Raw genomic sequence first — 288,358 nt, forward strand, 5'->3', positions numbered from 1 at the left:
AGGAGGCGTTCTTTTCGTGAATCGCTACTGAGGAAATTTAGAGAACCAGCATTTGAGGCTGACTGCAGTACAATCTTACTGCCGCCAACTTAAGATAAGAGAGATTAGGGCTCGTGCAGAGGCATATAGGCAGTAATTTTTCCCTCGTTCTGTTTGAGAGTGGAACAGGGAGAGGTGATTTAGTTGTGATGGCAGATTCGATTGAAAGTTTGCAAAGTAATATTTCAGAGCTAGATCAGAAATGTAAGGACTATGTTATGAAGATTAGCATCTTCAAAACGAAAGTAATGTCAGTGGGAAAGAGATATAAACGGATTGAGTGCCAAATAGGAGGAACAAAGTTAGAACAGGTGGACGGTTTCAAGTACTTAGGATGCATATTCTCACAGGATGGCAACATAGTGACAGAACTGGAAGCGAGGTGTAGCAAAGCTAATGCAGTGGGCGCTCAGCTACGATCTACTCTCTTCTGCAAGAAGGAAGTCAGTACCAAGACTAAGTATTCTGTGCACCGTTCAGTCTTTCGACCGACTTTGTTGTATTGGAGCGAAAGCTGGGTGGATTCAGGTTACCTTATCAACAAGGTTGAGGTTACGGATATGAAAGTAGCTAGGATGGTTGCAGGTACTAGTAGATGGGAACAATGCCAGGAGGGGGTCCACAATGAGGAAATCAAAGAAAAACTGGGATTGAACTCTGTAGATGCAGCAGTCAGGGCGAACAGGCTTAGATGGTGGGGTCATGTTACACGCATGGGAGAAGCAAGGTTACCCAAGAGACTCATGGGTTCAGCAGTAGAGGGTAGGAGGGGACGGGGCAGACCGAGGAGAAGGTACCTGGATTCGGTTCAGAATGATTCTGAAGTAATAGGTTTAACATCAGAAGAGGCATCAATGTTAGCACTGAATAGGGGATCATGGAGGAATTTTATAAGGGGGGCTATGCTCCAGACTGAACGCTGAAAGGCGTAATCAGTCTTAAATGATGATGATGGTGATGACAGGGAGAGAAGATGCTAGTTGTGGTACGAGGTACCCTCCGCCACGAACCGTATGGAGGATTGCGGAGTATGTATGTAGATGTAGACATTAAAGATGTGCGTTTCGACACCTACATTTTTAGAAATTAAGCTTTGTTGTGCGGTAACTAGCACGTTATATGTGAAGATTTGGGTCCGGCTTGTAGCCAGTTTGCCTTGGCAATTGTTTTACACTTCTGACTACAGTTCGGCACCTTTGTTTAAGTTCGTCTGCAGGTGAGGTGTTGTATTTCGACGACGCCGAGCGGCGAGCAGCAGTGTCCCGCCGTGTGGCTGGGAGCTGCACTGTGGCGTTTCCCGCGCACAACGACGTACGCCTTCCGGCTCTCCGCCAGCGCATCCATCATCGCTGCCGCCGCGGCACTCCATCACGGCGCTCATTCCCCGCAGAGTTCCAGTGACGCCTCGCTGTGCCGCTGCACCGTTGCAGCTGACACGCGTTCGGTTCCCAGTTCGTCCATATCGTATCAGAGTTTACGTCGTCCAACTGTGCCGTTCCGAGCGAATGCACAGCCTATTAATTCCGCATTGCTTGTCAAATGTGACAGTAATGCTCCATCGCTAACTATCTCCATGACAGCACGGCATTACCCACTGAAACACTGCCACCCTCATCATAATGAATCTCTTCATCAGTCTGTAGAGTGGACGAATATCATAGGGCTGAAGATCGAAACATGGAACATTTCTCTTTATTCACATTGACAACAGTAACAGTGAATAAAGAAAGAGTAAGCTTTTGAAATTAATTGGACGGAAACTGTAAGTTATTTCCACAGCTTTAAACTAAAAAACAATAGCTGAGCCATTTTGGTAAACTGAGTGCTTCAGCGGAATATTTGCTTTTACGGAACAACTCTTTCAAAAAATGGTCCAAATGGCTCTAAGCACTATGGGACTTAACATCTCCTAGAACTTAGAATTACTTAAACCTAACTAACCTGAGGACATCACACACATCCATGCCCGAGGCAAGATTCGAATCTGCAACCGTAGCGGTCGCACTGTTCTAGATTGCAGCGCCTAGAACCGCTCGGCTACACCGGCCGGCCAACTCTTTCGTATCGTTAGTGAAATCATTATTACAGCTTGGTTTTTTCACTGACCATTTTCTAGCCGTACTGTTTTACTTCTAAGTGTGAAACATATTCACTGCCTGTAATAGGCATGATGGGACTGTTTGTTATTGAAGACATTTTCTTGTGCTTGGTTAGGTCAAATTTTCAAGCGATATCAAACAAAAGTAATATTTTAAACTCCCACCTTTTTCTTTTCTGAAGAAGACAATAAATTGCGAATTCAAGTAACTGTTAATTTTCATTCTTGACGAAACATATCATTTGCATTCATTATCGCCAGTAACCCACCCCAATCCAAAACGTAACGAGATGCCTTCCACCTTCAATAACACGTTTTTTTGAAATAAAATTTCATCATATTCTCTCTCCCAACACAGTTTTTATAAAAATTTCTATTGAGACTGAGATTTTCACTCTGCAGCGGAGTGTGCGCTGATATGAAACTTCCTGGCAGATTAAAACTGTGTTTTCGACCGAGACTCGAACCCGGGACCTTTGCCTTTCGCGGGCAAGTGCTCTAGTGCTCTACCATCTTTTTTTTTTTTTTTTGTTCGAGGATCGAAGGATCAAGAAGAGGATGGAGTGGGTTTGTGGATGTTGTTCTTTTTATTTATTTATTTATTTAATTTTTATAACATTTTCTTTTTTTTTTGTTATATAGATTTATTTTTGTTTCATTACAAAGAAAGATCCTACAACTGCCGTAGCCGAGCGTCCGAGTCGTCTTCTCGTCTGTTGGGAGGGGTTCCCCCCTATTCCGTCCGTAGAGGATCAATATGCTCCAGGATTCTTCTTCATTTTCAGCGACCATCTGAGCTACCGAAGCACGCCCAGTCCTCAGAGCTTTACTTCTGCTGTATCTCGTCTCCTACCTTCCAAACTTTACAGAAGCTCTCCTGGAAAGGTCCCGGGTTAGAGTCTCGGTCGGGCACACAGTTTTAATGTGCCAGGAAGTTTCTATTGAGACTGTTATCGACGTTACTGGTTTTTCCAAATCTGTTTTCAGTGTACTCTTCTTGTTGAAATGATACGGTGTATCGCAAGAAATTGAATAAATAACTATTTGGCAACGAAATGGTTACGGTCCTTGTGGCTCTTTTAAAATTCATGGGATCAAAATAAAGCTCGCATCTTAGATGGCATTCATCCTAAGCATGATAATTATCCTGAGGTGGAAATAGCCACAAGAAGTAAAGCGGAAGTGAAAATTATCATGTTTAGTTTGCAGTTAAGATACGATCCAAGCAAAACTCCACACTAAACCTATTGTTGCGCTTTGTTACATTTTAAAGTTTCTGTTTTTATGAAACCAGGCGCAGAGATCGCTGCAGGAGAGGGATAAATTGGGCGATGGTTGACCGTGTAATAATGCAGCACAGTAGGATAATGTATGCCATAGTGTGCAGAAGGAATACGAAATTAAAATATGCATATGTCAGATGCTGAACCATAGAAGCTGCTGAACCATAGAATAAACCTGTACAGACAATACATGATGGTTAAGGTACGTATTCAGTAAAACAACAGGTATTGTTAACTAACAGAAACCCTATTACTCATGGCGATTTTAGAGCTACAAAAAGTGGCGTTCTTACATTCAAGTTGGAAGAAGGTGTGTAACACATTAATTTTCATCGATTCAATTTTGTAACATCTCTGATGGATATCTGATATAGAAGTAGAATTATCAAACTGCTGTTTTCATTTATCTCCTTTTTTGTAAAAAAAATTACATATCCTTGAGTCCTTCAGACTTATCTTTCTCTCTTTTACTGTGTTAAAACTAAGATGTCCATCTTGTTACTCCTTCGTTAACTGCCGATAATCACCACAGTTTTGACATATTACGAGTTTACATTCATTACACATACCTGTCCTGTATCCATAATTATTTGCATATTCGCATTCTACGTTCCATCTGTTCGTTCCCGTTGTGAAGCTTAAGTCTACCAACGTGAAAATTACCAGACGTCCGCGTGTTATTACATGATTATTTACTTTATTTATTTCAGTATGTGCACTCTGATTTGTTTTAAACACTAAGTCCGATTTTTCTAGCTATGCACTGCGATATATTTCAGCGTATTTAATGCAATATCACGCAGCCGCACATCACACAAGTTATTGCTATACAGCGGAGAATTCTGCGCCTGCATTCATCCTATCGGAACACAAAAACGGACAGTAATACACGAAGTATCAGCTAGGGTGAGAGGATTATTCATAATATATCTCATTTTAAAATTAGAGTTACTTCTTCTCGCGCTGGAGCTCTTGTAACATATGGCTTCATAGAGCAACTACTAGTCTTACACAATAATTTATTCGACTGCGGCACATATTACAGGAGATACAGCAAGAAGTACTCTAAAGGAATTTGCTACGTTTTATACAAAGGAACAACGTAATGACTCTATTGACTCTTAACACATTGGGTTCAAGGGCATACCTATTTTCAGTATGCTACCTAAATAAATTATAAAATTTAATTTGTTACATCCCCTAAATTTTATGCTTTAGTTTTGTCGGTCTGGCGTTAACAGTGTGCTCTTCAGTTAACGGTTGGAGTTCATGTGCGTAGATCTGCCCAACTTTGGTACAGACAAGTTGGCATAGAAATTTATCTATTTTGAGGATTAATTTGTACTTTGCTATTGTTTAGAAATTTAGATAACCTTTCACATTTTGCTCTTTCAATTACTTTATAAAACGGAGATAATAACGAAAATATTTGCTTTGTTATAATTCCAATCTTGAGTCACTATGTTTATTTGTAACCAGCTTACTATCTTCAGATCTACAAGAATATAAACAGGAAGAGGTAGGAAAATTAACAAACGCCCTACCAATGTACGCGAATTCACAGCTGGTAACACTATAAAAAATGTACATATTCATAACTGAGTAGAAACGTGTTGCATTGCATCACTCCATTACACGTTACGGTGCAGTCAAAATCAGTTCCATTTGTGCTTCGTCAAGCAAATAAAATTATGGTATGTAAAGAGCAACACTGAATCGTACATACTGCACATCAAGAGAGACTCACTTGTCAGTTATACTGCCATGCAGCAGCAAGAAAGTGTCTCCATCAAAGCCCGCTAGATGTCTCCTGCACGTCACTAAACACGATTTTCTTCATCTTCGATTTCTTTGAAATCACGTAAACTGACGTGCAGCAACGACATCTAGCGGGCTTTGATGGAGCCCCTTTCTTGCTGCTGCATGGCAGTATAACTGAGTCTCTCTTGATGTTCAGTATGTACGGTTCTGTGGTGCACTTTGTAACATCCACGAGATAAATTAGAGCTACAGTGCGACGAGAGGAAATTATGCCTCTAACAGTTATAAACATTATCCGTTCCACATATGAAAAAAACAGCGAAATAAATGACGATAAATATTAATTAATTATATAATATTTTATGATTTAATTGGACATATCGATGTGTATCATACAAAGACAATCATAATTGTAAATTCCTTTTATGATCTGCGTTTGTCTTTCTTTGTTTTTACCTTTTGTTGGTTGGCTTTTGCAAGTTGCGGACGCAAGACGCATATCAAACTGAGGTTTGTTACGAAATTGTAATTATTTGTTAATTATTACTTGAGAATAGAGTTCATTATTATTATAAATATCAGTAAATAATTATTTGTAACTTTAATTCGTCTCTCAATAAACATTATCTGAGTTAATTATTTCTTTCCGCTGCAAGGAGCGAAGCCATTGATGATAGCGATTTGTATCGCGTTTTTATCTGTGTTTCTTCGAAAAAAATCAAAGGTTTGCTTGATGGAAATTAGTCTAAATAGTGCACAATATGAAAGTAAAGTTTAATAATCATTTCAAATACTTATCCTGTTAAAAGGAAAGTTGATTTAACGATAGAAAGTCTCTATCAATTGTCTGCTGCCACCTTAACAGTTATCTCAGCGGCAAATTCAAATTAAGCAACTCTGCAGACATAAATGCCGAAGGTAATAAAGTTGTGAAAAAATAAATGTGCACCGGTGGACCCGACCTCATTTTAATGAAAATAGTTCGAATCAGATTGGTTCTTTAAAAACAGTGCTCATAGCACCATCCATATAACAAACTTTTTCTTGCTGATGTATGGAGCCGAAATCAATTACGCACGAGTTGCGAAGAATATTTTTTCAGCTAACATACGTTAGTGTTGTGCGCGGCTGATATTCGGTGGTTTTAATGATCATTTTGTTGAAGATAACTGTTTCCATCATAATCAATAATTGTATAAAATCTGTTGTATGAACTGTGATTTAGTGACACTTAAACAGCTTACAGACAACACTTTAACACCACGTTAACTTGGATTTCTGTAGCAACTTGACCAAATCTTTAGCCAGAAGAAAAAATTATTTAGTAATTACTCAATGTAATGAAATAAGATTATCATTTTCATTTACAAATTAATTAAATACCAAACCACTGAATAGCACAGCGAATGCCTTATCTTTACATTCCACAATTTTATTTGTTTGACAAAGCAGAAATGATTTCTGATTTTGACTGCACCATCACATATAATGATGTGATGTGTAATGTAGCGTTTCTTCTCATATATGTGTACTCTGCATACGTGTTTCATGGTGCTTTCTGCTTAGGTATGGATATATTGTGTATTTGCTACACGGTGCTTTCTACTTGATACACGTTTAGCTAGGAGTGCGTTTGTAAATTGGGGCCGGCTGGAGTGGCCGTGCGGTTGTAGGCGCTACAATCTGGAACCGAGCGACCCCTACGGTCGGAGGTTCGAATCCTGCCTCGGGCATGGATGTGTGTGATGTCCTTAGGTCAGTTAGGTTTAATTAGTTCTAAGTTCTAGGTGACTGATGACCTCAGAATTTAAGTCGCATAGTGCTCAAAGCCATTTGAACCATTTTTGTAAATTGGGATAGGCTTTTATTTTTCTAGATGCGAAAGTAGTCATTACTGACTGAAATTAATAATATGATAAAAATGAACACTTTCATCCGAGACTAAAATTATAATAAAGTAAGTATTTTCCTGGATCACCAAAGACTTTTTTGTGACTATATCTGAGGTTTTTACAACGACAACGGTGTGTAGTTTTGAATGTCTAGTATATATTCCTTTTGTAAAAGAACTGTTGAGGCTTATCAAAAGTGAACCCTGGTCTATCAACAGTATACCCCAGAAGCTAATAGAATTTCTTTTTGAAAGTGGTGTTCAGAAGGATTTGTGAGGTTTAAGTTGGCAAATCACATAAGGAACGAATAGGTACAGAGGCGGGCAAAAATATTCAGACACAGGTCACATGCGTATCTCATAGTCAATTGTGACTGATTCATACACGGAATGTGTATCTGCGTATGTGCCACAATGCAGGAAATATTTCGGAAAACGTCGACTATGCGATCTGAAGGCACAACTCGGCGGCAGCAAGCAGTCAGTGTACGCAAGACAGCTGTCTCGTGCTACGAAAAATCAGAGGACTCGTCAAATTAAGACCAACGTAGCGCCATGCCACGTAAAGGTAGGGAAAAGACAGTGGAAGAGCAAAGGCTTATTGCACAGCTACATATTGAGGGAAAATCATAAGCAGAAATGGGAAAGGTCGCTAACCCAAGCCGAAAAACTATATTTAGTATCATCCAGAAATGGAAAAAAGAAAGAAGTCTCTTCAATCGCCCACGACAGGGGCGTCTTCAGAATCTCACGAACAGAGGAAGAGGAAAATAGTTCGAATGGTGAAAAACGACCCACGGACAACGGCCCCTGCTGTAGAGGTGCAAATTATTCGTCAGTAAGCGTAACGCAAAAAAGCGGATGCTTTTTGCTGAACAATTTGTCGGCGAGGATGTGATCTTCTGGAACAAGATTCTGTGGAGTGACGAATGCAAATTTACTTTGAGCTACGTGAATGGCCGCAGCTTAGAGTGGCGTCAAGCAAACACAGAGTCGCAGCCCAGAAACGTTCAAGCAACCATCAAACATAGAGGCGACAGTGTGATGGTGTGGGGATGCAGGTCTTTCAGAGGTGTTGACGAGTTTGTCTTTATTGTAGGCATCATGGGCAAACTTGTCTATTTCGTTATGCTCAAACAAAATCTGACGAAAAGTGCTGCGAGCTGGATCTTGAAGGTGACTTAATACCAACAAGACAATGACCCTTAGCATACGGTGGAAATTGTCAGACTTTGGATACTGTACAACACGCCTCATCCCCTCATCACCCCACCGTAGTCTCCGGACCTCAAGCCCAACTGAAAAATCTGGAATTAACTGTAAACGAGACTACACAAACGACATGTGAGCAGTTTGACAAATTTGAGTGCATTTATAAAAGAAGATTGGGTGAATGTTGGTTCGGATGTAACGAAAAAGGTTGTTTACTCCATGCCACAAAGACTGAGTGAGGGCTGTAATACAGAGAAAGGGTCACATTACCAAGTACTGACTTACTTTCGTCCATTGTATATTTCGATTTTCTATCTTTTTTCCCGTAAGGCATATTTCGTTACTTGTTGTTCTACATATATTCAGATTGACATATGTATTGCACATTTTGCGGCTGGTCCCGGTGGAGGTTCGAGTCCTCCCTCGGGCATGGGTGTGCGTGTGTGTGTGTGTGTTTGTCCTTAGGATAATTTAGGTTAAGTAGTGTGATGACCTTAGCAGTTAAGTCCCGTAAGATTTAACACACACATATTGCACATTTGTAAAGAATAAAATATATGTTTTGAGTTAAAAACACGTTTAAGGTTTACTTCTCTGATTACTCCCGGTGTCTGACTACTATTGTCCGCCTTACGGCAAAAAAGGAAGAATGAATTGATTGTTGGTGTTAATAACGATCATCCTCCTTTACCTCGTCTGTATTACTGCAGATGACGTCTGACTGAGCGCATTTGTTCTGTGCATGCAGTACACGTGAGGCGCCTAGTTGTTTCACTGCATTGTGTCGAATACGAAGGTTCTGTTATAGTTCACTAACCTGCTGTCTTGAAGTTGATGTCCCTTGCGCAGAAAACAGCACGCAGGTCGTAGGTTCTGTATCTTGAGGCTGAAACTGGCTTTTAGCGAGGTTCTGTTCTGAAATAATGTATCACTTCTTTGGGATGCCACTCGCGTATTTTAATATAGCCACACGAGAAGACTACATGATCTTAATACAACACCTCCTGATACAGCAAAGTACATGATCAAACACAGTGTTTACGAAAATGTGTCTTTACACTATTTGTGGCACGTGTCTTTGCCTCACGACTACCGGAGTGAATCTTTTAAGGGGCTCCGGAAAGGCTCAAAATCATGAAAAGTTCAATTTTTACTTTTTTGCGTTTTCTGAATCTGCAGACTATTACCTTTTAATAGATATATAATTTATTCAATTCCGAAGACTACAACTATTTTTAAATTTTTTTTGAAATGTGTTCTACTTGGGCGTGACCCACTGTGGCGCTGTTAAACTGCTGTCAAATGGTGTTATTATTAACGTCCGTGTTCATCAGGTACATTTTAGTGATGTGAGATAAAGTATGTGTTGTGGCTAACCTGTGATGGTTCAATATATATCGCTGGTGTGATTGTCGATTGTTTCATGTTTATTTACTCTGTCGTTATCTCGAAAATATTCGTAATTAATTCTGTTTCTTGAGTCTCCGATTTGTTGAAGTATAATAGTGAGTAAAAGTAAAGTTATTAGAAATCCTCTGAAGGCTTTTAAGAAAAGGAGAAATGTTGGAAAGCCAAAGGTATGTGTTATTACTGTAAACAATAAAGACGATAACCAAGTGAGTGAACCTAACCTCTCAAGTACACCTGCCCATAGCAGTCAAAGTGGGAAAGAAAATACTTCACAGAAGAAGCTTGGTTCAATGAGTGAAAACTATGAATGTTTTATGGGCGAATCGGATGTGAATAAAATATTTGATATGTCGGTTCTCAAAGGAATTTTTTCAAACTGTGTAAGATGTATTCATTGTAGTGAAGTTGGTCTGGAACTTTCCATAATAAAGCACGTAGGACTTGCTAGTGAAATACAACTGAAATGTGATAAGTGTTCATACATGACCACCTTTTGGAACAGTGTTGCAGTAACTGCAACTGAAGAAAATGGTAGCAAAATCTACGAACACAACAACGAGCGATGGTTGCTTTAGACAAGGAACGCCTTCGGGCTGCAGACAGGGCTGTAAAGAGTCTAGAAATACAAGCAAGAGTAAACAGGAGGAGGAACAAGAGGAGCTGGAGGAGGAGTTTGCAGAGGATGAAGATAATCCATCCTATGGACCTGGAATGCACTAAAAAGTTAATCCAATCTTTGTCGCTCGATTCCCAAAACTTTTATTTTCTCACACCAATTACATGTTTTTTAAGGATCTTCCAAACATATTTGTTTCAAACTTTCAGTAAATGTTACACAGTACCTTCTGCATAATTTAACACAGCCTTTTTCCAAAAAACTGTATATTTTTGAATATACAAATAAAAAATTGCAAAAAAATGTTGTGAATTTTCATTACAATTGAAAAAAAAAATCATCTTTAATAACTGAACTTAAATTTTGTAAAATCTGTGTGTTAAATTGTAGCCCATATTCCAATAAATAATCTGTAAAAAGTTCAACTTCCTACCTCAAATACTTTGTGAGGAAAGATGTAATTTAAAGCGTTATTTTAACATTGCAAGTATAGGGCGTTCCAGAGCCCCTTAATAATGAATAGTGGCAAACACATCCTGCCACACAGAACATGACTGTACATCTCAACTGCCTAACCCAGAGTGATGAACAGGGACTTAAATGAAAATTGAAACACATCCTACGACAGACAACATGTCTGTTCTTCACGACTGCCTATTCCAGAGTGACGAGCAGGAACTTAAATAAAAATTGGAAACACATCCTACAACAGACAACATGTCTGTTCTTCTCGACTGCCTAATCCAGAGTGACGAACAGCCTGCGCCATACCGGAAAAGGCGTGACCTGAACGCTTCCGAAGTGCTTCGTCTGCAATTTCGTCAGTCTTTTGTTTTTGACTTAAATAGTTTTTAATAATTCAAAAATAACTGATTGATAGTCAGCTCTTGAGAGATATTTGTATTAAAAAGTGAAGTCATTACAATGAGTAGTTTAACTAATAATAGTAACTATAACGTTTTGGCGCCCTTGCTCCGAACACAGCAGCCAATCACAGTGAAGTAGCATTATGCAGGCGGTCTTTCTCACGGGAATGGTATCGAATCTAATGTCTGTCACAGGTACCTCACACCACATTTCGTCATATATATACTTCTTGCATCTCCACTGCTCTGGGAACAGCTTCTTGGAGCCTAATATGATGGCTGGCTATACCAGAAATATTACAGCCTCTATACTTCGTCGAAACGTGGAGAACAGAACGCAACTTGAATAACATATGGCACAGACTGATAAACATGAAGCAGTTAAAATAGTAATGGACGCAAATTAAGTGAGGTCGTGAAATACTGATGAGGTGAACCAAGGCTTAATAAGTAGAGGAAACAAGTCATATGTGTAGGGCAGACTAGCGTTGAAAACTGTGCCAAGTCAGTCTTCGGCTTGATGACCACAGCAACAATAGCAACAACACTTCCATGAACTGTGGGTTGATGGGTTCACTGTAGAGCTGCTTTAGTCAAGGTGCTAACTCTGGCTGGCACCGCAGCTGTCGGCAAGTGGACACGCAGTTCCTGCGTGGCAGGGTGTGCCATCTGCGACGTGAGGTGAAGTGCGCAGCAGCAGATGTTCACAAGTGCGTCGCGGCGCTGCGTGGCAGATATTGACGGGAGAGGCGGCTGCCTGGTGGCGGCTGGCGGCTGGCGGCGCCTCTGTCAATTGAATGCGGCCGGGCCTGCCTGCCTCTCCGGCTGGCTGGCTGGATGCTGATGTCAGCAAGCCGACCCAGCGGGCATTAATCAGGGGGCCACGGAGATTGCAAACACTGACTCATCCCGCGACGCGCCGCGCCGCCGGTAATGATTCTGCCATCGCCCGCGTCACGTGTCGCCTCGTAAAGGGGAGGGGGCGTCCCGGGTGGCGCCGCGCCGAGGCGAGAAAAAAGGGAAGGGGATTCCCCCACCTAGCCGGGAGCCACGTCCATAAAGCGGGATGGCCTGCGTTATGGCCCGATAAAGCGCCGCGCCTTCCTGCGCCGTTAAATACTGCGGGGTGCTGCCGCCAGCCGGAGGAACCGACTCGCTGGGTCCTGCCGACCGTTCCTAGAGGACAAGTTCAGCAGAGCACACGTGCAGAGCTCTACTGCCGCTGAGGCTCCCTCAGATGTTGGCCCAAGCTGATAGGCTCACCAGACCAATTATTACTCAGCCTCTAAATAGCCGCAATTGACACTTTGGATTGCTTCAGATGATGTCGAACTGGGCCAGGCGGACGTGCCACACACTACCATTGAAGTAAGTCGTGACAATGAGGTGGAATACACGTCCCAGCCAATTGTGTGGCTCGACGTGGAGATGTGACACAGTGACAGAAGTTGACTTAGTGTTGATCGCACTCCGAATGAAGTTGCCCGAGTTGTTTATCAGTGTGCACTGCCCAATGTGTCAATAACAAATAGAGTGAAACTCATAACCAAGTAACAATGGGTACGAAAAGAAGTCGAAAGAAGATTGTAACTGAAGGAATCACCTTCTGTCACTGACCATCGGCTTTAAATAGAAACAGCTGCTGTTAGAAATAGCAGATGTTCGTTCTACCAATCATTCAATTCCTCGACGATACAAATCCACTTCTTCATCACAGAAAAATGTCACCCACACAAGGTTTTTGAACTACCAGTTAAACAGCTCATGGATCCAAGTTTCTAACATGAATAATATGCAGAAGACTGGGAGAGATTAGCGGGATGACGATCAATTTGGCTTAGGGAAAGGTAGGGCACCGGAGTGGCAGTTCTGGCTTTGCAACAAATATTGAAAGCAGGAGTTCAGAAAAATCAACACACCTTCGTAACGTTGGTCGATCTGGAAAAAGCGTTTGACAATGAGAAATAGTGCAAGATGTTCGAAATGTTGAGAAAAAAGGATTAAGCTTTGGGAGAGATATATAGTATACAGTATTTACAAGAACTATGAGCGAACAATGAGAATTAAAGACCAAGAACGAAGTGATTTTAATGAAACGGGTGTAAGACAGAGAATTAGCGGTGGTGGATCAATGTTTAACGTCCTAACGACATCGGGATAATTAGAGACAGAGCACAAGCTCGGATTGTCTCAAAGATGGGGAAGGAAATTCTCCATGTTCGGTTGAAAGGAACCTTCCTACACTCGCCTGGAGAAATTTAGTAGAATGTAAATCTGGATGGCTGGACGGGGATTTCAACCACCGTCCTCCCAAATGCAAGGCCAGTGGGCTGACCACTGCGCCACCTTGTTCGATCAGGGAAACAGTGTTGCGCCCATAATGTTCAATCTCTTCATCGAAAAAGCAATGCGAAAATTAAAGAAAGGTTCAAGAGAGAGATCAAAATTCAGGATGAAAGGCTGTCAAAGATTAGATTCGCTAATTACACTGCTATCATCAGTGAAACTGAAGAAGAATTACAGGACGTGTTGAATGGAATGACTACTAATGACGTTACTAACATTAGCGAAAGTGAAGAAGAATTACCGGAACATTGCTATCATTTGTGATACTGAAGAAGAATTGCAGGAGGTGTTGAATGGAATGACTGCTATCATCGGTGAAAGTGACGGAAAACAGCAGGACGATTGGTATCATCAAAATGGAGAAGAATTACAAGACGTGTTGATAGAACGAACAGTCGAACGAGTAGGAACATGGACTGAGAGTAATCCGAAGAAAGGCGAAAGAAATTAGGAGTAGCCGAAATTCTACGAGGCGTGTTTTTTAAGTAAGTACCTTTTTGAAATTAAAAAAAGACTTGCTAAGATATCTCAATAATTTTATTTTTACATGAAAGTCTGTACCTTAATGTACTTTTCTACATAATTTCCGTCAATATTGAGGCACTTGTCATAACGTTGTACCAGTTTTTGAATGCCCTCCTCATAGAAGTCTGCCGCCTGACTTGTTGACCACTGCATCACCACTGTTTTGACTTCGTCATCGTCTTGAAGACACTGACCCTCCAGGTGTTTCTTCAAGTGCAGCAACAGATGGTAGTCACTGGGCGCAATTTCGGGGCTGTACAAAGGATGATCTAGAGTTTTCCATCGAAAAGATGTGATGAGATCTTTGATCTGATTCGCCACATGCCGACGGGCATTGTCTTGCAGCAAACCGACGCCCTTGCTCAACCTCCATGGACTGTTGCTTTGCCGGCCGAAGTGGCCGTGCGGTTACAGGCGCTGCAGTCTGGAACCGCAAGACCGCTACGGTCGCAGGTTCGAATCCTGCCTCGGGCATGGATGTTTGTGATGTCCTTAGGTTAGTTAGGTTTAACTAGTTCTAAGTTCTAGGGGACTAATGACCTCAGCAGTTGAGTCCCATAGTGCTCAGAGCCATTTGAACCAACTGTTGCTTTGATTCTGATGTGATGTAGGCCACCCATGTTTCATCGCCCGTAACAATTAGGCTTAAGAAATCATCACCGTCGTTGTGGTATCGCTCAAGGAAAGACAATGCACTGTCTAAACGTTTGGTTTTGTGCACATCCGTCAACATTTTCGGTACCCAACGTGCGCACAATTTTCGGTAATTCAAGTGATCGGTCACAGTTTCATACAAAACGCTACGAGAAACATTAGGAAAGTCATCCCGCAAGGAAGAAACCGTAAAGCGTCTGTTTTCTCTCCTTATTGTCCACTACCTGCACCAAAATTTCGTTAACGACTGAAGGACGCCCACTTCGTTGTTCATCATGCACATTTGTGCCGTCATCTTTAAATGCTCTCACCCACTTTCTTACCATTCCATCACTCATAATGTTTTCTCCGTAAACTTCACAGATCTCTCGATGAATATCGATCGCTTTTAGACCTTTAGTACTTTAAAATCTGCCGGCCGGTGTGGCCGAGCGGTTCTAGGCGCTTCGGTCTGGAACAGGGCGACAGCTACGTCGCATGCCTCGGGCATGGATGTGTGTGATGTCCTTAGGTTAGTTAGGTTTCAGTAGATCTAAGTTCTACGGGACTGATGACCTCAGATGTGAAGTCCCACAGTGGTCAGAGCCACTTGAACCATTTTGAACTAAGAAATCTAATAGTAGCCGGTACTTCGCAGTCGGGACTCACGATTATCGGAGGCATCTTAAACACTCAGTACACATCGTAAACAAGGAAGAATCAGACTGTAATGGCGTCAGTGCGTAGATCAGGGTACAGGCTTTCATGTAATAATAAAATATTTGTCATATCTCAGCACTTCTTTTTTTAATTTCAAAACGGTACTTACTTAAAAAACACGCCTCGTACTATCGATAAACCTAAGATTAGACGAAAGTAGGAAATTCTAGTACCTTGGAAGCAAAATAACACAAGACGGACGAATGACGGGGGAGGCAAAGCATATTATTCCAGGCAGAGAGAGCATTTCTGCTTTTCTGGTGTAGAGAAATATGCTAGTATCGAACAATGACTATAATCTCAGCAATACACGTTCTGCTAAAGCAAATTTGGAGTGCAGCATTGTATGATGGTAAATCATGGGATATGGGAAAACGGAAAAGAAGCGTTTGAGATGTGGTGCTGCAGAAGTGTGTTAATAATTAGGTAAACTGTTAAGACGACGAATGATGAGGCCCTCTTCAGAGGATGATGCAAAACATATGAGAACACCGTAAAGAAGTAGGGACAGGGTGACAGGACGCGTGTTAAGATATCAGCGAATACCTTACACACTGTTAGAGGAAGCTGTACAGAGTAAACATGTACGGGAAGAAAAAGATTAGAATACTAGAATATACGACGCAAGTGCTACTCTGAGTGGAAAGTTTAACACAAGAGAGGTGTCAAAAGTGTAGTGTTGCCAGAAGAGCCAACACTGTGTTTCTAGAGGAGGCCGAAATGCACGCGTTTAATTACACGCTGACTGGCGTGAGGTCTGGAACAGGACAATACCTTGAGAATTGCAAATAAAGTAAGTAGTTGATATAATACTTAACTTTAATCCACAACTGTAGAACATCGCTCTTGATGATACATGCTTCATATAATAAATATCAATTGAATACGGCGCCTTGCTAGGTCGTAGCAAATGTAGCTGAAGGCTATGCTAACTATGGTCTCGGCAAATGAGAGCGTACTTGTCAGTGAACCTTTCCTTGCAAAGTCGGCTGTACAACTGGGGCGAGTGCTAGTAAGTCTCTCTAGACTTGCCGTGTGATGGCGCTCGGTCTGCTATCACTGACAGTGGCGACACGCGGGTCCGACGTATACTAATGGACCGCGGCCGATTTAAAGGCTACCACCTAGCAAGTGTGGTGTCTGGCGGTGACACCACAAAAAGACTGATGAGTTAAAAAAAAAGTAGGGTAAGACTTTTTGCAGATGATGTAGATACGTAGTGTGATGTGCTGACTGAAATTAGCTGCACAAATATTCAGTAATACATAGATAACATTTGTAAGTGATGGATGCAGTAACTTTTACCTGGGTGCCTAGGTTATGATTGGCAGTCACGCGCTACGATAGCAAGTGTTCTTTTATTCACTGTGAACTAAATTTACTACTACTTCAGACGACTAAGGCCTACACAAGAGCAAAACTGAAATACCCTTCTGTAACAGTCCTTCTAGCGATGGCCACTATGAGGAAGCCACGATCGTCGGCGATGGGAATGAGCTAAGGAAATAGGGTCTTCCGGAACGGTGATCGCACATCTGATGGGTAACAGCAGAGACAGGCGTTATGCTCCGAAGCGTGGGCTTTAAGGCGGCTGGCGGACGGATTGGACCCCGGAGCCGAAGTGGCTGCCGATGCGCTGAGACACAAACCTCCAGATGTCAGACAGTCAGACGTTGTACACGCATTGAGTATCAGTCAAAACATCGATATAGTTGTGCTATGCCGAAGAGAGGAAAAGCATAACTGTGAATGTCGCGTAGAGATTCCGTGGGGAAGCCGGTAGTGCGTTGGTCTCCAGTATCAATGGTCTTGGTTTCGAGTCCTGGTCATCACAGGTTTTGTACATAGTACGTGTTGAACTGTTATATCAGACAATATGTTCCTGATGTCTGAAAGGACTGTTCGAAGTTGGTAGTTCGCATTTGCTTCATTAATTTGAAAGTAGTGAAACTAAAAAAAAAAATGCGTTTCTAGTTTCAAAGAATAAACGTAAACAATCAGAACAGAAAAATAAAGAAAAGCAATTGCATCATACGTGCGGAAAAATTATAGTAAATTGTAGGTTGTATGCGCAAATGTGGGATTAATCAAATGTGCTTGGTGTACGAAAATAATTTGCTTCAGAAACTTCTTTGTACACAACCACTATTGTGGAACCTTTGTTCCTGAATGAAAAAGTGTCGTTTGGCTGTGTTTTTATTGATTCCTAAATGTTATGTAATTATCATCATTCTTGTTACGTTTTTTATTATTAATGTTATTATTTTTACTGTCCTTTTTATTAATGTTTCTAATAATACTGCCGCATGTGTGCTGCAATTATTTCCTTATTCTTCTCTTCCAGTTGTTTACGTCTATTCTTTGAAACTACAAATGTACTCTGTTGGTTTATCTCTTTTGAATAAACAAAGTGAAAGCGGATTGACAATAGAACATTACTATAAACTCCAAACAACACTTTTACATATCAGTAATATATTTTCTCTTATAACAGCTTCACACCTACTATAGTTCAAAAACTGGCATGACCAGGGCTCGTATCTTGGACACTTAGTACGACAATCTAACGGCCTACCACCTTCCCCACGGGAGTTCTATGCGACCGACCGCCACGGTTATGCCTTTCATATGCTATGTACCTCAGCTGATACTTACTGATTACCGTTTACGCATGTGCCCACGGACGACAGCACATAGCGCAAACTACACTCCTGGAAATGGAAAAAAGAACACATTGACACCGGTGTGTCAGACCCACCATACTTGCTCCGGACACTGCGAGAGGGCTGTACAAGCAATGATCACACGCACGGCACAGCGGACACACCAGGAACCGCGGTGTTGGCCGTCGAATGGCGCTAGCTGCGCAGCATTTGTGCACCGCCGCCGTCAGTGTCAGCCAGTTTGCAGTGGCATACGGAGCTCCACCGCAGTCTTTAACACTGGTAGCATGCCGCGACAGCGTGGACGTGAGCCGTATGTGCAGTTGACGGACTTTGAGCGAGGGCGTATAGTGGGCATGCGGGAGGCCGGGTGGACGTACCGGCGAATTGCTCAACACGTGGGGCGTGATGTCTCCACAGTACATCGATGTTGTCGCCAGTGGTCGGCGGAAGGTGCACGTGCCCGTCGACCTGGGACCGGACCGCAGCGACGCACGGATGCACGCCAAGACCGTAGGATCCTACGCAGTGCCGTAGGGGACCGCACCGCCACTTCCCAGCAAATTAGGGACACTGTTGCTCCTGGGGTATCGGCGAGGACCATTCGCAACCGTCTCCATGGAGCTGGGCTACGGTCCCGCACACCGTTAGGCCGTCTTCCGCTCACGCCCCAACATCGTGCAGCCCGCCTCCAGTGGTGTCGCGACAGGCGTGAATGGAGGGACGAATGGAGACGTGTCGTCTTCAGCGATGAGAGTCGCTTCTGCCTTGGTGCCAATGATGGTCGTATGCGTGTTTGGCGCCGTGCAGGTGAGCGCCACAATCAGGACTGCATACGACCGAGGCACACAGGGCCAGCACCCGGCATCATGGTGTGGGGAGCGATCTCCTACACTGGCCGTACACCACTGGTGATCGTCGAGGGGACACTGAATAGTGCACGGTACATCCAAACCGTCATCGAACCCATCGTTCTACCATTCCTAGACGGGCAAGGGAACTTGCTGTTCAAACAGGACAATGCACGTCCGCATGTATCCCGTGCCACCCAACGTGCTCTAGAAGGTGTAAGTCAACTACCCTGGCCAGCAAGATCTCCGGATCTGTCCCCCATTGAGCATGTTTGGGACTGGATGAAGCGTCGTCTCACGCGGTCAACACGTCCAGCACGAACGCTGGTCCAACTGAGGCGCCAGGTGGAAATGGCGTGGCAAGCCGTTCCACAGGACTACATTCAGCATCTCTACGATCGTCTCCATGGGAGAATAGCAGCCTGCATTGCTGCGAAAGGTGGATATACACTGTACTAGTGCCGACATTGTGCATGCTCTGTTGCCTGTGTCTATGTGCCTGTAGTTCTGTCAGTGTGATCATGTGATGTATCTGACCCCAGGAATGTGTCAATAAAGTTTCCCCTTCCTGGGTCAATGAATTCACGGTGTTCTTATTTCAATTTCCAGGAGTGTATATCGGAGGTCCGATTGATACTCTGTCGACAGTACAACGTTTGGAACCGATCTGACATCTGGAGGTTTGAGTGTGAGGGACTTACTACGCATCTTACGGTATCCCCGTAAGATGACATGTTGACTATGCTACAAATATAGCGCGATTCTTATCCATCATCTATCAGAGACAGCGGAAAGTTCCACGAGACTGGAAGAAGGCCCTTGTCATAGCAATCTATAAAAAGGGTAGAAAATCGGATGCACATAATTACCGGTCAATTTCACTGACATCGATTTGTTGTAGAATCAGGGAACATATTTTGTGTTCAGGCATAATGACCTTTCTAGACTCTGAGAAGCTCATCTGCAGAAACCAGCACGGTTTTAGGAAACAGCGGTCATGCGATACACAGCTGGCCTTCTTTGTGCATGATGAACAACAGCCTCCAGATACCGCCTCCCAGGTCGATGCCACATTTCTCGACTTTCGAAAGGCGTTCGACCGAGTTCCGTCCTGTCGCTTGCTCAAAAAGTAGGCGTTTACGGTCCATCCGATGACATAACATGCGGTTGGATAGAAAGTTTTCTAACAGACAGAGATCAGTATGTCGTCCTAAACGAGGTGACTTCAACAGAAACAAGCGCAACTTCAGGTGTGCCCCGGGGCAGCGTAACAGGTCCGCTGCTTTTTGCGCTTTACATAAACGATCTGGTTGATGGTATTGATAGCGGCATTTCACTGTTCGCCGATGATGCTGCAGTCTACAGGAAAGCAGTATCACACGAAAGTTGTGAACAAATCAAAGAGTATTTGCAGAAAATAAATGCGTGGTGTAATGACTGGCAGTTATCTCTCAATATTAGTAAGTGTAACCTAATGCGTATAACAAGGCGATTAATGTACGGGTACAAAATAAATGCCTAGTCTTTGGAAGCGGTAACATCCGTCATCTGGGTGTGTGTATTGGAAATGATCTCAAATGGAAAGATCACATTTCACAAGTAACGCGCAAGGCGAACTCTAGATTGCGGTTTATTGGTAGAATCCTGAAGCGATGCAGTCCTTCAACAAAGGAAATTGCTTGCAATACGTTAGTTCGTCCCGTCGTAAAGTGTTGTTCGTCTGTATAGGACCCTTACCAGTTGCGCCTGATTCAAGAGATTGAGAAGGTCCAAAGATGAGTGGCAAGATTCGTGACTGGTACATTTAGTGGGACACACCTGCAGATTGACGACGCGCTAAACGAAAGAGGCTGCTCACTAAATTCCAAAATCCGATCTTCGCCGAGGATGTAGAGCCTATATTATTAAATAATTATTAAAAATCCGCCTCGATTGCACAAACTACCTGGTGTTTACCTAGATTTCAGCGTGGGTAGCCACGCATTCTTCAGAGCAAATATAAAACAGCTTGCCAAAATAGGCATTGTCTGAAGAAGGCCTAGGTAAACACCAGGTAGTTAGTGCAATCGAGGCGGATTTTTCATGATTATTTTGATACTTACGATTGCTGACGCGCTGCAATGCTGAAAGCATATATTATTACCACCAACTTTCAAATCGCGCAATGATCACCATTCAAAGATAAGGGAAATTAGAGCTCGTACTGAGGCGTTCAGACAGTCGTTTTACCCTCACGCGATCCGCGAGTGGAACAGAGGGGTGGGGGTTAGGGGGGGGGGGGATATGTCTTTGGCGTGAATTGTGCCCTCCGCCACACGCCGCTTGATGCCTAGCGGAATATATATGTGGATGTATATGTAGATCTGTCAGCAGAGGAATACAAGGACGTTGTCACGTGGACACGTGGCCTCGCCGACGCTAATAGGTGCCTGCTATTGCGGCGCTGTTTACTGGCTTGCGCTCCTTGACACTGTGACGGCTGCAAGAGGCTTGGCGGTTAACAGCTCAGCGACTCCTCTGTTGGTAATCAACTTCCAGGGGCCGCTCCTGGGCCACAAAGCGTATCCGCACGTGTATTGGCCGAATACGCAGGCGCCGTTCCCCGCGCATACTAAAGCGAAAGATCTACATCTACATCTACACCTACATGATTACTCTGCAATTCTCATTTGGGAACTTCGAAAGCTATTCGGAAAGTAAGATACGATTGGTCTCGAAATGGAAACCACAGAATTGAAGTCTTAGAGACCAGGGAACAGGCCGTGGTCGATCTATACAACTACCCACGTTACAAATGTACCTGTCAGAAATATCGTCATAAGTTGTGCCTGGCGGCCACTCTAGCGCCTGAAGGTAGGCAGATGCAGCCCAGGGATGTCTAAGGGGTTGCTTAACCCTCAGGCGCGTCACGAAGTGTACTATACAGGCACATTAGATACCGTCTTACGTCAGCAGTAAGATGTGCCAGTGCCTAAGGACCAATCTATTACGTTCCCCAAATTTGAGCTCATTTAGATGAGTAATTAATCGACAAATTCAAATTTCAAATACATCTTACTAATTAGGACAATACTTCACACCGAAGATAGGGCCGCCTCACGACCACAATTTCGCAATTATCTCGCAAACTGTTCGTTTGCTGACCCATGTTCTCGGAATTTTTAACTTCTACCGTGGTAATCTTTCATTCGTGTCATTTTTAACGGTTACTTAATGTATACAGACAGACGTTACGAGTACAGGTGTGGTATCGATACGATTCACGTCCGTAAAAGCGTGATTATTATAAATGCCACTGAAATAAAGATTATGACAATTGGTTCAACTGCAGATTTGGTGGCGTTGAAGTCCGCTTACCAAAACACTAACCTGAAGAAACCTCCAGAAACACTACACTTGTAACGTCAGAAATCATAATTATGAGATAATCAAGAACTTGTAGTGTCTACAAGAGAGTTAGTTCTTCATAGGTGAAAAACCCCTTTTCAGCCTTCACCGAAAAGAAATGACACAACTTAGCTAACGCAGCGATCACTACTGACAGCGTTAAGAAATAAATCTGACTGTTAATGTAACAGATCCATCGGTACCAGGGGGCACCGTTATAGCGAAGTACGCACTTATACAAAAGTATTCCATTGTTAAAAAGAAAGCGGAACAGAACACAAAAATTTTATTAAACAATGGACGCTTTAAAGAAGGTCTGCATCGAATTGGCAGGATGAACTTTATTTATTGTGACACAAAGACAGCAGCAACCAGGTCGTCGTTGACCGCCAGCGATGAAAACACACAACGAACATTCCATTTCCACAACTGCTGAAAATGAGATGCACATGACGTCACAACACAGCGCTTTAACCCCTTCATAATGAAGGGAACTAGTAACAACAAAATGATAAATATTGATTCTACTTATACATTTAATGTAGATTAAAACCCCTTTTATATATTACAAATATTTAAATATCAATGTCCGATGGACATTAAGAGACACAAATGAATTTCCTAACTAATATTACTGATCAGCTGCCAAATCTTCCCCTTTTTAGGGCTAGAATAAATTGTTTTTAGGGTGGAATAGACTGTTGAAAACTGGTACTCTTGAAGCACAGCCACTCATCTCGCTAGTCTTCCGTGTGGAAGAAATTATAGGGCCCTATGGTCCGTGTTGACTTTTGTTTTTCTACCGAACAGAAAGTAACTAAACTTTTTATATCCCCATACGACTGCAAGGGCTTCAAGTTCGGTAACAGAGTAATTCCTTCCAGTTTTGAATAGTACCTTGCTACCAAAGGCGATTATTCTATGTACTAATTTTCCTTGTTCAAACTCCTGAAACAACATAACTCCCAAACCGGTCTTCGCGCTGTCAGTAGCCATACACAAATACTGTGATAAGTCAGGATGTGATAAAATAGGAGCATTGACAAGTGCCGCCTTCAAATTTTTCAATTCCCTGTCCGCACACTCATCTCACACCCAGGGTGTTCCTTTTCTCGTCAATGCAGAGACGGGGACTAGCTAATGTTTCCACATGTATAAATTTTTTACAAAAATTTATTATCCCTAGAAACCCTCTCAGTTGTTTTCTGGTCGTAGGAGTGGCAAACTTTGCAATTGCTGCCATCCTCTCTGGGTCGGGACTAATCCCTTCTCCTGTTATCACGAGTCCCAGAAAGCTAACCCTACTGCTCCTAAAACTAGACTAATCAATATCTGCAGTCACCCCATACCTTTTCAAACTGCTAAAACACTTCCTCTAAGAGTTTGTTATGTCTCTCCCAGGTATTTTCTGCTGTCAATATATCGTCTACATAACACGTGATCTACTCTTTTAACTCTTCACTCAATATTATGCTAAATAAATGCAGCTGGCGATATATTTAATCCAAAAGGATATCTTTTGAATTTAAAACACCTTCCGAAGGCAATAAAGGCCGTGTATTTTCGGCAGTCAGGATCGAGATCTGCCAAAAGGTTGAAAGGTCTCTGTTGGATTCCTTTCATGTTAATTTCTTAAATCTGTTATCATTTACGGCATAAATTCGTCTTCTAATTTTACTGTGGTGTTTCTATCTGGGAGGAGACGGAGCAGTGAAACGTGTTACTTTTACGCATAAACAAGAACGATCTGTCAAACTACTACACTTTAAAACACAGTTTATATGCAATTCATGTCACACAGTCTCATACGGAACCTACAGCCGCTTTCTTTTATATACTGTATATGATAAGATACTGTCATCCCCCTTCCCTTCTGTGTGAAAGAATGAATGAGCAAATGTATTTCTAAGTGCATGCTTGATGGTAGCAGACAAGCCTGTCTGCTAGAGAACGGTAGGACCAACGTCGGAACAGGCAGCTACGCTTTCTAAAAGCAGAGAAGTTTCTGTTTTGAGTATGGTCCTGTCCGTCCCTTGTCATGTTAGTATAGGAAGCTGCCTCTATGGTCACTTCCGTTTGTATTTGTGAGGCACCCCTCAGGAAGGGACCACGGAGTCTGTCCGCGGCGAGCGTCTGAAGTGGTAAGATCTCCGGCTAAGCGCATGTCTGCTAAGTCCATAGGACAATGGATTTCTTAAGTTCAGCCTAACTGAAAATTTAAACACCTTTATTTCAGGTTTAGCTCTAAAATATCTAATGTTATCTTAAATTGCAACGCAGTGTAATTCGGGTGTGAAGTTCAGAATATCTTCCGGTAGTTGCTTCGTCACTACTTTGTGAGTAAAGTGGAACCACATGTTGATGAGTAACTCTAACTAAGATCATCAATCTTAAATGCGAATGCTCGTGTGATTATTACGTCTCGTCTTGACAATATTTTTCAATATAGCAACTTTCCTTTATGTTCACCCCATGTGGGGTGTACTTTGTTAGACCAGTACCACGTGCTTATACATTTGCTTGACCCATCAGGTTAATAGTAAGACGATAGTAACCAGTTCGAGGTTTATCTTTTGTAAATTGCTTTTCGATCTAATTTATTTTAATTATCAAAATTATTGTGGAGTTACACTCTTTGTGTAAACCAAGTTGACCACGTGAAGCATGTGGTGTAATCTTCAAAGTAGCCCTCAGCTATTCTTTTCGGGAAGATTTCACAGAGATTTAGTATAAATTTAGTATACCAGTGTGTGGTAATTACATGACGGACAGGATTGTGCTACTAACGTAACTTCTTTGGGTGAAAACTGAATCGGTTGGCTGTGGTTAATTTCCTCTTGCATATGTTTCAACGTTCTTTGTGTGTTATTTTATGAATGCAGTGTTGTATGCAGACTCCCAATCTTGGCTCCATATTTAATGTGTTCCGTAAGACTACAAACTCACATTTTCACAATCCTAAATAAGGCACCAGTTTAATTATGAATCAAGTTTAATATGCTGAAATTTCAATGATCAATGTTAAAATAAATTTCCAAATATAAACTGATTTATTTCTTTTTATTTCAATTCTCTTATATATATATATATATATATATATATATATATATATATATATATATCACCGGTAGTCGTATGACTATTAAAAGATTATAATTAATGTTAGTCTGGTTGGGAATGTGGTAAGCTAGACTGGATACCTGGTGAAACAGTTGCGCAGTAATGCAAGGTTAACTTCCCCAGACAGCTCACTGCTTTTAACCCGCTTTTATTGTCTATCAGCACCGCTTTCATAGCAAATTAAAGTAACAACGTTACAAGGTCGATCGCAAAACAAGTGAGAAAAACACCGTAACCCCATGAAATCTCTGAAGGAGCTCCTCAAGCCTTTCAGGGAGATCCGTCTCTGGCACAGTAATGTATTTATTTGGCGTCAGTCTAACACCAGTCTAATTCAATCGTCCTTTTTGTCTGCTATGCGTAATGGACTATTATACTCAGATCTCGTGGCCTCAATTACACCTTCCTCCTCCACTCTTAAGGTTCACCTGGAACCGTTTCCCGGTATGACCATGGGATGGCATAAGGAGGTATCCAAAATGACCTATGTTTCTTTACCTCAAATTTGTATTGATCCCCCTTAATGCATCCGGTTTTAGGTAAGAAGATCTATGCGTTATTTTTGAGTGCAAGCTCCAACACTTGCCTGTCCATATTGTCTATGTTTTCCAAATTCTCGTGTTTCTAATCAATGTTACTGTTAATTTCATTAATCTGCTAACATCCTGACTTGAACTCTGCTCTATTCTCATTATTTTTCTGCACTCTTCCCTCTGAATTCCATGTTGGTCCGTGAATTGTTGTTTTAAACAGCTCGCCGGAATTTGAGCTTTTATTGACTTCTCATCAAATTTGATTTTATTGTATTCTCTTTCCCTAATATTAACTCTCCTCTTCCAAGATCAATGATAGCTTTCTGCGCCGAAAGAAAATCTACCCTAAACTCTACATGTCTCTGCTCATCATTGTTTCCTTGTTTATGCTGTCCTGTGTCTTCTTTGACAAGTATTTGTTAAAAAATGCTTTACGAAACTCTTCGTACGACGTGCACGTTTTTGCAATGTTCCGCATGCATTCAGCCGATGTTCTCCCGATATGTGAACATACGAAATCCAGTTTGTACATCAAAGGCCAGTGAGGAGGTAATGATAAATCAGATTGTCCAATGAAGGGTGTTGGGCGTAAAACATTACCCTCGTCTTTGTAATGCTGCAATTTTCGTATAGAGATAAAATGCTTAAAATCGAACATTTCATTAGAATTTCTTCCCGCTCTGCCTACCACATTCTCACTTGGCGCTTACGTTTCCGGTCTACCGTTACTTTGGGAATCCTCTCTTCTACTCCCTGTTACGTTTTCATCACTGGAAAAATGTCTCACCGGGTAACAATTATGGATATGAAATATCTCATTGCCGTTCTCTGTATTCGCAATTTGCGACCCAGTCGTGCCCTGTGTAGACGCCCTGTGTTTTTAGTAGGACCAACACACATATACTGGCTTTTCCACCCAGGGCCTGAGTTATGCCTGCCTTTTCATTTTCACTGTCGTTCCAACCTCTGCTAGTACAGGCAATCAATCATTACGCCATTTTGATAATAAAGACGATTCATCACGTTCCATGCAATAAGAGTTAACAACTATTTACAAGGTTCACGTGACAATGTCAGTCTCCTTTAAATATTCAAATATACGATATACAACCTATCAAACGTTACCTAATTCCGGTTGTAAATCACAGCAATGTATGTAGATGAGTGCTTGTAAGGTGCAAAATTGTAGCCACCTTACAGGTGCAACATCTAGCAGTTCGTTGCTTTTTTACTACTACTTTACCACAAGACGTAACCGCAACTATACTGAAGCTGTCAAGTGGCAAGGAGTCTAAGTAAATAGTTCTCTACACAGAAGACTGAACAACCAACGAAAGGTTAACGTTTCACGAATCGGGGCGTCGAATGTCGACGTTTGAATGTTGTACGGAAGTTAGACAATCTGAAGAGGGGAATGCTAAGGCTAAGGCTAGCGAGTATAACAGGAGAGGATTCGTAACAATTAGGGAGGTAAGCCAGAAGGCGAATTACTGTGAACAGTTCAGTGATAGGGTTGCTCTCATCAGAATCGACAGCACACCAACACCGACAACAATAGTTCAGATATACATGCAAACGTCGGAAGCTGAAGATGAAAAGACAAAGAAACTATACGAAAATATAGAACAGATAATCAGTAGGTAAAGGGAGATAAAAATGTCGTGGGAGACTGGAATGTAGTTGTAGGGCAAGAAGTAAAAAATGGTTACGGGAGAGTATGGGCTTGGTAGTACAAACGATTGAGAAGGAAGATTAATTGAGTCCTGCAATAAATATCATTTACTAATAGCGAATACTCTGTTCAAGAATCACAAGAGGAAGAGGTATATGTCTACTTGGAAACAGCCAGGAGGATCGGGAAGATTTCACTTAGATTAAGTCACTGTGAGGCAAAAATTTCGAAATCAAAACATTATCATCATCGAATTCAGATATTGTATTGTAAGATGCACCCAGGAGCAGATGCAGACTCAGATCACAATTCAGTAATGATGAAGAGTATGCTGATGTTTAAGAGACTATTTAGGAAGTATCAGTACGCGACAAAGCTGCATACGGGAGTACTAAGTGTTGAAGAGAAACGTTTGAAGTCTCTGGGGCTACAGATAGTGCGATAACGAATGGCTCAAAAGGCAGTACAGGAGTTTTATCCACTTGACATCTTGTGCAAGAGGTGTGCGTAAAATTAACATGTTTTAATGAAAAACGTTTTATGTGTTGAAGTCACAACTAAGAATGTTGAAAACAGTTGTCCTAAATAAAAAATATTTTGTGCATTCTTGGCTTTTGAATGGTTTTTAACAAATTAAATAGATCGTCCTTCCTTATTCTCATAATGAGAAAATTCTAACTAAGCTACAGAAGAAATGCGACACTTTGTAGCATCTTTCCTGCAGCATTTTGAATATTTTACACCAAGAATAGTCATTACGTGAGTAGGAGCCTCCATTTGCCAGCTAAAGGTAGCTTTAAGCAAGTACGTAACTTTAAAGACGGCTATAAAGTTGCCGGACTCATCGCTAGTAACGCTTTCCGTTCTGGTGCATGTTTCTGCGCAGCGGTTCTCGGGGAAAGGAACATGGAGCCCATACTACATCGATTAGAATCAGAAGAAGCACTCAGCGATGCTTCTCCGCACTTCATCGAAAAAGCAAATGAGTGCATAATCCAAATCAAAATCTCTGAGCCGTGTGCTACTGCCAGTCATACGCAAATGTATGTAGGGCTTTCTTCGGGTAACTACAATGTCGACAGTTCTTTCATAAACCGTTCCCTTAATTTTTTTCAAGTCAACGAACATAAATTGACTTTTCATATCAAACATTACAACAGTAAAGAAGCAGTGTCCATGTTTCATTTTTGTTTTATTATCTTCTTTTATCAGTATTGACAGGGCTATACTCTTTGGAATTCGAAAGGGAGAAGGGATTTGAGAAATAAAAAAAAGGATTTCACATTACAGAATTCATTAATTGTTCGTCTGAATCTGTCATCAAAACACGATAAATGAACCAGAATGTCGACTTCCAGTTTTTTGGTAAAGTTAGAATAAATGTTTGGAACTTTTCGCGAAATGCATTTTTATCAAGACGTATACATATTTCCATGAGTAGGCTTATTATAAAATTTTTAAATTCTGTTGTCCATTTATCATTGAATTTTACCTTTTTAGTTTGTAGTGCAGATGGAATATTCTCCAAATCAATTTCTTCTGCGATGGGCGTCCGTTATTTAGGAGTATTTGTGATCGCAGTAGAAGGTCCTGGTTCGTTGATATCTCCGTCATTGTCAGAGAAGAGATCTTGAGAATCAGGATCGGTCGGAGAACACTCAGTCATCTGCAAATATTTACGTGTAGATTTTAGAACCTTGTGGAGTAGCTTGAGTTATGTCTTTAGTTAATATATTTTCTGTTCTCCGTGAGAACATTGGTTTTAGGCATATATTACAGCACATATTGTCTTTCAAATAATCTAAAGTTTTGAAAAAAGCTTTTTTGTTGAGGTTGTTAATTCTTGAAAGAAATGATCATATTTTTGTTGCGAAAGTGGTGCTAAAAATTTGTTCGCTGCAGCTGTAAATTGCTTTATGTGAGCATGAGATGCTACTGAAATACTTGCACAATCATTTGTGCATATTTCATTTAGGTAACAATTTTGACACAAAGCAGTTATTTGACGTGGTCGTAACCAACGTGCACTATGTCCTATACATGATTTTATTATGGAATCAGAGTGTACAAGTTTGTATCCTTTACTGATTGTAATGATTCTTTTTCTCCATAAATTTTGTCGGTCGTACCAGCCCCATGGAATAGTTTCAAAATTGGTGTTTACTTCTGTAATATATTTAAAGAATACATCAACATTTCTATAGGTTCGTACATCCCAATCGAAATTAAATTCTAATTCCATTGTGTCCATTTTAGTAGCTGTTACAAAAGGAAGATTCATCATAGTTTGTGTTACAACTGGATAATGAAGTGGTGTAGGTGACGAATTTGTGTGATTTCTGTTCATTTCACTTTCGCGTATATTTATTTTGTGAATATAAGAATTAAGTTGTGTTTCTACCCCCTGTCGATATCTTGGTTTAGTACACAATATTCTAGGTTCGTTTATGAATGATAAGTCTTTGATGCCTTGCTTGTCATCGGAGTGGAATGGAATTGGTATGTTGCTAAACAGCACTTCAACAAGTAAGTGTTTGTCGTTTAAGTTTCTACAACGTATCCAATTTGAATTTAGAGCTAGGTCTTCTGGAAATAGGTAACGAGCTACGTTAGCTAATAAATAGTCTTCATCACTTGAATCACTCAAAGTTGAAATGTCACTAAAACTTTCCGAATCACTGTCACTCATAACTTGTAATGTAGCGTAGATGACGATGACGTCGACCGGAACAGCAAACAGCGTGGTCTCGTGCAGCGTGAAGTCCGTGAAGTGACTGTAAATTAGCTCCGCCACACCTCCCTTAAGTATACATTACACCGAAAAACTAGTGATAGCTTGCTAAGACAGCAGCAGCAGCAGCAGCAGCAACCGCATCCGGCGGGGGGCGCGGTCGCGCGCGTTGCGCGCAGAAGGCCGCTGACGCCGGATGCTGCTGCTGCCGCTGCTGCTGTCTTAGCAAGCTATCAGTGGGTTTCCGCTGCGGTCTGATATATAAATTTCTGTTTCGTTTCCGGTGAGCTAATGTTGTAGTGATGCTGTCTCGTGAAGATGTGTTTATATTGAGTGTGTTGAGTGCAATTTTTGTTTTGTGTGTTATGTCTGTTGTGTTATTGTAATTGCAGGAAAAAATGAAGAATGGCATGGCGGTCATGGCGTGATTGCTTTGGTCGGCAACATATAGCGCCTTTGAATGCTATTCGCAACGCACAGGTTAATCGTCGTATATTTAGAGAGCGGCAAGAACTAGAACGGGCAGCTGTTAGAGAAATTGAAGAAGAGCGTCGACAACAGAACGAAGAGGACGATAATTTTCCGGACTTTGAATTTGATTTGTCATTTTTGGATAATCCTGGAGAGGCATTTCAACAAGTTGTTCATGCTGGAAGTGTTGCTTTAGATGCTGCTCGTGGTTTTGTGTAACGTGCTGTGATTGCTGAACTTGTTCAAAATAAAGGTGATCGTGAAGGTGCAGAATTTATTCGTGACGTTGTAGCTACCTTTTTTGGTGAAACTGCAATTAATGTACAATATTTGAGAAGTCCTTCACCTGCTAAAATTTACGTTTTAGTTGAGTTTTTGGGTAGACTACCAGAACGTGCGATGGCAGCTCAAACGCAAGATGGAGAAACGCATGAGGCGATGAAAGGTGCCGCTGGTGCGAGTGGTGCTAATACTGGTAGTGCCGGCGGAGGTATGGCTGATCCTGGTTTGATGATGTGGAAAAGTGTGGAAAAGGTATTTCGGAAATTGCAAATCCCCATTTGTTTGCAACATGGGGTTATCAATATAAGTGGTTTTATGATAATAAATTTGGTGAAGCTACAAGCACAATTTGTAGTGACTTGTTACGTCAGCCAGTCAGTGGTATTTAGATTCTGTACCTTTTTGTGTCTAGAGGACAATTTGATACTTTACCTAGGTATTGTTATATAGTAGATACTGAAGTGTGTGTTGTTCCTGTTGGGTTGGAAGCTTCATTTGCGACGGGTTCTACTTTGGCTAGCAGTGGTTCCTTGATGCATATTCCTATTGTTATTCACAATATTGGAGGATCTACTATACATGCTCATGAAACTGTAAAGGTAAATGGTTCAAGTACAGATATGTCAATTAGTAGTATTAGTAAAATGGATAATATATCAACTGCTTTTGAAAATTTAATGTGGGGTGATGCAGGGTTGACTAAGTATTATAGTGCAACAACATTGCTCCTTAATTGGCCTTATTATGATTCTTGCGTCGTACCTACTAGTGGTACATCTGCTACTACTAAAAATTATGTGTGTTTCTCGTGATTTAGGAGGTCCTTTGTTGCATAAAATTTACGCGCAGGATGTTGCACAGTCAACAGTAGATGCCAGAAGGCCTTTTACTTACCGTTATACGCCTCAATGTGGCGTTTTGAAGAATGAAGTTGAGTATCCACAACCTCCTATGACTGATCGTTGTGAGTGGTTTAGGGTAAATATTACTTTATTGTCTCCATAAGAAGTGGATAGTGATGGTGGTCCTATTGGTTCTACTGAATCTACTATTGTACCTTATAATCCTATTCATCAAGTTAGTCATAATTAGTATTATCAGTGTGTTGAAAAGAGTTCTGCATTGCATTCTATGACAAGGAAAGGTTAAGTTACAGAGGCTGTTAATTTTAGTCTTGGTATTAATCCTGTGCCTAATAATACACCTGGTAGTGAAAATTCTTTTGTTAGTGCTAAAATGATTTGTTTGCTTGTAACAAGGATTAAAGTTGGATTTAATTATGAGACTTGGAATACTCAAGTTCAGTCTGCAGCTCATGAGAAAATGCGCTTCATGTCTAGTACTATTGCACCTAATAGTTTTGAATATCAACAAGATGGTTGTATACATGGAGCAGGTACTGTTGTTGGTTCCTATTATTATAATACTATATATATAAGCTACTCGTACTACAAGTACTACAGGAACCGCAACAACAGGATCTGTTCCAGGACAAAGACCTTACCAAAAGGGTTTGAAACCATTGAAGAGTTTGATGAAGGAAGCTGAGGAAATTGGTGATACTGATGATGATGCTGAATTATTGGATGTTAACATAAATGAAACATAATTTTTATTGTATAAAAAATTTATTTTATTTGTCAATTAAATCTAAATCAATAAACATGTCAAAGTCATTGGATGCATTAATTCTTTTATCCTTTTATCCTATTTTTTCCAATTATATTTTACAATATGTTCATTCCATATAGGTCCTCTGAACATTTCAGTATTTGCACATAAAAGTACAAGGTGTTTTTGTTAATACAAAGTCGGATTTGCACTTAACTTGAATATTAGTATTGTTTCCACTAAATACACATTTTAATGTCTCTTGGAAAACAAATGAAAAGAGCAGATAGTATTTTTAAGGAACCTTAAACCAGTCTTGATCGCATAAAATGTTCATTAAAATGGTAATCGTTTCCCATCAGTAATGATTATCTCCAGACGCGTCTCCTCGATGGTGAGTGGAGGTAGCGGGTGGAAAACGAACTACAGTGACTCACATAATTCATGTAATTCGGACACTCATTAATAACTAGCCTTTGTGACCTACTGGACCACTGGTTCAAAGAAAATAATGTACGCTTAGAACCAGTGACCCTGGAATCTCTGAACGCTGCGAACGTGCTTCAACAGTAATCAACAGTCGTCCGGCAGGGGTAGAGGAGCCACGGACAATGTGAACGTGAGCATTAAGCGAAGTAATGTGCTGTGTTACAGTTGGAGTAACGGTGGGTTGCAGGAGAGAGGAGAGAGCACATTCGAACAATGGGAGCTGGTACTTTTTCACCATGCTTCAGAGCCAAAGTTGTTGTAAAATAGCTGAAATGTTACAAATGAAGAAAAGTGCTGTTTTCGATGTAATCAGAAGATTCCAGGAGGAAGTTACGATTGACAATCTACCGCGCACGGGACATCCAAGAAAGTTTTCTGTGCGAGAAGAGTGTTACACCATCAGACAAACGAAAAAGGACCCCAAGTTATGTGCTCTGTGCCTCACTTCTTAGATTGCCGAAGACATCTAAAGGAAGTGCATCCCGAAACAGAAAGTTATACGAATAATTTTGTGTAATATTGGTTTTGTTTTTGGTTGTGTTCGTTAATTCTTATTTTTGTTTTTTTTTCAGCTTTCTATAGAAGTACTATGAACGTATAGTTTTTACATTTTGTACAGGAACTTGTATTTCTTTTACACCTGTGCTTCACTATTACTGAAAACACTAATATTATTGCCTGTTAGAATAAATATGTGAGTCACTGTGTATGTCCAAAGACACAAATGTCGACTGTAACAGGCTGAAATCGACGTTTGTGCCTTCGCACACATGATTCGTGCTCCGCCCGCCGCCTCCGCATTCCATCTGAGGAGACTGGTCTGATAATGATTATAACTGACTGAAACTTGTTCCCGTTTTAATAACTATTTAATGCGATCAAGATTGTTTTATTTTTGAAATGTTATACAGGTCGGCGCTTCTCCAGTAATGCTTTTCAGAATGGATAGTACCTTGCAAAGAGTTTAGAAGATGAAATCAACAGAAGTAAAACAAGAGTAATCGAATGTGGTCTAACTAAATCAGGAAGCTAGATTAGGAAATGAGAGACTAGAAGTATTAAATGAGTTTTACTATTTAGGTAACAAAGTAACTGTTGATGGCAGATGTATAGAGGATATAAAATATAGACTGCCAACAGGAAGATAATCATTTCTGAATAAGAGAATATTGTTGAGAGTGAACATAGGCGTAAGTGTTAAGAGGACTTTTCTGAAGATGTTTTCTAGACTCTACACTTTTACAGAAGTAAAAAGTGAACGAGAAACAATTCGAGAAGGAAAGTATAGACGTTTTCTAAATGTACTCGTAATACAACAGACGAATGTTCAGGATCAGTGAGGAAAACTAATGAGCTGGTGCTGAACCGAATAGAGGGAGACCAATGACTGGTTACAGGAACCATGTTCAAATAACACGTACGCTGCACTAGTTATGCATAGATGAAAAGGCTTGCACAGGATAGGCTAGCGAAAAGACCTGCATCAAACCTGTTTTCAAACTGCAGTCAAAAACAGCAACAACAACAACAACAACACTCATACCAATTATAAAATTTTGAGCTGATCTCTGCTCCAAGAGGTCCACATACCACAGTTTAACCAGAATAAGATTTTCACTCTGCAGCGGAGTGTGCGATAATATGAAACTTCCTGGTAGATTAAAACTGTGTGACGGACCGAGACGCGAACTCGGGACCTTTGCCTTTCGCGGGCAAGTGGTCTACCATTTGAGCTACCCAAGCACGACTCACAACCCGTCCTCACAGCTTTACTTCCGCCAGTACCTCGTCTCCTACTTTCCAAACTTCACAGAAGCTCTCCTGCGAACACTCATTCTGGAAACATCCCCCAGGCTGTGGCTACGCCATGTCTCCGCAATATCCTTTCTTCCAGGAGTGCTACTACTGCAAGGTTCGCAGGACAGCTTCTGCGAAGTTTGGAAAATAGGAGACGAGGTGCTGGCAAAAATAAAGCTGTGAGGACGGGCCGTGAGTCGTGCTTGGGTAGCTCAAATGGTAGAGCACTTCCCTGCGAAAGGCAAAGGTCCCGAGTTCGAGTCTCGATCCGGCACACAGTTTTAATCTGCCAGGAAGTTTCACATCTATGTAAGTGGCAAGTTCTATTGGAAATGGTGTTCTTTGCCTTCATCTGACATTTGGACTGTGCTGTGATATTGGACACACCACAAAGCAGTGTAAAGACACCGAAATCACGTGCTCCAATTGCAAAGGGAAGGGCCACATAAGAAATCAGTGCAAACTAGCAGAACAAGACATCTGCATCCCCTGCAGAATCTGAGGCAAATTGTGTGCCAGACGAAGAGGTCTTGAATGTCAAACACATAAATTCCTCCAAGATCGACTGCTACAGAGCTTCGATTATGGAGAATGAAAGCAGCCCAACACTGCCCCAATCAAGAATGCAAAAAACGAACTATAAATCACCATCGACCATTAATCGAAACCACCAAAGAGCTATAACCTGGCGCAGGCAGATGGGACTGCTTCCCACTCACCCCACACACACAGACGATATCCCATCTCTTCAAGGCATGCACGCATTACATGACAGTTATATAAATACCATGGACTTCATCGACGACATGGTACTTAATGGAGCTATACATTATAACATAGCCAAACAACTTAAAAAACAGATGCAATACTGGGTCAGCTACCAGCAATCACTGCAGGCGAGAATTGACGAGCTGGAATTTGAAGTGCTATACAATGCACACAGCAACACCGATCGAATACAAAACAACAGCACACAAACAAACACGAACACAGACAAGTCTGTAAACCTAAACAAACACACGGAAAACGAACAAATGGACAATACACAGAAATCTCACGCAACACCTGACTATGCCAAAGCTAGCAGCGAAGAAAGAATAAATGACAACACACCAAAAAGGTATAATACAAAAAGATGTATAGGACATATAAAACCAGTGAATTTTGTATCTGGAGAGATAATTAACCCTGCAGATCATACACAACAACGCATAACACCTCAACAACATAATGAAACACAACAGATGACCGGATGTAACGAGACATATAATAAAAAGGTAGTAGTCCTTGACACAAACCTACTTACGTGTGATCACGATAGTGACGATGAGTGTACAGATAGTGATAGCAAAAAGAAAGGTGACGACAGTGCAATAGGTAGTGTAAACATAAGAAAACGTAAAGGTGAAAGAAGAAGAGCCGCAGGTAACAGCTCATCAGCCTCACCACCATTGAAGACGGAACAAGACACCACACCGGTGACATCTGCACTTCGAGATAAATATAGCGGAATCATCCCATATGTAGAAAAAGAGCAGAAGAGAAAAGTCGGCCAAACACCATGGCATGCTGACTACAACAATGTAGAACTAAACTTAAGACTAAGTAGGCTAGAATATAAGGATACTTTCATCACAGCACAAAGACTGCTAACCAGACTACTTCACCCGCTAGGCAGCTATGTATGCTTCCCGACCACTGAACAATCTGACAGAATGACTTTAAAGACCGCAAACATACCTACAGACCCAGCAGAGCTAGAAAAATTAGTCATACTAGCGTGTAGTCGGAGGGGGGAAACATATAACCCACACCAAGTGTACAAGGACCAAGTGAGGGCACATGGCAGAACTGACTTTGACTACTCGCAAACAGGACACAAATTCTACCTTCATGTGAAACACCCATGAAAATAATACAACTTAATGCCAATAGAAGCACACTCGTTAGTGCAGAACTGCCGCGAGTAGCTCTGGACTTGCAGGCGGATATTCTTTGCCTGCAAGAACCTTATGTGACAACCCAGGGAAACTTAACTAACCTACCCTGGGACGCTGTCACAATCTCAGACAGACGAAACTACAAGGCTGCCATAGTTGTCCTCAACAAAACTTTAAATATCACTAAGATTACGCAGCTATGTAACAGTCATCTGGCCACAGCAGAAATAACTAAGGGTCGAGACACATGGGTGGTCTCATCACTATACGCACAGTACAGTGACGACATAGAGCCATACCTACATATGATACAAGACATTGCTGAGTACTCTAGAAATAAGAACCTAATTATATGTGCAGATATCAACGCTAAATCCACACTATGGCACTCGGACAGAACGGACGACAGAGGACGGAAAGTCAACGACGTCATACAGGAGACACAACTACATATTATAAATGAATACGGACCTACACCTACATACAGAGGTCCAGGCGGATCTGCCACCAAAATCGATATCACTCTGGCGAATGACAGAACATTAGGACGACTGCAAAGATGGACCATACACGACTCTCTGACCACAAGTGATCACAACATAATAGAAATAAGTCTCACAACAAACAATTATCGCACCACACATAATACCACACACTTCAACTTTAAAAGAGCGAATTGGGACAGACTACAACAAATTGTTCAAAATGAGAATATATACAACATACAGGGAAGCGTGGACTACAGAGCACACAAACTGACACAAATCATCCAAACAGCACAAGAAACAGCAATACCTACGCACACACACAGCAAACAACGGGAAACACCATGGTCAGACGAATTAACCAGACTCAAACGTGACATGACAAGGAAACGAAAACTATACCAGAGGACATGGATACAAAGAGACAAACTACTAAGACTAGCTGCATATAGGGAAGCCAAAGAACTCTTCAAAAAGACATTATTTCAGACCAGGAAACAACATTGGGAGAGCTACTTGACCACACACACACAACAGAATATCTGGGGGGAACAATACAAGATCCTGACAGAAAAAATAAAGACCCCATTGGCATTAAGCACGCTACGGCAGGAAGACGGCACAATGACAGTGGGATGGAGAAACACAGCACAATATCTGCTGAATAAACTCCTCCCGGAAGATGCCACAGACTCAGACACACAGGAACAGATCACACTCAGACAAGAACTTCATGAACAGTATAACACCGACGCCGTCACCTGTCCCTTTGCGCACGAGGAAGTTGCGGTAGCGATAAGAGAGCTAAAGAATAAAAAAGCACCTGGACCCGACAGGATCCATGCAGAAGTGCTTAAGAGGCTAGCACCACAGATCACCCCATACTTAACAGAACTACTAAACGACGCCTTAAGGCTAGGCCGTGTACCGACAGTCTGGAAAACCTCAAATGCAGTCATCATACGAAAATCAACAGACAGAGACCAATCAGATCCGAAATCCTACAGACCAATATGCCTCATAAACACCATGGCAAAAATCCAAGAGAGGCTACTGTGTGACCGCTTGCAGGCTCACAGAACCCTACTTGGAATGAATCCTGAAACACGTATGTAACATAGCAGCGATGGCGAGGCATTGTAGCATCTCTGACCAGAGAGTCTGCGCTTGACCGCGCGAGTGTTGCGAGCGGTTCTCAGTCGTTGCGAGTCTGTAGCTCTGTCTAGTTGAGGGCAGTACTCTGTCAGTGGTCGTCGCGAGCAGTAGCTCTGTTCAGTGGCGGGCAGTACGCTAGTAGTCGTCATGCAGAGCGGTCGGTCAGTGGTAGCAGTCCAGTGGGATTGCGTGATGTTGTCTGGCGACAACACTGGTCAAGATGCTGAATGAGGTATACTGTTAATTAAGATAATCATCGGATAATGTAAAGTTTAATTATTGTAACTAATTTTCAACAAGTGCCCCCAATAATAACTTTGATTTCAAAAGCAATTTTACATAAAATTTTCATTTAATTGAAGTAACTATTTCGTTCCACTTCCCCTAAACAAAAGTTTCAGTTTTCAATTAGATTACAAAAAAAAAAAAAAAAAAAAAAAAGGAATATTATTATTTGCCATGCAGTTCCTCCAAGCGGTGCGCAACAACAAGAGCAGAAATTTGACTAGGTGTTGCAATGAGGTAAGAATTTAATTTTGATTTTTGCACAGGGCCAAAGACCGATATTTCGGTTTAATTGAATTATCATTATCACTGAATGGACTTTAATTTTTATGAAGAACTTATATTTGAGTCAGATCGCGATTCTCACTTTTATTGTCATTAAATTTAATTGCTAGGGAGGTTACGTTTGGCTCCTATTCATTTATTATTTCTGTCTTTAAAATTTCAGTGGAGAGGTTACACTTAGCGCAATGTCCATTGGCATTCTTAAATAATATTGTCTTGTAAATTTTTGTGGGGAGGTTACAATCCCCACCAGTTTGGATTTCGGAAAGGGAAAAGCATCGATGATGCAATAAACAGAGCTTTAGAAATTACACAAAACACAGATAAAATATACTCCTTGGCAATCATGATAGACATCGCAGGAGCATTTGACAACCTGTGGTGGCCAGCACTGTTTCTGAGGTTACGCCAGATGGAAGTACCCGCAGCCCTATACAACAGTCTTTTAGACTACTGCAGAGACAGAATAGTGGAATGGCGCGTGGGCAACCGGAAGGTAATAAGGAAAATTACCAAGGGATGTCCGCAGGGATCGATCTGTGGACCCATCTTCTGGGACATAATTTTTGAACCTCTCCTGCAACTGCTGGAGGAGGATATGAGGACAGACAGTGCTGTCACCTATGCAGATGACCTACTGGTGGTCATCTCAGCAAATACAAGAGCCCAGCTAGAGGAGAAGGCGAGTGGCACACTGCAAACAATAACACAATGGTGCAACACAAACAAGCTCAAGATAGCGGGCAACAAAACAACATACACACTGCTCAAAGGGCAACTCAGACGCAATCCATCTATTAAAATACAGAACAACAACATAAAGAGAATGACGGTAACCCGCTACTTGGGCGTATACATAGATGAGAAGCTGAACTTCCATGAACATATCAGAATAACAACAAACAAGGCAGAAAAATTACTACATAAACTGGCAAGGATTAATTCAGGACAATACAGACTTCCTCTGTCAGTCACACGAACTTACCACTGCGCACTCTTCGAATCAGTGCTAAGCTTTGCGGCCAGTACATGGGCGCACAGACTCAACCTCGTCACAAACAGAACAGCGGTTAGGCGAGGGCAGAGAAGCGTCCTTCTGCGACTATCGGGAGCCTTCGGCACTACATCAGTTGAAGCACTGTGTGTCGTGCTAGGAATTTTCCCGATAGATATCACAATCAAATATCGGGCCGCTCTGTACTGGTTAAAGATGGGTAGACTAGACCAGGTCAACATAATGACTGGTTCCCCGCTGAACAATAAGCGGGACCTCAAGAAATGGAAAATCGACACATGGCAACAGGAATGGGGCACAAGTGATAAGGGACGGAGAGTCTATACATTTTTTCCGAACATAACGGAAAGATTAAGAATGAAACATGCCGATCCTAGCCGCGGCATGGTACATTTCTTGACTGGCCACGGACCTTATCCCACGCACTTAAATCGCGTGAGTCTTAGAGACACATCAACGTGTACATGTGGAGGTATGGGAACCCCCGAACACACAATCCTATTCTGCGGGAAATACAGACAGCACAGGAACACACCTGGGATACAACACTTACAGACAGAGGAACACATATACGACGCGATCAGAACACCTGAACTTTGGGATATACTGAACGCACTAACAGACAAAATTTCTGACGAATGCCACAAAGAGTACAGGAACAGAAGACCACACAGACAATAAACCTATATGCAGCACCCAGACAGACACCATAGTGTGGAAGAACTAAACTAAGTCTCAATATAAAACAACTGACATGCAATAGACTTACATAAGTAGACCTAAAACTGACAATAGATTAATGTATAAAATTAGACATAAACAGTGTCGGCGCACCGTCGCAATTGCCATCAGCTACCACGGCACTCTAAACCTGTATACAAGTAACCAGATAGAACATAAATAGAGATATCAAACGCCACAAATAGAATAGAATAGAACTTCCTAGGCTAAGGTTAGGGGACTGAGGATCAGAGGCTTGAAGATAAATCCCAAGACGCTCATCCTCAGTCCCCTACGGTGGTGGGACTATCATCTCTTCCATTCCTATCGTCTTTTCTCCTCTTCAGACTAAACTATTCCTTGTATTTCCTCCTTCCAATTCAAAATTAATTTTTGTAAAATTTTTGTTAAATCGGTTTTGGGAAAGCTGCCAAAGTAAAAAAAAAAAAAAAAAAAAAAAAAAAAAGCACAGACCCGCCTCCACGTGGCGGGACACGGGCAACGGTGCGACCGGATGCGGGAACTGGTGTGAGTTTCATCAACTACATCAGTGTCCGCACACCGGTCGTAGCGGCCAAGTGGTCAAAATAGACCCACCTTAAGCACTTAGGTGGTGGGTCGTAAAATCAGGGCGGCAAGTGAAAAAAAAAAAAAAATTTGGACTGATTCTCTCTGTCGGTTGTAGTGGGACGTTGCTACTTGGCATGTTTCACATGGAAGTCATTGCCACAAGTGCGAGAAATGATGAATGAAAAAAAGACGACCAAAAAGATCGGGGAACGGACCATCGATTGATGTACGCACTTTAAAAGGAGTCTGTTTATGCTACCGAAAGAGGTAGGGTAACGGTAGGACACTGTGCTCGCATTCAGGAGAGCTGCTGTTCGCATCTTCGCCCCGTGACTCAAATTACACTAGGGTGACAAAAGCCATGTCGTAGCCTATGCACGTATACGGCTCCTGTTAGTATCACGTATACAAGATACAAAAAGGCAGTGCATTGTCGGAGCTATTTGTCCTTAGGTGCTTTGTATGAACCGGTTTTCAGCCTGATTATGCCCCCACGACGGGAATTAACATACTCTGAACGCGGAATGGCAGTTGGAGTTGGACATACGAGACATTCCATTTCGGAAATCCTTAGGGAATTCAATATTCCGAATTCGACAGTGTCAAGAGGGTGACGGTAATTCCAAATTTCTGGCATTACTTCTTACGGTGGACAACGCAGTGGCCGACGGTCTTCACTTAACGACCGAGAGCAACAGTGTTTGCGAAGAGTTGTCACTGCTAGCAGACAAGCAACACTGCATTAAATATCCGCAGAAATCAATGTGAGACGAACGACGAACGTATTGGTCAAGACAGTGCGGCGCAATTTGGCGTTAATGGGCTATGACAACAGACGACCGATGTGAGTGCCTTTGCTAACATCACAACATCGCTCGAAGCGCCTATCCTGGGCTCGTGGACACCTTTTTTTTTTTGTAAAGAAATTATTTATTCTTCAATACATGATTTATAAGCAACCCACCACCTAATACATTAGTGGGTCCTACTTGATACTAATACAATTATTACGACTGAAGCTTCTTATTCTAAGAATGTTAACTCTAGTATTCTTCCACTACATCTACATTTATACTCCGCAAGCCACCCAACGGTGTGTGGCGGAGGGCACTTTACGTGCCACTGTCATTACCTCCCTTTTCGGTTCCAGTCGCGTATGGTTCGCGGGAAGAACGACTGTCTGAAAGCCACCGTGCGCGCTCGAATCTCTCTAATTTTACATTCGTGATCTCCTCGGGAGGTATAAGTAGGGGGAAGCAATATATTCGATACCTCATCCAGAAACGCACCCTCTCGAAACCTGGCGAGCAAGCTACACCGCGATGCAGAGCGTCTCTCTTGCAGAGTCTGCCACTTGAGTTTGCTAAACATCTCCGTAACGCTATCACGGTTACCAAATAACCCTGTGACTAAGCGCGCCGCTCTTCTTTGGATCTTCTCTATCTCCTCCGTCAACCCGATCTGGTACGGATCCCACACTGTTGAGCAATACTCAAGTATAGGTCGAACGAGTGTTTTGTAAGCCACCTCCTTTGTTGATGGACTACATTTTCTAAGAACTCTCCCAATGAATCTCAACCTGGTACCCGCCTTACCAACAATTAATTTTATATGATCATTCGACTTGAAATCGTTCCGCACGCATACTCCCAGATATTTTAGAGAAGTAACTGCTACCAGTGTTTGTTCCGCTATCATATAATCATACAATAAAGGATCCTTCTTTCTATGTATTCGCAATACATTAAATTTGTGTATGTTAAGGGTCAGTTGCCACTCCCTGCACCAAGTGCCTATCCGCTGCAGATCTTCCTGCATATCGCTACAATTTTCTAATGCTGCAACTTCTCTGTATACTACAGCATCATCCGCGAAAAGTCGCATGGAACTTCCGACACTATCTACTAGGTCATTTATATATATTGTGAAAAGCAATGGTCCCATAACACTCCCCTGTTGCACGCCAGAGGTTACTTTAACGTCCGTAGACGTCTCTCCATTGATAACTACATGCTGTGTTCTGTTTGCCAAAAACTCCTCAATCCAGCCACACAGCTGGTCTGATATTCCGTAGGCTCTTACTTTGTTTATCAGGCGACAGTGCGGAACTGTATCGAATGCCTTCCGGAAGTCAAGGAAAATATCATCTACCTGAGAGCCTGTATCTAATATTTTCTGGGTATCATGAACAAATAAAGCGAGTTGGGTCTCACACGATCGCTGTTTCCGGAATCTATGTTGATTCCTACAGAGTAGATTCTGGGTTTCCAAAAACGACATGATACTCGAGCAAAAAACATGTTCTAAAATTCTACAACAGATCGACGTAAGAGATATAGGTCTATAGTTTTGCGCATCTGCTCGACGACCCTTCTTGAAGACTGGGACTACCTGTGCTCTTTTCCAATCATTTTGAACCTTCCGTTCCTCTAGAGACTTTCGGTACACGGCTGTCAGAAGGGGGGCAAGTTCTTTCGCGTACTCTGTGTAGAAACGTATTGGTATCCCGTCAGGTCCAGTGGACTTTCCTCTGTTGAGTGATTCCAGTTGCTTTTCTATTCCTTGGACACTTATTTCGATGTCAGCCATTTTTTCGTTTGTGCGAGGATTTAGAGAAGGAACTGCAGTGCGGTCTTCCTCTGTGATACACCTTTGGAAAAAGGTGTTTAGTATTTCAGCTTTACGCTTGTCAGCCTCTGTTTCAATGCTATCATCATCCCGGAGTGTCTGGATATGCTGTTTCGAGCCACTTACTGATTTAACGTAAGACCAGAACTTCCTAGGATTTTCTGTTAAGTCGGTACATAGAATTTTACTTTCGAATTCACTGAACGCTTCGCGCATAGCCCTCCTTACGCTAACTTTGACATCGTTTAGCTTCTGTTTGTCTGAGAGGTTTTGGCTGCGTTTAAACTTGGAGTGAAGCTCTCTTCGCTTTCGCAGTAGTTTCCTAACTTTGTTGTTGAACCACGGTGGGTTTTTCCCGTCCCTCACAGTTTTACTCGGCACGTACCTGTCTAAAACGCATTTTACAATTGCCTTAAACTTTTTCCATAAACACTCAACATTGTCAGTGTCGGAACAGAAATGTTCGTTTTGAACTGTTAGGTAGTCTGAAATCTGCCTTCCATTACTCTAGCTAAACAGATAAACCTTCCTCCCTTTTTTTATATTCCTATTAACTTCCATATTCAGGGATGCTGCAACGGCCTTATGATCACTGATTCCTTGTTCTGCACTTACAGAGTCGAAAAGTTCGGGTCTGTTTGTTATCAGTAGGTCCAAGATGTTATCTCCACGAGTCGGTTCTCTGTTTAATTGCTCGAGGTAATTTTCGGATAGTGCACTCAGTATAATGTCACTCGATGCTTTGTCCCTACCACCCGTCCTAAACTTCTGAGCGTCCCAGTCCATATCTGGTAAATTGAAATCTCCACCTAAGACTATAATATGCTGAGAAAATTTATGTGCAATGTATTCCATATTTTCTCTCAGTTGTTCTGCAACTAATGCTGCTGAGTCGGGAGGTCGGTAAAAGGAGCCTATTATTAACCTAGCTCGGTTGTTGAGTGTAACCTCCACCCATAATAGTTCACAGGAACTATCCACTTCTACTTCACTACAGGATAAACTACTACTAACAGCGACAAACACGCCACCACCTGTTGCATGCAATCTATTCTTTCTAAACATCGTCTGTGCCTTTGTAAAAATTTCGTCTGAATTTATCTCTGGCTTCAGCCAGCGTTCTGTACCTATAACGATTTCAGCTTCGGTGCTTTCTATCAGCGCTTGAAGTTCCGGTACTTTACCAATGCAGCTTCGACAGTTTACAATTACAATACTGATTGCTGCTTGGTCCCCGCATGTCCTGACTTTGCCCTGCAGCCTTTGAGGCTGTTGCCCTTTCTGTACTTGCCCGAGGCCATCTAACCTAAAAAACCGCCCAGTCCACGCCACACGACCCCTACTACCCGTGTAGCCGCTTGCTGCGTGTAGTGGACTCCTGACCTATCCAGCGGAACCCGAAACCCGACCACCCTATGGCGCAAGTCGAGGAATCTGCAGCCCACACGATCGCAGAACCGTCTCAGCCTCTGATTCAGACCCTCCACTCGGCTCTGTACCAAAGGCTCGCAGTCAATCCTGTCGACGATGCTGCAGATGGAGAGCTCTGCTTTCATCCCGCTAGCGAGACTGGCAGTCTTCACCAAATCAGATAGCCGCCGGAAGCCAGAGAGGATTTCCTCCGATCCATAGCGACACACATCATTGGTGCCGAAATGAGCGACCACCTGCAGATGGGTGCACCCTGTACCCTTCCTGGCATCCGGAAGGACCCTTTCCACATCTGGAATGACTCCCCCCGGTATGCACACGGAGTGGTTTTCTTCCACTCTCTTGCTGCCATGTCCCTAAGGGGCAACATTACGCGCCTGACGTTGGAGCTCCCAACTACCAGTAAGCCCACCCTCTGCAACTGCCCGGATCTTGCAGACTGAGGGGCAGCCTCTGGAACAAGACCAGCAGCCATCTCCGGCCGAACATCAGTATCAGCCGGAGACAGAGCCTGAAACCGGTACATCAGACAAACTGGAGAGGCCTTCCGTTCAGCCCTCCGGAATGTCTTTCGCCCCCTGCCACACCTCGAGATGACCTCCCACTCTACCACAGGTGAGGGATCAGCCTCAATGTAGGCAGTATCCACAGTCGTAGTCCGATCGGGGGATGCGCGGGACGAGCTGGCCGTCCCCGACAAACCCCCTTCCGGACCCCCACATTGATGCCCATTGGCAACAGCCTCAAGCTGTGTGACCAAATCCAACACTACCTGAAGCTGGGAGCGAAGGGATGCCAACTCAGCCTGCATCCGAACACAGCAGTTGCAGTCCCTATCCATGCTAAAAACTGTTGTGCAAAGAACGTCTGAACTAATCTACAGAGAGCACAAACAAATCGACACAAAATTTAAACGGGTATTAAAATACAAGATTGCCTAGTAAATGCAGTAATGCTGCTACTTGCGCACTACTGACACACTGCTTGGCGGCGGAAGGAGACTACGCGAATTAACACTATTCAGGTACTAAAACGCGATGCTACAACTCTCAAGTACTATAATATGCCCAAAAGTTATGAATTTAAACAATGCAAGTACCCAAAAACACGCAAAGAAATAAAGAATTAAACTATGTAACAAATGAGTGAGCTAGGAGTATACGACTTTCTGCTGGCAGCTGCTTATCCAACGGCGGCAGGGAGCACACTGGCTGTGACTAACCGACACTGGCCGTTCAAAACAAAAACAGACGACTACGCGAATTTATACTATTCAAGTACTAAAACGCGATGCTACAACTCTCAAGTACTATAATACGCCCGAAATTTATGAATTAAACAATGCAAGTACCCAAAAACACGCAAAGAATTAAACTATGTAACAAATGAGTGAGCTTGGAGTATACGACTTTCTGCTGGCAGCTGCTTATCCAACTGCGGCAGGGAGCACTACGGGCACTACTGTTATGTCCTAAGGTTACCAATATTGTTTGCACCACAGATGAGTAGAAAACGGTGGCCTGGTCAGATGAGTCCCGATTTCAGTTGGTAAGAGCGAACGGTAACGCATGAGTGACGTGCAGACCACAAGAAGCCACGGGCACAATTTGTCAAAAAGGCACAGTGCAAGCTGATGATGGCTCCATAATGGTGTCGGCTATGTTTACATGGAATGGACTGGATCCTCTAGTCCAAGTGAAGCGATCGCTGACTGGATATGGTTATGTTCGGCGACTCTGAGACCATTTGCAGCCATTCTTCCCATACAAAGATGGAATTTTTATGGGTGACAATGCCCCATATCACTACGCCACAATTGTTTATGGTTGGTCTGAAGATCATTCTGATCAATCTGAGCCAATGATTTGGCCACCTCTCGAACATTTGTGGGGTGTGATCGAGAAATCAGTTCGTGCACAAAATCCAGCACCGGGAACACTTTCGCAATTATGAATGGCTATAGAGGCAGCATTGCTCAATATTTCTGCAGGGAACTTCCAACGAGTTCTTGAGTCCACACCAAGTAGAGTTGCTGCGCTAGCCGGTAAAAGGGGGTCCGACATTATAGTAGGAGATATCCCGTTACATTTGTCACCTTGATGTCGTTGTGGTTGCCCTAAATGGCTCAAGGCTAATGCCGCGTTGATTCCTTTGAGAAAGACGGCCAAGTTCCTTCCAAATTTCGAACTGGCACTCCATCTCTGATGGTTCAAATGGTTCAAATGGCTCTGAGCACTATGGGACTCAACTGCTGAGGTCATTAGTCCCCTAGAACTTAGAACTAGTTAACCCTAACTAACCTAAGGACATCACAAACATCCATGCCCGAGGCAGGATTCGAACCTGCGACCGTAGCGGTCTTGCGGTTCCAGACTGCAGCGCCTTTAACCGCACGGCCACTTTGGCCGGCCATATCTGATGAGACGGTCGTCTGTGGAACTTCAAAACACATTTCCGTCAGTATCTAGTTTTTGTGGAAAGTAGTCTGCTATAAATATAACCTGTAACAACGTATGAATGGGCTATGTACTTGCACGGGTGAGTGTTGTAACAAAATTAGATGAGTCTGCCTGCGTGCATGGGCTGTCTTTCCATACTATTGAAAGGCATGATGGTAAAGGACCCTGCAAGATTCGGGATACCTGGAGAACATTTTTTGTAGAAGATCTCTTGAGTGGGAGAGCGTGTAAAACTCAGGTACTAGGGACTTTGAGAAGAGTGGAGGCTGTACTGGGGTTGTAAAGAACCGGCTGTTCTTGACCCACTTCCCTTCTGTCGAGGCACAAAGTGACGTAGAGTGAGGCAGCGGCTGAGCCGAGGTGGCCGTGTAATGGGGCACGCCGCTGTCACGGCCGCTCGCGCCAGCAAGTGATTGATCGGTGCTCATTTGTTTTCTGCCCCAGTGGGTGAGGGTGCTGGGTAGCGGGTGCTGCGGGGAGGATGGCATTCCGTCCCCCTAATGGCGACTGTGGCGCCTCTGCCGGCTGCTTTGCGTGCTTCACTGACGTTTACCAAAGTACTCGGGCCAGTGTCTCGGTGCATGGGTGTGACTGGCATTGAAAGGCTGTTCATTTAAAATATTTGCAACGAGTAATAAATTGTAAGTAAACGTTGTTTCGTTTCGGTTTGGACTTGTGTTATATTTACATATCTCGACATACTGTGCAAGGCTAATAGGTATTTCGTCCGTAGAACACGGCATCACGTGAGAGTAACCGGTAATGAAATATAAATAAAACCATTTCCTGTGTCAGCCACTATTTTTATTGTACCACTACGCGTAGTGATAGTGGTACATCTTCATATATTACATTCTCGGTATCAGTGCAGAGCACAGACAAATTTTAACAGAAGCAGGCCAAATACAAAGCCGGTTACACACACCTAGATTTACCGTATCACCGGTTTTTAATGGGGACCACCCTTTTTTGAGACCCTTCCCCATTCTCCCAAACATTTTTGAATCTTTTTGCAAAACATTCACTTTTTAGCATACAATAAAATGTATTATTTATTCATCACTTCAATTTATCTTGAGTCCCGTTTCTAGGAGCAGTTATCATGTCTATTTGTCGCAATTTTAGCAGTTTTTGCAAATATATTTTGTTGTGATTTGTTTGCTCTCAGGCGAATCATTGCCGAATGGCTCAAATGGTTCAAATGGCTCTGAGCACTATGGGACTTAACTGCTGAGGCCATCAGTCCGCTAGAACTTAGAACTACTTAAACCTAACTAACCTAAGGACATCACACACATCCATGCCCGAGGCAGGGTTCGAACCTGCGACCGTAGCGGTCGCGCGGTTCCAGACTGTAGCGCCTTGAACCGCTCGGCCACTCCGGCCGGCCATTGTCGAATTCTGCTTAAAGTTTACAGCACCGCGTCTCTTTACTCTTTACTTTCTCTTCGCTTTTGTAAAATCGCGGTTAACAAGAGAAGCTTCATAATAATATTTTCGGTGGACCTGCGTGTTCAGGAGTCAGGAATGACTAGCGTTTTATAAGCTCTACGGTATAAGAAATCAAGATGCCAAAAGAAAACTATAAGTGCACGTTTAAAATTTAGCACAAAACTGAATTTCCTTTCCTGCGTCAGGGCAGACCAGACATAGACGCAGAATACGCACTATGCAAGAGAATAATTCATTTTTGTAATCGTATTGATACTTACTATATTTGGTTAATGGATTGTACACTTCATTTTGTTAATAATATGGTGTGACATATGCTGATATCTACACCTAAATGCTGTGTATCTTTTACAAGTGAGGAAGTTTACCTCACTTTGATGGACATAACGTCAATTCTTACTAATTCGCACTGTCGCTGTCGTGACGTATTGTATACAAATTATTTTAAACGAAGTACCCAATCATTCCACGAGGTAAGTTATTTTGTAGTGATACTGCTGGGATCGGAAAAACCGGCCGGTTAAAACTGATACTGGTGTTTCAGTTCTGAATAACCGACATTTCTCAGTATGTATTTGGTCTTCGTTATATGACGTGTTTTGATTTTTTTGTTAATAACCGAGTAAAAAACCGAAATATCGATTAACCATGGTAGCAGCGCTAAAATCTCTCGTTTCTAATAAACCATTTTTAAAAAGGAGTAATTTTTTGTAAATTTTACATTGGTGTGAAATATTTCGTTATTGTAGAAAACAGAAAAAATCGATCAGTGTTATCTTGATAACAATGGCGACAGAAACGAACAAGAAACACATAGCATTAAAATTAGTGCAGCGTTTCTGAAGCAGTGATGTCCCTGTTACCTGACATCGTGGCCTGAGCTACGAGTGTACTGTACGTGAAGTGTGCAAGACTTCCCCCACCTTCTTTGTTAATCTCATTTTGTTCTAGATTGTTCGTTGAATTTGTTCGTGGCGGACGTCCGATGACATCCGTTCATGTTGATCGTTGATCCGTTCACTCAGTTTTTTTGTTACAGAGGGCTTAGCACGCTGAGCTACCGTGCCAAAACCTGGTCGATGCGTTACTTTCTCCCTGTCGTCGCCAGACATCCGTTGTATTGCAGAACGGCGCCAACCCTAGTCTTCAAATATTTTTAGAAGTAACGTATGGATGAAGTACAATGCTTCATTTGCTTCTGCTACCTGTTTACATAATATGCCTTTATCTGCTTGTAGCCCTTGAAAGCTGACAATTTAACACGAAAAGCAGAGTTCTTCAGTCTCAGTTTTCACACTTTAGCACTGACTATCCCTAATTCCCAAATGGTGGTATGACACTCGACAACAGAAGAACTTTAAGCGGAGTTTCAAACAATTAGAATAATAGAATACCTATTTTTTTTTAGTATTCAACCACATGTGGACGGATTAAGTTTTCTTTAATTTAGCTGTTTAATTTAATATTTAGATTCTATATACTTGAAATTGAGAGAGTCAATATCTGTGTTCGGTTTCTATGTTAATTAAAAGAAATAATATGAATAAAAAACAGTAAATCCGTTATTTTAGAAATCAATTATTTTGAGCGGCTTAGACTGCCAGGTAAAACTGGTTGTTTCAACGTTAACCGCCATCGCTAGACATGGCACAGTAAATAAATACCTAAAACAGTTTCCTATGAAAACGGAATTTTAAAACTTGTCTTTGTTCCAGTTGCTGTTTTGCCATCTCACATGGAAGGCTTTCTGAGGTATTAAACCGTAATGTGACAAACAAACAACAATAACAATAAATCTGCACGTGATGCGGCTGGAAGTGTAGCAATTTTCTTTTTTATTTCAAGTTTGCAAGTCGGGGTCTAGTGAGTAGCGTTCTTGCCTGTAGATCATGGGGTCCCGGGTTCCATCCCTGGCCAGGCTGGAGGTCTTCTTCCCCGGAGATGTTTGTGTTTTCCTCATCATTTCATTATCATCATCACTGTATCAGTGATGTTTGGAAGGTAGGAGAAGAGGTACTGACAGAACTGAAGCTATGAGGAGGGGTCGTGAGTCGTGTTTGGGTAGCTCAGATGGTAGAGCAGTTGCCCGCGAAAGGCAGAGGTCCCGAGTTCTATTCTCGGTCCGGCACACAGTTTTAATCTGCCAGGAAGTTTCATCTCACTCATGAAAGTGGGGAGACTGGATTGAGTAAAGACTGGGAAGTTGTATGGGCTCTGATAAACGCGCAGTTCAGCGCCGCACAAACCAAACATCATCATCAGCTTTTTTTCAAACTAACCAAATCTAATTGACCTAAGACATGGAGCAGCAGAAGAAGAACATTCATGTTAACTCTGTCCACGGAATCCTACGCAATTAGATCTTAGAGCTGTGCTAAAAATGACAATAAGGAAATAAATTTTTATCCTATTGAAAGGGTACAGTACCGCCCGACACTGAAAATAGGTACAACATACTTCATTATTTTTGTCAGAACAACACATTTTTTTTGTGAAATAACTCAGTTTCAATTAATACAGCGAAGCCGGATACCAGTGTGGGAAAGAATGACAATTAATTTATTTAATTGATCACATGTGCACTCCCACAAAATAAATCCCTACATCCAGTTTGGTGAGATCTGTGAAATGAATGAATGTATGGTCGTCTGCTAACCGCAGATAGTGAATGTGGATATATGATCATCTTTGAGACGATCCTTTGGCCACCTTTGGTGGGAAAAAAGAGATGAAATTTACCAGAGCTTTGAGCGCCTGAAATGTGGCTGACCAATACGATAGCAAGGTGCTTCCCCCACCTCGACACAGGTGCGAGAGGACCTAGGGAACGGCCACGTTTCAGCACTCTGCCGCTGGATCTTGTGCCGTTAAGACCTGTTTTAGTTGTGCTTCGTAATGATGAAAGAGTGGAGACATGGTATGCATGCGGAATATTTAAGAGTAGTTTGAAATAATAATTTCTCTATTTCAGGAACTTTTGTGGGGAGAATTAAATGTCAGGCAGGTAATATTAAAGGGATTGTAGTAATCTTCAGAAGTGACCAACGGTCACAATGAAACCACGTGTAGCAATAAGTTGAAATACTTCCGTGTGCTTAAGTTAAGCTGAATTACTAGCGTGTGTACAATAAGTTGAAATATTTAAGAAATAGTGTGTGTACCATAAGTTGAAATATTTAAGAAATGGCGTGTGCAGGACTTGAAATTAGAGACGAGTACTTCCACGTGGTGAGTACTGTGTGAGTCTCAATCTGTGTATGAGACAAAGGATAAAGAGAAGTACTCGTCCATGGTATCAGTTGAGGACTCGCGTGTGTGATGTTCTTAATGTTAAATTGTGTGATATGATTCCGTGTGACGCTAGATTTAAACTCTGAGAGAGAATCAAGGTGAGTCGGCCGTCTATCCAGCAACGCCACTTGGCTTGCATTGCACAGGAAGACGTGCATATATCTCCAGAGTTCACAGCAGGAAAGTAGAATTACAAAGTGGGGCAGTGTCGTGTGAAACTGGGATAAATATTAATTGAAGTGGGAAAGCTGAAAGTGATAATGTTGTGACTATTCTCTGTGTAGTATTTCATGTTGTAGTGTGGTGTATGTCATGTAATTTGGGTGTGTGTGGTTTGCATGGGAGAGTAGCGAGGTAGTTTCAAAAGACTAGTGGGTTATGCTGTTCCTTCGGTACCGCTCGGTCTGGAGGAAAGTTTAGTGATAATGATTGTGAGAGTCGAAGTGTGAGGTACAATAAAAGATCCACCATCCTATCCAGAAAGTGCACTTTAGCGTTAAAGTAATTACGAGACCATAATATAGAGATTCACCATTGTAAAGCCATGCCCACTGGGCGGAATTTCTTATGTGTTATTGTTGTAGGTTGCAGAATTTGTGCGTTTAGGTTAGAGAATTTATCGGAATAAATAAGATAGTGAAAAGAAAAAATATTGGTGACTTTTTCTTCGAATTGTATGTTGTAATAATGTCCCGAATTTATAATGTGTGCGCCATTCATATTCAGTGCGGTGGCCACGTGTCGATAAAAGCCGTTAAATAAAAGACAAAAAGAAAATGTGGTATTGCCAGTGCGTAGTGTACAGTCAGAGTTCTGTAAATTACTGGTAGTCAGATGCGTGTTTCCGTTGCGTATTAATCATATAGGAGGATAACTTGTAACTTGAGTGTGAGTACTAGAGTTCATGTTACTCGATAAATAAGAATGAATCCACTCGCTTGGCAGACCACTCATCTTGCAGGCCTGACTGCTTGATGCCACAGTATGAGCAAGGCATGTGGGTGCCTCTCAATATGTGGAAGACAAATGCAATTTTATATCGCAACATTTTTAATTGAAGTTGTATAAACTGGTGTCCTTTCTGACTGGACTTGGAACTTTCATTTTTGTCTTGTATCAAGTTCGTTAATACTGAACATTTTATTCATGCATACTACAGACGAACAACACGCCCAACGTATGGAGGAGCGAGGAAATGTGTGTTGGAATAGCCCAGGCTGTGGCTACGCCATGTCTCCGCAATATCCTTTCTTCCAGGAGTGCTACTACTGCAAGGTTCGCAGGACAGCTTCTGCGAAGTTTGGAAAATAGGAGACGAGGTGCTGGCAAAAATAAAGCTGTGAGGACGGGCCGTGAGTCGTGCTTGGGTAGCTCAAATGGTAGAGCACTTCCCTGCGAAAGGCAAAGGTCCCGAGTTCGAGTCTCGATCCGGCACACAGTTTTAATCTGCCAGGAAGTTTCACATCTATGTAAGTGGCAAGTTCTATTGGAAATGGTGTTCTTTGCCTTCATCTGACATTTGGACTGTGCTGTGATATTGGACACACCACAAAGCAGTGTAAAGACACCGAAATCACGTGCTCCAATTGCAAAGGGAAGGGCCACATAAGAAATCAGTGCAAACTAGCAGAACAAGACATCTGCATCCCCTGCAGAATCTGAGGCAAATTGTGTGCCAGACGAAGAGGTCTTGAATGTCAAACACATAAATTCCTCCAAGATCGACTGCTACAGAGCTTCGATTATGGAGAATGAAAGCAGCCCAACACTGCCCCAATCAAGAATGCAAAAAACGAACTATAAATCACCATCGACCATTAATCGAAACCACCAAAGAGCTATAACCTGGCGCAGGCAGATGGGACTGCTTCCCACTCACCCCACACACACAGACGATATCCCATCTCTTCAAGGCATGCACGCATTACATGACAGTTATATAAATACCATGGACTTCATCGACGACATGGTACTTAATGGAGCTATACATTATAACATAGCCAAACAACTTAAAAAACAGATGCAATACTGGGTCAGCTACCAGCAATCACTGCAGGCGAGAATTGACGAGCTGGAATTTGAAGTGCTATACAATGCACACAGCAACACCGATCGAATACAAAACAACAGCACACAAACAAACACGAACACAGACAAGTCTGTAAACCTAAACAAACACACGGAAAACGAACAAATGGACAATACACAGAAATCTCACGCAACACCTGACTATGCCAAAGCTAGCAGCGAAGAAAGAATAAATGACAACACACCAAAAAGGTATAATACAAAAAGATGTATAGGACATATAAAACCAGTGAATTTTGTATCTGGAGAGATAATTAACCCTGCAGATCATACACAACAACGCATAACACCTCAACAACATAATGAAACACAACAGATGACCGGATGTAACGAGACATATAATAAAAAGGTAGTAGTCCTTGACACAAACCTACTTACGTGTGATCACGATAGTGACGATGAGTGTACAGATAGTGATAGCAAAAAGAAAGGTGACGACAGTGCAATAGGTAGTGTAAACATAAGAAAACGTAAAGGTGAAAGAAGAAGAGCCGCAGGTAACAGCTCATCAGCCTCACCACCATTGAAGACGGAACAAGACACCACACCGGTGACATCTGCACTTCGAGATAAATATAGCGGAATCATCCCATATGTAGAAAAAGAGCAGAAGAGAAAAGTCGGCCAAACACCATGGCATGCTGACTACAACAATGTAGAACTAAACTTAAGACTAAGTAGGCTAGAATATAAGGATACTTTCATCACAGCACAAAGACTGCTAACCAGACTACTTCACCCGCTAGGCAGCTATGTATGCTTCCCGACCACTGAACAATCTGACAGAATGACTTTAAAGACCGCAAACATACCTACAGACCCAGCAGAGCTAGAAAAATTAGTCATACTAGCGTGTAGTCGGAGGGGGGAAACATATAACCCACACCAAGTGTACAAGGACCAAGTGAGGGCACATGGCAGAACTGACTTTGACTACTCGCAAACAGGACACAAATTCTACCTTCATGTGAAACACCCATGAAAATAATACAACTTAATGCCAATAGAAGCACACTCGTTAGTGCAGAACTGCCGCGAGTAGCTCTGGACTTGCAGGCGGATATTCTTTGCCTGCAAGAACCTTATGTGACAACCCAGGGAAACTTAACTAACCTACCCTGGGACGCTGTCACAATCTCAGACAGACGAAACTACAAGGCTGCCATAGTTGTCCTCAACAAAACTTTAAATATCACTAAGATTACGCAGCTATGTAACAGTCATCTGGCCACAGCAGAAATAACTAAGGGTCGAGACACATGGGTGGTCTCATCACTATACGCACAGTACAGTGACGACATAGAGCCATACCTACATATGATACAAGACATTGCTGAGTACTCTAGAAATAAGAACCTAATTATATGTGCAGATATCAACGCTAAATCCACACTATGGCACTCGGACAGAACGGACGACAGAGGACGGAAAGTCAACGACGTCATACAGGAGACACAACTACATATTATAAATGAATACGGACCTACACCTACATACAGAGGTCCAGGCGGATCTGCCACCAAAATCGATATCACTCTGGCGAATGACAGAACATTAGGACGACTGCAAAGATGGACCATACACGACTCTCTGACCACAAGTGATCACAACATAATAGAAATAAGTCTCACAACAAACAATTATCGCACCACACATAATACCACACACTTCAACTTTAAAAGAGCGAATTGGGACAGACTACAACAAATTGTTCAAAATGAGAATATATACAACATACAGGGAAGCGTGGACTACAGAGCACACAAACTGACACAAATCATCCAAACAGCACAAGAAACAGCAATACCTACGCACACACACAGCAAACAACGGGAAACACCATGGTCAGACGAATTAACCAGACTCAAACGTGACATGACAAGGAAACGAAAACTATACCAGAGGACATGGATACAAAGAGACAAACTACTAAGACTAGCTGCATATAGGGAAGCCAAAGAACTCTTCAAAAAGACATTATTTCAGACCAGGAAACAACATTGGGAGAGCTACTTGACCACACACACACAACAGAATATCTGGGGGGAACAATACAAGATCCTGACAGAAAAAATAAAGACCCCATTGGCATTAAGCACGCTACGGCAGGAAGACGGCACAATGACAGTGGGATGGAGAAACACAGCACAATATCTGCTGAATAAACTCCTCCCGGAAGATGCCACAGACTCAGACACACAGGAACAGATCACACTCAGACAAGAACTTCATGAACAGTATAACACCGACGCCGTCACCTGTCCCTTTGCGCACGAGGAAGTTGCGGTAGCGATAAGAGAGCTAAAGAATAAAAAAGCACCTGGACCCGACAGGATCCATGCAGAAGTGCTTAAGAGGCTAGCACCACAGATCACCCCATACTTAACAGAACTACTAAACGACGCCTTAAGGCTAGGCCGTGTACCGACAGTCTGGAAAACCTCAAATGCAGTCATCATACGAAAATCAACAGACAGAGACCAATCAGATCCGAAATCCTACAGACCAATATGCCTCATAAACACCATGGCAAAAATCCAAGAGAGGCTACTGTGTGACCGCTTGCAGGCTCACAGAACCCTACTTGGAATGAATCCTGAAACACGTATGTAACATAGCAGCGATGGCGAGGCATTGTAGCATCTCTGACCAGAGAGTCTGCGCTTGACCGCGCGAGTGTTGCGAGCGGTTCTCAGTCGTTGCGAGTCTGTAGCTCTGTCTAGTTGAGGGCAGTACTCTGTCAGTGGTCGTCGCGAGCAGTAGCTCTGTTCAGTGGCGGGCAGTACGCTAGTAGTCGTCATGCAGAGCGGTCGGTCAGTGGTAGCAGTCCAGTGGGATTGCGTGATGTTGTCTGGCGACAACACTGGTCAAGATGCTGAATGAGGTATACTGTTAATTAAGATAATCATCGGATAATGTAAAGTTTAATTATTGTAACTAATTTTCAACAAGTGCCCCCAATAATAACTTTGATTTCAAAAGCAATTTTACATAAAATTTTCATTTAATTGAAGTAACTATTTCGTTCCACTTCCCCTAAACAAAAGTTTCAGTTTTCAATTAGATTACAAAAAAAAAAAAAAAAAAAAAAAGGAATATTATTATTTGCCATGCAGTTCCTCCAAGCGGTGCGCAACAACAAGAGCAGAAATTTGACTAGGTGTTGCAATGAGGTAAGAATTTAATTTTGATTTTTGCACAGGGCCAAAGACCGATATTTCGGTTTAATTGAATTATCATTATCACTGAATGGACTTTAATTTTTATGAAGAACTTATATTTGAGTCAGATCGCGATTCTCACTTTTATTGTCATTAAATTTAATTGCTAGGGAGGTTACGTTTGGCTCCTATTCATTTATTATTTCTGTCTTTAAAATTTCAGTGGAGAGGTTACACTTAGCGCAATGTCCATTGGCATTCTTAAATAATATTGTCTTGTAAATTTTTGTGGGGAGGTTACAATCCCCACCAGTTTGGATTTCGGAAAGGGAAAAGCATCGATGATGCAATAAACAGAGCTTTAGAAATTACACAAAACACAGATAAAATATACTCCTTGGCAATCATGATAGACATCGCAGGGGCATTTGACAACCTGTGGTGGCCAGCACTGTTTCTGAGGTTACGCCAGATGGAAGTACCCGCAGCCCTATACAACAGTCTTTTAGACTACTGCAGAGACAGAATAGTGGAATGGCGCGTGGGCAACCGGAAGGTAATAAGGAAAATTACCAAGGGATGTCCGCAGGGATCGATCTGTGGACCCATCTTCTGGGACATAATTTTTGAACCTCTCCTGCAACTGCTGGAGGAGGATATGAGGACAGACAGTGCTGTCGCCTATGCAGATGACCTACTGGTGGTCATCTCAGCAAATACAAGAGCCCAGCTAGAGGAGAAGGCGAGTGGCACACTGCAAACAATAACACAATGGTGCAACACAAACAAGCTCAAGATAGCGGGCAACAAAACAACATACACACTGCTCAAAGGGCAACTCAGACGCAATCCATCTATTAAAATACAGAACAACAACATAAAGAGAATGACGGTAACCCGCTACTTGGGCGTATACATAGATGAGAAGCTGAACTTCCATGAACATATCAGAATAACAACAAACAAGGCAGAAAAATTACTACATAAACTGGCAAGGATTAATTCAGGACAATACAGACTTCCTCTGTCAGTCACACGAACTTACCACTGCGCACTCTTCGAATCAGTGCTAAGCTTTGCGGCCAGTACATGGGCGCACAGACTCAACCTCGTCACAAACAGAACAGCGGTTAGGCGAGGGCAGAGAAGCGTCCTTCTGCGACTATCGGGAGCCTTCGGCACTACATCAGTTGAAGCACTGTGTGTCGTGCTAGGAATTTTCCCGATAGATATCACAATCAAATATCGGGCCGCTCTGTACTGGTTAAAGATGGGTAGACTAGACCAGGTCAACATAATGACTGGTTCCCCGCTGAACAATAAGCGGGACCTCAAGAAATGGAAAATCGACACATGGCAACAGGAATGGGGCACAAGTGATAAGGGACGGAGAGTCTATACATTTTTTCCGAACATAACGGAAAGATTAAGAATGAAACATGCCGATCCTAGCCGCGGCATGGTACATTTCTTGACTGGCCACGGACCTTATCCCACGCACTTAAATCGCGTGAGTCTTAGAGACACATCAACGTGTACATGTGGAGGTATGGGAACCCCCGAACACACAATCCTATTCTGCGGGAAATACAGACAGCACAGGAACACACCTGGGATACAACACTTACAGACAGAGGAACACATATACGACGCGATCAGAACACCTGAACTTTGGGATATACTGAACGCACTAACAGACAAAATTTCTGACGAATGCCACAAAGAGTACAGGAACAGAAGACCACACAGACAATAAACCTATATGCAGCACCCAGACAGACACCATAGTGTGGAAGAACTAAACTAAGTCTCAATATAAAACAACTGACATGCAATAGACTTACATAAGTAGACCTAAAACTGACAATAGATTAATGTATAAAATTAGACATAAACAGTGTCGGCGCACCGTCGCAATTGCCATCAGCTACCACGGCACTCTAAACCTGTATACAAGTAACCAGATAGAACATAAATAGAGATATCAAACGCCACAAATAGAATAGAATAGAACTTCCTAGGCTAAGGTTAGGGGACTGAGGATCAGAGGCTTGAAGATAAATCCCAAGACGCTCATCCTCAGTCCCCTACGGTGGTGGGACTATCATCTCTTCCATTCCTATCGTCTTTTCTCCTCTTCAGACTAAACTATTCCTTGTATTTCCTCCTTCCAATTCAAAATTAATTTTTGTAAAATTTTTGTTAAATCGGTTTTGGGAAAGCTGCCAAAGTAAAAAAAAAAAAAAAAAAAAAAAAAAAAAAGCACAGACCCGCCTCCACGTGGCGGGACACGGGCAACGGTGCGACCGGATGCGGGAACTGGTGTGAGTTTCATCAACTACATCAGTGTCCGCACACCGGTCGTAGCGGCCAAGTGGTCAAAATAGACCCACCTTAAGCACTTAGGTGGTGGGTCGTAAAATCAGGGCGGCAAGTGAAAAAAAAAAAAAAAAATTTGGACTGATTCTCTCTGTCGGTTGTAGTGGGACGTTGCTACTTGGCATGTTTCACATGGAAGTCATTGCCACAAGTGCGAGAAATGATGAATGAAAAAAAGACGACCAAAAAGATCGGGGAACGGACCATCGATTGATGTACGCACTTTAAAAGGAGTCTGTTTATGCTACCGAAAGAGGTAGGGTAACGGTAGGACACTGTGCTCGCATTCAGGAGAGCTGCTGTTCGCATCTTCGCCCCGTGACTCAAATTACACTAGGGTGACAAAAGCCATGTCGTAGCCTATGCACGTATACGGCTCCTGTTAGTATCACGTATACAAGATACAAAAAGGCAGTGCATTGTCGGAGCTATTTGTCCTTAGGTGCTTTGTATGAACCGGTTTTCAGCCTGATTATGCCCCCACGACGGGAATTAACATACTCTGAACGCGGAATGGCAGTTGGAGTTGGACATACGAGACATTCCATTTCGGAAATCCTTAGGGAATTCAATATTCCGAATTCGACAGTGTCAAGAGGGTGACGGTAATTCCAAATTTCTGGCATTACTTCTTACGGTGGACAACGCAGTGGCCGACGGTCTTCACTTAACGACCGAGAGCAACAGTGTTTGCGAAGAGTTGTCACTGCTAGCAGACAAGCAACACTGCATTAAATATCCGCAGAAATCAATGTGAGACGAACGACGAACGTATTGGTCAAGACAGTGCGGCGCAATTTGGCGTTAATGGGCTATGACAACAGACGACCGATGTGAGTGCCTTTGCTAACATCACAACATCGCTCGAAGCGCCTATCCTGGGCTCGTGGACACCTTTTTTTTTTTGTAAAGAAATTATTTATTCTTCAATACATGATTTATAAGCAACCCACCACCTAATACATTAGTGGGTCCTACTTGATACTAATACAATTATTACGACTGAAGCTTCTTATTCTAAGAATGTTAACTCTAGTATTCTTCCACTACATCTACATTTATACTCCGCAAGCCACCCAACGGTGTGTGGCGGAGGGCACTTTACGTGCCACTGTCATTACCTCCCTTTTCGGTTCCAGTCGCGTATGGTTCGCGGGAAGAACGACTGTCTGAAAGCCACCGTGCGCGCTCGAATCTCTCTAATTTTACATTCGTGATCTCCTCGGGAGGTATAAGTAGGGGGAAGCAATATATTCGATACCTCATCCAGAAACGCACCCTCTCGAAACCTGGCGAGCAAGCTACACCGCGATGCAGAGCGTCTCTCTTGCAGAGTCTGCCACTTGAGTTTGCTAAACATCTCCGTAACGCTATCACGGTTACCAAATAACCCTGTGACTAAGCGCGCCGCTCTTCTTTGGATCTTCTCTATCTCCTCCGTCAACCCGATCTGGTACGGATCCCACACTGTTGAGCAATACTCAAGTATAGGTCGAACGAGTGTTTTGTAAGCCACCTCCTTTGTTGATGGACTACATTTTCTAAGAACTCTCCCAATGAATCTCAACCTGGTACCCGCCTTACCAACAATTAATTTTATATGATCATTCGACTTGAAATCGTTCCGCACGCATACTCCCAGATATTTTAGAGAAGTAACTGCTACCAGTGTTTGTTCCGCTATCATATAATCATACAATAAAGGATCCTTCTTTCTATGTATTCGCAATACATTAAATTTGTGTATGTTAAGGGTCAGTTGCCACTCCCTGCACCAAGTGCCTATCCGCTGCAGATCTTCCTGCATATCGCTACAATTTTCTAATGCTGCAACTTCTCTGTATACTACAGCATCATCCGCGAAAAGTCGCATGGAACTTCCGACACTATCTACTAGGTCATTTATATATATTGTGAAAAGCAATGGTCCCATAACACTCCCCTGTTGCACGCCAGAGGTTACTTTAACGTCCGTAGACGTCTCTCCATTGATAACTACATGCTGTGTTCTGTTTGCCAAAAACTCCTCAATCCAGCCACACAGCTGGTCTGATATTCCGTAGGCTCTTACTTTGTTTATCAGGCGACAGTGCGGAACTGTATCGAATGCCTTCCGGAAGTCAAGGAAAATATCATCTACCTGAGAGCCTGTATCTAATATTTTCTGGGTATCATGAACAAATAAAGCGAGTTGGGTCTCACACGATCGCTGTTTCCGGAATCTATGTTGATTCCTACAGAGTAGATTCTGGGTTTCCAAAAACGACATGATACTCGAGCAAAAAACATGTTCTAAAATTCTACAACAGATCGACGTAAGAGATATAGGTCTATAGTTTTGCGCATCTGCTCGACGACCCTTCTTGAAGACTGGGACTACCTGTGCTCTTTTCCAATCATTTGGAACCTTCCGTTCCTCTAGAGACTTTCGGTACACGGCTGTCAGAAGGGGGGCAAGTTCTTTCGCGTACTCTGTGTAGAAACGTATTGGTATCCCGTCAGGTCCAGTGGACTTTCCTCTGTTGAGTGATTCCAGTTGCTTTTCTATTCCTTGGACACTTATTTCGATGTCAGCCATTTTTTCGTTTGTGCGAGGATTTAGAGAAGGAACTGCAGTGCGGTCTTCCTCTGTGATACACCTTTGGAAAAAGGTGTTTAGTATTTCAGCTTTACGCTTGTCAGCCTCTGTTTCAATGCTATCATCATCCCGGAGTGTCTGGATATGCTGTTTCGAGCCACTTACTGATTTAACGTAAGACCAGAACTTCCTAGGATTTTCTGTTAAGTCGGTACATAGAATTTTACTTTCGAATTCACTGAACGCTTCGCGCATAGCCCTCCTTACGCTAACTTTGACATCGTTTAGCTTCTGTTTGTCTGAGAGGTTTTGGCTGCGTTTAAACTTGGAGTGAAGCTCTCTTCGCTTTCGCAGTAGTTTCCTAACTTTGTTGTTGAACCACGGTGGGTTTTTCCCGTCCCTCACAGTTTTACTCGGCACGTACCTGTCTAAAACGCATTTTACAATTGCCTTAAACTTTTTCCATAAACACTCAACATTGTCAGTGTCGGAACAGAAATGTTCGTTTTGAACTGTTAGGTAGTCTGAAATCTGCCTTCCATTACTCTAGCTAAACAGATAAACCTTCCTCCCTTTTTTTATATTCCTATTAACTTCCATATTCAGGGATGCTGCAACGGCCTTATGATCACTGATTCCTTGTTCTGCACTTACAGAGTCGAAAAGTTCGGGTCTGTTTGTTATCAGTAGGTCCAAGATGTTATCTCCACGAGTCGGTTCTCTGTTTAATTGCTCGAGGTAATTTTCGGATAGTGCACTCAGTATAATGTCACTCGATGCTTTGTCCCTACCACCCGTCCTAAACTTCTGAGCGTCCCAGTCCATATCTGGTAAATTGAAATCTCCACCTAAGACTATAATATGCTGAGAAAATTTATGTGCAATGTATTCCATATTTTCTCTCAGTTGTTCTGCAACTAATGCTGCTGAGTCGGGAGGTCGGTAAAAGGAGCCTATTATTAACCTAGCTCGGTTGTTGAGTGTAACCTCCACCCATAATAGTTCACAGGAACTATCCACTTCTACTTCACTACAGGATAAACTACTACTAACAGCGACAAACACGCCACCACCTGTTGCATGCAATCTATTCTTTCTAAACATCGTCTGTGCCTTTGTAAAAATTTCGTCTGAATTTATCTCTGGCTTCAGCCAGCGTTCTGTACCTATAACGATTTCAGCTTCGGTGCTTTCTATCAGCGCTTGAAGTTCCGGTACTTTACCAATGCAGCTTCGACAGTTTACAATTACAATACTGATTGCTGCTTGGTCCCCGCATGTCCTGACTTTGCCCTGCAGCCTTTGAGGCTGTTGCCCTTTCTGTACTTGCCCGAGGCCATCTAACCTAAAAAACCGCCCAGTCCACGCCACACGACCCCTACTACCCGTGTAGCCGCTTGCTGCGTGTAGTGGACTCCTGACCTATCCAGCGGAACCCGAAACCCGACCACCCTATGGCGCAAGTCGAGGAATCTGCAGCCCACACGATCGCAGAACCGTCTCAGCCTCTGATTCAGACCCTCCACTCGGCTCTGTACCAAAGGCTCGCAGTCAATCCTGTCGACGATGCTGCAGATGGAGAGCTCTGCTTTCATCCCGCTAGCGAGACTGGCAGTCTTCACCAAATCAGATAGCCGCCGGAAGCCAGAGAGGATTTCCTCCGATCCATAGCGACACACATCATTGGTGCCGAAATGAGCGACCACCTGCAGATGGGTGCACCCTGTACCCTTCCTGGCATCCGGAAGGACCCTTTCCACATCTGGAATGACTCCCCCCGGTATGCACACGGAGTGGTTTTCTTCCACTCTCTTGCTGCCATGTCCCTAAGGGGCAACATTACGCGCCTGACGTTGGAGCTCCCAACTACCAGTAAGCCCACCCTCTGCAACTGCCCGGATCTTGCAGACTGAGGGGCAGCCTCTGGAACAAGACCAGCAGCCATCTCCGGCCGAACATCAGTATCAGCCGGAGACAGAGCCTGAAACCGGTACATCAGACAAACTGGAGAGGCCTTCCGTTCAGCCCTCCGGAATGTCTTTCGCCCCCTGCCACACCTCGAGATGACCTCCCACTCTACCACAGGTGAGGGATCAGCCTCAATGTAGGCAGTATCCACAGTCGTAGTCCGATCGGGGGATGCGCGGGACGAGCTGGCCGTCCCCGACAAACCCCCTTCCGGACCCCCACATTGATGCCCATTGGCAACAGCCTCAAGCTGTGTGACCAAAGCCAACACTACCTGAAGCTGGGAGCGAAGGGATGCCAACTCAGCCTGCATCCGAACACAGCAGTTGCAGTCCCTATCCATGCTAAAAACTGTTGTGCAAAGAACGTCTGAACTAATCTACAGAGAGCACAAACAAATCGACACAAAATTTAAACGGGTATTAAAATACAAGATTGCCTAGTAAATGCAGTAATGCTGCTACTTGCGCACTACTGACACACTGCTTGGCGGCGGAAGGAGACTACGCGAATTAACACTATTCAGGTACTAAAACGCGATGCTACAACTCTCAAGTACTATAATACGCCCAAAAGTTATGAATTTAAACAATGCAAGTACCCAAAAACACGCAAAGAAATAAAGAATTAAACTATGTAACAAATGAGTGAGCTAGGAGTATACGACTTTCTGCTGGCAGCTGCTTATCCAACGGCGGCAGGGAGCACACTGGCTGTGACTAACCGACACTGGCCGTTCAAAACAAAAACAGACGACTACGCGAATTTATACTATTCAAGTACTAAAACGCGATGCTACAACTCTCAAGTACTATAATACGCCCGACATTTATGAATTAAACAATGCAAGTACCCAAAAACACGCAAAGAATTAAACTATGTAACAAATGAGTGAGCTTGGAGTATACGACTTTCTGCTGGCAGCTGCTTATCCAACTGCGGCAGGGAGCACTACGGGCACTACTGTTATGTCCTAAGGTTACCAATATTGTTTGCACCACAGATGAGTAGAAAACGGTGGCCTGGTCAGATGAGTCCCGATTTCAGTTGGTAAGAGCGAACGGTAACGCATGAGTGACGTGCAGACCACAAGAAGCCATGGGCACAATTTGTCAAAAAGGCACAGTGCAAGCTGATGATGGCTCCATAATGGTGTCGGCTATGTTTACATGGAATGGACTGGATCCTCTAGTCCAAGTGAAGCGATCGCTGACTGGATATGGTTATGTTCGGCGACTCTGAGACCATTTGCAGCCATTCTTCCCATACAAAGATGGAATTTTTATGGGTGACAATGCCCCATATCACTACGCCACAATTGTTTATGGTTGGTCTGAAGATCATTCTGATCAATCTGAGCCAATGATTTGGCCACCTCTCGAACATTTGTGGGGTGTGATCGAGAAATCAGTTCGTGCACAAAATCCAGCACCGGGAACACTTTCGCAATTATGAATGGCTATAGAGGCAGCATTGCTCAATATTTCTGCAGGGAACTTCCAACGAGTTCTTGAGTCCACACCAAGTAGAGTTGCTGCGCTAGCCGGTAAAAGGGGGTCCGACATTATAGTAGGAGATATCCCGTTACATTTGTCACCTTGATGTCGTTGTGGTTGCCCTAAATGGCTCAAGGCTAATGCCGCGTTGATTCCTTTGAGAAAGACGGCCAAGTTCCTTCCAAATTTCGAACTGGCACTCCATCTCTGATGGTTCAAATGGTTCAAATGGCTCTGAGCACTATGGGACTCAACTGCTGAGGTCATTAGTCCCCTAGAACTTAGAACTAGTTAACCCTAACTAACCTAAGGACATCACAAACATCCATGCCCGAGGCAGGATTCGAACCTGCGACCGTAGCGGTCTTGCGGTTCCAGACTGCAGCGCCTTTAACCGCACGGCCACTTCGGCCGGCCATATCTGATGAGACGGTCGTCTGTGGAACTTCAAAACACATTTCCGTCAGTATCTAGCTTTTGTGGAAAGTAGTCTGCTATAAATATAACCTGTAACAACGTATGAATGGGCTATGTACTTGCACGGGTGAGTGTTGTAACAAAATTAGATGAGTCTGCCTGCGTGCATGGGCTGTCTTTCCATACTATTGAAAGGCATGATGGTAAAGGACCCTGCAAGATTCGGGATACCTGGAGAACATTTTTTGTAGAAGATCTCTTGAGTGGGAGAGCGTGTAAAACTCAGGTACTAGGGACTTTGAGAAGAGTGGAGGCTGTACTGGGGTTGTAAAGAACCGGCTGTTCTTGACCCACTTCCCTTCTGTCGAGGCACAAAGTGACGTAGAGTGAGGCAGCGGCTGAGCCGAGGTGGCCGTGTAATGGGGCACGCCGCTGTCACGGCCGCTCGCGCCAGCAAGTGATTGATCGGTGCTCATTTGTTTTCTGCCCCAGTGGGTGAGGGTGCTGGGTAGCGGGTGCTGCGGGGAGGATGGCATTCCGTCCCCCTAATGGCGACTGTGGCGCCTCTGCCGGCTGCTTTGCGTGCTTCACTGACGTTTACCAAAGTACTCGGGCCAGTGTCTCGGTGCATGGGTGTGACTGGCATTGAAAGGCTGTTCATTTAAAATATTTGCAACGAGTAATAAATTGTAAGTAAACGTTGTTTCGTTTCGGTTTGGATTTGTGTTATATTTACATATCTCGACATACTGTGCAAGGCTAATAGGTATTTCGTCCGTAGAACACGGCATCACGTGAGAGTAACCGGTAATGAAATATAAATAAAACCATTTCCTGTGTCAGCCACTATTTTTATTGTACCACTACGCGTAGTGATAGTGGTACATCTTCATATATTACATTCTCGGTATCAGTGCAGAGCACAGACAAATTTTAACAGAAGCAGGCCAAATACAAAGCCGGTTACACACACCTAGATTTACCGTATCACCACCCTTTTTTGAGACCCTTCCCCATTCTCCCAAACATTTTTGAATCTTTTTGCAAAACATTCACTTTTTAGCATACAATAAAATGTATTATTTATTCATCACTTCAATTTATCTTGAGTCCCGTTTCTAGGAGCAGTTATCATGTCTATTTGTCGCAATTTTAGCAGTTTTTGCAAATATATTTTGTTGTGATTTGTTTGCTCTCAGGCGAATCATTGCCGAATGGCTCAAATGGTTCAAATGGCTCTGAGCACTATGGGACTTAACTGCTGAGGCCATCAGTCCGCTAGAACTTAGAACTACTTAAACCTAACTAACCTAAGGACATCACACACATCCATGCCCGAGGCAGGGTTCGAACCTGCGACCGTAGCGGTCGCGCGGTTCCAGACTGTAGCGCCTTGAACCGCTCGGCCACTCCGGCCGGCCATTGTCGAATTCTGCTTAAAGTTTACAGCACCGCGTCTCTTTACTCTTTACTTTCTCTTCGCTTTTGTAAAATCGCGGTTAACAAGAGAAGCTTCATAATAATATTTTCGGTGGACCTGCGTGTTCAGGAGTCAGGAATGACTAGCGTTTTATAAGCTCTACGGTATAAGAAATCAAGATGCCAAAAGAAAACTATAAGTGCACGTTTAAAATTTAGCACAAAACTGAATTTCCTTTCCTGCGTCAGGGCAGACCAGACATAGACGCAGAATACGCACTATGCAAGAGAATAATTCATTTTTGTAATCGTATTGATACTTACTATATTTGGTTAATGGATTGTACACTTCATTTTGTTAATAATATGGTGTGACATATGCTGATATCTACACCTAAATGCTGTGTATCTTTTACAAGTGAGGAAGTTTACCTCACTTTGATGGACATAACATCAATTCTTACTAATTCGCACTGTCGCTGTCGTGACGTATTGTATACAAATTATTTTAAACGAAGTACCCAATCATTCCACGAGGTAAGTTATTTTGTAGTGATACTGCTGGGATCGGAAAAACCGGCCGGTTAAAACTGATACTGGTGTTTCAGTTCTGAATAACCGACATTTCTCAGTATGTATTTGGTCTTCGTTATATGACGTGTTTTGATTTTTTTGTTAATAACCGAGTAAAAAACCGAAATATCGATTAACCATGGTAGCAGCGCTAAAATCTCTCGTTTCTAATAAACCATTTTTAAAAAGGAGTAATTTTTTGTAAATTTTACATTGGTGTGAAATATTTCGTTATTGTAGAAAACAGAAAAAATCGATCAGTGTTATCTTGATAACAATGGCGACAGAAACGAACAAGAAACACATAGCATTAAAATTAGTGCAGCGTTTCTGAAGCAGTGATGTCCCTGTTACCTGACATCGTGGCCTGAGCTACGAGTGTACTGTACGTGAAGTGTGCAAGACTTCCCCCACCTTCTTTGTTAATCTCATTTTGTTCTAGATTGTTCGTTGAATTTGTTCGTGGCGGACGTCCGATGACATCCGTTCATGTTGATCGTTGATCCGTTCACTCAGTTTTTTTGTTACAGAGGGCTTAGCACGCTGAGCTACCGTGCCAAAACCTGGTCGATGCGTTACTTTCTCCCTGTCGTCGCCAGACATCCGTTGTATTGCAGAACGGCGCCAACCCTAGTCTTCAAATATTTTTAGAAGTAACGTATGGATGAAGTACAATGCTTCATTTGCTTCTGCTACCTGTTTACATAATATGCCTTTATCTGCTTGTAGCCCTTGAAAGCTGACAATTTAACACGAAAAGCAGAGTTCTTCAGTCTCAGTTTTCACACTTTAGCACTGACTATCCCTAATTCCCAAATGGTGGTATGACACTCGACAACAGAAGAACTTTAAGCGGAGTTTCAAACAATTAGAATAATAGAATACCTATTTTTTTTTAGTATTCAACCACATGTGGACGGATTAAGTTTTCTTTAATTTAGCTGTTTAATTTAATATTTAGATTCTATATACTTGAAATTGAGAGAGTCAATATCTGTGTTCGGTTTCTATGTTAATTAAAAGAAATAATATGAATAAAAAACAGTAAATCCGTTATTTTAGAAATCAATTATTTTGAGCGGCTTAGACTGCCAGGTAAAACTGGTTGTTTCAACGTTAACCGCCATCGCTAGACATGGCACAGTAAATAAATACCTAAAACAGTTTCCTATGAAAACGGAATTTTAAAACTTGTCTTTGTTCCAGTTGCTGTTTTGCCATCTCACATGGAAGGCTTTCTGAGGTATTAAACCGTAATGTGACAAACAAACAACAATAACAATAAATCTGCACGTGATGCGGCTGGAAGTGTAGCAATTTTCTTTTTTATTTCAAGTTTGCAAGTCGGGGTCTAGTGAGTAGCGTTCTTGCCTGTAGATCATGGGGTCCCGGGTTCCATCCCTGGCCAGGCTGGAGGTCTTCTTCCCCGGAGATGTTTGTGTTTTCCTCATCATTTCATTATCATCATCACTGTATCAGTGATGTTTGGAAGGTAGGAGAAGAGGTACTGACAGAACTGAAGCTATGAGGAGGGGTCGTGAGTCGTGTTTGGGTAGCTCAGATGGTAGAGCAGTTGCCCGCGAAAGGCAGAGGTCCCGAGTTCTATTCTCGGTCCGGCACACAGTTTTAATCTGCCAGGAAGTTTCATCTCACTCATGAAAGTGGGGAGACTGGATTGAGTAAAGACTGGGAAGTTGTATGGGCTCTGATAAACGCGCAGTTCAGCGCCGCACAAACCAAACATCATCATCAGCTTTTTTTCAAACTAACCAAATCTAATTGACCTAAGACATGGAGCAGCAGAAGAAGAACATTCATGTTAACTCTGTCCACGGAATCCTACGCAATTAGATCTTAGAGCTGTGCTAAAAATGACAATAAGGAAATAAATTTTTATCCTATTGAAAGGGTACAGTACCGCCCGACACTGAAAATAGGTACAACATACTTCATTATTTTTGTCAGAACAACACATTTTTTTTGTGAAATAACTCAGTTTCAATTAATACAGCGAAGCCGGATACCAGTGTGGGAAAGAATGACAATTAATTTATTTAATTGATCACATGTGCACTCCCACAAAATAAATCCCTACATCCAGTTTGGTGAGATCTTTGAAATGAATGAATGTATGGTCGTCTGCTAACCGCAGATAGTGAATGTGGATATATGATCATCTTTGAGACGATCCTTTGGCCACCTTTGGTGGGAAAAAAGAGATGAAATTTACCAGAGCTTTGAGCGCCTGAAATGTGGCTGACCAATACGATAGCAAGGTGCTTCCCCCACCTCGACACAGGTGCGAGAGGACCTAGGGAACGGCCACGTTTCAGCACTCTGCCGCTGGATCTTGTGCCGTTAAGACCTGTTTTAGTTGTGCTTCGTAATGATGAAAGAGTGGAGACATGGTATGCATGCGGAATATTTAAGAGTAGTTTGAAATAATAATTTCTCTATTTCAGGAACTTTTGTGGGGAGAATTAAATGTCAGGCAGGTAATATTAAAGGGATTGTAGTAATCTTCAGAAGTGACCAACGGTCACAATGAAACCACGTGTAGCAATAAGTTGAAATACTTCCGTGTGCTTAAGTTAAGCTGAATTACTAGCGTGTGTACAATAAGTTGAAATATTTAAGAAATAGTGTGTGTACCATAAGTTGAAATATTTAAGAAATGGCGTGTGCAGGACTTGAAATTAGAGACGAGTACTTCCACGTGGTGAGTACTGTGTGAGTCTCAATCTGTGTATGAGACAAAGGATAAAGAGAAGTACTCGTCCATGGTATCAGTTGAGGACTCGCGTGTGTGATGTTCTTAATGTTAAATTGTGTGATATGATTCCGTGTGACGCTAGATTTAAACTCTGAGAGAGAATCAAGGTGAGTCGGCCGTCTATCCAGCAACGCCACTTGGCTTGCATTGCACAGGAAGACGTGCATATATCTCCAGAGTTCACAGCAGGAAAGTAGAATTACAAAGTGGGGCAGTGTCGTGTGAAACTGGGATAAATATTAATTGAAGTGGGAAAGCTGAAAGTGATAATGTTGTGACTATTCTCTGTGTAGTATTTCATGTTGTAGTGTGGTGTATGTCATGTAATTTGGGTGTGTGTGGTTTGCATGGGAGAGTAGCGAGGTAGTTTCAAAAGACTAGTGGGTTATGCTGTTCCTTCGGTACCGCTCGGTCTGGAGGAAAGTTTAGTGATAATGATTGTGAGAGTCGAAGTGTGAGGTACAATAAAAGATCCACCATCCTATCCAGAAAGTGCACTGTAGCGTTAAAGTAATTACGAGACCATAATATAGAGATTCACCATTGTAAAGCCATGCCCACTGGGCGGAATTTCTTATGTGTTATTGTTGTAGGTTGCAGAATTTGTGCGTTTAGGTTAGAGAATTTATCGGAATAAATAAGATAGTGAAAAGAAAAAATATTGGTGACTTTTTCTTCGAATTGTATGTTGTAATAATGTCCCGAATTTATAATGTGTGCGCCATTCATATTCAGTGCGGTGGCCACGTGTCGATAAAAGCCGTTAAATAAAAGACAAAAAGAAAATGTGGTATTGCCAGTGCGTAGTGTACAGTCAGAGTTCTGTAAATTACTGGTAGTCAGATGCGTGTTTCCGTTGCGTATTAATCATATAGGAGGATAACTTGTAACTTGAGTGTGAGTACTAGAGTTCATGTTACTCGATAAATAAGAATGAATCCACTCGCTTGGCAGACCACTCATCTTGCAGGCCTGACTGCTTGATGCCACAGTATGAGCAAGGCATGTGGGTGCCTCTCAATATGTGGAAGACAAATGCAATTTTATATCGCAACATTTTTAATTGAAGTTGTATAAACTGGTGTCCTTTCTGACTGGACTTGGAACTTTCATTTTTGTCTTGTATCAAGTTCGTTAATACTGAACATTTTATTCATGCATACTACAGACGAACAACACGCCCAACGTATGGAGGAGCGAGGAAATGTGTGTTGGAATAGCCCAGGCTGTGGCTACGCCATGTCTCCGCAATATCCTTTCTTCCAGGAGTGCTACTACTGCAAGGTTCGCAGGACAGCTTCTGCGAAGTTTGGAAAATAGGAGACGAGGTGCTGGCAAAAATAAAGCTGTGAGGACGGGCCGTGAGTCGTGCTTGGGTAGCTCAAATGGTAGAGCACTTCCCTGCGAAAGGCAAAGGTCCCGAGTTCGAGTCTCGATCCGGCACACAGTTTTAATCTGCCAGGAAGTTTCACATCTATGTAAGTGGCAAGTTCTATTGGAAATGGTGTTCTTTGCCTTCATCTGACATTTGGACTGTGCTGTGATATTGGACACACCACAAAGCAGTGTAAAGACACCGAAATCACGTGCTCCAATTGCAAAGGGAAGGGCCACATAAGAAATCAGTGCAAACTAGCAGAACAAGACATCTGCATCCCCTGCAGAATCTGAGGCAAATTGTGTGCCAGACGAAGAGGTCTTGAATGTCAAACACATAAATTCCTCCAAGATCGACTGCTACAGAGCTTCGATTATGGAGAATGAAAGCAGCCCAACACTGCCCCAATCAAGAATGCAAAAAACGAACTATAAATCACCATCGACCATTAATCGAAACCACCAAAGAGCTATAACCTGGCGCAGGCAGATGGGACTGCTTCCCACTCACCCCACACACACAGACGATATCCCATCTCTTCAAGGCATGCACGCATTACATGACAGTTATATAAATACCATGGACTTCATCGACGACATGGTACTTAATGGAGCTATACATTATAACATAGCCAAACAACTTAAAAAACAGATGCAATACTGGGTCAGCTACCAGCAATCACTGCAGGCGAGAATTGACGAGCTGGAATTTGAAGTGCTATACAATGCACACAGCAACACCGATCGAATACAAAACAACAGCACACAAACAAACACGAACACAGACAAGTCTGTAAACCTAAACAAACACACGGAAAACGAACAAATGGACAATACACAGAAATCTCACGCAACACCTGACTATGCCAAAGCTAGCAGCGAAGAAAGAATAAATGACAACACACCAAAAAGGTATAATACAAAAAGATGTATAGGACATATAAAACCAGTGAATTTTGTATCTGGAGAGATAATTAACCCTGCAGATCATACACAACAACGCATAACACCTCAACAACATAATGAAACACAACAGATGACCGGATGTAACGAGACATATAATAAAAAGGTAGTAGTCCTTGACACAAACCTACTTACGTGTGATCACGATAGTGACGATGAGTGTACAGATAGTGATAGCAAAAAGAAAGGTGACGACAGTGCAATAGGTAGTGTAAACATAAGAAAACGTAAAGGTGAAAGAAGAAGAGCCGCAGGTAACAGCTCATCAGCCTCACCACCATTGAAGACGGAACAAGACACCACACCGGTGACATCTGCACTTCGAGATAAATATAGCGGAATCATCCCATATGTAGAAAAAGAGCAGAAGAGAAAAGTCGGCCAAACACCATGGCATGCTGACTACAACAATGTAGAACTAAACTTAAGACTAAGTAGGCTAGAATATAAGGATACTTTCATCACAGCACAAAGACTGCTAACCAGACTACTTCACCCGCTAGGCAGCTATGTATGCTTCCCGACCACTGAACAATCTGACAGAATGACTTTAAAGACCGCAAACATACCTACAGACCCAGCAGAGCTAGAAAAATTAGTCATACTAGCGTGTAGTCGGAGGGGGGAAACATATAACCCACACCAAGTGTACAAGGACCAAGTGAGGGCACATGGCAGAACTGACTTTGGCTACTCGCAAACAGGACACAAATTCTACCTTCATGTGAAACACCCATGAAAATAATACAACTTAATGCCAATAGAAGCACACTCGTTAGTGCAGAACTGCCGCGAGTAGCTCTGGACTTGCAGGCGGATATTCTTTGCCTGCAAGAACCTTATGTGACAACCCAGGGAAACTTAACTAACCTACCCTGGGACGCTGTCACAATCTCAGACAGACGAAACTACAAGGCTGCCATAGTTGTCCTCAACAAAACTTTAAATATCACTAAGATTACGCAGCTATGTAACAGTCATCTGGCCACAGCAGAAATAACTAAGGGTCGAGACACATGGGTGGTCTCATCACTATACGCACAGTACAGTGACGACATAGAGCCATACCTACATATGATACAAGACATTGCTGAGTACTCTAGAAATAAGAACCTAATTATATGTGCAGATATCAACGCTAAATCCACACTATGGCACTCGGACAGAACGGACGACAGAGGACGGAAAGTCAACGACGTCATACAGGAGACACAACTACATATTATAAATGAATACGGACCTACACCTACATACAGAGGTCCAGGCGGATCTGCCACCAAAATCGATATCACTCTGGCGAATGACAGAACATTAGGACGACTGCAAAGATGGACCATACACGACTCTCTGACCACAAGTGATCACAACATAATAGAAATAAGTCTCACAACAAACAATTATCGCACCACACATAATACCACACACTTCAACTTTAAAAGAGCGAATTGGGACAGACTACAACAAATTGTTCAAAATGAGAATATATACAACATACAGGGAAGCGTGGACTACAGAGCACACAAACTGACACAAATCATCCAAACAGCACAAGAAACAGCAATACCTACGCACACACACAGCAAACAACGGGAAACACCATGGTCAGACGAATTAACCAGACTCAAACGTGACATGACAAGGAAACGAAAACTATACCAGAGGACATGGATACAAAGAGACAAACTACTAAGACTAGCTGCATATAGGGAAGCCAAAGAACTCTTCAAAAAGACATTATTTCAGACCAGGAAACAACATTGGGAGAGCTACTTGACCACACACACACAACAGAATATCTGGGGGGAACAATACAAGATCCTGACAGAAAAAATAAAGACCCCATTGGCATTAAGCACGCTACGGCAGGAAGACGGCACAATGACAGTGGGATGGAGAAACACAGCACAATATCTGCTGAATAAACTCCTCCCGGAAGATGCCACAGACTCAGACACACAGGAACAGATCACACTCAGACAAGAACTTCATGAACAGTATAACACCGACGCCGTCACCTGTCCCTTTGCGCACGAGGAAGTTGCGGTAGCGATAAGAGAGCTAAAGAATAAAAAAGCACCTGGACCCGACAGGATCCATGCAGAAGTGCTTAAGAGGCTAGCACCACAGATCACCCCATACTTAACAGAACTACTAAACGACGCCTTAAGGCTAGGCCGTGTACCGACAGTCTGGAAAACCTCAAATGCAGTCATCATACGAAAATCAACAGACAGAGACCAATCAGATCCGAAATCCTACAGACCAATATGCCTCATAAACACCATGGCAAAAATCCAAGAGAGGCTACTGTGTGACCGCTTGCAGGCTCACAGAACCCTACTTGGAATGAATCCTGAAACACGTATGTAACATAGCAGCGATGGCGAGGCATTGTAGCATCTCTGACCAGAGAGTCTGCGCTTGACCGCGCGAGTGTTGCGAGCGGTTCTCAGTCGTTGCGAGTCTGTAGCTCTGTCTAGTTGAGGGCAGTACTCTGTCAGTGGTCGTCGCGAGCAGTAGCTCTGTTCAGTGGCGGGCAGTACGCTAGTAGTCGTCATGCAGAGCGGTCGGTCAGTGGTAGCAGTCCAGTGGGATTGCGTGATGTTGTCTGGCGACAACACTGGTCAAGATGCTGAATGAGGTATACTGTTAATTAAGATAATCATCGGATAATGTAAAGTTTAATTATTGTAACTAATTTTCAACAAGTGCCCCCAATAATAACTTTGATTTCAAAAGCAATTTTACATAAAATTTTCATTTAATTGAAGTAACTATTTCGTTCCACTTCCCCTAAACAAAAGTTTCAGTTTTCAATTAGATTACAAAAAAAAAAAAAAAAAAAAAAAAGGAATATTATTATTTGCCATGCAGTTCCTCCAAGCGGTGCGCAACAACAAGAGCAGAAATTTGACTAGGTGTTGCAATGAGGTAAGAATTTAATTTTGATTTTTGCACAGGGCCAAAGACCGATATTTCGGTTTAATTGAATTATCATTATCACTGAATGGACTTTAATTTTTATGAAGAACTTATATTTGAGTCAGATCGCGATTCTCACTTTTATTGTCATTAAATTTAATTGCTAGGGAGGTTACGTTTGGCTCCTATTCATTTATTATTTCTGTCTTTAAAATTTCAGTGGAGAGGTTACACTTAGCGCAATGTCCATTGGCATTCTTAAATAATATTGTCTTGTAAATTTTTGTGGGGAGGTTACAATCCCCACCAGTTTGGATTTCGGAAAGGGAAAAGCATCGATGATGCAATAAACAGAGCTTTAGAAATTACACAAAACACAGATAAAATATACTCCTTGGCAATCATGATAGACATCGCAGGAGCATTTGACAACCTGTGGTGGCCAGCACTGTTTCTGAGGTTACGCCAGATGGAAGTACCCGCAGCCCTATACAACAGTCTTTTAGACTACTGCAGAGACAGAATAGTGGAATGGCGCGTGGGCAACCGGAAGGTAATAAGGAAAATTACCAAGGGATGTCCGCAGGGATCGATCTGTGGACCCATCTTCTGGGACATAATTTTTGAACCTCTCCTGCAACTGCTGGAGGAGGATATGAGGACAGACAGTGCTGTCGCCTATGCAGATGACCTACTGGTGGTCATCTCAGCAAATACAAGAGCCCAGCTAGAGGAGAAGGCGAGTGGCACACTGCAAACAATAACACAATGGTGCAACACAAACAAGCTCAAGATAGCGGGCAACAAAACAACATACACACTGCTCAAAGGGCAACTCAGACGCAATCCATCTATTAAAATACAGAACAACAACATAAAGAGAATGACGGTAACCCGCTACTTGGGTGTATACATAGATGAGAAGCTGAACTTCCATGAACATATCAGAATAACAACAAACAAGGCAGAAAAATTACTACATAAACTGGCAAGGATTAATTCAGGACAATACAGACTTCCTCTGTCAGTCACACGAACTTACCACTGCGCACTCTTCGAATCAGTGCTAAGCTTTGCGGCCAGTACATGGGCGCACAGACTCAACCTCGTCACAAACAGAACAGCGGTTAGGCGAGGGCAGAGAAGCGTCCTTCTGCGACTATCGGGAGCCTTCGGCACTACATCAGTTGAAGCACTGTGTGTCGTGCTAGGAATTTTCCCGATAGATATCACAATCAAATATCGGGCCGCTCTGTACTGGTTAAAGATGGGTAGACTAGACCAGGTCAACATAATGACTGGTTCCCCGCTGAACAATAAGCGGGACCTCAAGAAATGGAAAATCGACACATGGCAACAGGAATGGGGCACAAGTGATAAGGGACGGAGAGTCTATACATTTTTTCCGAACATAACGGAAAGATTAAGAATGAAACATGCCGATCCTAGCCGCGGCATGGTACATTTCTTGACTGGCCACGGACCTTATCCCACGCACTTAAATCGCGTGAGTCTTAGAGACACATCAACGTGTACATGTGGAGGTATGGGAACCCCCGAACACACAATCCTATTCTGCGGGAAATACAGACAGCACAGGAACACACCTGGGATACAACACTTACAGACAGAGGAACACATATACGACGCGATCAGAACACCTGAACTTTGGGATATACTGAACGCACTAACAGACAAAATTTCTGACGAATGCCACAAAGAGTACAGGAACAGAAGACCACACAGACAATAAACCTATATGCAGCACCCAGACAGACACCATAGTGTGGAAGAACTAAACTAAGTCTCAATATAAAACAACTGACATGCAATAGACTTACATAAGTAGACCTAAAACTGACAATAGATTAATGTATAAAATTAGACATAAACAGTGTCGGCGCACCGTCGCAATTGCCATCAGCTACCACGGCACTCTAAACCTGTATACAAGTAACCAGATAGAACATAAATAGAGATATCAAACGCCACAAATAGAATAGAATAGAACTTCCTAGGCTAAGGTTAGGGGACTGAGGATCAGAGGCTTGAAGATAAATCCCAAGACGCTCATCCTCAGTCCCCTACGGTGGTGGGACTATCATCTCTTCCATTCCTATCGTCTTTTCTCCTCTTCAGACTAAACTATTCCTTGTATTTCCTCCTTCCAATTCAAAATTAATTTTTGTAAAATTTTTGTTAAATCGGTTTTGGGAAAGCTGCCAAAGTAAAAAAAAAAAAAAAAAAAAAAAAAAGCACAGACCCGCCTCCACGTGGCGGGACACGGGCAACGGTGCGACCGGATGCGGGAACTGGTGTGAGTTTCATCAACTACATCAGTGTCCGCACACCGGTCGTAGCGGCCAAGTGGTCAAAATAGACCCACCTTAAGCACTTAGGTGGTGGGTCGTAAAATCAGGGCGGCAAGTGAAAAAAAAAAAAAAATTTGGACTGATTCTCTCTGTCGGTTGTAGTGGGACGTTGCTACTTGGCATGTTTCACATGGAAGTCATTGCCACAAGTGCGAGAAATGATGAATGAAAAAAAGACGACCAAAAAGATCGGGGAACGGACCATCGATTGATGTACGCACTTTAAAAGGAGTCTGTTTATGCTACCGAAAGAGGTAGGGTAACGGTAGGACACTGTGCTCGCTTTCAGGAGAGCTGCTGTTCGCATCTTCGCCCCGTGACTCAAATTACACTAGGGTGACAAAAGCCATGTCGTAGCCTATGCACGTATACGGCTCCTGTTAGTATCACGTATACAAGATACAAAAAGGCAGTGCATTGTCGGAGCTATTTGTCCTTAGGTGCTTTGTATGAACCGGTTTTCAGCCTGATTATGCCCCCACGACGGGAATTAACATACTCTGAACGCGGAATGGCAGTTGGAGTTGGACATACGAGACATTCCATTTCGGAAATCCTTAGGGAATTCAATATTCCGAATTCGACAGTGTCAAGAGGGTGACGGTAATTCCAAATTTCTGGCATTACTTCTTACGGTGGACAACGACCGAGAGCAACAGTGTTTGCGAAGAGTTGTCACTGCTAGCAGACAAGCAACACTGCATTAAATATCCGCAGAAATCAATGTGAGACGAACGACGAACGTATTGGTCAAGACAGTGCGGCGCAATTTGGCGTTAATGGGCTATGACAACAGACGACCGATGTGAGTGCCTTTGCTAACATCACAACATCGCTCGAAGCGCCTATCCTGGGCTCGTGGACACCTTTTTTTTTTTGTAAAGAAATTATTTATTCTTCAATACATGATTTATAAGCAACCCACCACCTAATACATTAGTGGGTCCTACTTGATACTAATACAATTATTACGACTGAAGCTTCTTATTCTAAGAATGTTAACTCTAGTATTCTTCCACTACATCTACATTTATACTCCGCAAGCCACCCAACGGTGTGTGGCGGAGGGCACTTTACGTGCCACTGTCATTACCTCCCTTTTCGGTTCCAGTCGCGTATGGTTCGCGGGAAGAACGACTGTCTGAAAGCCACCGTGCGCGCTCGAATCTCTCTAATTTTACATTCGTGATCTCCTCGGGAGGTATAAGTAGGGGGAAGCAATATATTCGATACCTCATCCAGAAACGCACCCTCTCGAAACCTGGCGAGCAAGCTACACCGCGATGCAGAGCGTCTCTCTTGCAGAGTCTGCCACTTGAGTTTGCTAAACATCTCCGTAACGCTATCACGGTTACCAAATAACCCTGTGACTAAGCGCGCCGCTCTTCTTTGGATCTTCTCTATCTCCTCCGTCAACCCGATCTGGTACGGATCCCACACTGTTGAGCAATACTCAAGTATAGGTCGAACGAGTGTTTTGTAAGCCACCTCCTTTGTTGATGGACTACATTTTCTAAGAACTCTCCCAATGAATCTCAACCTGGTACCCGCCTTACCAACAATTAATTTTATATGATCATTCGACTTGAAATCGTTCCGCACGCATACTCCCAGATATTTTAGAGAAGTAACTGCTACCAGTGTTTGTTCCGCTATCATATAATCATACAATAAAGGATCCTTCTTTCTATGTATTCGCAATACATTAAATTTGTGTATGTTAAGGGTCAGTTGCCACTCCCTGCACCAAGTGCCTATCCGCTGCAGATCTTCCTGCATATCGCTACAATTTTCTAATGCTGCAACTTCTCTGTATACTACAGCATCATCCGCGAAAAGTCGCATGGAACTTCCGACACTATCTACTAGGTCATTTATATATATTGTGAAAAGCAATGGTCCCATAACACTCCCCTGTTGCACGCCAGAGGTTACTTTAACGTCCGTAGACGTCTCTCCATTGATAACTACATGCTGTGTTCTGTTTGCCAAAAACTCCTCAATCCAGCCACACAGCTGGTCTGATATTCCGTAGGCTCTTACTTTGTTTATCAGGCGACAGTGCGGAACTGTATCGAATGCCTTCCGGAAGTCAAGGAAAATATCATCTACCTGAGAGCCTGTATCTAATATTTTCTGGGTATCATGAACAAATAAAGCGAGTTGGGTCTCACACGATCGCTGTTTCCGGAATCTATGTTGATTCCTACAGAGTAGATTCTGGGTTTCCAAAAACGACATGATACTCGAGCAAAAAACATGTTCTAAAATTCTACAACAGATCGACGTAAGAGATATAGGTCTATAGTTTTGCGCATCTGCTCGACGACCCTTCTTGAAGACTGGGACTACCTGTGCTCTTTTCCAATCATTTGGAACCTTCCGTTCCTCTAGAGACTTTCGGTACACGGCTGTCAGAAGGGGGGCAAGTTCTTTCGCGTACTCTGTGTAGAAACGTATTGGTATCCCGTCAGGTCCAGTGGACTTTCCTCTGTTGAGTGATTCCAGTTGCTTTTCTATTCCTTGGACACTTATTTCGATGTCAGCCATTTTTTCGTTTGTGCGAGGATTTAGAGAAGGAACTGCAGTGCGGTCTTCCTCTGTGATACACCTTTGGAAAAAGGTGTTTAGTATTTCAGCTTTACGCTTGTCAGCCTCTGTTTCAATGCTATCATCATCCCGGAGTGTCTGGATATGCTGTTTCGAGCCACTTACTGATTTAACGTAAGACCAGAACTTCCTAGGATTTTCTGTTAAGTCGGTACATAGAATTTTACTTTCGAATTCACTGAACGCTTCGCGCATAGCCCTCCTTACGCTAACTTTGACATCGTTTAGCTTCTGTTTGTCTGAGAGGTTTTGGCTGCGTTTAAACTTGGAGTGAAGCTCTCTTCGCTTTCGCAGTAGTTTCCTAACTTTGTTGTTGAACCACGGTGGGTTTTTCCCGTCCCTCACAGTTTTACTCGGCACGTACCTGTCTAAAACGCATTTTACAATTGCCTTAAACTTTTTCCATAAACACTCAACATTGTCAGTGTCGAAACAGAAATGTTCGTTTTGAACTGTTAGGTAGTCTGAAATCTGCCTTCCATTACTCTAGCTAAACAGATAAACCTTCCTCCCTTTTTTTATATTCCTATTAACTTCCATATTCAGGGATGCTGCAACGGCCTTATGATCACTGATTCCTTGTTCTGCACTTACAGAGTCGAAAAGTTCGGGTCTGTTTGTTATCAGTAGGTCCAAGATGTTATCTCCACGAGTCGGTTCTCTGTTTAATTGCTCGAGGTAATTTTCGGATAGTGCACTCAGTATAATGTCACTCGATGCTTTGTCCCTACCACCCGTCCTAAACTTCTGAGCGTCCCAGTCCATATCTGGTAAATTGAAATCTCCACCTAAGACTATAATATGCTGAGAAAATTTATGTGCAATGTATTCCATATTTTCTCTCAGTTGTTCTGCAACTAATGCTGCTGAGTCGGGAGGTCGGTAAAAGGAGCCTATTATTAACCTAGCTCGGTTGTTGAGTGTAACCTCCACCCATAATAGTTCACAGGAACTATCCACTTCTACTTCACTACAGGATAAACTACTACTAACAGCGACAAACACGCCACCACCTGTTGCATGCAATCTATTCTTTCTAAACATCGTCTGTGCCTTTGTAAAAATTTCGTCTGAATTTATCTCTGGCTTCAGCCAGCGTTCTGTACCTATAACGATTTCAGCTTCGGTGCTTTCTATCAGCGCTTGAAGTTCCGGTACTTTACCAATGCAGCTTCGACAGTTTACAATTACAATACTGATTGCTGCTTGGTCCCCGCATGTCCTGACTTTGCCCTGCAGCCTTTGAGGCTGTTGCCCTTTCTGTACTTGCCCGAGGCCATCTAACCTAAAAAACCGCCCAGTCCACGCCACACGACCCCTACTACCCGTGTAGCCGCTTGCTGCGTGTAGTGGACTCCTGACCTATCCAGCGGAACCCGAAACCCGACCACCCTATGGCGCAAGTCGAGGAATCTGCAGCCCACACGATCGCAGAACCGTCTCAGCCTCTGATTCAGACCCTCCACTCGGCTCTGTACCAAAGGCTCACAGTCAATCCTGTCGACGATGCTGCAGATGGAGAGCTCTGCTTTCATCCCGCTAGCGAGACTGGCAGTCTTCACCAAATCAGATAGCCGCCGGAAGCCAGAGAGGATTTCCTCCGATCCATAGCGACACACATCATTGGTGCCGAAATGAGCGACCACCTGCAGATGGGTGCACCCTGTACCCTTCCTGGCATCCGGAAGGACCCTTTCCACATCTGGAATGACTCCCCCCGGTATGCACACGGAGTGGTTTTCTTCCACTCTCTTGCTGCCATGTCCCTAAGGGGCAACATTACGCGCCTGACGTTGGAGCTCCCAACTACCAGTAAGCCCACCCTCTGCAACTGCCCGGATCTTGCAGACTGAGGGGCAGCCTCTGGAACAAGACCAGCAGCCATCTCCGGCCGAACATCAGTATCAGCCGGAGACAGAGCCTGAAACCGGTACATCAGACAAACTGGAGAGGCCTTCCGTTCAGCCCTCCGGAATGTCTTTCGCCCCCTGCCACACCTCGAGATGACCTCCCACTCTACCACAGGTGAGGGATCAGCCTCAATGTAGGCAGTATCCACAGTCGTAGTCCGATCGGGGGATGCGCGGGACGAGCTGGCCGTCCCCGACAAACCCCCTTCCGGACCCCCACATTGATGCCCATTGGCAACAGCCTCAAGCTGTGTGACCAAAGCCAACACTACCTGAAGCTGGGAGCGAAGGGATGCCAACTCAGCCTGCATCCGAACACAGCAGTTGCAGTCCCTATCCATGCTAAAAACTGTTGTGCAAAGAACGTCTGAACTAATCTACAGAGAGCACAAACAAATCGACACAAAATTTAAACGGGTATTAAAATACAAGATTGCCTAGTAAATGCAGTAATGCTGCTACTTGCGCACTACTGACACACTGCTTGGCGGCGGAAGGAGACTACGCGAATTAACACTATTCAGGTACTAAAACGCGATGCTACAACTCTCAAGTACTATAATACGCCCAAAAGTTATGAATTTAAACAATGCAAGTACCCAAAAACACGCAAAGAAATAAAGAATTAAACTATGTAACAAATGAGTGAGCTAGGAGTATACGACTTTCTGCTGGCAGCTGCTTATCCAACGGCGGCAGGGAGCACACTGGCTGTGACTAACCGACACTGGCCGTTCAAAACAAAAACAGACGACTACGCGAATTTATACTATTCAAGTACTAAAACGCGATGCTACAACTCTCAAGTACTATAATACGCCCGAAATTTATGAATTAAACAATGCAAGTACCCAAAAACACGCAAAGAATTAAACTATGTAACAAATGAGTGAGCTTGGAGTATACGACTTTCTGCTGGCAGCTGCTTATCCAACTGCGGCAGGGAGCACTACGGGCACTACTGTTATGTCCTAAGGTTACCAATATTGTTTGCACCACAGATGAGTAGAAAACGGTGGCCTGGTCAGATGAGTCCCGATTTCAGTTGGTAAGAGCGAACGGTAACGCATGAGTGACGTGCAGACCACAAGAAGCCACGGGCACAATTTGTCAAAAAGGCACAGTGCAAGCTGATGATGGCTCCATAATGGTGTCGGCTATGTTTACATGGAATGGACTGGATCCTCTAGTCCAAGTGAAGCGATCGCTGACTGGATATGGTTATGTTCGGCGACTCTGAGACCATTTGCAGCCATTCTTCCCATACAAAGATGGAATTTTTATGGGTGACAATGCCCCATATCACTACGCCACAATTGTTTATGGTTGGTCTGAAGATCATTCTGATCAATCTGAGCCAATGATTTGGCCACCTCTCGAACATTTGTGGGGTGTGATCGAGAAATCAGTTCGTGCACAAAATCCAGCACCGGGAACACTTTCGCAATTATGAATGGCTATAGAGGCAGCATTGCTCAATATTTCTGCAGGGAACTTCCAACGAGTTCTTGAGTCCACACCAAGTAGAGTTGCTGCGCTAGCCGGTAAAAGGGGGTCCGACATTATAGTAGGAGATATCCCGTTACATTTGTCACCTTGATGTCGTTGTGGTTGCCCTAAATGGCTCAAGGCTAATGCCGCGTTGATTCCTTTGAGAAAGACGGCCAAGTTCCTTCCAAATTTCGAACTGGCACTCCATCTCTGATGGTTCAAATGGTTCAAATGGCTCTGAGCACTATGGGACTCAACTGCTGAGGTCATTAGTCCCCTAGAACTTAGAACTAGTTAACCCTAACTAACCTAAGGACATCACAAACATCCATGCCCGAGGCAGGATTCGAACCTGCGACCGTAGCGGTCTTGCGGTTCCAGACTGCAGCGCCTTTAACCGCACGGCCACTTTGGCCGGCCATATCTGATGAGACGGTCGTCTGTGGAACTTCAAAACACATTTCCGTCAGTATCTAGTTTTTGTGGAAAGTAGTCTGCTATAAATATAACCTGTAACAACGTATGAATGGGCTATGTACTTGCACGGGTGAGTGTTGTAACAAAATTAGATGAGTCTGCCTGCGTGCATGGGCTGTCTTTCCATACTATTGAAAGGCATGATGGTAAAGGACCCTGCAAGATTCGGGATACCTGGAGAACATTTTTTGTAGAAGATCTCTTGAGTGGGAGAGCGTGTAAAACTCAGGTACTAGGGACTTTGAGAAGAGTGGAGGCTGTACTGGGGTTGTAAAGAACCGGCTGTTCTTGACCCACTTCCCTTCTGTCGAGGCACAAAGTGACGTAGAGTGAGGCAGCGGCTGAGCCGAGGTGGCCGTGTAATGGGGCACGCCGCTGTCACGGCCGCTCGCGCCAGCAAGTGATTGATCGGTGCTCATTTGTTTTCTGCCCCAGTGGGTGAGGGTGCTGGGTAGCGGGTGCTGCGGGGAGGATGGCATTCCGTCCCCCTAATGGCGACTGTGGCGCCTCTGCCGGCTGCTTTGCGTGCTTCACTGACGTTTACCAAAGTACTCGGGCCAGTGTCTCGGTGCATGGGTGTGACTGGCATTGAAAGGCTGTTCATTTAAAATATTTGCAACGAGTAATAAATTGTAAGTAAACGTTGTTTCGTTTCGGTTTGGATTTGTGTTATATTTACATATCTCGACATACTGTGCAAGGCTAATAGGTATTTCGTCCGTAGAACACGGCATCACGTGAGAGTAACCGGTAATGAAATATAAATAAAACCATTTCCTGTGTCAGCCACTATTTTTATTGTACCACTACGCGTAGTGATAGTGGTACATCTTCATATATTACATTCTCGGTATCAGTGCAGAGCACAGACAAATTTTAACAGAAGCAGGCCAAATACAAAGCCGGTTACACACACCTAGATTTACCGTATCACCGGTTTTTAATGGGGACCACCCTTTTTTGAGACCCTTCCCCATTCTCCCAAACATTTTTGAATCTTTTTGCAAAACATTCACTTTTTAGCATACAATAAAATGTATTATTTATTCATCACTTCAATTTATCTTGAGTCCCGTTTCTAGGAGCAGTTATCATGTCTATTTGTCGCAATTTTAGCAGTTTTTGCAAATATATTTTGTTGTGATTTGTTTGCTCTCAGGCGAATCATTGCCGAATGGCTCAAATGGTTCAAATGGCTCTGAGCACTATGGGACTTAACTGCTGAGGCCATCAGTCCGCTAGAACTTAGAACTACTTAAACCTAACTAACCTAAGGACATCACACACATCCATGCCCGAGGCAGGGTTCGAACCTGCGACCGTAGCGGTCGCGCGGTTCCAGACTGTAGCGCCTTGAACCGCTCGGCCACTCCGGCCGGCCATTGTCGAATTCTGCTTAAAGTTTACAGCACCGCGTCTCTTTACTCTTTACTTTCTCTTCGCTTTTGTAAAATCGCGGTTAACAAGAGAAGCTTCATAATAATATTTTCGGTGGACCTGCGTGTTCAGGAGTCAGGAATGACTAGCGTTTTATAAGCTCTACGGTATAAGAAATCAAGATGCCAAAAGAAAACTATAAGTGCACGTTTAAAATTTAGCACAAAACTGAATTTCCTTTCCTGCGTCAGGGCAGACCAGACATAGACGCAGAATACGCACTATGCAAGAGAATAATTCATTTTTGTAATCGTATTGATACTTACTATATTTGGTTAATGGATTGTACACTTCATTTTGTTAATAATATGGTGTGACATATGCTGATATCTACACCTAAATGCTGTGTATCTTTTACAAGTGAGGAAGTTTACCTCACTTTGATGGACATAACGTCAATTCTTACTAATTCGCACTGTCGCTGTCGTGACGTATTGTATACAAATTATTTTAAACGAAGTACCCAATCATTCCACGAGGTAAGTTATTTTGTAGTGATACTGCTGGGATCGGAAAAACCGGCCGGTTAAAACTGATACTGGTGTTTCAGTTCTGAATAACCGACATTTCTCAGTATGTATTTGGTCTTCGTTATATGACGTGTTTTGATTTTTTTGTTAATAACCGAGTAAAAAACCGAAATATCGATTAACCATGGTAGCAGCGCTAAAATCTCTCGTTTCTAATAAACCATTTTTAAAAAGGAGTAATTTTTTGTAAATTTTACATTGGTGTGAAATATTTCGTTATTGTAGAAAACAGAAAAAATCGATCAGTGTTATCTTGATAACAATGGCGACAGAAACGAACAAGAAACACATAGCATTAAAATTAGTGCAGCGTTTCTGAAGCAGTGATGTCCCTGTTACCTGACATCGTGGCCTGAGCTACGAGTGTACTGTACGTGAAGTGTGCAAGACTTCCCCCACCTTCTTTGTTAATCTCATTTTGTTCTAGATTGTTCGTTGAATTTGTTCGTGGCGGACGTCCGATGACATCCGTTCATGTTGATCGTTGATCCGTTCACTCAGTTTTTTTGTTACAGAGGGCTTAGCACGCTGAGCTACCGTGCCAAAACCTGGTCGATGCGTTACTTTCTCCCTGTCGTCGCCAGACATCCGTTGTATTGCAGAACGGCGCCAACCCTAGTCTTCAAATATTTTTAGAAGTAACGTATGGATGAAGTACAATGCTTCATTTGCTTCTGCTACCTGTTTACATAATATGCCTTTATCTGCTTGTAGCCCTTGAAAGCTGACAATTTAACACGAAAAGCAGAGTTCTTCAGTCTCAGTTTTCACACTTTAGCACTGACTATCCCTAATTCCCAAATGGTGGTATGACACTCGACAACAGAAGAACTTTAAGCGGAGTTTCAAACAATTAGAATAATAGAATACCTATTTTTTTTTAGTATTCAACCACATGTGGACGGATTAAGTTTTCTTTAATTTAGCTGTTTAATTTAATATTTAGATTCTATATACTTGAAATTGAGAGAGTCAATATCTGTGTTCGGTTTCTATGTTAATTAAAAGAAATAATATGAATAAAAAACAGTAAATCCGTTATTTTAGAAATCAATTATTTTGAGCGGCTTAGACTGCCAGGTAAAACTGGTTGTTTCAACGTTAACCGCCATCGCTAGACATGGCACAGTAAATAAATACCTAAAACAGTTTCCTATGAAAACGGAATTTTAAAACTTGTCTTTGTTCCAGTTGCTGTTTTGCCATCTCACATGGAAGGCTTTCTGAGGTATTAAACCGTAATGTGACAAACAAACAACAATAACAATAAATCTGCACGTGATGCGGCTGGAAGTGTAGCAATTTTCTTTTTTATTTCAAGTTTGCAAGTCGGGGTCTAGTGAGTAGCGTTCTTGCCTGTAGATCATGGGGTCCCGGGTTCCATCCCTGGCCAGGCTGGAGGTCTTCTTCCCCGGAGATGTTTGTGTTTTCCTCATCATTTCATTATCATCATCACTGTATCAGTGATGTTTGGAAGGTAGGAGAAGAGGTACTGACAGAACTGAAGCTATGAGGAGGGGTCGTGAGTCGTGTTTGGGTAGCTCAGATGGTAGAGCAGTTGCCCGCGAAAGGCAGAGGTCCCGAGTTCTATTCTCGGTCCGGCACACAGTTTTAATCTGCCAGGAAGTTTCATCTCACTCATGAAAGTGGGGAGACTGGATTGAGTAAAGACTGGGAAGTTGTATGGGCTCTGATAAACGCGCAGTTCAGCGCCGCACAAACCAAACATCATCATCAGCTTTTTTTCAAACTAACCAAATCTAATTGACCTAAGACATGGAGCAGCAGAAGAAGAACATTCATGTTAACTCTGTCCACGGAATCCTACGCAATTAGATCTTAGAGCTGTGCTAAAAATGACAATAAGGAAATAAATTTTTATCCTATTGAAAGGGTACAGTACCGCCCGACACTGAAAATAGGTACAACATACTTCATTATTTTTGTCAGAACAACACATTTTTTTTGTGAAATAACTCAGTTTCAATTAATACAGCGAAGCCGGATACCAGTGTGGGAAAGAATGACAATTAATTTATTTAATTGATCACATGTGCACTCCCACAAAATAAATCCCTACATCCAGTTTGGTGAGATCTGTGAAATGAATGAATGTATGGTCGTCTGCTAACCGCAGATAGTGAATGTGGATATATGATCATCTTTGAGACGATCCTTTGGCCACCTTTGGTGGGAAAAAAGAGATGAAATTTACCAGAGCTTTGAGCGCCTGAAATGTGGCTGACCAATACGATAGCAAGGTGCTTCCCCCACCTCGACACAGGTGCGAGAGGACCTAGGGAACGGCCACGTTTCAGCACTCTGCCGCTGGATCTTGTGCCGTTAAGACCTGTTTTAGTTGTGCTTCGTAATGATGAAAGAGTGGAGACATGGTATGCATGCGGAATATTTAAGAGTAGTTTGAAATAATAATTTCTCTATTTCAGGAACTTTTGTGGGGAGAATTAAATGTCAGGCAGGTAATATTAAAGGGATTGTAGTAATCTTCAGAAGTGACCAACGGTCACAATGAAACCACGTGTAGCAATAAGTTGAAATACTTCCGTGTGCTTAAGTTAAGCTGAATTACTAGCGTGTGTACAATAAGTTGAAATATTTAAGAAATAGTGTGTGTACCATAAGTTGAAATATTTAAGAAATGGCGTGTGCAGGACTTGAAATTAGAGACGAGTACTTCCACGTGGTGAGTACTGTGTGAGTCTCAATCTGTGTATGAGACAAAGGATAAAGAGAAGTACTCGTCCATGGTATCAGTTGAGGACTCGCGTGTGTGATGTTCTTAATGTTAAATTGTGTGATATGATTCCGTGTGACGCTAGATTTAAACTCTGAGAGAGAATCAAGGTGAGTCGGCCGTCTATCCAGCAACGCCACTTGACTTGCATTGCACAGGAAGACGTGCATATATCTCCAGAGTTCACAGCAGGAAAGTAGAATTACAAAGTGGGGCAGTGTCGTGTGAAACTGGGATAAATATTAATTGAAGTGGGAAAGCTGAAAGTGATAATGTTGTGACTATTCTCTGTGTAGTATTTCATGTTGTAGTGTGGTGTATGTCATGTAATTTGGGTGTGTGTGGTTTGCATGGGAGAGTAGCGAGGTAGTTTCAAAAGACTAGTGGGTTATGCTGTTCCTTCGGTACCGCTCGGTCTGGAGGAAAGTTTAGTGATAATGATTGTGAGAGTCGAAGTGTGAGGTACAATAAAAGATCCACCATCCTATCCAGAAAGTGCACTTTAGCGTTAAAGTAATTACGAGACCATAATATAGAGATTCACCATTGTAAAGCCATGCCCACTGGGCGGAATTTCTTATGTGTTATTGTTGTAGGTTGCAGAATTTGTGCGTTTAGGTTAGAGAATTTATCGGAATAAATAAGATAGTGAAAAGAAAAAATATTGGTGACTTTTTCTTCGAATTGTATGTTGTAATAATGTCCCGAATTTATAATGTGTGCGCCATTCATATTCAGTGCGGTGGCCACGTGTCGATAAAAGCCGTTAAATAAAAGACAAAAAGAAAATGTGGTATTGCCAGTGCGTAGTGTACAGTCAGAGTTCTGTAAATTACTGGTAGTCAGATGCGTGTTTCCGTTGCGTATTAATCATATAGGAGGATAACTTGTAACTTGAGTGTGAGTACTAGAGTTCATGTTACTCGATAAATAAGAATGAATCCACTCGCTTGGCAGACCACTCATCTTGCAGGCCTGACTGCTTGATGCCACAGTATGAGCAAGGCATGTGGGTGCCTCTCAATATGTGGAAGACAAATGCAATTTTATATCGCAACATTTTTAATTGAAGTTGTATAAACTGGTGTCCTTTCTGACTGGACTTGGAACTTTCATTTTTGTCTTGTATCAAGTTCGTTAATACTGAACATTTTATTCATGCATACTACAGACGAACAACACGCCCAACGTATGGAGGAGCGAGGAAATGTGTGTTGGAATAGAAGTGACGTATCAGTTTCAACAAGTCCATTGTTGTTGACAAACTACGTGATTTGCGCGATATATTGGTGACAACAGCCTCCGGAGTGCGCTGCATTCGCAGATCACGGTGAGGAGCACATTCCATCTGAGGACGGCTTTAGGGTTATATTTCTTTGCGCCCTCCTCAGTACGAGCCTAAAGCTTTGCAGACGCAGTAGACCGGGGCACATCGATTTAAGGAAGCCACGACAGAACCAAGTCTGGATGGCAAGACGTAGATTCGTAACCCAAATAGGGAGACAACTGCTGCACTAGTCTCGTAAACTTCACCGTATTTAAGAAAGACAAATCGCTGATTCTGGTTTTCCGGGATTTCCATAATCGCTTCAGACGACGCAGGATCACTCGAAGTAGAGTGCAGATATTGGGAGAATTAAAATGAAGTGTCACGAAACAACCACTTATGTAGATTAAATTTTCCGTGAAGTATGCCGATGTTCCTTGAAGGTACGTTCTACTAAAACATTTACATTGGCGAACCCTTATCAAGTCGAAATTTATTTTTTTTGCGTACATTAAGTTTTTACAGGTAAGTAATTGTGTCACTTGGTAGCAAAGCATGGAGAAAGCCACCAAAATCCACCAACGGCGGTAGATACGTATGCACAACTGTTTCCATCTGGACCCAGTCCAAGTCGTTACACCTTCATCACCCGTAATCTGTAAAAATGCTTCGCGAGACCGGAAGGTTTATCCTGAAGTTACTAACTTTGCAGCAGACACAGCAGTTTTACTTCTACTGATATAACGCAAAGAAAACTGGGTATATCAACGTTACTGCTTCCGCTTTACGGAAAGAATCAAGGTACACACAGTGATTTCCAACATCTTCTGGTGTTAATGTATTCTCTGTAGAAACATACTGTAGAAGAATTTTGGCATTCTTCACAACTATAATTCATGTAGACATTGTATCTACTACAGCAGATTCAGATCCTCCGCCTGGCAACAGACAAGTGATCAAGTGTTTGATATTTTGCTACCGGATATTCCCCCCGATAACTTGAGCGTCGTAAACCACGGCGTGATGCGTTATTCAGTTCGCAGCAAGAATATCTCAAGACCTGGAATTTACGCTTTCACCCCGTATCTTTGTTGACGGCCCTATGGAGTATCACTAAATTTTGGTTTCCAAGATATGTTCTCTGGAGTTCGAACATAACACAGCTCTATTTGAAATATTAAGGACGATGTCCTTATTTCTGCGATTAATAAGACAACGAACGTACAATAGTTACTATTCACCCTTGGTCACTGTTTGTCCAGCTGCGATAAATCACCACTATATTTAACGCGTCAAAAGAAATTTGTGAGAGTTTAACGAAGCAAAGTTTGTATCTGCCACCCATGTATTGTTGCGAAATCTCCGTTGCAATTGTAGAATGTACGATAGTGAAGAAAGCTGTCTTGCAGTATCTTTATTGATTACCAAATTGTTCTGTGCAGTGCGTCACACAGTTTGTAGTGAACGAAACACTAAAAATATATTCCTGATTGAACTAAAAAAATTTACTCAGTTGCAAACTTTCAAAAACTTTCCGACCACATCGTGAGAAGATAACACCATACATTGCAGCTATGAGGATAAAAAAAAATTACAAAATATTACTGTACTGATTTGCCTGCACTTCTGTTACTACGGGTTTCCAGCAGATATATGCTCATTGTTAATACTTGATGTGTGGTTTTTCTTTTCTGAATTCAGGAAGGGATGGGAAGAAGACTAGAAAATAAAGCTTAATAGGCTATTGAATACTGATGAGTACTAAGTAATTGTTTTATGGTAATTGTTTTGAAAAAAAGATGAAGGAACATCCCAACAGCGTAAAAGCTCTAAATCTATCCCTTCATTCAGGATATGAAACTATTAATATACACAACATGTTCAAGAAAAGGATGGAAAACAGCATAAAAATGTCACGGATACTATAGAGAACGCACACAAAATACACTCCTGGAAATTGAAATAAGAACACCGTGAATTCATTGTCCCAGGAAGGGGAAACTTTATTGACACATTCCTGGGGTCAGATACATCACATGATAACACTGACAGAACCACAGGCACATAGACACAGGCAACAGAGCATGCACAATGTCGGCACTAGTACAGTGTATATCCACCTTTCGCAGCAATGCAGGCTGCTATTCTCCCATGGAGACGATCGTAGAGATGCTGGATGTAGTCCTGTGGAACGGCTTGCCATGCCATTTCCACCTGGCGCCTCAGTTGAACCAGCGTTCGTGCTGGACGTGCAGACCGCGTGAGACGACGCTTCATCCAGTCCCAAACACGCTCAATGGGGGACAGATCCGGAGATCTTGCTGGCCAGGGTAGTTGACTTACACCTTCTAGAGCACGTTGGGTGGCACGGGATACATGCGGACGTGCATTGTCCTGTTGGAACAGCAAGTTCCCTTGCCGGTCTAGGAATGGTAGAACGATGGGTTCGATGACGGTTTGGATGTACCGTACACTATTCAGTGTCCCCTCGACGATCACCAGTGGTGTACGGCCAGTGTAGGAGATCGCTCCCCACACCATGATGCCGGGTGTTGGCCCTGTGTGCCTCGGTCGTATGCAGTCCTGATTGTGGCGCTCACCTGCACGGCGCCAAACACGCATACGACCATCATTGGCACCAAGGCAGAAGCGACTCTCACCGCTGAAGACGACACGTCTCCATTCGTCCCTCCATTCACGCCTGTCGCGACACCACTGGAGGCGGGCTGCACGATGTTGGGGCGTGAGCGGAAGACGGCCTAACGGTGTGCGGGACCGTAGCCCAGCTTCATGGGGACGGTTGCGAATGGTCCTCGCCGATACCCCAGGAGCAACAGTGTCCCTAATTTGCTGGGAAGTGGCGGTGCGGTCCCCTACGGCACTGCGTAGGATCCTACGGTCTTGGCGTGCATCCGTGCGTCGCTGCGGTCCGGTCCCAGGTCGACGGGCACGTGCACCTTCCGCCGACCACTGGCGACAACATCGATGTACTGTGGAGACCTCACGCCCCACGTGTTGAGCAATTCGGCGGTACGTCCACCCGGCCTCCCGCATGCCCACTATACGCCCTCGCTCAAAGTCCGTCAACTGCACATACGATTCACGTCCACGCTGTCGCGGCATGCTACCAGTGTTAAAGACTGCGATGGAGCTCCGTATGCCACGGCAAACTGGCTGACACTGACGGCGGCGGTGCACAAATGCTGCGCAGCTAGCGCCATTCGACGGCCAACACCACGGTTCCTGGTGTGTCCGCTGTGCCGTGCGTGTGATCATTGCTTGTACAGCCCTCTCGCAGTGTCCGGAGCAAGTATGGTGGGTCTGACACACCGGCGTCAATGTGTTCTTTTTTCCATTTCCAGGAGTGTATTTAAAACAACAAGATGATACAACAGCACTTTACTGAAGAGGCATAAATGTGTGGAGATTTATAAAAGACTCCAGAAAACAAGAGCTATCAGGACAGTGTCAGGTGGTAAATTTAATAAAATCATAATTCATTATTAACTCAACTAAATTTTTCTTGGAATAATACGTAGTGCTTGCGTGAAACTCTGATTGACCTTGCACCAGTAATAAAATAATCTTTGTTTAGTGGATTATTTTATATTATGATCTGGAAAAATACAGCCTGTTCTCTCTAATAATTATTTAAACGAAAATTTACCCTCAAAAATTTTGTTTATCTTTTGACCAGTATTTTGTTTTCCAGGATGTTAGGCTCTGTAGGTCCTTCTTTATGGTATAGCTTGCTGGCTGCAACAAAATAATTTTTTTCTGAAGCTAGATGACGAATTAGCACATCACTGCATCTTTCAACGTAATTTCGTTGCGTTGAAGTATCTCGCTACTTAATTTTCTGTTTATGCCTATGTTGTCCATGGACTACTCAGTTTGTATATTTTGCTTATCTTTTCATAGTTCCACACAACTTCTTCCTGTTTTCTCGATTGATCTGTGTTCAGTTTTTCAAGGCCTATCCACTGTGCCAGCTTATAACTAAATCTGAGGGGGGTGCGATGAGGGGTTCCCTTGTAAGACGACAACGTGACAGCAGCGGCCCCTAGGTGATGAGGACATAAGCACCGCGCCCGACTTGATGGCGGTCCCCTTCGACAGTAGCTTCAACGTTAGCCACTTCGTTAGCCGACACATCGTAGCCTCTATCAGTAGTAATCCCTACGTAGCACACACTTGTGTTCGTCTATTTTGAAGAAGAATGATTATTTTGTATGTCGCCCTTTGCTTGCGACCCATCTATCATAGTTAAGTACTGTATTTGTCTTATTGTAAAAAAACTCATTAATATGAGTTGTTTGTCTAGCGAGCCGAGTGTGCAGGATTTCTAGACACAGAAGTGAGTTTTTAACATGGTGTTTTGTTTTAATAAACTGTGTTAATCTGTGGTGACTGTTTCTCAGACAAACCCGTCCCCTTCTGGTAGATTATTTTTAATACATCCCACCTGGAGTATCTGATGCGTAAATCGCAGGTCCTGTATTTGTAGACTTTTGTTTGATTATCTTATTTTTTTATGGAGGCTTAAGGTCCTGCTTACTCTGAATTATTTGATTTAACGTTTACACTTGAATTTTTCCCACATGCTCATTCCGCATGTTCACTTGGATGTTTTTATTAATAATACGTTGGATATGCTTACCAATTCAATGATTAATTCAGTTCTTATATTAAATTATCCCAATTTTAATTAAAATGGGTGGCGACCTAGAAAAATTTTGTGACAAGCGGAACTCACAGTAGACGACAGAGTTCCACATTTGGTGAGTTCCTCCAGTTTCTGTTTCCAAATCACTTTCCAGGTAAATTTCACCCACTAATAACCACTGACCGCACGTGCAAAGGGGTTTATGCACTCCCCCTTTGACAAACGCCTTGCGTAGATTCTTTGCAGTGTTAAAGTACTCACGTCCGTTATTTGTTGGTTTAGACGGTGTTTCAATAACATGTCTTTCAATAACGTGTCTGATGCAATCAGAGACTGTTTTTACTAGTGGGAGGAAAACTTTGCATTTGCTTGGTTGTCACAAAAAGCTGCTGATATTTTCAGCATATAGAACCCTATTTATCTTGGGCCACGGATCAATGTCCATAAAAGAAAATGTAGCAGGGACGCACATATCGGCGGTGAAAGTCTGCACTATCCCGTGTTGGAGACTGAAAAAGGCCTGCTATATTTTCGGGATTCTCTGTTGGGAGGAATCTCCGTGATTGGACCGCAGTGGCTCGTAATTTTGCGATTCGCGACTGGTGGGTTTTGGCGCAAGGAATAGGCAGCGCGTAAGCGATCGATACAAGGGGAAGCAGATCAGTCTACGAGGTGTGGCTAGAAAAAAACCGGACTAGTACTGGTGAAACAATAAAACGAATGCAATAAGGCTGAAAGTCGCGTGGCCTGTCACGTGACTCTCGCTCCGCCTACTGCTCGAGTTTCATCTGCCTCCTGCACTCAGTCTGCCCGTGGCGTCTGTTTTAAGTAGTTGACGTTTTGTCTGTGCGTCGGAAAATGTTGAGTGTACAGAAAGAACAGCGTGTTAACATCAAATTTTGTTTCAAACTAGGAAAATCTGCAAGTGAAACGTTTGTAATGTTACAACAAGTGTACGGCGATGATTGTTTATCGCGAACACAAGTGTTTGAGTGGTTTAAACGATTTAAAGATGGCCGCGAAGACACAAGTGATGACACTCGCACTGGCAGACCATTGTCAGCAAAAACTGATGCAAACATTGAAAAAATCGGTAAACTTGTTCGACAAGATCGCCGTTTAACAATCAGAGCGGTGTCTGAGTTAACAGGAGTTGACTTGTTGTCTTGTCGAACAAGTTTACCGATGTTTTCAATGTTTGCATCAGTTTTTGCTGACAATGGTCTGTCAGTGCGAGTGTCATCACTTGTGTCTTCGCGGCCATCTTTAAATCGTTTAAACCACTCAAACACTTGTGTTCGCGATAAACAATCATCGCCGTACACTTGTTGTAACATTACAAACGTTTCACTTGCAGATTTTCCTAGTTTGAAACAAAATTTGATGTTAACACGCTGTTCTTTCTGTACACTCAACATTTTCCGACGCACAGACAAAACGTCAACTACTTAAAACAGACGCCACGGGCAGACTGAGTGCAGGAGGCAGATGAAACTCGAGCAGTAGGCGGAGCAAGAGTCTCGTGACAGGCCACGCGACTTTCAGCCTTATTGCATTCGCTTTATTGTTTCACCAGTACTAGTCCGGTTTTTTTCTAGCCACACCTCGTAGGACGCTAGGGTGTCCGCAGCGAATTCGAGTTAGGAAGCCGTGGTGCCTTGATAGACTTGGTGCCCTGACAGACTTGGCACAGCAGCACGATTGAAGCTACCTGAGTCTTGGAGTCCCGCAAAGGTGCTTACGACATTGTCTTCGAGAAGGGGCCAGCACGTTAGCAGCGCACAACACACCATCACAGCACCAGAATTTCAATTCGACCTCATAGTTGTGGAATCCAGGACGAACACCTGTCTCGTCTCCTTCTGCACCGGTAATGAAATATGTGGACTTCTCGATTTTAGTCCCCAAATTCCAGTTGAGGCAACAGAAAGATAAGTTTGTATAATACACGGAACCTGATTCCCGTAATTCCGTCTGCAAACACGGCTGTTGTTATAGTATCAAAAACCATCTCCTGATGAAATCTGCATAGGTTGGTGGTCAGTATGACACAAGGCTATAGGAGCGAGGGAGCGTCACTCTGCCTTACCACCCCTCGCGCAGGGCGCTGTTAATGACAAAGATTCTTCGGCTGGATGGGTGCTTGGGGACGCCGCGTCGAGGGTTCGATAGCGCAGCGTGCCTCAGCATGGCCGTGGCTTACGCTCGCGTGATGGCCGGCAATCATTATTTCTTTTAGGGTTCCGGAAGCTCACGCCAGCAACTCGTGAAACAGGGAAACCGGAGAATTTGCGTTTATCTAAACTCCGACACGTGCCGTAACTTCTAAACGTTATTGCTTTATAGCCCCCTAGTGTCAAACATAATGAACCTGTTACCCACTGATAAGCTCTACGGTGAGATGAAGTTTAAGGAAAACTATGAATAACGTTAGAAATACTCAACAGCCGACAACCATTTAGATCGTCATGAAAATTAAAACAGTTTAAAAACAAGAATGATAGTGTGTTTCGAAAAGCCGCAAAGCTGTATGAAGGTCCTTTAATCGCAACTACAGGTTTCACGTCAGTACAGACGCATCTTCAGGTTTATCTGCCAAGAATACAAATAACTGTGTTAAATTTTTTTTAAATGGTAGACGTACAGAAGCATGGTATTGACATTCAGCACACAGTGACGAGTACTTACCATGGTTATATTTTCATAACGCGGATGGACAATTACGGAGTCGTGGCTTGCTTGATGTTGTCCCCGTTAAGGGATAAATCACAACAGTGGCTTTTCATACTAAAATTGAGTGCACCCAAAGATGTTTGCCAAAATGTACAAAGCATGACTGCTGAATGAGCCAGACCTAGAAGGATGCGGGGTAAAACTCTAATAATGAATGTCACCTTGCTGCGAACGGGAATAAAATGCCTACAAATCTACTGACGCCTAGGGAAAGTACTATAAGTAGACGGGAAACATTATCCAAAAAATAATATTCACTTTTGGAATCATAACGTCGAGAATGGAAGAAACTGGAAAATGGATTACGGGGTAACACCCTGTAGGCTATAAGATCCGGTAGAAACCAGTTCTACAAAACGAATGAAGTAATACTTAAAATCCTGTGTAATACGAGTACTTCCACCGTATTCCTAACAGGTCGATGTGGTGAAAGCAGCCCGTGAAGGCTAGAAGCACACTGGAAGGCGGGTGACCACAGTGTCTAAAAGGAAAATAAAGTTTTACTTCATTTGTTTATACAACCGGTGTCTACCGGATCTTGCAGTGTATTTTAGGTGGTGTTATCCGGTAAGCTGTTTTTCAGATTTCTTCCATTCTCGAAATTTTGGTCCTGTACTAGGATATTATTAAGCCGTGGCGGGGTTGATGGCGACGCCTTTCGAATTCCTGGAACCACTCGCTCGATCTCTCGTGTGCGTCCCTCTGGTTTGCGACCACTGTGATGTTCCCTCGAGGCTGTTGATGGGGAATGAGCGTGTTGTGGAGTAGGGTGTTAAGGAGTTTAACGGAGCGAGTAGGAGGACGGTGTGAGAGGTCCGCCCGGCGTGTGAGGCACTTACGCAAGCGCCTTGGGCGTGGAGTCCGCAATCATTGCGATTTCTTGACTGATCTAGTTCACCACCAGCTGGTCCTTGAATTATAGCTGTCGTTTGCTTTTCCTGAGTCGATACTGGACTTGGTTTTTGGTAACAGAATATTTTAAAATGTATTTCGTGAGCCACAGCAATAACTTGTTTCTTTTGTGCTGTGGATGGAAACCCCCTCGTCACGCAGTACCTAGATGGTTGGGTTTTAGCCGACCTTCCTGCAAAACATCTTCGAGCACCAGATAAGTACCTTTTTCTTGTAATACGTCTGGGTGCCGGTTTCTAGTTTTTTTGGGCATTGCAGATGTCGCCCCTCTGTTACTTATATTGCCTTAGGAGGTGACTCGGTCTCAAAATTCGCAATTTCTGAGGCTATGTAATTGGGTTTGACAGCCTAGTTTACTTTCTGGCTTTTCGCCGTCGTTGGGCCGGCGATATATAGCAATGACACGAGTATAACGCTTGGCTCTATATTGTTGCTTTCACGTAATTAATCTTGCTGTGTAACATTTATATGGTCGGTCCGCACCCAGCGAAAAGGGCCCAGAAGGGCCGGTCCTCTCGTAACCTTTCTTTGCCTTCCTATCTGGTGTAGTCGTAGCCTTCTTGGGCATAACCCTTTTGGTGCACCCCTTGTGAGGCGGAAATTCAAACTGTTGGTTACTTAACTGAAACAGTTATTCATGAAGGACTGTCTGTTTTCTATTTGGTAATCTTACCTAACCGAAGATGTTATTAACGAAGGTCTGTTTATTTTCTATTTGGTTTTCAGAACGCCTGCTTGTTTGGTAATGTTACTCCACTGCAACTGTTATTATTGAAGGTCTGCTTGTTTTGCATTTTGTAATTTTGCTCAACTCAAACTCCTATCACTGAAGACCTGTCTATTTTCTGTTTTGTAATTTTACTTAGGCCGGCCCTGTGGCCGAGCGGTTCTAGGCGCTTCAGACTGGAACCACGCGGCTTCTACGGTCGCAGGTTCGAATCCTGTCTCGGACACGAATGTGTGTTTTCTGTTTTGGTAATTTTACTTAACTGAAGCTGTTATCATTGAAGACCTTCCTGTTTTCTATTTGGTAATTTCACTTAAATGAAGCTCTTATTGTTGATGGCTTACCTGTTTTTTATTTGATAATTTTACGTAACTGAAGCTGTTATTATTGAAGGCCTGCCTGTTCCCTTTTAATTAATTTAAGAGCTATTTCATAAGCTCGGTTAGCTGAAACCCTTGTTAATCCAGGGATACCTGTTTTAATTGCCCTCTTATTGAGATCTGATATCTTACTCAAACTGAGTTGTAATTAATTGAAATTGTAATTACCAAAGGCCTACCTGTTTCAGAGGTATGTATGTCAATGAGCTAGTAACAAGAAATGACACGTGATGGTACATGAGAGGCAACCTTTCGCCTTACATCCCTTTATACATAACGGTAGCTTCCAGTTATATTTTGGATGATATTACCGGGCACTTTTGTACTTTATTTATGCGTTAGATAATTTTTACGCTTTTTATTCCTCACAGCAGTGTCCTGTTCATTACTAGCTTCTCCTCGCTGACAACGTTGACACTTTGACAACCATCTTTGCGTCTACTCCATTGTATTATGACCACCCTCCATTGTTGTTTGACTCTTAACGTGGATAGCTTCCGTAGTTGTCGATAGTTATGGAAATACGGCCATTGTGACTACTCATCATTGTTTTTTGTTGAATTACAACACTGTGGTGCTGAATTTCTACCATTTAAAAAATTTTACGCAGTGATTTGTATTATTGACAGATAAATCTGAAGATGCGTCTATACTGACCTGAAATAGGTAGCAGCGAATGAAGCACCTTCACACAGCTATGCGGCTTTTGGAGACACGTCATAATTATCGACTTTTTAATTGTTATTATTTTTACACTGATTAGAATCGTTATTTAGAGTTGAGTGTTGTTATTGTTATTCACAATGTCTATGAGCTGTGGCTGCCCACCCCAGAAGTTGTTTAACAAAATTTATTGAACTTACTGCCACTAAACAGAAATCAAGAATATAATACTCCATGAGGAAGTTAAAACCTACAGACATTATCATCCCATCTTTATCGTCATCATCATCATCATTATTATTATTATCACCGATTTTGTATTTATTGGTCGATGAAGCTTGGAAGCCAGCAAAGAACTTCCTTTGTCAATCTGCCATCCATTCACCTTCTTCCTCTTCATTTTTACCATATTCATAAGCACCCTTGTGATTCTGGATTCACTTTTTATTCCTTCTCGTCTGCTAATACCAAACAATACTCCATTGCGCAGCGTATCTAGCAGTTTCTAGTTTGTGTTTTCATATTGATACACCACCTAACGCACTACCAAGCAGGTAGTCTGCATCTCCTTTTGGTCTCTGTTTTATGCAATGAATTGCAAAACAAAACACTTACCTTGTGATAACACTTGCGAGTCCCCACCAGACTTAGTCTGGAAATCCCATCGAAAAACGTAAAAATGGGTTGACTTGAGGCTACAATAATAAGTGAAATGCACGTTTCTAATCGTAGTTTAATCTGCCAAACCAGCTGGTCGACTGATAGTGCCTTCTAAAAACGTAATCATCATAAAAGAGATGATCTTATGTCTATGGTTGTAGCCCTAGAAAATGTTACTGCACTGGATGCTGGCCATGACCAATTAATGCAACTTTCCTGATCCATTTCTCGTCAACCACATAAATTACTTACGTCTGCATTCCAGCTCTTTCCCTCAGGAAGAGACTCAGTATGAAAGTGGAGGTTTTCTGGCCAATGCCCGGTTTCGCTCCCTGGCGGTCGTTTAAACATCGAACAGCAGTGTTGAGTATCAGCAGAAATCAGATAACCAATAAGTTTATCATCACAATAGGGAATCACCTTCTGGATGGAGTGAAATATACTACTGTTTAAACATAGAATAAAATTATGAACAAAACAAAGCGGATATAAGAGGCAGACCAACTCATGTAAAGATAACACTTCTCGAGAAAAAAAGTTTTCCAGTAACAGAACTAAGTCTTAGGTTGAGACAGAAATTTCTGAGACTGTATAGAAAATAATGGTGCATTTCCAGGGGAAGGTCAGTAAAGAGGTGTTAGTTCGCAGTGTCTGGAGTACGACATTGAATGTAAGTGAACCCTGAGCTGTGGTGAAACAAAAGAAATTAAGCTTCTGAGACGTGGAGTTCACTCATAATTATGTGGATGCTTAAGAAATGAGGACGTCCTCTGTAGAGTCCACAAGGAAATTAATATGCCTTAAGAAACTGATTAGAAGAATGTGCAGGATGATAGGACGTGAATTAAGACATCAGGTAACATCTTCCATGGAACTTTAATTACCACATAGTAATTATCAAGTGTAATTCACACTTGATATTGACCCTGTGGTCAAAATTGGTAAGTGTTGAGTATGCAACATTCTGTTCAAGTCAAAAACAGCCCCAGTGGGACCAATAAGTCTATTAATCAATGGTTGTGGTCCCAAGCGTTAATAAAGGAAACAATGAAGTAGTTAATTCACGAAATAGATCAAATTTCAAAAATTGACGATATATTGCCCTATTTAACTACAATGTGATACTGTCAAAGGATTGGACCTGTCCAGAATAAAATTCACCTCTATACTCTGCAAACCACTATCAACGCAAACCACGTGGGAGAAATAACTTTCCATTGTATAACTTTACATTTCATATAGTTCCATTCTTATACGGAACAATGACTGTTTAAAAGGTTATGTTCGCGTTGTAATTATGCTAATCTTGTATTCACGAAATGCTCGAACTGCACCGTATTCTTATAGAGTGTTACTTGTAACTTTGTATGTACGATTGTCTTTGCCTTTACTGAAGAATGTGGCGGTTGAAGGTTTTCAGTATTTTATTAATACTCTCCCACGGCTCAAACAAACTTTTAACCAGTGGTGCTGCAGTGCTTTGTATAGGTTTAGTACCCACAGTTAGTCCTATTTGCTATGGGGCTTACATATTTGAGCAACATTCTCGGATTGGCCTCATGAGTCCTCTGAAAGTAGCCTCCTTCTTACACTGATTTAGTTTCCCTGTATCCTAGCAACGAATCGAAGTCTCTCACATGCTTTACCTAAAACTGTACCTACGTGATATTACATATCGTACCCGAAAGTATTTGTGTGAGTTGATTGCTTCCAATGCGACTACTGATATAATCATACGAGGAAACGTCTTTCTATTAAGTGCCCAACTTTGCACTTCTGAACATTTAAAGCAATTTGCCAGTTCATGCAGAATTTTAAAGTTTTGTCAAGATCTACTTTATGATATCTTTTCACACATGATGCAATTACCTGGAAAGATGTACAACGTTTACTGTCAATATTGGCTGCCGGATTGTTCCTACCGCCTCTTTTCACTACTTACATAAAATATTATTATTGCGGTAACAGGTTGGTCATTAAATAGTTAACGGGTGGCTTTCTTAAGCTTTTAAAACAAACAATAAGCACAGACGAGTGCGCTGTGACGTGTCAAAGGCAGAAAAAAAATCATCTGTTGTAGATCTCCAATTTCTGAAAGATATCTTTTTTCTTAACAAATTAGATCTAGTCTGGTGTACAGATGCGTATACGTTTTTCTTTGTTGCGTAAAAGGATCTGGAATAGAAATTATTTTTCAGTCACTGCTCTTAATTATTTAAAATACTATTATCTTTTAGTTTTAAATTTGTAACAGACTTTTAACAATTTGCAGAGTTTTACAGACACCTCAGCGTAGTCTCGACACCGGAAGAGCGCGTGGAGAGTCGTACGACTACACACAGTACGTCACTGCACTGGTGCGCAGTGCCACGCCACCCACCTGCTTCAGCCCCCTGCCGTCCTGCGTGCAGTGCGTGGCAACGCAGCGCTGCCTGGAATGTAGCTGCGTAACGCACTAATTGGTCCCGGCAAATAAACCATCCCACCCCGCTGCCGCGTGCCTACCAAACTCCCCGTGACGCCATTAAAATTTCATTTGTGTTGCTTTATCGTTCACATCTCAATAGCAACGAGACACGTCGCTGCGGTAGGTGGTTGTTAGTGCACCGTGAGGGGAATTTCCGTATTGTCCGATGCAGTGGAAGCACCAGAGCGGAATCAGACTTACAAGTTGAGACGTCACGCTTATCTCGCACAGGTGACGTAATGACTTACCTTCTCCTTCCCTACACATATTCTTACTTATCGAAACACTGGACGTCACTTATCAAAACATGTTACTTATTTTTACAAGTGGATCCGAGTAGTGTAGATATATCCATTAAGAGAAGGTAATACGATTACCATCGTGATAGGTTGCAGAGGAAACTCCATCTATAATGGCGAGAACCTAGTAATCCCTTGCAGAGGATATCTTTTTGGGTGAAAATGAAGTGACTTACTTTAAATAAATCACATGAATTACGGAGACCAACGTACGTATGTTTCAAAGTAAGGGTTCGCATTTTCACGACACAAAAATCTGCGAAATGACCTAAAATGGCATAAATGTGATTTATAAAATAGATATGACATATCCGTTTCTTTGAAAACTGTCTAATCTTTAATGTAGAATGTAATACAAAATTCACTTCTGAACAGATTGTGATGACAGTACTTACATTTTGAAGTGTTTGGAACTAACCAGCGCTTATTTTTGAAATACGCGCATGTCTCTAAAATAGCACAAACTACAGTCATAACAATAACACCCATCTAAACAATGAAACATTATTCTTACTACTGCCCTCCATTCGTTTGAAGTATTCGAAATCAGTTCACACGTTTTTGCTGATTTGCACTGGATCACAAGGTACATTTTCAGGTTTTCCGTTTTCAAATACCTTGGTTGTCACTGCGCATAGTTTTGTAACTGGGAAATCTCCTCCCCACGTCACAGAACGTCACAGGAGCGTATTCAAAAGCTGCGAGGTAACTACAGCCAACTTTGGTTCACTGTCTTCAAACCTTGTGGCTTTCTCAGAACGGCTGCCGCTAATTTTGCACATTGTACAATTAAGGGGATTCCGCTGGAGGATACTTTGTAATTAGTTGTACACTTTGTCAGCCACATGACCAAAAGCTCATCCCAACTCATTCTGCACATGTTGAACAACATGCAGGCCGTCACACAGTTGAGTTCCAGCTGTTTCGTCTGATTGATTTTGACACCACTGAAGAACTGGAGTTGATGTATGCTAAGTTTCCAGACAAGGTATCTGCAAAGATCTCTTTCTCAGTTTTGACAAAACTTGATTCATCGCTATCAACGCACCACAGATTGTCTTTATTTTGGTGTCGTTACTGCAGTAACACTCATCCGAGAGTCCCATCGTGTGAGAACAGGCTGCGGTGGAGGGGCAGTGAAGGTGCTTTTTACTTGAATTTCTGCACCTATAGCGGAGCATTCACACAGCAAGAGGAAATTAATTTGTCAGCACGAGAGTAATTGGATTGCACTCCTTCTGCAACTCAGCTTGTGCAAGGCAAGGGACGTACACCATACTGGGGTAGAGGATCTGATGTCCCTGGCTGCTTTAACCATTTATGAAGCACCACATGTTACTAGCAGCAAAACGTTGTCCATGTTGGCACCCTCTGGCTACAGCAGCTTTACAGAGCTGTCACAAATTATGGCAGTAGTCGAGTTGTTTACTCTCTCGAGAGCTTCACACGCTAGGAAGAACATTTCCGTGGGCCCGTCCAGTTTTAGAACACCACCAACTACATATCCAACATAACGCCGTCCCACATCGGTAGTTTCATCCATTAAAACCCACTAATTGGTTTTTTGTTGTGCACCGCCTCTTAGTACGCGAACACTTAAGAAAATCAGACCGCATTCAGAGTAAAGAAACTTCAACTTGTAACGTTGTTGCATTAATTTGTTATGAAAGCGGTGCTGATAGACAATAAAAGCGGGTTAAAAGCTGTGAGCTGTCTGGGGAAGTTAACCTTGCATTACTGCGCAACTGTTTCACCAGGTATCCAGTTTAGCTTACCAAATTCCCAACCAGACTAACATTAATTATAATCTTTTAATAGTCATACGACAACCGGTGATATATACATAAAAAAGAGAATTTAAATAAAAAGAAATAAATCAGTTTATATTTGGAAATTTATTTTAACATTGATCATTGAAATTTCAGCATATTAAACTTGGTTCATAACTAAACTGGTGCCTTATTTAGGACTGTGAAAATGTGAGATTGTAATCTTACGGAACACATCATTATGGAGCCAAGATTGGGAGACTGCATACAACACTGCATTCATAAAATAACACACGAAGAACGTTGAAACATATGCAAGAGGAAATTAACCACAACCAACCGATTCAATTTTCACCCAAAGAAGTTACGTTCGTAGCACAATCCTGTCCGTCATGTAATTACCACACACTGATATACTAAATTCATACTAACTCTCTGTGAAATCTTCCCGAAAAGAATAGATGAGTGCTACTTTGATGATTACACCACATGCTTCACGTGGTCAACTTAGTTTACACAAAGAGTTTAACTCCACACTAATTTTGATAATTAAAATAAATTAGATCGAAAGGCAATTTACAAAAGAAAAACCTCGAACTGGTTACTATCGTCTTACTATTAACCTGTTGGGTCAAACCATTGTATAAGCACGTGGTACTGGTCTCACAAAGTACACCCCACATGGGGTGCACATAAAGGAAAGTTGCTATATTGAAAAATATTGTCAAGACAAGACGTTATAATCTCACGCACATTCGCATTTAAGATTGATGATCTTAGTTAGAGTTACTGATCAATACGTGGTTCCACTTTACTCACAAAGTAGTGACAAAGCAACTACCGGAATATATTCTGAACTTCACACTCGAATTACACTGCGTTGCAATTTAAGATAACATTAGATATTTTGAGCTAAACCTGAAATAAAGGTGATTAAATTTTCAGTTAGGCTGAACTTAAGAAATCCATTGTCCTACGGACATAGCAGACATGCGCTTAGCCGGAGATCTTACCACTTCAGACGCTCGCCACGGACCGACTGACCTGGGCTCCTACCTGAGTGGTGCCTCACTAATACAAACGGAAGTGACCAGAGAGGCAGCTTCCTATACCAACACGAAGAGGGACGGACAGGACCATACTAAGAATAGAAACCTCTCCGCTTTTAGAAAGCGTAGCTACCTGTTCCGACGTTGGTCCTACTGTTCTCCAGCAGACAGGCTTGTCTGCTACCATCCAGCATGCAACTAGAAATACATTTGCTCATTCATCCTCTCACACAGAAGGGAAGGAGGATGACAGTATCTTATCATATACAGTATATAAAAGAAAGCGGATGTAGGCTCCGTATGAGACTGTGTGACATGAATTACATATAAACTGTGTTTTAAAGTGTAGTAGTGTGACAGATCGTTCTTGTTTATGTGTAAAAGTAACACGTTTCACTGCTCAGTCTCCTCCCAGATAGTCAGAAACACCACAGTAAATTTAGAAGAGGAATTTATGCCGTAAATGATTTCAGGAATCTGACAGGGGTGAGTGACCATGAAGTCATCATGTCAACTTTGGTTACTAAGGTAAATAAATCAATCAAACAGGCTTGGAGAATGATTCTACTAGAAAGGACAGGTACACAGTTGTTAGCATTCCACGCACACAATGAAATGATATCATTTAGTTCTATTCAGATGTTCGTCATTTAGTTCTCTTCCGATGGACGTATAGGAATTATGGGCAAAGTTTAAACGCATTGTGTATCACAATCTGGAGAAGTATGTGGATCCAGGACGGAAAGACCACCGTGGGTTAACAAGTAGATTTGGAAAATACTGAGGAAGCAAACGCTATTGCACTCCCTGTCAAAAGAGAACTCACAAATGACGACAGGCAGAATTTAATGGAAATTCGTCCGTTTGTCAAAAGATCGATGCGCGAAGCTTACAGCATCTACCACCGTCATACCTTAGCAAAAGATCTTATCGAGAGCCCGAGAAAATTCTACTCCTACGTAACATTGCTAAGAGGGTCTAAGGCTTCTACCCAGTCATTCGCTGATCAGTCTGGTGTGGCAGTAAAAGATAGCAAAAACAAATCTCAAGTTTTAAATTTCACATTTAAGTTGTTCACGCAGGAGAGTCCTACAAACGTACTGTCGTTTGACCATCGCAAGACTCACGTGTGGAGCACATAGTAAGAAGCAACTGAAAAAGTTGAAAGCAAATAAGTTGTCATGGCCTGATGGAATCCCAAAGAGGCTTTACAAAGAGTAATATACGGCATTGGCCTCTTACGTAGCATGCATTTATCGCGAATCTCCCATCCAGGACAAAGTTCCAAGCGACTGGAAGAAAGCGCAGGTGATTCCTGTTTATAAGAAGAGTGAAAGAACGGACAAGCCAGATTACAGCTCACTACACTTAACATCGGTTTACAGCAGAATCCTTGAAAGTATTCTCATTTCAAATATAATAAATTTACTTCATAGTGAAACTCTTCTGCCCTCAGATCAGCACTGTTTTAGAAAGCATCCTTCGTGTTAAACTCAGCTTGCACTTTTCCCAAATGATACCCTGTGAACTATCGATGAAGGGCAACAGCCGAATTCCATATTACTTGGTTTCCGTAAAGCATTTGACACGGGGCCACAATGCCGACTATTAAGGTAGGTACAAGCATACGGAATGGGTCTAAAAATATGTGAGTGGCTCGAAGACTTCTTACGAACACAGTATGTTGTCCTAGACGGCGATTGTTTATCAGAGATAAGGGTATCGTCACCAATACTCCAGAGAAATGTCATAGGACAACTTTTATTTTCTATATACACTACTGACCATTAAAATTGCTGCACCACGAAGATGACGTGCTACAAAGGCGAAATTTAACCGACAGGAAGAAGGTGTTGTGATATGCAAATGATTAGCTTTTCAGAGCATTCACACAAGGTTAGCACCAGTGGCGACATCTATAACGTGCTGACATGAGGAAAGCTTCCAACCGATTTCTCAGACGCAAACAGTGGTTGACCGGCGTTGCCTGGTGAAACGTTGCTGTGATGTTTCGTGTAAGGAGGAGAAATGCGTACCATCACGTTTTTCGACTTTGATAGTAGCCTATCGCGATTGCGGTTTATCGTACCGCGACATTGCTGCTCGCGTTGATCGAGATCCAATGACTGTTAGCAGAATTTGGAATCGGTGGGTTCAGGAGGGTAATACGGAACGCCGTGCTGGATCCCAACGGCCTCGTATCAATAGCAGTAGAGACGACAGGCATCTTACCCGCATGGCTGTAACGGATTGTGCAGCCACATCCCGATCCCTGAGTCAACAGATAGGGGCGTTTGCAAGAAAACAACCATCTGCACGAACAGTTCGACGACGTTTGCAGCAGCATGGACTATCAGCTCGGAGACCATGGCTGCGGTTACCCTTGACGCTGCAACACAGACAGGAGCGCCTGCGATGGTGTACTCAACGACGAACCTGGGTGCGCGAATGGCAAAACGTCATTTTTTCGGATGAATCCAGGTTCTGTTTACAGCATCATGATGGTCGAATCTGTGTTTGGCGACAACGCGATGAACGCACATTGGAAGCGTGTATTCGTCATTGCCATACTGGCGTATCACACGGCTTGATGGTAAGGGGTGCAATTGGTTACATGTCTCGCTCACCTCTTGTACGCATTGACTGCACTTTGAACAGTGGACCTTACATTTCAGATGTGTTACGATCCGTGGCTCTTCCCTTCATTCGAATCCTTTGAAACCCTACATAATGCACGAACGCATGTTGCACGCCGTGTACGGGCCTTTCTGGATACAGAAAATTTTCGACTGCTGCCCTGGACAGCACATTCTCCAGATCTCTCACCAACTGAAAACGTCTGGTCAATGGTGGCCGAGCAACTGACTTGTCACAATACGCCAGTCACTACTCTTGAGCTGTGGTATCGTGTTGAAGCTGCATGGGCAGCTGTACCTGTACACGCAATCCAAGCTCTGTTTGACTCAATGCCCAGGCGTATCAAGGCCGTTATTACGGCCAGAGGTGGTTTTTCTGTGTACTGATTTCTCAGGATCTATACACCCAAATTGCGTGAAAATTTAATCACGTGTCAGTTCTAGTATATTTGTCCAATGAATTTCTTCTTGGTGTAGCAATTTTATTGGTCAGTAGTGTAGATAAATGATCTGGTGGATTGGGTAAGCAGTAAAGTGCGGCTGTTTACTCATAATGCTGCCTTGTTGGGTGACTGTTGAAGGATTCGAGCGGTTCTAGGCGCTTCAGCCTGGCACCGCGCGCCCGCTACGGTCGCAGGTTCGAATCCTGCCTCGGGCATGGATGTACGTGATGTCCTAAGTTAGGTTTAAGTAGTTCTAAGTTCTAGGGGACTGATGACCTCAGATGTTAACTCCCATAGTGCTCAGAGCCATTTTTTAGGATTGAAAATGTCTAAGACAAAATTTTTATTTTGTGTGATGAATGACAGCTAGCTCTAAATATAGAAAATGTAAGTAAATGCAGATGAATAGGAACAACACAATGAGTTCACCGTTAGTAGTGTGCTGCTGGAAACAGTAACGTCGAGTAAACGTCTAAGCGTTATGTAGCAAGGCAGTACGAAATGGAATGAGGATGTAAGCATGTAGCAGCGAAGGCGAATGGTCGTCTTCGGTTTTTTGGGAGAATTTTAGGAAAGTGTGGTTCATTTTGAAAGGAGATTACATACAGGACACTAGTGTCACCCATATTTGAGTCTGCTCTTGTGTTTGGGATCCCCACCATTTCGGATTAAAGGAAGACATCGAAGCAATTCAGAGGTGGGCTGCTAGAATTGTTACTGCTAGGTTCGAGCAACGCTCAAGTATTACAGAGATGCTTGGAGAACTCAAAAGGGAATCACTGAAGACGACGTTCTTTCCAAGACGCAACTGAGGCTACTGCAGAGCGATTCTAGTGGCGCCAACGTATATATCACGTAAGGACACCAAGAGAGTTCAGGGAGGCATACAGACAGACGTTTTGTCCTCACTCTCTTTGCGACTGGAACAAGAAAGGAAATGACTAATAGTACAGGGTACCCTCCGCCACACACTCTACGGTAGCTTGTGGCTCGTAGATTCAGAGGAACTCTGTGAACAGTGGATTCTTCAACCACTCCAATGGGACGTTGCGAGACGCCATCGCGCCACACAAGTCTTTCAAGAATGATTGCACCGTTGAATGTGAACCTGTCTACTGGAATAAAAGTGGTTCTATGCTGTTATTTTCGACACTTCTCTTCACACACCTACCTTTTTTGGGGGTATTTCAAAGTTGTTGAACATTAAAGCGCTCTTCTGCATTAACTTTAAATTCACATTGTTTACAAAATAATATTTCCCCGTCAGTGGTGAAGAACTTCTCTGCAAAATCACGAACAAAATCTTGCAACTGTGTACTAGGGGGTGTTCTACTTTCGGCATGTTCAGCTGAGTTTGTATTCAGAATGAGTAGTGTGACCTGGTATGCGACGTTTATTATATTGGAAGCCGCAGTCGTCGGCTTCGAGGGACTTTGTCGACCATGCGCAGCAGTGAGTTACGTCAGAGAATCGACATTGGTAGTACGCTGCTTGTCTCCTAAAGCCGTGATAAAGTTTGTAGTGACTGTTGTATTTATTTGTGACAATATCACCTGGAACATTGTAGTATGAGCAACATTTTCATGTTTTTGATTTTGTGTTACTAAAGATAAGACAACTATATTCATTTTTGGCAAAAGTTGCCCGAATGAGCGGAAAATTTGACCTGTCATGGCAAACGGTGCGAAATTTGACCTACTAAACAGATCTAAATATATCCTGATACTCACAATAAAATTCGTTTTTGTACACTGTAATACCTGGATTCGTACGTAAGCTGTAAAAAATTCAACCTAAAGTTCAAGAAAAAAATTTGACTTCACATTAAAATCCGGGCACTAGTCATGATGTATCAAATCACTTCTGTACGTAGCATTGATACCTTTGGATCACGGGTTTCGATTCCCGGACGGGTTGGGGATTTTCTGTGCCCGGGAACTGAGTGTTTGTGTTGTCCTCATTATTCCATCATCATTTATCAATGTGGCTAGACTGGGCTGTGTACAGATTGTGAATGTGCAGGGGCGCTGATGACCACACATTTGAGCGTCCCACAAACCAAACATCATCATCAATTCAACACTAAGTGCACATTTTTGATTATGCAAAGGGAGTACGACGAAATATGTCACAGTTCAACGTTGTGGTAGCGCTGTATGAATTTGAAACGAGATCTGACTGTAGCTTGCCTTGTCAGGCTGCGATGAACAAATGCTGTATTAGAATACTAAATCTGAATATCTGGATTTCTCTTATTCACTCTCGAAAATTTTCCAGAATGGAAGAAAACATTTAGGAAGTGACTGCATTACGTGACACTACAAGTAAGAAATCATTAGCTCACTTGTTGAATGTAAGTTCAGAAGTTATCGGGTCCCTCGTAACAGGAAATTGTTTACCGCGGCTCATTCAACCGACAATGAAGTAATGAAACTACGTCGTTAGAAGAGCCTGCATAAGTTTTGTCGAGAAGATCTAAATGACAGGAATAGGATCACCAGCCAGTCATCTTTAGCCATTGCACGTGTGTTAGTAACCGTTACTGCTTAATCAAATACATACATTCTTTTCCATTTAAACCTCCCAGTTGCGACACCATGGTGGATATACCTAACTATTCCCTGACGCTTCGTCTCCATCTGTGGGACACACCTTCGGTCACTCAGTAATCGCATGGAGGGCTTAAGAGGTCCTCGAATTTATAGAGATGTGTAGGGGCACCTCAGTTCGTCAGTAATTCTGGGAGCTTGACTGTAACTGGCTGGCGTCATTGTCCTCGATGAAATGTAATCTATCATCATTCTGTTGGTACAAAGTTGGTGTCGATATTGTATTTAATTGACCACATCTCTTTATTATAAAAATTTGTATAGTGTTTGTAAATTTTTTGTGCCACTCTACAGATGTGCGTATGAAAATGCATTTTATTTGATAAAATTGCTAGTCTCACTAGGTTGCATTTCGTGATTTTCGTCTCGGAAAGCACTTTCCGCTACTACCAATTTGTCACTGTGACCTGGACGGCAGTTCTTTTTGTGTTTAGGTAAGCAGGTATTAACACATCGTTTTTGTAAGTTCAATGTATATTTTCTCGCAACTGCATAGAATTTCATGTGCTCCAGGTATTGCTAGTGGATGTATGAAATGTGTGCCAACGCAAAAATCTGTGATATTTTCACCCAATGTTCCGGGAAACTGCCTGCTCACTAACTCACGGCCTTCCTGAAATCTGAAAGTCTTTGCCCACATGAAACTTTCCGTACGCCCAAAGTGAGGTGCTGTGCCGCCCTGCGCGAGCAGCATCATTGCCGCCATGCAAATGACCACAAACGTACACATGCTGCTGCCGGGAAAAAAAGTGACACCTGTAGTAGATATCGTCCGCATTCCGTCTTACATATGCATATTACACTGGTGCTAGTACTTTTAAAATTTAAGTCATGCTCTTCCTTCTACTATGATGCATGCTTGTCCTAAAATGCAAAATCAATTTATGAAGTGTCAGCTTACAAAATTGTTTTTTTTTCTATGTAAGTTATTTTATGAGATATACTCTGACTCCTTTGAAGAATATCTTAATATATGATTTCACTTGGCAATAATTACAGTGATACGCAGCATTATAACTAAAAAGGAAACTGTTTTGTGTTTCGAAGTCACATACAGAGGAAAAGGGCTTGTAGCACAAGGAGTGGAAAACGACCTATGTACAGCTTATTTCAATCATATTCTTGCACAATTACGCGTTTTAGTTAGTACAACACGGGTATGGAACGTGTTTCATTTTCTATTTATATTGCAGTACGCTTCTTCAAGTGGAAGAGAACTGATTTTTAAATTCCGTTTCGTGATGTGTCTTTTTACCTTTTCAACTGCAGTTTCGAAAAATACAGTCATAAGTAAATGTTTTGTGAAAGCAGTTGACACTTGATAAAGTGAATTAAGATCATTTACAACTGTAGAAATGTGGACAATGCAGTTCTTGCTCGAGTATCTCCAGTCTCTATTATCAGTACACTACGAAAAGGTTTCGGCTCTTCTACCAACCGTGTAGGGTTGCAAGTAGGCTGTTAAGGTTTTTATGTTGGTAACGCCACGTAACGCTCTGTATGAAAATCACTGGCTGTGCTGTGTGCAGTCTGTGACTGGTTGGCATTGTTGGAATATTCGCTACTGTAGTGTTGGGTAGTTGGATGTGAACAGTACGTAGCGTTGTGCAGTTGGAGGTGAGCCGCCAGCAGTGGTGGATGTGGGGAGAGATGGCAGAATTTTGAGAGCGGACGATCTGGACGTGTGTCCATCAGAAAGAGTAAATTTGTAATATATATAACTTTTGAACTTTATTAAGGTAAATACATTGTTTGTTCTCTATCAAAATCTTTCATTTGCTATCTATGCCTATCAGTAGTTAGAGCCTTCTGTGGTTAGAATCTTTCACTTAGCTGGCAGTATTGGCGCTCGCTATATTTGCAGTAGTTCGAGTAATGAAGATTTTTGTGAGGTAAGTGATTCATGAAATATATATGCTATTGTTAGTCACGGCCATTCTTTTCTAGGGATTATTGATAGTCAGATTGCGTTGCGCTAAAATATTGTGTGTCAGTTTAGTGATGATCAGAATAAGTAAAGAGAGGAATGTCTGAGTACGTTCAGTTTTGCTCAGCTGTTTGAAAATCAAATAACGTAAGAGGTTTATCTGCACAATCATTCATAATTTTTTCTAAGGGGAGGTTTCAGGGTGATTAGTCTCCGTGGGTCTGTAGATTGTTTCAACCCTGTACCTGGCGAACAGATCCCAGATTTAAACCACGATATTGTTAATAGAAGGGAAGGAAAGGTTCTCAGTTGTCAGCAAACGTTCCTCATTATTCCTGGCTGTCTCCCTTCTTCGATGGAGCGCTCGGCCCACCATCTTACTGGAGTGAAGATTTTTGTTGGATGCCAAACGCGAGTGATTTAGTTCATCTAATACATAATATGGCTCATGAAATTTATTAGGCTTGTACAATAAGAATTTAATGACGCTTCAATGGCTGGATTTATTACGTTTGTGTAGCTTTACTGCAAACGTTCCGTCCACTCATTTGAGTATTAGCCAGAAAATTATGTTGCCCTTTCCTCTCTCTCATTCTCCCAAGTAAATTGTATTTTTGGGTTAATGCTGATGAAACGTACCAAGAATGTATCCAACTCCTCTTAACCGAGTGTCCATACTACAAAGGTATAATGCACGCGGTACAACGTAGCTGTTCTTTTGCTGGCTGTCACGACTATCTATTGCTGAAATTAGTTCTGTGTATCGACTACGAGATCTCACTGAAGTGAACAACGTCCATGGTAGAATACATTGCACGACAAGCATTTTTGTTTTACACAGAGATCATCAACAAGCAGGAAAGACGTGTTGACTACGACTGTTGATACTTTTATAAATATCGGGAATCCGATACATCTGTATTTAGGAAACTGTCATTGTTGGCTCTCGACATATCGAAAGAAGGATCGGTATAATGATATACCGACGGAAAAGATATCAACGTAACGGCATATAAAAATATCGGCTCCTCATGGTAAATATACTGCCGGTTTTTAAGTATTGATGTTTTATAATATATTCTGTACATCAACAAGCTAGCAGTTTGCTTATCTCCCCTGGAGCAAGAATCGAAATAAAAACGATGCACGTTCACTCTTGGTGGTGATAATCACTTTCCCAACAATAGTAACTACATGTAGGTGGCACAATAAACGGATCCCGATGAGTCCGTCTAGGTCAGATATGGAATTTGTCCGGAACACTTCATGTAGACTTCCCTGCTTTTTCATTTCTGCTAACGCCAGCGATCTAGCAGTGGTTGTACCGGTTTTGTCATTCAGATTTTTGTGCATCATTTTCAGCAACTGTTTTTGAAGAACTCCGATGCGAAAAAAACAGCACACTAGGTGCGTTAAAAATCATTCTTCTCTTGTGACATCTATGTTTGCTTCACATATTCAAAGACAAAGATTGGACGTGATGGAAGCTCAACTAGTAGCAAGACTCCTTCACACAGTGAAAGTAAAATTATGTTATGCTACAATTTCAGAAGAAAAACTTCATATTTTTGCCGAACATTGTAAAGGAATGTAATGTAAAATAAAAATGTCGGCGCTCGATATTGCCGTTTTCATTTTGATATTTTGGTATACCATAAGGAAAAATATCACCTTTATACATCGATAGTTTTAGAAATATACAGATATATCGACACATCGACATATTTTCCGCAGCCATAGTTTTGACTGAACGATGAGTTAATTCACGACCCGATTTGGCAGCATAAATGAATCTCTATAAAAAAAAGCCGATTCACGTGAATTTCAAATCAGATTTTGACTTTTACACATCTGCACTTGAACTGCATACTGTTCTTGTAAAAGAAGGTATACGAGCCATGAAAAAAAAAATGGATTCAGTTTGCTTGCATTACAAACAGTACAGAGGTACTCTTTTCCAACTTTGAATGTTGTGATTTTGTGATGCGTTTCAACTGAAGCAGTCGACTCGGTGACAACAGATGAGCAGGTTAATGGAGCTTTGTCCTTCAGATGGACCAGAAAATATATATCTGAACAGCCACGACTGGTGCTGCAAATTTGTTTGCAATCAACTACGCTTTCTTCGTGGTTTTGTTCAGAGCACAAGCTATTCGAGTACATACTCGACTACACACGCTCTATCCGCTAACCAAACCATCTCTGCGTGCAGTCTTCAGTGAAGCTGTGCCGGAGTTGTTCTATTTCTACTTCCGGTGAAGCTCAAAATCACATGTGTAGTAAACTGCTCGATCACTGCCACGAAATACATCGAGTTTGCTACGATATAGCTTTAAAGTCACAAACAGTAGTGCTATAATATGCCACAACATGTAGTTACGTATTAATTGAGCATACTCATCCATACACTGCCGAGTGATAGTACTGGTAAATGTTAAAAGTGAGAATGATTCACATTTTAAAAGTCGATGTCGTCCAGTCGATAATAATAAAGATGCTTTACTTTCAATAAAATGCAACAATGTAACTTACAATGATAATATGGACTACATAACGTTCCCACTAGCTCTTGTTGTGACTGAAGCTATCTATGCCCTACACTGAAGACGTCAGAGAAGAACAACTAGACACACTCACATGTCTCAGTAATAGCATCGCGGAGTAACATCTTGTAGTTGTGGTCTTGAGTCTGTAAACCGTTCTGATGCTGCTCGTCACTCTAATTTGTTATGTGGAAGACTCTTCAAGCCCTGTATAGCTAATACAAACAACGTCCAGCTGAACATGCTTGATGCACTCAACCCCTAGTCTCCCTCTACAGTTTACATTCCCCACATTTCCCTTCGCTACCAAATTGACATTTCCTGATGCCTTATATTGTATACTATAAAAGGACTCCCCACATTAGTCAACGTGTGTCAAAAATTTATTTTTTTGCCAGTTCCATTCATTATCTCGTCCTTTGATATCCTATCGAAACATCTATCAGTCACCATCCTTCTGAAAAACCACATTTCATAAGCTGCTACATTCATCTTGTGTGGTCTGTTTATTACCCACCTTTCACGTCCGTACAGGTATACATTCCAGCCATACACTTTCAGGGAAGACTTCCTAACAGATTAAACTTCGATATTAACGAATTTCCCTTTTTCAGAAACCCTGTTCTACGTATAGGGAGCCCACAATGGGGTAAAAAATGTCGTGGGATACCTCCTAACATCGTGTCTTAATGCATCAGCTCGACGCGACATGGACGCAACAAGTCGTTGGATGCCCTCTGCAGCAATACTGAGCAATGTTGACTATATTTAGTTTTTCAGTCTTTGAGCTGGTTTGATGCGGTCCACCAAGAATTTCTCTCCTGTGGCAACCTCTTTATCTCGGAGTCGCACTTGCAACCTACGTTCCCAGTTATTTGCTAGATGTATTCCAGTCTGTCTTCCTCTACAGATCTTAACCTCTACAGCTTACCATGGAACCCGTTCTGCGCAGGGCCTCCTCATTCCTTAACTTGGTAGTCCACCTAATTTTCAACATTCGTCTGTAGCACCACATCTCAGATGCTTCGATTTTCTTCCGTTGCGGTTTTCCCCACCTCTATGTTGCACTAGCATACAATGCTTCGCTTCAAATGTATATTCTCAGAAATTTTTCTCTCAAACTAGGTTATGTTTGATACTAGTACATTTTTCTTGGTCAGGAATGCTCTTTTTGTCAGTGCTAGTCTGCTTTTGACGTCATCCTTGCTCCGTCCGTCGTTGGTTATTCTGCTGCTTAGGAAGCAGAATTACTTAACTTCATCCACTTCGTGACCATCAACCCTGATGTTAAATTTTTGGCTCTTTTCATTTCTGCTGCCTCCCATTACTTCCATCTTTCTTCGAGCTACACTCATTCGATATTTTGTATTCATTATATTGTTCTTCCCATTCTGCGGATCATGTAATTCCTCTTCACTTTCACTGAGGATAGCAATGTCCTCAGCGAATCCTAACACTGATATCCTACGCCTGAAGCCGTCCATAAATTGCGAAAGTGTTAACGGTGCAGCATTTTGTGCGTGAACTGACTTCTCGATTATGTTCATGGGTTCATGTCGGGCAATCTGAGTGGCCAGATCATTCCCTCAAATTGTCCAAAATGTTCTAAAATCCAATCGCGAACAACTGTGGCCTATTGACTTGGAGAATTGTCTTTCATAAAAATTCCATCGTCGTCTGAGATTTCCATGAATGGCTGCAAATGGTCTCAAAGTAGTCAAACATAAGCATTTCCAGTCAATCGTCGGTTCAGTTGGACCAGAGGATCCAGTCAATTCCATGTAAACATTCCATGTAAACACAGCCCACACTATTACGGAGCCATCACTACCTTGTGCAGTGCCTTGTTGACAACGTGGGTCCATTGCTTCGTGGGGTTTGCTCCACACTCGAGCCGTACCACCAACTCTTACCAGTTCATTTCGGGACTCATCTGACCATATCAGAATAATTTTATAGACTGTAATCCAGTGAATATATCTAAATCTACATATCTCCTAAATGCACGTTTGGGTTTGTTTGTTTATCTTATACGATGACTAGTGGTGTCAGTTGTGTCTGGTTTTTATACATTTCTCAAGTCCCCAAACTGATCGTTCCCAGGGTTGCTTCCACCAGTCTTTCCATTCTTGTGTAACATCACATAAGGATGTGGCACAGAATACTTCAAGTATAGGCAAAAAGTTTTAACCAAGAGAAAAAAATTCATATCTCATCACATTGATCGCGTAAGCGAACGCCCCTACTCTTACTGAGTTCCAGGAGAATGATTGCAATTACTGTCACTACATGTTAGATCACAGACAGTGATAGTAGCCGACTTTGCGAAAATATATTTGCCGACAAACGATTTGGTATATAAGCGATTGCTGTTATGAAAACATGCCTGTTAGATAGCGCCCTCATGCCCGAACTTAATACCTACGGAAAATGTTGTCTAAACGGAAACTTTTGGTAGTTTATGATGATACTTGCACCTGAAGTTTCAGACAGCTGCCTATGCAGATATTTCTTCCAGAAGTTTTAGCATTACCGGTCGTTTGACTATAAAAGCTGTTTGAATAGTTAAGTTATTCAGAAAGCCTTCAGAAGGAAATACCAGAATAATTACACTAATTACTTTATTCATCACCTTTTATCAGTTATCCAAGTGGTAAATCTTGGAAATTTGTGGTAAGGTCTTATGGGACCAGACTGCTTAAGTCATCTGTCACTAAGCTTAAACACTACTTTAACTTACGCCAAGGACAACACACACACCCATGCCCGAGGGGGACTCGAACCTCCGACGGGGAGAGCCGTGCGGACCGTGACAAGACGCCGCAGATCGCTCGGCTACCCCTCGCGGCTATCCAAGTGCCAGAGTGTGGTGTAAAACACACAAGTAAAGTATCATGCTGAAATAGTAATTATCATGATAGTAAAAATAACAGATGTGTATATGTATTTGAATGATAATTGTGAATCATAGCGTGAGCTATAAATGGAAAATATGGAAACAGAGTAAAAGTACCAGTGTCGGAATATTTAAATATGAGTCAAGAAATTCGTTGCAGCAAGTCCTCTGTGACGAACAATGAAACTTTTCACTTAATAAGTGTGTACTTCGAAGACTTGTTGCCAAGTCTTCCAAGTACACACTACACAAAAATAAAAAACTTTCACGGAATCCAGATTTTCATGACTCCAGTTATGCATGCATCGACGTAAAGAAAAAAAACATGCCTAATTTAAACAGACGCAAAATCTCAAAGACTGGCGATCTTTTACAGAAGCTCGAAATGGGAGACGCTTATAATAGTTTCCACAACGAAATTCTGTGTCAAAACCTGGCAGAAAATCCAAAGAGATTCTGGTCGTATGTGAAGTATGGTAGCGGAAAGATACAATCAGTGCCTTCTCTGCGCGATAGCACTGGAGATATTATCGAACATTGTGGTACCAAAGCAGAGTTACTGAACACAGCCTCCCGAAATTTCTTCACCGAAGAAGACGAAGTAAATATTCCAGAAGAATAAATGGAACTAGATATCCTCGGAGTAGTGAAGCAACTTATATCACTTAATAAAAGCAAGTCTTCTGGTCCAGACTTTATACCAATTAGGTTCCTTTCAGAGTATGCTGATGAAATAGCTCCATACTTAGCAGTCATATACAACCATTCGCTCGACGGAAGATCCGTAACGAAAGACTGGAAACTCGCCCGGGTCACACCAATATTGAAGAAAGCTGGTAGAAGCAATCCACTAAATTACATGCGCACATTATTACCGTCGATATGCAGCAAAATTGTAGGACATATATCGTGCTCGAAATTACGAGTTACCTCGAAGAAAACGGTCTATTGACACACAACCAACACGGATTTAGAGAACATCGTTCTTGTGAAAAACAACAAGCTCTTTACCCGCACCAAGTGTTGAGTGCTATTGACAAGGGATTTCATATGGATTTCGTATTTCAGTATTTCCGGAAGACTTTTGACAGTGTACGGCACAAGCGGCTTGCAGTGAAAATTCGTGCTTATGGAATATCGTCTCAGTTATGTGGCTGAATTCGTGGTTTCCTGTCAGAGAGGTCACAGTTCGTAGTAATTGACAGAAAGTCATCGCGTAGAACAAAAGTGATTTCTGGCGTTCCCCAAGGTAGTGTTGTAGGCTCTTTGCTGTTCTTTACCTATATAAACCATGTGGAAGACAATATGAGCAGAAGTCTTAGATTGTTTGTAGATGATGCTGTCGTTTATCGACTAGTAAAAATATCAGGAGAAAAAGCAAATTGCAATTGGTTTAGTAAAGATATCTGTATGGTGCGAATGGTGAGATGAATACACTAAAGAGATTCGGAAGGATCAAGGTTGAAATAGGTACTGGGAGATGAAGAAGCTTGCACAGAATAGAGTAGCATGGATAGCTGCATCAAACCAGACTCTGGACTGAAGACCACAACAACAACAACAACATGGTGCGAAAATTGGCAATTGATCCTAAACACCGAAAAGTGTGAGGTCATGCACATGGGTACTAAAAGCAATCTGTTAGCCATTGGTTACACGACAAATCAGTCAAATTTAAAGCCGTAAATTCACCTAAATACACTACTGGCCATTAAAATTGCTACACCAAGAAGAAATGCAGATGATAAACGGGTATTCATTGGACAAATATACTACACTAGAACTGACATGTGATTACATTTTCACGCAATTCGGGTGCATAGATCCTGAGAATTCAGTTACCAAAGCAACCACCTCTGGCCATAATAACGGCCTTAATACGCCTGGGCATTGAGTCAAACAGAGCTTGGATGGCGTGTACAGGTACAGCTGCCCATGCAGCTTCAACACGATACCACAGTTCATCAAGAGTAGTGACTGGCGTATTGTGACGAGTCAGTTGCTCGGCCACCATTGACCAGACGTTTTCAATTGGTGAGAGATCTGGAGAATGTGTCGGCCAGGGCAACAGTCGAACATTTTCTGTATCCAGAAAGGCCCGCACAGGACCTGCAACATGCGGTCGTGCATTATCCTGCTAAAATGTAGGGTTTCGCAGAGATCGAATGTAGGGTACAGCCTCGGGTCGTAACACATCTGAAATGGAACGTCCACTGTTCAAAGCGCCGTCAGTGCGAACAAGAGGTGACCGAGACGTGTAACCAATGGCACCCCATACCATCACGCTGGGTGATGCGCCAGTATGGCGATGGCGAATACACGCTTCCAATGTGCGTTCACCACGATGTCGCCAAACACAGATTCGACCATCATGATGCTGTAAACAGAACCTGGATTCATCCGAAAAAATGACGTTTTGCCATTCGTGCACCCAGGTTCGTCGTTGAGTACACCATCGCAGGCGCTCCGGTCTGTGATGCAGCGTTAAGGGTAACCGCAGCCATGGTCTCCGAGGTGATAGTCCATGCTGCTGCAAACGTCGTCGAACTGTTCGTGCAGATGGTTGTTGTCTTGCAAACGTCACCATGTGTTGACTCAGGGATTGAGACTTGGCTGCACGATCCGTTACAGCCATGCGGATAAGATGCCTGTCATCTCGACTGCTAGTGATACGAGGCCGTTGGGATCCAGCACGGCGTTCCGTATTACCCTCCTGAACCCACCCATTCCATATTCTGCTAACGTTCATTGGATCTCGAACAACGCGGGCAGCATTGTCGCGATACGATAAACCGCAATCGTGATAGGCTACAATCCGACCTCTATCAAAGTCGGAAACGTGATGGTACGCATTCCTCCTCCTTACACGAGGCACCACAATAACGTTTCACCAGGCAACGCCGGTCACCAGCCATTTGTGTATGAGAAATAGGTTGGAAACTTTCCTCATGTCAGCACGTTGTAGGCGTCGCCGCCGGCGCCAACCTTGCGTGAATGCTCTGAAAAGCTAATCATGTGCATATCATAACATCTTCTTTCTGTTTTGTGAAATTTTGCGTCTGTAGCACGTCATCGTCGTGGTGTAGCAATTTTAATGGCCTGTAGTGTACCTAGGAATTACAGTTACGAACAACTTATATTCGAAGGAACACACAGAAAAACCAAAGACTGCCTTTTATTGGCAGGACACTTAGAAAATGATATCTACTAAAGAGACTGCCTACACTACTCTTGTCCGCCCCTTTTTAGATTACTGCTGCGCGGTGTGGTATCCTTACCAGATAGGACTGACGGAGTACATGGAAAAAGTTCAACGAAGGGTAGCACATTTTGTATTATCGCGAAATAGGAGAGGGAGCGTCACTGAAATTATACAGGATTTGGGATGGACATCACTAAAGCAAAGGCGTTTTTCGTTGCGGAGAAATCCTTTTACGAAATTTCAGTCACCAACTTTCTGCTCCTAATGCGAAAATGTTTTGTTGACGACGACGTTTCTTGGCGCCTACCTACAAAGGGAGAAACGATTACCATGATAAAATAAGGGAAATAAGAGCTCGCACGGAAAGATATAGTTGTTAGTTCTTTCCGCGTGCTATACGAAAATTGTGAAAGTGGTTCGATGAACCCTCTGCCAGGCACTTAAATGTGATTTGCAGAGTATCCATGTAGATGTAGAGATCCTAGTCTCTGTTCATGCAGTACGTAAGAGACTGAAAAAGATATTAATGAGAAGCCGAAACTGGCCTTCTAAATAAAATAATTTCTCAAAACATACGGCTCTTTGGCATATATATGTTGTGTGTGTGTGTGTGTGTGTGTGTGTGTGTGTACATGTGTCACTTAACAAAATGCAATTTTGTTCTTGTGAAGAGGTCATGGCGGTTTGAAACTAATATCGCTGACAAGGCGTTACACTCGTTTCCTGTCTGTTAGGATATTTTGACGACTTCTTTTCATACGCTGTGTTACGTGCCTGCGAGTGGTACTCTATTGGTCCTGTATCCTTTGGACACTCCAACCTGATACCTCAACCAGTCGGGGAACTTCATACAAGGTATGTTCGAGGATCGTCCATAGTCAACAGTTATTTTCTGTTATTCTGTGGCGACTGCACGTCGATCCATGTTACTGCAGTGATTCCATGCAGTCACGTGGCACATACTGCTCTCTTCACTGCCATGGTTTGCGGTGGAGTGTCACTCCACATCCTAGTACTAGTTTAAGAAAACTTGTACAACGCTTCAGAGCGACAAGTACGTTCATTTAAGGGACTTGCTAGTCGTGTATTTTGTCTAGTATGCTTACGTTTTCAGTAGCGCAAATACTCGTCGTTTTGACGTTCCTTTGACGATTACAACCAAACCGTAGAACAAAGGCTAGGGATACCTACGGAACAGCCGTCTCCTCAGTGCCTGCCGCAGACTGAGGCTCACCTGCTGAGCACGAGATTACTCTCAAAACCAGCTCTCCTGTTCTGAACAGAGTGCCGCATGCCTCAGCAGCCGCGGTGGGCCACGCGCTTCACTGGCCGCGCGCGGTGGCTCTGTTAATTACGAAGCGGCGCCAGACAGCTCCCGGTGTGTAGCATTCAACAGATATGAGGCAGGCGGTACCGGATTCATGCCTCCTGCTATGTTCCTTTCTCCTGTTGTCTCTCACCAAACATAACAGCAGAATCTGCAAGTGCACTCCGTACTGAATCTACTGACGGCTTACATCTTCTGAAGGCACCCTCTACAATGTCGTTTTCTCTTTCTGCCGCAGACCTCTGATATAGTCAGCGCTGACAGACTGAAGCACACACAAAGGAAGGCAATAACAGCGGGTTTCCTGAGTGAACAACGATTACGTAAGTTTGCGAGAGGTCGTGCTAGTCACAAGGAATCGATGCCCAGTGTATATATCCAACTAGTTTACTATTCGGTTTTCTCGTTCAGAAAAGGAGAGAGTTATCGGTGCTTTGTTATTACTTCATATATAACGTAAATACCCGACACACAAAGATAGCATCGTTAAAGTTCATGTGTGTCAGTGGTTTGTAACAAGTTTCACGTAAGGTCACAGATTATGCTGTAAGTCCAAATAACAAGTAGAATCAAGTTCTTTATGAATGTTACAGTTGGTCAGATAATGTCTCTCGTGACTATAAGGAGCAAAGCAAAGTATCACATTCTATCCCCGATGGGCGAATTGGGACCGACCAATCACCATATCATCGTCTGCCAATTACGTCATTGGATGTGTTGTGGACGGGCGTGGAGTCGGCACCCCACCCTCCTTGCCGTTGTCGACTTTCTTGAACTTACAGCCGCTAGTTCTCATTCAGGCACCCCTTGATTAGCCTCATGAGGCTGAGTGGATCCTTGTCCAGTCCTTCCATCAAGGAAAAGTTCCTGGCACTGAGTGAGCTCTGTCAGATTCGTCACATATCCTTTTACTTTTCTAAACTGTTCATTTCCTATTGCCAGTTGATAAATGTTTGGAACATAAGCAACCTCTGAGAAGGAAATGGGCCCTTATTTTCTTTACGTATGCATGTTTGATAACTGATAATCTGTGTCCTCGTTCCTCACTTGTTTCCTAATCAAATTAATGTGAAAATCCAGTCTGAAACGAAGAAAAAGAGGCAGATTAATAAAGGAAGCACGGAAAGACATTGGCGTGTGTCCCACTACTTGCTGTTTAACTGAGACATCCGCCTGCTGTGATTAAAAGTTGGTTTCCACCATCAATTTCGCTGTGAACAGAGCAGAAACAGTTGCAGTCACCCTCATAGTTAGGTCCGTTTAATAGAAAATAGACCGAAAATTTGGTACTCCTCTTATCAGGCCAAGGACAAGGAACTCAGATATTATTGAAATAACAGTTTGTTTTTTGTTCATATGAGGTAATGTTCGGATGACCCAATTTCACATGGGAGTAGCGTGCCTCTTCTCCCAAAGTGGTGTGTTGCGCCTTGTGGACAACAGAGAGCACAAGCAATGTATACAGCAGAGCCACTTCCCTTGGAGCTCGCTTCAAAAGCCCGCTAAGGACCCGCCGAGGTTTGTTCTCCGCAGAGGGCATCTGGCAGGACACTTCTCTGATTAACGGTGGAGACCTGCCTCTAGTAGACATGACGAGAAAATTCAGAAATTGAGACTTGTTTATACCTCGAGCAACAAGCTGATGCCAGTCGGAGCTGACAGCCTGCTGACTGAGTAGGAAGCTACACCCTTGGCAGGTTTACTGCCACCAAAGGTGTTTACCAAAACACTGGGAAGAGTTATGATGCTTTCCAAAAATATTCAGAGTGGTCCGGGGAGAAACAAGCATCTGCTCATGTCTCATATGCTAACGCCAGGACTACGGCTTCCAGTGTGTGGTGTGTGTCCTGTCCGAGTCTCATAACAGAAGAGAAGGGTAATCGTGTGGAAATTTTCTCTCTCCAGATTGGAGAAACATATAAGCATGAGACCTGATTGGCTGATGGAGGTTTTTTGCGGAACTACTTTTGTTGAGACGCCAAAGGTGGAGAAACGGAAAGTACGGAGGCCATTCAGTTTCAGCGAGTAGTAGAGAGAATATTCGGTTTCGTAGAGTGGCGGAGAGGAGATTCGATTTCCGGGAGCAGTGAAGAGAATTTTTGGTGCCGGAGATTGGCGGAAGACAGCAGCTCCCTGGTTCTAAGATCGATGAAGAGCAGTTGGTCTTCGATCCAGATCCGAGACACAGCCAGAATGGTTATTCTCCCTACAGTGTTAGGATGTAATTCAGACCAGCAACATGTGAAGTTTAAGTGCCTTATGAATAAATTAGAGGCGTTTCACAGCCGTAGTAATGAATCTTAACTTTTTAATTTCAGTAATTTCGCCATTCTGGACGTAACGTTTGTTACAGTGATACTTTGGTCACCATCACTTGATCGTTAACTTACCTGGTGCAAGTATCATTTCTGATACATGTCTGATCCTTCCTCAGTACCATCGGTAACTCAATTATTTCTGCCACATCATTTAAAGTCGATTACGTCGCGAAAACTGGAAGTAACGCTTTCTTTCCTCTGTGTTCCCCAGTAACTCATGGACACATATGTGCAACTGAGACAGTTTAATAAATCAGCTATTTCTTGTTACTTTTGAACCAAGGCGTCTGCGATGTTCAGTTTTTCCCTTGCGTCTAGAACCTTTTGAAATAAATGGGTATTAATCGAATTCCTTTATACATCATTCCGGTAGCTAGTTAATCCCATATGACTTTAATATGGGTTAACGAAGGCCATCAACCATGTGTGAGGGAGATAGTTTCTTATGACAGTTTCGTGGCGTAAATCCTCTTTTACTTAACAGATAGCTTGCAGTCAGCCTAAGCGCCATAGGATATAGCTTTATGTTGTATTAATCACTAATGATCAGGAATCTCGCGAGCCTTGTATTGGTTCATTAGTAGTGTAACTTCCTTTAAAAAATTACAAAAAAACATTACGATTACGTTTTATGAATGTCTGATCCGTGGAATGTGTACTGAACTCGAATTATCGTGGAGCGTGTTGTAACTGCAAGTGGTGTGCTTACTCTGTGTTAATGTAAGCAAAACTTTACACGAATTGATTGTGCAATGCAACTCCCAATATCAATAAAGAAATATAGTCACTGTCAGTACTTTCAGCCTTTTAAGCACTGAATCATCTCGCCCTGTTCAAAACTGATAACTTTGGTCCTTGTGCACATAACAAATAAATTAAATTGTCTTACCTCTAGATTAGCAACGAAATAACGCGATATATTCTGATCTCTCATGAGAAACAAAAATATGCTAGTGATGTGCACTGCTCGCTGTAATACTTTGAAACGCACACGAAATTGTTTTGGGTGATGAATGAAAACACTTATGAAAATCCAACTTCTTTGAAGAATGTATGACCTGCACAGCGAGGCGGTCCTGATTGTGGTGAATTACTTACACTGATTTCCTTTTTTTTAGCAAAATTATGTTCCAAGTTAAGTTTGTCTTTTCATACACAGTAAGATTTAAACACCAAGTATTATCTAACTTCATTAATCCAACATAAATGCAAATCCTCAGCTTAAATATAGCTCTGCTAACTAATCTTAGAACCATTACAAAAATGAAATATCTAACTAGCCTTCTCATCAAAAGAGTTTACGTACATTCTGGGATTACTCAACAATTACAAATTATCTGCAAATTAACGCACTCACAAAAAACAGAAATCATAATTATTTAACATCTAGACCTTGGTTGCATGAATCCTTCTGCTTTACATTCAGCAATATTGACATACCTAAATTAATCTGACAGTTAGTGGCTTCACACAGCACACCACAAAAACTGTCTACTCCATCGTCTTTCCCTCACAGACAGCTACCAACAACTGAGCACCAAGCGCTCTCTTACTGCAACACTATAATAATCTGTGACCAGAAGCAGTATCTCTGTGTCTGCGGTCTTATGCAAAAATGCCGCAGTATAATTCTTTCAGTAGAAACAAACAGCCCAAGCAATATACAAGTTTCAGCAGTATCAGTAATCGAACCCAAGTCCTCCGTGTAGGAATCAGACACGCTGACCACAGAGTTACGGACTTGGACAGTATGGATGGTATTGAAGAAGACAAGGAACGAACACAATCGACTATGCAGTCGTATGTGGCTTGCTGTCACGCGGGGCACGTAACACTGACGACCTACAGTTACTCATTGAACGTTGTTGTGGTCTTCAGTCCAGAGACTGGTTTGATACAGCTCTTCGTGCTACTCTATCGTGTGCAAGCTTCTTCATCTCCCAGTAACTACTGCAACCTAGATCCTTCTGAATCTGTTTAGTGTATTCATCTCTCGGTCTCCCTCTACGATTTTTACCTTCCACACTGCTCTCCAATACTAAATTGGTGATCCTTTGATGCCTCAGAATATGTCCTACCAACAGATCCCTTCTTCTAGTCAAGTTGTGCCACAAATTTCTCTTCTCCCCAATTCTATTCAATACCTCCTCCTTAGTCATGTGATCTACACATCTGATCTTTAGCATCTTTCTGTAGCACTACATTTCGGAAGCTTTTATTCTCTTTTTGTCTAAACTATTTATTGTTCACGTTTCACTTCCATACATGGCTACACTCTATATAAATACATTCAGAAAATACTTCCTGACACCTAAATATATACTCGATGTCAAGAAATTTCTCTTCAAAAACGCCATCCTTGCCATTGCCAGTCTACATTTTATATCCTCTCTACTTCGACCATCATCAGTTATTTTGCTCCCCAAATAGCAAAACTCATTTACTACTTTAAGCGTCTCATTTCCTAATGTAATATCCTCAGCATTACCCTATTTAATTCGGCTGCATCCCATTGTCCTCGTTTTGCTTTTGTTCATGTTCATCTTATATCCTTCTTTCAAGACACTGTCCATTCTGTTCAGCTGCTCTTCCAGGTCCTTTGCTGTCTCTGACAGAATTAACAATGTCATCGGCAAACCTCAAAGTTTTAATTTCTTCTCCATGGATTTTAATTCCTACACCAAATTTTTCTATTGTTTCCTTTACTGTTTGCTCAAATTTTATTTGTATTGTTTTACTTCGAAATGAAATGTGACGGCAGCAAGTTAAAACATTCGATACCACTCATTTAAGCAGCAGATATCCCACGAAGAATATTACATCACCGTGTGATCTTTGACAACCTGAAGATGGACGTCAGTTTCAGTCGGACGAGGAAGTACAAGCGTGGGTGCGGTTTCTACGAAACCGGAATTGAACGTCTCGTGTCCCAGTGGGATATTTGCCTTAACGCGTGTGGTGATTAATTTTGAATGGAACCATTCCATGGTCCTGTTGTGGTAGGTGTTCGCCACAATCGAAGAGTACACAGGGCCTTACGTCTAACTTAAGAAAATTGCTCACAAATCGAAGCACATTTCACATTTGCCTCCAAGTTAGAAGCTGGCGCAATAGCGAAAATCCACATGTGGTGAAAATCTCGTCGAACTCAAAAGTGCTCTGGTCGGCGCAATATACGACAGACAATACACAAGATGCGGTATCCGAAATACGTATTATTTACAGCACAGGAGGGTGGAGGTGGTGACGGTGGCTGAAGGAGGGGGTAGCAGAGAGAGAAATGAATAAATTCAATTTTCGTCACACAGTCGTACAGAGCTTTTGCGATGGCGCGCTTTGCTTTTCGTAATAAACGTGCAGAGCGTAGGTTGGCGAGGCGGTTCGTTTAATAAAAGGAACCGCGGCGGGCCCGAGATTCAAATAAAGCGGGCAGCCGACTGGCGACTGGCGACTGACGAGTGCGCCCGCCGACATATTCGGGGCGTGTAACAACACGGCCCGCGCCGCGCATATTTCCATAGCTGAAGAATGCGCTGACCAGCGGGAGGGACGGGCGCCAGGAATTTCTCATAAAAAGTTCGGCATTCGAAATGTCCTCGGACGTCAGCGCGGCGCTGCGTCCGAGGAGGAAAGGGAGAAGATGGCCTCGCTTCTCCCTTGGCGACTCGAAGCGCAGGCGGCAGCGTCAAAGAATACGATCCCTCCTCTGTGGTGAGTCGCAGTCGCCACGGTCCACTCTGGTTTCGTGAACTGTAAGTGAATTAACGAGCCGTATTAGCGTTAAATAAGGTGAATTACTATCAGACAATTGAGAAAGTAAGAAATAGAAATTCTGATGAGCTAAGTGATAGTATAGTGTTAAAATTTACTATCATTCTGCCCCAGTTGTTGTTCCGTTGACTCGCAGATAATAACTGTCTCTCGTATTTTGTAACTTAGTTTCTGTTTTACTTATAACGAAAATTGTGTCATCTAATTATTTTGGGCGTCTTCAGTGATCTATAAAAAAAAATAACTAACTAAAAAAGTTCGAGATAAGGGTGCAAACTACATTATTCATGATTGATCATTGTATTATCTTCAGAAAATCTACTTTGGATATAATGTGAAAATCTTTGCACAATATGCAAAAACAATGGCTTTTAAAGCAAACATTAGTATGAACCAAAATAACCGTAGATAATAGACATACTGAGTAACTGCCTCGCTTCCAGTAATTCGCCAAGACGTGACTAACGACACTAATCAGTCAGTATCTCGATCTCAAACTAAGTAAACAGCAGGTCAAATATGGAACCATACGAAGAACATAAACTAGATAAAAGACGAAATGAAGAAGAATGGCCGGCCGGTGTGGCCGTGCGGTTCTAGGCGCTTCAGTCTGGAACTGCGTGACCGCTACGGTCGCAGCTTCGAATCCTGCCTTGGGCATGGATGTGTGTGATGACCTTAGGTTAGTTAGGTTTAAGTAGTCCTAAGTTCTAGGGGACTGATCACCGTAGATGTTAAGTCCCATAGTGCTAAGAGCCATTTGAAGAAGAATGAAACATTATAAAGCGATGGATAGGGTGAATTTGCTTTATGGCTTAGAGACGTGGGTGATGAGTACTAACAATCGTAGTAAGACACACGGGTTACAAATGAGATTCCTGAGATGAGTGATGGGCTGCATGAGAATGGATAGAAGTAAACAATGGCGACGTACAGAGAGAAGTAAATGTTTTTGAAATAAAAGACAGAATCAACCATAGTGAATAAAAATGGCACCCACCCCTGGAAAGAATGCAAGAAGGAAGAGCACCAAAAGAAGTTTTATCATATAGACATTAGGAATCAAAGGAAACGTTGTCAACAATTTCTTCTAAGAACGAATCAGACGAATCACCTAACACTTAAAGAAGGTGATGTCTTCCGGATGTTCATTGGCTCCGTTGAAAGCATTTTTAGACTTCTCATCTACAAAATAAAAAAACCTACTTTTATGGGTTCCATGCCCTCTTTTGCAAGTCGCCTCTCATTTTCATCAATTTTATTAATGTTTTATTTCATTGCACTGTGGTAACAGGCCCAATAAGGTTGTTGTAATGAGAGTATTTGCACTGGGAGCTCAAAATATTTTTCACGTGATTGCTATGCATGTTGGGTTACTTCCCTTGTGCGAGGTGAGCATCGGTGGATGTGGCACACTGCATTTCCGGTTGGAGACTGCACTTCTGCGAATACTGAAATGGTCGTACATCAATGGGCTTAAGCGCCTCGCGGAACGACTGACGTCGTTCGAGTTTCGCCTTTTGTATGCAGGGCGAAACTACCTGCGAGACGTTTGAGTGTCGCCGCAGTTTGTGTGTTTACCGTTCTGGCGCCTCTGGAATGACGTCTGCTGGCGATGACTGACTGCGCTGTCCTCATGATTCTGAGAATACTTGTGGACCGTGCCCTGCTGGGCGCGACTGTCTGGCGCCGGATGGCCTGTGGTCTGGGCATGTTGTTTTCGTAGCCGGTCAAACGGCAAGTTCAGTGCACTCAGCAGAATAGCAGAGACATGATTGGTCAACTTAAACTGAGGCTAGTTGACGTCATAAGCCCCTGCTCGAAATTGGAGGGAACGGTCGCTATTGGCACTAATGATGTTCTGAGACAGTGTGGGGGAATTTTGGAATCAGCACTGAATGCTAATTCTCGGTTTTCGAGTGGTAGGGACTTGAGCGATTTGGCTTCGCTCTTGTGTTGTACAGACGCATGGATTCAGGATCTGATCGTCGTTGGAGTCACGCGGTCTTGCGACTTAATCGCAGTTTTTCGGCAGAACTTAGAATTCTCGGAGAGCCTCCGAGGCCAGGGGTTGAAACAGAGTTGTTGCACAGCAGAAGTCGGCGCCGATATCATCAGAATGCTGCCTGCTGACGACCTGCTTCAGATTTCAGGATTGGTAAAGTATTTTGCGCCTCCGACATTGTAAGACCTACCAATTTTATACTGAAGTCCTCAACTGCACGCGCGCTCGCTTTGTTACAAGTCCACCTTGCTTGTTTCTCCATGTGATCCCATTCGAGCTCTCACTACTAATCGCGATACTGCAACATAGTTGGGAGAGTGATATTTGATTCATTAGGACCTCCAGTCATTATCGTCTATCTATTGCATCACAGAGAATAGGAGTCCCTTGTTCTCGAGGCAACCTATTCTCATAATAGTTCCGTATACCCTATCCTTTAACCTACTGTGTGTGCTGATAATCATGTGCCTTTATGTTCTGATGTATAATAAATCTCATTGTAATATTTAATCGACGTATAATTTCGTAGATATATGCAGAATCCCTTTTCCTGTTGTTTCTTTCTTCTTCTTCTTCGCGGATGGATCACTTAGGACCACGCGTAATCAACATTTGTTGGCCTTCCTTTTCGCCCAGTATTCCTTCATAAACAACGAATGGGCTAGCTTTCATTACGTAGACCATCTATGTCGGTTAGTTTTTCTCTCTTCTTCCTCAAAACCCCGTGTGTTTGTGATTTTTCTGATTTGATTTCTATCATGTAGATTTGGAGGCCCTAATTCTCTCAGGTCTTTTTCCGTCTGTTTGTATCAGTTCGGTGTTGTAGTTTTGTTCTTTAAAAATGTATGGATTTTGTACGTTAACCTGTTTGAGTCCATTCTTTCTAAGTGCCCCATGAATTGGATTCTTCTCATGCGCAATGTGTCTGTTATTTTGGAGATATTTTTATATATTTCTGCATTGGATTTTGGATAATGTACCCCATCTTTAGTTCTTGGTCCTAGGATTTTCCTCATTATCTTACGTTCTTTCACTTCTAATTCCTCTTTTAGTGCTCTGTGTTGAAGGTTTAGTGTCTCAGATGCGTAGAGAGCTTCGGGTCTAATTACTGTTGTGTAGTGTCGTATTTTGCAGTTCCACGAGAGACTCTTTTTGTTGTAAATGTTTTTTGTTAACTGAAACGCCGTCTCCATTTTCTGGACTCTTGATCTGACAGATTTCTTTTCATTACAATTTTCTGCAATCCATTCACCTAAATATTTAAATTCTTTTACTCGCGAGATGTAGTTATTACCAATTTTGAGATCAGAAGGTGCATCTTTGATGTCAGTCATAAATTTTGTTTTTTCAAATGAGATTTGTAATCCTATTTTAGCTGCCTGTTCTTGTAATAATTCTAGCTGTTTCTGTGCATCGGTAATGTCTTGTGCAATCAGTGCCATGTCATCAGCAAATGCTAAACAGTCTAATTCTATGCCCTTATGTCTTGGTCCCAGTCTGTGTGCTGGTGCACCTGCTTTTCTCCATTCTCTAACAACTTTTTCAAGAGCACAATTGAAGAGCACTGGGGACAGCACATCCCCTTGTCGTACTCCTGTGTCTATTTCAAATTCTGTGCTCAATTCTCCCATAAATTTTACTTTGGATTTGGTCTCCGTGAGTGTTTCTTTTATGATGTTTCTTGTCTTTTGATCTAGTCCAAATTCTGCTAATACTTAAAAAAGGGATTCTCGGTCTATACTGTCATATGCTTTTTTAAAGTCGACAAACGTGATGATATAACTTTTGTTTGAAGTACTATGTAAATATTTCATTGACTTTTTCAAGTTAAGGATTTGTTCTACGCATGATCGACCTTTTCTGAACCCACCTTGGTATTCGCCTAGTTTTGAATCCATCTGAGGTTCTGTGCGGTTTAGTAGGGCTTTAGACAGAATTTTGTATGTTATTGACAATAAAGAGATTCCACGATAGTTGTTGGGGACTGTTTTACTTCCTTTTTTGTACAGAGGATGTATGATTGCAGTCTTCCAATCTGTGGGGATTTTTTCAGTTTTCCAGATTTCATGTATAATTTCTTTGAGTTTTGCAATAAGATTTTCTCCTGCATTTTTCCATAATTCTGCGATGATTTGGTCTTCTCCTGATGCTTTGTTATTTTTCAGTGACTGAATTATCTCCTTAATCTCTTGTAAACTTGGTGGCTTTGAGTCTGGGTTTCGTTGTGTACGATGGAAGTCAAATTTTTCTGCAGGCTTTTCACAATTCAGTAATTTAGAAAAGTATTTTGCAAGAATTTCATAGTTTTCGGTGTTGGTATGAGCAATGTCCCCATGGTCATTTTTGAACTGGAGTGATGGAGGAGAGTACTTTGTTAATTTTTGTTTGAATACTCTGTAGAAATTTCGGGAATTGTTTTTCTTGAAATCATTCTCTATGTCTTGCAATTTTTTGTCTTCGTGTTGTTTACGGACTGTTCGTATTGATTTTGTGACTGTTTTCCTAGTATCTTTGAGATCTTCCAGGGTCTTTTGATTTTTGTTGCACAACCAATTTTGCCACGCCTGTTGTCTGAGATTTATCAGTTGGTCACACTCATCTGTCCACCATGGGTGTTTACGTGTTCTTGTTTGCGGTGCTACAGTCTCAGCTGCATTTAAAAGTCCTGCTTGCAGTTGTAGCCAATTTTGTGGTTTTAGATTTTGCGTTTCTTTTGTAAATTGTTGATTGTCATTTATCTTTTGTACATCATATTTACGGCGTGGAGATTTCTTAGTGAATTTTCTTTTTTCTGGAATTACATCTAGGGAGAATTTTGTTGGTTAATGGTCGGAATCTAGGTCTAGTCCATTAAGGACTTTAAGTTTCATGATTTCTACTGTATTTACGCGGGAGATCATTACATGATCCAACTGATAGTCACCTAGTAATGGATTAGGCGAGATCCAAGTTTTCGTTTTCGAGGCTCTTTTCTTGAAAAATGTTGATTTGAAAAATAGGTAATGGTTTTTGCAGATTTCAATGAGTCGCATGCCATTCCGGTTGGTCTGTGTATGCCCTGACCATTTACCTACCCAATATCGATATTTCTTTTCTTTACCGATTTGTGCATTGAAATCGCCCATAAGGATTTTGACATGGTTATTTGGGATATTTTGGAGAATATTATCTAATTGGTTCCAGAATTCTTCTACTTCTTCTATTTTATTTTTGTTAGTGATGTTAGTTGGTGCATGTCCGTTGATTAGGGTGTATATCTTATCAGCTGATTTTATTGTCATCGTGGAGAGCCGACCCGAGTAAGATTTGAAAGTTGCGACTGAATCAAGTATTGATATATCTACTATAAATCCAGTTCCAAATTGTGGACAATTTGTCATGGCTCGTTTTCCAGGTTTTCCTTTGTATATCCTGTATCCTTCCGAATCAAAAGGATTTTCATCTGTATATCGTGATTCCTGAAATGCAATGATTTTGATTTTACGTTCTCTGGATTTGTCCAGGATGTTTTTTAGTTTTCCCATTTTTAAGAGAGAATTTACATTAAATGTCATTAGCCAAATTCTAGATTTTGGTTTGATTTTGTTATTACGGGGTTTTGAGGTACTCCGATTTACCTCCATGCACACTTCTGTGTTCTCCCCAGAATCTGAATACACCACTTGCGGTTTCTCAACCGTGGGATTTGACCCACTGGGGTAATTTGTCTTTGAAGGTGCTGTATCCATGTTGATTTAATTGGACTGGGTTTGTGACTGAAATTGAGATTTCAGTCTGGTTAAGCTCAGAGTTCCACTTCTGTTTATTATAAGAAAGTTCTCTCTTGTTTTTCTTCTCTGAGTAGATTACGATTTTTATTAAATTATTGTCAGTGTGCACTCCTTATTTTACCAACTAACAGGGTCCACTATCATGTTCTTTCGATACCGTTGTGCGCATAACTAATTAGGTGGTAGGTAAGGAGGGGGCCGAGTGCATGTCTCGTCCTCACGCAAAATTCGTCAGAATTAAAGATGTACAAACTCTTCCCCACCCCGGCACCTCGCAACTTATGCAATGATTTCTCAAATTTCTTTGTAAACAGCTGAAGATGTCTAAGACAGTCACGTGAAATTTCTTTGGTTAGACCAAATATAAAATTTGATTTGCGAAAGATGAACAGTAATTACACTTATTAAAAAGAAAAAACGCTAATCGTTAGTATGCGTTGTGTAGTAGTTAACTTAGGATTAGTAGTGCAGTAATAGCGAACAGTGGAGACGACAATGTATCTTTTAGGGGCGAGAAATGTAAGCCTAGAGCTCCTTCTACAATTTTTCATGCTTCCACACTTCCTTCCATTATCAAATTGACAATTACAATTACTAGATGTGTTCTGTAGACAGATCCCTTCCTCGAATCAGGTAGTGTCAGAAATTTCTTTTTTCTGCAGTTCGTTTCAGTATCTCCTGATTAATTATTCCACCCACCCAACTGTTGCTCAGCTTTCTTCTACTGAAACATATTTCAAATACTTTTATCGTCTTTTTGTCTAATATGTCTGTCGTTCACATTTCACTTCCGTACAAGGCTATACTCCAGGCAAATAACTCCAGAAAATAGACTTATATTAGATATTAACAATATTTTCTTTTTCAGAACTGCTTTTATAGTTATTGGTAGTCTGCATTTTATAACTTCCTTACTTCGGCTATCATCACTTATTTTTCCGCCCAAATAACAAGACGATATACTACTTCTCGTACCTCATTTTTCCTCATTTCCCACTCTAATTCCCTCAGCTTCGCAGGATTCATTTCGACTACACTCGATTATCTTTGTCTTACTTTTATTGATGTTCATCTTATTACTAAACAGTTAATTTGCGTAAGCCAATAAGCCACCGAAGAACAGAACAAAAATTTGTCACATAAATGCATTATGAGATATTGAATATATTGTTAAAAAAATGTTCAAATGTGTGCGAAATCTTATGGGACTTAACTGCTAAGGTCATCAGTCCCTAAGCTTACACACTACTTAACCTAAATTATCCTAAAGACAAACACACACACCCATGCCCGAGGATAGACCAGTCGCACAGTCCATGACTGCAGCGCCTGAGACCGCTCGGCTAATCCCGCGCGGCAAAAATATTGTTACCTAATTTTAAATCGACAAATAGTATCAAAGATATCTTAAAATAAAATCAAAACTAATGGCTCTCTCGTGACTAATGTATCATTACTGCGAAAATAGATATACTGGAGTATCGTGGCCACCCTACATCAAGTGAATTACATCCAGTAAAATTAAATAAGCGGTGACGTGATCAGCTAGCCTAATGGCTAAGGTGGCTGCTCGCGAAAGACAGAGCCTACAGTTTCGTGTACCGTACTGATTATTATTAATCACTGGTTATTATTTATATGCTCGGCAGGTCTGATTGGCTTTCAATGATATTTTTTTATCTCGATGCGACTTTACTGATGATTGATCCCTATATTTCAATTCGGTAAAGGAGACACATTAGAAACATTGAGACATGCCTCAGACAAGTGGATGCTCTCTCATGTGTTCTGTTCAATGTCATCTTAGAGAAAGTAATAAAAGAGTGTAGGCAACAGGAGTGGGCTGGGGTAGAGATGGACGGTAACTTCAGTTGTCTCGCATATGCAGATGACATAGTACTATTAAGTGAATCAAAGACCAGCTGAAAGAAATGTACCAGAAAATGGACAATAATTCACAGAAGGTAGGGCTCAAAGTGAATCGAGAAAAAATAGAGTTCATGCAATTAGGAAGAAGACAAGAGCAGGTAGAATTTCTTGAGATAGATGGCAAGAGGTTCAAGAGAGTAGACCAGTTCAAATACCTGGGATCTTGGTTTACCACGAACAACAACATAAAAATGAGCATCAAGGAAAGAATAGCAGTGGGAGCGAAATGCATGCATTCCCTCAGAGAAACGCTTGGCTCTAAATTGATCTCAGTGAACACTAAGATGAAAATCTACAACATAGTGAATGCCCAGCAGTAATGTACGGTTCAGAAACATGGAGCATGACTAAGCGGGAAAGGGAAAAACTATTAACTGGACCATGTATCCCGTATGCCAGATGGAAGACAGGCGAAGATGGCATTAGCAGGAAAACGAAACACCAAACGCCCCATTGGACGTCCAAGGCAGCGCTGGATGGACAACCTGGCGAAGGAACTAGCAGCCCTTGGAATTGAAGACACCTGGAGGAACCGGGCACAAAACAGGAAGGAATGGAGGCAGTTTGTGGAAGCAGCACGTGGTCTGCAGGGCCCGTGATCGCTGGGTATCTATGTAATCTATCTAACAAAAAACAACAAAATGGTTTGTAACTTCACCTGAATCTGGGTCATTGACAAAAAATTCTTTTCTCAAATTAGGCTCGACATGTTACTGTAACTCTCAAACAAACTCGGTGATGATTGTATTTTGTAAGTATCGCAAGAAATTACGAGATATAGGTGCGTGTGAAACAAATATTATGTTGGTCGTCTGGTGCATGGTATCTGGCATGAATGATAGGTTTATGCTGTTCTCAGTGGAATCTACCAAATAATCACTCGTATTATTGTGTTATGTTCCAAAGCCTGACAGATGAATGATGCAGTTAAGATATGAAACGTCCCCTTTGAACAATTTTACATGACTGTGCTTAAACTGACACACAATATTTTGTTAGCGCAACGCAATCTGACTTTCAAAATTCCCTACAAAAGAATGGCCCTGACTAACATTAAACTATACCTTTCACAAATCACTTACCTCACAAAAATCTTCGCTGCTCAAGCTACTGCAATATAGCGAGCGCCACTACTGCCAGCTAAATAAAAGATTCAAACTACTGAAGGCACTAACTACCGATAGGGGTAGTTAGCAAATGAAAGATATTAATAGAGAACAAACAATGTATTTACCTTGATATCATCATATATAAATATAGCAGTTCATGAAAAATTACAAAACTCCGCCATCTCTCTCCCCACATCCACCACTGCTGGCGGCTCACCTCCAACTGCGCAACGCTACGCGCTGTTCACATCCAGCTGCCGCTGCCCAACACTACAATGGCAGACAACAATGCAAACTAGCCACAGACTGCACACAGCACAGCCAGTGATTTTCATATTGAGGTGGCGTTACCAATAAAAAAACCTAAACAGCCTACTTACAAAGAAGATACAAACCTTTCATAGAAAACTGCAGAAACCCATTTTCGTTGCGAAATATGTAAATATTCTTTCGTATTTCGTCACTCGTGTAGAGATTATGAGCACAATAAGAGAGTAATAACGGTTCGTTCAAAGGTATGCTATAGGTATACTATCAGTTTATTTATATATCGTGCTCCATAACTGAAACATACAGACAGAACAGTGGAAATAGCCTACCCAGAGGGAAGAAAGGTACAAAAGCTAAATTTTACGGATAAATGGGCTGAGGTCCAATATGCAAAGGATCCAAGTTTGGTTCCAATGCTCGTGCCCACAGATCCAGCAGTGGCGCTCAGTCTGGTAGGGCGCAGAATACCAGGTAGAAACTTAGACAACATTTCGCTCCGTTAAGTCAGTTTGAGAGGAGCCTAATCATCGGCAGGAAAACAGCCGGCTGGTCGACACGCCGTATGGATTACCAGGTCGATTGTTCGGAGTGTTCCGTCAGACGATGTTGGGAACAGTGGACACGAGATAGCACGCACGTGCGACATACAGAAACTGGAGCGATCAGGAAGACTACGAGACGAAAGGATCGAAGTAGTTACAACGCTGAATACGTGTTCGAGAGAAGCGGTAACCTGCTACCCTGTTTGTCGTGACTTCCTAAAGCCACTTTATAAGCTACACGCCTACAGCTTACTGTTGGTACGTGGCTGAATCGACGTTATGTTAAGTATCAGTCCGCAAGCACTCTTAGCTTTTGCGTACGATTAGTGGTTAAGCCACCTACAAGAGGTAACTGCTCTATTGAATCAAGGCGCTCAAAGCTCCTGTAGTGACTCACTCCACGATACAAACAGATGTACGGATGCCAGTTGTTCCAAAAATAATTTCTAGACGCTTTGTGGAAGCGAATTTGCAATCCTGGGGCCCTTGTCGTGTACTGTCTCTAACACCAATACGTCGGTGACTTCCTCTACAGTGGTACCAAGCCAGAAAGACGTGGAATGCCATAGAATGGCAAAACGTGGTGTTTATTCACGAATTATGATTCGTTTTGGTAACGGATGATGACCGGATACGGGTGTGGATGCAGCCTGCTGAACGGTACTGCTCGAACAGTCGGCACAGCCAGTGTAATGGCCTAGGGGAGGGAGGGGGTTGGGGCTATAGCCTACGGTAGCCGATCCTCTCTAATTTTACGACGCGGAACCTTACCGGGTCGGATTTACATTGATGACATTCATCACCATACAGGATGACAATTATTGAACTATATGAAATAAAGTCGCCATAGCTTCTGAACTGTTTGCGTTAGGACGTCCAATACGCACGGTTGACCACGGGGCATGATGGGAGTTATGGTGTGTATGGTTTAGTTTAGCGACGAGGCACACTTTCATTTGGACAGGTTCGTCAATAAGCAAAATTGGCGCATATGGGAGACTGAGAATCCGCATTTCGCGATCGAGAAGTCTCTTCACCCTTAACGGGTGACTGAGTGGCGTGCAATGTCCAATCACGGAATACTCGGTGTGATATTACCTGATGGCACGATGGCTACCGAATGGTGTGTGATGGTTGTGGAAGATGAGTCCATCCCCATTATCCAAAGTGATCGTGATTTAGAGAAGATGTGGTTAATGCAAGACGCAGCTCGACAGCATCGGGGGAACTCGTTTTCGCTCTAGGATACCCAGAGCCGACTGGCATGGGCCTCGATTGGCCGCCACATTCTCCGGATCTGAATGCATGCGACTCCTTTTTGTGAGGCTATATTAATGAACAGGTGGACAACAGTAACCCCAAAACAGCCATTTAGAGGGTCATAGACAGCATCGATGTCCCGACACTTCAGCGGGTCATGCGGAATATCGCTATTCGCGTGCGCCACGTTATCACCAAGCAGGCACATTCGAAAACGTCATAACCTAAATCCGAATATCTGCAGTGACGTTCACATGTTGAATAAAGTGGTTGTACCGTGTTGCTGACAACTTTTTTACATATTCTACCAGGGGCACTTTTCCAGCATGATAATCCTCATCCACATGCAGATCGAGTTGCTCAAGATTTCCTACGTCATTTTGCGATGTTGCAGTGCCTATGTTGTTCCGAAATAGAAAGCAATAGTCCCGCGGACATGCATTCATTTATGCCAGAAAAAAAATATTGCATCATATTTGGGAACAATACAGGCACTACAATACAGTATTTATCTTCCGACACCGGGAGAGCGTTTTTCAGTTTAAATGTCTCCCCTTACTGGAATCTACGTAACGGATGTACGAGTGTAGGTTGTGAACACATGATTATCGACATACGGAAGGTAGGGTCCGGCCCTGAGTCGTGCTCGGATAGGCGGATGCTAAGTCGACCGTTAGTGATGAGCGCGGAATCCGGGTTCGAGTCCCGGTCCGGCGTAAATTTTCACTGTCGTCATTCCGTTATACACCTTATAGTTGTCCACATTCGCGACTGAGAATACATTCCAATTTTTCCGCGGTCGGCCTGCCACATGCTGCCGTGTCACGCTGTGCGTGATTTCGAAGTGGCTGTTCAAGACTTGCCGGGCAATCTGCCTCAGGACAATATCAGACGTCTAATCGACACCGGAGCGTTTTGTGGCATGTATTGAAAGAAAAGGAGTTCCAACGCGCTACGCGGCATGTATTGAAAGAAAAGGAGTTCCAACACGCTACTGATGTTACAACGAATTTGTCGTGTTCACTGCATTTGTTTTCGTGTCTTGATTTTGGGATCAAGTAAATCTCTCACCTGTATGATTTTGCCTTAATTTCGATATTTCGATCCGATGCTCCACTCTTGCTGCGATATTTTAAATTTACCTGAGTGTATTTCAGTTCAGTAAAAGTAATACAAAGGAAGTATTTCGTGATTTAATCTGTAGCTCTGTCAGTGACAAAACTTTATTTTCTTAAAATGGGCGGCATCAGAACTGCAACTCTCAAAAAAACTCGGCGATAGGAGTGTTTGATAATTTTCACAAGAAATTACGAGATACAGTTGTATGTAAAACAGAAATTATGTTGGTCTTTTGATGCATCGACTTTGGCGTCATTGGTAACTTTGAACTTTTCTATTCTCAGTGGAGCCTACCAAATAATACTAATTTTCCAAAGTCTGACGGAAGGGAGATACAGTTACGAACTAACTTATCCTGTAAAGAAAATTATAGTAACCTACTTTCGTCACCATATATATATATATATATATATATATATATATATATATATATATATATATAATTCTGCATTTCGTCACTCGTGTGGAGATCATGAACATAATGTGAAACTAACAACAGTTCGTTGGAGGTTATACTACCTTATTATTTTTATGAATTGTGTTCCATATCTCTAATATACGTGAAGAAATTCATATTACCATCATAAACTGCTTTTATTGACAACTAGTTTCAGCAGGAACCACCTACAATCAAGATTACCACGTATTTTCGCGGCGACTTAACTAAGGTACTGCCTGTCAAACCTAGATGACAGTAAAGCATTACTCACTAAAAGCAACTTATGGAAGTAATATGTATTTGTACAAATATACGATCAATCGTTTACCTATATTTCAGACCTGAATGGAACGTGAAAAAAACCGTCATACATCATTGAGTAAAGATACCATTCACAATAAACATAAAAGAGATTTGCGGACCGCAGGTGAGGACGTTCCGAACGAAGTGTGATCTTCATAACATAACGATGTGACTGTTTAATAGAGTTTCTTCTTTCACCACGTGACATTTATTTGCCCACCGCCTAAATTTCTGTTATTACTTTGCATAACTAGGATCTCGCAGCAAACAAATTACGGAAGAAATGACGCGCAGCTCTCTCTCTCGTCGACCCCAGGTTGAGTCACGAATTTGATCGCCGGGCTTAGCGCGCCGTTGACTCTTAATGAAGCGCGACAAATCAGGAACAAAAAGCGGGGGAAGGAAAGGGAATATGATAGTCGCTAACCTCGGCGTGCCTCTCCCATTGGGGCGTTCATCCCTGGCCGAGGGGCGGACGGGAGGCGCTCGCGACGAGTTTCATTAACAGACAGCGGGCGGCCCGTCGCCTAGGAGTCGCTGCCAAGCGGACGGAATGCCTCGCTCGTAAAACGTTTGAATATGGCCGAAGTTTCCAGCAATAAACGCATTTGGATCTAAAGAGGTTTTTCAGCTGCCGGTATAAAACTTTATGCGTTTCCGACCCTTTTTTGTGTCCCCGTGTCGGCAGCGAGAGCTCCAGCTACTGGCTGGCAAGGGACCGTAGTTTAGTTTACAGAGGGCGGCCCTCGCGCCGGCTCGGGGGCAGGGTGTCTGGCGTAAGCGCCACACCCCCGACTTCCTGCCTTCACGCCCCCCCACCAAACGTGTATTCCCTTCTAAACGAGCAGTTTACGCCCGACTCAGTGCACGCCCGCCGACCACTGCGTGCATCCGCCCCATGGTACATTGCTTTACCTTTCTCATACAGTGTCAGCGTCAGAAGTGCAGATTTTTATAATTCTTTTGCATTTTTTACATTGGCAGAGAGGAGGAATTCACAGTACATCAAATGCTAAAAATTTAGAGACTGCATCAGTGCACAAGCAACACTCTCCATAAGCTCCAAAAGTATTGGAAGGCTTTCCACTGACCCAGTGGCAGTAACGCTACGCCACACTCTTCAACAACCATCCACTACTTACCAACCTGAGCAACTTTACATCCCACCTCTCTGACAACTTCATAATGTCAAATAGCCTTTATTTCGACTACTCTTGATTTTCCACAGAACGTGAACATCAAGATACAACAGACCCATCCTTTGATTCTGAATTCTATATTGACGACAAATTACAGTCACATCAATCCTGCCCATCAAGAAGTGTCGAAAAGACGCAACAGAGCCTCCAGTGACATATGCATTACTTGTAGACATATAAATAAATCTCCACTTTGTTTCTAAGACTGTGTCTTATTGCAATATGTTAGTGTATCAATACATATTATGAAATTTACCACTTAGTTTTTTGTCCACACAGAAAACCTAATTTCAACAACTATTATAGTGGCTTTGATACGATTTTCAGTAATTGACAGACTGAAGCACCAGGGAAGTTCGTTACAGACAAATCGTCTGGTGCCAGAATGAAATTTTCACTCTGCAGCGGAGTGTGCACTGAATCAAACTTCCTGGCAGATTAAAACTGTGTGCCAGTCCGAGACTCGGACTCGGGACCTTTGCCTTTGCTAGGGTATCAGGGTCATGGCTGTGGATGTTGAGGTTGGCGGCAATCACATAGTTGGAGAAGGTATGGTCGACAAGGGAAATGAATTTATAGCGAAGAGGAGCTGTGGGATGGATATAAATAGTGGCACAGGTGATGGCGAGGGAGGGAAAAAAGATGCTGAGGAAACGGTATTCAATCAGGTCATTGAACAGGGGTAGTGGCCAGACAGAGAGATGCTTGAAGTAGCCTACAGCGACTCCACCTCGGTCGTGGGGAAGGGGATTGTCAGTGCGGTGAAGGAGATAGGGAGGTGTGCAGACAACATGGTGAGGTTGGAGGAAGGTTTCACTGAGGATGAAGGAGTCAACCTGGTGGTGGGACAGGGTATGCATGAAGAGATATTTGTTGGCAGGGACGGAATGAATGTTGAGGAGACGATACTGGTGACATGCCAGGAGGTGGGAGGGGGGAAGGAAGTGAGGCAAGGAGAAAGGGGCTTAAACGAGGGTGTCTAGGTGCCTGAGGGTAAAGTGGGCCTGATTGTGGGAGTAGGTGGTGTAGGTATTTAAAAGGAAAACAGAGCAGGAGGCGAGGGAATTCACCTGGAGGGTGTGGGGGCGCTGGAATGGGTGAATGTTCTGCAGGACAATGGTTAGGAACTGGATGATGTCTTCTGCTGTAGGGGGAGGGTGGAGGGAATTGTTGGGATGGATGGTTGGGTCAATGGGGCGAATGTGCACAGTGAGCCCAAGGTAAATGGTCGAGGGTTTTGCTTTGCATTTGGAGGAGTAAGTGGTGTAGGGTTTATTGCAGGTGTTGCAGGAAAGGGAAGAGGTGAGGTTACGACACCGTTTAAGGAGGGGAGGCTTTTCAATAGGTCAAGTTGGGGGGGGGGGGGGTGGTTCTTGCCGTATTGGGTGAGGCGGTCATTGCACAGGAGACAGTGCTGGCAGCTGTAGGACTGAGGAGAGGAACGGGATGGGTGAACAGGGTGGCAGCAGTTGAAAATCATGGCCCCTGTGTGAGGAGGTGATCGATGGGGGATTCAGACTCAGTAAAGATTTGCATGAGGAAGGTAGGACCAGAGGAGTTGTAAATACAGTGAGCCGAGCATATTTCCAGGGTGGGATGGGCGTTCAGTTCTGCCAACACCCCCACTTGTATGACCACAGGGCTGAGTTTTATGATCACAGTGGTGAGGACTGGCATACAAAGAGGCGATTGGGGCCGACAAGGAGAGGAGGAAGTAAGGAAGGGGTAAGGAAGGGGATGAGGGATACATGGGTGAAAAAGGTGATGTGGGGAAGGTGCCACAGGAGATCTGGATCTGTTGGGAAAGAGGGAGAGGAGAACTTGATGAGAACAGAGTCTCTGTGAGGGATAAGTTGAGTAATGGGTGCACTGGGGATGTATGTCCATATTTCTAGGGTGAGTTTGTGGGCATCTAGGAATTTCGGATCAGAGTTGGCAAAGGTATACAGAGTGGGGGCTGTGGATGGAGGAGGAGGGGTGGTATCCATGGTGGGGTCAGAGGGAAGTGGAGCAGGCAGTGGCTTTGGACGAAGGGGTGCAGGTCAGGTCGCCACTTGGGTGCATGGAAGGAATTTTGGGAGGTGTGGCCTGGCAGGAGGGATGAGGGGCTGGATGGGTGGGGAGATGGTGGGAGGCAGGACCCTCTCGTGAGGCAGTGGCACTTGGTAACGGGGTGGGGCGCGACGAGTGGTTACTCAGGTGGGGGGGAGCGGGAGTAGTTGTAATGGTGCTGGAGGGGAGGGGACGGGTAAGTCTCTCAGTGGGCTGCAGCAGCCGGGGGGGGGGGGGGTAGGAACAGGGGCAGGAGCGGGGGAAGCAGCAACATACAGTGTGGATACAGGGTACAGGGATGAGGAGGAGATACAAGGGGAGGAGACTGTGAGTAGGGGAGGTGGATGAGACGGTTTAAGCCCAGAGGAAGCACTCCACGAGGTTACTTTGGGCACAGGGGAGGTGTAGATAATGGTGGTAGTGGGGGCGTCCATGATTGAAGGCGGCGTCCACTGGCGACAGGAGTCGCCGAAGAGCGAAACAAATTAAAACGGGGGCCGGCGGTGGCGGTGGCGGCGACGGTGGTGACCGAGTAAAACGCGCGGCGGCGGCAACCATGCGGCAGCTAACATCAGGAGGCGGCGACGGTGGCGACCGGGCGGCAGTGACGGCAAGCACCGGCGGCGACGACGGCGGCGGCAACCGAGCGGTGACGAACACCGGGAGGCGGCGACAAGGCGGCGGCAGCGAACACCGGGAGGCGGCAACGGCGGCTGCAAGCGGGCGGCGGCGGTGGCGGCGGCGGGGAGCAGCGACGGCGTGCAGACGGACGAAAGGACGACAGAGGCCGGCAGGCAGACAGCAACGGCAGGAGACTCTTCCAAAGCGACGATACACCCTGAGTGTAGCCCAGGCAGTGTAATTCCTCGACTTGGAACTGAGGGGATCCAACCCTCGAATGTTCCACTCATAGATGTTAGAATGTTATCTGAAAAGAAAAAATTTCTGGGACGGTATAATATCGTACTGTATATATGGGGTCCACTATTGGGAAGTACGCACGTGCTCTGTAAGCAAGGTAATATGACTGAAGGTGCGTGTTGTTACTGTCTCCGATTATAGAGCATATACACTGTGTGATCAAAAGTATCCGTACACCTGGCTGAAAACCACAAGCTCGTGGCGCCCTCCATCGGTAATGCTGGAATTCAATATGGTGTTGGCCCACCCTCAGTCTTGATGACAGCTTCCACTCTCGCAGATATACGTTCAATGTGACACCCTATCACCTGACCACGTTCGAAGTCCGTGAGTTCCGCGGAGTGCCCCATTCTACTCTCTCACGATGTCTAATGACTACTGAGGTCGCTGATATGGAATACCTGGCAGTAGATGACAGCACAATGTACCTAATATGAAAAACGTACGTTTTTGGGGGTGTTCGGATAGTTTTGATCACATAGCGTAGCAGCGCGGCAACAGCTGTATATTACTCCTACACAGTGCACTATCGCACCACTTTAACCAAAACAAGTCTGCCATTTTTCTGTAGCTCAAACTCAAAATGAAGCCTGTGCCAATGTAAGCCATTTTTGCCTCCTTATGTCAGCCTATATAATTGTTAATATTATGTCGTCACCATCAATAACACCATCTTCAGAATCTTACGTCCCATTGCAGGTATTCCTCAAGACGCTGTCCTCTCTTTGCTTCTACCGTACTGATATCCCTCTGAATCGCAATCTATAATTGTAGGACGATCCACCAACAGCTTCGCCATTTATGACTTTTGTCTAATCATACACAGCTACCACATCTATTTAACTAACACACTATGGTATTTCGGAATATTGTTGCAACTAATGTGAGCAACCCACCTATTAACTTTGCAACAGAAATCCCTGAATGTACTAAACCTACTAACCGGTTGATCATAAGGACGGCACCCCTCCGTTATCTATCTGTCTATCGTAAGTTGCCTGTACGTGTGTCAGTTACATTTATTTTCACTGTCTTTTGGTTTTAGTAGCTTGCAACAGTTATCTCTGCAATACTTCGGCTTCCACTGATCGATATAAGCTCTTCAAACAATCTGTTTGCATGGTCGCATCTTTGGGGAGTCAGTTTGCCTTTCTACTGATGGGGAGCCTTTGCGGCTTAGGAATCACAAGGCCTTCTTTCAAAAAGCATTTTGCCATTGCAGTTCTGTTCTGTGCTCTGATAAGAAAGTTATGTGTTCTAGCGTGGAAGGGAAACGGACTTGGTCTGGTGACGATCGGTGCTGGTTTGGATATTTTACATTGATGAAAGAATGGGTGAGAGCATTTCAAATATTTGCCTTGCTGCAGCTTAGCTGAAGCGGTTAGGTTATTTCGGCACTGCTCGATCACGATTACTCCGTGATTAGAGTGCATAAAATAAAACCTCATCGGTTGCTCAAATTTCATTAAATGGAAGCTGAGTAGAGTGACGAGTATTATCTTTTCAGTTCGTCGTGTTGTAGATTCAAAGTTATCACCCTCTTCTGATTTATAAAACAGTATTCTGAGAACCTAATATTTTGTTCAGTTTCTGTCAAATTAAATTTTATGTTTGTTGTTTCCATTACACATGTGCGTTTCTATAGTTTGGTAACAATGGATATGTTCATTAACGAACTTCCTTCTGAATTATTTCTGTCCAAACCAAATTAGTGTTTTTGTCACTTATGCCAGATAGTATGGTACGTTGCATGGTTTCAGTCCTGTGGTAACTCGTGAATTCGATTCGCGTCCTATGAATATTCTGTAGTATCAGATGCTTTACGCTGAACTGCAATCGCAAAACATTCTTTCCGCATGCTTTCAGATTACGGATGCAGACAAGAAAAGTCTGCGAGTGTTGTTGCGACGCCCTCGGCTTGCTGAATCTGTCTCGCATATTACTGTGATGTTACTTGGAGGTAATATTCGTAAATCATTGGTAATTTTGATGGATCTGTTACGCTTAGCATCATTTATTACAAAACGGAGGAAACATTCTTACTGGGAGTGCTGGACGCTATAAACAGAAGTCAAACATTTATTCAGTTCTTAATCACTTTCTTTATGAGTCTTTATTCACTGTGCCAGCCCCCTTTTTAGTTGCTCTAAGTGTGTGTGTGTGTGTGTGTGTGTGTGTGTGTGTGTGTGTCGCCATTTTACGGATCAGATTGCGTTAAGAAATTGTTTTCTGAAGCATAAGACTTACAGTTATTGCACAGCATTAAATTTCAGGGCTTAACTATGAATGACTCGATCCAGATCATTGCGAGTTATCGTGTAAAATGATTCTTTTTTCTCTTTATTGTAATTTCATCCCCTCTTGCCCCACGTGTGGGCTAGTGGAGGGGAGGGATTGGGGAGGGCTGGCTGCAGCTTCAGCCAGGGGTCTATACTCACTTAGGTGCAAATAAAGCATCGAGACAAAATGACAATGATTTTAAATGATTTTAACGTAGTGGTGAAATGTGCGGATTATGAAATATAGTCAGATAGTACAGTTTTAAAACCACATGAAGAAAATTAAAAACACTCGAAAAAACGCTGTAACAACACAGAAGAGACACAGATCATTAAAAACGGAGCACTGCACGCTTTCTCTAAAACTCGAAAGAAACTGTACTGGTTTGATACACGAAAGGAAAATAGTTACAAAGGGAGAGAGGAGAATGATAGGGATGGGAAGTCGGTACGAGTAAGAGGTTTCGGTGACAATGGGATAGGGATGGCTGTTGGGGGACAGGGAGAGAGGGGTGTCTGGCACTGCGGCCTTTGAATTTGAAAGGAAAAGGGAGTAGAGAACGACTGGGATGGTGAAAAAAAAGATGTGTGGCAGGGTCTTTTTTCTTTATTGTTAATTTCACACCTGATACAGATAGGCCAGCAGCGGCACATTACGCCCCTCTTCGGCCACAGATAAAACTAATGACACAAAAGAAGACAGTCGCAGAACAGACAGGGTGGATATACGAACGTAGACATACAAAATGAAAACACACGGAGCCGTTCACGGGTGCAGAGTCCAAAATAAAAATGTTCAGACATGTGGGCACGCACAGAGATGACAGATGGCACACGCGAACGTTGGAGCACAAACGAGTAACACTGGATCACTTGAACACAAACACGACGACACACACAAAGACTAGGCGATGATCTCCGGCGCGCGAAAGTTCACTAGGTGTGTGTGCAAGTGCGGAGACCTGCCAAAAGAGAAAAAATTGTGGGAGGAGGGAGAGGGGAGTGTATAGATGCCAGTGGCAGAGGAGATGGGAGGGGAAGGAAAGAATGTAGGGGGGTTGGCGAAGTCCTGAGGAGGAGGGAAGGAAGAAGGGAGGAGGGAGAGAAGGGAGAGAGGGTGCCCTTGGGAAAAGACACAGGGGGTGAAAGGAGAGGATTAAAGTTGGTCAGAGGGTTAGATGGAGGGGATGAGGGCATCCTCAGGGAGGTGGAGTTGGCAGAATCCACCTTGGGCGAGGGTATGGACAGTGGAGAGATGGAGAGCAGGTGGGATGTGGGAATGCAGGTGCAGCAGTGGATGAGGGTGGGAGATGATGGGAGAGACAAGCGGGTGAGGGGGATCAAGTTTGCAAGAGGTGTAGAGGATCTGTATTCATTCAAGGAAAAGAAGGACGTGTGGTAATGGAATAAGATCAAAGAGGATCTGTGTGGGGGAGGGGAGACGAATGTGATAGGCAAGGCGGAGCGCATGGCGTTCTAGGATTTGTAAAAGCTAGGAGGGGCGAAGATCCAGGCGGGAAGAGCGTGGCAGAGGATAGGGAGGATAAGGGATTTATAGGTATGGAGGATGGTGGAGGGGTCCACACCCCATGTGCAGCCAGAAAGGAGCTTGATCAGATGGAGTTGGGGGTGTGCCTTGGATTGTCCGGAGGTGTGGGGTCCAGGAAAGACGACGGTCTAGGGTGACGCCAAGGTATTTAAGGGTGGGGGTGAGGGTGATAGGACGGCCATAAATGGTGAGATAGAAGTCGAGGATACAGAAGGAAGGGGTGGTTTTGCCTACAATGATCGCCTGGGTCTTGGAAGGATCGACCCTGATGTTGAGCAACCACTGGTTACACCAAGCGGTGAACTGGTCAAGATGGGATTGGAGAAGTTGTTGGGAGAGTTGCAGAATAGAGGCAAGGGCAAGGAAGACAGTGTCATCGGCGTACTGGAGAAGGTGGATGGGGGTGAGTGTTGCAGGGTGAAAAATGATCCCTTTAAGACAAAGCTACCTAACTCACATACTAAATAACCACTTACAGGAGTACTTCACTTCTTTTTGTACCACTCACAACTTACACCATCCTATGTTAATATTAGGAAAGTTCAGATCCTGAAAGCTGTGAACTCTGTCATGTCTTTCGCATCTGTTTCCCACGCCTCTAAAATTTAAATTATTTTAAACTTCTTAACGCTTCTAGCCCTCCTCAGCCATCGATCGGTATCGTTCAACTGCCATCTAGTGGCTGCATTTAGAAATTTCGGGTGCCGTAACAAACGTGTGAAAAATGATTAATTGAGAATACGATGAGCCTTCATTTGAAAATGACTTATACACTTACGCGCACAGTAAAATACGTTGACATAAATTCTTGTCTAAATCTGCCTTTTATGCGTATCAGAAACTTACGAAATAACAAAGGGAAAAATATTCGAGGGTTTGCACTTAAACAGTGGCAACTATTTATTTATAGCTCGTGCAAAATAGATACTTCTTTCAAAATTTTACTGATATTCAGAGTAGTCACCATCATTGTGTATAACCTGTTGTCAGCGATGTGGAAGTCGTAGGTTACTCATAGCAGTGCCAGTTGTGTTGACAGTTCGAGTGACGCGATCTACTGCGCGACGAATTTGTAGCAGTTCTGAAGCGAATGCCCTGAAGTGTTTCCTTCGCTTGAGAAATCTAGTTGAACTCAGGAGGGCCTAAGTCAGGGGAGTGCAGTAAGCGGTATAGCACTTAGCAGCCACATCAGTCAAACAAATCAGTAACAGCTTGCACTGTACGTGCTTGAGCATTGTCCGGCAAAGTGATGGTCAGGTCCTGCAGAAAGTGTCATCACTTCTGTCTCTAAGCTGGTAGTAGGTTGTGTTCCAAAAATGAAACGCTGAGTGGTACAGTTCATATAAAAACAACAGCCTCTCAGAAACAAACACAGTTAATCATCAGTTCGACAATAATACAGCATCGTGCAGATGTTACTGTTGGACACACCATTGTTTATATTGGTTTTACGGAAGTACCATATTGCATGTATGTTTGAGATTCTTATAACATTTAATGTCCGAGGAAGGCTTAAAAATTTTACTTAAACTGTATTACAGTTTCTGTTTAGTAGCGTATTTCCGTGTTATATTACTGACGATAAATTTTTAATTCTAAGAAATGTTTTTGCTCCTTTTTTTTTACTGTGGAGAATGTAAACAGTGATCCTTTCATGTATTTAGTAAGTACATAAGACGTTTCTCAACAAGGAGAATTTTGACTGTATGTCAAATACAAAACAATATTATATGGTAAGAGCTAAAATATACTGTATTAACGAAAGTGTATAGCAAAATACATAAAACGGAAACAACATACGAACAGAGTGGAGAAGACAGATTAATTAAACAAATAATGAGTAAGATACAGAGAGACATATAGAAAAGTAAAAAAAGCTTTCGGTGAGTTTCAAAGCACTGGCGTCAATATTAAGGGTGACTAGGAATTCATCTGTTGAACGCAGAGGATAGCGTGTAAAAGTGGAAGAATACGCTGAAAGTCTCATCGAGGGGGAGGAACTATCTGATGAGATGACAGAAGGAGAAATACTGGTAGATATTGAAGATATTGGTGCTCCATCATAAGAGCCAAAGTTAATTGAGCTTTGGAAGACTTTTGATCAAATAAGGCAGGAAGGGGAAGATAACAACCATTCGAAAATCCTAAATTCGTTGGCGGAAATGGCAAACATACGACTACTCAAGCAGGTATGTATAATCTATGAGGCTGTAAAATGCAATTAGACTTTAAGAAAAATATCATGTATACAATTCCGAAGGAAGCAAGTGTAGATAAATGTGTGAACTACCGTACAGTCAGCGTGACATGTGATGTATCCAAGTTTCAGACTAAATAATGCACAGAAGAATAGAGAAGAAAATTGCTGTTGTGATAGATGACGATCAGATTTGTTTTAAAAAAGGTAGATGTAACAAAGGGGCACTTCTGCTAATGGAATTTGAGCTTAAGAAAAATCAAGATATGTTCAAGGGATTTGTCGATATAGAAAAAGCCTTCAGCAATGTGAAATGGTGCAAGATATTTAAAAGTGTTACAGAAATAGGTGTAAGGTATAGGAAAAGGCGGGTAATACAAAAATGTACAAGAACAATACGAACATAAGACTAAGAACGAAGTACTCGGATTAAAAATAGTCTAAGATTGCGATGCAGTCATTCGACCCTCTGTTCAGTCGGCAGTAACAAGTATGCAGTAGGCTGTAACAAGTATGAAATTATACAAGAGTTTCATATTGACATACACAGGGCGCCAGTACAGAATAAAGGTAACAATATAACGTATTGGGGGCCCGAGAATTTCTTAAAATTGCTTTACTGATAGTCTATCTGCCTCCATCAAGATTAGAACCGAAAACAAACCAGACCTTCCTTGCAGTAGCAAACACCTTTCCTACGCTAGCAGACAACTCAGGCAAACAGCCCTCTATTATTACCCCAGACATTAATAAACCGGCAATTTTGCAATGAAAATGGCTAAATGATCTACAGTTTCTGTTGTATAGAGCTTTCTAGACTCAAAAACACGTATTTTCTACTTTTATGTCACCCCTTATGTGACAATCATTCGGGATGTTTATCGAAATAACAAAAAATTGTTATTAGCGAGTAAATTTAGTAGGATAATTCTGCCCCACCCCAGGAAATAAACGGCGACTTAGCTCCCAACCGTATTCTACAATGTTTCGAATTCTCCATTAGACTCGCCACAGCTAGAAACGTTCATTAGCCGAGGTGTTTCTTAAGCTAGCTAGCAATGGGAATGTTCTCACTTCTAAAACGCGGTGGCATTAATACTGGGATCTGAATTACCACGTGTATAGCCAAATGGATTTTATTTGCATTCCTGTAAACGTGATTTGGATCGAAAGCGTAGCTACGATTAATATGCTGATGTATCGACTACAACTATAACATTACGAATAAAGAGTAGGCCCACATCTTCAGTAAATGTCGTAGCTTTTTTTCGTTGTTAGGATTTCTTCGCCTAAATCGGTAAAAACGGAACCCTACTAGTCTCACTTTCTTGACCGTCTATATGTCTACCCAACACTTAAAACCCGTTTACCTCGAGTATGGGCAGACATAATAAATGGAAATGTATCGCACTTCCTGCGGTATGCGGTCCCTTGGTGGTGTAAAAAAGTGAGCTTCTATGTCAACGCAATGTAAAGACGTAGTCGATTAAGTAAAGAATATTTACGTGAAAGATAAAGAGAAAAAAATGGCTCTAAGAACTATGCAACCTTCCACTGCTATAGTATTCCTGCGCGGTATGGGATCATAGACAGACGTGATTGATGGTGCAAGCCAAAAACATCCAAGGAATGGTGGCACGATTTGTAATGTCACGAAATAGGAGAAAGCGAGTCCCAGATTTGATAAGCGAGTTGGGGTGACATTCATGAGAGCTGTTTGCCTGGGTTGTCTGCTAGCGTAGTGAAAGGTGTTTGCTACTGCAATGGAGGTCTAGTTTGTTTCCGATTCTGATCTCGATGGAGGCAGGCAGACTATCAGTAAAGTAATTTTAAGAAATTATCGAGCCCCAAATACGTTTTATTGTTACCTTTAATCTGTATTGGCGCCCTGTGGATGTCAATACGAAACTCCTGTACAATTTCATACTTGTTACTGTCTACTTTTTCCGCTTCTGTCAGTAACTGAATTGACTTAAATGTGGCACTGAATGATTTTAACTGAATTTCGTTATGAATCTTCACGCATTGCTAAATTTGCACATTGTCATGGTAGGTCAGGAACAGTAATCCAGTATGACTGGTCTGAAAGTTGACACAGACCGTTTCGCTGCCGAATTCGCATAATATTTTGCTAATTCGTAACGATCTGGTGTACTGTGTCTTACTGAAACAGTTATGGTATCTCGATAAGCTGAAATTCATTTTTATGGTACAGTTGATACTAATTAGCGTTTCTTCTTTCATTTATATCTTACATTTACGTGTTCTGTTTAACACACTAATCAGCATTACTATAGTCTTACACATAATTGGAAACAGTCTGACAAAGTTAGGATAGCTTTTCAGTTCCACGCCTGTGCATAGTATGTTGGTAGTACTTCGTCGCCTTGCCTGTTATGCTGTGTAGCAGACTTTAAAGCTATGTGGATCTGCATAACAAAAAGGCTAGGGTCTGGCTGGTTTTGTCCATGACTGTACGTCTGGAGCACAAAGTTGTATGGCGGTGAATCACGGACTGTGGGAAAACCGGAAAACAAGAAAATCGAGGCTTTTGAGATGCTGTGCTATAGAACGACTGCATTTAAGACCGAAGAGATTCTCCGTAGAATCGACGGAGAAAGGAACATATGGAGAACAGGAACAAGAAGAAGGGACAGGATGATAGGACATCAATTAAGACACATGGGAACATGTAGACGGTGCTATGGGGGAGCCGCAGAGTGTAAGAACTGTAGGAGAAGACAGATTGGAATACACGCAACAAATAACTGAGGGAGTACGGTGCAAGTATGCTTCTGTGAATTCCTTGTACCCTCTTTTTTAGATTGAGCTGTTTCAAATTTTCTTTTGAAGTCATAATATAGATATAATATTAATTAATCTAACGTGAAAGTCACTTCCGCGACCTGAATGATTGTCCGAACACTACAGTGCTTTGAGGCGGTATTCCGTTGCAATCATGCGTCCTTTAAGGTCACTTAAGTAGCTAGTTAGGAGGAGGGACCTGCAGTTTGCCGTTGACTGCGAGTCACTGTGCACCGTAACATTTTTTCATGCCAACAAGTTACCAGAGATGAAAGAGGTGATGTGTGACACAAAATAATGCTTCGAACCGCTGGGGATTGAATCAATGACCTTTGGACTGGTACTCGAGAACTTATTAAGTACTTTTCACAAATTTTATATACCAAACCACAATTTTCACACATACATAAACGAGCTTTGCTTGTAGCAAATGGATATGCGAGTTTATTGTGTGCTTGCCAGCTGCGACTGTGATTTTTTTCTGTTTTGTACTGTGCTGTTGCTGAGCCAGATGCTGTCGCCTGTCCTGTTTCAGGGGAAACCACTCAGTTTGCAAGATCCGGGCAATCACAGAGGATAGGATTATTGGTAGTTGGGAGCTCCAACGTTAGGCGCGTTATGGGCCCCCTTAGGGACTTGGCTGACAAGAAGGTAACAAAAACCAATGTGCATTCCGTGTGCTTACCGGGTGGAGTCATTCCAGAAATGGAAAGGGTCCTCCCGGATGCCATGAAGAGCACAGGGTGCAGCCAACTGCAGGTGGTTGCTCACGTTGGTACCACTAATGTGTGTCAGTTTGGATCAGAAGAGATTCTCTCTGGTTTCGAGCGGCTAACAGAAGTGATAAAGGCTGCCAGTCATGCTTGCAAAAGGAAAGCAGAGCTGATAATTTGCAGCATAGTAGACAGGACCGATTGCGGACCTCTGGTACAGAGCCGAGTGGAGGATCTGAATCAGAGGCTCAGACGGTTCTGCGACTGTCTAGACTGCTCATTCCTCGACTTGCGCCAATGGGTGATTGGGTTTCGGTTTCCGCTGAATAGGTCAGGTGTCCCCTATACGCAGGAGGCGGCATCACGGGTAGCAGTGGCTAGGTGGCTTGGAGTGGGCTGTTTTTTAGGTTAGAAGGTCTCGGGAAAACACAAGAAAGGCTTTGGTCACAAATGGTGCAGGCTGAACACTGGAAGAACGTAGATACAGGAAACATTGGTATAACAGTTGTAAACGGTTGTAGCTGTGTTGGGAAAGTACCAGAGCTCCAAGCGCTAATAGAAAACACTGATGCTCAAATCGTTATAGACACTGAAAGATGGCTAAAACCGGATATAAGCTCAGCCGAAATTTTTGCACAGAACCTAACGGTGTTCCGAAAGGAAAGGCTAAACACAGTTGGCGGTGGCGTGTTTGTTGCTGTTAGAATCAGTTTAACTTGTCACGAAACTGAAGTAGATACTTCCTGTGAGTTAGTATGGGCAGAGGTTATTGTTGGCAACTGGATTAAAATAATAATTTCATCATTTTACCGACCTCCCAATTCAGATGATACAGTTGCTGAAAGGTTCAAAGAAAACTTGAGTTTGATTTCAAACACGTACCTGACTCATACGATAATAGTTGGTGGTGACTTTAATATACCCTCGATATATTGGAAAAAATACATGTTTAATTCCCAAGGTACGCATAAAATATCATCTGAAATTGTGCTAAACGCATTCTCTGAAAATTATTTCGAGCAGTTAGTTCATGAGCCCACGCGAATAGTAAACGGTTGTGAAAACACACTTGACCTCTTAGCAACAAATAATCCTGTGTTAATAACGAGCACCAAAACCGATTCAGGTATTAGTGAACATAGGGTTGTCGTAGCGAGACTGAATATTGTAATCCCCAAATCCTCTTATAATGAGCGAAACGTATACCTATTCAAAAAAGCAGATAAAAATTCATGTGACATAAATTCAAAGAAATTGAGAGATTTATACCAAATAAATTAACAAACGACGGAGCTGATCCCTCTTGGTACACAAAACGGGTTAGAACACTGTTGCAAAAACAACGAAACAAACATGCCAAATTTAAACAGACCGAAAATGCACAAGATTGACGATCTTTTACAGAAGCTCGAAATATAGCGCGGGCTTAAATACGAGATGCTTACAACAGTTTCCACAACGAAACTTTGTCTCGAATCCTGGCAGAAAATCCAAAGAGATTCTGGTCGTACGTGAAGTATGTTAGTGGCAAGAAACAATCAATGTCTTCTCTGCTCTGCGCGATAGCAATGAAGATACTATCGAAGACAGTGATGCCAAAGCAGAGTTACTAAACACAGCCGTCCGAAATGCCTTCACAAAAGAAGACGAAGTAAATATTCCAGAATGAGTAACGTAGAAGTAAATATCCTCGGAGTAGTGAAGCTACTTAAATAACTGAATAAAAGCACGTCTTCTGGCCCAGACTAAGCATGGGTTTCGAAGAAGACGATCGTGTGAAACCCAGCTGCGCTATACGCCTACGAGACTCAGGGGACCATAGACATGGGTTCCCAGGTAGATGCCGTGTTTCTTGACGTCCGCAAGGCGTTCGATACAGTTCCCCACAGTCATTTAAAGAAAAAAGTAAATGCGTACGGACTATCAGACCAATTGTGTGATTGGATTGAAAAGTTCCTAGATAACAGAACGCAACATGTCATTCTCAATGGAGAGAAGTCTTCCGAAGAAACATTGATTTCAGGTGTGCCGCAGGGGAGTGTCGTAGGACCGTTGCTATTCACAATCTATATAAATGATCTTGTGGATAAGTTCACTGAGGCTTTTTGCGGATAATGGTGTAGTACATCGAGAGGTTGTAACAATAAAAAATTGTACTGAAATGCAGGAGGACCTGCAACAAATTGGCGCATGGTGCAGGGAATGGCAATTGAATCTCAATGTAGACATGCGTAATGTGCTGCGAATACATAGAAACAAAGATCCTTTATCATTTAGCTACAATATAGCAGGTCAGCAACTGGAAGCAGTTAATTCCAAAAATTATCTGGGAGTAGGCATTGTTGTTGTTGTTGTTGTGGTCTTCAGTCCTGAGACTGGTTTGATGCAGCTCTCCATGCTACCCTATCCTGTGCAAGTTTCTTCATCTCCCAGTACTTACTGCAACCCACATCCTTCTGAACCTGCTTAGTGTATTCATCTCTTGGTCTCCCTCTACGATTTTGACCCTCCACGCTGCCCTCCAATACTAAACTGGATGCCTCAGAACATGTCCTACTAACCGGTCCTTCTTTTTGTCAAGTTGTGGCACATACTCCTCTTCTCCCCAATTCTATTCAATACTTCATCATTAGTTATATGACCTACCATCTAATCTTCAGCATTCTTCTGTAGCACCACATTTCGAAAGCTTCTATTCTCTTCTTGTCCAAACTATTTATCGTCCATGTTTCACTTCCATACATGGCTACACTCGATACAAATACTTTCAGAAACGACTTCCTGACCCTGACATCTGTCCTCGATGTTAACAAATTTCTCTTCTTCACAAACGCTTTCCTTGCCATTGCCAGTCTACATTTTATATCTTCTCTACTTCAACCATCATCAGTTATTTTGCTCCCCAAATAGCAAAACTCCTTTACTACTTTAAGTGTCTCATTCCCTAATATAAGTCCCTCAGCATCACCCGACTTAATTCGATTACATTCCATTATCCTCGTTTTGCTTTTGTTGATGTTCATCTTATATCCTCCTTTCAAGACACCGTCCATTCCGTTCAACTGCTCTTCCAAGTCCTTTGCTGTCTGTGATAGAATTACAATGTCATCAGCGAACCTCAAAGTTTTTATTTCTTCTCCATGGATTTTAATACCTACTCCAAATTTTTCTTTTGTTTCCTTTACTGCTTGCTCAATATACAGATTGAATAACATCGGGGAGAGGCTACAGCCCTGTCTTATTCTCTACCCAACCACTGCTTCCCTTTCATGCCCCTCGACTCTTATAAGTGCCATCTGGTTTCTGTACAAATTGTAAATAGCCTTTCGCTCCTTGTATTTTACCCCTGCCACCTTTAGAATTTGAAAGAGAGCATTCCAGTCAACATTGTCAAAAGCATTCTCTAAGTCTACAAAAGCTAGAAACGTAGGTTTGCCTTTCCTTAATCTTTCTTCTAAGATAAGTCGTAAGGTCAGTATTGCCTCATGTGTTTCAACATTTCTACGGAATCCAAACTGATCTTCCCCGAGGTCGACTTCTACCAGTTTTCCCATTCGTCTGTAAAGAGTTCGCGTTAGTATTTTGCAGCTGTGACTTATTAAGCTGATAGTTCGGTAATTTTCACATCTGTCAACACCTGCTTTCTTTGGGATTGGAATTATTATATTCTTCTTGAAGTCTGAGGGTATTTCGCCTGTCTCATACATCTTGCTCACCAGATGGTGGAGTTTTGTCATGACTCACTCTCCCAAGGCCGTCAGGAGTTCTAATGGAATGTTGTCTACTCCCGGGGCCTTGTTTCGACTCAGGTCTTTCAGTGCCCTGTCAAACTCTTCGCGCAATATCGTATCTCCCATTCATCTTCATCTACAGCCTCTTCCATTTCCATAATATTGTCCTCAAGTACATCGCCCTTGTATAGACCCTCTATATACTCCTTCCACCTTTCTGCTTTGCCCCTCTTTCCTTAGATCTGGGTTCCCATATGAGCTCTTGATATTCATACAAGTGGTTCTCTTTTCTCCAAAGGTCTCTTTAATTTTCCTGTAGGCAGTATCTATCTTACCCGTAGTGGGATAAGCCTCTACATCCTTACATTTGTCCTCTAGCCATCCCTGCTTAGCCATTTTGCACATCCTGTCGATCTCATTTTTGAGACGTCTGTATTCCTTTTTGCCTGCTTCATTTACTGCAATTTTATATTTCCTCCTTTCATCAATTAACTTCAATATTTCTTCTGTTACCCAAGGATTTCTACTAGCCCTCGTCTTTTTACCTACTTGATCCTCTGCTGCCTTCACTACTTCATCCCTCAGAGCTACCCATTCTTCTTCTACTGTACTTTTTTCACCCATTCCTGTCAATTGTTCCGTTAAGCTCTCCCTGAAACTCTGTACCTCTGGTTCTTTTAGTTTATCCAGGTCCCATCTCCCTAAATTCCCACCTTTTTGCAGTTTCTTCAGTTTTAACCTACAGTTCATAACCAATAGATTGTGGTCAGAGTCCACATCTGCCCCTGGAAATGTCTTACAATTTAAAACCTGTTTCCTAAATCTCTGTCTTACCATTATATAATCTATCTGATACCTTCTAGTATCTCCAGGGTTCTTCCATGTATACAACCTTCTTTCATGATTCTTAAACCAAGTGTTAGCTATGATTATGTTGTACTCTGTGCAAAATTCCACCAGGCGGCTTCCTCTTTCATTTCTTACTCCCAATCCATATTCACCTACTACGTTTCCTTCTCTCCCTTTTCCTACTCTCGAATTCCAGTCACCCATGACTATTAAATTTTCGTCTCCCTTCACTACCTGAATAATTTCTTTTATCTCATCATAAATTTCTTCAATTTCTTCATCATCTGCAGAGCTAGTTGGCATATAAACTTGTACTACTGTAGTAGGCGTGGGCTTCGTGTCTATCATGGCCACAATAATGCGTTCACTATGCTGTTTGTAGTAGCTTACACGCACTCCTATTTTTTATTCATTATTAAACCTACTCCTGCATTACCCCTATTTGATTTTGTGTTTATAAACCTGTAATCAACTGATCAAAATTCTTGTTCCTCCTGCCACCGAACTTCACTAATTCCCACTATATCTAACTTTAACGTATCCATTTCCCTTTTTAAATTTTCTAATCTACCTGCCCGGTTAAGGGATCTGACATTCCACGCTCCGATCCGTAGAATGCCAGTTTTCTTTTTCCTGATAACGGCGTCCTCCTGAGTAGTCCCCGCCCGGAGATCCGAATGGGGGACTATTTTACCTCCGGAATATTTTACCCAAGAGGACGCCATCATCATTTATCCATACAGTAAAGCTGTATGCCCTCGGGAAAAATTACGGCCGTAGTTTCCCCTTGCTTTCAGCCGTTCGCAGTACCAGCACAGCAAGGCCATTTGGTTAATGTTGCAAGGCCAGGTCTGTCAATCATCCAGACTGTTGCCCCTGTAACTACTGAAAAGGCTGCTGCCCCTCTTCAGGATCCACACGTTTGTCTGGCCTCTCAACAGATACCCCTCCGTTGTGGTTGCACCAACGGTACGGCCGTCTGTATCGCTGAGGTACGCAAGCCTCCCCACCAACGGCAAAGTCCATGGTTCATGGGGAAAGGAGTAGGCATTAGGAGTGATTTAAAATGGACTGACCATATAAAATTAATCGTCGGTAGATCAGATGACAGATTGAGATTCATTGGAAGAATCCTAACGAAATGCAGTCAGAAAACAAAGGAAGGTGTTTACAGTATATTTGTTCGCCCACTGCTTGAATACTGCTCATCGGTGTGGGACCCGTACCAGATAGGCTTGATAGAAGAGATAGAGAAGATCCAACGAAGAGCAGCGCGTTTCGTTACAAGATCATTTAGTAATCGCGAAAGCGTTACGGAGATGATAGATAAACTCCAGTGGAAGACGCTCAGTAGCTCGGTATGGGCTTTTGTTGAAGTTTCCAGAACATACCATCACCGAGGATTCAAGCAGTATATTTCTCCCTCCTACGTATATATCGCGAAGAGATCTTGGGGACAAAATCAGAGAGATTAAAGCTCACAGAGAGGCATACCGACAATCTTTCTTTCGACGAACAATACGAGACTGGAATATAAGGGAGAAGCGAGGTACTCAAGGTACTCTCCGCCACACACAATCATGTTGCTTGCGGAGTACGGATGTAGATGTAGACTGTCTACGTTTTAGGTTCCTTTCGGTGTATGCTGATGCATTAGCTCCACACTTAACAATCATATACAACCGTTCGCTCGACGAAAGATCCGTACCCAAAGACTGGAAAGTTGCACAGGTCACACCAATATTCAAGAAAGGTAGTAGGAGTAATCCACTAAATTACAGACTCATATCGTTAACGTCGATATGCAGCAGGATTTTGGAACGTTTCCTGTGTTCGAACATTATGAGTTACCTCGAAGAAAACTGACTATTGACACACAGTCAACATGGCCTTAGAAAACATCGTTAATGTGAAACATAACTAGCTCTTTATTCACATGAAGTGTTGAGTGCTATTGATAAGGGACTTCAGATTGATTACATATTTATGGATTTCCGAAAGTCTTTTGACACTGTACCACAAAAGCGGCTTGTAGTGAGATTGCATGCTTACGGAATATCGTCTCAGTTATGTGACTGGACTTGTGGTTTCCTTTAAGATAGGTCACAGTGTTTAGTAATTGACGGAAAGTCATCGAGTAAAACAGATTTCTGGCGTTCCCCGAGTTAGTTTTATAGGATATTTGCTGTTCCTTATCTATATAAACGATTTGGGAGACAATTTGAGCAGCCGTCTTCGATTGTTTGCAGAGGACGCTGTCGTTTATCGACTAATAAAGTCATCAGAAGATCAAAACAAACCGCAAAACAATTTAGAAAAAATATCTGAATGGTGCTAAAGTGGCATTTGACCCTAAAAAACGAAAAGTGTGATGTCATCCACATGAATGCTAAAAGGAACTCGTTAAACTTCGGTTACACGATAAATCAGTCTAATCTAAAAGCCGTAAATTCAACTAAATACCTAAATATTGCAATTACGAACAACTTAAATTGGAAGGAACACACAGAAAATGTTGTGGGTAAGGCTAACCAAATAATGCGTTTTATTGGCAGGACACTTAGAAAATGTAACAGATCTACTAAGGAGACTGCCTGCAGTACGCCTGTCCGTCCTCTTTTAGAATACTGCTGCGCGGTGTAGGATCCTTACCAGATACGACTGACGGAGTACATACAAAAAGTAAAAAGAAAGGCAACATGTTTTGAATTATAACGAAATATTGGAGAGAGTGTCACAGAAATGATACAGGATTTGGGCTGGACGTCATTAAAAGATAGGCGTTTTTCGTTGCGACAGAATCTTCTAACGAAATTCTAATCACCAACTTTCTCCTCCGAATGCAAAAATATGTTGTTAACACCGACCCACATAGGGAGCAATGATCACCACGATAAAATAAGGGAAATCAGAGCTCGTATGGAAAGATATAGGTGTTAGTTCTTTCCGCGCGCTATACGAGACTGGAATAATAGAGAATTATGAAGGTGGTTCGATGAACCCTCTGCAGGCCCTTAAATGTGATTAGCAGAGTATCCACGTAGATGTAGATGCATATGTAGATTCGTTTACAGTTTGGTTCCTTAGTACGACGGATTAACTACTATGAAGCATCTTGCGAAGTTCTCGTTGTATTTCTGAAGTTACTGTATTTTCTGATGTTCCGTGATAATATAGCGTCAGTAATCGTCCGGTTTGTCTCCTTTTCCCTCAGTATCACGATAGCAGTAACCAGAAGGACGAGTTCTTTGTAATTTTTGGATAGGGTATCACAGCCGGAAGCAGTTCACCTTCTGTTGCTATTTTCTGAGACGATGTTCTCTTTATGACTCAATATTTCTTTCTTCCGTTTCAATATGCCGCTGTTTCGGTGCTTATCTGTTGCATGTTATAAACTCTACGACGGATAACTGAGTGAGAGAAAAATTTCGAAAAGACGCGTTTTTCTTGGTCTTTTCATGCAACGACCTGTGCCGTATAGAGTAGACAAAATAAATTTGTTGTTTATAATGGGCCAGATTTGTTTCCAGTAACTGCTTTCTGTAGGCTTGATTTTCCATCTTGTATGGTAAATAGCAACATTCCAGTGATGTGGAACTGAAACTATGAGGAACTTCTACCATGCATTCCTAGGTGAATTACGTTACGGTGTACCGATAATAGAATGCTAAAACGTAAACGAGACGCTGATGTTTTTACTTTAGGATTTTAATTCAAATTTGTTTTCCTCGTCTGCTGGCTGGAGCGAACTGCATTGAGAAATGTAATAGACGCCTGCCTAATTATCTGTTAATAGGCACGTCGCAGCAGGACGTTTCGAGATGACCACAGACTGACCTAGGAATCGATGAGGCGATCCACGCGACGTGCCATGAATCATGTAGGCAACGGGGACACGCTCCGTCTGCCTTATTCAGGACGTCCTTACCCTCCTCAGAGAGCTTCCCCCCCCCCCCCCCCCCCCTATTACTGGCCAACTACCATCCACAGACTACTGAATTCTTGAACAAAAAACTTCTATCTTTAGTTCTTCGGCACACCCACATCCGCTGTAATTGCTACTACCTACCTCACTTTATTTCTCGAATGTTCCCCGTAAGATCGGTGCATCAGCTACACTGTAGAGCAAATTAATACGAATTTATCACCGCCGCACTAGACGCCCACCTTTGACTGCAAGTTTTCTGAATACTGTTTTTCGCGATAGCTGTGCGATTTAAAGATAGTCATTGTGAGAGTGTAATCGCCGGTATTAAGTACAACGAAAAATAGTGATCTGGCCACTAGTCTGTAACTAAACTATAAAAGGCTATCAGCTGAAATGTCTTCACACTAAGTCAAGAAGTACTGAAATACCAGCACCTCTTCCAGAATAATGAAAAAGTATTTTGGGGTAATTTACTGTACCCCGAAGTACTATCATTATGTGCTTCCATTGTGTTCATATACGGTTAATGTTTCATTTATTTGATATAACTAACCTCAGCGATTTAGATATATATTTTCAATTCACTATTCTGAAGGCTTTTTCCAAGTTTTGCAGCAATTATGTAAAATAAGTTTAATGTGCTTAAGACTTTGGACCGAGTCCGGCTGCTTTTTCTGCACTGGAACACGTGATTAATTTGTACGTATTTGTATGAACATGCAATTAAAGCCTCACGGCAATAAAATTGTGTAGTTTCTATGGTTTTGGTGCAACACTGTCCTCAAATAAAATAGTTGCTTTCTTGAGAGAACTATTTGCATTATCTGGCAGCTTCAAGTCTCACATCCTAGCCCTAAGCCTTTTAGTATACTCAAAAATAAGCAGCTGCTCCCATAAATTTTTTAATAAACTGGACGTAGTGCGTTATATGAGACAGTCAAAGTTCAACAGGAACTTCTGTAACGTTTGGCATGGTTTCATGTGCAGAAACACAAATGTTGTCCATTTACGTAAACAATTTATCACATAAGATCAGCAGCAGTATTAAACTGTTTGCGAACGGTGCAGTCAGCCGCAGCACCGAATCGTACTTGAATTATCGTAAGTTCAGTAAGAATGCTGAAGATTTTATGGGTAGATCACATAACTAATGAGGAGGTACTGAATAGAACTGGGGAGAATAGAAATTTGTGGCACAACTTGACTAGAAGAAGGGATCGGTTGGTAGGGCGTATTCTGAGGCATCAAGGGATCACCAATTTAGTATTGGAGGGCACCGTGGAGGGAGACCAAGAGATGAATACAGTAAGCAGGTTCAGAAGGATGTAAGCTGCAGTACGTACTGGGAGACGAAGCAGCTTGCACAGGATAGAGTAGCATGGAGAGCTGCATCAAACCAGTCTCAGGACTGAAGACCACAACAACAACAACAACAGTAAATAACGCAGACAAACTTTGGCAAAATTTTCACGTATTGGAATGGAAGGTAGATTGCTTTATATGTGGGCACATGCCAAATAATTCACTTAGGACTTGGAACCTACTAGTATCTGATTGCAATATTACTGATTAATAACTGTAGCATGTCACAACCTTTACATATTTGAGGGTAATGCTAAGAAACGATATGAAATGTGGCCAATCTGTAAAATCTATGGTGATGAATGGAAGATGCTGAATTGTGGGGATGATTGTGCGAAAATGGACAGAGTTCAACAGAAAGTAGAATACAAGACGTTAGTGTGACGAGTTCCAGAGTCAACAGCAAGCAGACGTGGCAATACAGATTGTACGAATTCGGAGCCGAGCTATTAGAATCGTGAAAAGGAAGTAAGACCATACGGAAGGGTAACTAAAGCTCTAGGGTAACTTAATTAGGAATCATTTAAAGAAAAGTGTGGTTGCTCTTGCGAAATTGTGTATAAATTCATTTAAAGGATCATTATTTGATTAATACGGTACGACCAATATGCTACCAACGTCGTACATCCCGAGCATAGATGATAAGAATACCGTAATAGGGATTAAAGCACATCGACAGTCAGAATGTTCTCGCTCAGTAAGCGAGTGGAATAGAACAGACAATCGAGCCGGCCGCGGTGGTCTAGTGGTTCTAGGCGCTCAGTCCGGAACCGCGCGACTGCTACTGTCGCAGGTTCGGATCCTGCCTCGGGGATGGATGTGTGTGATATTCTTAGGTTAGTTAGGTTTAAGTAGTTCTAAGTTCTAGGGGACTGATGACCACAGCAGTTAAGTCCCATAGTGCTCAGCACCATTTGAACCATTTGAATAGACAATCGATAATATTGGTGCCAACTGTTTTCCGCCAAGAAAACTTACAATGACCTGCGAATTATTTAAAATCTGTTGATTCACCAAAGCTCTGCACTCCATCATGCAGCTCTCGTTAGCAGTCTAAACGTTTTCTCATATCACACTGTCATCCATTTTCATTTGCCTCATGGCTTTGTTGAATACGGAATAATCGCCGCCGGCCGGTGTGGCCGTGCGGTTAAAGGCGCTTCAGTCTGGAACCGCGTGACCGCTACGGTCGCAGGTTCGAATCCTGCCTCGGGCATGGATGTGTGTGATGTTCTTAGGTTAGTTAGGTTTAATTAGTTCTAAGTTCTAGGCGACTGATGACCTCAGAAGTTAAGTCGCATAGTGCTCAGAGCCATTTGAACCATTTTTTGAATAATCCCCTCAGCAGTCGCTTGAAACGTAATATTAACACCTCACGTAGATTCTGTGTTCGGATCTCTAGGTATTTTCACAATTTTCGCCAAATAACCACAACAAAAATTTAGCTTCCTTAGTGACATTTTCAAGTACATTTTGTCAACTAGATCATTTTATTTATCTCGTCGCCATTCTTAATCGAAATGAGAAGGGCCCTTTTTTCTGGGATTCTCTTTGAATTTCTGTAACACGTACCTAAGCGTTCATAAACTGTCGTTCGTACCCCTAACACTAATTGACTATAAATGGAAAAAATTTACCAAGAGCAGGCATTGTCTGTGGAGAAGGCGACTGAGAATGATCATTAACGAGTAATCCGTTGCCGTAAATGTCACTCTAATATATCGTTCTTTGATAAAGATTTTATATTCTTCATTAATGGGTTCAGCCTGTGTCCTTGTGCCACATACTTCCCGGTAGTGCAGGGAGTAGAGTGTTATACCCGCTCGTTACGCTAAATGTCAGCGAACAGATGCCCATTTTAAGCACCGTCGGAATGAGAGCTCAGGGCTATCCACGGATAATAAAGGTGGCCTAGTCAGAAAAGGTATGAAAAATTCCGCGTTGCTTTTCTCTTTTTTGCGTACGGTGGAGGCACGTATGTGTTCGGTTGACGCATGCTGATGAGGTGCCTTCTTTTGCTACAGTTGTCACAAACACAGACCACTACCGTTCATTTATCAGACGACCAGTGCTATAATTTCGAGCTTCGGTTTCCGTACCGTTAGGTGCAGCAGCACACTTATATCAGAAGCAATAGACAGCCCTCAACTTTGATTTCATATGTGAAACTGGGTCATTTTATAGCACCCCATAACGTCTACGAGAAAATATTGATTGTAATGGAGTGTGTGCAGAGTGAAGTGTAACAGTAATAGTAAAAGAGCTACTAGTGTGTGGTTACCGCCGTATACAATAACAGACACTGGAAGTAATGGGTTCTCGTTATTTGAAAACTACCTTATGCAACGCATTTGTACCAAGGAATACGCATTTTAAAACGCAAGCCTAAAGCGTGAGTTGGGGCTTTTGAAAACATTATTGAGATTGTATTAACAGGAAACTATACTGTAATTAATTGAAAAGTGAATAATGGTAAATGAAGGAATCGCAGTTTTAGTAATGGATGAAATGCGAAACGAGATGATTATAGGCCTACACAGAAACCGCAGGAGAACTCGGTAGCCGCAAAATATTTACAGAAGAAATGATAAATCGGAAATAGCAACGTTGAAATAGCCGAAAGTGCTAATGCGGCAATAGAATTTACAGTGTAAAAAACACTAGAATTTACGCGTTTCCAAGTTCAAGCCTTCATCATAATAATCATCAGAACAGCCGTACAAGAATCTGTAAAAGTAATCAATATAAAACAGGAAGGACAACAATAATGACACAAAGATGCTATGTTAGCCATGTAGATTTCTTTCATGTTTATGTTCTGTTGGCCACTTCTAGAGATTCTTGTACGGTTACTCTGATTAAGATTTGACCTTCGAAGCGCCTAAATTGTAGTGATTTTCACACGGAAAATACGTGGCTGAGCCGACATCTTAACAATAACAGCGCCAGTGAGTCCAAATGAATCAAGTATTTTGACACTCTCCTGACAAATGACGCCGTGGTGAGTATTGTATTCAAATGTTTTATATTTGTTATGTTATTCATTGTGACTAGTTCCACAGCTACGAGAATCACCTTATTTTTTGAGTCTATGGAACTAAAACTGAATTTAATCTAATGTAACCAATTTAGTCATACAAACACATTGCCGTAAAATTATATTGGCATATTAAGACGCAGTCATAAATAAAGCAGGTGACTTTGGTTCGTTTGTAGGATATTTGAAAAATGCATTTAATCTACAAATAAAATTGCTTACAAAACATTTGTACGACCACTTCTATAATACTGCTCAAGACTAACAGAGAGTATTGGACTAAGAAGGGCAAAGAAACGGTAACAGGTCTTTGTGACTGATGAGAGAGTGCCATGGAGATGTAGAACAACCTGACTCTTGAACATAGACACGGTGTGTCCCGTAAAAGGCTTCTTAATAAGTTTCGAGAACCAGTACTAAGTGAGGAATATAGGAATACCCTACTTATTGCTGATCGAACAGACGACTTTTAGCCTTCATTCTTCCAGAGATCAATATGCGAATGGATCACGAAGAACGCTCATACTTGATACAATGAGAAGTACTCTCAGCCATGCACTTCACAATATTTTGCAGAGTATGGCTATATGTGTAGGTGTGTGAAAACTCCAGAGAGAATACAGTTTTACAAAGTACTGCAGCTTTAGTGCAAACTGAAACACAGAATGTGTGAGTCTTCGTTCTACCTTGCTATTTTATACCTGTTTGATCGTTTAGCGATGATTATCTCTGCAATACAGTGTAAGTGTGAAACCTTGTCGTACCTTGAAAACTTTCGATACATGCGACATAGTGGTACGCAAAGCTAATTCCAGTGCCCCTAAGTCACCATAACGTCACACACTTTACAACTCTCTTGAAAACTGAGAACGCAACATTAGTTTGCTTATTCAAGAACTTGTTCAAATATATGAATTTTAACGATTTCCTTTTACCCCAGCACGGCTCACTACCGCATTCCGTCTTACTTCCTCTCACTCTTTGTCTCTCTGTCTTTCCCTCTGTGCATTCAAATTTTCTGTAGCGTTCTATCGATCGTTCTATAGTTTCGCGCCGCTTGTATCGTAATTTCCACCAAAATTTGATCCCAACACAGTTTTTCCTCTTTTGGATGCATCTGAAACTTAATCTCTATTGACTTTTTATTAGACAGTTCATGTTTGCCAATATTGGTTCAAGATGGATGTAAAATAAATATTCTGAAAATATATCAAAGCAATTTGTTTGTACGAATACTTCTTCTCCTTGAACGCGTAACCTGTAATTTATGATCATGTGCCGACACTTGTTTCTTGGATGAATCTGTCATACTGTTTTGAACCTTAGTGGCAGTTTAGAACCGTGTTCTTTACTGAGATTCGAACTCAGTACCTTGCCTTTCCCACGCAGTACTTTTATCGACTGAGCTATCGAGAAACGACTCACAATATCCCGTGCCCTACAATATCACAGAAGCTCTCGTGCGTAGCAGAATTAACACTGCTGGAAGAGAGGATACCGCAGATAAATGGCCTAGTCACAGCTGGTTGCTTGATTTTGGGGAGGGGAATCAAACAGCCAAGTCATCGGTCCCATCAGATGGGGAGGGAGTGCCCTTTCAAAGGAGCCATCCCGGCATTTGCCTAAAGCGATATAGGGAAATCAAGGAAACCCTAGATCAGTATGGCGGGACGCGGGTTTGAACCGTCGTCCTCCCGAATGCGAGTCCAGTGTACTAACCACTGCGCCACCTCGCTCGCTTCTAGCCACAGTCTACGGGGTTTTTCCAGAATGAGTCATTCACTCTGCTGTGGAATATGTCCCATTTTGAAATTTCTTGGCTGTTGAAAACTGTTAGTTGGGCCGAGATGCGAACCAAGGACTTCGCATTTCCTTGGTAATCAATCTGTTGCCATCGTGGTTGCGGCGCGACGGGTTATGATAAGATGGCTCAAGATACGGAACTGCCAGCGTGCAAGAACTGCCAATATTCGTATTTGTAGACAAGAGAAGAAAGACTCTACTCGTACGTCCTGTTTGTAATACGACAATCCAGTTACTTAGTTTCAAAATATGTGTGATTTGCGATCAAATTATGAATCGTTTTCCAGTTTATGCCAAACAACTTTCTCTTCTCTATTCCATTCCTCTACGTCAGAGTCCTGTACACTGTAGAGTTCGCTGAAGGCAAATACATGCATTTCAAAAAACCTATTCATCTGGGATAAATGTAGGATTTATTACGATAAGTTTCGTACGGCGCTCGATTTACAGAGACCTAATGAAGATGTGTTTAAAATAGAGTGATTATACAACTGTGTTGCGAGCAACGCATTCGAACGACACTGCCTTGATAAAGGAGTACAAAATGGGGGAGAAAATTGTTTTTACTTCTGTGGAAAGCGAAAAGAATTGTACAGAAAATATGACGAATATGCAGCTAACAATAGTTTCTACATTATAGACATGCTCTGGGCCAAGGTGCGTGGAAACTAAAATCAGTCTGTTGATACCCATTCGGATGCAGACACAAATGTTTGGGCGGTATTTCTGCAGCCTGCCTGTGGAAGTATTTTTAACATGAAACCCTCCCAAAAGAGGGGCACGCAGACGGTCTGGGGTACAAATCCAATGCTCCGGACACAAACTACCCTTAATGGGCGCGCAGCGAGTTAGGACCGGCCATTATCATAACTTAAACTGGTTATTAATAGGTTGTCTTTCCGGGGAAGCATACTTCCTTGTCTTCCTCACGAACGCATAGGGGGATGGGGGAATTTAAGGAGGGGGGGGGGGCGAGGAGACTGCGAGCACGCCACCCCGCCGAGCTGCCTGCGGCCGGAGGGAGAAACAGGCCCCGCCTGGGACAATGAAGGAGGACCACAGCTTCCACACAGTGCACTCCTCATTGAAAATACGCAGGTACAGTAGTACTGCAGGAACAGATACACTGAATGATGTGACAATTGCAAGAAGTCTGCAAGTAAGTAAACGTTAGAGTTGTCCTAGATTAGAAGATCGATTTGAACATGACAGTAATCCCTATCTACATCCACACGCCGCAAACCACATTGAAGTTGTAAGGGTTACAGATTATTTCTGGTATTCAATGAAAGTGATGTGAACTCTGTTTTTATTCAATGTGTCATACTTCATCCATTGGATATTTTTCAAACAGAAATCTTCAGTAGGTGATATGTTATGCTATAGCGTTTCTTAGTTCAAGCGGCATGATCTTTGGTTGTTGGCAGTATTTTCGTTGCCAGGGTAGCATTCAGTGAGAAATGAGGGAGAGAGTCGGGTGTTCATCACGCAGCTGCGGTATGGAAGTAACTAGCAGAACGCAGAGACGTGAACGAAGAGGAAGCTACTATTTGGAAACACGATTTTGTAATTCACGTAATGTTGTCACTGCAATGACTGTCTGTGCATAATTTATCATGAGCTTGAGAAAGGCTAAGTTTTAGCGTAACTTTCGTTTATTTGTTCGGGTCAATTCGTTAGATTGTCGAGATGTGATAAAAAAATGTTATCAGCTCACATTGCTTTGACACAGAGTTACAGATTCAGCACTTGTTTACCATTCCTTTAACTAATTTCAGGGCAGACCAATATTTTTTCATAAAAAGTGATTTTTGTGAAGATGGCTGTAATTGTTAAGAATGACGTTCATAGTACTGTTTCGAACGCTACGCTCTTTTCAGTTGTTTAATAAGCCGAAATTCTTGCACCATCTTCATATGAAAGTTAAATTTTGTTACTGTGTGTCCCTGCATTGCACTCAGCAGAACTCTGTTGCTTGAAACATAATGCAGGATGTACATAGCACAGTTGCCTTTCCTTGCATTGCGCTTGGCAAGGTTTTTCTTTAGCTGGTTGCTGCTGTGCCGCATTTAAATTTACACCGCTTTCGAGCAGTACCGAGTTTCCGGAGCCACAAGATAAGACATAAAAATTTGTGAGGGCCATTTTAACGCTACACTCAGGACACAGTAGGATAATTCACAGTTAAGCTGTGTACCCGGATCAGTTTAGGTAAAATTCAATTCAGATTTCGTTTCTTTGCCAGACAGTCTTATTCTTAAAGCGGAGAATTACATGTTTACAAGTACATCATTTAATATTCGGAATTTTATTTAGTCACTTTACATACCTAAAACTACAGGGCATATTAATGAAAGCATTTTCGACATTTATTCTTCCAAAATTTGATTTGTAATGTTACGTAGAACTTCTATTCTGTTAGTTTTGTGTATCTGAACGACAAGTCACTTACTGTGACGTCACGAAATGTAGCAGTGTACGCTGGACTGCACAATACAGAATTTCACTAGTCACCTTACTTAGCGTACAGTGTTACGTTTCCTAATTATTTTTAATTATAATGCAGTTATTCAGTTTCAGATGGATTTGGTGTCTCTTTTTACCAGATAGCGTTTATGTAGCAGACCACCGACCTCGTTCAGGTTCACATAACAACACATGCATATACGAAAACTTAAGAATAGGAAACCAGTTTACATACAACAATAACAAACACAAACAATAAGAAAACAAAATTCTTTCAAAGTGGATGGCAGAGGCTACTTCTCATCTAATGAGTTTTCAGGCGTTTTCCCCCCATTCCAATCATGTATAGAGCGCGGGACGAATGAATGATTAAACGCTTCTGTGTGCGCTGCAACTTAATCTTGTCTCCGCGATCTCTACGGGACCGATGATACGTAGGGGGTTGTATTTTATTCGTAGATTCTTCACTTAAATATGGTTCTCGAAACGTACGAAGTACCGTTTCATGTGATAGTTTGCGTCTATCTTCAAGTGTTTGCAGCTTTACTTCTGTAAGGTGATTTGCCTAAATCACTTCAGGCAAATGTCAGGACGGTTCCTTCGAAAGGGACGGCCGACTTCCTTCCCTAATACGATAGGACCGATGTCTTCGCTGTTTGGTCCCCTCCCCCAAATCAACCAACTAACCAACTTGTTTAAGCAACTCCCTAACACTTTCCCGTGACCATTCGAGCTGCTCATCTATTTAACATCCCGTCAGTCCTAGTTGGAAAAGGTCCCACTCACTCAGACAGTATTCCAGGATGGGTCGTACGAGAGCTTGAAAGTAATCTCTTTTGTAGACTGACTGAATTTCCCTGTCTTCTATCGATGAACTCTGTCATCTGCATTACCTGCAACTCGGCATATGTGGTCGTTCTATTTCATATCCTCAACAAGCAAATGACATTCATTCATGATGCAAATGACAAATGCTGTTAACAATACCTAAGGGACTATGAACTGTACCTGCTGTACGGCCCCGTGCCAAAAAGAAAACGGCATATAGGACATATATTTGTAGCGTTACAGTGCTGATCCAAATATGTGCGACTAGATCTTAAAAGACTGCTACGGATAGTAATACAATCAAGAACTTAAAGAAGGAAGTGTCAAGTTCCCAAATGGTTGCTATTGCTTTTTGGTTTGTGACCTACAAAATTTCATATTTCTGAACGTTTCAAGTAAGCTGCCAACCTTTGCACCACTTTGAAATCTTATAAAGATCTGACTGAATATCTATGCAGCATTTTTCAGACAGAACTTCAGCACAGGTCATCTGTGAATAGTCTGAGGTTATTATTAATATTGCCGGAAAGTGTCCTAGCACACTTCCCTGGGGCACACGAAAGTTACTCCTACATCTGTCATTAACTCCCCATTCAAGATAACATGCAGCGTTCTATCTTTCAAGAAAAACTTAATCTGTGGATTTCCAGTATGCTGGATTAATTGCAGGATAGCAAGTCGTGTTAACCAGTTCGATTTAGAAACAGCCGTCGATGCTAGATTAAGTTTTTATGTAATTGGTGACTAGTCTTCTTGTGAGACGGAAAGTTAAAAATTACAATTTACCCAAAAAACAGTTACAAAAAATTTATGAGGGCAGGTAACAAGTCACAGAACGTATCTTACCGGGATATATGTAAATGACAGGCAAAACAGTATTTTCCGAAATAGTATGTAAACCATCTACAGATTACACCTATCCGTTAACAAATTCAGGTTTAACCATGACCAGTTACAGAACAAACATATAACTGATAGTTAATTTCCTCCGCCGCCACAAGGAAACATCAGGTAAGAGGCGCCCTGTCACGATGTAGGGAATGTTTTTACTACTTCCACTCATCAATAAGGTACAAGTCAGCCATCACACATATGTTCTTTTAACTTTTCGTAATACTCTGCTCTTTAAACCTTTTTAATGCCTTGCTATTTTTGGAGAAATTTTAAAGGGTTTAATACGTACTCAAACTTTGCTTGATATTCCATATGATCATACTTTCGATAATAGGCGTACGCGTAGCGCTGAATGAAACGTTTATCAGATATCAATGATTAGCAAAACTCTACTCAGACCTTTGAACAGACTTATCTAGGCGTTGAGGGACACCTACAATTTAACACAGACTCTGAACCCAGTGCAGTTCCGCATTTTCGCATACACACGTAATTGCCAGAGGTGGAATATACGATAAGTCACAGGAAACGGCCTAGGACCAACAGATAATTGAACCTAGGATCTTTTCAATATTTCAAGCTTCTGTAACTTCATTTTGTGCAAATGGAATGCTGCTGCGGCTGTTCGAAAGCTTGAAGAAAATAGATACTCACAGCCGTAATTTTATTTAATAATTTTATTCAGCTACCAGTTACGGCGCCGCATTGGCACCATCTTCACGGCACGCACGCCTAGCTAGATAGTCATGTAATCATGTTATTACAGGGACCACTATATCCAATTGGTTTCTGTAGGCTTCTCGGTAAACGTAAACCCTTCACACCTTTAACGACAATTCTCTAGTTAGCTGTGTGAAGAGCACACGTCTGCCGAGAAGAAGTCTGCGGAAACCAGTTGGATGTAGTGGTCCCTGCAATAGCACTAACGATTAAATGAATTATCGGCGTATATAGGCTGCCTAGCCTACCTGCGTACACACCACGGCAATTAGAAAAGAAATCCGTGGCGGAAATATGGATATAACAATGGTTACAGAAATCCGAGCAAGTGATTCCTCTTCCTTCCATTCCTAAGAGGTCATTCTAAAGGCAACTTTCATACTGTCATATTACAAGATGACATACATTGTAATCATTTGGTATAGAACTTTGACCTCAGTTGCTAAAAGATTAATCAATATATTTGTTTCAGTTTTCTGTTTAAGACTCATTGTTTCAGTTCATCTATTATATTTCATGCTCTTAAGTTTAGTGTTCATTAGGACCTTAATAACAACAAACCCTAAAGTACGCAGATTGCGACGAACTTCCAAACGCAAAGTATTATCTTGAAAGAACTCATAGAACTACTTACTAAATCCGAATATTTTCGCAGATTATTCCGAGAGAGAGAACTTTGTGTTGTTTAGCACCTACGGTGCCTTTAAAAATTTCTACTTAAATATTAACTTGCAGGGTAGAAGAAATTGTGTATTACATACTAATTTACTTATTCTGTATTGCATACAACTGTACACTCGACCCACGATAAATTCTGTCCCACCCTTATAATTTACTCAGATCTATGCCCTTTCATTCAACTTCTCAAATGGACCAAATTGTCGAAGTCAATGAGGTACTGCATTCACCAGAAGCATCGTGCAGATCTGATCATAAGAATTTGCACGTTCCTTGTTTCCCCTAAATCATTTACTGCGTAGCGCCGGGAAGATCCCTTTGAAAACGACTACGCAGATTTCACTTCTTATCCCTGGCAAATCTGAGAACTTGCTCCTCGTCATCGACGAGAGTGTGAACCGTGATGCTCCTGCCTTCTATGGATTCTATTATTTTTACGACCGAGACTCAATACACACCGACCCTTGATGTGAATAAGCAAAGTAAATCAGTTTCGCACGTTTTCTTCATTTATATTTGGATAATGCTGGAATATCACTGCCCAGAGGCATTCAGATGCTCGCAAAATTACCAAGAGCCGCTTCACTTCCATAATTCTCACTTCTGCCTGGAGAACTGTCCGCTTTCTTCTCTGGCAGCCTCACACTCGTGTTTTGATGATCAGCCCATACTTAAGCGTTACCATCCATGATACGGAGTGCTTATTCTGTTTTGGGGTGAGGCCTTGGTGGAAGCCAAATTCGTATTTGCTACAAATTATTTGTGAATTATCGGCATATGCAGAACGGACCGAAATCCACTTTCTCGCATGTTACAGTCTCGGTCCAAAGTTCAACCAATGAACATCAACACACCAACGGAGTTTAACGAATATATATCGATACGTCACTCTTTTTCGTTTTTTCTATGTATCATTTCTCTTTTCTATTTCGTTTACCCATGCCACAGAATATGGCTCCTTTTTCCTCATTATAACTACGGTCTTGAACAACTGGTGGTTTCTTTTGCCAGGGTTGCTGCGATTTCTTATACTGGACTCATTATATGAGGATTAATGTTTCAAATATGCTCAACTATTTTTTCCAGACAAGTCAGCCCCACATCTATGTACCAGCCTTCTACAACCATTTAGCTGATAATGGCAAACTGGAACAAATCCTTAAATGGAATATGCCACATCCTTTAATATGTAAGAAAGACGAGGTCGAATTACCTTTTTATAGAAAATAGTTTGTGTTCTTATTGGTACATTCAAAATGTTGAATAAAATGGTTCAAACGGCTCTGAGCACTATGGGACTTAACATCTGAGGTCATCAGTGCCCTAGAACTTACGAGGGGTGTCCAGAAAGTAAGTTCCGATCGGTAGCGAAATGGAAACGATTATGAAAATCCGATAAAACTTTGCACAGATGTATTGGGCAGTGTACACACTAGATAGCATCATTTCGCTCTTCTCATTTCTGAGCTCATAGTGACCACGTAAAGATATCTAGATAATAGTGTCTCCCGCCAAGTACGAGGGCATAGTGAGAAAATTCGCCTAAAGCTATGCAGCCAACATTACATAACTGTCGTGCTGTTTCTTCTTCAAGACAATCCTCAGTCCCTTTCTGCAGGGGCAATGAAGATGTTCCTGCATCGTTTTCAATTGGAAATGTTTGATTACCCACAATACAGCCCGTAATTGTCTCCCTTTGAGTTTCATCTCTGCTCACATGAACCGCTGCCTATGAAGACAACATTTTGGCACAAACAACGAGCTGTAGGCCAGCGTAGAGAATTGGTGGAAAGCACTGGCGGCTGCCTCCTACGATGAGGGTATTGGAAAGTTGGTACAATACTGCGACATATGTCTAAGTCAAAACGGTGACTACGTAGAGAAGAAGCTGGAAGGTGCAGCTAGCTATTACAAATAAAACATTTCTGATTTTCAGTGTGGTTTCCATTTCGTGATCGATTGGAACTTACTTTCTGGACAGCCCTCGTACAACTACTTAAACCTAACTAACCTAAGGACATCACACACATCCATGCCCGAGACAGGATTCGAACCTGCGACCGTAGCGGTCTCGCTGTTCCAGACTGAAGCGCCTAGAACCGCTCGGTCACTCCTGCCGGCTCAAAATGTTGATACTGTGTTACAGGCGCATACCTTAGCTGTGTGCTAACAAACGCTGGCACTTTACGGCCGCTGGCTAGGAGCCGGCCGATGTGGCCGAGCGGTTCTAGGCGCTTCAGTCCGGAACCGCGCTGCTGCTACGGTCGCAGGTTCGAATCCTGCCTCGAGCATGGATGTGTGTGATGTCTTTAGGTTAGTTAGGTTTGAGTAGTTCTAACTCTAGGGGACTGATGACCTTAGCTGTTAAGTTCCACAGTGCTCAGAGCCATTTGAACCATTTGAACCTGGCGAGGAGTCTTAAAGTCCCACGCGGCTCGCCAAGCCGTCTCTTGCTGTTTGCCTGAAGCTATTGATCACATGCCATAAGAATGCCAGTACAAACGACCCGGCATTATTATCTTTACTACACTTTCAAAATTCTGTCTTCATACTACGGACTTCTCTCAGAACGATTTTTGCTTGTCTCTGTTTCTCGATTGTTCTTACAGTCTACTTCGCTACGCTATGCGTTGGCTGGACAGCCTCCAGCGGCGACACTTGAGCTACCGTGATTTCATCGTTCCAGCTTGTGTTTTCCACTGCATCGCTGTTCTGCTCAAATCACATAGCATGTGGTTCAACCGTGACCGATACAGAAGTCACGGCCGTTTTTTAAAGTAGCTGCTGACTACTGCGCTCTTTTTAATTTCTTGTGAGCGGATTTGAAATGTATCCACACGGTTAAATCATTAACTGCCTACTGATTGAAAAGAGATACTTTAGCAATATTCGGTTTGCTGTAAACTTGGCCCTCTTCGAAACTAGGAAGTTCTTTTGCGTGGATTTATATATTCTTGTATTAACACACTACATACACTTGAAATCTATCAGTTATTTTCCAATGAGCGGCCATTTCCCAGCGTTTCACTCAATTTGTAACACCAGTATTTGTTCCACGCTAGTTTCAGCATATTTTCCAGCATCTCGTATTATTTTGCCAACTTTTCTACTGTCTCGATCACCTTCTTCGCTTTTTTAACACTTTTTCGTAACACAATGAAAAGAACCCCTTGAAGTTACAGAACTTTGTTTTCTCAGAAATTACCACAACCAGTGGTCCTTTTAAATAGATGTTTACAACAAGTCGCACAAAGCGACAGTAAAAATGCACTTAATGTATATATGTACCATCTGATGATGGCCTGCTGGGCAGCACGAAACCGGTTATGGTTTACTGAAATACGTCTATCAAAAAATCCTACCGTTTGTGGTAACTTGTGAAAATCTTTTCATATAACAGTTGTAGTGGCTGTTGATATACTTTCCGGGATGTGAGGTCGTGGTCCAAGAACTTTTCTGCTCCTTACGTTTCGTCCAGGACTGCGCTGGACTTCCTCAGAGGCGCTGCTCCGCTGAGTCTTGCCGACTGACTGGTCGGGTGTCTGAGAGCGACTTATATATTGTGAGAAAGGGGGGCGTGGTTCAGGTGACACGTGATGAGCAGTGATAATCCATAGCAAATATGAGGTTGACTATCGATTACCACCTTGTCAAAGATAAAAATTGTTAGCAATTTTGTAGAGCCACTGCCCATATATCGCTAAGTTTCATAGCCTCCTCTTTCCTATTAAAATTATCGTGATGTTTATAAATTTCGATAGCTTCTCTATATAGCCGTGGATAGTAATTTAACGTTGTAGATAAAACTTCGGTATCCGAAAACCAGGCAACCACCAAGTGAAGTTTTCGGATACCGAAAAGTATATCAACAGCTATGTCACCCGGTCGTGAAAGCCTTCATTCTACAACAGTTGTAGTGTTGCACATTCACATTGGGTACAAGTTTTACTTCGTTTTTTGGCATGACAATAAATCTGAAACACAAATTTGTCTGCTATTTTTCTGTAGGCTCTTTGCTAATGGCGGATGCTTGAAGTAGCAAAGAGTGTGACAGTGTCTACATGTACACTCCATAAAGCATAACAGGGATGTCATAAATAAGTAAAAAAATAATTGTAGAACATCCAATGAAGTGACTCTCGGAAAAGTTACACAAAACATAATAGACAGAAATTATTTTATGAACAAAGAGATCTAATACTTACTACCATTCTGCAGAATGGTTTTAACGCGTAATAGCAGGCCTCACTGTAAAACCGAAGCTTTAAATGATGAGCTTTAGGTGCGTAATCATAACAGAATTGACGCCATGTTAAAGCTGTGGGCATAAAATCGAAAACTGTCGATACGTTTGTAGTATATGTTTACCGAAACCCGCAGTGGATGAGGCACACGGATCACAGACTTTTTCGGTAAACAATGAGAAAAAGGAAAACGGATGTTTTGCAACAGGAGTTTGTAACCCTGCTAGGCACATCATGATAGTCGGCTCCTTAAAAAACCAGTTTTCTCCAATCAGTAGAATCTCCTCTTCCCAATGTTTGGTCTGAACCCCATATTTGTTTACTAATAATGCTCCTGTTGCGACTATGTGAAATGTTCGATACCGCCCGTAGGCTTTACATGAACGTAATCAAAATAGTGGACATAAAAACCTAATCGATATCCAACATGCGTAACATACGCATCATAACAGAAATTAATTTCTATTATGATACTAAAGTCGTTGGTTCTGCCGACTTAAAACCATTCACCTGCCAGTCTAACTTAGGACTCAGTCTGTGACCACCACCTACGGTCTATAACACAATATTCACAAAAGAAATATCGTCATTCTGATGTTCTTATCGCTTCAAACGTCAAAACGTCATTAAGTCATGGATCAAAGCCAACGTCCGGTATCGGTAAGTTCAACTGAATTTCATTTTGGAGGAGCTATCCTTCGCCTTCCTCCTCCCTTTGAACTGGCCCTTCCCGCCAGTTACAAGGGAACTACATGCTTAAAGTGAAACGCGAACCACGGTCATAGTACCACAAATTAGCACGCGTGCTGCCAACTCGGCGCTCGGGGCGCACAGCGAGATAAGGAGAACCTGGCCGCCACCTGTGGTTGTCATCAGACCGCAGCCGTAACAGCGTACACAGTTTCAGTGTTTACGAGGGACAGCGCACATGCCTCGCACGTGAATCACGCGGGCCCGGCATTACTTAGCCCGTCACGTGGCTGTGGGCTGTGCCTATTACGACACGCTCGCCTGTCGCGCCCTTATTATTCCGTGTGACGGTGAAAGAGCGATAATGTATGGCACAGGGAAACACGCAGGTATGCGTGAAGCTACATGTGTCGACCGGCATACAGATATATATATACCGCACGAACGCATGAAACACGGCCTGTCCTCCGCGGTCGTCTGTCCGGTTTCCACTGTGGCGCGGACGTCAAAATCAAAGGTATTGGGAGGCGCGCGCTCCACGTATTACGGCTATTGATTAGCGACGCGAGATTAGCACCGTTTATCAGAATAGTTTTTTAATAATGAGATTTTCATTTGACAACAAGTATTCGACTTCATGTACGTTTAGATTATGACACTAACAAGAGAAACGCGCCCACTCGTAATCAACAATTTCGTCATAATTTATGATTTCTGTATATCTTGGCCAGAAATGAAAGTGACAGAAGGGAGAGCTTCAGGAGGTGAAGCGTTTGGAAAAAAAGTAGCATTTCTGGCGCCGGTCGGAAGAGGCATGAGTCAAGTACGTTACCTGAGTTTCCAGGCAGCGGTTGGCGCAGCGGAAAGAGGAGAGAATGGTGGTCCGACGGTTACTAGGTTTAGCTGCTACGCGAAAGCATTTTTTTATTTAAATAATTAGAAATAATTCGTAATATACAGTGTTTATTAATATTTTCATAAAAGGAAATCCATAGAATAATTTGGGATTGCAATTACATTTCCAGAGTACACGAGGACTTGGTATATAAAATTAGGTACATTTGTTATTTTACAGTTGATGATTTTCAGGTACTGGGATGATATTTATCGGAAAAACTGGGAAAGCAGTAATTTTCTCGACATCTTCCCACTTTGTAAACACCAAATATTTTTACAGTTACGCGGTTGTTTTAATGGTCATATCTGCAGGTCGTACAGTCGAATGGAGCCTTTGGAAAAAGCGATGTGGTGCCAGTCATGCGTCCACTTTTATAACTGTGCGCAACGCTATCACCGAAACCTCTCTGTATTGCCTTTTCGAAGGAAGTAACAGCTAAGGTCGCCACTTAGAGTCTGTGGAGCTCTAGATGTTGGTCTGTCCGAGCGAATACTTGTCTTCTGGAAACAGGCTAGTTTCCTGGCTCAAAATACGAGACCTGACTGCATTATACTGCATGTTCGGGAAAAAAATATGTCTGTCTGTGTGCTAATCACAGGGGGCTGTTGAAGTCCAGCATGAGCTGTACTGAGCCGATCTGATCCATATTCGAATAACAGTGTGAGTTACCGACCATTGTGAGCAACAATATCGCGAAACCATAATCCGTAGTCTCCGTAGGCTGCGATGCTTCCACTATCTAATTCCGGCGCTTGCTGGTTGGCTGTTCTCGTTCTTCTCCCTCTTCTTCTTCTTTGTTTTTTTTTGTTTTTTTTTTTCCTATCAGTCTTCTGAGTGCGGCCCGCTACGATTTCCTCTCCTCGTTCTCACACGAGGCATAACACGGTCCTCTCACATCATCATCATCATCATCATTCTTTAAGACTGATTATGCCTTTCAGCGTTCAGTCTGGAGCATAGTCCCCCTTATGAAATTCCTCCATGATCCCCTATTCAGTGATAACTTTGGTGCCTCTTCTGATGTTAAGCCTATTACTTCAAAATCATTCTTAACTGAATCCAGGTACCTTCTCCTTGGTCTACCCCGACTAGTCCTATCCTCTACTGCTGAACCCATGAGTCTCTTGGGTAACCTTGCTTCTCCCATGCGTGTAATATGACCCCACCATCTAAGCCTGTTCGCCCTGACTGCTACATCTATAGTGTTCATTCCCAGTTTTTCTTTGATTTCCTCATTGTGGACACCCTCCTGCCATTGTTCCCATCTACTAGTACCTGCAATCATCCTAGCTACTTTCATATCCGTAACCTCAACCTTATTAATAAGGTAACCTGAATGCACCCAGCTTTCGCTCCCATACAACAAAGTTGGTCGAAAGATTGAACGGTGCACAGATAACTTAGTCTTGGTACTGACTTCCTTCTTGCAGAAGAGAGTAGATCGTTGCTGAGCGCTCACTGCATTAGCTTTGCTACACCTCGCTTCCAGTTCTTTCACCATGTTGCCATCCTGTGAGAATATGCATCCTAAGTACTTCAAACCGTCCACCTGTTCTAACTTTGTTCCTCTTATTTGGCACTCAATCCGTTTATATCTCTTTCCCACTGACATTAGTTCTGTTTCGGAGATGCTAATCTTCATACCACAGTCCTTACATTTCTGATCTAGCTCTGAAATACTACTTTGCAAACTTTCAATAGAATCTGCCATCACAACAAAGTCATCCGCATATGCGAGACTGCTTATTTTGTGTTCACCTATCTTAATCTCAGCCAGCCAGTCTATTGTTTTCAACATATGATCCATAAATAATATGAACAACAGTGGAGACAGGTTGCAGCCTTGTCTTACCCCTGAGACTACTCTGAACCATGGATTCAATTTACCGTCAACTCTAACTGCTGCCTGACTATCTATGTAAAGACCTTTAATTGCTTGCAAAAGTTTGCCTCCTATTCCATAATCACGTAGAACAGACAATAACTTCCTCCTAGGAACCCTGTCATATGCCTTTTCTAGATCTATAAAACACAGATTCATTTCCCTGTTCCACTCGTAACACCCATTATTTGCCGTAAGCTAAAGATATGGTCCTGATAACCTCTAAGAGGCCTAAACCCACACTGATTTTCGTCCAATTTGTCCTCAACTAAAACTCGCACTTTCCTTTCAACAATACCTGAGAAGATTTTACCCACAACGCTGATCAAAGAGATACCTCTGTAGTTGTTACAATATTTTCTGTTTCCATGTTTAAAGATCGGTGTGATTACTGCTTTCGTCCAGTCTGATGGAACCTGTCCCGACTCCCACGCCATTTCAATTATCCTGTGTAGCCATTTGAGACCTCACATTCCACTTTATTTGATGAGTTCCGACATAATTTCATCCACCCCAGCCGCTTTATTGCACTGCAATCTATTGACCATTTTCTCCACTTCCTCAAACATGATACTATTTCCATCATCATTCCTGTCCCATTTTACATCGAAATCTGAAACATTACTGATTGTATTTTCACCTACATTGAGCAACTCTTCAGAATATTCCCTCTATCTGCCTAAGGCATCAACAGGATTCACCAGCAGTTTTCCTGACCTGTCCAAAATGCTTGTCATTTCCTTCTTACCTCCCTTTCGAAGACTGCTAATTACACTCCAGAATGGTTTTCCAGCAGCTTGACCCAAGGTCTCCAACCTGTTTCCAAAGTCTTCCCAAGATTTCTTCTTGGATGCTGTAATTATCTGTTTGGCTTTTTTTATTTCTTCAACATAACTTTCTCTGTCTACCTGAGTTCTAGTATGTAGCCATTTTTGATATGCCTTCTTTTTCCTTTTACAGGCTGCCTTGACTGTGTCATTCCACCAAGCTGTTTACTTCATCCTACCTTTACACACTACTGTTCCAAGACATTCTTTGGCCACTTCTAGTACTGTGTCCCTGTACCTTGTCCATTCCTTTTCCAGTGACTGCAATTGTCTACATTCAGCTAACTGGTACCTTTCTGAGAACACTGTTATGTACTTGTGTCTGATTTCCTTATCCTGAAGTTTCTCCACTCTTATCCTCCTACACATGGACCTGTCCTCCTGCACTTTCGGCCTCACAATACCTATTTCACTGCAGATTAAATAGTGATCAGTGTCATCAAAGAATCCCCTGAATACACGTGTGTTCCTCACAGCCTTCCTGAATTCCTGATCTGTTATTATATAGTCAACGACAGATCTGGTTCCCCTGCATTCCCGAGTATACCGGTGAATGTTCTTATGTTTAAAAAAGGAGTTTGTGATTACAAAGCCCATACTGGCACAGAAATCCAATAGTTGTTTCCCGTTCCTCTCCAAATTTACCCATAACCTTTTCATAGCCTTCTGTTCGATTTCCAATCCTGGCATTAAAATCACCCATGAGCAGAACACTGTCCTTGTCCTTTACTCTAACAACTACATCACTGAGTGCGTCATAAAAACTATCCATCTTATCTTGATCTGTCCCTTTACAATGCGAATATACTGACACAATCCTAATTTTCTTGCTAGACACTGTCAAATCTATCCACATCAGTCGTTCGTTTACATACCTTATTGCAACTACGCTGGGTTCCATGTCTTTCCTGATGAAAAGCCCTACACCCCATTGTGCTATTGCTGCTTTGACTCCTGACAGGTAGACCTTGTATTCTCCCACTTCCTCTTCTTTCTCACTCCTTACCCGAATGTCACTAACAGCTAAAACGTCCACCCCATCCTACTTGCAGCCTCTGACAGCTCTACCTTCTTCCCAGAGTAGCCCCACTGATATTAATAGCTCCCCATCTCGTTACCATTCGTTTGCCGAGTCGTATCTTAGGAAATGCCTCGGACCTTTGGAGGTCCTCTCATAAGTAAACAATATTCAAATGCGATTTCTGAATGAGCAGTCCGCTGCATAATCTTATATGCAGCATGTGTATGGCTCCACGTACATCTACTTTGTGTAGTTATGTTGAGAAGCTAATATTTTAGGGTGTATCTATACTAACAATAAATCTGTGACATGGTCGTACCTGTTTATGTCTCTGTTTGCACGCTCTTCTGCAAAACTGCTACGCAAATTTTCATGGCGTTGTCACAGGCAACTTGAGCATACGTTCGGGCACCGTATAGGCTTTATTGCATCAAAATCGGATGACAAAGGATACCGCAATTTAAAGTTTTATTTAAAACCATGGTATCTGTCTGTTTCTCTGTTTGAATACGCTAATCCGAAAGCTACTAGACAATTTTTCAAGAGGTTCTTATTTCGTCAAAATCGGGTTACAAAAAAAAATATATACATTGTAAGTTTCATCCATAGCAATATTATAAATGCGAGAGTAGCTCTATGTTACGGTTTCATGACTAACCCGCTAAACCGATTCCGATGAAATTTGATATAGACATAGCTTGAACCTTGACGAAGAACAAATGCTCCTTTAGGAATTGTTGTGCATGATACTTATTGATCTGAAGACTATGCGCGAATTCCGGAAAATCATTTACTCTTCGGAAAAGCTATCTACTCTCTGACTTTTGGTCTTTATGTCAATCGTGAAAACTCTTTTATTGGTTGATATGTTCGACGTGATACGTTTCAAAGTAATGAGTACAGTGCTTATACAATCTTCTATGTGTTTAATCCATACTTCCACACTATTTTTGCATAATGTACACACTGTATAACATATAACTAGTTCAATAGCACGATACATAGATGCGCCCTCCTGTCCTTGCCACTCTATACCTATACCCTTCCATACCCCTCGCTCTGTGCTCAGTGCTCGGCTTGGTCGGTGTGGGGGGGGGGGGGGGGGAGGGGGGAGTGGGTGGACATCATATGCTTACCCGAACAGGCAGACACTCGAGGCCAGCTTGAGGTACTGCACCACAGTGGCTTGCTTACCCATCAACAATAATTACAAAACTGTTGGTATGCGAACGCAACTGCGGGTAACAACTAGTCCACACTTCATGCCAGTTTGACGTTTTTTACATGTTGCAATTTAAGTGACCAACAGTGTTTGCTCTTCGTTTGAATGCAGTGATTTACATATCTGATATTAATCACACTTGGAAAGATTTGCTTGCATGTTTTGATAACTCTTAATAATCTAAAAAGCTATTACATTTTCATCAAGACCGATATTTAAATACCATACGGTATTTATTATTAGGGATGATCTAGGAATGAAGTGGCCCCTTGTATTACATTGAGTGTGAAATGATAGTATGAACTTTTCGGAAATTCTTCAGTTATTATTTTTGTTATTTCTACAAACAAATAACAAAGTGTCGATATAGCGCACTAATAACGAATAAGATGTGATTTCTGCGCCGTCAGTGTCCTACACAAGACACAAATTGAATGAAGTAACACAGTGTTTGAGACAATGTTATCGTATTCGAGATGAGTGTGATTCGAATTTCCCATCCTTCAATCAGTAACTCTCATGGACGATGTACGTTAGGAGAAAACAAGAAATACACACCATTTATACGACGGACTGTTTCTACTCTTCAGCAGAACTTGTCCAGGAAAATTTCCTATTGTGCCCAAAATTTGTGATTCCCAATGAGATATGGACCTTCCTTAAGGCAACTGCCGCCATCTTCTTCCATCATCATCCAATACTAGCTAATCTATAGTCTCTAATGACCCTGATGTCGACGTAACATTAATCTTTATGTTAAACTGAATTTTATCATCACATGAACCTGTAGTGACAAAACAGATATCAATGTGCACCAGGATAATTTGGACAGCGATTTGCTTACAATGATTATCCTCGCAGCAACCAGTACAGTTTACTAGGAACAGTGGAAACTAACTTATTTCGTGTTTGTGACGTTAACGAATCTATTTTTTACTGACATTTAACACGATGATCAGATGACATAAAATTAGAACCGACCAATCGTTTTGTTACGTTTCTGTCGTTTTCGTTACAGATTCCTCTACGGAAAATTGACTCTTGTCACAATTTCCTTCGTTTGGAGAACATCTTTCGTCTTGTAACACTGTGTTCAACTGGCAGTCAGCAACTGTCAGGGACGAGTCACGGAAAGAGGAAACAACTATTTTTTTTAATTGGTGTCCACTGCAGAAAAGGAAAATGTAAGCATCGACCTTTAGTCTGTTGTCAAGCACGGCATTGTACTGTATACCATCTCCTCGAGGCGCTGTGGGACAATATGCAAGCCTCAACTAATGTCACCTTCACAATGTTATTTCAGTCCAGGTTCAAATGGTTCAAATCGTTCTGAGCACTATGGGACTTAACTTCTGAGGTCATCAGTCCCCTAGAACTTATAACTACTTAAACCTAACTAACCTAAGGACGTCACACACATCCATGCCCGAGGCAGGATTCGAACCTGCGACCGTAGCGGTCGCGCGGTTCCAGACTGCAGCGCCTGGAACCGATCGGCCACTCCTGCCGGCTTCAGTTCAGGCAACAAGTCACAGGCACATGCTTTTTCCCCAAAGGCGTGCCACAGCCCTCTCAGCTGCAAAAGGAGAAGGAGCACATGGTTCAAAAGTTAATGATTTCTCAATTCAAATATTGATACATGGCAAGATTTGCTCAGTAATTTATAGGCTATGCCTGCACTCGAGAGGGGCTAATGATGGGATATTCTCTTTGTTAAGATTATGTCGGAGTTGCAACTTTGTATTTCTCTAGTTTAATACAGTCTCACAGTGTATGTGATCTTCGACCATGTTTTTAATGTTTGTCACACTATGAGAGGACTTTATATGATCTATCCCCGACAACCAGAGAAGAGGGCAGAACATGATGGCGGAAAGAAGTCGCAACCCAAGAAGGAATTGTTGACATAAATAAAAGTTGGTAGCCTAACTTCACATTTGATACTGAATGTGATGAGTTTATGTTAGTCAAGAATGCCATAAAGGCGACAAAGACGCAATTATGAACACCTCAGTGGGTGTGAACGAGGTATGTAATAGGGCTGCAAGCTGAAAGTCTTGGCAGGATTGTAGCCATTGTACATGACTGCTGGCAGCGGTGACCACAAGTACGAAAGGTCTCAAGAAGACTCGGCTCCGCTCGGCCACGTGGCCCTACAGAGAGGAAAGATCATCGTGTTTGAAATTTGGCTCTAGCGCATCGTACTGCGTTCGCAGGAGCAATTTGAGCAGCAGTTGGCACCATAGTGACACAACGAACTGTTACAAACCGGTTACTTCAAGGACAGCCTCAGTCCAGTAGCACATGTACCGTGCACTCCACTGACTGCAAAACCATCGCCATTTGGGACTTCAGTAGTGTCAAGCAAGAGCTCTTTGGCAAGCATAATGGCGATATGACGTCTTTTCCGATGAAAGCTGGTTCTGCCTCTGTGTAAGTGAAGGCCGTGTGTTGATTAGAAGCAAGCCAGTTGAGTGCCTGGAACCAACTTGCCTGTCTGCTAGACACACTGGACATACAGCAGGCGTTATGGTCTAGAGTGCAATTTCTTATGGCAGCAGGAGCACTCTCCTGGTTATCCCACGCACCCTGACTGAAAATCTGTACGTCGATCTGGTGATTCGGCCTGTTGTGCTGCCATTCAGGAGCAGGATCCCAAAGGGTGTTTTCCAACAGAATAACGCTTGCCCACATACCGCTGTTCTAACCCAAAATGCTCCACAGAGAGTCGAAATACTGCCTTGGCCTGCTCGATCACCAGATCTGTCACCAATCGAGCACATATGGGACATCATCGGACGACAACTCCAGCGTCATCCGCAACCAGCATTGACGGACTAGGTGCAACCGACATGGAACTCCATCCCACAAATTGACATCTGGCGGTTACAACGGTTGTTAATGTACCAGCATTACACATTTGCAATGACTTTCCCCACGCTTACATCAACCTATGATGTTGCAATGTTTACCACTTAAATATGTTACCTAGACAAATGTAGCACATCACCGAAATAACATTACTCCATATTAAACATTTTTTGGTGTTGCGATTTTTTCGGTTAGTGTTCATATATTTTCACTCTGATAAAAAGATTTTTTTTTTTTGAGAATGCGCTACTGTAAAATTTATTATTTTTCTGGGTTGTTTAGTTGTCGCATTCTACTAACTAAGTAGAGCCGGTTGCCCTCTTTGAGCGCGGTGGTGTACCTGAGTTGTATGTGCCTGTAAGTAGCCTTTGGTCAAGGGCAATACCTGTAATGTTGAATGTGCAAATTTGTGTAAAGTAAACAGTAAGATAATAAAACATTGTTGTATACACCCTAATACAAAAAAAGAAAGTATTATGTGAATTGGACCGAAATCGGTAAATATGAAGTGCAAGTACAGACTAATATTTGACTACAGTTTCAGAAAAAAGGATGATCTATTTAAGAGAAAGAGCTTCATGAACTGAGCAAATGAACAATGTGTTGGTTCATCTGTGGCCCTTAAGCTGGCATTTACCCCGCTTAGCATTGACTGATGGACTCGCTAGATGCTCTCCGATGCATATCGTGTATCGTGCCACGTTCTCTCCGAACAGAGCGTTAGAGCGTCATAATTCTGAGGTCGTTGGAGGGTCCTGCCCACAATGCTCGAAACGTCCACAATTGGCTAGAGATCCGGCGATCTTGCTGGCCAGAAGGAACCCTCGCCATGTGAGGACGAGCGTTATATTTCTGAAAAGTAAGCCTAGGATGGCTTGCCATAAAGGGCAACAAAACGGGGCGTAGAATACCATTGACGAAACCAACCAGGTCTTCCCCCGCCATATGGCCCGACAACAAGGAGCTATGGTCAGGTGTGCCATTTCTTTGCAAAACAGGACTCCTTTGGTTGTCAGCCGCTTTTCCCTTACAGCAAACAGTAGGTCGAGTCTATTCTAAGCCCTGCTTTGTCATCTTTCACGGCAAGCCGTCCTTGGCTCACTTTTCAGCAACATAATACCTGATGGCAACAGTTTCTATTGCTTGCCTTATTGCTTGTCAGACCCTACCGTGGCCAGCAAGATCGCCAGATCTGTAGCCAATTGTGGACGTTTCGAGCATTACGGGCAGGGTCCTGCAACCAGCTCGGGATTTAGACGATCTAAAGAGCCAGCTGGACAGTATTTGGTACGATATCCCTCAGCAGCACATCCAACAACGCTGTGAATCGACGCCAAGCCGAATAACAGCTTGCGTATCTGCCAGAGGTGGGCTAACGCGTTATTGACCTGCTCTTTCTCGTGAATAAGTTGTCCAACTTTTCTGAAATTGTAATCATTTGTTCGTATGTACGTGTGTATCACATCTATCGATTTCCGCCTCATTCGTACAATTACTATGTGGTTCTCTTTTTTTGTGCTAGAGTGCATTTACCAAAGAAAGATAGATGTTTAGGGTTGGAAGTTCTGCTGCCGAAAGAGTCATTTTTTATTTCCTGTTATACCCCAACCTTCGTCCTATTTCTTGCCTTCTTCGGCTAGCCTTAGTACTTTCCTTTTTCTTCTTTAGTTTCAGTTAATAGATGAGTGAAAAAATCATACAGCTCTTTGATACTTCCGTTTACATGAACTGAATGGTAAGTGAATGCCGTTGTCTATCTCTTTAATACTTCATTTTGTATATTATTTTTATTTTATAATATTGTCATATGCTGAATGTAAGACTAATTCTGATTCATTCTTTGTTACTGTTTTCAGAAGGAAAATGTATTTTTATCTGATTTATAGCATTTTAGAGCGCTTGCTACTAAAAATTTATTGTCTTGCAGTATGTACAAAACTTTTTATTTTCATTTTTATTTTCTTTTATAATTAAGTTATTATTGAGATAAAATGTCTTTTTGATATTACTTGACATAAATTGTAAAACAAAAATTTTCTTACAACAATAAATAACTTTCCTTCCTGTATATCGACTCAAATATTTTAAGGTAAAAGCAGTCGTTGGGCTAATTGGTACTGTTTGCTATTGTTATTTCGATTTGAATCCCGAAACAAATCTTAGAGTATTTTACTGTTAAAAAAATAACACTTTTCGGTGTCTGGTGCCTTCAAAGTAAATTTTTTGTCTGGGCGTGTGTTTCTGTCAGGTGTTATTCACTGTACTCTTGCATGTGTGACCCTCTTATTTCTTCAGGTTTCTGTCTGGGACTTCAAGCCTCTGTAACAGTCACGGGACCCTCTTAGCTCCAATGTACTTCACCCCAGAAAGCAGTCTCCCACTTGTGGTTAAGAATCACAGTCGTAATTTCCAAATTCTTCGTATTTTATTATATTCCTGTACTTCTAAAGACAATGCTCAGCCTCTTGGTAAATATTTTCTTTTGTTAACCGTAACGAGTTTGTCTGAAATATTCTACTGTACATTCAGTTATTTTTTCTTTATGTACTTTAAATTTAATTAAGTATTAATGTTCTTAGACGACATGACATTTCAAATGTCCTAATCTTCGTCTTCTGATTTCTGATAGTCCATATTTCACGTTTGTCCAACACCGCGCTCCAGAAGTAAACTGTAAGAAATTTCAACCTTAGTTACATGTCAATGTCTTACAGAACTCTGTTACTGAAGGAAGCTTTCTTCGCCATTCTACTTGCTGTATCCGCTTCTGCCATGCTATTTATAATTACTTACTAAGTACGAAAATTCTTTTACTTCTTACCACTACTAATTAACATTTTCTTCTTTATCTTTAAGCTTTTTCTATGCTAGGACTGCTATTCATTCCCCTCATACCAATAGTACGTGGTACCCACTCATAATCATTTTGTAGACATTTGCCTTAGGAGTTAGGCAGTCTGCCTAATGCTCCACAGTATATTTACTCCTCACAAAATTTGTTGTAAATATTTCACTGCAGTTCAAAAGCAACAATAATGTTCAACATTACAGTTCCAGATGGAAAATGACATTTATTACTCCGCACTTAAGTTCCCTTTAGCACAAAAAAGGGTGCTGCACTTACTCAGTGGTATAAAACGTTCGACAGACAGCAAAGTTAAATCAGAAAGCAAACTGAAACAGTTTCTCCTTGACACTTCTTTTATTCTGTAGAATAATTTCTATGTTTTTAATCTGTGACAGGAGGTAGGCAAGAATTCACACCAGTAATAAAAATGTAAATAAAGAAATAAAAAGTTAAAAATAAATAAACTTGTAAATGATCCGCTTGTAGCCACATTTACAAATCACTGTGTAATGTTAATGTAGAATGACTCGTTGCCCATCATTAGGATTAACTGTAAAAATGGTCTGCTCATACTAACGGAACAGTTATGCCATCCGCGAAGCTTAACGTTGATGTCTGTTTCCATGGGCTGCTTATTTCTCTTCAGAACTATCCTTTCAGTTCCTTCATTACTTCATCGCCGTACAACTATACCGACAGTGGTGGTAAGCTGTAGCCATACCTTACACACATTTTAACCCTAACTTCACGAACTTGACCTTCCACTTTCATCATTCGCACGTAATTTTTGTGCTTGCCGTAGATTATTCGTACCCAGCGGCCCTGCCGCAGTGTTAATACCAGTTCCCGTCAGATCACCGAAGTTAAGCGCTATCGGGCTGGGCTAGCACTAGGACGTGTGACCATCCGGTCTGCCGAGCGCTGTTGGCAAAAGGAGTGCACTCAGCCCTTGTGAGGCAATCTGAGGAGCTACTTGATTGAGAAGTAGCGGCTCCGGTCTCGTAAACTGACATATGGCCGGGAGAGCGATGTGCTGACTACATGCCCCTCCGTATCCTCATCCAGTGACGCCTGTGGGCTGAGGATGATACGGCTGCCTGTCGGTATCACTGGGCCCTCATGGCCTGTTGGAGCGGAGTTAAGTTTTAGTGTAGATTACTCGTCTCTCTCTGTACTTTAGGGCCAATCACAACCCCGTAGAAACACGAAGACCATCACATGAGGGTTACAGTATTCGTGCACATACAGTGGGCCTGTTTTTAACCAAGTATGGTAAAATTGTCACATCAAAGAAAATTACAGAAATTGCTTCAGATCTTCACTGCAGTTATTTGCGTTTTTCCGTCATCATTTCCAACTATAAATTATACACAACTTGCAAGAATTCATCATTCTCGAAACCTGTACAATAGTTCTAGTTATGTTTTTCTCCTTATTTGAGCTGGCGTCTAACAACTGTTTTGTTTCTGTTTCCGAACAGCCCCGCTTTACCAGAAACAAGTTCTCTTGTTATTGGTCGCTAATTTAAGTTATGCCATTTTAGTCCTGATAGAATCAGGAAATCAGGTGAATAGTTGTTAAAGAAAACATTAATAGTCGTTCTTGATTGATTTCACAACAGATATTCTTATAAATTCTTTCACAATGGAGAAATTTTGCCTTCCTACTCGTTGGCTTTACCAGGCAACGACATGAATTGGCAGTGACCTGTGGTAAGACGGGGTTTTGCCGATGAGCGGCGCGGACGACGAAGCCCCGGCACCTTTAGCCTGTTGCGTCAGGCAGGCAACCGGGATATCCCAGGAGGCGACGCCAAACTCCTCGGACGCGCCTCTTAATCACGGGCCAGAATTAGCGACTCGCAACAGCAGTCGTTCTGTGCCCAATGATCACTTCGACAAGCCGAGAGGTCACCAACGGAAGCGATAATAATTGCATGATAGGCACACGAAGACAAATCAGCAGATGTAGGAAAGGTCTTTTAGGAAGATGACTGCAGTACCATTTTGAAATACCAAAATTATCAGGGCTAAAACTGAGTGAAAAGTTGCGAACAACTTGTGCAAAAACCAAAATGCAGTTGCTGGGATGGAAGGACGTAAAACCCAAGGAGTGGTTTAGAAAAGAGTGAGACGAATTTTCAGCCTATCCCTTATGTTTCTTAATACATACAAAAAGTAAGTTGAAAAGCAGACCTAGGAAAATTATGGAAAATTTAATTAAAGTTCATGGAGAAGAACTAAAAACTTTGATGTCTGCCAGTGACTTTGTAATTCTCTGAGATGCTGTGAAGGACTTTGAACGTCATTGAATGTAATGGGTGATGTCATGAAAAGTGTCTATATGTAGGACTTTAACAAAATTAAAACAACCGTAAGAGGTGTAGCCCAATTAAATCACATAATGCTGAGAGCAGTAGCAGAAATGAGAACAGAGAGAAGCTTAACATAAAAACTGAAGATGATGAAGTTATTCTGTTACCCAGGCAGCTGAAATCTCATGATGGACAGAAAAACGAGGACATAAAAAGCAAATTAGCACTGAAAAAGAGGCCGTTCCGTGCCAAAAAAAGTATTTTTAACGTACGCCTTAATATGAGACAGAAATTTCTAAGAGTGTGCATTTGCAGCACAGCATTGTTGGTAGCTAAACATGGACTGTGGGGAAATCGGAAAAGAAGAGGATCGAAGCCTCTGAGATGTGCTACAGAACAATGTTGAGCATTAGGAACATTTTTTTTCGCGAGCTGCTTATTTTTATGTCCCACCGTCTAATTTCTTATGGTGGGTCGTATGTTGCCACTTAGCCGCTGTGACTGGGTCCGGGGTCGGGAGTGACTGAAAGTAACACCACACCAGCTCCCGTCCCCACTCACACCGTTGCCCGTGTCCCGCCACGTGGAGGCGGGCTCTGTTTGTTTACATCCATTTGATATCTTTTTTGTGCAGCATTAGCAAAACTTATAACTAATACAAAATCAAGTGAAATATTGATAAACAAAACGAAATTAAATATTTAGAAAGAAGGAAGGGAGAGAATTGAATAGAAAAGAGATAGGTATAATATTGCCCGTCACGTGGTTGTGGGCGGCGGCCCGGGTCTAGGAATGACCCTCAAGACGCTGGCCGTCGCTCACCATGCCTTTAACATCTACCATCCTAAAAACTAACTTAACTAGAAGAGAAACCAAGACCAAGACCTCCAAGCTGCTAAACTTTTTACGATATACAATAGAGAGGTAACTGATTTTGTGCATGGCTCAAACTTGATAATGAAAGGGTACTTGTGGTAAAAGTAATAAACGTAATGACGCTAACGGTTTGTGTTGAGCCTACAAGGCTGAGCTGCAAGTAAATTATATATGACGTATATGTTACTCTTTGACATTTTCAGTAGAGTAAGGTATGCTATCTGTTGATTTAATACGTGTGTAATTAAAAATCCTACATGAAACTCGCTAATTTTCTTTAGTTCAAACAAAAGAATCTAAAACTGAAAATCTTAGTTGGTTATGTAACCAGTCAACCTGATGGTCCCTGGTTTGCGAGTAACTGACGAAAAAAAAATCGGAGTTTTGCGTGATACTCAGTAATATATAAAACATTCTCGGTGTTCTTGCCGCGTCAGTTCTGGATAAAATCTCGAGCTTTCGACGATTACCTCCACCGTCAGGAGCTGACTGTATTCACTGCTGCTGTGGTAGCGTTTTCATAGCCCGTGGACGGCTTCTGATTGGTCGGCTTATGATTGGTCGGCGGTTACGTACTGCTGTCACAGACGGTGTCACTGTGTGCGCCGGTGGCGCCACCGCTTCCGTTGGAACGTAAACCTTGGAAGGAACGTCTCTGCTGCTTCTCTGCATCAAGCGCTCGTTTCCATGCATAGACAGCTCAGATGGTATCCGCTATCGCGGTTAAAGTTCTTTTGGCTCATTCTTATTTCAAGAGCCTCCTTACTAACAGAATCCCACTACGTGGAGGCATGGGACAGAATTTTAGTTTCATCGAACAATATTTTATGTTTGTTCGTGAGGCTGTGCTCTGCAATTGCCGATTTCTCCAGTTGTCTATTTTTAATATGGCGTTGGTGTTCTGCACAGCGGTCGGAAACGGTACGAATAGTCTGACCTATATAATTGCTTCCACACTCACAGGGTATATTATAAACTCCAGGGACCTTAAGAGGGTGCATCATCTCCTTAATTTTCTTAGGAGGACGAAAAATCGGTCTTATACCTCGTCTACGTAGGGCTCTTCCTATTTTGCTGGAAATCAAGCCAGTACTAATGTTAAAGAAGTCGGTTTACATTGTCTGGCTGCATGGCTTAATGGAAACGCTAATAGCTTCAAACGCAAAAAGCTGTGGCGTGATACCTGGGATCTTAACCTACGTTACCTGGTGGACACTTCTTGTAAGAGTCACGATGTTGGATTGTAAATAAATATTTATGGTACAAAATATGTGTGGATAAAAATCCTACGTCAAGATCGTAAATTTATTGAATACCCGTTTCGTCTCATTACCGAGACATCTTCAGATCAATCCGAATTCGTACTTTTTACAGTTAAGTCGACGAAATTAAGTAAAAAAAATCCTAAAGTGAAAATATTTGTTGGTTATTCACATATTTAGTTAATATTCACATATTAACAGTGTTAAGCAATGATGAACTATGAATCAAAATGCATTTTGATAGGAAAGTGTATAACACTTTCCCGCTACGTAAGTTACAAACCACTAAATAAAATTAAATAAATATCTATTGAAACCAGAGAGATTCGCAGAAGGAATATAAACTTCGCCCGTAGCTTATAGCAACTTCGACACGCACAATCAAAATTGCGACAATTCTGGAGAAGAAAGAGACGAGACATGTATCTTGTACGAACACTCCGCACTATTTATTAAATAAAGATAGTACGAAGAAAGCTAACAGGCGAAATCATCCACTATATTACAGGACTTACATGGCATAAGACAGAAATAAAATAACCCCTTTAAAGCTAACAGCGAAATCTTTTTTCGTTTCGCAGTAGGTGCAGAACTCTCTAATTTTGAGTGCAAACAATTGCAAAATGTTAAAAGTGACATAGTGATCCCTCAACATTCATGTTTTGTTTTAGTTCAGTGTTGGCGCTCAAATCTTAAGATAATATACAGGATGCGGAAAAACAATGTTCAGAAACTTCGAAGTATGATTGTATCAAAACAGTCGCATACGGTTCGTCATTCTTCATGGCTACAATTGTTCGTAGTCATCAGCAACTGTGTCTCGATGAAGGTAACTGGGCCGGCCGAAGTGGCCGAGCGGTTCGAGGCGCTACAGCCTGGAACCGCGCGACCGCTACAGTCGCAGGTTCGAATCCTGCCACGGGAATGGATGCGTGTGATGTCCTTAGGTTAGTTAGATTTAAGTAGTTCTAAGTTGTAGGGGACTGATGACCTTAGCAGTTAAGTCCCACAGTGCTCAGAGCCATTTGAACCATTTTTTTAAGGTAACTGAAAACTAGTCCCACTCTGTACAATATTCGAAACAACAAAGTGAAAAAATGTGTGAGATGTGCATCGGAAGAGGAAGCACTTTCGGTTGCCCACCATGATATTCGTATTTGACACCAGTGGGGACTCGGGAGCTACATGAAAACTTTTTGTGTTACAAAATTATGAGTACGGTGGAAATGACGTATCTTGTGTTTGAGCAGCTTTCGCCCTCCACTGAAACTATGAACGAAATCCTGCAATCCTTCGTCAAGGAATGTAAAGTCTGACAGTGCGTTCTCAACAGATCCACTTTTTGTTTCAATGTTAAAGATAAAAACATTGATCTACCAGAGTTTTAACAATATATACGTAATAACAAGCAGTCAAGCAGCAACAGATTCCAATATTGTTTCGATGTATGCTGTCATCTTGCTACTACCATCTTATATACGTAGACGAAAACGTATTTGCAGTTTATAAACCAAATGTGTTTTATTGAAGTTTTATACAAGCTCCTTATCGTCATTGCAAGTTGTGAAAACAATCTTTACGCATCGTATATGAAGAAGTAGTCTCGAAATTAATTTCAGGTTCCTCTTCAGTTTACTTACCACGGTGATGTCGTTGGTTTGCTGCTGATGCCCGCACATTATGAAAGTAAAATTCTGACGAAAGGTCCCGGCCGATTATAAATGTGTGTCCGGACTAGGACTCTAAACTGGAACCTCGGCCAGGAAAGGTTACGGGTTCGAGTCATGGTCCAACACAAAATTTCAGTCTCTCAGGAAATTTCGAAACAAGCACACTCTTCAACAGCTAAAAATATTCAACAGACAAGATTGCACAAATACGAGGGCAGTTCAATAAGTAATGCAACACATTTTTTTTCTCAGCCAATTTTGGTTGAAAAAACAGGAAATTTCTTGTGGAATATTTTCAAACATTCCCGCTTCGTCTCGTATAGTTTCATTGACTTCTGACAGGTGGCAGCGCTGTACGGAGCTGTTAAAATGGCGTCTGTAACGGATGTGTGTTGCAAACAACAGGCAGTGATCGAGTTTCTTTTGGCGGAAAACCAGGGCATCTCAGATATTCATAGGCGCTTGCAGAATGTCTACGGTGATCTGGCAGTGGACGAAAGCACGGTGAGTCGTTGGGCAAAGCGTGTGTCATCATCACCGCAAGGTCAAGCAAGACTGTCTGATCTCGCGTGTGCGGGCCGGCCGTGCACAGCTGTGACTCCTGCAATGGCGGAGCGTGCGAACACACTCGTTCGAGATGATCGACGGATCACCATCAAACAACTCAATGCTCAACTTGACATCTCTGTTGGTAGTGCTGTCACAATTGTTCACCAGTTGGGATATTCAAAGGTTTGTTCCCGCTGGGTCCCTCGTTGTCTAACCGAACACCATAAAGAGCAAAGGAGAACCATCTGTGCGGAATTGCTTGCTCGTCATGTGGCTGAGGGTGACAATTTCTTGTCAAAGATTGTTACAGGCGATGAAACATGGGTTCCTCACTTCGAACCTGAAACAAAACGGCAATCAATGGAGTGGCGCCACACCCACTCCCCTACCAAGAAAAAGTTTAAAGCCATACCCTCAGCCGGTAAAGTCATGGTTACAGTCTTCTGGGACGCTGAAGGGGTTTTTCTGTTCGATGTCCTTCCCCATGGTCAAACGATCAACTCTGAAGTGTATTGTGCTACTCTTCAGAAACTGAAGAAACGACTTCAGCGTGTTCGTAGGCACAAAAATCTGAACGAACTTCTCCTTCTTCATGACAACGCAAGACCTCACACAAGTCTTCGCACCCGAGAGGAGCTCACAAAACTTCAGTGCACTGTTCTTCCTCATGCACCCTACAGCCCCGATCTCGCACCGTCGGATTTCCATATGTTTGGCCCAATGAAGGACGCAATCCGTGGGAGGCACTACGCGGATGATGAAGAAGTTATTGATGCAGTACGACGTTGGCTCCGACATCGACCAGTGGAATGGTACCGTGCAGGCATACAGGCCATCATTTCAAGGTGGCGTAAGGCCGTAACGTTGAATGGAGATTACGATGAAAAATAGTGTTGCGTAGCTAAAAGATTGGGGAATAACCTGGTGTATTTCAATGCTGAATAAAACAACCCCTGTTTCAGAAAAAAAATGTGTTGCATTACTTATTGAACTGCCCTTGTATTTATTTTTTTAAAACAACACCTTTTTACAGATTTTACTGTCATCTTCAGGTCTTAAAAACCCTTTTTGTTATGAAACGTGTCCATTTTACATTGGATCTCAAGCCGTCATGTGGTTAAAAATCAGCACGTTGTAATAGGTTTGTCGTAGCTAAATTATTTGAAACGTAAGGCACCCTGTGCAAATCGTTATGTGTTTTGGAGAACCCTGTTGGTTATTGAAACAAGATGGACTCGTCTTATATGTTTTCTCTGTAAGCAGTCAACAGATAAATGCTGAATATATCACCCACTAGACCTTACACTAAGACAGAAGTATGATCTCGGGTATTCTGCGGTGGCACACCTCTGAAACACCCAGGTGTAGAACATGCTGCGGCAGTGTATGCGAGCAGCAGTCCTACAAGGAAACCGTCTAATATTTTCTGTTCCGAGTATGTGAAAGAGTTCTGCGAAGCGTTTAATTAAATTTCCACTGTGTATCCAGTCGCTAAGAATTGCTTTACGAGGTAACGATATTGAAGCCTGAAGTGTTTTAGAAAACGGAAGGAGAAAAGAAAAAAACACAAGTACTCTCTTCTGGTCGACCGGCAGCCCTGTACGTGCAGTTTTACGAGACTTGATATGCTCGAACAGTTAGTATTTGTTCAGCTCCAGTGCGAGTGTAATCGGTTTATCTTCCGCCCTTTGTGACTGGCCTGGGGAACTCGGTAGTACAACTGAGCGGGTGGAACGCTTTTGAGAGCTTTTCTTTGGCGTTTCAGCCGAATCACTCTGTGGCAGTAAATTGTGCCGCTGCTCCGCATTCTGTTTCGATTAACATTCAGGCGTTTAATTGCCATGACGAGCTGCTGGGCTCACCACTGCCCAACAACTCACCCCCCCCCCCCCCTCCTCACCCTCTTCTGCCACCGTTTCCCTGGTAAACAACACAGAGCTTTCCAGTTATTGCAGAAGAGTCGAAAACGCATGCACAGCGTAATCGGATTGAGAGGCATTTTCCGTATTTCCTTTCTCCGTTGTTCCCAACGTTAGCAGCGAAATTCGACAGCGAGATCCCAACAAAGCAACCACTCGTGTCCCAGAAAGTGATATTGGTAGAGCACGTTAGACAGAACGGGCGCGCCTCTCTTCAAATCTATCCATGTGGCATTGAGCTTTAAATACTGGATACCTGAAAGTCGTAATTAGTACACACGGTCACTCAGAGCTCAGTTTGTATCGATGAGGATGACTGAAAATATGTGATAAATCAGAGAACTGTGTATTCGACTGTGTGTACAGGTTCCAAGTACTGTGTCGAGAGCGTACATAATTTTGAATGAAAACTGAATTAAGTGGACGTCCACTTGAAAGTCCTGATCCAGGAGTATTGGGCAGAGAATAAAACATATTATTTTCACGAAGACAGCCGCTTTCCACGTATTTTCATTTATGTCTTTACGCGTTTCGGATTTCCACCCCTGTTAAGATGGCATAATACGTACTTCGGTCTTCAATGAGCACATCATTATAAGCATCTATTACAATTTGGATGCTTCAGCTGGCTTGTGAAAAATAACAGTTTTGTTCAGCTACTTCGCGAGAATAAACTACAGCGTAAATGAATATAATTACTTTAACTTTTATGACAATTTTTCTGAATTTATTTACATAACATCAAATAAAACACATAAAAAACTGATGTTTGGGCCGAGCTGCAGGAGCTTTCCTCAGGAAGCAGACTGAGCTTACGTTCCGCGGAATACGACTCGAACAGAGACCAACGGTCTCTTTCAATATTATGGTAGAATTTTACATGATGACTTGGAAGTACACTGAAAGATTGTAATGAAATTGGTAATAGCAGCGGAAGCCTCATACCGCATTTTATACACTAATGGACTAAAACATTATGAACACATACTTAAAAGCATATTGGTCCACTTCTGGAATGCGTTTCGGCACTGATTCGATATGCCATGGGTTCGACAAGTACTTGATAGCTTTCCAGAGACATTTGGCACCCGTTGTCTACGCACTGGCGACACTTTTCCCGTAATTAACGTGCGGTTGGTTTTGTGGACGTGGAACTTGCGCCCAATAGCGTCCCAGTTGGGTTACATCGGATTCAGATAAGCCGAATTACATGACCGAGACAGCAACGTGACTTCACTATAATGCTCCTCAAACCATTGCAGCACCAATCTGGCTTGTGAGGTATCTCGCTGAAACATGCAGTTGCTGTTGAGGTAGACATCAAGCACAAAGGGCTGTAGGTGGTCCCTAATAATGTTCGTGTGGTCCACAACTGTGCCAACGGCCTTGCCGCAGTGGTAACACCGGTTCTCGTCAGATCATCAAAGTTAAGCGCTGTCGGGCTGGGCTAGCTCTGGGATACGTGACCATCCGGTCTACCGAACGCTGTTGTGTAGCGGGGTGCACTCACGCCTTGTGAGGCAAACTAGGGCGCTACTTCTACATCTACATCTAGATCTACGTGGATGGTCTGCAAATCACATTCAAGTGCCTGGCAGAAGGTTTATCGAACTACCTTCACAATTCTGTATTATTCCAATCTCGTATAGCGCGGAAAGAATGAATATCTATATCTTTCCGTACGAGCTCTGATTTCCCTTATTTTATCGTGGTGATCGTTTCTCCCTATGTAGGTCGGTGTCAACAAAATATTTTCGCATTCGGAGGATAAAGTTGGTGATTGGAATTTCGTGAGAAGTTTCCGTCGCAACGAAAAACGCCTTTCTTTTAATGATTTCCAGCCCAAATCCTGTATCATTTCTGTGACACTCTCTCCCATATTTCGCGATAGTACACAGCGTACTCCCTTTCTTTGAACTTTTTCGATGTACTTCGTCAGTCCTATCTTGTAAGGATCCCACACCGCTCAGCAGTGTTCTAAAAGAGGACGGACAAGCGTAGTGTAGGCAGTCTCGTTAGTAGGTCTGTTACATTTTCTAAGTGTCTTGCCAATAAAACGCAGTCTTTGGTTAGCCTTCCCCACAACATTTTCTATGTGTTCCTTCCAATTTAATTTGTTCGTAACTATAATACCTAGTTATTTAGTTGAATTTACGGATTTTAGATTAGACTGATTTTTGGTATAACGAAGTTTAACGAGTTCCTTTTAGCACTCATGTGGATGACCTCACACTTTTCGTTATTTAGGGTCAACTGCCACATTTCGCACCATTCAGATATCTTTTCTAAGTAATTTTGCGGTTTGTTTTGATCTTCTGATGACTTTATTAGTCAATAAACGACAACGTCATCTGCGAACAACCCAACACGGTTGCTCAGATTGTCTCAAAAATCGTTTATATAGGTAAGGAACAGCAAAGGGCCTATAACACTACCTTGTGGAACGCCAGAAATCACTTCTGTTTTACTCGATGACTTTCCGTCAATTACTACCAGCTACGTACTTCATTGAGAAGTAGCGGCTCCGGTCTCGGAAACTGACATACGGCTGGGAGATCGGTGTGCAGACCACATGCCCCTCCGTATCCGCATCCAGTGACGCCTGTGGGCTGAGGATGACACGGAGGCCGGTCGCTACCGTTGGGCCTACCAAAGCCTGTTCGAATGGAGTTTAGTCCATAGCTGTCGCAGGTCCCATGGATGCCCACGTGAATCTCCCCCATAACATAATAATGTTCCCACCTGCCTGCATCCGTGGCGCTCTGCATGTCCCGAGCAGACGTTCGCCTAGATGACGGCGTATATACGGGGAGATATCTGCCACAGACCGACGCCTATCCTGCCTTAGAGAGCGGGCAAGCCTCCGATACCTATGTCCTGTGACGATGTGTGGACGTCCAGTTTCTTGTCGCCTACTCGTGCTTTCAGCATTCTCCAACTGCATTCCATTGAAGCTCACAAAGCACGCGACCAGTGCTCCCCGGCACTTGGCCACAGCAATCTGGCTTCGTCATAGTCGATTAAGGCGGCAGATTTCCGCATTTGCGCCACTTACCGTCGCTAGAGTGATTCCCTATTCGTCTCTGCTCCGCTCACATACTTCTCTTACCGCGTCACGTGTCCTCAGCGCCGCCAGGTAGCATACAACCACGCGGTGGACTGTCGTCATAATGTTTCGGCTCATCAGTGTAATTCGGTATAGTGATGATCAACCAGATACAATGTACGTCAGATTCAACTCTAATATTAACTTCAGTCACGGCTCATCCTGTACTTGTGGGGCAGTTCTCTTTACTGGCCAGCTACGTAATTTTTAGTCTGAGTTCACCGAAGTACAGAGGGAAGAACATTTTTTCTCGAAGTTTACATCCACTAACGAGGCATGGCGGAGATATATCATACCAGTGTTAGAAATTATTTGACCTATCAGCGTACGGAGCGAGGAAAAATGACTACCTACACTCGCCAGCCAGAACATTATGACCACCTACCTAACAGCCAGCATGTCCACCTTTAGCACGGATAACAGACGTGACGCATCGTAGCATGGAATCAATGAGGCTTTGGTAGATCGCTGGACGGAACTGGCACCACATCTGCTCACACAAGTCACCTAATACCCGTATATTCCGGAGAACCATGGAAGTCTACGTGAATGTTCCCCAGAGCATAATGGAGCCGCCCTCACCTTGTCTCCGTCCAGCAGTACGGGTTTCGAAGGTCTGTACCCCTGCAAGACGACGGATTCGCGGTCTCCTGCCGGCATGATAAAGAAGGTATCAGACCATCCAACGCTCTGACAACACGCCAGCATCCAGTGTCGATGGTCACGTCCACATTCCAGTCGTAGCTGCCGATGTCGTGGTGTGACATCATGTTTAATCACATGCCATATGTGTTCAATCGAGCTCACATCTGGCGAGCTGGTGGACCAGAACATCAACTGGAACTCGCCATTTTCCTCAGGCTGCTCCGTCAGACTCCTGGCCTTGTGACATGGCGTGAGTGATCTGCAGCCACTGTAAGATACTCCTTGGCCGTCTGGCTGCCTTGCGCGAGCCACTTTGGACCCATGGATATCCATGTGAATTGAAAAGCAGCAGGGCCATAATGAACAACCATACACAACTTGTCTTAAACAATTTTTATTAGCTTGCATAAATAAAATACAATAAAATCGATCAATTTAACAAGGAAAATAAAAGTTTTTCTTAAATCCCTGTTGAAATGTGCATAACTAATGCCTAAAATATTAAGAAAATTTCGGTTGATGTAAATACTTAATACAATCAAACCTTGCCAAACTTTGAACCCGCAAGACTTACCTGCACAATGACTTCTCTTTTTCGCAATATAAATACATACAAAGCTATAACACAAAGGCATAACTTACTGCACACGAGTAACAATAAGACAACGTCTAAAATTTGAAAGCGCGGCAATGAAGACATCAGGCACACGAACTTCTGAGTAAATGATGATCCAATTGATGCCAGTACAGGTAGGCATCAATTAAACAACAACCAATGCGCCTCACCATCTAAACATTTTCTGAGAACATACGCTCATGAAACCCTCCTTTATAAGAATTGAACTTCACAATCATCATACAAGGTACAAATATGGTAAAAATGGCTGATAAGGGAATACAGCAATCTGATCGGGCACTAATTGCAGGGTGACCTAGTTTCACACGTTCATTTTTTGAGTGAAAGGTGCATCCGTCAAGGCGGTGGAGGAACGAGCTACAAAACTTAACGAACTAACAGATCCAGGACCAAAGAGTACAGCAATACTCAGGTTAAGAACGAGATAGAGACAGTAGGCTTGCAACATTGAGCCCAGTATAACGAAACACAATTCCACTGGCAACAGCCAAGTCGTCAAGTCCCGGTGCCACGTCCCACGATACCGGAGAAAGTACACTGCGCACCGTCCAGCTGAAACATAAATCAACTATAACAGCACTCTTGCGGTTGCACATTGAAATTACGTAAAAGAATAAAACGTAGCATAGAAACAGGAAGGCTCGTCAGTTTTATTGAACTCAACCCTTAAAAATTCATTTCAACACTGCTATACGCGCGTAAGTAAGATTGTTCCATAAAACGTAATAGCAACAGCTGAGTATTACTTTACACGGGCAAGAGCCCACCAGCACTACACTGTCATGGAATGTGATATAGATTTACAAGACAGTACAGTACTTCGTTGCTCCTAAACTAAGGTGCAAATTTTGGTACTTAATGACCAAGGATTACAACAACTTTAGATACAATCACTCAGTAATGAGCAGCTCACCGGGCTTCCTTACATATAGCTGCAGATCCTTCATGAAGTGATTTGCTTCTGCATGCACGATACGTTGTTAGTGAATATATGGCAACACAGAAAGTTAAGCAACCAAAAGACGCCACTCGATGTCATTGTAACTTGTAGATGTAACTTCATAGATGCCCGCGTCGTCGACTGTACATACGAACAAATGGAACAAATGGTTACAATTTCAGGATAAAAACTGAATGATTTATTCAAGAGAAACAGCTTTACAGATTTAGCAAATCAACAGCGCGTTGGTCCACCCCCGGCCTTTATACAAACAGTTCTTCACCTTGGGACTGACAAGGTTGTTGGAATTCCTCCTGAGGAATATCACGCCAAATTCTGTCCAATTGGCGCCTTAAATCGTAAAAATCCCGAGCCCATAATGTTCGAAACGTTCTTAATTGGGGAGTGATCCGTAGACCTTGCTGGCCAAGGTAGTGTTCGGCAAGCACAACGACAAACAGCAGAAACTCTCTCTGTGTGCGGGCGGGCATTATTTTGCTGAAATTTAAACCCAGGATGGCTTGCCATGGAGGGCAACAAAACGGGATATAGAATATCGTCGACGAACCGCTGGGCTGTAAGGGTGCCGCGGAAGACAACCAAAGGGGTCCTGCTATGACTAGAAAGGCACCGCACACCACTGCTCCTGGCCATCGAGCCGTATGGCGACCGTCGATCAGGTTGGTATGTCACCACTGTGCGGGGCGTCTACAGACATGTCTTCGGCCTGAAATCTCATTGACTGGAGTAGAACTATCTTCAGTGATGACCCCCGCTTCGAACTCAGCCTCGATGACCATCGACGATTTGTCTACAGACGCCCCGGACAGCAAGGACATACCAATCTCACTGAAGACTGCCACACGACCCAACAACCAACAGTCGTGGTGTGGGGTGCCATTTCCTTTCATATCAGGACCTCTTTCGTTGTCATCCGCGACACCCTTACTGTAAAGCCGTTGGTCAACGATGACCTTTTTTTTAGGTCATCCACCTTCCGCCACGAATTCCTCTCCTTTGTCAACATTTTCATCTCAGAGAAACAGCTTCGTCCTCGATTGTTTGCTGGATTTATTCCAATCTTTCCAGTCTCTGTCTTCCTCAACAGTTATTCTTATTCTACCGTATTTAGCCTCTACAGCTCCCCATCCAGCAGGGAAGTTATTTCCTGTTTTGATGTAACATTTCTCACTGTTCACATTCCGCTACTCCTCATTATTTTCATCTTCCTTCGATTTACTCTCAATCCACTATACTGTTCATTCCATTCAACAGAATCTGCAATTTTTTGACGTTCACTGAAGTTATAAATGTCATCAGCAAATCTTATCAAAGATATGATTTCACCTTTAATTTAAATCCCACTCATGAACCTTTGCTTTACTTCCGTCTTTGGTTCTTCGATGTACAGATTGAACAATGAAGGTGAAAGACTACTTCCCTGTCTTCAATCCTTTTTAACCCGAGCACTTCATACTTGGTCGTCCACTCTTATTGTTCTCTGTTGGTTCTTGTACATACTGTACATCACCCGTCTTTCACTATAGTTTACACCTATTCTCAGAATTTGGGACATATTCCAACACCTTACACAGTCAAAAAAAATTTCCGAGGTTAAAAAAGTCTATAAAAGTGGCCTGCTTTTTCTTCAATCTTGCTTCCATTATCTACCGCAACGTCAGAACTGCCTCTCTGATGCAGCCTTTGCTAACGCTAAACCGATCGTCACATTACAGACCCCCAGTTATCTTTTATATTCGTCTGTATCTTGTTCTTGTCAGTAACTTGGAAGCTTGATCTGTTGAGCTGATTGTGCCATAATGCTCGCACTTGTTGGCTCTTGTAAGCGTCGGAATCGTGTGGATGATGTGTTTCCGAAAGTCTGAAACTATATAACCATTTTCATACATTCTGCGCACCTACATGAGTAATAATTTTCCCCCAATGGTTTTAGAAATTCTGAAAGAATGTTATCTATTCCCTCTGCCTTACTTGATCGTAAGTCTCCCAAGGCACTCTGATTCCAGTAGTGGATATCCTACCGCTTCCCTATCGATTTCTATTTCTTCTGTTATCTCGTCATCAGACGAGTCCTCCCCGTTGTAGTCCGTACACCTGTTCACTGTCTTCTCTGCATTTAACACTGGAATTCCCATTACACTGTTAATGTTATCGCCATACTCTTAATTTCGCTGACGGTGTAAGAAGCGATGTTTTTACAAGTAACCGTCGGCTCAACGAGTGCTCCATGGGCTCACAGGGTAACTTTGTTCTTTTCCCATGCACACAAGATCAAGTGCTGCAGGGACCCCAAATGAGAGTATCAGTCATTTTTGTGAACCAACTTGTAAGGTGTCAGGCAAATCCAACACCTTCCTTGAAAACACTGACATGATAAGCAAATCCGGCAGTATGTCACATAGCTCCGAATAAATCCTGACATTAAATTAACCTAAGTAATACGATCAACGAGTGAGCAAATGGAATACCACAGACTAACACAAGAATGCCTAAATGCATGTCATACCTTCCCACCGTGAAACGGACGCAGTTCCGAGGGAAGAAACGAGAACAGAAGCCGAGAGCAGAACCGTGTTAAGTTAGAAGGCCCTACGATAAGGGACGGACACTCACGTTTCCAGCCAACCATCAGGACCACCCCCCAGCACATGTTAAAAGATAGAGCCCTCCAGAAGAACAGTATAGATCTTACGATAACACTAAAAGGGCCACACCTGCTCCAAGTTTTAGCATGAGACTTTTTCGCGTCTCTGTTACGTTGCAAACGTTAAAAACATTGCCCCACCACGAAAAGTATAGCGTTTCTCATTGGATGGACAGAATTGTTGTAGGCGGAGCTTAAGGTTAACATTGAGACCCTGATTGGTCAGATGAAAACACAGCCAGATAGTTTTTTTTAAAACCAACTTCGGTAAATTGTAGTAAGGAGAAGTTAGGAGAGAGTTGCTTCCGAGAGGCGAGGTGCGTGGAGCTGTGCCGGCCGCCGCCCCCTGACGAACACCGACAAGGTGATGAACGCACGCGATGCCGCATTTATGAGCGCATAAGGCTTCCCTCAGAACTGCAGAGGTCTCATCTGTTACATCCCCTTTTCACGTAATACTAGTGTCGATCGTCAATTGAAGCTCATGGTATTCACATTTGCTACTTGAAGTTAAAATCTGAAACGTGATGATTTTTCTGTTATATAATTATTGAGAAACCACATCAGCCACTGTAATTTACGACAAGTTAGATAAGTAATTAAAGATAATAGAGGGTCACCGTAGACCATTTAGATAGCTTTCTTTTTTGTGAAACTTAATTTAAACCTAGATTATAGATGTGATATGGCATAGGTCATCCTTCGATCCATTGTAGAACTTGGAAACCCATTCAGGGAATATTCGTTCACATTTTCGTTGAACGCAGTTGGTTTTTATCATCCTGTATAAAAATATTTCCTTTTATCAATAGTACAATTTATAAACAATGTTTTGTGAGTAGAATAAAATTTCCAATGGTAAACTTAACTGCTTTTTCGACGTTATTTTACCAGCTAACTAAAAATAGGACAACCTTGAACCCCTTCCACTAAATTTAGTTAGCATTAAGATTCTTTTACAGGGAGTGCAGTGGAGCTGACGCTGAAATCATCAAGTATTTGGTTATATCATCGCTAGTCTCACTGAACTCTTCTGAACTCTACATGTCATGTGTGGGCTGGCGTCTCTTTACCAGCAACAGGTCCCAGATTCAACCTAGTCAATTCCCTAAAAAACACGCTCAGAGCGTCGTTGCGTGAAAGTGGTAGGGAGACACGACTTAGAATAAACAGACACGACGCAGAATGTTAGAAACTGTGTGCATAAAGGAAAGGCTTGGAATACTAAGAGACCTAATCGTGGCTATAATCGCTAGCTTATGGTAAAAGATATGTTGCAATCAATGTAAAAAGGTGTCCATTACAACTACGAAATGAAATTCAGAGATCTAGCAAGACATAATTTATTTAGTAAAACAGTAAGCGAGACTGGTGATATGACGGTGAAACAAAAATGAATTAAAGCAGAACAATACAGGGTCGCCATCAGCGGAAGTAGCTGGAGAATTAATATCCAAATGGCGGTCATGAAACAAATAGCACGACATTCAATTTATAAATTTACATTTGAGTACAAAACAAAAATAGAGGATAACACCCACAATTGAGATGTAATGGAAAAGAAAGACACTTACGTTTACCATCAGCATCTTTCCTTCACGACTGTCTCCACACTTAATTAGTAACATGAGTGATTAGTCTACCAGTTACCCTCACAAGAAGAGACAAGAATGCTCGTGCTGCGCCTCTGAACTTGCACACTGCGTAGATACCAGAAATCCTTGTGAATTTGAACGTTGTAACGAAAGATCCCTGTCGGTCGGGGTGGCCGAGCGGTTCTAGGCGCTTCAGTCTGGAACCGCGCGACCGCTACGGTCGCAGGTTCGAATCCTGCCTCGGGCATGGATGTGTGTGATGTCCTTAGGTTAGTTAGGTTTAAGTAGTTCTAAGTTCTAGGGGACTGATGACCTCAGATGTTAAGTCCCATAGTGCTCAGAGCCATTTGAACCAGCTATTTTGAAAGATCTCTCTACAAACTATTCCACACTTCCGCGCCAATCTTGCGCATTGCAATGCTGTCTTACCACCTTTGGACTGCGTGCGTGGCGGAAGACGATGCGGCTCTGAGTTCCGCCGGGATGTCACATTAGGCGTGGGCAGAACTGACCGTAGAGCGGAAGTGCTCGCAGATTCCACGCTCCATCGTAGCAGATGCTGTTCCGAAAGAAAAACTCAAAATACGAATGACCGAGTGAGTTGCCGTCCCTCAATAAGAACTGTTAGCACTCTCCTCCCTGGCTTCCCTTCTAGACTTGGAGCAGCGCTCACGTGCCTCCCCGAAACGTTCTGCCAACTACAGAGAAGCATAATGAACATTGGTCTCCCAGCATAATGGTGACTGTGGACTAACCAATCAGCAACTTCTGCACGAAGCAGCGGCCGGCTGTCCCGATTCCTACATTGTGGAAGTCGATCGCCTCTCTCGTATGGTTTCTGGAAACATGAACGGAAATTTGAAGTGTCAACGTTCCAATGGATGACTCCGAATCCTTATTCACGGAGTATTCTTGAGACGCTATTATTTCGACTAACGAGTGGTGTTCCGATGCCTTCCTGCAGAATGTGTTTGCTCTTCACGTCAGTCGCCACCCTCCCCCCCCCCCCCCCTCCCCACACCTAACCTCTCCACTTTCTTCGCTCTGTCTAACGGGGATGGCTCACCTCACCCTGTGACCTTGCACGGGTACAATGTTGTGCGCATAGCATTTCGCCAGAACTGGGACCATAGGTCCTCTTTTGTTTCCGCTGTAAGCGGCTTAGTCACGGTCCGTGAGCGCCAGATTCTTCGTGTCTCGCCCGCAGGTCGCCTGATGAAAGGATGTTACGAAGGTCCACCTCGTGTCAGAAGACCTGAGAACCATTAGATTAGAGGCTCCCTCCCACATGTAGCTCCAGAAACAGTGCACACGCGCAGAGATGTCAGAGAAAAAATTGTAGTACTGAAAACAGGTTAAAGAAGATTGCAATCTAGATGAAACTACTACAGCATCAAAGGAATCTTATAACCTCTCATGACCGGCGATCAACTGAAGTCCATGGTTTTTTCACGGTATTCTTCATTACACCTATAGTTTTCTCTCCAACTTCTTTGATTGCCCTTTACAGAGATGTCCGCTCGTCTCCAACTGAACTGCCTACTGAGCTGTTCATTACTGCAGTATCTATAGCCTCAGAGAACTTCAAGCATATCTCTTCATTCCATAGTACTTCGGTATCTCACTTCTTTGTTCAGTGATTCTTCCTTTCTAGTCTCTTAATCTTCAGCCTGTTCTTCATCGTTACTAAATTGTGACTGGGGCTATATCTGTTCCTGTGTGCACCTTACAATACGATATTTTCCTTCAGAATCTCTGCCCAATCATGAGCCAGTCTAACTGAAATCTTATCATATCTCCCGGCCTTTACCAAGTATACCTCCTCCTCTTGTGATTATTGACCAGAGTATTTGCATTTTCTGGCTGAAATTCAATGCAGATTTCAATTAGCCTTTCTCCCCTCCAAGCACTTATTCTTCACTAATCTTTTCTTTCACTCCTCGCGTTCAATCCCATTCCAGTCCCCCGTAATTGGTAGATTTTCACTTTATGTACTGAATTAACCGTTCAATATCCTCTTACACTTTCTCTGTCTCTTCACCTTCGGCTTCCAACGTGTGCATCTACACTTGTACTATGGTTGTCTGTGTCAGCTTTCTGTCGATTCTCTTGAGGAAAACCGTATCAGTGAAGTGTTCACAGTGACTCACACTCTGCTGAACCGTCCCATTCATAACGAATCCTACTGCCATTATGCAATTTCTGCTACTCTTGATATTGCCCTTTACTTAGCTGACCAAAAATCCTTATCTTATTTCCATGTCACTTCACTGACCTCAACTGTACCTAGACTGAGATTTTAAATTTCCCTTTTCGGACTTTCTAGCTTCACTGTGCGGCGCCGCGGTTCTTTCCGTCCCTTTGCGACGAACCTGCACCCACCTGTGAACATTGTCTCAGCAGATCATCAGTAGGAAAGCCGAGTGAAACCTACTGTACTCCGACGTGAACCAGGCTGCAATGAAAGTCACTAATCTACGTTTCGGGAGAAACACGAAATGAAAGGTTGGAAATTTTGTCCTCAATTAAAATATTCAGAAACTTAAAGTGAACAAATATCACTGCCAAGCCCGTGCTAGTCTTAACAACAGTCACTCACAATCCCTTTCACTCACGTTAGCAAGTTTATGGTGTTGCATTTCCCGAAAACGTAATAGCTACAAAAAATACTGATAGTTTTTGATTGAGAATGCTCGCCAAATATTAAGTCTGTCGGTACCAAATGCAGTCACAGTTTTTAGCCACCGACCTGCTCAATACGCCACGCGGAATATATGTCTTTTCTCGCTACAAAATTCACTTAAAAATTCCGAAATTTCTACACACAATTTCAGAACAATTATGCTGTCAATAATTATGCTGTCAGTTTCCACCACTTTTGATGTATGAAACACTGCTAGATCCGGCAACTTACCATTTTCATCGGAACCACTACTCCACACGTCCGATCTCTTTCATTGCTAGGCTTCGATCCTCTCTAGAATACTCTAAGTCTTCTCTGCCAGCAGAGGAAAGCGCGCGAAGAATATTGCTTTACCATTGGTCAGTTTACTTAACAGCCAATAACAAAACAACATTCTCCCACGTCAGTCCGCGCTTTTCATCCATAACCAATCGCAAAATAGTAAACCTCACGACTGCACTTTTTACCGACGTAATTATCTAATATACAGAAGTTTTGTTTATGCACAAAGTTATTTACTATTGTTATTTATACCCGAATTAACTTTCCCTTTACCATACACTTACTTTACAAATCCATTCTACAAAAATCCCCTTTGTCCATATCCATACTTCTTCGAAATGTTCCCACACTAAATCCTACTACATAACTCGTTAAACAATTATCTTCATATTAACCTTAAACCACACTCACGCATCATTCATACTGCTAAAACACATTTATAACATTTTACATACACAAAAAGAAATAATAACACGTTATGAAAATACTAGAACAGTTTATGAAAAACATTCTATTACTTTAATGCACCTTAGTGGGCACAATCGAAACTAAAATCACAGTCCCCCTATCCACTACTGTCCTCCATCGGCTGATACATAAACTACGTGCGCGTCCAGTCTCGCGTCACTATCTGTCACTATTCAGGTCTGAGATATATCTCCCACTTAACCGCCTCCAAGGCAGGATCGTTGTACGGCGCTACGCCTCAACTGCCACTTTCAAACTCCTTTCATTCCTCGCCCCTACTCGTAGAACGTTATCCTTCGTTGGTTATTCAATATTTTCCCCATGGTCACCTCCCATTAGGCAGTCCATTCCCGGATATCCGAATGGGGAATTAGTCCGGAATCTTTTGCCAATGGAGTGGTCGTCATGATACTTTTTCATTTACAGGTGACATGCCAATGGAGTGGCCGTCATGATACTTTTACATTTACAGGTGACAGGTGTGCCCTTCAGGTGCAGTTGAAAAACGCACAGGAGGAGCTAGATAGGATGAGGAGGGAGAAGGGGGTTGGGGAATGGGAGCTGCCTGTTGGCAAGAGATCTGCTAGGAGAAGGAGATTTTCAGATAGTTTTACTATTGGTGTTTGTAATAGATATGACCAACTGTCAGAGTCTAGTGGAGAGGAATCTCTAGTAGCTGTAGATGTAGGAAGTATGCAGCAGACCTCAGCAGTTACGGCGGCTAGGACAGTTGCAAAGTCTAAGAGAAAGAAGAAGGTTCTGCTGTTAGGTAGTTCTCATGGTAGAGGTGTAGGCCAGCAGTTGCAGGAAGTTTTGGGGAGTGAGTACCAGGTCACCAGCATTGTGAAGCCTAATGCACGATTGGCTCAGAGGTTATGTAGGGATTTTACAAAAGAGGATCAGGTAGTGATTGTGGGTGGGGCTGGTAATACTATTGATACGGATGGGGAGTATGACATAGATGGTGACCTGGAAAAGATAGCCACTCAGACTGGCAACACGAATGTGCATTTCGTGGAACTGTTTCAGCGTCACGAACGGCCTCATCTTAATACAGCCGTCAGGCGTAATAACATGAGACTTGGGGGTGCGCTAATGACAGAAGGCATGAGTCACATTTCATTGGTGTCGCTGGAGTCTATCAGCAGGACGGGTTTCACTAGACATGGCCTGCACCTCAACAGGTATGGAAAGGGGAGGTTGGCAAAGCTTATAGGTGACAGCATAGGTGGGGGTGATGGGACCACTCATGGGAAAATTCCGGAAGTTGTGGGTGTTAGAGCTGTACCTTTTTTAGATTGAAGTCAGCTGACAGGTATTCCTGCTTAAGGGAAGTCTCTCTAACAAAGAAACCACTTTCGACAAAGCTTAGGTATCCGATTAATGAGGGAATTAGTATATTTCATTAAAACATACAAGGCATTAGACATAAAGTTAGTGAACTGCTTATAGATGTTGACTCTGAAATTATTGGTCTATCTGAACACTTCTTAAATAAGGAGATAATTCAGAGGCTTCCTTTACCAGGATACAGGTTGGCTGGCAGCTTTTCTAGGAGCTCTTTGCGGTGTTGGGGAGTAGCCATGTATGTGAAAAACGGTATCCCATTTGAGTCAATTGATGTTTCAAAGTACTGCACTGAAAAGGTGTTTGAATGTTGTGCAGGTGTGGTTAAATTTAGTGGAGCTAAACTTCTTGCTGTTGTTATTTATAGATCCCCAGACTCCGATTTCACAACATTTTTGCTAAAGCTAGAGGAGGTTCTTGGTTCACTTTATAGGAAATACAAAAAGTTAATTATATGTGGTGACTTCAATATAAATTGTATTAGTGATTGTGCAAGGAAGAGGATGCTGGTAGACCTCCTTAATTCATATAATCTTATGCAAACCGTATTCTTTCCAACGAGAGTGCAAGGGAACAGTAGAACAACCATAGACAATATTTTTGTACATTCATCATTACTAGAAGGGCATTCTGTTAGCAAAATGGTGAATGGCCTTTCAGATCATGATGCACAAATTTTAAGTCTAAAAGATTTTTGTGCTGCAACACATGTTAAATATAGTTACCAACTTTTTAGGAAAGCTGATCCAGTTGCTGTAGAGACTTTTGTAAACCTTATCAAGGAACAAGAGTGGCAAGATGTTTATAGTGCTGATACAGGAGACGATAAATATAATGCTTTCGTCAAGACTTTTCTCGTGCTCTTTGAAAGTTGCTTTCCGTTAGAACGTTAAAAATAGGGTACTAGCACAAACAGGCAGCCTGGGTGGCTGACTAAAGGTATAAGAATATCTTGTAGAACAAAGTGGCAATTATATCAAAACGTTAGAAACAGTCACAATCTAAATGCAATAGCCCATTACAAACAGTATTGTAAGCTGCTTAAAAAGTTATTAGGAAGGCAAAAAGTATGTGGTATGCAGATAGAATAGCTAAGTCTCAGGATAAAATTAAAACCATATGGTCAGTCGTAAAGGAAGTGGCTGGTCTGCTGAGACAGGTCGAGGATATAGAATCAGTGCGTAGTGGGAATGTCCGTGTTAATGATAAGTCGCATATATGTGCAGTATTTAATAATCACTTTCTGAATATAGCAGGTGAATTAAATAGAAACCTAGTCCCAACAGGGAATCATATAGCGCTCGTAGAAAAAAGTGTTCCGAGACTGTTACCTGAAATGCTCCTCCATGATACTGACAAGAGGGAGATTGAGTTAATAATTAAATCACTAAAGACCAAGAACTCTCATGGATATGACGGGGTATCTATCAGAATACTGAAGTATTGTTCCATGTATGTTAGCCCAGTACTTAGCCATATCTGTAACTTTTCCTTTAGGAGTGGTCGGTTTCCTGACCGATTAAAGTACTCGGTAGTGAAGCCACTTTATAAAAAGGGAGACAGGGATGATGTTGATAATTATAGACCTATTTCTATGCCATCGGTGTTTGCTAAAGTTATCGAGAGGGTTGTATATACAAGGTTACTGCAGCATTTAAATTCACATAATTTGCTGTCAAATTTACAGTTTGGTTTTAGAAATGGCTTAGCAACTGAAAATGCTATATTCTCTTTTCTCTGTGAGGTTTTGGACGTATTAAATAAAAGGCTGCGAACGTTAGGTGTTTTCTTTGATTTAACGAAGGCTTTTGACTGTGTTGACCACAAAATATTACTGCAGAAGTTGGAACATTATGGAGTTAGGGGAGTAGCTTACAATTGGTTCGCCTCTTACTTTAAGAACAGAAAGCAGAGGGTAATTCTCCGCAATATTGAGAGTGGTAATGATGTTCAGTCCCAATGGGGCACTGTTAAATGGGGCGTTCCCCAAGGATCGGTGCTGGGGCCACTGCTGTTTCTTATTTATATAAATGATATGCCTTCTAGTATTATAGGTGATTCAAAAATATTTCTGTTTGCTGATGACACCAGCTTGGTAGTGAAGGATCTTGTGTGTAATATTGAAACATTATCAAATAATGTAGTTCATGAAATAAGTTCGTGGCTTGTGGAAAATAATTTGATGCTAAATCACAGTAAGACTCAGTTTTTACAGTTTCTAACTCACAATTCAACAAGAACTGATATTTTAATCAGACAGAATGGGCATGTTATAAGCGAGACGAACAGTTCATGTTCCTAGGCGTACGGATAGATAGTAAGCTGTTGTGGAAAGCCCATGTTCAGGATCTTGTTCAGAAACTAAATGCCGCTTTATTTACCATTAGAACAGTATCTGAAATAAGTGACATTTCAACACGAAAAGTAGTCTACTTTGCGTATTTTCATACGCTTATGTTATATGATATTATTTTTTGGGGTAATTCTTCTGATTCAAAAAGGGTATTTTTGGGTCAAAAACGGGCTGTTCGATCTACGTGTAGTGGAAGTTCGAAAACCTCTTGTCGACCCCTATTCAATAGTCTGGGAATTTTGACATTGCCCTCACAGTATATATTTTCTTTAATGTCGTTTGTTGTTAGCAATATTAGCTTATTCCCAAGAGTTTGTAGCTTTCACTCAGTTAATACTAGGCAGAAATCAAATCTGCATGTGGAATGCACTTCCTTGACTCTTGTGCAGAAAGGAGTGCAGTATTCTGCTGCATCCATTTTCAATAAGCTACCACAAGAACTCAAACATCTTAGCAGTAGCCCAAATGCTTTTACGTCCAAACTGAAAAGTTTCCTCATGGCCCACTCCTTCTACTCTGTCGAGGAGCTCCTGGAAGAACTAAAAAATTAAGCAAATTCCAGTGTTACATTCTTGATTTTCTTTATTTAAACTAACGACGTGTCGCCTGAATATGTTTCTTATATTTCATTTTATCTGTTTCTACCATCTACAACTGAATATGTTTCTTATATTTCATTTTATCTGTTTCTACAACCGTGTTGTAATTTCATGTATTGACTCGTTCCATGACCATGGAGACTTCTCCTTAATGTAGTCATACGGAACAATAAATAAATAAATAAATAAATAAATAAATAAATGTTCCACAGATAAACATTATGTGTCTTTATTGCAATGGTTTCCATTGCCTTCTGCATCCTCAAGCCGTAGATCATTTGCTGATTCTTCTGCCTTTGGGGGCAGTTTCTCATCACAAGAACAAGAAGAGTACGCTGAACATTTGTCCGCTCCTCCGCCCTCCTTGACACGGCCGTTGATAGAACGAGGGTGACTTATGAAGCCTGGAGCCTTCGGCCGCCATTCTGATGATTTTTATTGAAAATTGTGGGAGTGACAGGTTTCGAATCGGGGACCGAGGACGTTTTGATCACGAATCAGACTCCTAGACCACGTGAGTGCTTTCGATTTCCTGCTCCCTGTTTTGTTGCCCTTAATGACAGCCCATCCTGTGCTTACGTTACAAGATAACGTCCGTCCGTAAAGGGCGAGTGTTCTTATTGTTTGCCTTCGTGCTTGCCAGACCCCACCTTGGCAGCAAGATCACCAGATGTCTTCCCGATTGAGAACTTTTCGAACATTGTGGACAGATAGCTCTAAGTAGCTCGGGAATTTTAGGATTAACGCACCTATTGGACAGAATTTGTCACGACATCCTTCAGGAAATCCTAGGGCCAAATGTGAACTAAGCTAAATCAGCGAAGCTCTTTCTTTTGGTGTAAATCATTCAGCTTTTCTGAAATTGTAATCATTTATGCGTCTGTACATGCTCATCACATGCCTTCCATAAGGATAATTCCCTCGTGATACATCGAATTTGCTTTTTCTTAGAGTTTAAGTGATGAGTGTTGTAATTGTCTGTGGCTACTAGAATGGGCATCACAGTGCATTAGTGCCGTTCGTATTTAGCGTTGTTACCAGGCCTGGTAGAGTGTACTAGGAGTGTACGGTCAGATGAGGACTAAAGGACACGGAGATGCCGCATACGTGTCAGATAGCGTTATCAGTACCTGGTAGTGTCGGAAATGGGCCTCATTGTGGGTCTCCATTTGGCCGGCTGGGCGAATCGTGCAGTATCCAGATACGTGGGGGATTCGGATATGACAGTGGCCTGAAGATGGATGGCATTGAATCGTGAGGACAGTCTTACTCGTCGTCAAAGTTCCAATCGACCACTGCTGTTAAAAAGAGGGAAGACCGCCATATCGTGGAGCAAGCAAATTGTGCCCCTTCACAGCTGCGCCTGTCAGCCTAGGACCAGTAATGGACTCTCTGCAACTAGGAGCAACTGACTAGGGAATTACCCGGTCACGTTTGGTCTGCTGTTAACACAACGCAAACGGCTGCGTTTCGAGTGATGCTGTGACCAGGAAACATGTACTGCTCACACCTGGAGTCGCACTTTGTTCAGCACAGAGCTGCGGTTCTGCTCTGCCCTGGATGTCCGTCATCTGGGAGTATGGAGGTCCCAGTCTTCCATCGTTTGAGAGAGGCACGGCGGTGTTATTCCACGAGTCATGCCATTGGATGACGTCACGAATGGCAGTGACTGAGGGAGCTCTGGACGTAGAACTCATGTCTTACCTCCAATGCGACAGTATTGCGATGCCGTGTTTCAGCACGACAACTTTCGTCCACACATAGCACGTGCCTCTGTGAAGTATTTGTGATACTGAAGTACTCTCACGGCCAATGCAAAATCCTCAGATCTGCCCCAATGGACCAAGTGCGGGACGATGTCGGCCCTGATCTCTGTCTCAGTGCCAGTAGCCTGCATATTAAGGACTGGTTAGACGAGTTGTAGGCCTCCTTGCCTCAGCTGAGGCTACAACGACTTTACGACATCCTTCCCTACAGAATTGGTGCAATCAGCCATGTAACAGAGGGCACAATGTAATACTGATAAGTGGGCTTATATCACTTCGTTGTTCATAAATTTAACTCGATCTTGTACTCATTGAAGTGGGATTACCTACTCTCTCAATCGGTGAAGTTTCATTTCGTTTCCTATTCCCCTTATGGATGCTTCACATTTTTGTGAGGCAGTGTAAATGATAGTATGTATATGACAGTAGTATGTATATGACAGTTACCAGCGACGCTTACTACTAGCCGAAATCGTCTAATAGTAACGAATAGACCATTCTGATGAAATAAAACAACCCCGCTGAACTACAACCAGGAAGAACTTCATAAAAACGTCGCCCTTCTTCTCAAGATCCCTGTTTCCCGTTTCCTGGGAATTTTTATCACGCTTTCGGTTTGACTGTGCTGCTTTATTGCGATACTCAGACTTGTGTCTGAACCACTTGTATGTGTGCTGTCACATACGATATAACTGAGATGGTCTCCAAACAATGGTGATTTACTCGAGAATCTGTCGTATTACATTCGGTTTTCCTTTGCAAATGTTCTACACTGTCCAGAATCCATCCGAAAAATATATGTCTTCCATTCCTCTATCTGACTGAAGATTTCACGTGTTTACTCCATTTTGTAATGGTTTGAGGTTTTATCCCAAAGTCCACCCGCCAGTCACTGTGGCTCAGTTCCCAGCTGAACTCATCACTGAACACAATTTTACTCCAGTCAATGATATTCCAATTGGACTACCGACTTCTCTTTGGAATGGCAGTAGCACAAACGTCGCATACCACAATGGACATCTAGTGTGAGCTGTGATGACTCCGTACTAGGCTGAAAACGCTTTAAATGTAGCAGAAATGGTGAATTTCTGTCTTTTCAACATGCAGATTAAGAGAGACTCATCCTTTTCGCGATTATAATGTTTCGACACATACAACTCATCCGCATGATTCAATCCAGCAGGAAATGAAATATAAAGGAAGTCTAATACGTGTGAATATTGACGATAACTAGATACACGGTTGAAATTGTTATTTGCCGTAACAAACCACTCACAATTGACCGTCTGAAGCAATAATCAGCGTTCACTGAAACAACATTTGCGATATTATACGAATAAAATCATTTTGGGATGGAAAAATTTTGTGATCCATCGTAATTTGATTTTATTTTAAATAATGTAAATTTTAGATTGTAACTAGAGTACCGCTTTTTTCGGATGGAAAAAAATTAATGATTCACCGAAATTTGTTCTAATTGTATTATTACTATTGTTATTATAGATTATTCCCATTTAAAGAGAGCGTTTGAACTTGAATTCCTTTATGATGATTGTTTATGTTTTTCTGAGCCCAAATTTTCTTCATGTGTTCACTGTATCGCTTCTTTCGCTCCGCTGTCCATTTGCATCCTGGTCTCTTCTGTGTTCTATTTTCTGCATCGTATACTGTTATGTGTGATTGTCTGAGGTCCTCTTCAACTTCTTTTATCCATTTTGCTTTTCTCCTGCCTGAGTTGATGACTTTAAGAATTCGCTTTGAAATTCAGTTTTCATTCAACCTGTGAATATGTCCGTAGAACTGCATTCTTCTTTTCTTTATTGTATCCGTGATCATGTCTGTGTGTTTATATAATTCTGATGTTGGTCTCTTCTTCCAGATTCCTTGCTCTTGTATCGGGCCAAAAATTTTCCTGAGAATTTTCCTTTCTTGTTTCTCTATTTGTTTGATTTTAGTTTGCCCACCTATTTGTGTTGTTTCGGATGCATACAGTGCCTCTGGAAGTACGACAGTGTTGTAGTGCCTCAATTTTGCGTTAATGGGTATGGACTTTTTGTTATAATAGTTCCGCGTGAGTTTTTATGCTTTCTATAGTTTTTTTATTCTTTCCTCATTGGCCTTCAGGTTGATCCCTGATGGCTGGATGATTTCTCCCAGGTACTTAAAATGTGGTACTTGTACGATTTTCCCAAGGATTGCCACAATAGGCAATTTGTCTTGTGGCACTCTTTCTATGTACTGGGTTTTCTCATACGAAATTTGCAGGCCAGATCTTTGTGCAATTTCGTGTAACTTCTCTATGGCGTTAGGGGCTTCTTTTCGATTATTTGTGAGGACTGCAAGGTCATCTGCAAAAGCTAAACACTTCACATTGAATCTATTATCTTTCTAATGCCAATTTGGATTCCTTTGACTTCTTTTTCCCATGTCCTGATAGTTTTTTCAAGAATGATATTAAAGAGTAATGGTGAAAGTCCGTCACCCTGTCGCACTCCAGTTTGGATTTCAAATGGTTCAGAGATATCCCCCATAAATTTGATCTTGGAGACTGTGTCAGTTAATGTTTGCCGAATGATTGCTCTTGTCTTTCTGTCAATGCTGAATTCTTCCAGCGTGTTGCAGAGCGCTACTCGGTCTATTGAGTCGTACGCCTTTTTAAAATCTACAAAAGTGACCACAATGTTTCTCATCTGGAGAATCATTTTCAGGTTCCAGATCTGTGGCATGATCGTCCCTTGCAGAAACCTGCCTGGTATTCTCCTATTTGTGAGTCAGCTTGTTCTTCTAATCTATTCATGAGACCTTTTGATAGGATTTTATATGTGACCAGAACGGGTGAGATACCCCTGTAATTATTTGGTTCAGCTTTGTCCCCTTTTTTGTGGAGTCTATGGATGAGTGCGCATTTCCATTCAGAAGGGATCTGTTCTGTTTCCCAAATGTTTAATATGATTTTGTGGCTTTTTCCTATTCATCTTTCATCATTTAACTTACATAGGTCTGCAATAATTCCATCTTCTCCTGGGGCTCTATTGTTTTCCAGTGTCTTGATAATTTCTACTATTTCGTTGATGGTTGGTGGTTTAGCCTCGGGATTTGGTGTAGACGTCTGCTCTGCATCTATCATTATAGGTGAGACGTGTGGAGACATTCGTCTGTGCCCTGGGCTTCATCTGCTTCGCTGCATATGTGCACAGACACTCTGTAATATGTGGTTTCTATGCATATCAGTGACGATAAAAGCTTGAGAAGTCATATTATCTTTATTTTTACGTAAATACACTCCTGGAAATGGAAAAAAGAACACATTGACACCGGTGTGTCAGACCCACCATACTTGCTCCGGACACTGCGAGAGGGCTGTACAAGCAATGATCACAGGCACGGCACAGTGGACACACCAGGAACCGCGGTGTTGGCCGTCGAATGGCGCTAGCTGCGCAGCATTTGTGCACCGCCGCCGTCAGTGTCAGCCAGTTTGCCGTGGCATACGGAGCTCCATCGCAGTCTTTAACACTGGTAGCATGCCGCGACAGCGTGGACGTGAACCGTATGTGCAGTTGACGGACTTTGAGCGAGGGCGTATAATGGGCATGCGGGAGGCCGGGTGGACGTACCGCCGAATTGCTCAACACGTGAGGCGTGAGGTCTCCACAGTACATCGATGTTGTCGCCAGTGGTCGGCGGAAGGTGCACGTGCCCTTGACCTGGGACCGGACCGCAGCGACGCACGGATGCACGCCAAGACCGTAGGATCCTACGCAGTGCCGTAGGGGACCGCACCGCCACTTCCCAGCAAATTAGGGACACTGTTGCTCCTGGGGTATCGGCGAGGACCATTCGCAACCGCAAGCTGGGCTACGGTCCCGCACACCGTTAGGCCGTCTTCCGCTCACGCCCCAACATCGTGCAGCCCGCCTCCAGTGGTGTCGCGACAGGCGTGAATGGAGGGACGAATGGAGACGTGTCGTCTTCAGCGATGAGAGTCGCTTCTGCCTTGGTGCCAATGATGGTCGTATGCGTGTTTGGTGCCGTGCAGGTGAGCGCCACAATCAGGACTGCATACGACCGAGGCACACAGGGCCAACACCCGGCATCATGGTGAGGGGAGCGATCTCCTACACTGGCCGTACACCACTGGTGATCGTCGAGGGGACACTGAATAGTGCACGGTACATCCAAACCGTCATCGAACCCATCGTTCTACCATTCCTAGACCGGCAAGGGAACTTTCTGTTCCAACAGGACAATGCACGTCCGCATGCATCCCGTGCCACCCATCGTGCTGTAGAAGGTGTAAGTCAACTACCCTGGCCAGCAAGATCTCCGGATCTGTCCCCCATTGAGCATGTTTGGGACTGGATGAAGCGTCGTCTCACGCGGTCTGCACGTCCAGCACGAACGCTGGTCCTAGTGAGGCGCCAGGTGGAAATGGCATGGCAAGCCGTTCCACAGGACTACATCCAGCATCTCTACGATCGTCTCCATGGGAGAAAAGCAGCCTGCATTGCTGCGAAAGGTGGATATACACTGTACTAGTGCCGACATTGCGCATGCTCTGTTGCCAGTGTCTATGTGCCTGTGGTTCTGTCAGTGTGATCATGTGATGTATCTGACCCCAGGAATGTGTCAATAAAGTTTCCCCTTCCTGGGACAATGAATTCACGGTGTTCTTATTTCAATTTCCAGGAGTGTATTTATGCCAGGTGATATTTAGTAACAAGATATATGTGAACAAACACATGCCAGATGACACTTAGGAACGAATTTAAATGAGGACTTAGTACAGAGAATAATTTTATAAAAATTTCTTTGCAGTTTCTGAGAAAATTGACAAGAATTGATTACTCATTAACAAGAATTGATTACTCACCACATATGTACTTACGGAGTTTACAGTATATTCGTGATGTATGTATATATACGTACGTGTGTGTGTGTGTGTGTGTGTGTGTGTGTGTGTGTGTGTGTGCGAGATAGAAAGAGAGAGAGAGAGAGAGAAAGTCAGATAATGAATGTTTTGCATCAGAGGAAACAAAGGATTGCTCAGTATTTTCACATATAAGAGACAGAGACAAAGATTACTTTGACTGAGAGATGTGCTTAAATAGTATCTGACGTAAGAAATACACAGAGATTACATGCTTGTAAGGAGAACGGAATTTGACGTACAGAAATGACATTTTATGTGTATGATGTATGAAATAATGAGACTTTCAAGCTCAACGTCTTTGAGTTCCAAGTAAATAATCGTTGTTTGACTTTCAGATGGAGGTTACGTAATCTCCTACTGAATATATGACTCTGATTTGCTGTGAAAGGAGGAGAGTGATTACACGGTTTGTTTCTGTCTTCTTGGCCTTCTGATACTGCGCTATGATTGGTTGGAGATGTGGGGAAAAGAGGGCGAATGGTGAGAGGTTTTTAAATTTTCTACTTCCACAGTTGGGCTGTTTCTACAGTTTTTGAATTTTTCAACACTGGGATTAGCTGGAGATAGGGGAGGGTTATTAAAATACGATGCAACTGATAAGGGTGACGAACCCAAGAGAATGACCTTGCTCAGATGACGTCACGACTGTGAACGAAGTACATAGAGTCGCTATAGACATATTACTGATATTATATGACATGGCGTGGCTCAATCCTCCTGTTTTGAAATCTGCGAAGGAAACACAACGATGTGATCGTCCTGGTCGACTTAGAAAATTCACGGGCATCGACCATGACTGTCGGAACACAAGCCCGGTTTCGAATTCCGCAGACAATTAACAGACCACTCGAGAGCCACTTGTTGACGACGCAGCGTCCTCTCCGAACGACTCAGGGGATCGATCGGCCCTCCTTTAATCGAGTTTCTTCCAACCTTGATCCGCGGGGCTAATCCCCCGCGACCGTCCCCTGTCTGGCCCTGGGCGTGGGCCATCCTCGAGATGTCGCGAATGCTAGCGTCTCGCTGCCGTAGCTCGAGCAGACAGTCGCTGACGCCCAGAGCTTAAGTCCGCCCGGATTTTCTGCTTAGCAGCGCTCAAGAAACAAGGCTCGTGCCAGCTTCAGATCGCCGAACGTCTTGGCGCCCCACGCTTTGCGCTACTAGCTCCGTTTCGTGTCCAATTCAACTTACTACCGCTGTTTCAAGCAATGTATCACAGACACTTGCAAAGTTCATATCCAAAAGTGAGATCAAATCCACTACTGATTTTACGTAAATTCGGCGCGGGATTAGCCGAGTGGTCTGAGGCGCTGCAGTCATGGACTGTGTGGCTGGTCCCGGCGGAGGTTCGAGTTCTCCCTCGGGCATGGGTGTGCGTGTTTGTCCTTAGGATAATTTAGGTTTTGTAGTGTGAAAGCTTAGGGACTGATGACCTTAGCAGTTAAGTCCCATAAGATTTCACACACATTTGAACATTTGAAAATTTTTACGTAAATTAACTGAAATGACAAGGAAATCAGTTGTATGAATAATGAAAATCAATCTACAGACAAAAGTACAGCAACGTAAATTGCACTCGAGAGATACATCCCTCAGTGAATTATAGAAAAGTACTTTATAAAAAACCACAAAACCATTCAGACGGCATATGTTTCAGCTGATAGATCTAGCTTCGTTAATACTTTTGAAACTGATATGAAACCAAGAGTTTAATGAAAGAAATTATGATTAGCATGCAATCACCAGTGAATTTCATAGAGAGGCTGTCACCACCGACTGCAGTATTATTGGAAAAGGTGTATGGCAACAGAATATGATATCGCCATTGTTGTTGAATACCGTTCTTGAAAGAGCGTTTAGGAAATAGAAAAAGAAAAAAAAGGCTGAAGTGAAAATCAGAATAAAATTACGAAGATATGAAACAAAAATACATTTCATTTTCTTGTGGTATGGTAATAGTGGGAGATGACGTGGAAACAGCCAAATTACAATTAGTATGTTTTAACAGCTCTTTAAAAAACAGGAATACGTACGTCTTATGTGAAAGCAATAATATTGATGGAAGAGGAATGAGACCCAACACAAATATTACAGGCCAAGAACGAAACAGCTGAGTGACGCAGAGATTTAAGAATCTATAGGGTAACTGTCAAAGTGGTTATTGCATTAAAAGAAAATGGGAAAGAAATGGCAACAGGACACCAATAATGCCAACATATACTGGGTGATCAAAAAGTCAGTATAAATTTGAAAATTGAATAAATCACGGAATAACGCAGATAGAGAGGTACAAATTGACACACATGCTTGGAATGATATGGGGTTTTATTAGAACCCAAAAAATACAAACGTTCAAAACATGTACGACAGATGGCGCTTCATCATAACAGAATAGCAATTATTAGCATAACAAAGTAAGACAAAGGAAAGACGATGTTCTTTACAGGAAATGCTCAATATGTCCACCATGATTCCTCAACAATAGCTGTAGTCGAGGAATAATGTTGTGAACAGTTGTCTTTCAGCATCCCTAGAGATGTCGGTCGATCACGATACACTTGCGATTTCAGGTAACCCCAAAGCCAATAATCGCACGGACTGAGGTCTGGGGACCTGGGGGACCAAGCATGACCAATGTGGCGGCTGAGCACATGATCATCACCAAACGACGCGCGCGTGAGATCTTTCACGCGTCTAGCAATGTGGGGTGGAGCGCCATCCTAATAAAACCACATGTCATTCCAAGCATGTTTGTCAATTTTTACCTTTCTATCTACATTATTGCGTGGTTTATTGTTTTCAAATTTATACTGAATTTTTGATAACCTGGTATATAATAAAGAATCCATCTCAGTCAGTGCAAAATTCATTCGCTGCAATTACTGATAAAATGGGAAACACAGCTTCCAAATGAAGGTATGAAACTGTATGAAAAACACCTGACAGAGAACTTGGAAATAAAGAACGTATACTATTTAAGGAAGATCCAGTTATCCACGAAAAATGGATAAAAATACAAATTAAGACTGAGTAAGGAACGATATAAGAACTATGAAAAACCCTATACGTCCGAGAAGGAAGTCGACCGAGCCTCTGTGGACACGACAAAAGAAAAACACTGGAGTGAACGGTTTAAAGAATGTAGGAAGACATGGATGGCACGATGACCCGCATTAACTGTCTAAAAGAAGTAAACATTGCTGACTAATGGAATACCACAACAAAAGTGCGGTATTAGAAAAACAGAGCGTGTGAGAAGAGGACGGTGATTTTTGCATGTCAATAAAAGGAAGCCCAGTAGAAAAATAAAGTACTGAGGAGAACGCAAAAATAAATACAAGAAGAAACGCTTATAGCAGCCACAGTTTACTTGTACGAAATAAATAACAACAAAACTAGCCGAAAAATATAATTTTGTGAATGTTGATTTTCCTGGCGTGTGCTGCTGATGAAAGCTTCTTAGGTTTCCCACCAGCGAGGTGGCACAGTTTCTGTTAACTGACTGGACGCTATTCGGGAAGACGATTGCCCCAATCTTCAATCGGTCATCCCGATTCTTGTGACTTGCCTAAGACACTCCGGGCAAATGTTGGGATGGCTCCTTTGAAAGCGCACGCCCAATTCGCTTCCCCAACATTGAACTAATCCAGTCTTGTGCTCCGTTTTCAGTGACTGCAATGTCGATGGGACGTTAAACCATAATATTCCCTTTTCCGTTCGGGTTTCCAGCAGAGTGGCTGCTTTAAAATTAAGCCACTTTTCGATGAGTTTCACTCTCACCGCTTTCTGGCAATATATCGAGATTACGCAGGCATCCCCTGGAAACATATCTGATCGACTGCCATCACTCATCACCACTTCCCTCTGGTTCGGAAGTCGGCGACCTGTAGTAGGAGAGGATGGAGTGAAACGCCGTTCAGGTCTTGGTTCCTTCAGTCTTATCCAGACTCGCGAAACATCCACTGATGGCAGAAGTCTTGACGTGTAACTCCTAGTGCAGTGTTCAGTTCGAAATTATCTGGTAGCTCATGTCATTTACACCACACACTTTTTTGTTTTCAAGTTCTCCCACTGCCTTATTTACCTCTGAACCTAGGGTAAAATCTCCTTTTTCATCTTCATTGACTGATTCTACCTTCTCAGTCTTCAGAACGGAAGGTCTGTGATCCGCTTCATAGACGATTTCAATATATTCATTCCACCTATTCTGAACAGTGTGTGGGTCACTTAAAAGAGTTCCCCTTTCCCTTCTATCTCCATATTTGCTTTGTTCTTCCTTCTCTGAAACACTATATCCTTGGCTACTCTGTACATCTTTTCGTGCCGGCCGTTGTGGCCGAGCGGTTCTAGGCGCTTCAGTCCGGAACCGCGGTGCTGCTACGGTCGCAGGTTCGAATTCTGCCTCGGGCATGGATGTGTGTGATGGCCTTAGGTTAGTTAGGTTTAAGTAGTTTCTAAGTCTAGGGGACTGATGACCACAGATGTAAAGTCCCATAGTGCTTAGAGCCATTTGAACCATTTTTTGAACATCTTTTCGTACTTGCTCTCTTTCTCCAGTGTCTCAATTTCTGAATAAATTTCTCTCGCCCATTTTTCCCTGGCCTGATCAGTTACTCTTCTCAGCTCATTGTTCAACCTTCTGTGTTGCCTTTTTGCTTCATCAGCTTGTGCGTTTTTCCATTTTCTCCTTTATTCCATCTTCAGGATCATGTCATCGATGACCCATGGTTTACTTCTCAACCTGCACTTCACCAGACCAATAACATCTTTACTGATTTCTTTGAGGGTGTCTCTGAACTTGTTCCACTGTTCATTAATTCCATCTGTCTTTTCTCTAATTTTCCACTTGTCTCGGACTCTTCTTCAAGCTTTTTGTTTATAGTACAAGCAACATAATCCACGATTTTGAATCCCACAGTGGAGAAGCTTAGGAACATCTATATTATTAATATGCTCTTAATGCTATATAATATACATTCCATGCGTTTATACTATTATAGCATAGTAACTGTATTGGCTTCCATTTACCTTTAAGAGGCAAGCAAATTAATACAGGTGATAAGATAAGCATCTCAAGATATGACACATTCACTTACGTTCCGTGTAAACCATATGTTACTGTTGTAAATATTCACGAAATACAGTTAAAATGCATTACCAGTATTGTATTTTCTGGTTTATATATGGTTGTTGTTGTGGTCTTCAGTCCTGAGACTGGTTTGATGCAGCTCTCCATGCTACTCTATCCTGTGCAAGTTTCTTGATCTCCCAGTACTTACTGCAACCTACATCCTTCTGAATCTGCTTAGTGTATTCATCTCTTGGTCTCCCTCTACGATTTTTACCCTCCACGCTGCCCTCCAGTGCTAAATTTGTGATTCATTGATGCCTCAAAACATGTCCTACCAACCGATCCCTTCTTCTACTCAAGTTGTGCCACAAACTTCTCTTCTCCCCAATCCTAATCAATACCTCCTCATTAGTTACGTGATCTACCCATCTAATCTTCAGCATTCTTCTGTAGTACCACATTTCGAAAGCTTCTATTCTCTTCTTGTCCAAACTAGTTATCGTCCATGTTTCACTTCCATACATGGCTACACTCCATACAAATACTTATATATGGTACATCCACTTAAATTTACTACAAGTAACAGCTACATTCTTAAACAATTTCGGAATAATGTTAAGACGGAACACAACAGGGATAAAAGTGTCATAGCAGCACAAGAGTGAATTGCATAGTACTCAGAGCATATTAGCGAACACAATTATATTGACTATTTTAAAACATTTAAAAGAAATCTGTCAGGAGTTATTTAAAAAGTAAAGAAACTACAAATATTTTGTTATTACGATCAAGTAGTATTAATTTATTCTTTCTATATAATTAACAGCTCCTTAGAGTGACGTGTGGTTTTATACAGTTGTCGTAATTAAATCAAGAAAAGTAGCTTACTTTAAACTTACAATGTTATGTCGTGTTATGTAAACATAACCTGCAGCAAGATTAAAATAAACACAAATCTTACATACATAATTTCATTTACACCACTTTGTAAGCACGTCTATATCTAAAAAAAGAAGAAAAAGCCTTTTTACTTGCAACACAAAGTAGTTGCCCGATTTTGGTGTCCCATCATTGCGCCTTGAATTTACATGCCATCATTTACGCCCATTTATATCTGAAAGAAACCTATAAAACTTACAGCGACCATGTTGTTGTTGTTGTTGTGGTCTTCAGTCCTGAGACTGGTTTGATGCAGCTCTCCATGCTAATGTATCCTGCGCAAGCTCCTTCATCTCCCAGTACCTACTGCAACCTACATCCTTCCGAATCTGCTTAGTGTATTCATCTCTTGATCTCCCTCTACGATTTTTACCCTCCACGCTGCCCTCCAATGCTAAATTTGTGATCCCTTGATGCCTCAGGACATGTCCTACCAACCGATCCCTTCTTCTAGCCAAGTTGTGCGCCGGCCGCGGTCGCCGTGCGGTTCTGGCGCTGCAGTCCGGAACCGCGGGACCGCTAGGGTCGCAGGTTCGAATCCTGCCTCGGGCATGGGTGTGTGTGATGTCCTTAGGTTAGTTAGGTTTAAGTAGTTCTAAGTTCTAGGGGACTTATGACCTAAGATGTTGAGTCCCATAGTGTTCAGAGCCATTTGAACCATTTTGACCAAGTTGTGCCACAAACTTCTCTTCTCCCCAATCCTATTCAATTCCCCCTTATTAGTTACGTGATCTACCCATCTAATCTCCAACATTCTTCTGAAGCAACACATTTCGAAAGCTTCTATTCTCTTCTTGTCCAAACTATTTATTGTCCATGTTTCACTTCCATACATGGCTACACTCCATACAAATACTTTCAGAAACGACTTCCTGACACAGATCTATATTTGATGTTAACAAGTTTCTCTTCTTCAGAAACGCTTTCCTTGCCATTGCCAGTCTACATGTTATATCCTCTCTACTTCGACCATCACAGTTATTTTGCTCCCCAAATAGCAAACACCCTTTACTACTTTAAGTGTCTCATTTCCTAATCTAATTCCCTCAGCATCACCCGACTTAATTCAACTACATTCCATTATCCTCGTTTTGCTTTTGTTGATGTTCATCTTATATCCTCCTTTGAAGACACTGTCCATTCCGTTCAACTGCTCTTCCAAGTCCTTTACTGTCTCTGGCAGAATTACGATGTCATCAGCGAACCTCAAAGTTTTTCTTCTTCTCCCTGGATTTTAATGCCTACTCCGAATTTTTCTTGTGTTTCCTTCACTGCTTGCTCAATAAACAGATTGAATAACATCGAGGAGAGGCTACAACCCTGTCTCACTCCCTTCCCAACCACTGCTTCCCTTTCATGTCCCTCGACTCTTCTAACTGCCATCTGGTTTCTGTAAAAATTGTAAATATCCTTTCGCTCCCTGTATTTTACCCCGGCCACCTTTAGAATTTGAAAGAGACCATTCCAGTTAACGTTGTCAAAAGCTTTCTCTAAGTCTACAAATGCTAGGAACGTAGGTTTGCCTTTTCTTAATCTTTCTTCTAAGATACGTCGTAAGGTTAGTATTGCCTCACGTATTCCAACATTTCTACGGAATCCAAACTGATCTTCCCCGAGGTTGTCTTCTACCAGTTTTTCCATTCGTCTGTAAATAATTCGCGTCGGTATTTCGCATCTGTGACTTATTAAACTGATAGTTCGGTAATTTTCACACCTGTCAACACCTGCTTTCTTTGGGATTGGAATGATTATATTCTTCTTGAAGTCTGAGGGTATTTCGCCTGTCTCGTACTTCTTGCTCACCAGATGGTAAAGATTTGTCAGGACTGGGTCTCCCAAGGCCGTCAGTAGTTCTAATGGAATGTTGTCTACTCCGGAGGCCTTGTTTCGACTCAGGTCTTTCAGTGCTCTGTCAAACTCTTCACGCAGTATCGTATCTCCCATTTCATCTTTATCTACATCCTCTTCCATTTCCATAATATTGTCCTCAAGTATATCGCCCTTGTGTAGACCGTCTATATACTCCTTCCACCTTTCTGCTTTCCCCTCTTTGCTTAGAACTGGGTTTCCATATGAGCTCTTGATATTCATACAAGAGGCTCTCTTTTCTCCAAAGGTCTCTTTAATTTTCCTGTAGGCTGTATCTATCTTACCCCTAGTGAGATAAGCCTCTACATCCTTACATTTGTCCTCTAGCCATGCCTGCCTAGCCATTTTGCACTTCCTGTCGATCTCATTTTTGAGACGTTTGTATTCCTTTTTACCTGCTTCATTTACTGCATTTTTATATTTTCTCCTTTCATCAATTAAATTCAATATTTATTCTGTTACCCAAGGATTTCTACTAGCCCTCGTCTTTTTACCTACTTGATCCTCTGCTGCCTTCACTACTTCATCCCTCAGAACTACCCATTCGTCTTCTACTGTATTTATTTCCCCCATTCCTGTCAATTGTTCCCTTATACTGTCCCTGAAACTCTGTACAACCTCTGGTTTAGTCAGTTTATCCAGGTCTCATCTCCTTAAATTCCCACCTTTTTGCAATTTCTTCAGTTTTAATCTACAGTTCATAACCAATAGATTGTGGTCAGAATCCACATATGCCCCTGGAAATGTCCTACAATTTAAAACCTGGTTCCTATATCTCTGTCTTACCATTATATAATCTGTCTGATACCTTTTAGTATCTCCAAGATTCTTCCATGTATACTTCTTTTATGATTCTTGAACCAAGTGCTAGCTATGATTAAGTTATGCTCTGTGCAAAATTTTAACAGACGGCTTCCTCTTTCGTTTCTTAGCCCCAATCCATATTCACCTACTATGTTTCGTTTCTCCCTTTTTCTACTGTCGAATTCCAGTCACACATGACTATTAAATTTTCGTCTCCCTTCACTACCTGAATAATTTCTTTTATCTCATCATACATTTCTTCAATTTCTTCGTCATCTGCAGAGCTAGTTGGCATATAAACTTGTACTACTTTAGTAGGCATGGGCTTCGTGTCTATCTTGGCCACTATAATACGTTCACTATGCTGTTTGTAGTAGCTTACCCGCACTCCAATTTTTTTATTCATTATTAAACCTACTCCTGCATTACCCCTATTTGATTTTGTATTTATATCCTGTATTCACCTGACGAAAAGTCTTGTTCCTCCTGCCACCAAACTTCACTAACTCCCACCATGTCTACTATTATTTGAGTAGTTTGGAGTTGCATACCCAACCATTTGACGCTGTGGAACGATAAAATTAAGCAAAATGACCGGATTCACTTTCCTTCGCCACGAGAAGCATACAACACTGTTCTCGGATCGGGATTGAAACTGGCGGATTGTTCAGCTCGGTATATCCAGTGCTTTACATTGCAGTTAATTAAAGCAACTTCTTTGGTCTCAGATTCTTTTGTGATCCGGTGCCCACACCCGCAGTGCGTTCTTCTTTAACAAACCTAGTAAAACTGTGCTATTTAAAAACTGATCTGGCACATATTGTCTGCAAATGAACATGACCCAAAGAAATGGATTAAGCCGTTCTTTAGAGCTCAGATAACGAAAATTCTCTATAGCACTGATTTTGTCTGCATCTAATGTTATTCCTGTGCAAGATATTATGTGTCCTAGAAATTTAATTTTATACCTCACAGATTTTTTTCATTCCAATAAATCTACGTTCTCTTCCCATTTATGGATGTCTATTAACAGACCATCATCATATAAAATAACCATGTAGTAGTTAAAGCCCTAAGACTATATACAGGTCAGTAATGAATGCACCTTAACTCATGTTTAACTCAAATGGTAATATGCAAACTTGGTAGCACCTTCCTACAGTAATAAAAGCAGCATATTTTCTGTATTCCTTGGACAGGCTTACCTTCCAGCATAACAGATCAAATTGATTCTAATGGGGTACTTAACTCCATGAAAATTCTGCAAGTGTTTGTCTAAATTCTTGGGTGATGTTTTTATAGGAATAATGATGTCGTTGATGGCTCTTGCATCTAAAAATAGGTGAATGTTACCACAGTGCTTTGCTGCAACTAGTAGAAGACTACAGTGTGGTGACATTAATGGTTCTATTATTCTTCAGACAAGTATTTGCCTTACTTCATTAGTGACCACTTCCCTGTTGATCTATGGGATGGATTACTATTCCAACAGTATGTGTCATGGGTGAAAACTTCCATTTTATATTGGTACAGGTTAATTACATCAGGTTTGTTTCCAAATACATGCATATACTTCAGGAGTAATTCTTTAATTCAGCCTATTGCAGGGCATCAGTAGTAGCAGACTCTGGTATCTTTTCTTTTACTTGATCTTGAATACGCTCAGTCTGATTGTTTTTTGAAAGTGTACTACTGGTGTACGTTGTCATCTCTTAAGAAATTTTACTATTAAGCCCCAGCAGTATTTCCCATTCTCTCCCTTTATTTTTACCAAGTTAATTGCCCTCTTTTAGCAGTCTACATCTCTACGTCCACATCTACATCCATACTCCGCAAGCCACCTGACGGTGTGTGGCGGAGGGTATCCTGAGTACCTCTATCGGTTCTCCCTTCCATTCCAGTCTCGTATTGTTCGTGGAAAGAAGGATTGTCGGTATGCTTCTGTGTGGGCTCTAATATCTCTGATTTTATCCTCATGGTCTCTTCGCGAGATATACGTGGGAGGGAGCAATATAGTGCTTGACTCTTCGGTGAAGGTGTGTTCTCGAAACTTTAACCAAAGCCCGTACCGAGCTACTCAGCGTCTCTCCTGCAGAGTATTCCATTGATGTATCATCTCCGTAGCGCTTTCGCGATTACTAAATGATCCTGTAACAAAGCGCGCTGTTCTCCGTTGGATCTTCTGTATCTCTTCTATCAACCCTATCTGGTACGGATCCCACACTGCTGAGCAGTATTCAAGCAGTGGGCGAACAAGCGTACTGTAACCTACTTCCTTTGTTTTCGGGTTACATTTCCTTAGGATTATTCCAATGAATCTCAGTCTGGCATCTGCTTTACCGACGATCAACTTTATATGATCATTCCATTTTAAATCACTCCTAATGCGGACTCCCAGTTAATTTATGGAATTAACTGCTCCAGTTGCTGACCTGCTATTTTGTAGCTAAATGATAAGGGATCTATCTTTCTATGTATTCGCAGCACATTACACTTGTCGACATTGAGATTCAATTGCCATTCCCTGCACCATGCGTCAATTCGCTGCAGATCCTCCTGCATTTCAGTACAATTTTCCATTGTTACAACCTCTCGATACACCACAGCATCATCTGCAAAAAGCCTCAGTGAACTTCCGATGTCATCCACAAGGTCATTTATGTATATTGTGAACAGCAACGGTCCTATGACACTCCCCTGCGGCACAGCTGAAATCACTCTTACTTCGGAAGACTTCTCTCCATTGAGAATGACATGCTGCGTTCTGTTATCTAGGAACTCTTCAATCCAATCACACAATTGGTCTGATAGTCCATATGCTCTTACTTCGTTCATTAAACGACTGTGGGGAACTGTATCGAACGCCTTGCGGAAGTCAAGAAACACGGCAACTACCTTTGAACCCGTGTCTATGGACCTCTGAGTCTCGTGGACGAATAGTGCGAGCTGGGTTTCACACGACCGCCTTTTTCGAAACCCATGCTGATTCCTACAGAGTACATTTCTAGTCTCCAGAAAAGTCATTATACTCTAACATAATACGTGTTCCAAAATTCTACAACTGATCGACGTTAGAGATATAGGTCTATAGTTCTGCCTAGAAAGCATTTGCTTGAAGGGAAATCGATTACTACATACTTCTTCCTTAGGAAATCATTGCCGAAAATTCATTCTAAAATCTACTCACTCACTATTAGACACCTGAGTTTGCATTTTGACATTTATCAGCGTAACACCGATGGCTGCAATGATATTACAATTTTTTACAGGAAACTAAGGATCTTTATGAGCTCACAAATGTTATTAAATAAATTAAATGACATGACATTCACCGTAGTCCAATATCTAAGCCAATGATGGTCAACATCTTCCCTACTATAGCACGTACTTTTGAACAATGAAAACAGCATTGTTAATGGCCAGCAATTAATTCTTCCCTAATGTCTGTGACTTTGTTGTAACATCATAAATTTGTAGACTTACACACTTTGGCCCCAGACCAGGCGATGACCAACATTTGATGGTATAATACAGCCAGACTTACGTTGTCACATTCAGTGTTGTGGGGCAGGCCTCTTCCACTACTTCAGCTTCAGTTATGTTTGTGGTGGGATTATGCATCTACCTATCAGGTAAAAATGTTCAGTTTCATACTGGCGCTTCTTGCATGTCACTGTCGCTGTGCATGGCTGTTTGGTTATATATTATTTACGAATCTTCCAGGTCGAAACTGACTGCAATATTTCGCTTCTTATTCTATTTGAGGTTGATTGATTATATCAATACTTTCTGAAGTTAACTACAACCCTTTATTCTGCTTTTACTGTTTCTTATATCTGAATTCCTCTGATTGTTGTTGTTGGTGTTGTTACAGTAGTAAGTAGTGATATCAGTTATCATTTCGTATCATTTTATTAAAGTTTGGTGGACTACAATCAACCTACTGTGCTTTATGCATTGGAGACATCCCAATTTGTGACAAGTAACTTCCTGATTGTCTCTAACCTTACCGTTATTTCGTGATTGTGAAAATGACAAAGAAGGCTGTGCTGCACCATTATTGTGATTGTTATTGAATTCTGAATCTCCATGGATAAAATCATGCGAGTCTAATAAAGATGTAAAGTATTCAAAATCAGTTTCTGGTACACGTCTACCCTGTCCCTTAGATCCGGTGGTAATTTCGCTTTTAGTATTCTTAATTGTCCCTATGCGATATTGGTTCGTCCCAATACCAGGTTTTATTCAATTATTTTTCAAAGTACCTGCCGAATCTTCCTTGTCCATTATTGAAGGATTCCAGAATAAAAACCTTCTTATGGAGTGTTTCATGGACACAATATTACCAGTATTTCGATTAGATCATCCTTTCAGACTGCTTGTACTTTTAAGAACTTCTGCAGTCCCATTTGTCAAAGGGCAGCTTCTTCCCGATTGATATCTGTGGTGACGTGGATCTTTAGTTGATCCATCCATGGTCTCAGCAGTATACCCTTACATGATCAGATGAAGATAATGGGGTGAATACTTTTTTATCTGGGGTAAGCTCTTGAAATTGTCTGTACTTTGAGAAGCATTTATTTCATAGAACAGAAGAGAGATCCTACCCAATATGGCGCAGGGTTAGGTAAAATACTTGTGTGATTCATATCATTACTAACCTTATTATTTCTCCACTGTGGTAAATCCTTGCTTGATGCCATCTGAATGTGGTTCAACTCTGTGTTAATTACTTCTCCTGAAGCACGCCCCATCCCCAATTGTCTGCTGAGCAACATGTAACAGTTCGGAATCTATTTTTTCATTTATGTTAGTCTCCTTACTGGATATCCACTCAGAAAAATCTATAGAAAAATTCTCTCTATGTATATTAGATCGAAGGTTAATCTTTACCTGTGGCTCTACTTTTAGATTTCATTTTCGAACAGACTTTGATTTGTGCTTGTGCATCAGACAACTGTTTTGTTGGATCAGGTATGCCGTGATACGGATGTTTCAGGGTAGTGATTTCTATAGTTAATGCACTTTGTTGCAGTGGCATAGGTAACCTATGTTATTGAGACATAAGTGTTATGATCAAGACTGAACTTTAGTTAAAATATAATACCTGTTGATCACTGTTTCCAAAAATGTTTACCAAAATTCTTCATACCCATGTTGTGGGATGCTGTGCAACAATACACAGTTCTCCAGAGATATATTAATGCATCAGGAATTCAATGCACAAGTGGGTTGATGGATGTATCCTTGCTAATGAAGGGCATTTTGAGATTTCAGTCAGAACAGTGTTTCATACTGTCGCCAGTGCGGTACGTTAATCATTTCATGTAAGTAAACGTTTCATATAATGCTGATAAATTCTGTTTCTGTGTGTTTCTCGTCTTTAATGTGATTATGAAGAGAAGTGTAAATGAGACCCATGTTCATATAATGTAGCTCGTGGCTTTATGTGTGAAATACGTTTCCTGAAAGTATCGCCATATCTTTTTGTTACACTCTGTATTAGACGGAATGTCATTTGCATAAATGAGAAATAATAGAGGAGCTAATACTGAGCCTTGTGGAACAACATATTTGACTTTTTTTACCGGTCAGCAGAGACTGGCCTTTTTATATTGACTGAATTACTAACTGCAACAAAGAGTCAGCGAAGGAAAGATCGGAGGAAAGAGGGGAAAGGAAGAAGAAGACTTGGAACGCTGAATGATATTAACAATGGACGATATTAACGGAAGATTGCGAAAGAAGCACAGGCGAAAGTCGAGAGCGTATATACGATGCGTGTCATAAGAATATATTACAAAGAAGGAGGGAAGCCTGAAAAAGCTTAGAGTTACAATGAATTTGTCATGCTATGTTACGTCATGGCTGTCACTAGCTACTAATGACAACATACTGTGGTTTGTATCGTGGCAAGGCACGCCGCACGTCAGTATTCAAATGCAAGCGCGCGCGCGCGCGCGCACACACACACACACACACACACACACACACACACACACACACACATTACGCCGGTGCTCTTAGTTCCTGTAAGCTGCCGACAAGCTGTTAATAACCGGTAGAGCCTGTTGCCTGCGGCGAGTAACTGGAAGCTGTTGGCGCCGGTGGCCGCTACCGTGCATGCCCTTTCCCAGGCCGACAGCTCGGGCGTGACTGAGTTGCACACTGCCGAACGAGTGTCGGGGCGTTGGATGGCGTAAAAAAAAAAAAAAATTAACAAAACGTGGCGCAGCACGTCGGCGCCAGGCCACGTCGCCGCCCGCTGCAGACGCCGCACCGCTCATCCGTCACGCGGCCGGCGGCGCCGAGCCTGTCGGGGACGTAATGTACATGCAGACCCCTGCCGGATCATCGCTTTATTGAGCCGCGGAAGGGGCTGCCCGGCCGCCCAGCAACCCAGTAGCCCTCGGCGGGTCTGGCGGACGCACACCACGGCACAGCGCCGTACGGGCAGCGGATAAAATATGCACCCCTTTGGCTCTCACGCACGCGCGCCCGTTCGCAGCCCGCGGCTACAAATATTTTGTTAGAGCGACAAGCAGCGGCGCACGACCTCCCCTTGCTCCCTGCAGAGTTTTGCGTCGGGGTGTATGTGTACGTATGCGTTATACATCGCGGAAAGAGTGAGAGCGGAGATTTTGTTTTGATGGCGCCTGCCCTGAGGCTAGCGTGAGACGACGCGGTAAGAGGATTCGTGGCCGGAAAGAGAGGACGCAAATTTTGCAGGGGAAACTTTACCGTCGCTCATAAATATAAGCGTTATTAAGGTCGGCCGAGCACTCTCGGTGACTAGACGCATTACGACAGGCGCAGCGCCTTACAACCACCTTTGGGCTGAAATTTGACGATGAGCCGAATCTGCGTTCGCATCTATATTTCACGAGTCACCTACGGTCTATAGCGAACGGTACCTTTCAAACGACAATCATTTGACCATTGTTTGTTGAATTCGTGAATGGCCCACGGAAAGAAAGACTGTCTGTAAACTCCCGCTTATGGCCTAAAGTCTCTGACTCTTCTGTAATAGTCTTGTTGCGAACTTACGCTCTTCGAATTTCAGCTGTAACCGTCTACATGAAGCGCAACGCTCCTCTTTTAGCGACAGTCACTGGAGTTTGTTGAGCCTCTCTGTTTCTCTTCCACCGTTACTAAAAGAACAAGTGAAGAAATGTGCAGCTCATATTGAAACTTCTCTACCTCTTCTGTTAATTGTACTTGGTAAGGGTGGAGTAAGTGTTTTATAAGTGTCGCGAACGACTTCGTACAATGGTAAGGAGAGGTGTGCTACAGAATGGTGTTGTTGTAATGCTGGACAGGAGCAGAAATGATTGGCGAACAACTTAAAACAGTAAACATAAGATTTACTTAACTTGTATATATTTAAGTGAACGAAGACTCATTACAAAGAAATAGAGTCCACCTTTCAATGTCAACAAGGGTTATGCTCCTTGCACCACAACATGAACGATGGTGTTGTAAGGAAGAGGCTCCAAGTGCAAGTGGGCGACAGGCTGCCACCGGCAGCAGAGGGCGCTAATAGTCCAGAGCCACTGGAGGCGTGCTCCATTGGGTCTGCTGGACCCCACATGACCAAAATCGGCGCGAGCTGGAAACTACTTTCGGCAATAATCTACATTTCCTGATGATTTGTCCAGTGAATCTGACCCTGGCACCTGCTTACCCTTCAGTCTGTTTTATGTGGTCGTTCTACCACAGGTCGATTTACCGTTCTTATTGTTTCAAGTGGTTCAAATGGCTCTGAGCACTATGGGGATTAACATCTGAGGTCATCCGTCTCCTAGAACTTAGAACTACTTAAACCTAACCACCCTAAGGAAATCACACACATCCATGCCTGAGGCAGTATGCGAACCTGCGACCATAGCAGTCACGCGTTTCCGGACTGAAGCGCCTAGAACCGCTCGTTCACCGCGGCCGGCTCTCATTGTTTCCACCAATAGCATAATCAAACATTAATGCAGCTGATTCTTCAGTTTCTTACGGCGTATTTCTTGCTCGAACAGTCCACGGGTGTACTGCCATTCCATAGTGTCCAATGGACACAATATTTCGGCGATCAGACACGTCGCCATCGTCAGGTGCGCTGACGAACTGAGCTCCTGAGAGCGGTCGGCCGTATTTAATACGTAATATCGCCGAAATATTGTGCCTGTTGGACACTATGGACCGGCAGTACACCCGTGGATTCTTTGAGCGATTAATGGAGCTGTTAGCCTACATACAAGCATAGACTTAAGTTCTTGAACAACTGTCAGTCCCTGCGCCAAACATGTGTCCTCTGCAGATCTTTCTACGTGTCAGTACAGTCTGTTAGACGTTAACTCCCTCGGGCTTGATGTAACACATTTGTTCGTATTAACCCCTGACATCCTGGTACACATGATAAGGGGACCCCTTTGAACTCGACGGTCAGGAAATTGCAAGGCGAATGGAGACTCTATCAAGGTATTGAATTGCAATAAATTAGTAATTAATAATGCTACAACAACTAAGTCATTCTGGATAGTAACGTAGCTACATTACTCTGATTCCACAAATTATTAAATGAAAAACTGTGATACAGAAACGTTAGTTTATTTATAAAATGATACAATATTCGGGTTGTCACAAGACTCACACATGCTTAAATCTAAATCTGCCTCAAACGTTTTAGCACAATTTAATAATAAAATAAAGAATTATAAATCAATATTTAATCACAATTAGTGAAGGAAAAACCTGGGTTGAATGAAGCAAGTAAACTACTGCAGCTACCTTTCTTCCAACACCACGACACATGTTCTCTCAAATTTAACTGCTTAAATGAATGATCACTTGGCTCTAATAGTAAAAAAAAAGGAAGTCAAAAGATCTATTTGTCTAAGGTCTTTTCTTTGCTCAAAACATATCACCGTTACTTTAGCCGCATGTTACCTTTTATCTCTCTTCCCTTCAGTGTGAACTCAGTGTTTCACATTGCGCAGCATGCTTGCCGTGGGAGGACATATTTGGTGGTTGCGACAGCTGATGGCGCAATGCAACTGCAGGTCTTGCCCTCATCTCATGCGGCAGTAGCGGATGCAAATGGATTGCTATCGCAGTCTGCCTCCACAGTACATCGATGCCACTGTACGAAGCCAGCAATATCACTCAGTGCAAAACAGCAAACCTACGTCTCTAACTGACGCAAGCTACAGCCTACTGATAACATTCTAACTTCAACAAAATGAACAGTTGGTCTTTGGAAGCCAGTTTGCACACCTGTGTTTTCCCTCAGTCCAAATGCAGAGTCTCTTTACTTAAAAACCGTGACAGTCCATCTTTCCTCAGAGCAATGCACATACGCCTCGCCTATGACCATTTGCTAGGGAGACGCAAGATGCAGCTACCAATCAAAATAATTTAGAATCATGCGTAAACCCAACCAGCATGTCCAGCATAGAGGAGCGACGAGCCTCATCTGGAGCAGAATGAGCACTCAAAAACATTCCTCCAACTCCACATGCCGACGATAAATTCCTTTCCCACAACTATTTGTCCGAGTACCAAGCGTGTAACCTTGAAAGACTTTCTGATTTTTGATATCGCGGGCCTGGAGAAGATGCTATCAGGTCCGAAAGCCCTGCCGTCCGCCTTCCTTAGCCTCATGCCTTATTCGCATACAGCGATATCCTGCGTTCACCAGCCCCTCTCCCCTTAACTGAGGGCTCAGTTTTATTATGTGGTGCCCCTCTCTGCACTGTCCATTCCCTGCTTCTGAAGGGAAATCGGCTCTGCCGACTCAGCCGTACTTTGGCAGACACACACACCCTCCACTCCCCTCTCCTCCCTGACTGCAAGTACTGTCGGCTGTTCCAGCTTCCATGAAGCTGGCCTCTCAGTGCCTAACTGCCTGTATGACACACGACATTCTCCCAGCGAGCGTCCAGAGAGCAGTTATAAATTCCTCTCACCACTAGTGAGTGAAACGAACTTTTGCCAAGAACCTGCAGCACAAAATGTCACATGCACGCTTGTCATTCCAATTGCAAGAGGAACTACGAAATGAATTTAAGTAAGGAAATCATTACATCCAAACCTACTGTTCACTCATTGAGTGATAAAAAAATTTGCAACTAAAGAAAGCCGGCCGGAGTGGCCGAGTAGTTCTAGGCGCTACAGTCTGGAACCGCGCGATCGCTACGGTCGCAAGTTCGAATCCTGCCTCGGGCATGGATGTGTGTGATGTCCTTAGGTTAGTTAGGTTTAAGTAGTTCTAAGTTCTAGAAGACTGATGACCTCAGATGTTACGTCCCATAGTGCTCAGAGCCATTTGAACCATTTTGAACTAAAGAAAAAAATGAAGTTGCATAACTGGAATTTATATAAATCTTGAATTAAAATGAGGTGAGGTGGCCCAGACACGCCGACACAAGTCTTCTGGCGTTGGAACCTTCCTATGGACAACAGTAACGTCTGCAAAGAAGCCTCTCAAAGTTTTCATTGTTATCCACTAAATCAAGCGTATCATTTATAACGGCACTACATGACTCCTGTTCGGGTACTCCACAAATTAGCTTTACTTCTGTCGAATCAGTGCCCTTAGGAATAATGCTTTTAGCCTTGTTATTCGCCCTGAATCCAATCAAAAATCTGGTCCTACCCTCGGTAAGCTCGTATTTTCCTCCGTAAGGAGAGTACGGAACTGTATCGAATTTTTGTATGTCCGTCCTTCTGACTGATGGTTTGAGGGACTTCGGCAGTTCACTTATGTAATAAAGTGGAACACTTGCAATCGTCCTTTCGATGTTTTTTATTTTATATTTATCAGTTTCGGTGATTTAATACACCATCCTCAGACCTTAACTGACGTTGAGGTAGTGAATTCCAGTCGTGGACACGATCGCGTCAGTAGCTAACCACTTTCGGACTTATTTCCGTAGACTGTGACAGTTATGTCGTGTCTGCAACCACCTACTACCAATTGGCGCCAGTTCCAGATATAGACATCAGATTCGGAGAAATAATTTTGCTTTACCTTGATCATATCCAGCAGCACTGCATCCACATCTGGTTCGCTGACGCATGCCTCGGAAGTGTCGCTCTGCTCGGAGGTCAGTGATGCTGAATCTTGGTGGTGGATGCCAGGATTTGGCTGGCAAGTGGAAGAAATTTGAAGTTACTGATCACCAAACTTAGCGCCAATGTATTGGCTTAAATTCGACACCTGTTTCCAGGGTTTCGTGAAGTGAGGGCATGTAACATTATTGATGGTGATCCGTCAGCCGGATGGTGATGCTTAGCTCGGTGTCCTCTTGGTGCTACTCAAGAGGAGTAGGCTGTGCATTGACACTGCCGTTCATCTCTCCCTACCGCCATCGTAATCGTGCAACACAAACATAACATTACACTGTACATGCACCAATTGCACCCATCTACACTCATGGCACAAATACATGTACTAGACAACTCTCACATATCCGCAACGAAGGTGGCCAATGTACGTGGAGGAAGAACACTATTTCTGGTGGGCAGCTGAACCCACCCAGCGGTATATCACAACCAACAACGCTATACGATATTTAATTTTTAATATACGGTCATTCGACGTGCAATGCCAGATAAAAGTCCTTCCCTTCCCCCTGCACTTCTCTATGTGTCACACCCTTCAGCTGCACACACAGTTGTTATTCGTTCGTGTCTCCTTCTTATTTGATCTCTTGCATAAATAAATCCAACACAGAATTTACCCAGTCCAGATATCATCGATCTCCCTTGCTATTTGTACCCCCTGTCTCCATTTTATTTCAGTCAACGACAGCTCTTATTCATTTGTTTTCTTTCCTATGTCGTACAGGAATCCTCGGATTTTGTATTTTGTATTTAAAGATCATGTTTCACACTGTAATGTCAATACTCCACACCCATAAATAAATAGTGCATTGATTTAGAACGAATAGGACAAAAACTGCTTAAACAATCTTGCATTTAGAACGGCTTTAGAACGGCTTACGGCTGTGAGCAGAGCAATAACTGTTGTGCGAGAGCTAGTGACCGGCGACGTATCTGCTGGTTCAGTTCACCTGTTGCAGACGAAACCTACCAGCCCTTATTTGGTCGACATTCTCTCTGACGATGCGCAGCAATTGGGATGGCATATCTGCTCTCTGCGTTACCAAAAACAACTCATGGAGAGGTTTGTGCACCATCAAACAATTGACAAGCGAGTCTGGTGAAAACGCTCTATATTGTCAAGGCACTACAATGAGGTGACGAAAGTCATGGGATAGCGATATGGACATTGACTTTGATAGCTGGCGGTAGTATCACGCACACAAAGTATAAAAGAGCAGTGTGTTGGTGGAACTGTCATTTGTATTCAGGTGATCCATATGAAAAGGTTTCCGACTTGATGATGGCCGTACGATGAGAAATAGTAGACTTTGAAAGCGGATTGGTAGTTGAAGCTATACACATGAAACATTCCATTTCGGAAACGTGTAGAGAGTTCAACATTCTGCGACTCATGGTGTCAAGAGTGTGCAGAGAATACCTCACACCATGGATAAAGCATTGGCGAAGAGCCTTACCTTAACGACTGAGAGCAGCGGCCTTTCCTTAGAGCTGGCAGTGCTAACAAACAAGCAACACTGCGTGACATAATCGCAGAAATCAATGTGGGACGTAAGACGAACATATCCGTTAGGATAGTGCTGTGAAATATGGCGTTAATGTACTATGGCAGCAGGGGACAATTGCGAATGCCTTTGCTAACAGCACGACATAGCCTGGAGCGCAGCTCCTGGGTTCAAGATCTTATCGGTTATCTCCTAAAAAATGCCATGGCCTGGTCAGTCCCGATTGCAGTTGGTAAGAGCTGAGGTGGGGTTCGAATGTGGCGCAGACCTCACGACACCATGGGCCCAAATTGTCAACAAGGCACTACGCAATCTGGTGGTGGCTCCATAATGGTGTGCGCTGTTTTTATGTGGAATGAACTGGGTCCTTTGGATGTTTTGCTATTTGGGGACACTTTTCAGCCATTCATGGACGTCATGTTCCCAAACAACGCTTGAATATTTATGAATGACGACGGGCCATGTCACTGGGCGGCAAGTGTTCGCGGTTGGACTGTAGAACATTGTGGACAATTCTAGCAAATGGTATGACCAGCCAGATCACCCGACATAAATCCCATCGATTATTAATGGGACATAATCGAGAGGTCAGTTCGTGCACAAAATCTGCACAAGCAGCGTTTGATGCTTATAAACACAAAGATATTAGCGCGACGCACCGGAGTTCATAGAGACTGCACTGTAGCCACTTATTCCTAGCAATAACGATATCCCGTGAAATCGCCTGTCCAGGGATTCCAGTCTGAGATTAAACAATGATAATCTGTAGCTATAGTCACAGTGTAAAATAAAATATTGAAACACCAATTAAACTTACGTAACTGTTCATATTTCGACTCTGCAAACATCAGATCAACTACCAAAAAGATCACTGCATCACCGAATGTAAGCGGACACCAGCTACCCGTCCTCAATCTACACTCATCCTGATTCTCCTCGAACAAGGGACTTCGACCCATATTTGTAACGGTTTATCTGATATCAACGTCAGACACATCACTTTTCCGGCGATACACAATTTTGATCTTTCGATGCTCCGTGCTTGTTCCTCCCGTGTAAACTCTCTCTAAACCTAATTTTGCCGTCGCTCTGTCTACGGTAAAACGTATACATCTGGTTGGACTATATTAGCCGGCCGCGGTGGCCGTGCGGTTCTAGGCGCTTCAGTCCGGAACCGCGAGACTGCTACGGTCGCAGGTTCGAATCCTGCCTCGGGAATAGATGTGTGTGATGTCCTTAGGTTAGTTAGGTTTAAGTAGTTCTAAGTTCTAGGGGACTGCCGGCCGAAGTGGCCGTGCGGTTAAAGGCGCTGCAGCCTGGAACCGCAAGACCGCTACGGTCGCAGGTTCGAATCCTGCCTCGGGCATGGATGTTTGTGATGTCCTTAGGTTAGTTAGGTTTAACTAGTTCTAAGTTCTAGGGGACTAATGACCTCAGCAGTTGAGTCCCATAGTGCTCAGAGCCATTTGAACCATTTTTCTAGGGGACTGATGACCTCAGATGTTAAGTCCCATAGTGCTCAGAGCCATTTGAACCATTTGGACTACATTAGCTCGTCTTACCCTTCAGAGTGTCGGCCTCCATATAGAGGAGGAGGAGATTGGTGTTTAACATCCCGTGGACAACGAGTTCATTAGGGACGGAGCACAAGCTCGGATAAGGGGAGGATGGGGAAGAAAATCGGCCATGCGCTATGAAGCTGTCAGAAGCAGTTTAGAAAAGTCAGGATAGCCAGACTCGGGCTTGAACCGTCGTCCTCCCGAATGCGAGTCCAGCATGCTAACCACTACGTCATCCTCCGCCATAGACTAATAGGGTATGCGCATTTATTGACCTTAATCGCGTGAGCCTAACTATATTTTATTTAATTTTTTTACAAGTAAATTCCCATACTCTCTCGTTATTTATTATGAATAACGTATGGGAAACAGTACAATCATACATGGTAAATTGTCCTTGAGCATTGATACAATCATCGCACGCTGGCACCAGGTTGGCATACCCGTTTGGTAAAACAACGTGTCCTGCTGCGTGAAGAAGTCCGGAACTGCCTGCTGCACATCCTGATCTGACAGCAAACTCGACCCTTGAATGCCTTTTTTTAAGGGGCCGAAGGCTTTATATTCGTACGGGGAGAGATCAGGACTATAGGGCGGGTGCTCGAGTGTCGAACCTCCCTGTTGAGGCTGGCCACCCAGGTCGACCGACGTCTTGTGTCGAATCGCGTCCAGCATGAAACTTTATGCACAGTTCCACAACAGTGGTTTTCGATGGAAATGCTGCCCCATACATGTTCTTCATTCTAGGATGAATGTCTACTGGTTTTTGTCCTTTGGCAGCCAAGAAAAGGATAATAGCACCTTGGTCCAGTCTGGGAGCATTTGATAATGACATCGCCATAGTTCACGTTCCTGCATTTACCGCGCACACATAGGAAACACAGGAAAGCCACAGTAATACACTGCGTACACGTCGGTATTTACATATCCGGAACGGTGTTGCGCAACATTATATACGCTGCAGCAACGCCCTCAAACGGAAACTTCTGATCGCTCTTTATAACTATGAACGGAACCAAGGTGGTCCAGGTTTTCTCACTTTGACATGTCACTGTGCATGATTCGTCACTCTACGATTGCATATTGCGCTTCGTTGCACCCGATTAGGAGGTTCTAATTAATAGAGAGGACATGATTTCACACTCTTTCCAGCTGCATAGATGTGAAAATATAGGAATAGAACCACACTTTCACCAATTGACGAACAATACCGTGCTTTTTTTTCGTGATTGCTCGATTCCACTAGCCTGTATTGTATGTAAATCCAGAGGAAAATCACTTTTCAAACTCATTGGAATACACCAAATAAACTTGCAAGAATAGCGTAGTATGGAATGACTAGTTAATCGTGGATGCACTACAAAATTTTGTAGAAGGATACTTCGAACTTATATTACACCCAGATTTCACCTGCTTGCAATGGAACTGTGGTGGTGATATTTACCTTCCCAGTTATTAATTGGTAATATATTAAATCTCACAAGTGGAAATCAATACTTTTTATGACCATTGAGCACATGTTGACCTGAAATGTTCTAATTAAGGAATGTTTCTGTCAACCGATAGTAAAGTAAAAGACGGAAGGCTGTTCTCAATATGAAGATTTCTTTGTAGACCGCAGTGCTTAACTTCTACCGATCCTATCGGAGGCATTAAGCAACTACCTTCCTCCGACCTATATGCGACCTATATACACTGACGGAAAAATGATGTTGTGCGACGTAAATGAAAGTTGGTAAGTGTATCTCTACAGCTGGAAGATGAAATTTTCATTTCTCGCCTGTCGCATAGACGTGGCACTAGTTATTTCACCATCAACATGCAAATTAGGTTTACATTAAATACACCCTGTAACGGTCGTGAGCGTTGGTTACATCTGGGATTGGACACGCTGAGTTGATATTGGTCAAGAATACCTTTAAGGCGACGAAGACGCCAATTTAAACACCTCACTGAGTTTGAAGAAGATCGTGTAGTAGGGCTACGAGGAGCTGGATGTTTCTGCGACACTGCAGAAAGACTAGGGAGTCTGCTGACAGCGGTAGTCACAAGAATGTACCGTCACAAGAAGACCGGGCTTCGGACGTCCACGTGGCACTACCGAGAGGGACGACCACCGTGTTCGGCATATGGCTCTCTCTGGCGGCAATTTGAGCAGCAGTTGGCATCGCAGTGACATAACGAACTGTTACTTCAAGAGCATCTCCGAGTCAGACGCCTGTAGCGTCCATTCCACTGACCTCTGACTGTCGCCATTTGCGAATTTATTGGTGTCAAGCATAAACCTCATTCGAGGGCAGAATGGACGTCGGTTGCGTTTTCTGATGAAAGCCGGTTTCGCCTCGTTGCCAATGATGGCCGTGTGTTGGTTAGAAGGAGGCCATTTCAGGACCTGCAACCAACCCGTCCGCGTGCTGTACACACTGGATTTACGCCTCGAGTTATCGTCTGAGGAGCGATTCCGTATGAGACAGGAGTGCAGGAGCATTCTCACTGTTATCCTAAGCGTCCTGACTGTAATACTGTTCGTCAGTCTGGTGACTGGACCCTTTGTGCTGCCATTCATGAACATCATTCCAGAGGGTGTTTTCCAACAGTATAACGCTCTCTCAGATACCGCTGTTTTAACGCAACATGTCCTGCAAAGTATCGACATGTTGCCTTGGTCTGCTCGATCACCAAATATGTCTCCACTGGAGTACATATTGGACCTCATAGGAGGATAACTCCAGCGTCATCCGCAAACGCATTAGTCGTCCCTGTATTGACCGACCAAGTGCAACAGGCGTGGTATTCCACCCCACGAACCGAAAGCTGGTAGCTGTATAACACAATGCGTGCATGTTTCCATGCTTGCAAGCAACATTCTGATGTGTACCCCTGTTATTATTACACCATCATTTCACATTTTCAGTGACTTATCTCTCACGTACATTAAGTTGTGATCTTGCAATGTTAGTCACTTAAATATAGTACACAGACGAATTTATTCCTTAAGTTTCATTACTCTACAGTAATTATTTTTTTGTGTTGCAATTTTTGTATGTCAATGTATAAATGTGTATTTCACGCCATAGTGCAACTTGCTGTTAATCACATTAACAAATCGTTACCGGAGATGAAAGAAGTGCCAAGTGACTGAGTATATTAATTTCGTTCATCATATTCGATGTTTCAGAAAAGCCTTCAACTGTGTAATTCATGATATAAATCATGAAAAGTTACTTATTTTTTAATGCTTAGCACAACGCGTTTCGAGACTTTATTGTGATTTTCAAGTGCATTTATTTACTTAAATATCAAAGTTTTTAAACATGGCTGCTTGGTTCAGTGACCGTTTCTAAATTAAAAGTTGAAACAAATGACCCCTCGGTCACTATTATTTTTAGCCTTATTGGCCAGGTTTAAACACTGGTAACAGTGCCTTCATCGTGACTGTTAGCAGTGTTTAAACCTGGCCAATAAGGCTAAAAATAATAGTGACCATCATGACTGTTAGCAGTGTTTAAACCTGGCCAATAAGACTAAAAATAATAGTGACTGAGGGCTCATTTGTTTAAATTTTACTTAAATGTGCTTAGTGATGCTTGCATGTTAATTTTTAAGCCTCTCTTACGTCTTTTTGAGGTTCGAAGGCATTGCGGCTCCTCCAATACACAGAATATCACGCACACGCCAATCAGCACTTAACACTGTTTGCTTACGAAACATGCTACTAGTGGAGGAGGTACAATAGCTTCTAACCTCACAAAGACGCAAGAGAGGCAGAAAATCGCACATGCAAAAATCACCAAACATATTCATGTAAACAAATGCACAAATGCACTTGAAAATGAGAAAAAAATTCTCCAAACGCGTTGCTCTAAGCATCAGAAAATAAGTAACTGGTGCAGTTTTCATTACTTAACTCAGGACTGAGTATATCCTTGGATGATCGTAATTTTACACTATAGCCACTTAGCCACTGAAATACACTATTCATCTGCGTGTTGTCCACTGCACTACGATTTAATTTTCCTTGTCTTCCATCAATTTCTCTACGTTATTTCTTTCCTTAGCGTGCTTTTTGCCATCGAAGCACAAAATTTTCCAAGGAAAGGAACTCCAGAAGCTTTGTGGACACTGGCAGTTGTCTCATGTGAGCCGCCGGCCCCCATATGTTTCGCACTCCTCTTCGTGAGGGGAGCAGGACTTGCTGTGAAATACAGAGCAGCTCTGTTCGGCTTATCACTGTGTAACAGCTGTAAGGCAGTTATCTGCTTCTGTTGACTTTCCGGCTCTGTGGCGCTCTTTATCCTTTTTAATAGGTTAGTGCAGAAACAAGTTTAAAATGGCATTCAAGTCATGAAGTTTTATCAGCCGCACCCTGTTTTATGGATCGTGTGCTACAAATGTGAGACGTAAACAGACACAAAACGTTGCAGTATGTCAAGATTAAACTGGATGTGAATGTACTACTGAACTAATGAAGTGGTAAGAAATGATAGACATAACGGTTTTTGGACGAGTGCATTTTCTGTTTGCTTTTGTCACCACTTAAACAATTATTTTTGCATTGAAGCAACTATTTTATTCGGAATAAAATAAATTCTGATATTGTATTTGAAGTAAAAGATAACAGGATACAGAACAGAATGTGTCAAAGAACGTCTCACGACTAGACCTGACAACATTACTTTAGCAAGTACCACACTCGAGGTTCGATCCTCGTCCACCACACCAAATCTGCCAAAAACTTTCAGTTCACAGCACATTCTGCTGCAGAGTGAAAACTTATTTTGGTGAAAGAAAGTTTACGAAATATGGCGCGCCCTAAAACTAGACGCTATAATTAATTATCCTCGTAAGAAAGGAGGCCGACATGACAAAAACACTACGGGTCTATCAGTCTCCTTTATGTAACATACACAATAGTCACTAAAATTGTCACAATCACAATCTCTGGCGGAAAAAAATCGCAGTACCAGCAAGTATTTGTACAACATAAACGAAAACTGATGAACGTGTTTCTACATCTGAAAGACGATGTCTGTGCAAATTTCGCACCAGTGGCGTAAGAGTGTCACTGGTAGCACCATTATGAGGACGCATATACGGTATACTTAAAATGCATGTGTTTCCTCTCGTGAGCTTTGAGATTGGACGTAGGGAGGTGTCCTTAAGGCGACAAAGACGCCACTATCGACAACTCACTGAGTTTGGACGAGGCCATGAAATAAGGCTACGAGAATCTCGATCATTCTTCATCGACACTGCTGGAAGTCTCGACGGGAAAGTATCTAATGTGCACGGTTGCCGGCTGTGGGGTCACGAGACCATGTGGCACAACCATGAGGAGAGACTATCGCGTTCGGCCTATGGCTCTGGACATCATATGGGACATCATAGGACGACAACTCCAGCGTCATCCGCAAACAACATCGACCGTCTCTATATTGATCGATCACTTGAAAAATTCAAGGAACTGCGTCTAACAAACTGACATCCGGCACCTGTACACCTCAATGCATGTACGTCTGCATGCTTGCATTCAACATTCTGGCTGTTACACCGGTTATTACTGAACTAGCGGTTTACGTTTGCAATGGTTTATCTCGCGCTTACATTCACCCTTGATCTTGCAATGTTACTCGCTTAAATATGTTACCTAGGTAAAGGTATTTTCAATATTTTCCACATTAATTATCTTTCAGTGCTGCGATCTTTCTGTGTGAGTGAATATAAACGTATGATCCTTAGCTTTCAAAATACCAAACATCGTTTACAAGTGGATACAGCACATTGAGAGAATTTAAAGAACAGAGCGATGAGTCGGAATTATCAGTTTGTCAGGGTTTCATAGATCTTAAAAAAACTTTTTGCTCTGTTTCATTAAAATCGGTTCTAACAGCACTGGGGAAACGAGATATTGATTCAAAATGGTTCAAATGGCCCTGAGCACAATGAGACTTAACATCTGAGGTCATTAGTCCCCTAGAACTTAGAACTACTTAAACCTAACTAACCTAAGGACATCATATACAGCCATGCCCGAGGCAGGACACGAACCTACGACCGTAGCGGTGGCCCGGTTCCAGACCGAAGCGACTAGAACCGCTCGGCCACAACAGCCGGCCGATATTGATTCATCATTAAAGAGTTGGAGTGTATGAATGTCAATACTGCGGCTGCACTTCGTCTTTATCAATCCGCGGCAGAGAGAAAAATTCATTTAGGTTCAGTGCCGTATGCTGTTACATATTCATAGTGTCTATTCTTTTATACATGAATGTCCGAAAGAACAGACACCATTCCTATGTAAAATATGCGCCTGACGTCAAATTTATCTTTCAGTGCATATGATCATTAATGTTCGGCTTCTCGGGGGCATACAGTAGCTAGCGAAGAGGAATAATGGTCAGTGAACATTACTTTGCAGTGAGCGCATCTGGAGACGTGGGTTGGATGGGAGACGTGTTAGGATAGTAGAAGCGGTTTAGTCACCCACTAGCATATAGTGGGAAATCCAGGTTCGAATCCAAGTCAAGTATAAATTTTAATATGTTGCCATTGAATAATTTCAGTGACCAGTGCAGCAAAAGTCGGAAATATCTTACGTCAAGTACACATGCCTGGTTGTGGCTAGGACATTTCTACACAAAATCCTTCCTTCCTTCTCGCAGTGTAAATTATGCCGGTCTCTGAATTTTGGAAGCGTGCAGAGAGGTACAGCCGCAAGTAAAGCTCTAGGGGCGGGTCGCTAGTCCATCCCGGATACCTCAGTCGCTAAGAGATGCAAGGTTGCCGGCCGTTGTGGCCGAGCGCTTCTAGGCGCTACAGTCTGGAACCGCGCGACCGCTTCGGTCGCAGGTTCGAATCCTGCCTCGGGCATGGCTGTGTGTGATGTCCTTATGTTAGTTAGGTTTAAGTAGTTCTAAGTTCTAGGGGACTGATGACCTCAGATGCTAAGTCCCATAGTACTCCGAGCCATTTGAACCATTTTGAGATGCAAGGTTCTAGATTGTAGCCTAGGTCTGGTACATACATTTCATCTACCAGGATATTTCAAAACAGCGCGGACGTCGCGGAAAGAGTGAAATATTCATTCTGCATCATATTTCGGATCGCATTGCACGAGCCTACACGAATGCAAGTGAAAGTACATTCTCAACATCTGGATAAAGGATCGTTAGCTCACAAAATATTTTTTAAAAACGAACTACAGACAAGCACCAGCCCTTCAAGCGATTTGTCTTGGCAGCCCTCGGGAGATTTTTTCTATAAAGTTACTGAGACAGCAGCACTGCGCAAGTTTCACGTTACTATCAGCACGAGAGTTGTGGTGGTTACGCTCTGCCATTATTTACTACAGAATCATGGTGTATCTCAGAAAGCAAGGGATTAAACTTGTCCTTTCACTGGCGTAAGTCTTCACCTTCTTTTTAGTCTTCCAAAGAGTAGAAGAAACATATGGTTAAGAACAATGCTGGAAAACGGGAATTTACCAACGAAGAACGACAGTTACAGTTCAATGGCAGCGTACCGTGTCATATTAAGATCTACTTTTTCTTATCTCCCAGACATCTGTCTCCACTCCTGTCCCTAAGCTTCGTCCGTTTCGCTGTCTCTCTCTTGATCTGTCACCATCTTGCCAGTTTGCTCCCTTTCTATATTTATCCATTACTCTCTCCGTCTCTCTCTCTCTCTCTCTCTCTCTCTCTCTCTCTCTCTCTCTCTCACTCTCCCTCGTCAAAACTAAGACAGAAATGGGCATCTGTTCCCCAATATTTCGAATGGAGACACGCTTTAACTACTCTCGCTTTCTGGTATTGTGCAGGAATAGCAAAAATTCAGCAACAGTCCGCTGTACCTAGTTACTTAGTACGTGGAGAGTAGTGCCACATCTTAGTACACATAATTTCCTGTCAACTAGGCTTCAGGAAGAGATTATCTCCATAAATTCCTATTTATTCTTTTGTGTGTGAGACACAACCAAGGCTACAGAGATTTGAGGGCAGCAGCTATTTTGTTTGAGTTAACAAAAGCGTTTAATTTTATGGGTCATACAATACTTCTGCGGTAAGTTAGAACATGACAGACGTAGGAAGCAGGTTTTCCTCCAGTATCAACAAACAGGGAAGAGTTCTGAGTCCGACTGCGGTCACGTGAAGTGACGGATGCTACAGAGTTCTGTTCACAGTTCACTTCTTTTCGTGATGTAGATGGGGTTTTAACTTGAGAAAACTAAATATCTCAGAAATGAAGTATCGTATGAAAAAATGTAGTAGATGGAAAGTTAACGTTAGTAGTGGGGATATCTGTCTGTGCTACAACTGGCCACCACCTAACCACCCCTTTTGCGTTGGCGGGATCAACTTTGTACTTTCAAATAGTAAATCCCCATGTATTGCATATTCGGATTCTACGCAGAAAAATACGACCGGTTTATTCAAACCATTGTTTCCCATTCGTGTTACACGGCGCCGTAATAGACAAATACAAGTGTCTCTGTTTTGGAATTAAGAACTGGCACATCTGATTGTACATTTCATTTACCACGTAAATGTTAACATTTGTGTTATAACGGTTGATACTTATTTTCAAAATTTACATTAGTGTTGAAGATTTGGTTGTTTAGTTTATTTAGCCCTTTCATTGCCTTGTTGCAAACTACGCTGAGAGTGGTCCACGAACAACAACATGGATGTAATAGTTCTCTGTTCCCATTGGGATGGTTGACATCGGTGAGTCCCCTTGTCTGTCACCACTTCGGTGCTTGATTTCGGTGCATATCCATGGCAGGTGCGACTGTCACTATCACTTCATGGACAATCTGTGTTACTGCAAAGACTTTGGCTCGTTTTCCGCTGGTAGACGCGTCGCGGCCTGCGGAAAGTTCAAAATGGCTCTGGGTACTATGGGACTTAACTTCTGAGGTCATCAGTCCCCTAGAACTTAGAACTCCTTATACCTAACGAACCTAAGAACATCACACATCCATGCCCGAGGCAGGATTCGAACCTGCAACCGTAGCGGTCGCGCGGTTCCAGACTGAAGCGCCTAGAACCGCTCGGCCACTCCGGCCGGCCCTGCGGGAGGGTTCGGTTCTTGGATGGAAACACACACCGAAATCAGATGAAGGGGGGATTGCAGTACAAAATTTGATAAAATCTAACGAGATTATCACGGATTCCGAATGTGAATTAATCTGGGTGAAAAGTAAGTATCAAAGGACGGTCAAAAATGGTGATCGGATGCTTTTATAGACCACCTGGGTCAGGATCTCTAGTTGTAGAGCGCTTCAGACAGAGCTTGCAGAACGTCATTAGTACTTCTCCTGATCATGCCGTTGTAACAGGGGGTGACTTCAACTTGCCAGGTACAGACTGGGAGTGTTATGCCATCAAAACTGGTGCCAGAGACAGGGAATCGTGGCATTGTTCTCGATATCTTGTCCGAAAATTACCTTGAGCAGATTGTTATTGAACCAACTCGTGAGGGTAACGTCTTAGACCTCCTGGCAACAAACACACCTAAACTTATCGAATCAGTTGACGTAGAGAAAGGTATCAGTGATCATAAGGCTGTGATAGCATCTATGACGACGGATCCTACAAGGAATGTTAAGGATGGTAGGAACATATATTTGCTCAGCAAGGGTGAGATGGTGCAAATTTCAGAATACCTCAGCAGTCAGCATCAAATATTCGGTGACGAGAAAGAAGATGTGGAGAACAAATGGAAAATATTCAAAGGCCTCGTTCAATAAGCCCTAGACTAGTATGTTCCCAGTAAGGTTTTAAGGGATGGGAAAGATGCACCATAGTTTAATAGCCGTATTAGAAAAGCACTACGTAAACAAAGAGTACTTCATCTCAGATTCAAAAGAAGTAAAAACCTAGCTGACAAACAAAATCTGAACAAAGCGAAAAAGAGCCTGAGGAGAGCAATGAGAGAAGCGTTCAATGATTTTGAAAATAACACGTCGTCAACTGAGCTGAGTAAAAACCTTAAGAGATTCTGGTCGTATGTAAAATCAGTAAGTAGGTCAAAATCATCTATCCATTCTCTCAGCGACCACACCGGCACCAAAACGGAAGATAACATAGAGAAGGCCGAAATACTGAATTCGGTCTTCCGAAGTTGTTTCACCGTGGAAGAGCGTAAGACTGTCCCTTCTTTCAACTGTCGTACGAACATCAAAATGACAGATATTGATATAACCGATCGCGGAATTGAAAAGCAGCTGCAATCGCTTAGTACTGGTAAGGCGTCAGCACCAGATGAGAAGCCAATAAAATTCTATAAAGATCATGCGAATAAACTTGCTCCCCCTGTAGCAGTCACTTATCGTATATAGCTTGAGCAACGAAAGGTACCTAACAACTGGAAAAAAATCTTAGGTCATTCCCGTTTTTAAGAAAGGCTGTAAGACAGATCCACACAATTATAGACGTATATCGTTGACTTCAGTCTGTTGTAGAATTATGGAACATGTTAAATGATCAAGAATTATGACGTTTTTGGGAAATGAACATCTCCTGTATAAAAATGAAGATGGATTCCGTAAACAGAGATCCTGCGAAACTCAGCTCGCACTGTTCCCTCATGAGATCCACAGCGCAGTGTAAAACGGCGCTCAGGCTGATGCCGTGTTCCTTGAGTTCGTTAAGTCATTTGACACCGTCCCGCATTGCCGTTTAATGAAAGAAATATAAGCTTACGGAGTATCGAAGCAGACCTGCGATTGGATTCAAGGCTTCCTTGCAGATAGAACTCAACACGTCGCTCTTAACAGAAATAAATTGACAGATGTAGGGGTAATATCCGGAGTACCACAGGGAAGTGTGACAGGACCGTTTGTATTTACAATATATGTAAATGATCTAGTAGAAAGCGTCGGATGCTCTTTAAGGCTATTCCAAAATAGCAACGCCAGCAAATTAATATTGCACATAGTAGGAAAAGAAATCCACTACTGTACAGCTAAACTATTGACGACAGACAGCTGGAGACAGCGTCTGCCGTAAAATATCTAGGAGTAACTATACAGAGCGACCTTAGGTCGAATGAACATGTAAACCAGATAGTGGGAAAAGCAGACACGAGACTCAGATTCATCGGATGAATATTTAGGAAATTTAGCTCATCCACGAAAGAAGTCTTATAAGGGGCTTATTCACCCGACTATTGAGAATTGTTCATCTGTCTGGGATCCCTATCAGGTAGTACCGACAGAGGAGAAAGAGAAGATCCAACGAAGAGCGGTGCGTTTCGTCACGGGATCGTTTAGCTGCCGAGAGAGCGTTACGGCGATGCTAAACAAACTCCACTGGCAGACGTTACATGAGAGGCGTTGTGCATCGGGAGAGAGTTACTACTGAAATTTCGGGACAGCACTTTTCAGGAGGAGTCGGACAACATATTACTTCCCAACAAATACCTGTCGCATATTGACCACGTGGAGAAAATTCGAGAGATTAGAGCCAATACAGTGGCTTACCAACAATCATCCTTCCCACGCACTATTCGCGAGTGGAACAGGGATGGTGCGATCAGGTAGTGGTACCGAGAGTACCCTCCGCCACACACCATTAGGTGGCTTGCGGAGTATGATGTAGATGCAGATGAGGGCAGCCACTGAAGTCAAGTTTTTCGATGGTTTGGTGACTTATCACAATCAACCCCATAGGGAACAGAATACTACGTTACCATACAAGTAGCTTATTTCCATAAATGTCAATGTCTAGCCATATTGTTCAAACAACTTACGAGAATGCAGTCGACAATCGCCGATACTTGGACAGGAGCACAACCTGCCATTTTCAAGGCAAAACTGCAGCCAGTAAGTGCTGTCGAAATATCGGCGGTTGTTGGCGACGTCAGCCGATAGCATTCCCCTATGTTATTTAAACACTGTACACGACGGGAGAAAGGTCTCGAGCCATATTATTTGTATTGTACAGTCACATCTGCAACACTCGTGTAACGTTTCAATGTCGGTATCAACTGGTAGAACGCAAAGGTTTACACTTATGTCACAAATGAAATGTAGTACGAAATGCTTTGGTTCTTAATTGAGGAAACAGGCACAGTTGATAGCTGGCGAATGTAGCGCCACCTACCACATATGAGAAGCAATGGTTTGAGTAAACCACACGTACTGTTTGCGTATAATTGGAATATGCAATATAAATAGGGGGTTTCTCAATTGAAAACACAAAGCTGACCTCACACATGCAGAAGGTATGGTTACGAGGTGTCTAGTTGTAACACTGACGACCCCTTTAGTGGTATTAACATTTCACCTAGAACTTTTTTTCGCACGATGCGTCATTTTCGAGATATTTAATTGTCTCAAGTTAAAACAAGCACACTATGTGTCAGTGGTCTGCTATTACACAGACAATCGGCACAAAAATTGTTCTCTTAGCTGATTACATACGCGTTATGGTTAAAGACATGGAAGGTAATATAAACGATGTGTGTAACAGGATAGTCAGTAACATCAGAACGTGGTTTTTGAAGAATATATTAACTTTTAACTGTAACAAAACTCATTGCATACAGTTTTTGACTAGGAACTCTTATGAAAGCGAAATTTTATCATGAAATAGTGGTCAGTGAGTTAAGTCGACCATTTTAAATTCTTAGAATTGAGGTTTTCAGTCCTACAGAACATTCTATATCTTCAGCATTAGCTGAATGCTGCTATATTCACTACAAAAATGACCACTGACACTGACACAAGAAGACTTACTCCCTTTGCTCGCTTTCGATCGGTTATCTTGTATAGTGTTTTATTTTGGAGCAACTGCGCGCCCTTTCCAACAATATTCTTTGCCTAATAACAGGAGTCAGACTGATATGCGATGTCAGTTCGTGTAGGCCGTTGTTCTAACTCTGCCGTCTCTGTATAAATACAGTGAGATTCAACTACCCCTACCTATGAGTTGTATGCAACCCAAGATGCCTTCATATTCTCTCGTTCACTACATGAATGCTACTAGTCTTACAGAAAAAAATGAACAAAATATTTTTCTAGGTGAGTCAGTGAAATTAAATTTTGTAACGGGATACGTTTTCGATGGAGGCCACGGTTTTCGAGTTATTCAAGGAAAACGTCTTTGAAGGCAACATTTGTACGTTTCTGCTGCATAATGCGAAATCTGCGCCCTCTAGCGAAAACATATCCCAGTACAAAATTTAACTATATTTAATTTCCCACAAAAACGTAATGTTCATTTTTTCCTCTTGGAGCGAACGGGAGAATTTGAAAATTTGTGCGTGGTATTTGTAGGTGCTGCAGGTTGCATAAAACTGATATGTTGGGGCAGTTGAATCACTCTGTTTATTCCAAAAGTGAACGTCATATCCACTTGTCCAATACTTCGCTCAGCATTGTACAGAAAGGTATGCACTGTTCAGAACGTTACATTTGCAGTGGGCCTCGTGTAGTGCTCAAAAAATTGACTGGTAAATCCCAAGTACTGGAATCGAAGTTGAAAGGTTTTGGAAATTTGGACATTTGTGGTAAGGACTATGGTACCAAACTCTGAGGTCATCTGTCCCTAGGCTTACACACTACTTAATCTAACTGAAACTAACTTACGCTAAGGACAACACACACACCCATGTCCGAGGGAAGACTCAAACCTCCGACGTGAGCAACCGTGCGAAACGTGACAAGACGCCTGAGAACGCACGACTACCCCGCGCGGAGGCTTGAAAGGTTTTCTTGTACCTACATATCGTCTTGGTACTTAACGTTGACAATATGGAGTCATTGAGAAGAAACTCTAATATTCATTCAGTGAGCACAAGACGTAAAAGCGATATACAGTTGCGTACCACTTCATTGAGCACTGTAGAGAAAGATGTGTACTTTTCAGAAGGATTCTCAATTGGCATGATAAACCCCACATATACGTATGTAAGCTGAAGTTGAGAGGCTTCCTTATAAAGCACTCCATCTGCAGGCCAAGAGTGGCCTATCGGGACCCTCTGACCGCCGTGTCAACCTCAGTTGAGGATGCGGAGGGGCGTGTGGTCAGCACACCACTCTCCCAGTCGTTCTGATGGTTTTATTTGACGGAGCCGCTACTATTCGGTCGAATAGCTCTTCAATTGGCAACACGGGGCTGAGTGCACCCCGAAAAATGGCAACAGCGCATGGCGGCTGGATGGTCACCCATCCAAGTGCTGGCCACGCCCGACAGTGCTTAACTTCTGTGATCTCACGGGAACTAGTGCAGCTAATGCGGCAAGGCCGTTGCCGGTTCCTTGTAGCATACTCATATTTTGCACAGGAGTTTCTCGCCACAGTTGAAAACTATTTTCTGTAATGCGCTATTTATTCGCATACCTTCTGTTTTCTTTCGTGTTTTATTACTTCCTCTTTGTTTACAATTTTTAAGCATCATTCTGTGAAGTATGTATTGACTCGTGTCGTGACCAACTGGCTTCCATGGTTCAATGGAATTTGATAAATAAATAAAGAAACAAAAATAAATGTAGCTGTCGAACTAGTTCAGAAATACGCAACAATTGGATGGCTTGTTGACAACGACTCAGAACTTTTTCCTTTACGGAAAAGTTATTAGGAAACTTTACTTCCTCGAAAAATTATTTTGTACTTTTTATGATGCACATGAGCTATAGATGGAACAACCAACACAATAGCTTGATTCGTTTAGGCTGTGGCGCCCAGTGTGTTACGCGAGCGTGACTGTGGCCTCTGAAGTGCTTTTATAGGCTAGAGAAACCTGCTGCGTTATTGTGGACGCATATGGAGGAGAGTGCGCCGTGGTGCCGGGGCCACGACCACCGGCTGGACGCGCGCCCTGGGGGTCCCCTCCGTACTCCGTAGCGGGCGCTGTTTGGCCGACATATTAGGCCAGCCGGCCGGCCGTCGGTAAACGAGATAGAGTTATCTGCGCGGCCGCAGGCTCGGCGAACAGGGGGCGCCTTGTGCGCCGGCTGGCGCGTGCGAATTCCAAACAGCTCGCACCTTGCTCAGCACAGTTCAGCTCGGTGCTGCTGAGCGCCTTCTTTGTGAGGCCGCGGTCGCGGCGTCTCTCGCTTCGGCACACGGCGCGGACCGGCCTTGAGGTTTCCCCGTGGCTCGACGCCTCCGTTTAGTACTCAGCCAGGCACAGTGCTGCATCAGAGTCGGGGAGCGGCCCAATGAGAGCTACTATTATCATCGCATAAGAACACAACACTAGCGTAGATATCTGTAGCGTACGTAAGCAAAATTGGACTGGAGAATGTTGTGCCAGCCTCCTACACTACGAAGTGCCTCTCTGGGTCTCTTTGATGCATGGTATATTACTTTTAAAGTAGCTCGTATTACCACATAACCTTGCCCTCGAAAATTCTTGTCGTAGAATGACAGAAACTGAGGCTAAATAAAAAAGGTAGCTATAATAATATTTTTAAAGTTGATCGAGATCGTGTCTTGGACAAGGGAGAATAAGAACCAGACTCCAAGTTGCTGTGCAATACGTTTATCGCTCTATACCGCAAATATAGTTTGTACAGAAACCAGATGGCAGTTATAAGAGTCGAGGGGCATTAAAGGGAAGCAGTGGTTGGGAAGGGAGTGAGACAGGGTTGTAGCCTATACCAAGATGTTACTCAATCTGTATATTGAGCAAGCAGTAACGGAAACAAAGGAAAAATTCGGAGTAGGAATTCAAATCCATGAAGAAGAAATAAAAACTTTGAGGTTCGCCGATGACATTGTAATTCTGTCAGAACAAGCAAAGGACCTGGGAGAGCAGCTGAACGGAATGGACAGTGCCTTGAAAGGATATAAGGTGAACATCTACACAAGCAAAACGAGGATAATGGAATGTAGTCGAATTAAATCGGGTGATGCTGCGGGAATTAGATTAGGAAATGAGACACTTAAAGTAGTAAAGGAGTTTTGCTATTTGGGGAGCAAAATAACTGATGATGGTCGAAGTAGAGAGTGTATAAAATGTAGATTGACAATGGCAAAGAAAGTGTTTCTGAAGAAGAGAAACTTGTTAACATCGAGTCTATACTCGATGTGTCAGGAAGTCGTTTCTGAAAGTATTTGTATGGAATGTAGCCATGTATGGAAGTGAAACATGGACCATAAATAGTTTGCGCAAGACGACAATAGAAGCTTTCGAAATATGGTGCTACAGAATAATGCTGAAGATTAGATGGGTAGATCACATAACTAATGAGGAGGTACTGAATAGAATTGGAGAGAAGAGAAATTTCTGGCACAACTTGACTAGGAGAAGGGATCGGTTGGTGGGGCATATTCTGAGGCATCAAGGGATCACCAATTTAGTACTGGAGGGTAGCGTGGAGGGTAAAAATTGTAGAGGAAGACCAAGAAATGAATACACTAAACAGATTCAGAAGGATGTAGGTTGCAGTAGGTACTGGGAGATGAAGAATCTTGCACAGGATAGAGTAACATGGAGAGCTGCATCAAACCAGTCTCAGGACTGAAGTCCACAACAACAACAACACCGCAAATACTGAAAACACACTATTTCACAGTGGAGTTTTTAGGCAGGCACTGACAGAATTAAAGTGGCTCAAGACATACCTAGTTATTTGAAGCTTCCTAAGTGGGTGGTGCCTCTAAAACTTTGCTGACTTCTCTGGACTGACTACAATGCGGCGTCTGTACCATATGGCATTTAGATTGTAACTTCTCCCTACTGTGATTGCAGAAACAAGCCAACCGCGTTAACATGTTTGTTCCGTCATCGACGTGTGCAGAAAAGTTCTCGACTGAGAAGTGTGGGGACAATAATTTTAAATATAACGTCAGCGGGAGTTCAACGAACAGCGCGGTGTATTGCTAAACGGAACGGTCCGCATTCGATTCCCGGCCACCTCGGAGATTTTTTTATTCTAGGGTACTGCGTGTTACATTTCCCATACTTTCGTATGGGCATAACTGGCACTTAGCTGTTTGAGTGGGCGCAGCCAGAAAGCCAGTTGAAAAAAATAAAAGATTGCTACGATTGTCAATCGCATTTATTTACTGATGTGATGGCTTCCCGTCAACATAAACCTATTACCCAGTAGCATATGTTAAACGCTAAGCACTGTACGATCGTGGTCAAGTGAAAAACCGAGGAGCCGCCAGCACCAGCCACAGGGGGCCCAAAAAACCTGAGGTTGGCTTTAACGTAAGCCGCAACCGGTCACAATAAACAAATGTTATTGCGATTTCGACTGTTGTTTTAACCAAAGTATAGCACCAGATCTCTGCACTTCACGTACAGTGTTGTCGTCAGGAGACGGATAATACAGAATAATAATAATAACAATAATACTAATAATAACGTCGATTCTCAAGTCGCTGCTGCCTCAAGTTTGACTGACTCCGCGAGCAGTGTTGTCACCAGAAGACGGATCACTCAAAGTAATAATAACAACAAGAATAGTAATAATATCAATATCTATTCTCAAGTCGCTGCTGCCATAAATTGGAGTGACGATGATCTTCTCGCTGAAAGTGCTCACAATAGTAAATAAACGCGACTGAGACTGTGTTTTACAATAAATATGGATACCTTACGTAACGTTGATGGTTCTGCATTTGCATTTCACAGGACCGTGACTTGAGCATGTGCATGATGTGCCTTGGCAGAACGTAAATCTAACCCACAGTAATAACTTCTGTCCGCTATGGCTCCTGGTCCATGCCAACCCACTGGGCTACACTTTCCATAAGATTTACCTGTATGGTCAAAACAAGAACCGAATGTTCTATAAGCAAATCTCCAGGGAGAAATACCTTTTGAGATATGAGATGTTTTACATGAATGAAGACCAGGACTTACCCGTACATGTTGTTCTCCTGATGATTCTCCTCATTACGCTCTTTGTAAGTGGTTGTGTTTGCTCGTATGTACTTTCTGCGGCACTGATGGCAATCACAACAGCTACAGCGGTACCCTACATCAGCCATTCAACATCAACGGTATTAAACGCTGAAGATTCACAGTTCACAGCTTCTTCTTTATGTATCGATAAGACGGATTTCATATCGAGTCTAATCATAAAATACCAAGATGTCACGTGCTGGCAGATGGATATCCTCGAACGACCATTGAAGCATGACATCAGAGTCGCATCATTATCAACGTGTAGGTAGGAATTGCGGGTAACAGACTCGCAAATCCATACTCCTCATCGTAATCATTAACCTACTCTTTTTTTAACAATTATTCCCCACTCTAACACAGAACCTGCAGAAAGACAACTGTTAGGGTTTTATAAGGCGCTTCACCATTCTATTTTCTATGGCTCGTGTCATAGCACATAACCCGAACGTTTAGTGATGCGTGTGGATTGGTCGAGAAAATCCAGCAGCGCTTCTAACCATTCATCCTTTAGTCTGAAATTTTCTCTGTGGGTGATTTATATCACTCATATCAGCAATGTTGAAAGGAGCTTGTGTCTCATGTGACCAGGTTCGGGGACTGTCGGCCGTGTTCACACGAATTCTTCACTCTATCAGAAATACGGCTGAATGATGTTTTAGAGTGGGTACTAACCACATGAAAATCCTAATGTAATTACAACATGTACTTGGCTGTCAACGGGCAGAATTGCCTGGAGCTCGATATATTTCTGTTTATGCGCAATTATTACAGAATCGTCCGCCCCGATAGCTGAGTGCTCAGCGTGATGGATTGCGGTCCTACGGGCCCGGGTTCGATTCCTGGCTCGGTCGAGGATTTTCTCCGCTCAGGGACTGGGTGTTGTGTTGTCTTCATCGTCATTTCATTCCCATCCGGCACCCAGGTCGCCCAATGTGGAGTCGAATGTAATAAGACCTGCACCAAGGCGGCCGGACCTGCCCCATAATTGGCCTCCCGGCCAATGACGCCAAACGCTCATTTCCATTTCCATTACAGAATCTATTTTCTAATTTAAGTCAATACTGTCTCCTGTATAAAAAATAAGACCTTAAAAAAATCTTAAATAAATAAATCTTTTCTACATTTGAAACTGAATGTTTATGTAGCGGACGTGAAAGTAGTAGTGGCAGTCTGTCTTAAATAATACATCTTGTCTACATTTGACAGTGAATGTCTATAAGGGACTGAAGGTAGCAGTGGCCATATTTACAGATATTTTCCACTGTCGGAGCTGTTATACTTCTTATCGAAACATATTATCTGCAATGTGTAGTTTTAATTATGTTAAAAAAATTCTTTTAACTTGTAACCTGCAAGTCTGAGTACCTTTCCGTAGCGTGGGGGTAAGGGGATATTTTTTAGATCGTTACCAGTGAACTATTTTATATTATTAACATGATTTACACTTGCTACAATGGTTCAGATTTTATTCTATCATGCCGAGTTGGAAGTCTACAACGTTTAAAAATGTTTGGGGCTATGTCTAGCGGTAATTATGTAACGTTGGAATGACGTCGTTTATCGATATAACGAATTTGATTTTGTAAAGACAATACTCAATTTCTAGATATGTTCAGGTATCATAAAATTATTTGCAACGGCTTGTATGGCGACGTTCTTGCTGTTGTAAGGAGCACACGGCCATCAGTGGCACCGTGCCAGAACCAGCTTTCATTAGAAAACACAATAGACGTCCACCCTGTACTCCAATGTGCTCTCTATTGGCACCACTGAAGTCGCAAATGTTTGGAGTCATTGTATTGGACGCTACAGGGCATCTGGCTCGGAGCCGTCTGTGAAGCAACTGATTTGTAACAGTTCGTTGTGTCACTGTGGTGTCAACTGCTGCTCAAATTGCTGCTGCAGATGCCGTACGTTGGGCCATAGCTATACGCCTGTCGACAGTACGACGTGGCCGTCCGGAGCCCGGTGTTCTTGCGACCTCACATTCTCGTAATCACTGCTACCAGAAATCATGTACATTGGCTACAATACTGACAAGTCTTTCTGCGATATTGCAGAAGGAATCTCTAGCTTCTCATAGCCCTATTACACGACCCCTTAAAACTCAGTGAGGTGTTGATAACATCGTCTTTGTCGCCTTAAATGAATCCAACACGAACAATCTTAAGGGTAGCTAACGCTCACGAGCGGTACAGCACGTATTTTCAGCAAACCTAATTTACGTTCTCATAGTGGCGCTACTAGCACCAATCTTATGTGACTGGCGCGATGCTTGAATAGATCTCATCTTTCAGATATAGGAGCAAGCCAGACTTTCATTTATGACGCTGAACTCCTTTTTGGTGTTGCGATTTTTTCCAGTGGTTTTTTTTTCTATTTTTTTTGTTTTTTTTTTTTGGTTAATGGATTATTTAGTCTTTGACACGCTGCTCTGCAAAACTGAAGGACGAGGTAGATGGAAGTAGCATAACATATTAACAACTCGGTGGACAATAGTGAATGTGCGGGAGCATGTTGCCGAAAGTCTCCCAGTCATGCACAGAAAAATGAACGTCATATGGCGTGAGGTCAATGTGACTACAGCGCCCAAACGGACCTCGCCCCACAAAGCGAAGCAATTGAAAGAACAAAGAAATAATGTCTGTCAATTATTGAGCAGTTTCGGTGCACACTGGTGGTGTTTTTCATTACAGCATCGCCCTGATGCAACATCTGGATGAATCCGCACTGCGAAATATCATCGGAAAGCTGGACACTGAGACGAGAGGGACGCCCCTATAGCGGTAACAGCCGTAGCAGTTGGCTGATACTCAGCAAGTTAGTTCAGTGTTCGTTTCCTTTACGTACTACTAAGAAGAAATAAACAGCTCCTACTTATTTTACTGCGCATACTAGTGTTTAACCAACTTCCATTAAGCTTTTGCATTTGCGTAAATCTTAGTGCATATCCTTGTGTGAGGCGACTTCCTCGTGTAATTTTTCCGCCGACAGGAGCGCCACGTCACGCAACATAGTTTGAATCTCGTGTGAGTACAAACATTAGTGCCAAGTAAAATTTCTAGTGAAAGTAACTGTTGACACTTCCATTTTCAGTAGAGAAATTTATTTCTCTTTTAAGAGCTTGCGGATCTTGCGATCCCAGGCTATAGTGACAACTCTTCAGAGCAGATTTTTAGTGCTTCCTTATTCTCCGAGTTATGTTTTGCGTACATTCCAAACTCAGTAGCGCCATACTCCGGTACTTTTCACTTTGGCGGTTGTCTGTACTTTCTAAGTTACTCCTGACTACTTTGCTTGTATTTTTTGGAACCTTATTAAATTTTTTCACATAGTGAGATCTGGCTAAGGACTTGTTGTGAGCGGACACAAGGTGAGTCGGTTGCTATCCGTAAACAGCTGGAAGCTGCACTGGCCATGTTCAGCAGGCTTCCGGTTACTGCTGAAAGCGGCAGCGATATTGGAGCCGCAACTAACGAGACCTGAGACGCCTCTGGTGCCGTCGGATACCCTGATGACCTGGTTGTCGCTGCGTCTTCTGATACGCAACGTCTGGTCGGTCCATCCTCACTCTAGAGAGAGTGGCGGACATTGGTGGGTTCACGTGTAAGTGGGCGAAAGGCGAAAGAGGAAACAGGCAGCACGGCTCGCTCATTCCGCCTTAGCAACATGTACGAGTTGCTACCCTGCGCTAATAACACTTCTCAGACTGCCCCTCGGATCAGCGGCCGATGGTCCCGGCGGAGGTTCAAGTCCTCCCTCGGGCATGGGTGTGTGTGTTTGTCCTCAGGATAATTTAGCTTACGTAGTGTGTAAGCTTAGGGACTGACGACCTTAGCAGTTAAGTCCTATAAGATTTCACACACATTTGAACATCAGCGGCCGATTTTCCTGCTCAATCTGGACAAGTGCAGAGGGCGGGTATGCTAGAAATTGGGAGCAGGTAATGAAGCCCTTTAGGCAAAAAGCACACAAGGATGAAAAAAATGCCAGAGTGCACACGGTAGGCACACGGTACGTTTGCTGGGGTTCTCCTTTTTTGCGTGGAGGAGATTTGTCACCGACTATCGAGAAGATTGGATGCAACCAGCTGCAAATGTTGGCACATGTCGGCACCCTTGCGTTGTGGACCATCTTCGGCTCGTTTCGGCGGATGGCTAATTTGGTGAAGGCAAATTCGATCGGACTCAGGATGCAGGCAAAGCTATTCGCAGCAGAAGAACCTTCAACATTGCAGCTATTCGTAGCATCATACACAGGCTCGATAGCATTTCTCTGGTTTGGAGGAGAGCGGGATGTCTAAACCAAAGGCTCAGACTACTCTGCGACGGTATCGGATGCGAATTTCTCGACCTCCACAATTGGGTGGAGAGTTGTAGTGTTTCCCGTCATAGGTCAGGCGTCATCCAGCAAGCGGTTACTAGGTATGGTAGCGGAGTACATGTGGCGTGCACATGGGGGTTTTTTAGGTTACAGAGATCTCACAGGCCCCTTGCGACCAAAGACGAATTGCCTGCCAAAATCAAACATGAGCCACAATGTTCTCAAAGAATGCTCGTCCTCGAAGATCGGATATAGAAAAGGCTATTGTGATGTTAGAAAACTGCAGGAGCATCGAAGGAAACGTCCCAGAATTTGTACCACTTATTGAAGGTTATATTGCCCGGACAGTATTAGGAAAGAAATTTTATGGAAACCAGAAGTGATTAGCAATGAAAAACTAAGTTCAGATCGGCATATTTGTCGTAATGATAGAATCACCAAAGGTGAAGGTGTATTTGCTGCAGTAGAGAACTCGATAATATGTGGCGAGATTTATCATAGATTCCAAATGTGAATTAATAGAGATAATGGAATGTAGTCGAATTAAATCGGGTGATGCTGCGGGTATTAGATTAGGAAATGAGACGCTTAAAGTAGTAAATGAGTTTTGCTGTTTGGGGAGCAAAATAACTCATGATGGTAGAAGTAGAGAGGATATAAAACGTAGACTGGCAATGGCAAGGAAAGCGTTTCTGAAGAAGAGAAATTTTTTAACATCGAGTATAGATTCAAGTGTCAGGAAGTCGTTTCTGAAAGTATTTGTATGGAGTGTAGCCATGTATGGAAGTGAAACGTAGGCGATAAATAGTTTAGGAAAGAAGAGAATAGAAGCTTTCGAAATGTGGTGCTACAGAAGAATGCTGAAGATTAGATGAGTAGATCACATAACTAATGAGGAGGTATTGAATAGAGTTGGGGAGAAGAGAAATTTGTGGCACAACTTGACTAGAAGAAGGGATCGGTTGGTAGGACATGTTCTGAGGCATCAAGGGATCACCAGTTTAGTATTGGAGGGCAGCATGGAGGGTAAAAATCGTAGAGGGAGACAAAGAGATGAATACACTAAACAGATTCAGAAGGATGTAGGTTGCAGTAGGTACTGGGAGATGAAGAATCTTGCACAGGACAGAGTAGCATGGAGAGCTGCATCAAACCAGTCTCTGGACTGAAGATGACAACAGCAACAACAACCTCTTATATTTTGATGAAATATGCTAATTACTTCTCTATTTGGGAACATGACATCCTCTGAAGGTGATTCCTTAGTTAGAGGGACTTGCTTTAAGTAGGTGTAACTATCACCTGACTTCAGTCTAAAAAGGTGCAGCTCTAAAACCAACTACTACAGGAATTTTTCCATGAGTGATCCCACCAACCTCCACTTTATTGTCACCTATAAGCTTAGCCAGTCTCCCCTTCCATACCTATTGAGGTGCAGGCCATGCCTAGTGAAATCCGATCTACTGACGGACTCAAAAGTTACCACTACAATGTGACCCATACCCCCTGCCATCAGTGCCCGCTCCAGCCCCATGTTAACGCGCCGAAGAGTCGCATTAAGATGACGCCGATCATGACGCTGAAATAGTTGCTCGAAATGCACATTAGTGCCAACAGTTTGAGTAGCTATCTTTACCAGGTCATCATCTACACTATGTTCCCCGTCCCTATTAAGACTATTCCCTGCTTCACTGCCTGATCCTTCTGAGTAAAATTCCTACATACCTCACCTATGCAGTCAGTCACCTGAGCCGACCCTGCATTAGGCTTCACAATGCTGGTGACCTGGTACTCATTCCCCAACACTTCCTGCCACTGCTGGTTCACACCTCTACTGTGTGAACTACCACGCAGCAGCATCCTCTTCTTTCTGTTAGACTTTGCAACTGACTGCTGAGGACTGCCCCATGTTTCCTACAATGTTTTCCATATATGCCTTCCTCACCGGTTCTGCGCAGAACCTCCGCATTCCTTATCCGTCCACCTAATTTTCAACATTCTTCTGTAGCGCCACGTCTAAAATGCTTCGGGTCCCTTCTTTTCCGGGTTTCCCACAGTCCATGTTTCTCTACCACACAATGCTGTGTTCCAAACATACATCCTCAGAAATTTCCTCCCAAAATTAAGGTCCACGTCTGAGACTAGTAACCTTCTCTTGGCTAGAAATGTCCTTTTTGCCAATACTAGGCTCCTTCTTGTGTCCTTCTTGCTCCATCTGTCATGGGTTATTTTGCTACTTAAGTAGCAGAACTCCTTACCTTCATCAACTACGTGATCACCAATCCTAATGTTTAGTTTCTCACTGTTCTCGTTTCTGCTACTTCTCACTGCACTCGTCTTTCTTCGATTTGCTCACAGTCCACATTTTGCACTTGTTAGGCTGTACATTCCAATCAGCATATCCGGTAATTCTTCTACACTTTCGCTGGAGATTATAATATCGTCAGAGATTCTTATCATTGATATCCTATCACCTTGAATTTTAGTTCTGTTACTGCTTTCCGATCTATAGATTGATCAGTTGAGACGAAGTGCTTCTACCCTATCTTACAGCACTTCGTAGTTGATCTTCCAGTTTTATTATCCCTCTCGGTTCTTGTACATATTGTATATTACCTATCTTTCTCTATAACTTACACCTCTTTTTCTCAGAATGTCGAACGTCTTGTATCATTTTGCATTGTCGAACCATTTCTCCAGCTCGACAAATCGCATTAAAGGGTCTTAATTTTTCTCTAATCTTGCTTCCATTATCAACAGCAACGTCAGAATTGTCTCTCTGGTGCCTTTACCTTTCATAAAGCCAAACTGATCGTCACCTAACAGATCCTCAGTTCTCTTTTCCGTTCTCCTGTATATTATTCTTGTCAAAAACTTGTATGCCTGAACTGTTAAGCTGATTATGCGATGATCCTCGTTCTTGTCGGCTATTGCAATCTTCGGAACTGTGTGTATGTTCTTTCTTTTTCTGAAAGTCGGTTGATGTATCGCCTGACACATACATTCTACACGCCAACTTGAATAGTCGTTCTGTTGTCACTTTTATAAATTCTCATTGAATGTTATCTATCCCTTCTGTCTTATTCTAAATCTTCTAAAGTTCCTCTAAATTCTGGATCCCCTATCTCTTTTACATCGATCCCTGTTTCTTCTTGTCATGCGTCGGAGAAGTCTTTCCCTTCATAGAGGTCTTTAGTGTACTTTTTCCATCTATCCGCTCTCTCCTCTGTATTTAACAGTGCAGTTCCCGTTGCGCTCTTAAAGTTACCACCTTCCCTTTCATATTCACCGAAGATCATTTCGACTTTCCTGTACGCTGAGTCAGTCCTTCTGACAAGCATTTCATTTTCGATTTCTTCACGTTTTACATGCAGTCACTTCGTGTTAGCTTCCCTGCACTTCCTATTTATTTCATTTCTGTATTCCTGAGTTTGTCTGAATATTTGTACTTCCTTCATTCATCGATCAACTGCAGTATTTCTTCTTTTACCCATTGTTTCTCCGAAGTTAGCTTCTTTATGTGGACGGTTTCCTTTATAACCTCTGTGACTGCTCTTTTTAGTGATGCCCATTTTTCTTCAACAGCCTATTGGGCTACTTCTTATCGAACTACGAGGCGTATTCGGAGAGTAAGGTCCGACTAGGCGCTAAATGGAAAATCCGATGGAACTTTGCACAAATGTGTTGGACAGTGTCTTTAGTGTGCTCTTTTCAGTTGTGACCGCGAAGTGTTCACGTAGAAATGCCTAAAACAACAGTGTCTCCTGCCAAGTATTTAGATCTGGTGAGAGGTTTCGCATGAAGCTGTACAGGTCAAGCGGTTATTTCTTCAATACAATTTTTAGTCGCATTCTGCAGGGGCAATGGAGACGCTCCTGCAGCGTTTTCGGTAGGAAGTCTTTCATCACCTTTAATTGGCTCCCTCCGTTGTTCACTTGTGCTCACATGAACCGCTGGCAACGAAGACAACATTTTGGCACAACAATGAAGGTCCCACCAGCGTAAAGAATTGACAGAAAGCCCAGGCAGCTGCTTCCTGTGACGAGAGTAATGGAAAGTTTGTACAACGCCACGACAAATGTCTGTCGGAGAGGCGACTATTTAGAGAGGTAGCTGGGAGGTGTGGCTAACTGTTTCGAATAAACTTTTTTCATTTTCACTGTTTTCAATCCGCGACCGATCGGACCTTACTTTCTGAACAGCCCTCGTACCTAAAGTCTCAGAGAACTTCAACTTACATCTTCATATCCTAGTACTTCCGTATTCCACTTCTTTGCGCATTGACTTTCCTGACTAGTTCTTAAACTTCAGCTACTCTTTATCACTACGAAATTGTGATCTGAGTCTATATTTGCTCCTGATGCGCCTTGCCATACAGTATCTGATTTCAGAATCTCTGCCTGACGGTGATGTAATCTAACTGAAATCCTCCCGTATCTCCTGGTCTTTTCCAAGTATACCTCCTCTTTTTGTGATTTTTGAACAAATTTACTGCAGAACTCAATTAACATTTCTTCTCTCTCATTCCGAGTACCAAGTCCAGTTTCTCCGGTAAACCTTCCTTCTACTCCTTTCCCTACAACCGCGTTCATGTCTTCCATGACAATCACCTTTCATATTCCTTTACACACTGAATTACCCGTTCAGTAACCTCACATACCTTCTCTATCTCTTCATTTTCGGCTTGCGACGCTGGTATGAGTACATGACCTACCGTCTTCGGTGTTGATTTGCTATGGATATTCTGATGAAAACCAACCTATCAATTAACTTTTTCACAATAATTCAGTTTGTGTCCTACGTTGTAGAACTAGAGAATATGTCATATGCTTAAGAATTATGACTTTTGAAGACAGAAGATTTCTACAAAATTCAACATGGATTTCGTCAACGAAGCATTCACTCCGTCTTCAGGCCACGAGTGGCCTACCTGGACCATCCGACCGCCATGTCATCCTCCGTGGAGTATGCGGATTTGAGGGGCGTGGGGTCAGCACGCCGCTATCCCGGGCGTTATGATGGTATTCTTGACCGAAGCCGCTACTATTCGGTGGAGTAGCTCCTCAATTGGCATCACGAGGCTGAGTGCATCACGAAAAATGCCAACAGCGCATGGCGGCCTGGATCGTCACCCATCAAGTGCCGACCACGCCCAACGGCGCTTAACTTCGGTGATCTCACGGGAACCGGTTTAACCACTGTGGAAAGGCCGTTGCCCTTCGTAAAGGAAGATTTTGCGAGATTCAGTTCGCTCTGCTCTTCCATAAGATCGATAGCGCTGTATAGAACGGCGGTCAGGCAGATTCCGTGTTTCTTGACTTCAAGATGGCCCCGCACTGCCGTTTAACGATAAAACTGCGAAATTACTGAGTTTCGAACCCGATTTACGAGTAGATTCCAGACTTCCTTGCAGCTAGAAATCAACCCGTAGGTCTTAACGGAACGTAATCGGCAGACTTGCGGAGAACCGCAAGGAAGTGAGACAGGACTGTTGCTGGTTACAGTGCATATGAATGGTCTAGTGGAAAACGTCTGAAGTTAATTGGGACTGTTTACAGATGATACGGTTATCTATAAGAAAGCATCAGTGTCAGAAAACAGTATTGATTTGCAGAATCGTGCAGGCTATGGCAGTTGACCCTGTGCGTAAATAAATCAAATATATTGCGCACACGCAGGGGAACAAATCCACTACTGTAGAAATACACTATTGACGATAAATAGCTGGAAACATTATTTACCGTAACGTATTTAAGACTAACACTCCAGAAACACCATTAATGGAATGAACGTATAAATCAAGTAGCAGGGAAAGGGGACGCCAGACTGAGTTTCATAGAAAGAATCTTAAGGAAATGTAACTCATCCACGAAAGAAGTGACTTACAAGTCGCTGGTTCGACCGGTTCTTGAGTATTAACAGGTAGAAATGACAAAGGGATAGGTAAGATCCAACGAAGAACGACACGTTTCATCACTGCTTCGTTTAATCGGGCGAGAGCTTTACAGAGATACTCAACATACTGCATGACAGACATTACAAGAGAGGTGTTGTGCATCATGGAGAGTTTTACTACTGAAATTTCGAGTGAGCCCTTTCCGGAAGGCGTCGAACAACACATTACATATTCATACATACATCCCACGAAATGACCACGACGAGGAAATTCGAGAGAATTGAGCTGATACAGAGTCTTACCGACAATCATTCCTTCCACTCGCCATTCGTCAATGCAACAGGGAGAGGGGGATCAGTTAATGAAAGGTACTAGAATCACTATCCGCCACACATCGTTAGTTGACTTGCGGCAAATGATGTTCATGTAGACGGAAGAAGAAAAAAATGTTTCACATTGCTTGTAGCATTGTTTCACGTGCGTGGGCAGCGTTCTGAACCACAGGCACTGCTGCCCGAAGGAGAATACGCGGCCGACCACTGTCAACCACGGGAACAGGCAGCCTCTGCATTGTGCAACTGGTAATAAGGGACCCACGCCAAACAGCAGGTGCAGTTAGAACCACATTTAATACGACTGAAAGACATGCAGTCTGGCGCTCGACAGCAACACGACGACTGCTTGGGGTGGCTTCCTTACTCGATGACCAGTACAACTTTGGCGGATTAGTTTACCATGAACCAGTACGTATTGATCCGTTGAAACACGCACATCCGTAGAACGGTTTGCAATGGTGCCAAGAGCATAGTGAGATGACGTGCTCTTCTCGGATGAGCGCAGATTCCGTCTGAATAATGATTCTGGACTTACAGTCATATACTGGGAGTTGGGAACACCTAATGCAATCAGCAACATTGTTGAACGTGATCGCTTTGACGGTTCAGGTATTACAGTGTAGGGAGACATACCGATACTTGGGTAGTGACCTCCAAACCTCTGATGACAGTACTCTCACCTGTCAACGTGAGAGACTGTAGTCCTTTCCCATGTGCTGTTCGATGTGACCACGCACTGCCATCCATAAAATAAAGTCAGTGCCGAATGCACCCCTAACTTCATTTTTATGGATGGCATTTCGCGTCAGCATCGAATAGCGAAGGTGGGGAGCTCCTGAAACGAGAGGATGTTCTGCGAATGGAGTAGTCTCACCGTTCCCCCGAATTTAATCCAATCTAATACGTCTGGGATACTTTGGAGAGACCTACTGCAGTACGTCCACGTGCACCATCTACCACACAGCCGTGTAAACAGGTCTGGTGGAGGAATGAAACATGCTAACACAAGAACCCTTTACCAAGCTTACGGACAGCATGGGAGCAAGTTGCAGTAAGTGCACTGCTGTTCGTCGTGATCAGGCACCCTATTAAGAGCCACCTCGCGCCAGGGGACCATCATAACTCGCGGTGTCTTCAGCGCTAATACTGTCACTGAATAAAACTGTCATTTATTTTCATCTCTGTACTGTAGCATTTCTTTCTATGTATGACCCAAGTCTTATCGAGCTTTGCCCCTTGGCACTGACATCAAGTGACACTTACTTTCATCTTAAAGTTTTACAAGCCACTGTACTTACGTTTACATTTCCTAAATAAGTCCTTTCGAATAAAAGAGTAGTTTAAAAACACGTAAAACATAACAAAAAATGGTTCAAATGGCTCTAAGCACTATGGGACTAAAACTTAACATCTGAGGTCATCAGTCCCCTAGACATAGAACTACTTAAACCTAACTAACCTAAGGACATCACACACATCCATGCCCAAGGCAGAATTCGAACCTGCGACCGTAGCAGCAGCGCACTTCCGGACTGAAGCGGCTAGAACCACTCGTCCATAGCGAATAACAAATGTATCACATATTTTCGATATCGATACTTCTTTTCCGATTTTATCGAGGTGTCGTTGCAATTTTAGAGTCTGTTATTGACATCAAGTATCGGACTAAAACTTATATTCGAGCGTCCCTACGCGAAAGAATTCGAATCACAAGGAAGGGTACGTTTCTCGCTGTAGGGAAATTAAGCAGAAATGAGTAAGACAAACTTGTGAAAAAGACAAAAGGCATCCCAAGAAGTGTTAAATGGGAGAGGACGAGAGGACGCAGCTGCGGCTTTATTCGGGTTCCGTGCCTCCATCGGTAAAAACTGAAATCTTATAGAATCACGTTGTCTGTCGGTCTGTGTGTCCATCTGTTGAAAATCTTTTTTCTCAGGAACGGGTTGACGTATCAATCTGAAATGTATGTCACATACTAATGCCTTCGATCCCTTGGTGGTGTAGACTGAAGCTTCTAAGCCAATGCAATCACAACATGTCACTCATTTTAATACTCAGAAACTCATTCGTCGAAACCTATACGGTACTTCCCGCTGGACAATAATCATGAAATTTGACAGCAAGGAATGTTTCACTGTACAACCAAACGAAAAAATTCCGAAAACTGTAAATCTGTAACAAAATGACAATTTTTTTCATTTCTTACCTGACTGTCTGTGTGTTCGATTGTTAAGACCAATTTTTCTTAGGTAGGCGTACCTAGTTGTAATTTTTGGCACATACTAAGGCCTACAGTCCCTTGGCGGTGTAATGCACGTTAGCTTCTAAGTAACTGAAATCAAAAGGTACGGCTATTTATGTCACACGTTTTGATACTCGCAAACTCTCTCATCAAAACCTATAGCGTACTTCCTGTTGGTGTAGAATCACGAAAGTTGGCAAGAAACGAGGTTTCATAGGCCAGTGAAACGAACTCTGTAATTATAGCACGCTTTTTTTTGTGTCTGTCCGTTTGCCCATCCGTCTGTGTTAGACTCCTTTTTCTCAGGAACGGGTAGACATATCAAGCAGAAATTTACGTCACCCAATAATGCCTACGGTCCCTTGGTGATATAATAGACGTTAGCTTAGAAGTCAGTGAAACGAAAGGTACGGCCGTTTATGTCATATTTTTATGCTCGCCAACTCAGTAATAATAACCTATAGGGTACTTCCCGTTGATCTGCAATGACGAAATTTGGCAAGAAGTAAGGTTTCACAGAAAAATTAAAGGAAAAAATTCGAAAATTGTTAATTTGTACTACATTACACGAAAAAGTATTTACTTTTTATTTGTTATCCTTCACCAAACTTGACATTAAAGCAGTAGTTCCGCATTCAGGCTGCTCGTATGAAGCGTTTCGGAATTTATGCTTCATCAGATCTCCAGGAGCAATTACTGCACGTAGAAATGGAGTTTGAAGCTGTGTCTGAAACAAACATTCGCATACTTCTGCATGACTTTAGCCACATTTATATAGTTGAAATTAAAACGTTCTACAAAATCTTGAAATCCCTGAGACTGATATCTTGTCAGTATAAACTCCGATAACAGAGAGAAATGGTGGAGTGAATTTTCTCTTTTTGAGAACCTGAAGGGTGATCTATTTTAAATGCAAAAAACCATTCAACAGCAGAGGTAGCAGAAAATGTTTATTCATTTAGGACAACCAGTTTCAACCGACTTTGCTGTCATCTTCAGGTCTCAAAATGTTTTTGTTGTAAAACGCGTCCATTTTACGCTGAACCTGCACTTGATATCTTTTGCGTGAGGCTCAGCGTAAAATGAACGTGTTTTACAACAAAAATATTTTAAGACCTGAAGATGGTAGCAAAGTCTGTTGACGGCGGTTCTCTTAAATTAAGAAATATTTTGCGTGCTCTTGGCTGTTGAATGGCTTTTTACAGAATTATCGACTCCCGGAATGGAGAAAATGCCCGTATACACAGTGCGTGAGTCCTGCTCGCTCTGGCCAGTTTTTTAAATCGTAAGAATATCATTTGGTAAGATATTTCGCTGACGAAGTTGCTTCATTAGCAAATGAGATAAGCAAGTGAGATGTTAGTTACTAATTTTCGTTTCCTTTTCGGCAGCGTTCGTGGTTTCTAGGGACAGAACAAGCCCTAAGAAACTGACGAGAAGTTGTAGACGTGATATTTACAATAACAGATGACTCGAATCTGGAAATAGCACTATGCTAGACAAGCAAATTTGTAGAATTTCCTTTCAGACCACGTGCGACTGGTGTTGCACTTCCTCATCCTGTCAATGCAAATTCTCGACAGTTGCAGGATTTTTCCAGCTCGATCTGATCCGCGATGCTAGTAACTTGTCGGCCGGCCTGATTGCCTGCCGGTCGTCTAGACAGTGTCGGCGGCGGCGGTTGCATGCGTGGCGGCGGCGGCGGCGGCGGCGGCGGCGGCTGCAGTTGGGCCCGGGACTCGCCGCGCCGCTGCTGTATTCATTATTCAGGCCTTCGATCGAGCGAGGGGCTTTTTTCCATATTGCGTAGCGGCACTCCTTATTGATTTCCCTCTTGTCTCTCCCACCTTCGCCTCACCCTACACCCCTGCCCCCTCCTATTTTTTTGTAGAAAAAAGTGAAGGAGGAAGGCAGATTGGGAGCGCAACGCCACCGCGTACCGCTGCGCCTCTGCAATCCCCGTAATTGATCGCTTCACTGTCTCTTCCGGGGTCTGCCGCTTTGTCGTGCAGCCTCGACGCTAGAGTCCGTTGAGTTCTCTCCCCCAACGGCATTCGATGAATTAATAACAGTGATGCAGTGCTTCCCACAGCAAGGACGATCGCGTATTATTTCTTAATGGACTTAGACGCAGCTACACAGTATCAGTATCTTATAAACATTTCTTGTTTCACGTAAGAGTGATCGATACGCACTCATCGTGGAGTAAGGTACGTGTCTCCGAGCTGTCGACTTTTGTACACGTCGTGGCTAGGTATAGTTTTTAGAACGTTATTTCAAAGTAGCTGATGACGTCAGTGTTAAAAAAATGACGCCGACATTTGCACTGTTGTGCAGATATTAAATGGTATGTGTATATAATTTTACAGTTAATTTTTTTGTTCTTTGATGTGTTAGGACGCGCATGTACTTGTGATATTTGTATCGTTAGTCACGCGCGCGGCCTCATCAGAGGTGCTGTGCTGCTCGGAGAATAGTTGCGTCATCTTTGCTGTGCGAAGATGTGCGGGCGTTACTTGTTGATCGCGAGGAGAGGAGAGATGGAGTCTTAACGGTCTGTCGTGGCACTGAGCTTGTACAGGAAATGCGCAGAATACGGTGCTCTTGGGAATTATTTTATTCATTATCATTACGCACTGAATTAGACGGATGTACTAAGACAGATACCAGTTTCAGAAGACTAGGATGTAAGGCAACGAGTGAACATATTTTATTTTGTTGCCGCAGTATTTGGTTAGGCATTCTTGATTCAACACAGACATCAATATCAGGAATATCTAACTATCTTTATAAAGTTTTGACCCTATTAATGTTAATGAAATTGAGAAAACGAAAAGAATTTAATTATTAACGTAAGGACTTTTGTAATAGATTAAATTTTCTTGTTGAGCTACATTTTTATATTTCTCCACAGTTGATCTTACGTGATTTTTGTACAAAGATAAAGATTATTATGTGAATGTATACATGTTTGCTTTACTTCTGGACTGTCCCTTTCTGAATGTATACTCACTTTACGAGTGTAAGCTGTTGCGTATCCATAAATTCGTTCATAGAAAAATACAGAGACTGTCAGAAAAATGTGTACACACTTTAAAGAACGAAAAGTACTACTTATGTGCTTGTTTTACATTTAATAATTGATCACACATGTTGCACAACCTTCAGTTTAGCACATGGTAACTTTAAATGTTCAAAATGTTCAGCGTTGGCGGCTAGACACATAACAGAACGACGAGCGGTCTCCGCAACTATGTCAGTCAATGTTACAGTGGAGATCGCTGCACATGTTGCTGTAATCTCCTGGCGAAGTTCCTCCAGCGTGCGTGGCTGACGTCGATAGATGTTATCTTTCACAGTTCCACACAAGTAAAAGTCCATAGGTGTTAGATATGGCGACCGTGGAGGGAACGCAATGGGCCCTCTTCATCCAATCCAATGCCCCGGAAAATTGTCATCCGCGAAAGCTCGTACGGCTAGGTGGTTGTGTGGTGGTGTCCTGTCCTGTTGCTACGGGACCTCTTCATCAATTCCATAAACCGCACGTATACCTGGAAAAATTGATGTGCGTAATATTTATAGGTACACTTCTCCAGTGACAGTAGCATAAAAGAAAAAGGGTCTTACTAAGCCCCTAGATGATTGTCCACATCACACATGAACCGCTGGTAGGCTGACCGCGTTATCCACATAAACATGCGGATTTTCCGGTGCCCAGTTCATACTGTTATACCCATTCACGGTTCCATTAACTTTAAATTGTTCCTCGTCATTCCACACTAACTTCATCACAAATTGTTCGTCATCAGTTACCATTTGCTGATACCATTCTCAAAATGCATTCGACAATCAGGATCATCATCATTAATCGCATGAAATAATCGTGGAATGTAAACTTTCCAGTTCACAGCTTTCAGAATTCTTCGTACGCTTGTATTGCTAACCCCCACTTCACGTGCACATTGCGTAGCAGACTTCTATGGAGAATTAACAAACGTTTCCAACACGAGTGCTGACGGGGCAGGATTGATAGCTGTAAGCTGTCTTCCTGATCGTCCTTTGAGAATATCACAAATCATTCCGTGCAATTCAAACTTGTCAATGATGCGTTTAATTACTAGGCATGTTGGTGGCTCTGTTTCAGACTCCCGCCTCCACTAACGTTGCACTTCAACAGAATTATCAAACATGAAAACCGCTTCACAATACGTTTTCGTTGCTCGAATGTTAAGCGTACTCCAGTCCTCTTGTTTTCCCAATACCCAGATAAAAGTTCTAACATCTGTTTAGCCAAAGACCGTACTACAACACACTAGTTGCTCAAACCGAACGACTATATCGATATCTCGATAGGGCCTGACAGCCTGACAAAGTGTGTATATACATTTTTCTGGCGGACTCTGTATATGCATGACCTAACCTTACGTTTACGGTTAGGTACTAAATCTTGCTGCGGGAATAAGAAGCAAATATGACTGCGAGAATGTAAATTAAATATTCACTGTTAGAACAACTTGCATTGACAAAGAGACTACAATTTTAGGAAGCAAACAGGTGAACATTTACTTAACCTTCTTTAACTTTCTTATTTATTACGATAATTTTTAACATTTTCAGTGCATTGTAGATACAAAAATAAACTGGGGTAAGAAATCAAACGAAACGTAATAACTGTGTATCGAGGCGTCGGCGACCACGGATATCTTACACCAAACTACAAGGAAAACCTCTCTGAATCACCTCCGGAACGCCGCGCGGGATTAGCCGAGCGGTCTGCGGCGCTGCCGTCATGGACTGTGCGGCTGGTCCCGGCGGAGGTTCGAGTCCTCCCTCGGGCATGGGTGTGTGTGTTTGTCCTTAGGATAGTTTAGGTTAAGTAGTGTGTAAGCTTAGGGACTGATGACCTTAGCAGCTAAGTCCCATAAGGATTTCACACACATTTGAACATTTTGAACCGCCGGAACACGTCTCTCTTACAGCTGGTTGACTCTCTAATTTGTCATAAACTGCTAGCAGCCGTTATACGATATCATTCCCGAGAAGGTTTGTCGGGGTGATCACAACTTGTTGAGGTAGAGGCATTTAGCACTTTTGTGCGTTGCGACATAAATATATGTGTATGTGTGTGTGTGTGGTGGGGGAGGGGGGGTTAGTGGGCGGGGTTGGAGCGGCTGGGGAGCAGGGGTGATAAATACAAGTGTTTAACGATTAACAAGTCGGTGATTCCGTTTCCATGTGATTCGGTTCCTGATGTACATATTATGCACGATACCGTTCCACAGTAGCACTTTGTGGGAAAGGAAATCAAACAACCACTAGAAGAACACCTCTTTATGGATGTTTTCTGTTAGCTATGTTTTTCTTGAAATATGTTTCTAATACTGTGGAAACTATGTAATCGCAATTTTATCCATCCTCAACCTCTTTCCCATACAGTTGTGACACATTGGATCCACAGTAGGGGAATGAAGACCGCTCGATTTTGCACATCTTACTAATACCATGGCCAAAGATTCAGTTGCTTTGTTAATATCTTCAATTAAAATGTTTCTTTTTTGCACTCCAGTATCTCTAGGAAACGTTATTCGGTTCACACCTCATGAAGAAAACAAGTTGTAATAATGAGGAAGACACAGTTGTTTACTTTTCGTTTCAGTGTGATATTTTTCTACCAACAAATGACGGAAGAGTCAATTCCCTTGTTAGATTATTTTACAAGTTCAGTCCTTAGTTTTCAAATTACTATTGTTCTGAAGGGAAGTTAAATGAAAATTAGTGTTTAACGTCCCATCAATGAGGCGGTCATTTGAGAAGAAACATGGTCTCATGTTATATAAGGATGGCAGTAGAACATGTTTTCTTTGTTTACTTATTAATTTGTTTTTCCTGAGAAGATTAGGGCCACGTGGTCCTCCCTTATATTTAACAGGGCACACTATATATTTACACGTTATAAGTGACACCAAGCATGAAATATTATAAAATATTTGATAAGTATTATAGTGCAGAAAGAGAAAAAAATGAATACAGCTGACAGTATAGGAGCAAGTGACAGAAAGGTGGGTTTAAACGACGAGGGCCAGCAGCAATGGACATGAAATGTGGGCTGAAAGAGGGGAATAATGAGGAAAGTGATGAAACACCATTAATGAAAAGAAAAGGAAAAAGTGACGTGACTGATCGAAGGATGAAAACAGAAAGAAGCATAAGTGATAGAGGATGGGGTCGTGTGGTAGCGTTCTCGCTTCCCGCGCCCGGGTTTCCGGGTTCGATTCCCGGCGGGGTCAGGGATTTTCTCTGCCTCGTGATGACTGGGTGTTGTGTGATGTCCTTAGGTTAGTTAGATTTAAGTAGTTCTAAGTTCTAGGGGACTGATGACCATCGCTGTTAAGTCCCATAGTGCTCAGAGCCATTTGAACCATTTTTGAACAGAGGACGGGAACACTTGCTTTTCTGTTTCACAGAGGAGTAAGATGTCCATGTACGCAAATGTTTAGCGGAACGTCAGGAAAGTGACAAGAGGTGGTGTTTGTGATTCTTCTTAAAGGCAGCAGAACATTCAGCTGCGTCTGGTTGCAGGATAGCTTGTTCCGGATAGGGGTAACAGCGGCGAAGAAGGAGTTTGTGGAAGTTTTCGTGATGCGTGGGCGCTGCTATGGTTCCACGTGACACTCTGTCCCCCTGAAGGAGGATCTAAACGCGCTACCAACTCCCTGGATTCATTGTGAAGATACCATACTCAAAACGCGACATCTGCGAAATAGAGTGAGTAATAAAGTGCAGCAGAATATTTACTTTCCAGAGGATCATATGCTTTAATTTTCTGATTTTTATTGGTTTCGGTTTACTTAAAATCCATGTCGTATCTCCCACTGCGACAGCACAGGGTCGAAAAGACGGGGACGTCCAGTGTTCCATTTGACACAGAATGCTGACCAGTATGCATATTGGCTAGATCTCCTAGTGTCGCAGTTAAAGGTCTGAAGATCGTCTGCTAAACAAATCCGAACCTGAAAGCAGTGGAATATCGGTACTTTTGATATTGACAGATAACAAATTCTGTTAAAGCAAGAAGTTAGCATGATGTTCTCCTATATACAATGTCAATATTTTTGACTGATGTACACACAGTGCTGGGTGCGCTGCATTAATCATTGTGCCTGTAGGCATTTTGATCACTTTGTTACTTATATTCCATGATATTCGCAGTCTTTCTCCTCTCATATGCATACGTTTGTGTGTGCGTGTGTGTGTGTGTGTGTGTGTGTGTGTGTGTGTGTG

The sequence above is a fragment of the Schistocerca serialis genome, chromosome 6, assembly GCF_023864345.2.
Source record: "Schistocerca serialis cubense isolate TAMUIC-IGC-003099 chromosome 6, iqSchSeri2.2, whole genome shotgun sequence".
In the NCBI taxonomy this organism is placed as follows: Eukaryota; Metazoa; Arthropoda; class Insecta; order Orthoptera; family Acrididae; genus Schistocerca; species Schistocerca serialis.